Source organism: Brachycentrus maculatus, unplaced genomic scaffold, assembly GCF_059751285.1.
Source record: "Brachycentrus maculatus isolate JH-2025_06_01 unplaced genomic scaffold, ASM5975128v1 h1tg000297l, whole genome shotgun sequence".
NCBI lineage: Eukaryota > Metazoa > Arthropoda > Insecta > Trichoptera > Brachycentridae > Brachycentrus > Brachycentrus maculatus.
Window position 1 is genome coordinate 1,408,486 of NW_028281048.1, and position 288,358 is coordinate 1,696,843.

Here is a 288,358-nt window from a genome sequence, read left to right on the forward strand (position 1 = left end):
TCGCACGAATGTATTGACAAGTTGTTTACGAGTTTCATACCGACATACCGCGTACCTTGAGTATCGACTTAATGAGTGACTGCACGTCTTCCTTCGGCGGCGCGCGACGCGAAACTAAAGCTGAAGAACAGAACTAATGAAACGAAACTTGGTTCCCGGCGGAAGGTAGAGCCTTAACATACAACGTAACCGGGGAAATCAAGGGAGATTTAGACGACGGGCAAATCGAAGACACATAGAGAAAAAATATTCAAGGAAACATATGATTAGACCGTTCTATATTTGAACGCTGAAAGTTTTCACAACATTTTGAATGTGTAAAAAGGGAAATTAATTAAATCTATGACAAGACCGTTCTATTTTTGAACGCTGAAAGTTTTCACAACATTTTTAATGTGTGAAAAGGAATATTAATTAAATCCATGATTAGACCGTTCTATATTTGAACGTTAAAAGTTTTCACAACATTTTGAATGTGTGAAAAGGAATATTAATTAAATCCATGATAAGACCGTTCTATTTTTGAAGGTAGAAAGTTTTCACAACATTTTAAGTGTGTAAATAGGAATATATCATAAATCATATGATTAGACGGTTCTTTATTTGAATGCTGAAAGTTTTCACAACATTTTGAGTGTGTAAATAGGATTATAAATCACAAGATTAGACCGTTCTACATATGTTTAAACGTTGAGAGTTTTCACAACATTTTGAGTGTGTAAAAAGGATTATAAATCACAAGATAAGACCGTTCTATGTTTAAACGCTGAAAGTTTTCACAACATTTTGAGTGTGTAAAAGGGATTATAAATCACAAGATTAGACCGTTCTATGTTTAAACGCTGAAAGTTTTCACAACATTTTGAGTGCGTAAAAAGGAATATTAATCACATGATTAGACCTTTCTATATTTGAACGCTGAAAATTTTCACGACTTTTTGAGTGTGTATAAATACTTGTTTATAAATCTGGGGTTTCTACGCTTACTTTTTGGACATCTCAATATAGACGAAGAAGATTGTGGGAGTCTGGGTATTTACAGGGTTGATGACCTGCCATACGCTGGTTCGGTGATCGCTTTACACATGTCCAAGATTCACCATTCTACCTATGAATGACAACCACAGTACTCAATTTTTTAAACTACTACATACATCATTAATCTCATGACATTTTACTTGTGAATTCACTAGAGCCTTTTACATAATAATTGGTAGCTATGTATTAAAAGTTGCATGAATGTGGAAGAGGCGAAGAATGTTTGAAAGGACAGAGTAGTGTGGCGTTCTATCATCTCTGCCTACACCTGCGAAGAAGCGTCGTGATGGTTACTTAGTTGGCTGAAGTCTTATTCAATTCAGATTTCTAAAGATTTGAATTTTAAATATCACCGGAACTAAAAATAAAAGCGGGTCAAAGGGTTAGTATGGAAAATAGGATTTACATAAAGGAAGTAGAATTGTAAAGAGATCACATCTCGGAAACACGTAATATTGAAATACGTTATAGTCGAAATGCAATCTCTCAGACGAATGTGCGGCTAAACGATGTATGATAGATGTTCGAATGTTGAAATAATGAAAGAATGCAAGACTGCGGTATAAGCATGTCAAAACCAAATGGCAATACAAACATTTTTTAACAACTTGATTGTTAGAACCTCTGTTGAAATTATATTAAAGTAACATTTTCTGAGTATACCATATTTACTAAAATATACTCAATATATTAATTAAAGCTTCAAGAATTGGAAATTTCAAGAAATTTGCAGAATTGTTTAATTAAACATTTCGCGGCGCCCTTATGACGACACCGCGGCTAAAACTTTGAGAATCACTGGATTAGATCACAAGTTCCCAAACTTTTATGCCCTAGCGCCTTTATGCCAAAAAAAATCACAAAGCAAAAGAAATTTGTTAGGACATCCCTTCATATAAAGGAAGGAGTAATAAAAATGAAGTTCCAACATCCGGATGTCTCTTTTAAGGACATGTCCCAACCATATCCACCTTCTCCTCATCAGGACTTCTTGGTTCTTCTCCTTACATCCTCATTCCTGACGAAGTCATACCACTTTATACCCAGCATTCGCCTCAGGCACCCATTTTTAAAACTAGCCAGTTTCTTGCTTTGAGCTTTAGTGAGGTGCCACGACTCACTCGCATTGACCCTTCATTGTCTCTTCTTTCAACCCCGAGGATTCCGGCGCCATTCAGAATTCACCCACTATACTCAGCGGAACTTGGGGATGCCGGACTGACCTGGGAGGAAGCCAAGGAGATGGCGCGTGACAGAGTGACTTGGAGACGTCTCCTGTTGGCCATTTGATCCACCTAGGGAGTGAACGAATGATAGAGGGGACAATCAAGGTAATAAACGCCAGAGGGCGCCCATGCCACAAATACATAAGCGACTTAAACGAAGACATGGGCTGCTCGACGTATGAGGAGCTGAAGAGGTTTTCAGAAAATAGACCAGAATGGCGAAGAAGATATCATTGGTTGCTGCAGACCAATCCACAAGATTGAGACCAGAGAAGACGAAGTGAGTGAACATGGAAAAAAAGGACATGTCTCTACAGCGAGGAAGAATGAAGAGGGATTCGCTGGATTAAGTTCATGGGAGCCGAAACCAGTTTGGCGCGCGCTTAGTGGCGGAGAGCGATAACATACCTAATTCAAATGTAAATTTATTTTATAACGCGCTGTGAAAAATGTACGTAGCGGGTGATCTATGACGCAGTGGGCGCTATGCACGCAATAAAACTTGATACAATTAGTCCCGTTATCTGTTAAGACACATATTAATGGGGATATTAATTTCGGACCTCGTAAAGAGAATTTTATAATACATAATACTAATAAGTGAAGAAAGAATAGTTGAACATTTATGAGTCAAATGCGGTTGGTAATAGAATAGGTTGGTAAATGGTTGCAGGAGAAGACCGAGGAAAACTTGGCATGGTACAGTTTTTCAAATATTTAAACGTGGGCAGGTCAAGTCGGAATAATCGGCAGGTATGTATGAGTAAATGCATGAATGTGGAAGAGACGAAGGTTTTTTCAATAGTACAGCTTTCTATTTTCTTTGCCAAGCCTTGCGGGGAAGCGGCGTGATAGTTAGGAACTTTGTGATTTTAGACATCTAATTTTGAGAATAATAGAAATAATAAAATAATATGAAGGAAATTTGGCCGGAATGGTATCATTGTCATTATTACTGAAGGTAAGTTCATGGGAAAACGTATTTTCGTGATAACTTGATACTTGGTCAAGCAGGAAAACTCACAAATGTCATTTTGTTTTAAGGCGGTAAAAATAAATATATTCTGAAATATTTATCATAATTTTCGATGATTAGCAAGTTTGCCTAAAATATCACGTAAAATAAATATTCAAGCAAACAAATGTTGATCTGTGACAATCAAAACAACATTGACCAATTTTAGGCACCAGACGTAGTTGGGTCGCTTGACTGCGAAACTGGCGACGCGAGTTCGATTGACACCAATCTCAAAATAAATTTTAAAAATAATTATTTTCAATTGATCTGGGTGTTTGTGGTATATTATTTTTATAATAACTTTCCCTATCCTTTTTTATCCTACCTACAGACAAGCCTCTAAAAGTAGAGGCTTTACGGTTATTAAAAAAAATGTAAGTATACTTAAGTCATATTTTATCTTCCTTATAACATGTATGTAGAAGATACTTTGTGTCTCATTTTAATTATGAATATTATTTAGAAACCTGCTTTTATAATGCGCTGATTTATTTTTTATAAAGGCTTACTCATTTTAATAGAAATGCATACAGATGCTGTATAATATTCAACATTTCATCAGAGATTGATATTTCAAATATTATTATTTAAATTAATTCATTTTAATGTTTAAATTATTCAAGTTTTCGAATTTTGCTCAAAAAAGTTATGAGTACCAATTTAATTTCAAAACTTTACTGTTTTTTTACATGTAATTTTACTTCCATTTGTACAAAGTATTCCACATTTAAGCCACAATTTATATCGTACGTACCTTTGAAATTATGTAATACAGGAGGCACTGAGATATAAAGACATCGTGGTGTTTTTTACACTACTTCAAATGACGTAGCACCAGTATGTCAAAATCTAGGAATTTAAATACGTTTTAAGATAAACTATCATTATATAAGCTGCCTGTAAATAGGATCGTCTTTATGAATAACACCAGTCTTTATTTTTTTTTTAATATTTTTAAATCACGGATCACTAAATAATTCCTTACAACCTTTTGGAGTGTGTCCAAATACTTGTTCACAAAATCTGGATTATCTCCAATTACAGGAGTTATAACTCCTGTAATTGGAGATAATCCAGATTTTGTGAACAAGTATTTGGACACACTCAAAATGTTGTAAATAAATTATCTGGTCAAATTATAAGCTTAAATAATAAAAATGAAAATGGTATTTTCTGGCGTTTCTCATGTGTGTGATTATAATCCAGGATTCGGACCTCACATACTAATATAAGAGTTTCTGCTTAGTAAAAAGCTTCTTTACATCTCACCAATAGATGTCTCTAGTGAAGTTCTAGTGATTCAAGAACAAGGTTTCTAAATTGGTTCATATATATAGAACTTCCAAGAATTTGAGTAGTGTGGTTGTCAATAATGGGTAGAATTGGTGAATGTTACACGTGTGAAAGTGATCACTTAAACCAGCCTATGACGGTCGTCAGCCCCGTAAATGCCCAGACTTCCATATTCTTCTTCATCTTTGATGAGATGTTAAAAAATAATATGAAAATAATTCCTTTGTGTTCCTTTCAATGTACCAGTATTCATAAAGCTCACGATTTAATAATATAAATACTCCGATTGATTTTAATATCTCTGACACACTTTGGTGGGTTTTGTGGAGAGAATTAATTTTTGACAAAGTATCGACTTCAGATAAACGTTTTATCTTAATTCATCCGGTTTGATTTTAACGGTATCCGACTGGAATTCAGAAATATATTAATTTTCTACTAATGTGTGTATTCCGATAATACTACGCGTTGTGCCCATTATCGGTTCTATTAATAATGGAGACTTTTAACGATTATCACCCGTTTTATGGTTATTCAAACGATGAAGAAACTTGATCAAATTGATTTTAGCAACCTAATAAAACAACATCAATAAAAATAAACATCTCATTTTTACTATGCAAACGTAAAAAATAAATAATAAAGGAACGCTACTTATCTAATTTTACGTATTTTATAAGGTTTTAAAATAATCGTTTCAAGGCCTTACTAACAATAATATAATTCATTAGACGCCCGGTTACGCTGGGAGCCGGCCGTCACATGGTTTTAAAAAATCTATTTTTAAAACCATACCCTTACCTTTTTACTCCCTTCCTCACACACACACACACACACACACACACACACACACACACACACACACACACACACACACACACACACACACACACACACACACACACACACAACACACACACACACACACCACACACACACACACACACACACACACACACACCACACACACACACACACACACACACACACACACACACACACACACACACACACACACACACACACACACACACACACACACACACACACACACACACACACACACACACACACACACACACACACACACACACACACACACACACACACACACACACACACACACACACACACACCACACACACACACACACACACACACACACACACACACACAACACACACACACACACACACACACACACACACACACACACACACACACACACACACACACACACACACACACACACACACACACACACACACACACACACACACACCACACACACACACACACACACACACACACACACACACACACACACACACACACACACACACACACACACACACCACACACACACACACACACACACACACACACACACACACACACACACACACACACACACACACACACACACACACACACACACCACACACACACACACACACACACACACACACACACACACACACACACACACACACACACACACACACACCACACACACACACACACACACACACACACACACACACACACACACACACACACACACACACACACACACACACACACACCACACACACACCACACACACACACACACACACACACACACACACACACACACACCACACACACACACACACACACACACACACACACACACACACACACACACACACACACACACACACACACACACACACACACACACACACACACACACACCACACACACACACACACACACACACACACACACACACACCACACACACACACACACACACACACACACACACACACACACACACACACACACACACACACACACACACACACACACACACCACACACACACACACACACACACACACACACACACACACACACACACACACACACACACACACACACAACACACACACACACACACACACACACCACACACACACACACACACACACACCACACACACACACACACACACACACACACACACACACACACACACACACACACACACACACCACACACACACACACACACACACACACACACACACACACACACACACACAACACACACACACACACACACACACACACACACACACACACACACACACACACACACACACACACACACACCACACACACACACACACACACACACACACACACACACACACACACACACACACACACACACCACACACACACACACACACACACACACACACACACACACACACACACCACACACCCACACACACCACACACACACACACACACACACCACACACACACACACACACACACACACACACACACACACACACACACACACACACACACACACACACACACACACACACACACACACACACACACACCACACACACACACACACACACACACACACACACACACACACACACACACACACACACACACACACACACACACACACACACACACACACACACACACACACACACACACACACACACACACACACACACACACACACACACACACACACACACACACACACACACACACACACACACACACACACACACACACACACACACACACACACACACACACACACACACACACACACACACACACACACACACACACACACACACACACACACACACACACACACACACACACACACACACACACACACACACACACACACACACACACACACACACACACACACACACACACACACACACACACACACACACACACACACACACACACACACACACACACACACACACACACACACACACACACACACACACACACACACACACACACACACACACACACACACACACACACACACACACACACACACACACACACACACACACACACACACACACAACACACACACACACACACCACACACACACACACACACACACACACACACACACACACACACACACACACACACACACACACACACACACACACACACACACACACACACACACACACACACACACACACACACACACACACACACACACACACACACACACACACACACACACACACACACACACACACACACACACACACACACACACACACACACACACACACACACACACACACACACACACACACACACACACACACACACACACACACACACACACACACACACACACACACACACACACACACACACACACACACACACACACACACACACACACACACACACACACTCCCACTCTTTTTTTTCTTCTTTTTTTATCTCTTAATGTTTTAATAGTTACTATAACATAAATATGGGAATTGTTTAATTGGCTTTATTTTTTAATAATGTAACTATTTTTGCTAACCTAATGTAATGTTCACTAATGTTAATGTAACTATTTTTTGTATATTTTTTTTAAATGTAAAGCTGTACAATTCCCAAACAAATAAAAATAAATAAAATAAAATAAATAAATAAAGCGTTATATAAATTGAGTTTTTTACGACTGTGATCTTTAAAGGGTTTAAAGGGTGGTAATCTATTGTTGTATTGAAATAATCTAGTTTTATACTACTAATCATCCCTCGCCTTAGAAAAAATACAACCTTACAAATATGAAGAAAAAAAATTAACAAAAAATGTAATTAGTTAAAATATTCACGACATTTTTTGTGAATCCAAATCCTTGTTCATAAATCAGGGTTTCTCCAAGTAGGATTTATTTTAACATCATAACCAGCCTTTGACATGTCATAAGCTCTGTTAATCTTCAGACTTCCATATTCTTCTTCATCTGTTTTAAGATGTCAACAAAATGTTGAAAATTATTTACAACATTATGAGTGTGTCCAAATACTTGTTCACAAATACGGATTATCTCCAATTATAGTAAAAGTATCTCCAATTAGAGTTATTCTTCATGTATTATTATTTTTTGTTTAAAGTGATCTCTAAAACCAGTCTATGACAGTCGTAAGCCCCGTAAATACCCAGACTTCCATATTCTTTTTCATCTATTTTATGATATTAAAAATGTTTTAAAATATTGTTTACCAAAGCAAAATTCGGCTATGATTAATGCTTTGTCAGTGTGTTTTTCATTAATTACCGTGGATTCACAGGTGTTGGTATGCCTGTTAGCTTCCTAATGCTACAATGTCCGCACAGCAAACACCTCTCCAATTAAAAGCAGAGAAGATGTTATTAAACTTCCCACCATTGTGTTGCTCTTGCAAATGATAACATACAACTGTTACTTAATAAAGATTAAGCTGTACCTTCCTCAAGAAACAAGAAAGGTGACATGATAAAAACGAAGAACTTTGGTGCCGAAACATAGATGGCTGTTGTGAACTCGCACGTACTGCGTTACGAGTTTGATCAATATGTCTAGAAGATTCAAAAAAAAATATTACTTAGGTTGTCAATCATAAATATGGTAATCTGTGCATTCACAGGGCTTACGACCGTCATGGGCTGGTTTAAGTGATCACTTTACACACGTATAACATTTACCAATTCTACCCATGATTGACAACCACACTACTCAAATTCTTGGAACTTTTACATATATTGTTCAAATTCGAACGTAGTGCATAATTCAATTCACTAGAATTTCACTAGAGACAGACAGCTATGAAATTCTAGTGAATTTATAATATAAAAAATTACTCCTAATTGGAGATAATCCAGATTTGTGGACAAGTTTTTGGACACACTCAAAATGTTGTAAGTGAAATTTGAGTAGAAAAATGGATAGAAACCTCAAAGTGACAGCGGAACTTATTAATAAAAATATGTTTCCATTATTTCATGTATTAATTGTTAATTCAAACACAGATTTCTCTAGTCTACTAAGCTGTATTTTATTGTTAATAAACACATACAAAAAAAATATTGTGACAATTATTTCGCCTAGGTGTGGCCATTTATTTACGCCATTTGTGGCCATTTATTTACGCCATTTTCAAACGAATGTTGGAAATTCGTTTCATTAATTTTTGTATTTTTTAATAATAAAATACAACTCAGTAGACTCAAAAATCTGTGTTTGATTTATCAATTAATACATAAATTAAAATCCTATTTAAAAGAAATCGAAAAAAAAACAAAAGACTGTTCGTAGCAAACGTCAAAAGACGGTATCCTTGGACGTGAGCTGTATTTTATTGCACGGCAATAAATATTATTTCTCGTAATTAGCCACATTCATGGGGCAATATTGCAAGATTGATGGAAGCGGTCGGCGCAAGTTATTGGCATGTTAATTACTGGTGCATCCTTGCATCTTCGATTCCGTAATTGCATTTATCTCGGGCTGCACTCTATTTATTGCTAACAGGTGAAAAACAGAACCTTTATTGGATTCAGCAGGTGTTTAGAATATCATCAGCGCTAATAAGGATATTCACAAGGATAAAACATACCAAAAACGTAAAAATATGAATCACAAAATTACCATTTGTGTTACTAGTGTTGTCGCGCAGTTTCACTTGTGATTAGGGTTGTAGTATTGCTTATAAAAATCAGCAAAAATACAATTTTTATTGTATTGCTTAAAAATAAAAATACTATCATAAACCGAAGACTCGAAAACTAAAAAATAATAACAACAACAACAAAAAATATATGTCTATTTAAGGGAGTTTCCTCTATAAAGCCTAAAAAAATTGTCCGAAATTCAGAATGAAAAAAAGGTTATTTTGATCCACGTAAACGAGTGGAGGCTTAATTTTAAAAAAGAGAGAAAACGCTCTTTTGAATTTACATGATTTTTCTTGATGTTATTAATTTTAAGTTCTCGAGTTTTCAATACATATTTTATTTTTGAGTAGTAAATGGATTATCGCACAATAATCAAAACAATAACTTGCTTCAAACCCGTGTTTACATGAAATGTAAAATTATAAATAAACACTTGTTTTTTACTACTTTAGTATGTAGGGTTAACAGAAATGTTTTGAAAAACCAAAATTACAGCTGTTATAAACAAACAGTTAATCCCAAGTCTATCTGAAAACTAGCAGATTTTTTTTTGTAAAAGAAAAATTTCGTAGTGTATTGAGTCTGCCAATGAGATCGCGTGCAGGGATGAATTTGTTGCGGTTCTCGAGTCTACACGAGATGCACTCTACAATCTCAACATATTGTATAATATTTAATACTGTGTTTAACTCACACAAACCTTTTTCAAAAACTAATAAAGAATATAGGCGCTTGGATATATTATATACGTACGTACAATATTTACGTGTTTCTAAATCTGAGTTCACAAATCTGGGAGTTATTTTTATTAATTAATATCTCAATATAGTCGTCAGCTCAAACAAGGTGCTACCGAGAAGTCACATATGAAAAAAACCCATCTATCATAGAATACGGTATCATACGGTAAACCCCCCTATAACGTTTGTATAGTAACTGCGTTATCGGGGAACGTTATAAGGGGGTTTATGTTTTAAATTGAATTTTTACATTTTAACCAGCGGAAAAGATTGAAATAAGTCATTATTAAATTTAAATATGATTTAAAAATATTAACCCCTAATAACGTTCGCTCCGATAAAGCGGTGTTTATACTGAAGGTCATTGGTAACATAAACCAAGCTAGGACACAAAAAACCGAACCCTCTTCTAGTGGAACGGAAGGTCTGCTGATGGCAGTCAGGAGTCCGCCTTCTTCTGAGGAGTTTTACGTGGTTTCCATCCAGCAATGAGCAAATGCTGAGAAATTCCTGATTAGCCCACACTAGATTATCCGCCCTGTTCCCAACACAGATTCAAATAAAAAACATATTTATTTAGTTAGATGGAACAAAATTCCACTAAATGATCTATGAACCTTGTACATAATAAGGAAGGTTAATAATAAATGCAATTCCCATATAATAAAATAAAATAAAAACGCGGTCTTATCTTAACGTTATAGGGGGATTTACTGTATACAAGATCCAAAATTTTAAGTAGCGTATTTGGAAAATTAAAAAAAATGGTTACTAGGTATACTAAAACGTAGATATTCTTCAATAACTACGAAAAGACGTAAGTATTTAAACGATGTGTTCTATACTACTGAGAATGTTCCGAGAATCAAGCAGGAGTCAAAATGGAGGATGAAAAGTTACGTTTTCCGATACCGGTCCTCAGTATAATGAGTGCAGATTGCAGGGGGGCGTGGGGCTATTAAAAGCCTTATACTTAAAGATTATCTCATCGGCAGAAAGCTTCAATATCGTCCGGGAGAGGTTACACGCTCGTGTCAAAGGGCCCGCAATATCGGCATTCGGAATACCCGCACCGGACGGATCATTACCGAATCAATTACAAGCATAAACAGAAACAACTGTTTACTGAGTTTACCAGAAATTTCTAACTAACACGGGAACAACTGTTTACTGAATTTACCAGAAATTTCTAACTAGCACGGGAACAATTGTTTACTGAATTTACCAGAAATTTCTAACTAACACGGGAACAACTTTTTACTGAATTTACCAGAAATTTCTAACTAACACGGGAACAACTGTTTACTGAATTTACCAGAAATTTCTAACTAACACGGGAACAAGTATAATTTATATTGGAAGCAAATACTTTGTGATTTTTCATTTTTTAATTAAAATATAACTTTGTTTTAAAATCACTATAATTTTTTTATTATAACTTAATTATAACTTCTACCTGTCTACCGCTACTTTTTCAAGACTGATAAATACTAAAACACTATCTAAACGGTTAGCTTCAAAACCGGTAGACATTATAATTAAGTTATATACAATATAATAACATATTTATAGTGATTTAAAGAAAATATATTTTAATTATAAAACAGGAACAACTGTTTACTACATTAACCAGAAATTTCTAACTAACATAAGAACAAGTGTTTACTACATTTACCAGAAATTTCTTACTAACACAGGAACAACTGTTTTAGTTAGCGCTATTTTTTTTAAATTTTATTTTACAGTCACTAATATATTATTAGATTAAAACCAATATTTTTAGCTTTTCCACTTTATTTTTATTTGACCAGCGACCGGGTTTCGTCGTTACCGACATCATCAGACTGGTGATGTCGGTAACGACGAAACCCGGTCGCTGGTCAAATAAAAATAAAGTGGAAAAGCTAAAAATATTGGTTTTAATCTAATAATATATTAAAATGCAATTCCATCACGAAGTGTCAGTGGATAATATCAATCTATTTTACAGTCACCCTTATCATTTTAGAAATTATGACCGAAATTCTAGAATTACGTTCAGAAAGAATGGCGGATACTTGGGTCGGTAGTTGGATTCCTGCTCGTTTTAAGCTATTTAACCAGAAATTTCAGTTTTATACATAAAATACTTGTACAAGACCAAGATATTTGCTTTAATAATTGAGATTATTAAGGCGGATTATTAGATAGCCCGCAACTTAATTTTCTTTAAACCCAGGTAACATTTAACGTAACTAAATTTTTTGCTTAAAATACCGTTTTCGTATTGAAACAATAAGCTTTTCTTGGAAATAAATATAAAGGTTAGAAACGAAAAGAGTTATTGAAAGGTAAGTAAGGAGTTTCATACGGGATTAAGGATTTCATTTTTAATGTATCACAATTTTTCAAAGCTCCTTATTTTCATTTTCATTTTTAATTTTTAATGTATCACAATATTTCAAAGCTCCTCATTTCCAATATTGCACGAACACGCTATATAAATAACAGCTTACGACATTCAAAGCAAACATTTACCCAAAATTATCGAAGAACAATATTTTTTTAATGGTTTCCTTATTACAGAATCCCATCAACTGATTTTACAACCGAATCATATTATGGGATTATTAAAATCACGATGCGAAACGTACTTACTTAAAATTATGGTAAAAGGAATGTCAATATTTTGGAAGCGATTCGGAAATGCGTTTATTTCATTTCGATCCGTGTAATAAATAAATTTTGGATCATTATTAGATCGCTTAATGATAACCATAACGAAGTCAATTTTCAGTCATGAAACATTGCGAAAAAACAAAATACATTCTTTCTACTGGATACTAACTACAATAAAAGGATTAAATGAAATATAAAATACGATAATTTTGTATAAAACATTGCATTATATATCTGATGGTTAAATCCATTACATTATATTTTATAGTATGTTGTTGTAAAGTGCTTTTTTTTACATACGTAGATGTAACCGGCCATACGTTGCTGTGTCATAGTCTGGTTAAGTGGAAAAGAAATCCAATAAAAAGCACACATTTCATTTCGAATTCAATGAATGCGTATAGAGTAACGAAAATATAAAAAAATCTATGGAACAATAATAAAATCGAAAACATTTAAAATGCTAATCAGCTGTCAAGAAGTACGCTATACACTATGGGCTCTGTTAAGGCCTTAATCGTAATCACATAATTCAGTCAGCATTCGGCAACGCTATTAGGTGCACGTCATTTTACGCCCGATTTTAAATATTGAAATTATATATGTTTGTTTTTTATATATTGAAATTATATTTTTATATTTGTTTAAATCCCACCTCAAAAAATCTTTTTCTTACAAAGCTATACATTTTTTTTTGAAGAAAAAGATATTATTTTCAATACAAAAACGATGTTTCAATAAACGAATTCAAATACGTCAAAGGTTACCTGGGTTTAAAGCAAGTAAAATTGCTATGCAACGTATGTAGAGCCTTAAGTATTTCGTGAATTATTGTTTTCGTTCAGCTACTAGTCCAGGGTAATATTGAAGAAATATTAGAGTGAAAAATCACTTATATACACTATTTCAACCCCGCCCCCCTGAGAAATAAGAAAATGTATTTATATATATATATATATACATATATATATATATATATATATATATATATATATATATATATATATATATATATATATATATATATATATATATGTAATAAAATAACTAGGTACCTACCTATACATTTTATTAAGTACTTACAAATAGTACCTACATAAAACAGTTCTACCACCAGATGTCGCATGCGTCGCTCAGAATAAAACAAAAGACTTCCGATAATATTGTTAACTGTCAGAATCAGATAGATATAAAAATTATTGTAATGATTAATTAAGAATAAACTTTTATTGTCGTTTCTTTAATTACAAAGCAACACATTGTTTATTTTATTATTATACACCCACTTTACATATTATTTACACCCAATTTATAAAGAAAAATATTACCACGTTATATATATATATATATATATATATATATATATATATATATATATATATATATATATATATATATATATATATATATATATATATATATATATATATATATATATATATATATATATATATATATATATATTATATATATATTTATATATCTATATATATATATATATATATATATATATATATATATATATATATATACATATATATATATATATATATATATATATATATATATATATATATATATATATATATATATATATATATATATATATATATATATATATATATAAATGAGCTTGGCTATGCGTGTATAAGCATAAATTAAACGCTGGCTATCATTAAACAGGTATGTATGTGCGCAGACGTACACATTTAATACCTTAATTCGGCACTGCGTCTGGGTGGAATCCAAATCCCGGTAACGTGCATCTAATTACGTTAATTTCGGTGAAATTCTAGACATTACCGCCGGACGTGAAGATTGAGACGGCCTGTACGTACCCACTGCCCACCTAGTACCTACGTACCCACGTCTGCCCGGACGTCCCCACTCCGCTCGTCACAGGTAAATACCACGCTGGCTGTAATTGCTGCGAAACCGGTCATTAAGATTTACATTGAATATAATCCGACCAACATGTCGATTCGAAGCAGTGAATGATAATAGCTTAAATCTGTAGAAATTGAGTGTTTGGTGAAACCCAGATTCGTAAACAAGGATTTCGGACACACCTAAAAATCCTATAAGTATTAAAACAATTTATTATTTACAACGTTTTGAGTGTCTCCAAATACTTCTTCACAAATCTGGGTCTTCTCCATTAAGGCATTTTTTCTTTTTTTTTACAAATATAAAAATAATCATGATGTTGGATATTGCATACATCCAAATAAAAGTGTCTCTGCTTTTAATAGCTTTCTCAACTTAACATAGATATATGGGTATTGCGAACTCATATATACTGTGTCATGAGATTAATGATATATCTAAGGGCGAAGACTGACCGGAGCATTTCGTCGTAACATGTTACGATCCGAGCATTCAGGCAGTAAGTACACCGAGCCGAGCTGCTCGCCGCTCGTTCCGAATGCTCCATCCGAAGTCGGATGCAATTTTAGGTTAGTACAGGGTTGCCAATCTGTGAGAAATTCCCCAAACTGCGGAGATCTTTTTTTTCTTCACCTTGAGTAAGCTGTAATTTACAACATTTTGAGTGTGTCCAAATACTTGTTCACAAAATCTGGATTATCTCCAAAATTACAGGAGTTATTTTCATATTATCTTTTGACATCTCATCAAAGATGAAGAAGAATATGGACTTCAATATTCTTCTTCATCTTCGATGAGATGTCAAAAAATAATAAGCTGTAATTAATTAAAATCACAGAACCAAGAATCACGTCTTCGTCGACCGATATTTTAACTAAGAATGCAAAGTTGCAAAGATTAATACAGATTTTGGGTTATTGATTCTATACAGATTTCTAGACTGTTATGAAGAAAAAAATGGTGTGACATATGGCAACACTGAGCACAAGGCCACAAACGAGCACTGATCGCGTAGTGCCGTAACGTTATAACGTAACATGCTCGCCGCGAGCGATGTTACGACGTTACGTTACGACGAAATGCTCTGGTCAGTCTTCACCCTAAGAGTTCCAAAAATTTCAGTAGTGTGGCTGTCAATCACGGGTGGAATGGTGAATGTTGCAAATGTGTAAAGTGATCACTTTACCAGCCTGTGACAGACAGACTTCCATATTCTTCTTCATATATGTTAAGAAGTAATTTTTTTAATTTGTTTTTTTTTTTTTCTATCAATCATTGGCTTGTTGTACTTATTTTTAAATGTTTATAGTATACGTTTTTGGAAAGTGTGAATTTGTCTTATCGTCGTACATTTTACGATAGTCCGTACCGTATTAAGGTACATTGAAACAATCAACACGGGGTCTCGGGCCAAACAAAATTTAACATCGTTTTTAAAGAATCATAAACGATAAGAAAAAAATTAATAAAAATGAGGTTTTAGGACGATTTAGATCGCTGTCATACGAAAACAATTAACCGTAGTAACGGAAAACAACACTCCGTTCTCGGACAAGCATAAGAGCATTATTTCACATGAGTATCCATGTATGAATGTGTGTATTACGACCGAAGTTGTATGGGACATGGGAATTATTATTCGTTAGTTCCTCCCACACGGATTCCTCTGCATCTGTACGTGTTCGGGCGCCTTACTTTACGAGTTTAACTCCCGACCCCCAGTTGAACCAGCTAAACACCATCGCAGCATCCGCAGGTTAAATGTAACCGGAGAATCAACAGCCCCGATGAGTTAGTTAAGAATATAAATTGCAACGAGAGAAAAAATCATTCATTCATGCTATCACGTTACGTATCGGTAAAAAACAATTTCTCAATTATTTCCAACAGTATTTACTATTTAATTAATTTTAATGCTTTTTAAAAGATTGCCTCGGGACAAAATGATATTTTTACGCTTGATTAAAGACAGTTCGATACTAACATGCCAAAAAGACATGCATCGGACAGTGATATTAGGTAAGATAAAATAATATTTGAAAGTAAATAATGCATTTTGATAGGTTTCTTGAATGTTTTTCGCAGATACTTTGTGGCACATTTTATAAACTATGTAAAATTAAACAACTTTGTTTTAACCACTTTTTTATTTTTAGTACACTTTAACCTACCGGTTTCGACAAGAACCTTGTCATCATCAGGTTTGTTAAATTCTAAAACATTAAAAACATTAATATACTCATAATTAGCAACATCCCCTTACCAAAAACTCCGTAAAAATTAGGAATTAAAAATTACATTTTGGAGTTTTTGGTAAGGGAATGTAATTAATTATGAGTATTTTAATGTTTTTAATGTTTTAGATTTTGATAAATCCTGATGATGACAAGGTTCTTGTCGAAACCGGTAGGTTAAAGTGTACTAATAATAAAAAAGTGGTTAAAAACAAAGTTGCTTAATTTTGTAAAGTTCATATTGATAGGACTTATGATGACTTCTTTTGACCACTATCCGTGTTCAGTTGATCTCTCTCCGTGGCCTCAATCCTGTGGATTGGTTTCCATCAACAAATGACAACTTCGCCATTCCGGTCTATAATGCGAAACCCTCTTCAGCTCCTCATACGTTGAACAGCCAAATCCTCGAACAAGTCGCAAAGTGAGGGTCCTCTGGCGTTTGTTCCCTCTATTACCACGTGCAGGAAACCCTCCTGTTTCAATACGTGGCCGATTCATTTGGCGCATTCCTTTGAGATAGTCGCGAGTAGGTGCCTTCTTTCTTCGATTATTCGTAGTACCTCGTCGTTCAAGATGTGGTCTCTCCAGGATACCCCTAGCATTCTTCTATAGGACCACATCTTGAACGCATTCAGCCTATCCTTATCTTATTCTCAATATTATTAATATTTAAAGCATTTACTTTGTGTTTAGTCATTTTTACTTATTTTTTTAACAAAAATGTTAATAATATTAGTATATAACCACTCACCGAGATTTTTGTGTCTACCGGTAGACATTGAAATCTCAGTGAGTGGTTATAAACTAATATTATTAACATTTTTGTAAAAAAAAATAAGTATCCTTATCTCGTTCAGATATGCACCATGTCTCGCAGCAATATAGTTACACACAACATACTTACATTCAAATATTGGTTTGACAAGAAGTTTGCATAGTTGATCATCAGTCATATAAAGCCAATGTAGATTCGTACATTCTACATTTTTGGGTCTAGGAATTGAATGTATTTGACAAGATACAGATGACGTAAATAGGGGAGCTCACGGTAAAAACATAACTTATATGGGTGTTCTGCACTTAGGAGTTATATTGTACCAATAAATATTCAGATTTCCATATTCTTCTTCATCTATGGTAATATGTCAAAAATGTAAGTGCCCATATTTTCATATCTCAATCATTCTCTTTTGATGCACGGTTCGATTTTATAAGTGCAGAATACATCGACAAAGTCTGTCTCATCTCTTCGTACGACTACCGACCACCCAAACGTTAATTGTCCGTGGGTTAATATTTAATTTATTCCTTCTCAGGTTAAGTCGCTAGAGAAATATTACAGTCGACGGTTAAATGAGGAATCGCCGTCGACAGTCGAGGATAAATTACTTTTACAGTGTAAAACAAATTGTATAAACGTACGGGAAAAAATGTAAACGCCATTGATAATAATTAAAACCCAATATACAATGTTTTAACGAATGACTCGTTAGACATTCAAATAAAATGACTTATTGCTGTTCAATTGTTGAATGTTTTTATTTTTATAAAATACTAAAAGGGGATAAGGAATTAATTTTATTTAACTATTAGGAATTTACCGCTTTTGGTCAAAAGAACTTTGATTATTATGCAATTAAGTTGTACAACCTGCTTCTATTATCCATAAAGTCACTAAGATGGAAACTAAATATAAAAGAGCTATTCATATATGAATAATAAATGTGGGTAGATCTGAAACAGGAGTGAAAAATAATAAATTAACACTCTCCTTATCATTCATCGTTCACTTTGTGAAATGTCACTAACAAAATGTCCACTTTTTGGTTATACACAAAGTGAACGATGAATGATAAGGAGAGTGTTATATTCCCACACCACAAAGTTGATAAAGCTTTTAAAGTATGAAAAAAATACGAAGAATACATTTGGCTGTAAATGAAGAAGTGGAAACTCAGAAAATTAAAGTAAAATATTTTTTAAATTGATCTTTTACTTACAACATTTTGAGTGTGTCCAAATACTTGTTCAAAATACTTTGTAAATAAATTATCTGGTCAAATTATAAGCTTAGTAATAAAAATGAAAATGGTATTTTCTGGCGTTTCTCATGTGTGTGATTATAATCCAGGATTCGGACCTCACATACTAATATGAGAGTTTCTGCTTTATAAAAAGCTTCTTTACATCTTACCAATAGATGTCTCTAGTGAAGTTCTGGTGATTCAAGAACAAGGTTTCTAAATTGGTTCATATATATAGAACTTCCAAGAATTTGAGTAGTGTGGTTGTCAATAATGGGTAGAATTGGTGAATGTTACACGTGTGTAAAGTGATCACTTAAACCAGCCTATGACAGTCGTAAGCCCCGTAAATGCCCAGACTTCCATATTCTTCTTCATCTTTGATGAGATGTCAAAAAATTAAAAAAAAATAAAAAAATTATATGATCTTTTACTTAATAAATACCACTATTTCTGAAAATCTCTACGTCCGCCTCCGTAGTGTAATGGTCAGCACACTCGGCTACCGTTCTGGAGGTCCCGAGTTCGATTCCCAAGGGGGGCAAAATAAATAACAGTGATTTTTTCACTGTAATATTTATTCAAAATTACCATGGACTGGTACCTGAAGCGGAGGGCTGATCACCTATCCTTCGTGTATAAACGATCAAGATTACACTACGTTTATATGACACAGTGCCCTATGCACCATTGGGGTGCGGATAAGGGTTTTATATTTTATATTTCTGAAAATCTATTGTGACAAATATTTCGATGCATTCCGCATCATTTTCAAACACCGCACGCTGTTAAAATATGGATAAATATTACCACAATATATAATATAATAAATAGAAATAACAGTCATTTTTCTTGTAATCGTCACGATTTAGTCTTTCACAAACAAGCTTCATACTTCGACACTGAAAGAGATATGAAGAATATATACAATCTGTACGAAATCATATTGAATCCCAAATGATGTGATAAGTTTCCGATATAGTTGAGTAGTTTATCTACTTATTGAAATCATAGATAAACGGTTTAGGGTATGAGGTAACGCTCGTAGATCTAACAGCACGTTTTCTCACCTCTATCAGAAAGCGGGCGATAGAAACCGTTAAAAATATTTCCGTTTACCATGCAAAATATTTCTCACCGATCAGAAATTACCTTTTATCGATCACCTGCAGTTGGAGCGTCGTTATCCCTGCCGCAGTTATTGAGATTATCATCGTTATTATGTTATAGGTACGGTCGGGAGACGGTGGTGAGTGTGGAAGAGAAATAATAGTGTTCAGAGAAAGGGGAAATGGATGGAGAGCCAGCAACGGCTGGTTAAAAACTATCGGATGTTGCGAAAATAGACGCACAAATAAATTTCATGCTACGTACATAAAATGATTAAGGAAACACTTATTTTTTGACATCTCATCAAAGATGAAGAAGAATATGGAAGTCTGGGCATTTAGGGGGCTGACGACCGTCAAAGGCTGGTTTAAGTGATCACTTTACACACGTGTAACATTCACCAATTTTACCCATTATTGACAACCACACTACTCAAATTCTTGGAAGTTCTTTATATATATGAACCAATTTAGAAACCTTATTCTTGAATCACTAGAACTTCACTAGAGACATCTATTGGTGAGATGTAAAGAAGCTTTTTACTAAGCAGAAACTCTTATATTAGTATGTGAGGTCCGAATCCTGGATTATAATCACATACATGAGAAACGCCAGAAAATATCATTTTCATTTTTATTATTTTAGCTTATAATTTGACCAGTTAATTTATTTAAAACATTTTGAGTGTGTCCAAATACTTGTTCACAAATCTGGATTATCTCCAATTCAATATTGATCAAATAAGAATAATAAAAAAAAAATTGTCAAGAATCTTTCGTTTTATCTATAAATTTTAAATCCCAACAAAAATGATAAAGTTATCAAGATAGAATTATAGCAATCGGGGCGTTTACAGGAATTTACTACCTATCATTGGCTTATACTGTGTAATATTTACCATTCCACACATGACAAATATTCTACACAGAATAAATATATGTTTGGGTGTGTGTGTGTGTGTATTTTTATAAATTAAACGTAAACCATGAGATAGATTGCTAGAATCATTAAATAAATTAAAATATATATTTTAGTCGCATACTTATATATTGCTTAAAAATTCCTTAGTACCTACTACCGTTCCTGTTAATACTATTTTGTATATTTGCATTATATTTATAACGTTTCAAAACATTGTATTTATGTCTGTATATGCTGATTTTTAATTAATGGAGATCTGATATGATTTTCGAGAAACAATAAGTTGATTTATGTATTGATTTTATAACACAGATTTTTTTAATCTAACAAGCTGTAATTTATTAACAAAAACACATTATAAACTAATGTTCGTTTAATAATGCCATAACTAGGCTAAACAATTGTCACAGTATTTTTTTGTGTTTTTGTTAATAAAATACAACTTAGTAGACTCAAAAAATCTGTGTTTGATTTAATATTAATACATAAATTAAAATGAAGTTCTACAAATTAACGCCAAATCAATAAATAAATACAATAAGTTGATAATTAATAAAAACAAAAAAATTGCATAAATTTATAGATAAAGTTGTAGACCAATAGTCGTTGTGTGGAGTCGAAATTAAAGTGTCCAATCGATATTCATTGGACAATAATCTACATATTCTATTATATATAAAAATCCCTGAAGCATTATATTTTTTTTACTGGTGTGCCAATTTTCTTGAACCACCCGTTTTATATCGTTCGTGGGAACTATGGTAAACGAGATATAATACAGTCTTCATTGTCAAGAAAATTCACCATCAAATTATTATTAATTTATGCATACACAAAACCATAATGTCTACTTATATTTTCTTATTTTGTTTTTATTATATGTTTTTTTTTATATTTTATATTTTCTCATTTGTTTATTTTAAATATGCTTCTTACCTTATGTTTTTCTCATTTATTTCTTTTAAATATGCTTAACTAACTAACTAACTAACTAACCATCACGCCGCTTCCCCGCAGGGGTAGGCAGAGAGAATAGAGCGCCACACCACTCTATCCTTGCAAACATTCTTCGCCTCTTCCACGTTCATGCATCTCCTCATGCATACCCGCCGATTGTTACGACTCCTAACCTGACCACTTTCAAGTATTTGGCATACCTGATCGTGACATGTTTTTCTCTGTCTTCCTCTGCTTCTTTTCCCAATAACATTCGCCTCATAAATTTGTTTTACCGTTCTATCCTCACTCATTCGTTCTACACGTCCAAACCATCTCAACACACCTTTCTTAATTTTATCGATAATGCTTATCTCAGCTTTGCATTCCTTCCTTATTTCACTATTCGCACATCTATCATACATCGTTTTGTCGCACATTCTTCTGAGAGATCGCATTTCGACTGCATTCAGTCTACTTTCATCCTTCTTTTGCCAACTCCATGTTTCACTTCCATACATTAGAGTTGGAACCAAGACTCCGTTGTGCACTGCCAGTTTAGCTTCTTTGTGCTTCTTATGCCTTAAGTATTTATTATACTTACCTGTTTATTGTTTTTATATTTTGCCATGTATTAGTTTTGGTTATTTTAAAAAAAAATGTTACTTTATTTTTTGTGTTCCAGTCTTGTTAACCTTAGTCCCATGTCCCAAAATGAGAAATAGTATATAATATTATTATATAATATTACTCATCGGGAATATTATATGTATATATGACTTATGTATGTAATATTTTTTGAAAAATAATAATTACAATACTCAACAATCTGTCTTTTGTAACAAATAGTGATTTTAAATTGGTTACACAGTATTTCGAGTGCGTCCAAATCTTCGTTCACAAATCTTAGCTTGTCCAGTTAGGAGTGATTCATATTGATATCTCAACGTAGATTAAAAATAATAAAAAATCTGGGTATTTACGGGGCTTACAACCTGTCATAGACAAATTCAGATTTGTGAATAAAAATTTGGACACGGTCAAAATAAAGTGAATACGCGTTGTGCGGCTCAGCCTGGTTAAATGTAAGAGAAATAAATTTACGTAGGTGTCTAAATATTTGAAAATGTCATATTACGGTAGGTATTTTAATGTTTTTTTTAAGATAAATTTAATAGATTGCTTGGCCTCAGAAAAAAAGGGGATAACATTATCCTAAGTATAAGTACTGTAAGTCTAGAAAATATTAGAAGAGGCCTACACCGATTAGTCGAGAGACAGCTAATAAAGAAGAGACGAGATTAAATTAATTTATTATTTTTGTTGCACTTAGCAGCGATCTAAGAAAGTGAAATTTAAAAAAAAATACTACAAAAAAACGAGATATAGGAAGAGCGTAGATTACAATTCGCTACTATACTAGAAAGTAACTGTACAGAAGAAATGTATGTATTACCATATGTAACATAATATTAGGTAATGAACATAAAAATAAATAAATACACGCACTAATCATGTATTGTTACTGGTAACGTGTGATTTACGACTCAACTCAAAATGTGAGTTATGCTGACATATAGATTTTTTGTTGTTTGGAGATCGAGGTGATATTCTGAGTTATTTGTAGTTCAGTACGTACAAGTACTGTACCACAATATTTCAACGTTGTAACTTTCCTATACATATATTTTGCCATAAAAAATACCGGTTGAAATACCTACTATAAAGCTAATTTTTCTTCCTTCTTATGTCTTTACGATGTCTTGCGAGGAAGATCAATGGCGATTGCCTGGTTCACAATATGACCAGGTTCTCTGCGCCCTATGTGCCCATACCATCAAAATGCCTTTCCTCTACCTTACTATTGATGTCTGTTACACCCAGGTTTCCCCAAATACGTGAACTCGTTATTTTGTCTCTGAAGGACACTTTGCCTTATGCCATGTACTATACATATTTAACTATACGACATACACTCACACATCCATGTATAACATACATTACACTTCATAAAAATAGTAAAGCTTGAAGGAAGAAGATGTCAGAGTTCAATATTTGTTATTCAAATGAATTTGATTTCTAAGTGAATCTCATATGCGTACAGATTTTTAAAATATGTATAAGTAGAAAATGGTTGGGATTCTGGGTAATCTTTTAATGTGAAGACAAACGGTTTTAAGCAGACCCATATCATAGGAAAAAGTCATTTTTTTGAAAATACAGATATTTCACCAATCCAACAAAACGGTTTAAAATGGTCGCGAAATTAAAGTCGTATAATAAATGACTATATTTATTTCATCATATGTATATAATTTCAAATTACAATAATGTGCCTTCAATGAGTTTCCCGTGCCGAGGGCATATTTTACAATATCGATTTATAAAATTATAATGAAAGAAAATTATTTTTGCAATCGAATAAAATATGGCCGAATGATACTATTATGCGTATCTTGTTCAGATTACCCATTTTCATTTTCTATTTATGGATATCTCTTTTTTATTAAGGTTTTATTTTTAATGAATATTTTAAAAAGCAAAGGGATTTTTTTATAGTTTCACTCCCAAAGTTTGGTAGAGTGAGTTGTTAATAAAAAAGTAATAATTTTTACTTTATTGATATTCCGAATAAGAATTCAATACGTTAGTTTTTTCCTTGGATCCCGTGAGGATATTTGCTATCATTATACCTTTAATAAATTAAAATAATCATATTTCGTTATCGATTTCTGTAAATATAGATAAACGCTTTATTAAAAGCCATGGAGCTAAAAGCTCTCTAGTTAAATACGCACTTGAAAATATTTACGTACACGGACCACCTGTTATTAAAACGTATCTAAATATTCCATATAACCAAATAAAAATCACGTTTGTATATTTTTTGCAAAAAAATCGCAGGCAACCTGATAGTGTATTATCAAAGCGTGCCTTGACTCAGAACAGTAAATATATAATAAAATAATAAAATAAACAGATATATAGCTTTTTCCTAGATGACGTTACCCATGACAGAAGGACCTACAACCTGAGGACGAAGAGAGCTGATCTCAAAGGGTCTAAAAAGTATGATACGATCTACGATAAGTTGGGATGGAACCAGGAAGAAGAAATAGTTTGATCCCTTTTTGTTTAGATTTACTATCACTAAGTAACCATCACGCCTCGCCGCTTATAAAAGGGGTAAGCAGAGATAATAAAACGCTACACCAATCTGTTTTGCAAACAATATTTGACTCTTCTACATTAACGCATCTCCGCATATTTACCCGCCGATTATTCCGACTCCTGATCTGGCCATTTTTAAGTATTTGAAATACTTTATCATGCCAAAATTAATTAATTGACCATTACTTTTAATAAATATAAAAATAAAAGTGTAAATGCCATATTTAGTTGTTGTTTTGCTACATCAAATGCCGTTTCACCAAGAAATGTTAGCATTTAAGTTTTACATCATATGTTTGCGAAAATTATTAAAATGAATAGTTATAATAAATACATCTTCGGTTTTAATTCAGCTTTCAGTAGATTGTTTCCTTAAAATTCCTGTTTTAAAAAAAAACTAAAAGCTGTCTGAGGATATTTATTAACAGAAATGTCATCATTGAGTAGCGCTGTTACCTATGGTAAAATTAAGAACTATCTGCCCACTCATTAGCTTCAAAAGATCCTTATAAAACTTGACCACTCATTCTAGTCTGTTTTTGTTTATTTTTTGACATCTCATCAACGATGAAGAAGAATGTGGAAGTTTGAGCATTTAATGAAGTATAGAACAAAATTGGTCTGAAAATGAACATGGATAAAAAAAAGCCATGATCAATAGTCATATTTCCCAGACCTTTGACCCTATTTACATTGGAGGAACACAAATAGAGGTTGTAAATGACTATACCTTATCTGGGACAAATAATACAACTTGGGCGAAATAACTTCTCAAAAGAAATCGACAACCGTCATGGGCTGGTTTAAGTTATCACTTTACACACGTGTAACATTTACCAATTCTACCCATTATTGACAAACACACTACTCAAATTTGGACACATTTTAAATGTTGCAAATGTTTTTGTTTGGTTGGAAGACATTGCTATAAAGCAGTGACTCCCATAATATATCGCACATACTCACTGAACAAGGAGTAGTACTTAATAAAAATATGCAATGCTAGGTACAAAAACTGTTTAAGTTATATTTATGACATATGCTAAAGAATGAAATCCTATGAAGAATAATAGTGGGTGACAATTAGTGGATAGTGGATAAGTCCTGTGGTGATTTTAATAGCTTTCATAAATCTCCCACACGACACTCCCCTTGCACCCCCGTGACCTCACCCCGCAGTCGCCGTTCGAAGCAGAAGCCTATTGAAAGCGAGACAGTAAAATCCATTTAATAGTTTTGCCCCGGTGCGATGTGAAATATTGAAAGGTTCGCGGAGGAGCCGATGGAGATTTACGGGAAGAATAAATAATACGGGAATAGGCCTCCGAGAGGGTTAATGAAGGAATTTATTATTTTAACGTTCGTCCGTTAAAACGTGGCAAAGGAAGTAACCCCTCAATGTCAACATATATCTCATGTAAAATGATACAAATCCGCACCGTCAGGCCGAATTTTAAAACAATAAAATTACGACTAACATACGACAGGAATCAAACGACATTGCATATACGAGTATATACTATACATCAATAAAAATGAATGCAATATAGATGAACAATAATGGGCATAATGGTGAACGTAACACAAGTGATGTTCTATGTTGAAATGGAAAAATTACTCCTAAGCGGGAAAAATCCAGATTTGTGAACAAGTATTTGGACACACTCAAAATATCGTAAATAAAATATGTAACTAATAAAATTATAAGCTACATACAAAATGTAAAATCATATTTTCAGGCGGGGCTGAATTATGTGAATTTAATTCAAGATTAGGACCTGCATACAAATAAAAAGAGTCTTTTCTTAATAAAAGCTTTCCCTATTCCAATACAGATGACTGTACTCACATGTACATACTATGTCAAGAGTTTGATGAATATATCTAGAAGTTCCGAAAATTGAGTAGTGTGGTTGTCAATCATGAGTACCTAGAATTTGTGAATGTTACACATGCGTAAAGTGATTACTTAACCAAGCCTATGACGGTCGTGAGCTCTATAAATGCCCAGAGTTTCATATTATTCTTCATCTATGTTGAGATGTTTTTTTTTACACAAGTGTATAAAATGATCAAGGAAGCAAAGCGTAGGTTGTACGAGTAAGAGTACAGTACGAGTACATTTTCTTTCGTTTAAAAATGATGGATGCTTGTCTCAAGTCGAGACACCTATATTATATAATTTATTTATTATATGTGTCTAACTGAAAAGTAATTTGATACAAAATTAAAAATATATAACACATTCTTAGACTTACCAGGGGGTTAAAAGAAATTCAACAAAAATAGCTCCTTTGTTTCGATGAAATGGGGAAAAGACTAATGGCTTCGATCATTGAAGATCTCCCCTTCGCGGAATAGCATCATGTAGATCATGCAGAACAAATGACTAGCAATTTTTCCTACGCAATGAAAAATCCTACAATCAGCGGTCGTGCGACCTCTACACTCTCCTTAAATCCGAAAGATAAATCTCAACAGCCGCGCCTAAAAACGGGCAGTAACTATAGAAATCAGAAATTCTCCTTGGACTACGAAATTCGTCGGTCTCCGTATTCGGAAAAATTAAACACTGAGAGTTTGATGAGGAAAATGGATTCCTAATGATAACAAGAAAAAATGGGAAATTCCTTACCATCATCAAAAGAATATTTCGAACATTTGCGAATGAACCTTCTCCAAGTTATCTTGACGCGAGAGATTGACGATACCAGGAGCACATGAGAAAGAAGCAAGTCCTAATAATATGATAATATCTTAAAATAGCTACCATCATCAAAACAATTAAAGTAAATATTTAGGACATGTGTAAATGAACCGTCTCTAAGTTATCGATAGTAATCGATTAGATTAACGATACCAGGAGCGCATAAGGAAGAAGCAAGTACTAATAATATGATAGCATGAAAATATCGTGAAATCGCGACCATTATCAGGAGAAGGAAAGTTATTGGAAATGTGCAAATGAACCTTCTCTAATTTATAGTGACGCGACAGATTGACGATACAGAGTAGGAGAAAGAAGCAAGTCCTAATAATATGATAGCATGACAATATCAGAAAATCGCAACCATCGTCAAAAAATATTTCGAGCAAGTGCAAATGAACGTTCTCTAAGTTATCTTGTCGCGACAGATTGACGATACCAGGAGCGCATAAGGAAGAATCAAGTTCATATAATATGACAGCATGAAAATATCAGGAAATCGTGACAATCAACACAAGAATGAAAGTGAATATTTCGAACATGCAAATTAACTCTCTCCAAATTATCTTTACGCGACAGATTAACGATACCAGGAGCACAGGAAGAAGAAGCAAGTCGTAATGATATGATAGCAGGAAAATATCGTGAAATCGCGATCATCAGGAGAAAGAAAGTGCAAATGAACCTTCTTCAAGTTATGTTGACGCGACAGATTAACGAAACCAAGATTGCAGGAGAAAGAGTACCATGAAAATATTGTGAAATCTCGACCATCATCAAAATAATGAAAGTGAATATTTCGGGCATACAAGTATATGCAAATGAACATTCTCTAAATTATCTTGACGCGACAAATTGACAATACCAAGAGTGCATGAGGAAGAAGTCATGGCTGACGAATGTTAAATTGTACTGGAATAGCCGGAAGACCTGTTTCGCACAGCATAAAGACGGAATTATGCAAATCTAACGGGCGATTTCAAGTGGTAGAGAAGCACCACACTAAGAAGAACGGATTAACCCCATCAATAATTGATCGCTCGATGGAGATGATGTGGACGTTATGGTGCCCTAATATAATTTTTAAAAAGTAACCATGATTTTTTAAAACTTTTTTTTTCTTCTATCAGATACCGGATTATTCAGAATATAGATGATTCATCTTAGTTTTGTCAAAAAAAACAGTTAAAAAAAATATGAATATTTGTTTGATACGTAACGTTTAACGATCAAGATAACACTGTGTTTATATAATGCAGTGCCCTATGCACCATTGGGATGCGGATAAGGGTTTGAATTGAATTGTCTGATACGTAATATAATAAAAGTACAATTAAAGTTATCAACTCTACGTAGTTGAAATGTTAGATTTTATACGAAATCAACCCTCAACTCTTCTTTGTAATACAGAAAAATAACAGGAAATTCGCATTACGAGCAAACTAAAGTGAAAAAGTTGCTCCCTTTTAACGAGCGACATTTCGCATAACGAGCTACAGAGAAAGGGCAAGTCCTTTATTCATTTGTGAGCCGGGACGATACGGCAGTAAAAACAAAAAAAATCGCTTAGCGAGTAATATTTAGGAACAAATTATACTCGTTATGAGAAGTTCCACTTAATTTTTTATGCAGTATTATTTACTGAATTAAAAAAAAATGCAGTTATTGTTATGTAAAAGGTAATAACAATTTGATGAGGTGGAATTCAACCGCCCACATAAAGTTTAAATTGATAAATCGTTTTATACGACATGTCATGTGATAGTTGGTTCACTTAGTACATACATACATCACATATATCTGGGATAACTGGGGATTTAGGACCATTGCTCATTACTCATCCCAAGTGCGTATGTCAAATCTAGCCCGATGATTGAACAGTTGCCAGATAAATTTAGAGAGGGCGTAATATACATTAGCAAAGAAATTTAATCAATTTTGATACTAATAACACGTGTAGCTACCACTTTTACCATCATCACGCCGCCTACTTGCAGGGGTAAGCAGAGAGGATTGAACACCACACTCGCTTGTCCTGACATACACTCCTTACTTCATTTACATCCATACATTTAAAATATTCTTTGTAAATCCATAAAAAAATCACAAATTTTTGGTTTGCTCGAGTTAGGAGTTCTTTATATAAAGAATTTTAATTAATATCTGGTATAAGGTTTAACACTTAAACCATTAACACTAAAATCAGGCAATGACAGGTCGTTAAAGCCCAAGCCCAGATGTTGAGATACCAATAAAAACATACATTTAGTCATACATACCCTCCAGTCACAAGTATGTAGACTTTCAATACGACCAGATTTTAGGTTCTGATTAATTTGGCGGTATCAAGAATTTTTTGCCTGTCCTCGTTTTGTTCTGCTATTTAAATTTTCCATGATTATTTATCATACGTGTATGCATGATTATGAATAGTATAATAACTGAAGTATCTCACATGAAAGTATTATCAAAATATGTATGTATCTTTAAAAAAACGAATCCGGTACAATTTCCAATCATGTGAAAAAAAACATCTATCAAAAATAGTTATGCAATTGACAACTATCAAATTCAATTAAAACTACAATTTATATGTTATACATAATACATGGAGTCCATTGCGTTGTTATGTCATACAATCCACTGTTTCTCTAACTTACGTGAAGGTGTGTCTCTTTAAAAAATCATTTTGATCATATTTAAAAAAAAAACAAGTGGATTAAAATTTTTGAAAATAAGTGGCAGTCAATATGACATTATAATATAAACTAACTGTGCGCACGCGTTGCAGCGGCTCGGTCTAATTAAATGGAAAAGAAAAGAAGAAGATTACTTGTAAACTTTATTAAAAAATCCTCTTCGTTGCATTGTAAAACACCAATTATCGCTTTCAAGGGATAAAACATAAACTTAAATTGAGATGGTTAGTTTGCATCCGCGGTACTGATGTGGATTTCCTGGTTTGGATCCTCCCAGGTGAAGTCGCATGTCACCTCGCAGACCTACCAAGTCATTTTCTTCTTCTGTGCGTGTGATACTTTCAATAAACAAAAAGTAGTTAACATAGTTTAAAAAACAAATTGCTTTGCAAGAGAAGGTCTGTCGGGAAGCCTGGATGCTTCTGCATCAGATCTGGGAATGCGGTGGGACAGCTTTCAATATGTGCGTATCAGGTCCCTTTTACGTCGACTATCACTTGACAGTAATTGTTCTCGTCTTGGGCACCTTTCAACAGCGCCTCGACGATCCTGATCTCAGTACAATTTCGTATATTCCAAGGCATACAGAATGAAAACGAGCGCGTACGACATTTTGGGAACACTGCGACACAGGACACCGGAGAGATGCGGTACGTGTGTGGTGTGTGGCTATGCTACGATGGCAGTGCGATCAATTAGCCGTCATGGTCCGAGGGGGTTAAGGAATCATATTCAAGGGCCGCCATAAATCAGCTGTGTTCATTACTCGCGAGACACGTGGAGTATACCATTATAATAGCGATAAATCGGTATATGATATGCGTTCACTGAAATATTGCCGAGGATTTATTTCAAGAATTCAACGATACATAATTTTACTATTAAGTGAATATTTTAAGCTCGGATTTAATCGGAAATTTACCTACCTTACTATTGATATCAGTTACACCCAGGCTTCCGCGAATGCGTGAACTCTTATTTTATCTCTGGAGTGTTACTTAGAGTGAAATATCAGTGATTTTTACACTCTAATATTTGTGTCGCCTACTTTCAAAATCCGCCAGATCCAACTTTATAAGATTTAAAAATAAATACTCTATCGGAATGCCAATTGTGGGTTTTATTGTTTAAAATATTTAAAAACTTGAAAACCCTGCTAAAGAAATACTTAAAAACAGCGTTGTATTTCGAATTCCGCTATATTCATGAATCTTGCCTTCTGACCCATATCTGCCATCACAGAGCGGGGGTAGGTCAAAAATTAATATGACGTCATTATCGGTTTGTGTCTCGTGTTTTTTTTTAAATACTGAAAAAAAAATTACGAAAATTCTCTATTTCATAATATTTTATATAAAAATAGACAAATCTTTGAAACATAAATGTTACCTGGAGAATTTTGCATTTTTTGTAAAATCGACTTACATGGATCTGGCGGATTTTGAAATTAGGCGACACATTTATTCAATACTAGCGTGTACCCGGCATGCGTTGCAATGCCACTAAAAAAACGCGAGTTTATGGAAGCGCCTTGTCGGGAACCTCTGGGCTTCCGATTGAATAAGTCGGACTTGTGGCGAGAAAATCGAATTTTGTTTCAGAATATTTAGTACCTTACGTAAGTACCTACTTTAAATGCTAACCGTTCTCTATTTGATTCTTAATAGGAAAGAGTGAGTAACTACTTTTTAAAAAAAAACAGTGATAATTTTATTCCAAAATCAAATTCTGTTTTTAAACAATGGACAGTGTATTAAAAGTGACATTTTAAACTCCCACATGCTTACAGCCGTACGGAGTTTTTTTATGGTTAAAATACTTTTCACGTATTGTCATATGATTGTTTATTATTGTCATATAATAGTGAGTGACCTCCGCGAGGATGTAATGAAGACATGTTGAAAGTTTCAAACATTTTCTATGCTTAATATAGCAATTCATCAAGTACAAACAGACGGGAGATTTTATATATGCTCGTATAGAAGATTACCCTGGGCTGGTACCTGAACCACAGGGCTGATCACCTTTCCTTTATGTGTTAACGATAAAGATTTCCTTCATGTGTTAACGATAAAATAATGGGCTGATCACCTTTCCTTCATGTGTTAACGATAAAAATTTTCTTCATGTGTTGACGATAAAGATAACACTGCATTTAAAGGATGCAGTGCCCTATGCACCATTAGGTGCGGATGAGGGTTTGAAGGAGAAGAAGAAAAAGTAGGGTTATATATTTTAAATGAATATAATGAAAATAAGTAATGTAGTAGCCACAGTAGCAATTTATCTTCCAATCTTGGGATTGAAATCCGATCCTTCCATGCAGATAGATAGCCTCGAATTTGTACCGGTCAAGCCAACCCCCTTCGGATCCACCCTTACAACGCGACCCTCGACCTCCCGAGGGGTGGAGGCAGCAACAGGGGTAGATCGGAAGTTTCAAATATAACGGGATAAGGGAAGATGGATTTGTAAAACAGAAATCTGATACTAAACCAAAAATAAAGGGATAGTGAAATTGATGATGGAACATTGATGAATCGATGAGTGTCAAAATGATCGAACGTAGGGCGGTACTTTAAATGTTCATACATTGGTTCAAATATCATATTAAAAATACATACATTTATTCTCGCATAACATTCTTAGTTATCATGCAAGTCCGTAGCTAGATTTCAGAGTCACTTGGACGTTAAGTTATTAAAAAATATATCATGCAAGTTATATTAGGTTACACATATTTTTATTTATTGTTTCGACATTTACTATGTGGTACGACATGATGAAATTGAAAACGAAATATTATTTATTATCCTTATTTATAGAACAGTTAATTATTTATTATGTTTTAGTTAAGATTTAGACCTGAAGATGAAACAATAGCTTCCGAAACTAGTCGTCATAAAATCTATCCCGGTACCCTATGCACCATTAAGTGTAGATATAAGTCTAAATGATAGACTGGCAATTTAAGCATAAGACTATTATACATTGTACCTACGCATCATTTGGAAGAAAAATAAAGAAGAAAACAAACATGCATCGAATCGTCATTCAAACTTTCGACATTATTTATTTATTTAAACCTCATGTACAGAAAACAAATATGTACATTTAAATTGCTAAAAACTATGACATACACAAAGACTTTGTAAAAATGTTTGCCGCAGCATATTCGGTGAGCCCGGCGTAACCGGAGCGCATAAATCCCGAGGAGGTAAGACAATTTCATACAGCATATATCAACAACGCGCGCGTGAACGTGAATAAATTCACACGACTCCGCAATCAATGAATTCAATCAGCCAGTAATAAAATGAACAGACATCGCATAAAGGAGTAACGGAATTACATGATTGGATTCTCCGTATCACGATTCGAATTACACTTTTTGTCGAGACAGAAGATGTGTATTATTTTGTTTTCGCTGTTTTAGTTCCCGCCCACGCACCTGGCGGACGCATGCGCGCTGGGGACCAATTACGAGCATGGCGTCGCGAAGATAGCGCCGCTCGGTAGCTGCTAGGAAAATCTTCAAAGAGCGGGAGACAAAAATTATTCACTCCTCATACCTCTGCTAGGTTCGTGCGCTCCTGGTAGACGTAGCCCCGCTTCCGTGTGCAAAACGTATTCAATTCCCTCTAAATGCCACTCGCTCGCTTCCACACACGCCTCGCCAGTCGGCCGTTCCCAATGAAGATAAATTAATTTAACGATGCATCAGAGCGACGAATGTCAAATGTCACAGAAATATATGTTTTTAATATTATTATTTGTAATAAATCTTCTCGTCAGGTACTGATAAAATTCATTCATTGAAACGTAGATAGATATGGGATGAAATCTTTATCTTATCTGTTACATAAAGAATTGTTTATAAATATGTACATACACAGTTAAAATATGAAGTGTTATGGATGCAGACATAGTACAAATATATCCCTCCAAATTTTTGATTGATGAACGCTTAAATTCGCTTGAGAAAAAGGGATACTTTCTTAAAATACATTATAAATAAACAGTGTTTCAGTTAATATAATAAAACAACGACTTTTCAGTTTTTCCACAATTACATTATTTGACGAGTGATCGGGTTTTTTTTGTTACCAATATCATCTAATGTACTGATCACCCAGAACTGTAGCGCGGGATTGATCACCCAGTCTTCATATAAGTAACGATCAAGATAACGCTGCTTCAATACGATGCAGTGTCCTATGCAACATTGAGTATAGATAAGCGTTAGAAGAATATTAAATAGGATATGAAGTTTGGATTTATATAAAATACATATGTTGATAAATTTTAATCATTTTTTTTGTATTTATTTATAAAATAACAAAAAATCTATCAAATATAATAACACTCTCCTTATCATTCATGGTTCATTTTGTGTAATACCACTTGAAAAAACACTACTTCGTGACTACTGGTATTGGAATAATAATTCCATCACCAGGTCAAATGTAGACTTAAGTAAAATTGTTACGGTCTGATATTTATATTAAACAAAAATTTGAAAGAGAAGAGAAGATAAAAGAAACACAAGGAATCACAAGTAGCTAAAGTGGTATTACACTTTTTTTTAATTACCTAACGTCCAAGCGACTCTGAAATCTAGCTACGACTTATGCAACACCGAATGACCCTACTCAGTCTTTAACTTTTTAAGTTTTATAGCCTATGCCTACTCCATACTACTATGTTTAAAGTTACTATAATTTCATGTAATTCATGAGTGAAAATTCTAGGTAAAAACACTCGCATGTGGTGATAATACACAAAGTAAACGATGGATGATAAGGAGAGTGTTATATTACCATACCACAAAGTTAACAATGCTTTTAATATACAAAATACATAAAATATATAGTTTTAATGCCCATATTTCAAAGGCTAGAACTATCAAGAACACAAATAAAGACATGTTGAAAAATAAATAATTATCCTGATACAACATTTTGAGTGTGTCCAAATACTTGTTCACAAATCTGGATTATCTCTAATTATAGGAGTTATTTTTCATATTATTTTTTGACATTTCACAAAAGATGAAGAAGAATGTTTCAAAATTGGTTCATATATGTATAGAACTTCCAAGAATTTGAGTAGTCAATAATGGGTAGAATTGGTGAATGTTACACGTGTGTAAAGTGATCACTTAAACCAGCCTATGACGGTCGTCAGTCCCGTAAATGCCCAGACTTCCATATTCTTCTTCATCTTTGATGAGATGTAAAAAAATAATATAATTAACCTGATATTTGAGAACCGCTTGCACAACGAAATGAGGTGAATTAGAGGCAATAGTCATGTGATCTGCGACAGAGATAAGGAGAATAGTGACTGCATAGAACACAGAGTGGTACCGAGAAGAAGGTAGAAATGGGTGAGTAGTAGAACGAGCAAGAACAGTTCCCAGCCGGCACGAAATAAACCCGTCACGTTCTGAGCGCCTGTGACAGCCGAGCCACAAACACACGTGAATGCAGATAGCGGCTTATTGAGCACATGCGAGGACCGTTAATATTTATTTATTTACTGGCAGTACACAACGGAGTCCTGGTACCAAGTGTAATGTATGGGAGTGAGGAGTTTTACATGGTTTCCTCTCAGCGATGAGCAAATGCCGAGAAGTTCCTGATTGGCCAACATTAGATTATTTCTCCTGTTCCCAACACAGATTGAAATAAAACAATATTCTCAGTATTTTTAATATTTAAAGCATTTACTTTGTAGTTAGTCATTTTTACTTTTTTTATTTTTTTACAAAAAATGTTAATCATATTAGTATATAACCACTCACCGAGATTTTTATGTCTACCGGTTTCGAGACGTACCCGTCTCTTCATCAGGACAATCACATGTGATTGTCCTGACGAAGAGACGGGTACGTCTCGAAACCGGTAGACATAAAAATCTCGGTGAGTGGTTATATACTAATATGATTAACATTTGTTAAAAAAAAAAGTAGAAATAAAACAATTTTGGTAGCTAGAAGAAAATAAAACCAACTTAATGATACATAAACCTTACACATAATTCTTCAAACCGTTATCCGCACCCCAAAGGTGCAGAGGGCACTCCATCATATAAACACATTGTTATCTTGATCGTTAACACATGAAAGAAAGATGATCAGCCCTCCGCTTCAGATACCAGTCCAGGGTAATTCTGAATGAATATAACAGTGAAAACTCATTAAGATTTTATTTTACCCACCCGGTAAATGAATTCGAGTTCTCTAGCACAGTAACCAAAAGCGCTAACAGCTACACAAAAATGTTTGTAAATTATATTAAGTAGGTACCATTATTTCTTAAAAACTCTTGTGGCATAATTTTCGATTACTGTACGGTATTTTAAAATGATGCAGAATGCATCGAAACATGAACCACAATAGATTATTGGAAATAGTAGTATTTACCAGGTGAAATTCATATTAAAAATCTATACTAATGATTTTTTTCAATGGTTTGTACGAGTAAAAGCGGATCTATATTACATCCCATCATCAGGTCGAAAAGGTGATTATTACGAACAATTCACCTTTACTAGGGCGAAAAAAGTCATGGCAAAAAAAAGAAGGAAGGAGAAGAGCTGAGCTCTGTTGCGGTATAATCTCTTAGTCTCTTTAAGAGCTTAGAATAAGCTGATTTTAATGAGGATTTATCTAAGAACAACGATTTTCAATTCTCATACATTATATTCCTTGGTATAGTAAATCACGTAGGTACTTTTCATGTTCAAAATCGTAGTCAAACAGGAGAAAGTGACCAAGTGCATTTTTTACAAAAACGTGCTCATTAACTATTTGATATCTTACTAGCTTAATATTGCCTTGAAAAAAAATCCGAAGGATTTTAAACCTGGAAGTTTAATATATTGACTTCTTAAAAATGACTAACTGCATTAATGTTTATTTTCTTGCCAAGCAAAAGTGACTTAAATGGCCCTCCTCATTTTACGTTTTATAATTAAAATGAAACTTTGTTTTAAAATCACTATAAATATTTTATTATAACATAATTATAATGTATACCGGTTTTAAAGCTAACCGCTTCTTTATCAATACTGAAATATTAGAAATAAAAAAGGCAATTAATAATAATTTACAATTAATAAATACACAAGTAAATGATTTTTCTAAAAGTCCATTAATAAATACGTTTCCAATCACTCATCATCCCTGATCCCTTTTGACTGTGACTGCCAATCATCACAAAAAGAAAAATAAAGCCACTTGAGATCAACCCAAGCTCCAAGCGCCTAACCGTCAAAATATTTTGAAATTTTGTTAAGTAGATAGTGTTTTAGTATTAATCAGTCTTGATAAAGAAGCGGTTAGCTTTGAAACCGGTAGACATTATATTTAAGTTATACAGATTTTAAAACAAAGTTACATTTTCATTATAAAATGGAAAATCACAAAGTTGGTGCTTCAAATATAAATTATATTTTACGTTTTGTTAGTTGGTTACTTTCTCCTGTACACCTACAATATGTTCAATGATCCTTCGAACCTTCGTCAATGTTCGTCACTCTCACCGGTACCGCGCGTCAAGTGAACTAATTTCAACCAAGTTTAAACGTTATGGATGAGATCTTTATTAGGTACGTCACTTATAAAGTACTCGAAATTCAATTTAACCAATACCCGCGCCGGCACCTAAGAATTGAAACTCACACCACCAAAAAAATATTCCCATATCGGTAGTATCGGGTGGCACAAAATCATTTACTCTTTCAGAAGATGTTTTAATTTTTGCAAATGCGGTCGTACGTCAATCTTATTTGGCATTTGTGAACTAGACAGCTCGGCTGTCCAAACTCAAAACACAGTAAGGGATATTTTTTTTGTAGTACGTTTTTTTGCATTTTTGGACTAAGTAGATTCTACTTAGTCCAAAATTGCAAAAAAAACGTACTGCAAAAAAAATGTCCCTTACTGTGTTTTAAGGTTGGACAACAGAGCTGTATTATACGCATGAAAAATCAGGGTGGCGCAAAATTAATCATCCAATGAATATTTTTTTTACTAAATAAAAAAAAAGATTTCGAAAGATGAAAATCTTTATTTGGACCATTAATATTTTTTTGTAAATATTGAAAGCTGTCCCACCGCATTTCCAGATCTGATACAGAAGCATCTAGGCTTCCTGACAGACCTTCTCTTGCAAAGCATTTTTTTTTAATGTTTGCGAAACTTATTTAAAATGTAAAACTAGATTGTATCCCGATTTTACTGTGAATTTACATTTAGAAGTTTTCAATATCACTGTCACTGTAATTTTTTTGTGTAAAGTGAAAAAGATGATATCCGTCAAGTGGCTGCCGCCAGTATTGATACACATTTGTGTCCGTTTTATCGATCTGTTTGTATACTTCAGCTGTCTAGTTCACAAACGTCAAATATGATTGACGTACGACGACATTTGCAAAAATCACAAAATCTTCCGGTAGGGTGATTAATTTTGTGCCACCCTGTAGATAAATTGGAGCGGTGTATGTATATGGTTGATGTTCAGGTATGATTTTTCGATAAATTATGTTTCGAATCTTAGATAGAAATTGTGTCGGGTTGTGGTCCTTTGGTTAGTGTCGCTGACTCCTGAGTCATAGTTTCTAGGTTCGAACTCACTCTACCACAATTTGTTACCTATTTTTGATAATGAGCCGCTGAGGCTAACATCAATATTATGAAATCGAAGTATTTTTGTAAATAATAAAAACACAAATAGTTTTCTTTTAAAAAAATGAAAAAAATACTAGATTACAACGCGCATTAAGTTATTATTTAGATTTTAATTGATATATAAACGGAGAAAAAAAGATACTATGTGTAAAGATTGATCACTAAACTAGCCAATGACAGGTCGTAATTAGATACCTACTGTAAATATCAATCTATACATTCCCATCGGAATTACAACTTCTTCGTCTGCAAAAAATGATAATAATAAAAATAAAAATAATCAATTCAATCTGTCTATGAAAACAATCTTCGCCTCTTCCACGTTCATACATCTCCTTATACAAACCCGCCGTTTATTATCCGTAATGTAATCGTTGATGTTCTCATCAACAGGTGAAAAATCAAATTGACAAAATTGGTCGTAAACAAATATTTTATTTTGACATTGAAATTCTTACATATACATACATATATTTTTGTCATATTTTCAGCCAGGTTAATATACATATACTTTCCTTCAATACTACAAGAAAAATTCGTAATAAAATGCTTAAATAAAATTAGCAATAGTTAGAAATAAATGTTGCGCGATGACAAAGATATTTGAGGTGAAATGTGAAATTTTTTAATGTACCATAAATTAATTTTTTTCAGTAACTCGGGTGGCCGGGATAAATCTCGCATGATTAACAAAGAAATTGATTATATTTTTCGACCAATACAAGATAAATACTGTTATAATATTAATACTAAAAACCTGTCTCGTGGAACATATCTCATTATCGTATCCTGGGACGTTCTTTATGGACTGGAAGCGAATATACAGACGCTCCAAAAAATCGTGGACCTAAAATAAAAACTTAATCATATTTTTTACATCCAATTTTGATGTTAGTCGCTCATAGAAATTTCGACATGTACCTCCTACCTTTGTTTGTTAGAAATGTGGAGGTCCTCACCAAAAGGTTACATTTCCATTACATATCATTTTAAGTAATCAGGAATTCTAACTTGTAAGATTATTACGTTTTGGTGCGATTTAATTGATCAATGATTTCATTTTGGTTCAACCCAGGATTGGTCACGTTTTGTCGCAACTTTAATTAAGATTTCGATAGAATACAGTAAACAGAACAGATTTGCATTTCAAGGATTTTTTGTGCAATATTGGAAATGTAACTTTTTGTGAGTACCTACCTCCACAAATGTATTACTTAAATTTTTGATTTTCAAAAGTGTTTCCCCGATAAAACAGAGCGTGACAGAGGAAAACCAAGATGGCGAAAATACGTCACTTTGTATGTGTATATTGCATTTTTTAACGTTTTTTAACGATAAGAATGGCATATACGAGTATAAATATGATAAATAACCATATTTATCAAGCAACTAATAGAAATGCAGCGGAACTAGTGTACTAACCACACGCTTCCCGAAGGAGTAGGCAGAGAGGATAGAGATCGCCACGCGACTCTGCCTAATAAAACATTTATCCCCTCCTCCACGTGCATGCATCTCCTCATACATTATTCTACTTCCCGCAAATTATTCCACTTTTCGTCCCGACACGACCTGATACTTGACCATGCCAACTTTTCTTCGATCTTCATCTGCTTTTATTAAAGCCATATATATTTGTTTTTTTTTTTTTTTAAGGTGGCTTTTATAATTATTTGCTAAAGAAATGCAGAACTTTCCACAAACATTTGAAAGAGTGTATTAACGATATCAGATTTATACGAAAGAAAATATGTACAATAAAAAGGTTAATGATAACGAATGCAGTAAGTCTATTAATATTTATGTTGGTACAACTTTTGTTAAAAAAGCCGACGGCACTTTTGGGCCAAGCGTATACGCAAGGATTTCAATATTCATAGGCTGTCGTATTGTCCGATAAAGCGCTCTCGCAACACGTATCTCAGACAAGTCATCGTAAATTAGCCAAAGCGGTTATAAAATAGAATCTAGCAATATATTTTCGCAATTATTTATCTATAAAATGCATGTCTGCCGGGAGAAGAACGCACATTACGGCCTGAGAATGGTTCGGAATAGCGAATTTTACGTGTTTTCAGGAACAAAGTGCCACATAAATTTCTCGCGACGACCGGCCAAATGTAAATCGATTTCTTGTGAGTAAGTGAAAATATAATTTTATGCCGAGACGCCATTTTTTTATGAGAAATTTCACATTCCTGAAGAATATCGCCAAATTATGTGAAGAAAGTGCTAGATTTATTATATTTAATATATCTCCAAATGTTTGTCATAATTTTATCATATGAGATAAAACAACGAATAAATGGCTTTTTCCACTTTTATTTTTTTTTTAAATCTGAATCCGAGTGTGATAATGTCGATAACGACGAATTCGATGTTGAAAAGTGGAAAAAAGTTGAAAAAAAATTATAAACAACAAATTTCGTACGTTTTATTAGGTTTAAGTTTTGTGCTGACATTTACTGCTGGAACTGCATTTTATATAATAAAATACCAACTATGTATATAGTGTAACCGGGTTCCGTCTTTACCGACGTCACCACACTAGTTTGGTGACATTACCGGTCACTGGTCAAATAATATATACGTGGAAATTACTATACAGCTGTTATTTTGTACTTTTCATTTTTCATTTGGCAATTTTGGTAAATTTTCCAAGCAATTTGAATTAACGCCTTGTCTTCTTCAGGGGTAGCAGGTAATTTTTTTAAAACAAAGTTTGTATTTGATTTATTTTAAAGTAAAATAAAGATATGCCACAAAGAATTATGGAAAATGAAAACACAGACAAAGCTATCATGTTCTTGTTTTCTTGACAGCATTAGTCAAGAAGCACCATATCCACCATAAGCATTTGTATTGCGAGAATCGCTGTTACGTATTACCGATAGCGCTGCCATTTTTTTTTTCAAAAAGTTGTTTTCGCCTGTTGGGAGTATTTGAATGCATCGTTATGAATTTTAAATCAATCGGTGAATTACAAAAGGAGATTTAAGATTGTGTGCAAACAAACAAACAATAAAATTTTCAACAACATTTTGAGTGTGTGCAAATACTTGTTCACAAATCTGGATTATCTCCAATCATAGGAGTTATTATCATATTATTTTTTGATAAGAACAAGATATTACTTTATGTATTAATTTTTAAATCAAACACAGATTTTTGAGTCTACTAAGTTGTATTTTATTAACAAAAACACATAAAAATTGATATTGTGTTTTTGTTAATAAAATACAACTTAGTAGACTCAAAAAATCTGTGTTTGATTAAAAAATTAATACATAAATTAAAATGGAGTTCTACAAATTAAACGCCAAATCAATAAATAAGATATTACTTCTTCATCTATGTTGAGATGTCAAAAAATAATATGATAAAAAACATTTTCGTTTAAATTGTAATATACAAGGTAAATTATATTTGCACTTTTATCTTATAAAAATATGTTACTTAAACAATTTTTTTTTAAATTCGCATCAGTAAAGGAATGCGTAAGTGATAGTTTAACTGGTAGCATAAATTTTCTTTTACATCGTGACCATCCAGCACAGTTTCACGAAGCCCGACATCGAAATTATTCAAGTACTATAAGTTCATTAATTACAGTAGGTACCTGAAAACTCGACAAAGTTGCATTACAAAAGAGATCTTCTGATTGTAAACATCTCAGCCCTTTTCAGCACGGAATTGATATCAATTCGCTTATTGAACAATCCTTTGCATTAACAGTACCGACAGAGCCTGGCGGCGACTTGATGATTAATGGCATCTCCCAGCTCCATCGAGATCGCGGAACAAGATATCACCATGTCCAGCATACGAGGGCTACCCCAGGCATTGAATGAAACTCGAAACTTTAAACTGTAGGCTCGCACAAGATAATCATTTCAAAAATACATATCCCTACATCACATTGTTCAAAAGGAGGATGAAAGTAGACTGAATGCAGTCGAAATGCGATCCCTCCGATGAATTGCGGGAAAACAATATATCGTGGGCATACTGGAAAAAACTTTAACTCTAAAATACCTTTTTGAATAATCCCTGTTTTTTCTTTTTTTTTAATGGATTTTTTTTTACAAAAAAAATATTTAAATACTTAATACAAATTAGTTGGTAAAAATACAATACATTTCAAATATATTATTTAAAGCTTCAAATTTTGCTGAATAAGATACCCGCTATTAAAAAAGTTGAATTTACTTTTAAAACTATACATATAAGAAATTTCAAATTACGTAGTGTATTTTGCCAGTTTATAGAACGTTTAAAACGTTATAATATGCATCATAAAGTAAAAATTGCATATTTTCGAGTTAACGTTTTTTGCCAGTACACCCACGATATGTTAGATGCTCGAACCGTGAAATAAGGAAAGAATGCAAGAAATAATTAAATAAGGAAAGAATGCAAAATTATCGATAAGATTAAGAAAGGCGTTTTGAGAGCGTTTGGACATGTGGAACGAATGAGTGAGGAATGAACGGTAAAATAAAATTATGAGGCGAATGTAGTTGGAGAAGGGAGCAGAGGAAGATCGAGGAAAGGTTGGCATTTCGCTTTTATTTGTTTATTTTCTTTTATGTACTCGTACGACATTACGATTCTTATCAAATATTATATAAAAAAAAAAACAAATACGACTTTAATACAAGTCATTCCATATACAATAGATACACACACATAAACATATACACATACACGTATAAATACATCAATTATATGCATGTATATGGACATGCAGATAAGATAGAAAGTAAGAAAATAATAATCGACATGATCAATAATTTTAAATGCTTGAAAACGGCTGGGTCTTTACTATGTTGAGATGTAAAAAAGTAACTAAGTGGAGAAACCTAGATTTGCGAACAAGTGTTTTGACACACTCAAAATGATATGATTGCATCATAAGTTCAGTTCTGACCCTTATCCGCACCCAATGGTGCATAGGGCACTGCATCATATAAACGCAGTGTTATCTTGATCGTTGAAACATGAAGGAAAGGTAATCATCCCTCTACTCCAGGTACCAGTCCAGGGTAGTATTGAATAAATATAAAAGTGAGAAAAATCACTTATATTTATTTGACCCCCCTGGGAATCGAACCTGGGATCTCCAGTACGGCAGACGAGCGTACTGACCATTACACTACGGAGGCGGATTGCTTTATAAACGATGTCGTAATATCAAAAGTTGAATCGAGGCGGGTAATTCGGAAGCTGGATCGCATGACGCGTCACACGGGACCGCTCCATAATTCAGCTCGCGGACACCGCCATTGTTTATGGCTAGTTTATGGTAATATTGTTCTGCGGCCGTGTACCAGCTCCCGTGTTGTTTATGGTCGCGAGGGGGTTCTGAAACCGGGCGCAGCGGGGCGCCTGCGCCTAACGTAGGGGTCGGCAACCTCCTGGACCGAGAGCCAAAAGTGAGTAGCAAAACGGTTAGGAAATTTTTGGTGAGCCAGTTTTTAATAAAAATTTTTTTTTTATTGAATAAGAGGAATTTCAAAGGAACCTACAAGTATTTTTTACTTAACCAATTTGTAATTAGAGTAAAATAGTTTTTATTATTTTCTTCTTTCTTTTTTTGAGTATATATTCGGTTAAAATAGATCATAACAATAAAATAAAAATAATGTTAAAAGAACTCCACCGACAAGACACACAAGGTGGCTTTGTGGGTCTCTGTAAAAAAAAAAAATTATATTTGTATTTTTTAAAATAAATGTATACAGAAAAAATATACTTTTTGGGCAAATTTAAATATCTATCATAAATGTATAAATCGGCGAAAATAATATTTTTATAACGCCTCTTTCTATTGAAATAAACAGTTTTTTAAAGTATCTCCGTTAATCAAGAACTATTTAGAGGTACTTACCTTTTAACATTGAACGATTTTAGTAATTTTATATGAATTTTATAAGACAGAATACAACTAGAGTACAAGTTCTAATTTCTGTTATGCACAGAATATTTTTTTTAAATAAAATTTATGTAAAAATTTTCACTTTGAATTTGACAAAGAAAACCACACGGATTGCTTAAAGAGCCTCACGAGCCACAAGTTGTCGACACCTGGGCTCACAAAATCGGATTAATAAAAATAACGAATAAAATTAATATTAATGACAGGAAAACGTGAATCTGTTCCTAATAAACGAGTTTTTATACCCGCGCACGTGTTTACGGCCAAAAATGTTTTGAAAAAACGTGACATAAACTTACATGAACTATGTTTTTAATTTATATATTAATTTTATAATCAAACACTGATTTTAAGAGTCTACTAAATTGTATTTTATTATTAAAAACACATTTTTTAATGTGACAATCGTTTCGCCATGTTACTACTGTCTTTTAACCACATTTTCAGACTACAGTGGTTTGAAAATGCCATAACAAGGCGAAAAAATTGCCACAATTATATTGTTATGTGTTTTTCAAAATAAAATACAATTTAGTAGACTCTAAAAATCAGTATTTAATTTTAAAATTGAATATATAAATTAAAATGGAGCTCTACAAGTTAAACGCCATATCTGTAAATAAATATGTTTTTATTCATATCTCGGCATAGATGAGGGAGAATATGGAAATATGGGCATTTACAAGGTTACGATCTGTCATAGATTCGTTAAAGAGATCACTGTATACACGCGTTACCTTCACCGTTCTATATAATAAAACAACAAAATTATATTTTTTTCCACATTTATTTTATTCAACCAATTACCGGGTTTCGTCGCTACCGACATCATACTCAATAGCCTACCTACGTAATTATTGTTACTGTTTATCCTTTATATCGAATAATTGTAATAATGAACCCTATCTACCCAATAATTATTATTTACCCTACCTACCTAATAAATGTTATTATTTATCCTACATACCTAATAATTGTTATTATTTACCCTAAATACCTTATGATTGTTATTATTTACCTTACCAACCTAATATTTGTTATAATTTACCCTACCTACGTAACAATTGTTATTTTTTACCCTAAACACCTAAAAGTGCATGCAATAATTAAGTGCATGTTTAACCTCGGCTCGTAAAGCATGTTTGTGCTGAAACCTGTAGTGCATGTTGGTCTTCGGATCGACCAAAAATCGCATGTGTTAAACATTTTGTGTAGTTTTAAGTGTGTAAATGGTGCTATGGTGGTGAAGGGTGGTATTGTTTGCATGCTGTGGTAGTGATTGTCCTGACGAAGAGACGGGTACGTCTCGAAACCGGTAGACATAAAAATTTCGGTGAGTGGTTATATACTAATATTATTAACATTTTTGTAAAAAAAAAGTAATAATTGTTTTTGTTTACCCTAAACACCTTATGATTGTTATTATTTACCCTAAACACCTTACGATTGTTATTATTTACCCTACCTACCTAATAATTGTTATTATTTACCCTAAATACCTAATAATTATTATCATTTACCCTAAATACCTAATAATTATTTTTGACATCTCATCAAAGATGAAGAAGAATATGGAAGTCTGGGCATTTACGGGGCTGACGACCGTCATAGGCTGGTTTAAGTGATCACTTTACACACGTGTAACATATATGTTTAATAGATGTCTCTAGTGAAATTCTAATGATTCAAGAATAAGGTTTCTAAATTGGTTCATATATACAGAACTTCCAAGAATTTGAATAGTGTGGTTGTCAATAATGGGTAGAATTGGCGAATGTTACACGTGTGTAAAGTGATCACTTAAACCAGCCTATGACGGTCGTCAGCCCCGTAAATGCCCAGACTTCCATATTCTTCTTCATCTTTGATGAGATGTCAAAAATAATATGAAAATAACTCCTGTAATTGGAGATAATCCAGATTTTGTGAACAAGTATTTGGACACACTCAAAATGTTGTACCTAATAATTGTAATTTTTTACCGTACCTACCTAATTTTTGTTATTATTTACCCTACCTACCTTGTGATTGCAAGTATCGTTTCGCCCTAATAAATCAGGGAAATGCATGTAATGCACATTCAAAGTCGAGCAATTGCATATTGCATACATAATATTTTACAATTTGACCTTAGGGTTGAATCTTTGGACGTACTTCGTAATGCAGTCCGTGTTTTCCTATGCACGAGACGATGAATTATTATTATTACTAAGTATGACTCTTTCCTACTCAGTATTTACTTTTTTTTTTAAAAGGGTTTCGAAGTTTTGGTCACATTGTTCTAGCGTAAATAGTAAAATCTTTACTGACGATAGATGTAGTTATAAAATTGGATTAAGAAAAATGTATCTGTGAAATCAATTTACTGACATACTTCTTTCAGAGAACCTATTATTTAAAAAAAAGTTATTAATATTCACCGGATTTTAAATATTTAAATAAAAGGCTTTTAATACTTGTTCGTAATTGACTTACAGTTAATGATTTTTTTTCAAATAAAATTTTCGAGTGTAAATAGTATGTGATAAAAGAAATATCTTTGAAAATACTGCGTTGCGTTATCCCTAAAACAGATTAATATGCTAGTTTTTTATTTAAATATATTTCTAGAAAAAAAAAATCACGAAATAAATACCAAATACACTTTTGTAACACTTACCGTTCTGCCCATTATTGAACATCAATACTAACTAACTAACTAACTAACCATAACGCCGCTTCACCGCAGGGCTAGGCAGAGAGAATAGAATGCCACACCACTCTGTCTTTGAAAACATTCTTCGCTTTTTCCACGTTCATGCATCTCCTCATACATACCCGCCGATTGTTTCGACACCTAACCTGACCGCTTTCAAGTATTTGGCATACCTGATCGTGCCAAGTTTTTCTCGGTCTTCCTTTGCTCCTTTTTCCAATTACATTCGCCCCATACAACATCAATACACTTGACAAATTCTCAACTAATGGCACCACCGTCAGCCAAAATTACATTTAGCGTCAGCATTAAATTACAAAATTGCAACTACATACGAAAGAAATCTAACATTCAAATTGCATTAATTTTTTGATGATGCATAAATGCACTGTTGTTGGATTCCTTTCGTATAGTAGTTGTTGTTTTGATAGATGTGGAATTTTTTATAACGGTGTTGCCTTTTACTGAGAATTTGTAATGAAATAATAATTTCAGATACTTTTATTTTGACAAGTTCATTGTTAACACTTTTTAAATGTTATTTGTTTTATCGGACACTGGATTATTCACCCTATAGAGTAATCTGATTATGAATAAATAATAAATAACATTTAAATACATTTATTTATTTAAACTTCATGTACAGAAAAGAAATAAGTACATTGGCGGGCTCATTGCTAAAAAGCAATATCTTGCAACCAAAAACAGACTAATGATATTGGTCAAAACGTTTGATACCTTTTAATAGATAGAATACCGTTTGATACAATATATATAAGGATCTATTTTTTATTCCTACTTACATAGATGAAAATTTATTTTTTTATAGGTCATACGGTTGATATGGCCTTTTTGCCTGCAATTGCTTAAAATGTATATACCAAATATATTTTTACTTGTATGATACTTTCACACGGATCACTATATAATAATACTTGTAAGAAACGTAGAATTCTTGACATTATAAGAACCACATTATCAAATTATGAAATCCATATTATCAAGTAAAAAGGGTAAGATCACCGTCAATCAAAAATCTAACAACGATTATTAAAGGGTTTCACTTTTTACTTGGAATCAGTAATTGCCTTCCAAATTTGTGAAGGTATTTATTACGCCTGAATCTTCGCTGAAAGGAATTCACGATAAGCCATGAAGATAGTTATGGAATACGAAAGGATTCCACGTTCGCGATACATAAAAATACCCATTGTGAAGATGTCTTAATATCTTCTCGTATAACCTTACATTCATATAACACACGTGTGTTGTGGACGAGGGAATAAATATCAAGAAGAGACGCATGAAAATTGTTCGAAAATAAATTTAACGAAATATTTTTTTCTTGTTTTAAATCAACCATTATTTCATTGTTCGATGATCTTCTTTAAGAAGAATCAAAAGCTGTTTGATTTGAAACTGGTCCATAATATAATTAAGTTGTAATAAGATATTTTTTGCAACATTTTGAGTGTGTCCAAATACTTGTTCACAAATCATTATCTCCAATCATAGGATCATTCTTCACATAATTTTTTGACATCTCATCAAAGATGAAGAAGAATATGGAAGTCTGGGCATTTACGGGGCTGACGACCGTCATAGGCTGGTTTAAGTGATCACTTTACACACGTGTAACATTCGCCAGTTCTTAATATTTGAGTAATGTGGTTGTCAATAATGGGTAGAATTGGTGAATGTTACACGTGTGTAAAGTGATCACTTAAACCAGCCTATGACGGTTGTCAGCCCCGTAAATGCCCAGACTTCCATATTCTTCTTCATCTTTGGTGAGATGTTAAAAAATGATGTGAAGATATTTTTTCAATGGGAAATCTCAAAGTAAGTGCAACTTAGCATGCTAAATTGCTGAAGATGTTATTGGAAGATGGTTATTTCTTATTTATGAAGAAAATCAACAATATTCTCCTCAAATATTGACCGATTTTAGTATTTATTTCTGGCGTTAGTTGAGAACATATCAATCTACTCAAATAATATAAATAAAAGGACATTTTGTGAAATCATAATTTTGAGATATTTGAGAAAAAAAACTTCATTTATGAATGTGTCTTGTCAAATTAGCCCGTCCTCGGAGTTTTCACCATCGATGCGCATCATCCTATTTTAAAAAATGTAATACTCTTACCTTTGTGATTGTTATCGGAAGCTTCTCGACTACCAGAGATCAAACTGTACATAATATCCAGAACAGCATCTGGAGCGTCTGGAGATCGCTGAAAATATAAAATATTCATCTACAAAATTTTATCTCACATAAAAAAAAATAACAACTCTACGCGAGAGTAGGCAGTTCAACAAAAATACAACTTAAATTAGAAATCAGTATTTCAACAAGGAAAGTTATTTAATTAAATACTTTTTTGTTAAGATGGGATATGGTTACGGAAAACCACTTGAATCACAGCTCGGGATACAAACTATTTCGTTTTGACATCTCAACATAGACGAAGAAGGCTTACGACCGTCATAGACTGGTTTACGTGATCACTTTACATTTTGAGTGTGTCCAAATACTTGTTCACAAATCTGAATTATCTCCAATTATAGGAGTTATTTCTCATATTATTTTTTAACATATTAATAACATCTATGAAGAATAATATGGAAGTCTGGGTATTTAGGGGGCTTAATTAGTGAATGTTACACGTGTGCAAAGTGATTTAAACCAGCCTATGACGGTCGTAAGCCCCGTAAATGCCCAGAGTTCTATATTCTTCTTCATCTATGTTGAGATGACAAAAAAATTATAACTGTAACTTTCCTGGTGAAAAATTACTATAATATAAAAAGTTGCGCTATAAATCCGTTTTAATGCCTATGTTAACAGCAGTTAGTTCTAAGATAAATCAATAATTTTAAAAAATCGTATCTAATAAACATAATTCTATTAAGCATTCACTCGACACCATTTTTTTAAAACACGCATGGCGTATCATCAATTAAAACGTGTTACGTAATGATCAGAAAAAACGTAAGGAATCATAGTCGTTTCATGGACCACTCTTAAATGTCTGACCACTTAATCAAGATACTTACAAATCGCTCACTCCTTTTAAGAACGTCATAAATCAAAAATCGTCAATTTTCAGTTGTGCATGTTTTCGGAATGCCCAGAAAATGTACTATATCCCAGCAAAAGAGGCATATTTTTAACTTAATATTTACCCGCTACAGGGCAGAAAGTGTTGTTTTTGCATTTTGAAGAAAGGGTATTGTTTAATCATTTTTTTTAAATATACTTGATATTTTTCAAATGGAGAAAAAACCTTCAGGTTTTACTTAAAAAGATGTGTTGCAAAGTAAAAAGTTCAATAAGTGGCTTGATATTTATTTTTAATACATTGTACATATTATATTCTTAAACTTTAAAAACGTTCTCCTGAAAAATCAAGTTTTTTGATTTATGACGTTCTTGAAAGGAATGAGCGATATACATCACCGCTATTATCTACAATTCTAGAATTGTAAGTCACTTTGGAAATTAAGATTTCGAACAACATTTTTTTTTCAACAAAGAATGATCGTTTTCACAAGGCATTGAAGTTTTTTATTATTATTTTTGGCAGTCACCCAGTGAGTGGATGTTTCTGCTAATGTCAAGATTTATTTTGATTAATAAACAAAACAATAATAATAACAATTGATAAATAATTTCAAAGTTTAAATGCGTTTAGTTCTATCATTTTAGAAATTATGACCGCAATTCTAGAATTAGGTTCAGAAGTGTGGTTACTTGGGAAGTCATTTTCTTTACTTAATAAAACAAAAAAATTATCTATTTATTTTATTTGACCAGTGTCTGAGTTTCGTCGTCTTCGACATCATTAGACTGCTGAGAGGCTAAACAAAATTCTTATATACACAACACGGCAGGGTCGGGAATCCTGATTTTATCCAATATATCTGAATCCCTGCTTATTTGGGTATATTATGAAACTTTAATGTTGTTATTTTATTATGTAAAATGCAATTCCCCCAAGAAATATCAATTCAAATTAAATGAATCTTTTAGGTATATTTCTCAATATTTAATGCATTCAATATCATTTTTAAATAGTACTTATTATGTATGAAAGACCGAGGAAAATTTGGCATGATCAAGTATTTCTAATACTTAAAAATAGTCAGGTCAGAAATCAGAACAATCGGCGGAGAATATCGTTTGCAAAGACAGATGGGTGTGGCGTTCTGTTCTCTCTGCCTACCCCTGCGAAGAAGTAACGTGATTGTCAGTTTTTCTTAATGGTGCATAGAGCACTGTATCATATAAGCGTCGTGTTATCTTGATCGTTTATACATGAAGAAAGGTGATCAGCCATCCGTCTCAGGTCTAGTCCAGGGTTATATTGAATAAATATTAGAGTGAAAAAATCACTTATATTTATTTCACCCCCCCTGGGAATTGAACCCGGGACCTCCAGTACGGTAGCCGACCATTACCCTACGGAGGCGGAGGCGGATTGTTAGTTAATAAAGAAAAATGTTTAATAAAGCAAAATATGTCGTTTTGAGAAAAAACAGCTAGTTGCTTATTGGAATCATTGAAAAATCGTGTTTCGTTTGATTTTCTCAAGCATTTTGCTCACGATCATACTTGAGAAACGCAAGGATGCGAGAGTGATCAAGAACGTTTCCCGAACGCGCCCGCCGAGATCGGAATGATTGGCAGCGTTCACGATGGTCCGCGGCTCGAACATCACCGAGTTGACAGCGTTCCGTAGTAAAGTGTAAATGGTTTTGATAGATGCCAGATACACCTATTCAGAGTATGACTTTGGACAGGTCCAGTAATTGTGAAGCCAGCAACAAAAGCCAATGTCATGGTGGATCTCAAACTATCAATTTGTACGACATCATCCTGTCCGTAGCGCTTAAAATAGATACGAATATTCCCAACGGGCCACCTCTCCGTCGACATTTCAACTAGTTTAATAACTATATTTTATTCACGTGAATCTTAGCTGTATTATATCCCTTCGTTGTGGGAAATGGGAAAAAGCAATTTGACATAAACAGACTGCAAGTTTTAATGTTAGTACAAGTTTATCGCGAGGAATACTGTCATGTCATGTTTTGTAGTACTGGAAGTTTGTGTGTATGTATGTATACTAGGTTAATTTATTTATTTAAAATGAATTGAAATTTCACTTAGTAAACTACAGAACATTTGTAGTTCTCTAAACTAGTCATTTTTATTTATAGATTTGGCGTTTAATCAGTAGAACTCCATTTATTTATTTTATGCATTCAATATTAAAATCAAGAGTCTAATAATTGTATTTTATTATTAAAAACACATAACAATAAAAATTGTTTCGCCTTGTTATGGCATTTTCAAACTACTGTGAAGATCAAATGGACTTATATAGCTTCCTTATATAGCTTTATAATTTTAGGTACTTAAGTAATAGTTATAACATGTGCAGTAATAATTATCGGAGAAAACAATAGTTGATGGCGAGGCCAAGTGTTCAATGGGTAATGTACTAAACTTAACCTTTACTGGTCCAATGTCGAATCTCATTCGACATCGATTTTTCGCCCTTACGTCCCGTTGGATAATATTCGACATATTTTTCATCATTAGTATTATTTATTTAAATTCCAAGCTTACATTTTTGTCAATCGTATCTATTACAACAGTATGTGGAGCAGAGGACAAAATATTTTTCCAATTGGAATATAACTGTCTACCTAGATTTTTTTATTAAATTTTAGGGGACCGGAAAGGGTTAAAACTGAGAAATATTCATAGATAGGTTAGTAGGCCGGATAAAGGAATAGGTAAGTGATGTTTAAGTGTAAGTGAGAGGGAATCGAGGCGTGGAGTTTTTATTTCTAGGAATAGGAAAAATATTTAATAAGAAAATAATAAAAGAGTGAATTAAGTAATAACCCTGTTTTACTTAAGATTACTTTTTAAAAAATTGACCACGTTTGTCTACCGTGCGAGAGGTCTCGAGTTCAATCTCAGTGGGTTCGAAATAAAATACAAGCGATTTTTCAATCTATTTGTATTTTTTGTTTTATCCTGGATAGAGCGTAGGGCTTATTATCTTCCCTTTGTGTATTTCACACATCTTTCTTTCTGTAAGGGAACGTTCGGTAATTTTGTTTCTTGAATCGACGAAATATTTTAGCAGGGAGTGCTTGACAAAAAATATTTGAGAATCAAGAGTTAGAAGAATTAGAGTATGTTAATGGCGTTAAAATAGATATTTGTTACGTTTTACTTAGTAAATACCACTATTTCTTAAAATCGACAGTAGATTTTAAGAAATGGTGGTATTTACCAAGTAAAACATTAATTAAAAATGTATAGATTTTACCACAAAGTGACTGCCGAATCAATTAATGAAAAAACATAAATTATTGACTCACACAGATATATTTGTTTCCAGTTATTTTGAATTAATCCAATTTGAACTTGGAGGCATGATGAGTCCTATCAACATCCTATAGCTATAAATTATCACGTACAAATTATATCAGAGATTTTTTTTGCAGATACGCATAAAAAACAGGAAAACCAATTATTTTAACTTCCTTTTCATAAATCAAAAAGACAAAAAAAAATCGGCTAGCAATAAAATGGTTTATTTTCAGTTAATTCGCGTAGGTACATCAAAAAATTTCTCTTCTAGAGAAGGCGTGTTCTCGTGAAAAGTAGCTAAGAGGCGTGTTTAAGTCGGGACACGCCCGTTCAATCTCCTCCCAGGCTATTTCTAAATTTCTGTTGGACATAGAACCATAAAATCACGTAAAGCTTTTCATGCTGAAAGCACTACGTATTTTCACGTATATTGAATTTTCATTAATTTGTTATAGGTGATCAAAGAAAAGGGATGGAAGAAAAACACAGATACGTGTTGGATTTTTTTTCGTAAATACCACTGTTATATATTATATAATACCACTGTTACAATAGTGCTGTTTATCAAGTGAAATTTAAATAAAAATGGATAAATATTACCACAATATGACTCCCTAATCAATCAATAAAAATGTATTTTGTAAAAAACATTAAAGTTAAATGTTTGTTTGTTTTTATTTCACTTCGTAAATACCACTATTACCATTTTTAATTATCTTATAATAGCGGTATTTACCAAGTGAAATTTCAATGTAAAATGGATTTACATTACTACAAAGTGCTGCCGAATCAATTCATGAAAATACATGCTTGGTGTTATAAAAAAAAACATCCATTAAAAAAATATAAATAATATAGACCATCACACCCTCATTTCCTTAAAATCACCGTCACTCTGCGCACAATATACTTAAAATTAATATAAACTCAATCCGTGTAGTTATGATTTAAAAAATCTTATGAGTAGAATTTATAAAAAAGTATTTATCATAAAAAAATCTCAGCCAAATTGAGCACATATAAAGGAGCAAATATTAAAAGAATGACGTCATGAGCCACGTCAACGTACGCTAGCTGTGCATGCCATTGATTGTGTAATTAACCTACGTTTACGGAATTATATCCTGATATTTTGGTATTGAGATTTATGGAAAAGTATAAAAACCCTGCGAGAATATGCCTAAATTTCTACACGTTAATTACGCAATTGTCCGCCTCCGTAGTGTAATGGTCAGCACGCTCGGCTACCGTTCTGGAGGTCCCGGGTTCGATTCCCAAGGGGGGTAAAAATAAATATAAGTGATTTTTTCACTGTAATATTTATTCAATATTACCATGGACTGGTACCTGAAGCGGAGGGCTGATCACCTTTCCTTCATAAGTAAAACGATCATGATAACACTGCGTTTATAAGACACAGTGCCCTATGCACCATTGGGGTGCGGATAAGGGTTTTATTATTATTTTTATTATTAATTACGCAATATTAAACCAAGCAACCCTATTTTTTTTTTCATAATTTTGATTGCAGCACGACTTCAAAGAAATGGACGATACCTTCATATTAAGAAGATGACGGATACAGATCGGAATTTAAACTATTTCATTTTTTTAAATAAAATTCATTATTTAAAATACTCGTACCGAATTATTTATTTATTTACTGAACGGCTAATGCCTTTAACATAATACATATATACAATATCAAATCTAAAAATACACTAATGAATACACTAATAGAGAAACAAAAAGTCTTAAACATAAAATAATAATAAAATAACAAATAGTAAGCACTGGTAAATACACGTCTCCTTCACACACTATCAGCGAGCAGCGAGAGAGAGTGAAACACAACGTTTAAATTTATCCATTATAACATGGAGAAGAAATGCTGAGAAAGTACAGACTTCAATGTGGATAACTATTAAATAAATCTATACTTTCAAAAGCATTAGCTAACATCCGAAGCAGCGGAATCGGAGAGAACATGGCATTATGTAAAAATACTGCGAATATAGATTTTTGTCTAGTACCTCTTCGACGCACGCTAAACATTATTTGATTTAGGAGATCAGGTGTTAAAACACTCAGGTTATACTAATAATTAATATTAAAAGAATCCGATTTTAAATTTTCACCCCTTTCTTGCTGGTACGTTCTGACATCAACAAAATGTTGAGGCGTCAAATAAAATAAAGCATTTAAATTGATACTAGGTTACGTAGAAACAATTTTGTTTAAATATCTAGAAAGGTATGCAAACAACGAATTAATTTTATGTTCAACAAGAAACAAGAAGCATAAACATCACAATTTACGCATTTCCTTTTCGATAGTTACCATATTATTTCCATAAAATACTTTTGAAACATTAAAAAGACTTCATTTCCGCTGAAATTTATCCATTATCGGCTGACAAAACCGCCTGCTTTGCATATCATTTTACTGAACAATACGCGGATTAACATAAAGATGACAAAAACCAAAAACAATGGTAACTGTTTACAATAAATTAAAGAGCAAAGTACCTACCTACCTTCGACTTGATAATGTCGTGGAATTGCGACTGAAAATATTTTTGATCGGTACAAATAAGTTTTCTGTTTGAATCAAAGAAATATGTAAATATATATTTAAAAAATGCTACAAAAAAACTTGGTGTAAATTTAATAAAAATAGTATTTTAAGAACTATAAGACGCACTTTTTTCTTAAAAAATTGCCTAAAAAGTTCAGGTGCGTCTTTTACTTGAAATTAATATTAAAACATCCAGTGTTTGTTTACTATTTCCTATTTTTTTTGTTGGTAAAAGTTGTAATTATTTAAAACGTGTTTATATTAGTATATCTATTAAAAAATAAAACGTAGAGAGGAAGGCGCGAAAAAAAATTTGGGACGAGTCGTAACATGAAGTTTGGAAACCGTTGGTGTAATGCAATGTTTTTGCGAATGTAACGCGAAGTTTAGTATCGTATATCGCTCACTCCTTTCAACAACGTCATATATCAAAAATGTCAATTTTCAGTTGTTCATGTTTTCGGAATGCCCAGAAAATGCACTATATCCCAGCAAAAGCGGCATATTTTTAACTTAATATTTACCCGCTACGGGGCAGAAAGTGTTGTTTTTGCATTTTGAAGAAAATGTATGTTTTCTCATTTTTATTAAATATCCTAAATATATAATAATAAAATAAATAAAAAAATATTCAGGTTTTACCTAAAAAAATCAGTTGCACAGTAAAAGTTCAATGAGTGGCTAGATATTTATTTTAAATACATTTTATTATATTTTTAAACTTTAAAAACGATCTCCTGAAAAATCAAGTATTTTTTGTTTATGACGTTGTTGAAAGGAGTGAGCGATATGTAATACATAACAATTACGCAGTGTATAATACGCAAGTACTGACTATACAAACAAAATAATAAAACAAGTTGTTTAATGCACGTCATAAAAGTAAACAGCTACAAGAGAGTTTTGTGAATAACGTTCTTAGAAGTTATAACAGCCAGCAGCGGATATTAGGTGTCAATATATTAGAACCTTGGACAATTTACATATAAATTGTATGATTTGCATACGTTATTAGACCTTCCCAAGGCTTGTTTATGCATTCGATGCATCGAAATGATGGTAAATCTAAACCCTGTTTTTATAACTCTGCCGGGTACTTTCTACTTTTAAGGGATAAATTGGATTTTAACATTATTTATGTTACATTAATTTATATTATGTTGGTTTAAACCTTTCCCTTCCGGTGCTAAAATAAAAACGCGCGTCCCGGTGTTGGGTAGTCACTACACAATCAAAAGTTAGCGATTTTAGATCGGAAAAATACGGACATTCATAGCTAACTCCCTCAATCAATTTTAATTAAAGTCAAAAATGATAAAAATTTTGATTTATTATATGCTAACAACATTTTTAAAAAAACATCTGGCAACGCTCACGGAACAAGCATAGATCCACTCTTGTCGAAAGCCCAAAAGCGACTGCCGAGTGCCGCTAGCCCGCTAGCCCGCTAGCCGCCAGCCAGAGTACATTACGCTTTGAGCTCCTCACGCTTGCACAGTGCAAGTATGCAAGAGTTAGACGCGAATATACAGTGTCGCGGTTCCCGCACACTCTTCACGCGCTGTTTATACGCGAATTTGTTTCCGATATTCAAAAAAGACCTCCGTTGTACCCGATAAATTCTGATTATTATTAATATCATTTTTTAAATCATTGTGTAAATATATTGTGGAGGAAAACCTAAAATCTTAGCCTTGTGTTTATTATATTGATGGTTCTTAGAAGCAATGTGTACACAACACCGGGAAGGGAGGGTTAAGAGGTAGAACAAGTAATCTGAAAAATATGCGTATTTTTTAATGCTTCCCGAAAACTGAGTGATTTTAATTTAGATTTTTGATTAAATTTCATATTTATTGAACCTGAACGCATTACAATGTGATTTTCAGTATTCTCAATATTTATAGTGCATGTCAGACCTCAACCCGTAGTGCATGTTGTTCTGCAATCCCTTGTGCATGTCGGTCCTCGGGTCGACCAAAAACGCATGTGATCAAAATTTTATGTAGTTATAAGTGTGTGCATAGTGCTATGGTAGTGACGTAATATATAATATTGTAAAAATATATAATTAGCATAATTAATTATGGCGTTAGATATTTTACCAAATGTATAAAGATATCTGATTGGCTGCATTATGACGGTAGCATGCTCTAAGCAAGATACACGGGGGTTTCTGATTGGCCTAAATTACTAAGGATTCTTTATTTTGTACCGAGCTTCAGCTAATAATTTCAGTTTATTTGTATGATTATGACGATGCGCCATTGCACGGGTGAGTTTACACTGAAGACTTTTTAATACTTGAAGTCATTGTGTATCCTTTTACACAGGATTAGCTTATAAACTACGCGAAGACCCTTGATCGTAGAAAATAGAGTAATAATAATCGGATGATGATGCGATATAGGGGCCTTGTAATGGTGATTAGGTTCAACCAACAAGATTGGAGTCGGAATTACGGGAGCCGAGATGAGCTTGGCTCATGAGGAAGTGCACAGCCGCTACAAGTATGTAGGTAGGTACCATGTTATATAATAACAGGCTAATTAGCTGAGAACTCGCCTTACAGCTAAAGGGGTAATAACCACAATGAAAAAAACGTATTTATCGAAAACGAATGATGAAAATTTAAGTTAGTGAAATTTCAACTTTTATTATAGGTTTATGTATTAAATGTTAAATCAAACACTGATTTTTTTTAGTCTACTAAGTTTTATTTAATCGTTTTAAAAAAAATACCAAAATTCAATTATGTGACATTTGTTTCGCCTAGTTAAGGCATTTTCAAACGAATGTCTATAATAATTTAGTATAGGTGTCTCAACTGGGACAAATCTATCATTTTTATACGAAAAAATATGGAAGTCTGACCATTCTAGGGCTGGCATTAAGTGAGCACTTCATACATTACATTTTAAGTTGGCATTTTAATGAATTCTAATTCTAATTCTATTTATTTATTCTGCGGATGATATGTCGATATATATTATAGTTTTTTCAACTGCGATGAAGCATGTATCATTTTTACACGAAAGCGAATGGAAGTTTAAGCATTACAAGATTTACGACCTGGCATTTGGCTGGCTTGAGTGATCACTTTATTCACTTGTGTAACGTTCACCTATTATTAAACATCCATACTGCATTATTTTTTGAACGACGTATATATGTATGCACTGTTGTTGGATCCCTTCCATATGTTTGTTGCTATTTAGATAGATGTAAAATTTTGGCTGACGGAATTGGTAAAGCTTTGCCCAGCTCACTTACATCATCTGTTTCTATAAAATACATTCCACTCTTATATACAAGAATCTTAAGCGCTGGACTGATCGCGCCGCTTCCCCAGAGAGGAAGGCAGATAATAAAACTCCACACCAATGTGTATTTGCAAACTATCTTCGCCTCTACCACATTCATGCATCTCCTCATACATACCCGCCGATTATTCCGACTCCTGACCACTTTCAAGTATTTGAAATACTTGTTCATGCCAAGTTTTCCTCGGTCTTTATTTGATTCTATTACTAACCAAGTTCGCCTGATAAATTTGTTTTACTATTCTTCACTCATTACAGAAATTGCTTATTCCAGTAAGTATTTTCACGAGTACAAAAGTTATTTTATTTATTGTTTCGGCATTAACTTTGTGGTAAGACATGTTACAATGATTAAAGAAAACACTTGTTTTATACCACTTGAGTTTTATTATAGACTACATGTTTCAGAAGTTAAACTTCCATCATTCAGGTCTGTACAATAGCTAAAATATAAAATTGTTCTATAAATAAGGAGAGGGGAAAGTTAGGGGAAGGGGGTTAGTCAAGGGGCGGAGTTTGAAAACAAAGGAAAAATGGAAGGCAAAGGTAAAGAATTTTGAAACAATATATGATTTAATAAATTATTATTAGAATTTAGGTTTTTTTTTATTTCTAAATTTTCTAAATAATTCATAATTTGGCCTTTATGTGTAATCCAAGAAAACCTAAATTCTTATAATAATTTATTAAATAATATATTGTTTCAAAATTCTTCACCTTTGCTTTCCATTTTTCCTTTGTTTTCAAACTCGGCCCCTTGACTAACCCCCTTCCCCTTACTTTCCCCTCTCCTTATTTATAGAACAATTTTATATTTTATATTTTAGTTACTATACAGACCTGAATGATGGAAGTTAAACTTCTGAAACATGTAGTCTTTAATAAAGCTCAAGTGGTATAAAACAAGTGTTTTCTTTAATCATTAGTAGGTACAAAAGTTGTTTATTTACGAATAAAGGGTGATCAATGTTGTAACTAAGACGCAACCCTACCGCAGCAGCAATTGGATAAGATAAATTACTTAAGTAGATCTTATTATGTCAATGCAACCTTAATCATGGCATGAAATTGCAATTGGATTTTCATCGCAGCGCTCGAGTGCACTGCGCATTGCTAACGGGGAAGCGGTATATAACTAAATCTGCTTCCTTTATCATTAATTTGAGAAATACATTGTTCTTCTCCGATACACAATTACACCTTACACCAGGGATGATGAACCTTTTTGAGCCTGAGTGTTTTTTTTTCAATATTATATGTCGCGTGCCACATGCAATGGAAATAAAAATGCATTAAATGTTTGGGTTATTTCAGATTTTGAATATAAACACGGCATTCATACATCGAGAAAATAATTAAGTACTTATTAATGGTAAAATAAAATAAATAAATAAAAAATAGATTTAATCGAAAAATTTTGAACCCTCAAAACTTTATTATTTTTGAGATTTTTGTTGGATGCTAGATCCCAATTTTTTTAAAGCGGATTCATAGCTGGTAACTTTGAATAGACGAAAGTACAAACAGTTCTATTTAAATGTGTTTAGATTTTTTTTTACTATTTCTAAAACTTAAAAAAAAATGTATAATGATATTTAATTTTTTCTCTTCATTCGTGCCATGCAAAATCGTCTCGCGTGTCACCTATGGCACGCGTACCATAGGTTCGGCATCCCTGCCTTACACGATATTGTCGAGTTACCAGACTGAGAAGGCAGTGCATCATAGGTATTATGTAAACCCTGGATTCTTGCTTTACACGGTTTCGAAATAACACGATGCTACATTCTTTGCATGTACTTACTACACATGGGAGATCTTTTTATTCTTCTTCTTACTTCTTCGAAGACATGTCTGTTCCGTTATCCGTTACTTCAGTCAGTTCTCCTCGTCCTCAGGCTTTAGGTCTTTCTGTCTTAGGCAACGTCACCTCTTTCTTGTTACACCATCCATGAATTCTTCGGTCTTCCTCTAGATGTCGTTCGAGAAAGATTCACGGCGATTGCCTGGGTTCACAATATGATCAGGTTCTCTACGTCCTTTGTGCGCACACCATCTCAATAGATCCGAGGATCTATCTTTTTCGTTAATTGTCTCTCGTGACGTGGACTGCCAGCTGTCACACCATCGCTTTGTAGGTCTTCCAGTTGGTCTTCTTCCCCCTGGGTTCTCTTGAAGAGCAATTCGAGCCAGTCTATTTTCTTGCATTCTATTGAATTTTCTTGCACCACTCCAGAATCGTCTACGCTGTCTTCCCCATCTGACTATATCCTCCGTAATACAAATTTTACGAATTTCCGAACTTACGACAGCGCGTATTGGAAACGCCATTTTAGTACAATTTTTACCACGAAACAATCGCTACAAACCAAGACGACGCTCCACAATTGTGATTTTTATTCCAAAATAAGGTTTGATAAAACCGAAGACAATAAAAACGCTGGCAGCCGAATTTCAGAAGTTTGTACTGTGGGAACAATCGAACACGTGAACCCCATATGACCGACGCGCACAGCAATTTGGCATGCATCCATCCACCATGAATCTCACATTTTTCCAATTGGAGAAAGCTATTTTCAGTTGATGGCAGCACCGTCAGCCGAATTTATAAATCAAATAAAAATTACAACTAACATTTGAAAGGAATCCAACAACAGTACATACCGGTAGTGTAATGGCAAACGGGTATATCTGTTAAATTTTTCATTTCCTAAGTTTGTTATCCGCCTCCGTAGTGTAATGGTAAGCACGCTCAGCTACCGTTCTGGAGGTCCCGGGTTCGATTCCCAGGGGGGGTCAAATGAATATAAGTGATTTTTTTCACTATTATATTTATTCAATATTACCCTGGACTGGTACCTGAAGCGGAGGGCTGATCACCTTTCCTTCGTGTGTTAACGATCAAGATAACACTGTGTTTGTATAATGCAGTGCCCTATGCACCATTGGGGTGCGGATAAGGGTTTGAATTGAATTTGAAAGTTTGTTCCACAAAAAGTCTAAAATAGTGTATTCCATAATCTGCCAAAAAGATATAGCTGTAGTTGCAATACTTATTTAGTTTTATTAAGATATGTATATATATGCCATCCGAACAAAATATTTAATTTTACAAGTTTGTTTTTGTTCTCCTGTAAAATTTGGTCTGAGACAGATATACCCCTTTGCCTTTACACTACCGATATATACCATACATCTTTCAAACTTAATGCAATATGGATGTTCAATAATGGGCAGAATGGTGAATGTTGCACATGTGAATAAAGTGATCACTCAAGCTAACCAAATGCCAGGTCGTTAGACTTGTAATGATCAAACTTCCATACAAATAAGATCCTTTATCTAAGTTGATACATATACTTATATATTGACATACCATCCATAGAGTGAATATTCCAGCGTCTGATAGAATTAAAAATATATCGTCTAAAAAATCTACTAAGAATGGTCTGGACATTGTCTATATTAGAAGTAAAGGAACTTTAAAATGATTTTTATTCGGTAGTTTAAAACTAAAAAAAAGTTGTTATAAACCTTTGGTCATTTAAAATGGTTGAACACCACAAATGCAACGCAAGCGATATTGCACAAAGAGCCTTCCAATATTGGTCTGAAGAATAATCCTAGAATATAGAGATAGAGACTGACCGGAGCATTTCGTCGTAACGTAACACGTTACGATGCGAGCATTCAGGCAGTCAGTACACCGAGCCGAGCGCTCCATCCATAGTTTCGGATGCTTGATGATGCTCGCCGCGAGCGATGTTACGACGAAATGCTCCGGTTAGTCTCCACCTTAACATGTGATTTTAACCGACTGTTTCAATTTATTTATTTATTGACTTGGCGTTTAATTTGTAGAACTCCATTTTAATTTATGTATTAATTTTAAATCAAACACAGATTTTTTGAGTCTACTAAGTTGTATTTTATTAACAAAAAACACATAAAAAATTATATTGTGACAATTGTTTCGCCTTGTTAGGGCATTATCAAACGAATGTGAAGATCAAATGGACTACGGTCCTTATGCAGAATAGATGCTACAAGCAATTTTTGTTTGTCAATGGGCGAAATTTGTAAGAACCAAGATATTGAAAGATGTTATTCCTTATATCGCTCACTCCTTTCAACAACGTTATATATCAAAAATCGTCAATTTTCAGTGGTGCATGTTTTCGAAATGCCCAGAAAATGTACTATATCCCAGCAAAAGCAGCATATTTTTAACTTAATATTTTCCCGCTACAGGGCAGAAAGTGTTGTTTTTGCATTTTGAAGAAAAGGTATTGTTGAATTATTTTTTAAATAAACTTAATATTTTTCAAATGGAGAAAAAACCTTCAGGTTTTACCTAAAAAGATCTGTTGCACAGTAAAAAGTTCAATAAGTGGCTAGATATTTATTTTGAATACATTTTATTGTATTCTTAAACTTTAAAAACGTTCTCCTGAAAAATCAAGTTTTTTTATATATATGACGTTGTTGAAAGAAGTGAGCGATATGCAGTGTGATAAGTTAAGGTTTAAAGCTGTAGGTACAGCTAAAGATAATAACTTTATGTTTTTGTTAAAGGATAGGGAAAGAAGAAAATAGTTGTAAGGAGAGTCAAAAAAAGTTAATAATGTTTCAGCTGTTTATTGATTGTTACAGTACTTATTTATTGATAAGTATTTCAGATTAACATAGACTATGCTTAAAATAAATAGGTACTTTAATATGTTTATATACCAAACTCTGTAAAAATACAAAGGATGATTATGTTAATACCTTAAAGTGACATCTGTGAAAAGAGATATCAAGTACACATCGCAGCCATCAATGTTTGCAGTGCATCAATGTCAGATCAACATCTATTCTCTACTCCCGTGCGCCATTCGAACAATTTATGCTCAACATTACTTGATATTATTCACAACATTTTGAGTGTGTCCAAATACTTGTTCACAAAATCTGAATTATCTCCAATTACAGGAGTTATTTTCATATTATTTTTTGACATCTCATCAAAGATGAAGAAGAATATGGAAGTCTGGGCATTTACGGGGCTTACGACCGTCATAGGCTGGTTTAAGTGATCACTTTACACACGTGTAACATTCACCAATTCTACCCATTATTGACAACCACACTACTCAAATTCTTGGAAGTTCTATATATATTAACCAATTTAGAAACCTTGTTCATGAATCACTAAAACTTCACTAGAGACATCTATTGGTGAGATGTTAAGAAGCTTTTTACTAAGCAGAAACTCTTATATTAGTATGTGAGATCCGAATCCCGGATTATAATCCGGGATTCGGATCTCACATACTAATATAACACACTCAAAATGTTGTAAATAAATCATCTGGTCAAATTATAAGCTTAATAATAAAAATGAAAATGGTATTTTCCGGCGTTTCTCATGTGTGTGATTATAATCCGGGATTCGGATCTCACATACTAATATAAGAGTTTCTGCTTAGTAAAAAGCTTCTTAACATCTCACCAATGTCTCTAGTGAAGTTTTAGTGATTCATGAACAAGGTTTCTAAATTGGTTAATATATATAGAACTTCCAAGAATTTGAGTAGTGTGGTTGTCAATAATGGGTAGAATTGGTGAATGTTCCACGTGTGTAAAGTGATCACTTAAACCAGCCTATGACGGTCGTAAGCCCCGTAAATGCCCAGATTTCCATATTCTTCTTCATCTTTGATGAGATGTCAAAAAATAATATGATATTATTCAGTTTATTCTTACATTTTTATCAGTTAAAAGATTATTGAACTCATTTTTACATCACATTAATTAAAGAATTATGTATAGGCAATATGTTTGATAGTATATCTCCACATTTAGATATTTGGACACTTTGGTTTACTTGTCTACTGGTCTGTCGTTCAGCACTTTCATACAAAGCTTGATAAGGGTTATAAGATAAGTTATGCTTTCCTCAAAAATATCTTATCTAATAAATATTGTACAGTTAATACATTATTGTCTGGCGGTTTTTTCATCAATCCCGACCCTAATTAGAATACTAATTATCATCATACACTAATCACTACTACTACTACTACTACTACTACCATCACGCCGTTTTCTGCAGGGGTAGGCAGAGAGGATGGTACGCCACACCCTGACATACACTCCTCGCCTCCTTCACATTCATACATCTAGTCATACATGCCCTCCGATTATGCAGACTTTTGACACCGCCAGATTTTAGGTTCTGATTGATCTGATTGTGCCAAGTCTTTTTCGGTCGTCCTCGTTCTGTTTTCCCTCTCACATTCGCCACATATATTTTCTTATTCATTCTCTCGCAATCCATTCGCTCCACATGTCCATACCACCACTCATACACTTATTACAAGAAACCTAATCATAAGTAACCTCAAACCCAATTCTAATCTGTACAATGTTTTTTGTCATCTTGCGCGCTCTACCAAAAGTAAGCAAATTAAGTGTCTCCCGCTCTCTATTAACAGTATGAAAAAAAGACGCTTTTAAGCATTTCACACAGAGAATGTGTTATAATATAAAAGAATGTGGTTTAAGAATCACAATACTTGGGTTATTATTATGTACGAACAATGTCTTATATTATAAAGAAAATGAAATACAGTAAAATAAATAAGAATGCATATTTTCCAGTGAAAGATAGTTCATTTTAAAAGAAAATAGGAATAACAGAGAATGAGTTGATAAATATAATGTTTAAAAGAAAGATGAAAGCCATATTAATGTTACTTTTGCTAGCAAGCTTACTTCATCTCTACAGAATCATTATGTTATTTACAATATAAATTTTTAATAAAATTTCATTTTATAACACTATGTAGTTATAAACAAAATATGGCAAAGTATTGCACCCACTGCTTAGTCAAGCCAGAATAAATATTATCATTATTCAGAAAGGTAAACGATAAAAAATGTCGATAAGATACAAAAATTGCAAAATAAACCTTTATAAGGTAGTCAATATAAACCTTTATAATTAGCTAATTTCATTAGCTTAATATTAACGAATCGAAGAAACTTTCTGATGTCTTAATTCACAAAGTTGTTTAAAAAATATTTTATTTGAGTATTTAAAAAAATATTCAATTTGTTTACAAATATTATTTCAATCAAACAACAAAAAAAACAATTGATGAACATCAAGAAAAGTGTAGCTAGTTGCTACTAGCAACCAATAAACCCATTGTCTAAATCTACATCATATTAATTTACATAAATTACAATTTAAATAATTGCATTAAGCAGTTGAATATTTAAGGAATCTCTATAATAAAACAATAAAGTCAACACTCCATTAATACTATTGTGCAAATGTAACAATACCAAGATACATACATTTAATTTTAAGACGTATATTACCTTTTATCATGCAAAAAATCTGTGAAATGACTTACAAAATGAGTTCTCGATATACACACTTAGTTTTCACACAGAAATCTAGGATTACGAGCAATTTAATAGTTTTCAAACAAAAAAATAACCTCAAAACACAAACTGGATAGCAGCTGACACAAGGAATGTCAACACAAAAAACACCTTAGCTGTCATCGCGAGATCTCCAAAACGTATCAGTAATGACATCTAGCGGACAATACGAGATACTAAAATGGTAAGTTATTTAGGAAAAATTACAACACGTGGCGTTTTACCCCACACAATTTTTACCATAGGCTATTTTTATAAATAATTACAACTACTGTAATAGAAAAACTTCGGAATACGAATTTAATTCGTCTCATCCAACTGTTCGTAACCTGAAATAATTTTTTTAATGAGAAAATGTAAAATTCATTTCAGGCCTCCAAAATAATTTCTTTTTATATTCAAAAATCCTGTACAGCAAAATTAATTTAATTAATAGTTTCAAATAAAAAATTGTTATTCTATATACCCTGTTAGATTTAACTTAGCAAAAAACAAACAATAACAAAATATTCTCACGAATAATATATTTTTTTTCATTAAAATTTATTGATGTTTACAATTTTACATCTCAACAAAGATGAAAAAAAATATGGAAGACTGGGCATTTACTGAGCCTACGACCTGTCATAGGCTGGTTAAGTGATCCACTTTACATAAGTGTAACATTCACTAATTGTACCCATGATTGACAACCACACTACTTAAATTTTTATAACTCCTATATACATATATTGATCAATATCGTGACCCAGTACATGTAAGTTCACAAGAGCCATTTATGTTGGAATGTGGGAGTTTTTAATCCTTTGTCTGATTTAAAACCTATCAAAATGCTTATATACGATTTTTTTCCAAATTCCTAGGATAGAAATTTATTTATATACTATTATAGATATATGGGTATGTATTTTGTGTTTATAAAATACACGTCTGTACTTTCATTTAATCTGATTGTCAGGAAACCAAATAAAATTATTACTTTTCTCAAAAGCTAATTCTTGAACAGTCAAACACCTACATATGTATTGTGAAATGGTAGAACGCAATCGAAATGCGATCCATCAGACGAATGAGTGCGTGATAGATGTTCGAATGGTGGTATAAGGGAAGAATACAAGGCTAAGATAAGCGTTATCGATTAAAATTAAGAAAGAAGTGTTGATATAGTTAAGGCATGTAGAACGAATGAGTGAAAAAAGAACTGTAAAACAAATATATGAGGCGAAAGCAGTTGGTAATAGAAGCAGAGGAAAACTTGGCATTTTCTAGTATTTTAAATATTTGAAAGTGGTCAGGTCAGGAGTCGGAATAATCGGCGGCTATGTATGAGGATTGTCCGCCTCCGTGGTGTAATGGTTAGCGTGCTAAGCTACCGTGCTGGAGGGTCCGGGTTCAAAGTCCGGGAGGGGGGGGGGTGGAAATAAACGTTAATGAATTTATACTCTAATTTTTATTTAATATTACCCTGGGCTGGTACCTGAAGGAGGGTGATCACCTTTCCTTCATATGTTAACGATCGAGATAACACTGTGTTTATATGATGGAGAGCCCTATGCACCATCGGCTGCGGATAAGGATTTGAAGTTTTTAACATGTATGAGGAGATGAATGAATGTGGAAGAGTCGAAGATTGTTCGCGGTGTGGCCTACTGCGAGGAAGCGGCGTGATGGTTGGGTTAGTTAGTTTGTTTATTTTTATTTATTAATATAAATCTGCATTTCAATATTTCACCACTGTGTACGTAGGTACACAGTGGTAGAATATAGGTCTAACATACTGCACAATGCTGAGTAACAAGCGATAGAAAATGTATAAAATTACCGCGGAAAGTAGGAGACTTCCGCAAAAATATCTGAGGTCAAACATAATAACCTTGACATTAAATGTTTTCTTTGAAGTCTGTTATGAATATATTTATAAAGCTAGGCATACATCTTATAATATGTATATGAAAAAAATGTTGGTTATAGAGCCAGAACGTCTATGACGTTTCATGCAAAATATCTCAGGAATACCTCAGTGACACTTTTGCTACCATATCGATGATGCTTATACTGATTTTTAAACATACACATTTCTTTGATTTTAGAGTAGGTACTTTATCATTTTCTAGAAAAAAAATCTCCTATAAACACTTCGTAATAATTTCTTAAAACAATTCACTAGTTTTAAAAAAAAAATTACAGTACGGTCACCAATAACGAACTAACCAACACGCCGCTTCTCCGCAGGGTAGGCAGAGAGAATATAACATCACACCTATTTGCCTTTGCAAACAATATTCGCCTCTTCCACATTAGTGCATCTCCTCATACATACCCGCCAATTATTCCTGACCTGACCACTTTCAAGACTCTAAAATATTTGAGTATATACATATGTAGGCGAAGAGAAATGCGCATATTACTTTAGCGTCCTAATCTCATGAAATACTTGAAATGCCAAGGAAAAAGGAGCAGTGGGAGACCAAGGAAAACATGGCATGATCAGGTGTGCCAAATATTTGAAAGTAGTCAGGTCAGAAGTCGAAATAATTGGCGGGTATGGCGTGAGGAGATACAAGAATGCGGAAGAGCCGAATAATGTTTGCAAGGACAGAGTAGTGTGGTGTTATATTCCCTTTGCGTACCCCTGTGGGGAAGCGGCGTGACGGGAAGCGACGTGACGTTACTTTTTTTATTATCTCAGTAATTCGAAATTAAATTTCATCCTTTTTTGGTTTCGTTTTAAACGATTTTCACTCTATGGTACAATATGATACGGCGTGGTCTGGCAATGGATAAATATCACAATGTGTGATTATTGCCTAATAAATTAATATGAAAAATCACAAGACTATCGGTATCATTCTTTTTTAATCTGTAGAGAACTAAGGGAGATATGAAGGTTTAAACTTTAGATATTTGAATAAAACGAAAAACGTGCCTTCGTATACGTCATCGAACGTTTTATGACGTCATATGGTTTATTGTCTATGGTATATAGAGCTGTAATAGTAGTAGTGTGGATTGTTTGTTTACCACTACACTACCATTTGTGTTATACAAATATGCGGGGAGGGGGGACCATAGACATCAACAAATAGAGCCGCCAATAATTAAGCAATGACACCAACATTAAAATAACCATCATTTCTGTGACGTCATTCATTGCCAACTTACGAAAATAACGTTTTTTCGCAGGCTAATTTTCCAAAAGAAAATATTAATTATGTCGGCTGTTATAAACACAAAAAGATTCTTACACAATCCTTTATATGTTGAGTATGTTAAATTAGATATTCCTACCGTCTGACAGAGATGCATTTGGTCCGTTTGCCTTACCCCTTAAGCCTATTTTCAATACAATATTCTACCATCAGCTGTATTCACATGATATCTATTATATTCCATATTACGCTCTCATTCATGAAAAAGTAACACGTCAACGAAATTTCTTGTCACTTTTTATAATATCTGGAACCAGTCTGACAATCGGTCAAACGCGGGAAATTCTAAAAAATTGGCGCACTCTATGCCAGCCCGAAGACTTTAAAACATGTGGACTGGACATTTTTTGTACTCTGATTTTTTTTATAAATGAAAACTCTTTACCATGATAAAATCTTAGAATAATGTAAAAAAGAATGCACATTCTTTGAAATAAAACCCACACAATCACAAATTGAGTTTTCTTTTATTAATGTTTACCTTAGACCTACAAAAATGTAAATGCCCAGACCAGTGACCATTTTATTTTTCATCTTTGATGTGATGTCAAAAAATAAAATATATAAAAAAATAATAATAATACTACAAAAATGTGTTCAATTGAATATTTTGTGAACAGGTGTTATCAAGAATTCAAGTACTTACGTATTTTTTTTAATGTAAAACAGCTACTACTTTGGTCATTCACACTAGTCTGTTGTTTATTAGTTGATAGATATTACTTCGCCGCAATGAGCCCGCCAATTAAGGAAGAAGTTTCATATAAAGATTTTTTTAAACTTAACGGATCCCATCGACAGTTATAATTTTAAAAAAATATTTGAGTAGTTCTAACAAAACGCTTTGATGTCGATAAATCTTTCTTATTAGCTAAAGTTTATTGTAAATTTAATTTAAAATTACTAGCCAAAGATTCATTTATTCGTTTTTACGAATATTTCTTAATAAGTAGTCGTAATAAGTCTAAATGAAGTGCTGAAAGTAAATAAATGATTAAGTCAAAACATTAGTTGGCTTTCCTAAACCTGTCCGGGAATATAGCCGTGCATGTACGGCCATATTAAACTTTCCTCAAAGGAGTACGGCCGTACATGTACGGCCGATACAAAGCATGATTTACGACATTATTTATATCAAAACATGATTTATCGATGTTGCGATAACTTTAATATAAATCATGTTTACCAGTGTTTTTTTTATTCAAGAAAATATCTTTCTTATACCATCGACTAAGATATAAAATTATAAAAAGTTTAAAAAAAAATAGTAAAAAAATAATTTAATCCACAGATACAGTTTTGTCCGTAGAAACTCACTCCCGGACAGGTTAAAACCTGATAAATAGCTCCAATTTCATGATAAAACTGGTTGTGGAGCACAGATGGGGGCTGGACATGTGGCAGCACTGGAGCGCAGTGTTGCGATTGCCAGCGAGCTGATCTACCTGCATCATCTCTCTGCATTGTACGACCAACCCCAAGGTAGACGATTTCCGGGCAGACCTCCAAAGAAATAGATTGATAGCTGGGAATCAGCATCGCAGGAGCTCAATCGATCTTAAAAACAAGCCACTAGGCCTACGGCAAAAAGAAGAAGAGGAGAAATAAAGGTTTATTTCAAAGAAATGAGCCTCCAACACAAATTAATAATTTGAACAAACGGTAAATTTCTCACAGTTCCGCCAACGAATGGAACGGACTATTTATAAAAGCTTTCTGATTTAATTCACCAGAAAAATCTGATCGTCTCGAAAGTAAAACAATTAAATGTGTAACAATTTTTTTTTTAAGTATTTATTTAATATTGCTCTGGATTGGTCCCTGAAGCGCAGAAGTACAATATAATATAATAGAAGTATAATTCATATAATTAACGATCAAGATAGCATTGCGTCAATACTATGCAGTGCCCTATGCACCATTGGGTGCGGACAAGGGTTAGAGAGAAAACAATTAGTTCACAAGTACTCATAACGTCGGATTTATAACAAGAAAGCGGCCTTTCCTCTGAAATAAACGTCGATGGGCCAGCCGCGGGCTCCCGATAATTCTGTATGACGGCAAATGCAGAACTTACAGAAATAAACGACGCGTCTGGACGCCCGCTCCCGGGCCAGTCACCGGAAGGCGTCGCCACTGGACGCGTGGACTTATGCCACAGACCGAAATACTCGACGGAAAGCTTCATCGAGCTTTCAAACTGTAAAACAGTATCAAATCAATCATATCCGAGTGAAATATGCATATCAATATATTCAAAAATATGGATTAAACCCCACATAACAATATAAATTCGACAGTAATCAATCTAAAGATATAAAGCAGTTTGAAAACTAAACAAAAAAACTCTTCATAATTCTGTGAACATCAACGATAAAACTCAATCTTTCAAATAAGTGAACAGTTTTTTTTTACGATTTTAATCAGTTATTTTGTGCAGTGACCATTTTTTTATTATAACAGTAAAGTTTGTGTGTTTTGTTAATGTAACTAGCATTTTTACGCTGTTTTTGAAGTAGACAATATTTAAACATTTAAAATCTGTTAGATAAAGACACATTGGAGAGCCAAATTTCATCCATCGCCACTCATGTGAGTAACAATAGAATGACTCATTTTTACTATTCAAAACCTTGCCAAGGTATTAAAATGTACATAGTTATTAGTACACATACAATATTATTATAATCTTATGTAGGTAAATGTAGACAAATGGTACCTATATGTTATCCTTTGAAGTAAGTTTTACAGTGATGTATAACCCTGTTTAAATTATATATGTGGTTGTTTCCATTTTTAATACTTGCTTTTAAAAAAGGGTTGTTTGTCAACCAATTCAAGTCAGTTTGTCAAACAAAATGTGTGATTTACCCCTTAAGATATGTCAATGCATATAAAATAAGAATAATTATTCTTATATTTTGGATGTTATAACCATCGTTTTCTCAAAATGCTATACACATTTATGCATAATATAGAAATATGGTATGTTGACTATCGGAGAAAAAATTGAACCAAAAAGTTTTAAACTGTCATATATGTACCTATACATAAAATATATTGAAATTTTTAAACGATTTTTTATTAATATAAAAGTGAATTAATATGACGGAAGTATCAGTCGTTAAGTAAAATAAATAAAGAATAAGAATTAAAAATTGATGAGCACTTGCTTTTTACGTTTGCGAGAAATTAATAAATATTAAAATCGTCGACTAAATTTTCAGTCAACCCTTACATATTTATGGTTTTTTTTCGAAATTAAAGCTCACCAGAATTGAGTACATTTTTTGAATGTGTATAACATCAACAGTCGTACAATTATACTTTAAATGTATGTTAACACGATATTTCAGAATTTGTAAAGAAAAATATAGCAACAATTTTTGTTATTTAGTTGCGTTAAAGCTTGGAGGGTTTTTACAAGTATATCACATAAAGAGAACGATTTAAAAATTAAAATAAAAAATTTGAATACTTATTATGAATATTACTATACGAGTACTTACTATGTTTTTTTTTTGCTTTTTGACGAATTTATGTTATTGATCACCTTCATCTTATGTAAATAGTTTTTTTATCAAAGTCTGCTTCATGAATTCAAAAGCTTAATTTAACGTCAACATTGCTTAGTGCATTTTTTTTTAATTTTTGTTTCTTTTTTATTGCGGCAAACAAGGTGATGATTTATAATTTACAAACCACTTAAGTAACACTGTAGACATTTTTTAAATCTTGGCAACTCGAAATGGGTCGCGTACCACGGGTTCATAACCTCTGGTGAGCAGATTCGTGCATATGAAATTGATTACGATATGTTATGTCGCTACCCTCAATGAATAACTTCGAATCTAAAAAAAAACGCGAGAGTTTTATGTGACAAATGGTTGTAAAAAAAGAAAAAGAAAAAGTGGATTTTTTATTACGTTCAAGGGAAGGTGTGAAGTTTATTTATTTACAAACGATACAATAATATCCTTTTCATACATACTTTTGAAACTTATCATATTATAGACAACACAGAGAGATGTAATAAAATACAAACAATATTAAAATAGCGAAATGTTTAAATAATGTAAGTTTGTTTATAAGCATTATCGATTGAGTTTACAGAGGTGTGTTAAGATGGATAGGATACGTGGATCGAATGAGCGAGGAAAAAAACGATAAAATAAATATACGAGGCGTTGTGAGGTAAATGATGTATGTATGAGTTCCAAGAATTTGACCAGTGTGGTGGTCAATCATGGGTATAATTATGAATGTTGCATGTGCGTAAAGTGATCACTTAACCAGCCTATGATTGCTCATAAACCCTGTAAATATCCAGACATCCAAATTCTTCTTTATCTTTATTGAGATGTCATAATAATGTGAAAATAACTCCGAAAATGGAGAAAACCCAGATTTGTGAAAAAGCATTTAGACACACTCAAAATGTGTCTTATTCTATGTTTAGATATAAATTAATTATCTGGCAAAGGAAATGCAGCCCTCATGAAATTGTATTGTCAATTTTTTTAAATTAATTGAGTAAAACTTTTAACTAATCAATTCATATATCAACAGAATAGTTTTAAGGGGACACCCGTAAACACACAATTCAGTAAGCGACCGGCTGCGTGAGCAGCCAGGCGCGTAAATCCTTACATTTCAATAACTCTTTTCTTATCAAAATCATATATTTATATAATTTTTATTTTAAGCACTTACTTTGTGATTTTCCATTTTATAATTAAAATAATACTTTCTTTTAAAATCACTATTAAAGTAGTGATTTTAAAACAAAGTTACATTTTAATTATTATCATATCGTAGTCATACAGGAGAAAGTGACCAAGTGCATTTTTTGCAAAAACGTGATCATTGACTATTTGATATCTTACTAGCTTAATATTGCCATGAAAAAAATCCCAAAGGATTTTAAACTTGGAAGTATAGTATATTGATTTGTTGAAAATTACTAACTGCATTGGTGTTTATTTTCTTGCCAAGCAATAATAATAATAATAAAACCCTTATCCGCACCCCAATGGTGCACAGGGCACTGCGTCATATAAACGCAGTGTTATGTTGATCGTTTACACATGAAGGAAAGGTGATCAGCCCTCAGCTTCAGGTACCAGTCCTGGGTAATATTGAATAAATATTACAGTGAAAAAATCACTTAAATTTATTTTACCCCCCTTGGGAATCGAACCCAGGACCTCCAGAACGGTAGCCGAGCGTGCTGACCATTACACTACGGAGGCGGACGTAAAAATTTGCCAAGCAAAAGTGACTTAAATGACCCTTCTGAACATTTTACGTTTTGGTAGTTGGGCACATTCTCCTGTACGACTACGATATATTTATTTTCAAAAAACTTATTTTCTGTATACAAAAACGGTGTTTTAAGCAACAAAACTTAAAAACATACATTAAACGTTACCCGGGTATAATGAAAATTAAGTTGCGGGCTATCGAATATTCCGTTTTAAGCGGTTTAAAACCGAGTTTTAGGTGGTTTTTAACCTGCTAAATGAAAACGTTTTTAAACCGCCTTTACGTCCGTAGAAATGAGCAAAACCATGTTAACGTACTCGTACACTTTGTAGTGTGCCCTTACCCTTGAATTCCCGCTCGAAAAATTCCGAATTTTCGATCACTATAAATTAAAGTGTCTCCCGAGAGTTCGAATTCCGAGTGTCTTGGCGGATTCTCAAGATATTTTTAAAAATCTGCCAGACGGGATAAGAATGCAGAAAAACATTTATTTTATAGAAAACAAAGAGAATTTGTTGAAACAATAAGTTCCCATTGTGTAGAGATACAATAATTATGAAGGTATTGGTAATTTAATGACGATATTGTTACTTTCTCTCAAAAAAACGAGGATGAAAGTAGACTGAGTGCAGTCAAAATGCGAAATCTCTCAGACAAATGTATATACTGTATACTTTATACTGGGAACAGAGTGAATTGTTCTCTAAAATCAGTTTAACGGAGTCCCGGTTCCAATCTTAATGCATGGACGTGAAGCATGGAGTTAGCAAAAGAAGGATGAAAGTAGACTGAAGGCAGTCGAAATGTGATCTCTGAGATAAATGTGCGGCAAAACGATGTATGATAGATGTTCGAATGGTGATATAAGGAAATAATTCAATTCAATTCAATTCAATTCAATTTATTCAATAATTAATATATACATTACAAACAAACATTTAAGGCGTATACATTAAAAAAAACAAATTAAAAATTACACAAGAAGACTCTTGTTAAATGTGTAGAAGAATCTCGCTTCGGAAAACTCCTTCGGACACATGGAACAGATCAATATCCAATGTGATATTGTTCAACATAGCGGTAGCTCTTCCTACAGGCATAACCATCGGCAGGTTGGTCCTGTGTATAGGAATCTGAAACAATCTATGCCGACGCTGTCTTAGGTAACTATCGGGAACATACACACCAATGCTCTGGATAATTTCAGGATTATCGATCATACCGCGCAACAATCGATAAAAATGCGTAATCAAATACGCATTCCTTCTAGTCTCTAAACTATTGTAGCCAAGCATACCCTGGAGAAACTGGGTCGGGTAGAGCCAAGGATAATAGCCGTACTCTCTCATGTAGAGATACCTCAAAAACTTCTTTTGGACTTTCTCTACCATAAGAGAGTACTTAAGCTCGTGTGGCCCCCAGATCATCGAGCCACTCTCGAGTCTACTTCGCACCAAGGAGTTATAAAGAGTTCTCAGCACGCGGGTATTTTCGAAAACCCTGGCAGTACGCAGAACAAATCCTAGCATTTTCAATGCATTACTACTGACTGCCTCTATAATGCAAGGCTGAGTTAAGCATGATACTGGTGAACACGATTTTCGGGTCTGGATTCTGCATATGATATTTTGGTTTCTCCTAAGTTACAAATAAAGAAAAAAACTAATTTTCCGATCAAAGTTTGCTTTTGAAAAAACTAGAGCGATTTTTCGAATTTTCAAGAAAAATGACTTTATTGTATATTTTCTTTTCTTAATTTATTTTTTGATTATGTTTAAAAAAATCTGGCCTTCAAAAACTTTTAATTACAGAATTATAATAAACAATAGCATATAAAATGTAAAATAACAAAAAATCTAATTGAAAAATTAATATTTCTAGTAGTTATTTGGGCTTTCTCGTATTAAACCCCAAATGTAATCTCTCTTAAAGTCTTTCAAAGTCCATCACATCTTAGTGAAAACGTTTTTCTTGCTCCTTTAAAGGACTAATTATTGAAAAATTATATTTTTGAATGAATTATGTTTAGATACTATGTTATTTTAAAATTTGAAATTAATCCTTAGTAGATATTAGCTGAAATACTGAAAAATTTTATTCCCATGTTTTTTTAACTACTTTCACAACTTATTACTTATTTCTTTACAATTATTATTCCTTCTATTACTATCATCATTCGATTTCTCTGCAAGTGTAGGCAGAGAGGTTGGAACGTTATACTCGTCTTTCCTGACATAAATGCCAAATTGTTTACACCGCAGTTATTTATACTGTAATTTAATATTTTTAATAGAGAATCATATCAACCTTCTTTTATAAACTAATTATTTTTTACATTTTTAAATATCTACTCAGGTAGGCAATCATATTGTCTTTAAATCGATCCAGGTGCAATTTTAACATATGAAGTTTGTGGGACATTCTTCAGCCCATAATTTTAAAGCTTTTTTCAGTATTTTTTTCATAATTTTAATCTCTGTTGTTACTAAAAAAACCCATGAACTACTACTTGAAGACTCTTCTAGGCGTGTTTTCTGTGAAAAACAGGCTTCATTAGCTTCGCGAAGCGTAAAATTTGTTACCAAAGCATTTTTTTTAAATAATTACTTTAAAAAAATCTTAGTAAATAAAACAGAATGAATCAACATCCTATTAACACTATCTTGATGCTATTTTCTAAGTTTAAAATACTCAATGGTGGTTATTACAGCTACGACAGACACACTCGATAGTAAACACTCACTATTGTACCATTCACAAATAATATGCAATTTTCTTTCGGGTTTATCAAAGTGCTACCAACTGTTTCTCATAAAATCAATTAAAATCTTTAACACCTTCTTATCGACGTGAATCAGACAAAACCAAAATTTAAAAGCTTAAAATGGTAATTTAAATGTTTTTTGACTTTTAGAATCAGAATCCAAGCATGAGATCAGAAAACCAAAAAAAGTTTTTTTTTGTTGTTGACTAGTGTTATCGATAAAATTAAGAAAGGTATGTTGAGATAGTTTGGTCATGTGAATCAAATGAGTGAAGAAAAAATACTACGTAAAACAAATTAATGAGGAATGTGGTTGTAATAGAAGTGAAGGAAGACCAAGGATAACTTGGCGTTATAAATATTTCAATTACTTGGACGTGGTCAGGTCAGGAGTCGAAATAATCATCAAGTATGTATGGGGAGATGCATAAATGTAAAAGAGGCGAAGGTTTTACAATTTTATGGCTTGATAATCAAAATTCTTTTTACTAATAGAGGTATGCATTAAAAAGTTTTTATAATTTGTTTCTGTGTTTTGGATCTTGTAATTCTATGTATTTTTCCATAAAGTGTGTTAATTATAAATTGTGTGCTTTGCTGGAAGGTGCTTTCTTTTGTTTATGAGTGTAATTCTTAAGTGCATATGTAAGGGTTATTTTAATATGTAGTTGTTTGACTGTCATAACTTATAATTTCTCTTACATTTAGTAATTTGTCTCGGAACTTAATTTTTAGAAAATAAAAATTTTTGGAAAATTAATAAAAAAATTTCGGAAAGTATTAATTTTTGGGCAAAAACAACACTTTTTGAGGCTGCATTATCCGTACCACCCCAACCAATAATCAAATATTGTAGAATATGGTAACATAAAGCTTACTATTTTTATACAAATTGTTTTTTGTATTTATGATATTACGTATGGTTATAAAGATACAAATAAGTTTTATCAGTTGGCGAATCTCATTTAAAGTTTTTATCTATTTGTATACTTAAATATGTAAAATATTGTCTTTTTTTGTCAAAGCAGGGAAATTATATGTTATTTTATTATTTCAATAATCTAGGTTAATATTTTTTTATGCAAAAAATGGTCCCAGAACTCGCTTTATGTCCAGCTTTTTCTTTAAAAAAATATTTAAATATTCATTACAATACAATATTTTATTATTTTGATGAATTATATAAATATAGATTGTTATAATGTAACCGCAAACATTGTTTCGTCTAATTGATTTTGAAAATAAAAATAAAAAATCCTTGAAAAAAGGTGTTGGAACGCCGTCCCACCGCGTTACATGGAAAAAAAGCCCTGACAAAAATTATTATGGAGTTTTATGTTGAAATTTACATTTCCCATGTTTTAGTGTTTATTTGGAATATAATAAAATTACTTTTAATTTTATTATAAAAGGTTAAGTTATTAACTGCTAAAAATGCTAGAAAGTCCTTAAAAGAATTGCTCATATCATAATATGCATAGTGATAGTCAACAGGTTTTGAACCAGAATTCAAGCGTATAATTTGTAGGGCTATAATATGATAACTCTTATAGTTTCAATTTATCTTTCAACATTAGTAATTTTTGGATCATTTCCAACTGCTTTTATCTTGTTCTAAGCTATTATCAATGTAGAACAACGAGTTGTAGAATGAACTGTTTGTGTCGAGAACAAATCAAAGAGTAAACAATTATGGTCGCTGTTTATCTACACACTGTATACATTAAAATATAAATGTTCGTTCGTTAAAATATTTTTAATCCCCCTAAGTTATTTTCTGCTTTCTTTAAAATTTTGACCAATTGTTGTGTTCGAATAATTGTTTGTTTTTATAAGACAAGTATTTTTTCCTCTGAAAGGTAAAAATATATTTTCTAACAGTTTTTACCGTAATGGCAGCGCCATCTGTTCGATGTAACAGCAACACGCGCAATATTAAACATTGCTCATACCAAACAGCGTGCTTCTTGATAGCTTTCATCCTTTCAGACAGTGGCGTGCACAGAGTTTTTAATCAGGGTAGGAAGTAGGGTTTTGTAAGGATATATTGAAAGCTGTCCCACCGCATGCCCAGATCTGATACAGAAGCATCTAGGCTTCCTGACAGATCTGCTCTTGCTGAGTAATTTTTTTTGTTGAACTAAGTTGCGAAATTTATTGAAAATGTGAAACAACATAAAATTGTATCCCGATTTTACTGTGAATTTACATTTAAAAGCTTTCAATATACCTGTCACTGCCAATCTAAATAAGGTTTTGTTTTGGTTTTTTAAGGATAAGGCATAGTAGGCACTGGTCGTGTTTCTATAAGTAACGTGAGTAATCCAGGGTAGGCACTGCTTTTCTGCCATTATAGAATGCACGCCTCTGGTTTCAGAAATATAAAACATATGCCTTAATATAAGCCTTCAACATGTGCCTCTGTTTAATATCTCTCAAAGGCTCTCATTGACAAACAATTATGAGGCCATGACAGCTTTAATTAATTTCGTCAAAATATTTAAACCATTACCATTACTGTAACTGTTATCAGACAAATTATATCGTGATAGCAATGCAACCATTTATTAATGTTATTTTTTGACATCTCAACATGGATGAAGAAGAATATAAAAGTCTGGGCATTCACGGGCAAACGACCGTCATAGGCTGGTTTAAGTTAATATGCCAAAAAATAATATGAAAAATAACTCCTTTAATTGGAGATAATCCAGATTTGTGAACAAGTATTTGGACTTTGGACACACTCAAAATTTTGTAAACAATTTTTTTGTCAACAAAAACAGAATTTAACAGATTAATTTTGCAAACCTTTGAAAAATGAGAATTGGGCAAACAGTCCAATTAGGAAAAAATGTTTACGCTTCGAATTTGGCCAAATACCCATGGTTGGTCGGCGAACGAAACAATCGTCACAACTTGGCAAAAGGTTAAGTCGATAAAAAAATACAATGAACCAATGCCAAAAACGTTTTCTTTTAATTATTATTATTATTACTCGCGTGTAAGTCCCTCATTGATATTGTACGTATGTAGCTTGGTCTCCAAGAGTGGACGTCGTTCGGAATTCAGATGGGTCACTTCTATTTTTTGCGGTAACATACGTAACCTTCTTATATTATCTACTTCATTGGAAGTTCGAATCCGACGTCACACGTTGATACATACCTAGTATTTTATATCCACAGAACAGCTGTCTGAATTTAAAATTCAGTAATGCCCGGTTTACACGAGGCAAGTATGGCTTGCTATTTGAATGGGCTGAAACCAAAGCAAATAACATATGCACATTTTAGACTGTAATATTGCGTATTTTTTGTACAGTATACTGAATGATTTTATAACCATAAACAATGTGTCGCTATCGTTGACTTTTGATTATTGCGTCATCACCAGATTCATAAATTTCGACGATGTATTTCAGTCATTACTAATTTTATTACTGTTTTCAAACAGTTTATTTCACAATAGGAAAAAAAAACAGATTTTAGCCATTATTTTATTTAGATCCACCTCTGTGGTGTAGTAATCAGCGCGCTTAGCTACTGTGCTAGAGGTCCTGGGCTCAATTTCCAGGAGGGCCAAAATAAATACGGATGATTTTCACTTTCATATTTATTTTATATAACCCTGGTACAAGAAAAGCAGGACAATTAACGATCAAGATAACACTACGTCGCTACTATGCAGTGCCCTATGTACCACTGTAAATGGATAAGAGTTAATAAAATGATGTAGGTACTATTAAAAATGACTGGGAAATAATTGTTCCTACTGAGCCAATCAAAAGTATATTTACCACATGCTGTCCATGGTTGTATGAATGGGGAAGTATGGTGTATTTTAAAATTAAATCTTTCAAACGAAGCCAATGGTTTTTTCATTAATATTTTGAGATGTCGTATGTCATATTCGTATACGGATGACGACGGCATAGATGTTATCCTCGAGTCAAACTAGCGTTAAATAATCTGAGTCACTTTATCATAATGAGACTTCTTTGCCATACTAGTTAATATGACGTACATATGAGCTATTGTTTTTTAGTTAAAAATATCTATGTAGTTAATATGGATTGTAAATAAGGCTCATTCAGGTAAATTTGCGGGTTTGAAATTAGTAAAAAAAATCGCGTATTTAGAAAAGAAAAAAGAAAACAAAAGAATTATAAAATTTTGTTTTTATACATATGTTTTTGAAAAATAGTCCACCAAACTTTCGCAATAAAACTGTCGAGGAGGTGTTTATACAACTCACGGAAATATAATAAAGTAATGCGTATCCTTGTCAACTCGCTCTCCAGCACGCACCATGTAAACTTGGACTAAACTACTAGGAATAGGAAACTATGAAAAGATAACCAGGGCACCGATCCCACACGGAAAATAACGTTATACTCGTAACCAATAGTGTAAATAACTGTTACTTTAATTCGGTAATCATTATTTTTCGGTATATTTAACGCTTGGCAATATGGATCGAAAATCATTGCCAAAGTCATTAGAAACAAAAAGACCAAAAGTTATATTAAGGTTAATAACAATACATAGTTAAAAGTTTAACTTCCCTGTGGTATCTTAGCCCTGCTTTTGAATGACATTTTAAAGATAACTCCTTTACTATACAATGTACAATAGATAACTTCAACATTACTTTCTATACTTTGATTTCTAACTACTTTCCCACTTCGAATCTCAATCAGTTTTGTCAGATAGATTATAGATCAGAAGATAACGATTGTTTTTTGGCGAATAAAAATAACATGTACACTATGTACATAAAGCGTTATCTAATCAAATGAAGTATGTAATCCCAGCCCAGGTTTCTTTAAAAATATATATATGTATATATATATATATATATATATATATATATATATATATATATATATATATATATATATATATATATATATATATATATATATATATAATGATTATCACGTTTTTTACACGCTTCATTTTTTTTTTTAAGTTTCAATAATCGAAATACCATATACAGTGAAACCTCTATCTATCGTTCCTCAATAATCGTTTTCACGGATGTGTCGTTTATTTCTTCTATCCCGACTTAATTTCATACTAAACTAAACCGCGTCGATCGTTTTTCTATCGCCATTTACCGCATTTATCGTTTGAATCAAGCTGCATATTGATACATTTTGTCTGTTTTTTTACATAATTTCCAATTTTCTTACATTCAACGGCAACGTATGGGATAGAAACTATCGAAAGCTTGTGTAACCGATAGCAGGAGAGGTCGATATTGATGAAAAGGAGCCGCTGCCTGTACCTGCATGTCCAGAAGCGTGCACACTCTTTGAAAGAAAACTTTCTACAACGCACATTCAATAACCGATGCCGAAAAAAATACTATTTGCAAAGCCGAAAATATACTATTGACTTACGAAAATAAAATAGTTAAAAAACAAAAGTATTTTCAAATTCTATTCAGGTTTGTATTTTTTTTAATAAATGCATTTGCATCTGAAACATGTATTCTTCTTAGAATTTTAGCATACGAATGGTTATGCAGATTGGGAGGACGGTATCTTTACTCGGTCGTATCTATTTGCGTATTGACCTCATAATCCCGCATTCATTGTTTTCCCGCATTCATAGTTTATTTTAATAGGTCCCTTTAAAAACGATAGATAGAGGTTTCACTGTAATGGTTTCCAAGTTAAAAAAGGAAAAGTTATTTTTTTTCTATATGTGTGAAAATGCAAAATTATTCAACTAACAAACGAATAATAGACACGTTTCTAGTATGACGATTAATTTCTTTTCTTAAATGATGTTTATTTAATATAATACATAAAATATACTAACATTGCTAATGCAAAATGGATTACTGAATTTTCAGTACCTACAGGTACAAAAAGGAAAATGAAATCGCGTAGATTTCTACTAGCGATTGTAAATCTCTGAGCGGCCATTTCATTTCTGTATATTTTAAAGTAAAACAAATCAACTTCATACTGAAAAAGAAGCGTCTCATTCCAATAAGTATATAAACGAGGCGTTTTTACATGTTTCCCGCTCAAAAGTTTATGAAGATTAATATCATTTGGAATAAAACCAAATATTTCGGCAACCGATGTAATGGGTACTAATACTCGTAAAACGAATCCTACTGAAACGATTTCGAATATTGATCAAATAATCGATTAAAATCGGTCACGATTGATCAGTTAATTAATAATATGTAATCTTAAAGGCGTCTAAATTTTTTATTTATCGAAAAAGTAAAAGATAATTTTTTTTTATTATTTTCCAAAAATTTAATTTCATACTATTTCTGTGAACCTAAGCGGCTCATTATTATAAATAGGTATCTAATTGTGGTAGAGTGGGTTCGAACCGAGAAACTCTGACTCAAGAGTCCGCGACACTAACCAAGGGACCAATTTAAATTTAAATTTGTCATATTGAGATACCCAGCAGGTTTCGTCCTTACTTGCCCAAAAAGCCTTCCTTATGTTTAAATTCTTGATGATTCTTTTAGTAAAATAAACAAAATCTGCGAAAAGTATTTTCACTTTTCACTGATTTTTTATTCAACACCAACTTCCAAAATGTTGCAGAAAGGATAAAGTAACTTATTGAATTTCATTAATTTATTCGGCAGTCACCTTGAGGTAATATCTATTCATTTTTAATTTAAGTTTTACTTGGTAATTCGAATACTTAAAAGTCGTAAACTGCAACAATTTGAAACAATATAAATTCTCAAAAGTATAAATAATAATAAGCCCGTAATTAATAATATGACAATGACTTATGTCTCTCCCCTATTGTCTATGTTCCCACTGAAAAAAATATATATGGAACAGCTATTACAACGTCCAAGGACTTAATTCAGGACTAAAATTCAGACTTAGCTTCACATACGGTGTTTGAAAATGATGCGCAATGCATCAAAACACATGTCACAAAAGATTTTAAGAAAAAGTGGTATTTACCAAGTAAACCTTACCTTCTTGAAGACTAAGCGCAAGAGAGATCACCTTGCCTTCATGTAAGTAACGATCAAGAAAACACTGCGTCAATACTATGCAGTGCCCTATGCACCATTGGGTGCGAATAAGGGTAGAGAGAGTTATTGAAGACTGGTTCGACGCTTGGCCTACTTTGTGAGCCTTCCGCCACTTCCGAGTATAAAGATGAAGTGTATATTTAGTATAATCAAATCGTTATTGTTAAAAATAGTCCCGGAAATGTCAGTCCGGCCGAGCGCAATCACCTCCTTTGGGTCTTGTGCACCCGCGGAACTGCTGCCAGCTCGTTAACCCTTTCATCATCAGTCATTAACCTTTTTAGATTTTTTTTTAATTACCTAACATCCAAGTGACTCTGAAATCTAGCTACGGCTTATGCAACACCGTTTATCATGTCCCTACTCAGGCTTCAACTTTATAAGATTCATAGCCTATGCCTACTTGTGAGTGGATTTACTCTTTATGTTTAAAGTTACTACAATTTCATGTAATTCATGAGTGAAAATTCTAGGCAAAAACACTCGCTATCTCGCTAGAGGCATGAGTTTATACATTTCATTGATTCTAAGTTAGCAGTGAAGTTACTTAGGTGAATGATTTTAAACCTTTTTAGAATTGAGATTTTTTTCCTTTTTAGGTGTGCTAAAAATGCTGACTTTATTGCAAAAATAATCCATTTCAAATTAAGTAGATATTGTAGAAGCAAAACCAGGTTTTAAAAAAATGTATTACTTTTTTCACTAAAAATTAGGTGACTAACTAAAAAATCTAAACATCACGCCGTTTCCTCGCAGGGGTACCCAGAGAGAATAGAACGCCACACTACTCTGTCTTTGCAAACATTCTTCGCCTATTCCACTTTCATGCATCTTCTCATACATATGTACTCGCCGATTACTTCGACTCCTGATCCGACCGCTTTTAAGTATTTGACCTAGATACGTGATCATTCCAACTTTTCCTCGGTCTTCCTCTACTCCTTTTTCCAACTATATTCGCCTCGTTAATTCGTTTTACCGTTCTTTCCTGACTTATTCATTCCATTTTTTGTTTTGTTTTTGTGTTTAAAAGAGAAATATTTATGTTTTTATTATTTAAACAAATATTTCAATTTCATACTATTTATGTGAGCCTGAGCGGCTCATTATTAGAAATAGGTATCTAATTGCGGTAGAGGGGTTCGAACTGAAAAACTCTTAAGAGTCCGCGACACTAACCACGGGACCACAACCCGACACCATTTCAAAACCATCTTATCTCACTTTTCTTAATTTTAGAAAGCTCATTTCAGCTTAGCATTCTTTCCTTATTTCACCATTCGGACATCTATCATACATCGATTTGCCGCACAAAATTTTATTAAATTTGTGAATATTATTTACGATTGGAAATGCGAACGCCGCGACACAGCCTCCCAAAATACTCTGAATTCATCGTCGGTAAATCGACGGCCGTGCTTTTTGCAAAGTATACCGAGTCGATACATCGATTCTCAACACTCATACAGTCATATATACATACGTATGTATAATGAATATAAGAGTTGAAATCTCAAAAGTACAAGAACTATTGGACAATTTATATAGCGAAAGAATCAAATGAGACATGGTACATTAGACGTGTATTAGGAATTACCATATTTTCCAACCATAAGATGCACCTTTTTTCCAAAAATTCAACGAAACAATGGGTTCCAGCTTTTAAGATTTTCATCTCTTAAGGTTCCATCATTTAGCTCTTTAGAGCTGAATGCGGCGTATGGTCCTATTTTTAAAATTCGTAGATATATTTTAAGGTTTATTTTATGGTCTGATGCATCTTATCGTCCGGAAAGTAAGGCAGTACCTAGGTATCTATCTAAATTTGACTTATGGTAGAAAGCACTCCGATGAGAATGTACCAAACGATATTCCGAGGTCTCTCAATATCATATCAACATAAAAATCTAAATAAAAATGTTATCTATATCAATCGATCGATGGGATAAACATCCGTATTCAGTAGCCAAAACACTTTTGTGAGTTTCATTAAACAAAATGATGTATTATAAAAACAAGAACGTTGTGGTTATGAGATTTTTCATGTTAAATAAATATTTGTTTAGAACTCATATGTATTGATTTGAAACGTTTAAAATATTTACTTGAATATCCCTAATCGTACAATATTTTTTATTTGAATATTTGGTTCTCATTAAGGCATCACGAACGTTCAAATAAGAACGCAATCGGCCGCGCTAGGGGCTAGACGTCTTTCCACAAAAAAAATTTTTAGTACCTACCTATATAATATTGGAGTAAGATTTTTTTACAATATATATTGATTTTTTTTAATCCTTACTTTTTAATACCACATTCTTACTTCAGCCTTCTTCTTATGGCTGTATTGAACAAAGACCTCCCTCTTGGACTTCCACAGTTCTCTGTCGGACGCGTCCCAATGGACCTTTCAAAAAGTCTCAGACAAATCTGTAATGCATCGTATTTACCTATTTTTTGTTTTTTATTTCTGAAGATATCAAACTTTACACATATATTTAAAATTCAACAATATCGTGTACAAGTGATATAGCCATTTGAAAAATAGTTTTTTCTTTTTGATTTTCAGTAAAGAGTCGAGAATGGTGAGATGGCTACAGCAACGCCCACAAGGAAGGCGCTCGTAGGATCGATTAATCGTATAAGAGAATTTGAACTAGAAAAGGTATTTTAGAAAGCTTTCTTTGTCATTATGTGTGTGTGTGTGTGTATATTTATATATACAGGATGATTTTTTTTAGAGGTATACAAATTCAAATTTCCCGCAATAAATTGATGGTGGCACCCGCCGTGTGGCATGTTGCGCCATCTTGTTAAAATTACAGCTCTGTCACATCAATGCCATTCAACTGAGGTACGAAGAAGCCAGTAATAATGGTTTTGTAGCGCTCCATAGACCGTAACATTCTGGCCGGAACCGTCTTTAAAAAAATATGGGCCAATGATTCCACCTGCCCATAAAGCACACCGAACAGTGACTTTTAATGTATGTAAGGGCGTCTCGACAAGAGCTTCTGGGTTTTCTCCACTCCGAATTTGGCAATTCCGCTTATTGACATAGCCATTTAACAAAAAATGTGCCTCATCGGTGAACAAAATTTTGTGTTGAAAAAGATGATCAATCTGAATATTGTTTTCGGCCCATTCACGAACCTACTACGCGCATAATGGCCATTCAGTCTATTCATGGTGGAATGGCAAAACGTACTGACTACAAATCAACTGTCAACTGTCAAATTGACAGTCTGTAGAAACAATGTTGCCAGTTTAAAAACCAAAGTCAACATCAATTGTTAACTGTCAATTTGACAGTTTTTTTTTATTTATTTATTTTTTATTGTTTTTTTTTCTTTCATTAGCATGTTTATAATGCATTTAATTTATTTTCTGGCATTTTTTATTTATTTTGATAATGATAATTCCTTGAGCATCCTTTATCTTCAGGTATGCCTCGCCGAAGAGTTCGACATCCTGCAGATAGTCGGCGAGGGCTGGTTCGGCAAGATCCTGCTCGTGGAGCACCGCGGCACGGACACGGAGATGGTGCTGAAGGCGCTGCCCAAGCCCTACGTCAGCCTGAGGGACTTCTACAGGGAGTTCCACTACGGCCTGCACCTCGGCGCGCACAAGAACATCATCACCACTTACGACGTGGCCTTCGAGACCGCCGGGTTCTACGTGTTCTCTCAGGAATATGCTCCTCTTGGTACGCTAAATTTACTACTCACTGTCTAAGTTACAAACACTGCATATTATAGAAGTACGAATAAAACTTGATTGTAATATTATCAGTGCATATAGCGAAATGGGTCTGGAATGCTTATAATAAATATTGTACAATTTTTTTTCATCTCGCGTCACAACACTTTAGAGTCGATAATAACATAACGATTTCTTTATTATCTATTAATTAACTCTCTATCATTTGTCATTTATAATATATCATCTATCATCAATCATCTAACATCTATCATGTATCATCTATCAACTAACATCTATCATGTAATATCTAACATTTATCATATCCATATAATAAATAATATTTCATCTATTATCTACCACCTATCATCTGTCATCTATCATATATCATCTATTATCTATCGTCTATCATCTATCATCTATCATCTATCATCTAACATCTTAAAGGTGACAACTTTTGACGATTTTCGTCTTCTCCAAGCAGATATATCAAATACTTATATGTGAATGGGGAAGACGAAACAAACTAATGTTTAATGTTTCTAAGTGTTCGGTCACGTCTTTCACTAGGGCCCAAAAAACTTTATTTTATCGCTACAAAATGAACGACCAAAATCTGATGCGAGCATCGAATGTTAGGGATCTGGGCGTTACATTTGTGAGCACCCTGACATTTCACGATCACATAGAGGCAGTCAGTAATAATGCATTGAAAATGCTAGGATTTGTTCTGCGTACTGCCAGGGTTTTCGAAAATACCCGCGTGCCGACAACTCTTTATAACTCCTTGGTGCGAAGTAGACTCGAGAGTGGCTTGATGATTTGGGGGCCACACGAGCTTAAGTACTCTCTTATGGTAGAGAAAGTCCAAAAGAAGTTTTTGAGGTATCTCTACATGAGAGAGTACGGCTATTATCCTTGGCTCCACCCGACCGAGTTTCTCCAGGGTATGCTTGGCTACAATAGTTTAGAGACTAGAAGGAATGTGTATTTGATCACGTATTTTTTTCGATTGTTGCGTGGTATGATCGATAATCCTGAAATTGTCTGGAGCATTGGTCTGTATGTTCCCGATAGTTACCTAAGACAGCGTCGGCATAGATTGTTTCACATTCCTATACATAGGACCAACCTGCCAATGGTTATGCCTGTAGGAAGAGCTTCCGCTATGTTGAACAATATCACATTGGATATTGATCTGTTCCATGTGTCTGGGATTCTTCTACACATTTAACAAGAGTCTTCTTGCTCACTTTTAATTTGTTTTTTTAGTGTATACGCCTTAAATGTTAGTTTGTAATGTCTATATTAATTATTGAATAAATTGAAATTAAAAAAATTGAAATTGAAATTGAAATTGAATTGAAAATCTATCGTATGTCATCTATCATCAAATATCTAACATTTATCATACATAATATATAATATTTCATCTAGCATCTATCATCTGTCATCTATTATCGGTCATCTATCATATATCATCGGTCATCTATCATATATCATCTATCATCTAACATCTAACTTCTATCATTTTTCATATAGGTATCACATATCATTTATCATATGTCATCTTTCATCTATCATATATAATCTATCATCAACATCTATCATATATCATTTTTTATCAATCATCTAACTCTCTATCACGTATAAAAAAAAGTTTTACTTCAGAATGGTTTTCTGATGCACTGAGATTTTGTTTACTATTGCAGGAGACCTCACCTCGAATGTGTCTGACACCGGAATAGGGGAGCTCCACACGAAGCGAGTCGCCAAACAGCTGGGAGCTGCCCTAGATCACGTGCATGCCAGGGATCTGGTGCACCGAGATGTCAAACTGGACAATATACTCGTCTTCAAGTCGGACTTCTCCAGGATCAAGTTGTGCGACTTTGGCGAGACGAGAAAGTCGCAGACCGAAATCAGAAGGAGAAATGAGTGGTTGCCGTATTCGCCTCCAGAAATATTGCAAACCGCAGTGGAAGATACATACAAGTTTGTCTTTCTTTCATACTTAAAACCAAAAATATTCATTTTTATGCTATTCTTTTTTGTTTTTTTTTTTATTTCTTTTATCCAGTTATATTTTTTTAATATAAGTTATCCCCCTCCGTAGTGTAATGGTCAGAACGCTCTGCTACCATTCTGAAGGTCCCGGGTTCGATTCCCAAGGGGGGGTGAAATAAATATTGTACTGGTACCTGAAGCGGAGGGCTGATCACTTTTCCTTCATGTGTTAATGATCAAGATAACACTGCGTTTATATTACGCAGTGCCCTATGCACCATAGGGTGCGGATAAGGGTTTGAATGAATGAACAATTTCTATGCATTTCTACTTATATATATATATATATATATATATATATATATATATATATATATATATATATATATATATACAATTATATAGAATTTTATAATTTTAGTTGCGCTGAGCCTCTTCAAAAAAGAGACTGAGCTTTTGTGCTTGGAGAGGGACTTTTTTGTTCAAGACAAACTTAAACAAAGGAACTTTGTTAATATAAAACAAAAACCTTTAGACATATTTTAACTTATATATTTATACTATAGATCAAAGATGGGTAATAGAATAATAAAAAATTACCAAATAAAAGAAGTATAACTTTTTTTTTAAGTTACACCTCAATTCGGTTTTTACATTTGGTCACATAAAGCTAATCACACCAATCAGTGTGCGAATTTGGTTGTATATGAAGTATTTCTATCTCCTTATATATTTGACAATTTGACATCAAACACATGAGCTGGCTCTTAAGATATTTAAAAAAATGCGATTACCAATCCCAATCAGGCAACCGAAAAAATAAAAGTTATTCATTTGTCAAATTTCCAAATTTCACACCCAAAAACTTGCAATTTGATAACTACAAAAAAAATTGTACATCGCTCCATGTTTTCATATTTTTTTGAAAAAAAAAACTTTGTTTTCAGGGCAGTGACTTCTCACGACGTGTGGCAATTTGGCATAGTTATATTTGTATGTTTAACTGGATGTCTGCCATGGCAAAAGGCAGCTTTTGATGACCCTAGATATGTAAGGTGAGATAATTTTATCATTTTGGACCTTTTCACCTCCAAACATTATGTTATTTCACATACAAAATATATGGCATCATATTATAGACATTTTATTATGAAGCTGAATTTTTCCTTCTGGCTTTGGTATTTTATTCTCTTACTGGTAATGTTTCAGATATTTAAGTTGGTATAACACATCAAACCCACTTAGAAAACAGCCCAAGCTCTTTAAGCTGGTATCATCACGAGCGCAGAAGATGTTTAAGAGATTTTTGGAACCTCGTCCTGATAAGAGACCACCAGGACTCGGAGACCTGCACAAGTTCATGGAGGATCGATGGATGGCTAAGGGAATCAATGAGAAAAATGGAACAGGTAATGATAGTCACCATGCCCCTAATTTTATTATTATCTTTTGAGGAATAGTTTAGTAATATTATTTTCTCATTTGCAGCTGGCACTGAAGTTGATGAGCTCTGTCCGTCTATGTACAGTTTTCACAGTGATATAGATGAAAAAAATAAATTACTACACGTTCTACTCCAACACGGCATTGAAACAACAGTAGACAGAGTAGCCAAGAAGGCAAGAATTAAAGACTGGATTCAGAACAGCGTTATAGCTGAAGAGGATGAAAATGATGTAAGTACTGATTCAATGGACCGAATTTCGTACTACGAGTATCAACAAGAATAATTTATAACAATAGTTCCTGATGTCTATTGCTATAAATTACACGTGTAGTGTGCATGGTCGATGTACATTAAAAATGTATTTGTTTTTTATAGAATGACGACAGTTACTGCAATAGCAGATACCATTCTGATGAAGAAGATGGTGAAACAAGAGAAACTCTTCATCCAATAGAGAAAAATCACCAACGTTGGTCATCGATGAGATATGCTGATGAGAAACACATTAATCCTCGAACCGGGGAAGTTTCAGAAAAACAAACGAAGAAAGAGTCCATGAATGTATCTTATGACATGCAAAATATACAACCTATCACATCTGCAGATGTTGTAGTAAAATATGGCACAACCAAGGATGAGAGTCGGACACATGGGTCTGTAAAAGATAGCGCATATGGGTCTTTAGATAAAGGCTCTGTTCCCAACAATCACCTACAGAATAAATACTCAAATAACCGATCTAAACAACCGCAGTATCCCAGCCAACAGTTACAACAGCATCTGAAAAATCAAAACATCTCGATGAATACAAACTCACCTCATTATAAAAACCTACCCCCGCTGAACAACAATCAAAGTATGCGTAACGGTAATCTGTCCTCATCCAAAAGCAGTCCATATAGCTCTTCTGAAATAAGAAATTCTCAAGTTACGCTCCAGTCAAACAGCGCTTCGACTTCCACATCGACTTTAGCGCGCTCCTCTCCGCAGTCTCAAGCAGGCTCAGTACAAAGACCCGTAAGAAGTCCAAATAATAAATCTTTTGTCCCTATGAAAGATAGTCCGTACGATATGAATAATGGTTACCAAACAAAACCTAATGACGCAGCCGATGATGCTGAAGATCCTCCAATGAACGTCATACAAGGCCAAATGAGAATTAATCCCTGCGGGACTGCGCCTACAAATAATGTTAAAAGTAGAGTCATGAACCCAAAAACGGTTGGTCTAAATAATTCAATTAATGGTCCACAGTTGAAAAGCAGAGAAAGCCTTTTAACTGATAGTGAAACTCACGAATCACTTAACAAAATAAGACAAATGTTGATTGAGAGTAAAACAGGGCTTTCTGAATAAAACCAATTTTATAGAAAAATTGTGAAACAAATGAAAAGGCATAGACTGAAAATAACACACAAATTGCCTTCTCATTTTTCCAATATTGCTCAAAAATTATTCAATGCAAGTTGTACCTATTTAAATAATATAAAAAAATACTTCCATCTTTAAAAATATCTCATGTGTGTTTAATTAGGGACTTAAAATAATAGTAATATTTATTGTTTTGGTAGAGATTTCTTTGAAACTGAATAACTTATAAAGTTCTAATTTTTTGCAATCTTTTTGATAATTTTTGAAGTCATTATCAGTCAGCCTTTTCTAAAAAATAAAAATTCTCATTATTGATATAGTGTTATATTTATTGATGTAAAGTTTAATAATTCGTAAAATACTATTTGTATATTATGTACCTACTAAATATTAAATGTTTTTAAAAGACACATGTACTTGGGATATCCTAAATATTTAAAAAAATGTTTATGTTACTTTCATACAATAATAAAAATAATTGACAAGCTTTTGGCATTATTATTTATATTAATATATACATAAAGTTCAGAATAGACCACAGTAAACTAAAATAATTTTAAATCTTATTATGGCTTGTGAGGCTGATTTAATAAATAAATAAACATGTACGTATATACAATGAATTTAATTATTAAAGAAATAAATTCATTTCACTTATATAAAAGGGTACAAAACCATTTAAATCAAGTATATTTCAATAGAGGAATACTTTTATTATTACTTATTAATTTCAATAATATTGAATTGGCACATCACTATTTTAATTCTTTTCGTGCACCACGGACGTATTCCTAATTTATATTTATGTGTATACAAATTACTTTTTCTATTTTATCGGCAAGGGTAGACAATACATAATCAAGTAGATACTTTTTTTATTTATTCTAAAACATGTTCCTACTTATTTACTTTAAGCACGTTCAAGATTGCCATACATAAGATTACATTTTCTATGCTGGCAACACTACCGCACGAAGACATTTTATTTTTCAACGCGCTAACGTTTTTTTAAACTGTATGTCAAAACGCATTTACAAATCATTTTATTCGCAAATATAACCTGACAAATGATTTGTTTCCAATTTTCTCTACTTTCGGTGTGTACTTTATAATACAAAGTCGTCTCTTTTCGCTTATTTAACGAATTACTCGATATAACCCCTTCACTCACCTGTCTTGTCATTTTGCCGAATGTTAGGACGTTTTTCCTTGTTTTCTTTTTATGTTTAATGTCTCAGTTTTGTTTTATAGGCGAATTAAAATGAAATCCCAAGATGCTGGAAGCGTTGTAGCAGGTTCTGTCAAATTACCGCCTTCGGTTACGACGTTTTTGCAGCACAATAAGGACGAAATTGAAGGTACGATATGTATATTATTTTGTTTGATCATGTCACTTTTACTTGATTCTCTGCACAATATATTATTGATTGATCACTCTCTTATGATTTTCAGATGACAGTTTTACTACAGGAGGAATTTTACAAAATTCTCGCCTCGCTTGGCTATGTAACGGAGCTAAATTGATTGTAATAAACATACTGACAGGTCATAAAATTGCGGCATGGACATTCGGAGCAATTTTACGGTAAGTTTCTCCGATTGTAGCTGAATCTCAGTGTAGTTGTTATTTTTTATTTACAAAACGCATGGTTTTTATATTATTTTTAAATAAAGTGGCTTGTGTTTGAAAATAAGAATTAAGTACCAGTGGGGTGGGAATATTAATTATTTATTTACTTATTCTCATTCTCATTTTTTTGTTTTTAGTCTATGGTTATTGGTCAATGATTAAGTTATTTACAACGTGATATTTTTGTTCTATTTTTAAATCTACAGAATCTTCTAATTAAAAAAGGAACTAATGCAAATTAAATAGAATACCAAAATGTACATATATACAGTGGGTGGCCAAATTATTAGGGACACTTCGAATTTCCTGTAATTTTCATGATCAAATGAATTTAATGAGCAAATAATTAGGTTTTTTTATTTTATTTTTTATTGATTGGGGTGCTTTATTAAGAATTTAGAAACAATGTAATCATACATTTAATAAAAGTAATTTATTTTTATCATAAAAAGCGATTATTAAAAAATTTCAGAAAAAACCTTAATATTTAGTAATAACACCCTATGCTGCGATTACAACTTCCAAACGTCGGGGCATGCTTTCTATGCAGATTTTTGTATTGTGCCGAAGATTAGGGTTACCATGCCATACTCTGATAAGAGTTTCTTTCAGTAACCGCTTGGTGGTGATGACTTTTTTAGCAAATTCCCGTTTCGTTAGCCTCCAAATGTTTTCAATGGGGTTCATATCCAGCAAATTGCCCGGGCAAGGCAAAACACATACTCAACAGACGTTTTTTTCAGCCAAGAATGCGGTAACACTCCTGGTTTTATGACGCGGTACTTGTTCATGCATAAACACATCTCTTTATCACCAGGGAACCATTCCTTAGCTTCGGCTGGAGCCGACTTTTCAGTACTCGCTGGTACTGGTCTTGCCTCATGGTCCCTCCATGATATGGAGGCGTCCCATACCCTTAAATGAGATCATGGACCACAACATTATGCTAACAGGGTGTTTTTAGCCTTCTTCACCAGGCAGTCCGGGTGGAATTTTTCTCCTGGGCCCCGTCGGACGAATTAAGTTTTTCCCACCAAAATTTTAAATGTTGACTCGTCTTAGAAGCAGACCTATAAAGTATTACCATGATTGCAAAAATGTGTATTTTTATTTTCTTCTTATTTTATTATACAAATATAAGTCATAAATTTTCGATTCCAGTCCAAAACAGTCATATTCCGGAGTGTTCTGGCTCATAAGAGTCGTTTTTTCTTCATGGCCTCAGTCAGGCGTAGTTTTTTGGTTGGACGTCGACCAATTAGATTTACTTCAACTAACCGTCTCCAAACTGTCATTTTGGAGGCGTTGATTCCTACATCGTTTATCAACGTAGTGGACAATCAACACACGTTTTACGATTTTGGAAATAGATGTCCCTGATTTTACAGTGACCACGCGGAGTGGTGATCGTTTTTCTGCCACTTTTTCAGACGCGGGCTGCTTCTAGAGGTGGATTTTTATAAATTTTTCTTTTTATCCGGTTGACTCCGGACTTTGAAATACTTGTGAGTGCTGCTATCTCTCTTTAGAAATATGTGGAATGAAGTAGTTAGGTTGGTACTTCCCTACATTTTCTTGGAGATATGTCTAAAGACTTGCCCATACTTAAATTTAGAATATTAACCGTTTGATTGCCGATCGTCGATTTTCGTCGATTCGTGTTTTAACGAAGATTGCCGATCGTCGATTTCCGTCGATTGCGTCAGTCGTGCTCTGATTCGCGCGTACGTAGGGTGTGGTGCTGCGGCGTTGGTAAATATTATTCTAATATTATCTTAATAGTTGTAAGATCGTAGTAAACCGTTTAAATTTCAGATTCATTTATTATTTTTTTATTTTAGTTAATTTAAAAAACATAATGTCGAGCGCGTCCTCTGAAATGTCTGATAGCGGGAGCGACGATTTCCACTCCTCTAATTCAAGTTCGAGTAAGAGTAGCTCTGGTGAGAGTGATGTCATATCCGTGTTTCCCAACCGCAGGATGCGAATTTCCAGTAATTCTTCTGATCGTGACCAAGAAATGGAGAGTAACACCAGAAATTACTCATTTACAAATGTACCTCCCGGAACCAATTTTTCTACCGAAAATTCTCATTTTTTCGAAACGCCTGGACTTCGGGATCCTCCTCCGCGTGATTCCAAACCTATATCATATTTTGATTTATTTTTTAATGTCATTCTGTTAACAACGATAAAAAATGAAACCAACAAATATGCCCAACAATTTCTTGAAAACTCTTCTGACACTTTACGAAACAAATCACGTGCAAAGGCTTGGAAACCGGTGTCTGTATTGGAATTGAAGGCTTTCATAGCGGTCATACTTGAAATGGGTATTACACGACGACCGTCAATTGTTTCCTACTGGAGTACAGATTCGAGGGGCATACCATGGTTCAAACAAATGTTCTCAAGAAACCGATTTCAGATAATTTTGAAATTTTTTCATCTAATTGATAATTCCACCTTGGCTCCATCGAATCATCCAGACTACGACCCCTGTGCAAAATTCAATATGATAGTTGTCCATGCCAATGAAGTTTTCCGACGCCATTATATCCCTAATCGCCAGCTCTCTATTGATGAGTCATTGGTAGGGACTCATTGCCACTCAAAAATCAAACAATATCTCCCCAACAAAAAACACCACAGATGGGGAATAAAGTTTTGGATGTTATGCGACTCCATAACCCATTATTGCTTGGCATTTTTTTGTTACCGAGGAGCAAAATTAGAGCAAGACAAGGATGATACAAAAAAATTTGGCCTTGGCCATGTTGTAGTAATGAATCTGTTAAAAATTGGTAACTACCTGGACAAAGGTTATCATATTTTTGTTGACAATTTTTTTACAAGCATTCAACTGGCTAAGACTTTATTGGAAAGAATTACGTATATTACAGGAACCATCCGTCGAAACAGGAAATATATATCACGTGAGGCACAAGTGTCTCAAGTTGGAAAACCTAATTATTATAAAAGTGACGACATTCTTCTCTGTTCATATCGAGATAAAAAAACCAAAAAACACCCGGTCATCCTAATTTCTACAAATAGTAATACGAGTGGCGTCACAGTGAAAAAATATAGGGGTTCATACGAAACGCAAACAGAAAAACCACAGATGATTCATGAGTACAATAAATACATGGGCGGAATAGATGAGTCTGATAAAATGTTGTATGTATATTTAGATGAAAGAAGAACATTGAAATATTGGAAAAAGGTAACATTTAACATTTTTGGAAGAATGGTTTTAAACGCATATATAATATATTCAATCAATAATGAAGGCAAAAAAATTTCAAGACACGAGTTCACATCAAAAATAATTGAATCGATTGAAAGGGAATGGTTACCTACAAAAAAAAAGCTGAAATTTCTTCAACAATTTCATTCCATAAATCCAAACTGCAGAAGCTTCCAGGAAAGAATTTACGTCGCTGTGTGGTCTGTAGTAATAAAGATGGTGCTGGGCTGCGTAGATCAACGACTATTTGTGCTTATTGTAAGAAGGGTGTCCACACGGCGTGTGCAGGAAAGCACAGTTGTTGATTTTCTTTTGTTTTTCATTTTTGTCTTTCTTTTTTTCTAAATAAAATACTGTATTCATTTATACAAGCGTTTTATTTCAAATATTTCGACATTCTTTAATAAAACACCGAAAAAATCATCAAAATTCATGAAAATTCAAAGAATTTATGGGGTTTTAAAAAAATATATAGTTTCATAAAAAATGATGTTTTTTTGGTGGCATTTTACAAGAAACTGTATGCATTTTTTGGCACTCAAACGGTTAAGGTTCAATTCAAACTAAATAGAATTTTAATTAAAAATTAATTGAAATTTACTTATTAAATTAGCAAAACTAATAAATTATTAAACAATACTTAATTTTTTATAGTCTTGGACTCAAAAAACATACAGAAAAATGGTGTAAAAAAATATTAACTGAGCTCACACCAACACCATTTTTCACTAATTAACACTAAAATGAGAAAAAAACTTACTTGTTTGATATTTTGCAGCATTGCTACGTCTAAAAAACAATAATTATGATACAAGCAACAAAAATAAATAATATTTTTTAATTAGAACAAATTTATTTGATCATAAAAATTCATTTAAACTTGAAAATTACAAAAAAGGACAAGTGTCCCTAATAATTTGGCCACCCACTGTATATATATATATATATATATATATATATATATATATATATATATATATATATATATATATATATATATATATATATATATATATATATATATATATATATATATATATATATATATATATATATATATATATATATATATATATATATATATATATATATATATGACAAGCATACTTCTCGTTCTACCATACTTCTGTCTCATTATAGAAATACATACATTTTCACGCTAGCAACACTTAGCAACCAATTTCAAATATTTTTTTTATTTTTTATATCTGCCATATTGCTCTAGTAGGTACCTACTTGAGTCAAAATAAATATTAGTTATTTAATAGTCTAAAGGTGGAGACTGACCGAAGCATTTCGTCGTAACGTAACACGTTACGATGCGAGCATTCAGGCAGTCAGTACACCGAGCTGAGCGTTACATACATTGTTTCGGATGCTCGCCGTGAGCGATGTTACGAGGAAATGCTCCGGTCAGTCTCCACCTTAATATTTATTTAATATGACCCTGGACTGGTACCTGAAGCGGAAGACTGATCACCTTTCCTTCTTGTATTTAAAAGATCAATCATGATGACACTGCTTGTATACAATGCAGTGCTCTATGCATCATTGGGTGAGAATAAAGGTTAGAAGAAGACAAAAATGAAGTGCATGGATTTTGGAAATACTTGAATGCAAGAATAGCACTGAAATTAAATGTAGCAAAGAACAGCGGAAGCTAATCCGCTGCTTCACAATGGAGTCCTGGTACTAACCCTAATGTATGGATGTGAAGCATGGAGTTGGCAAAATAAGGATGAGAGTAGACTAAATTCAGTCAAAATGCAATCTCTCGATATAGGTGATAGATGTTTGAATGGTGAAACAAGGAAAGAATACATGGCTGATAAAGGGTGATTTTTTAAGAGCTATCACTTTTAAAAAAAAAACACTTTAAATTCAGAAAAATGCATGAAATCTTTATTTGTTTAATAATTTAATGTTTAAAAATTATTTCATTCAAATGTTGACCGCAGCTGTGCCTCAAATGGTCCAATTTTGGCATACACTTTCCAACATTTCGGTCGGTACCTCTGGGAGTTTAATCGACCCACTGAAGCGGCTATTCGGGCTATTGTGACTAAATTTTGCACCAAATTTACATTGTTGGATATACCGATATACAGAGCTACCAATGCATCTAGAAAAAGTTACTGTTTGGTGCGGATTATGGGCTATTTTAAATGAGAGTTTTGAATTTGAAACAGCGAAGATCAAGTTCTAACGGCGAAAGATTGCGCATTCCAGGGAGCCGCAGTGGCGCGTGACGTGCGTGCAGGAGCTGTGGCCGCCGCTGCTGGAGCACACAAGCCAGCTGCTGGTGGGGCTGGAGGCGGGCGCGGGCGGCGCGCTGTGCGTGCTGCAGGCGCAGGGCTCGCGTGTGCTGCGCGCCGTGCGGCTGCCGGCCCGCGTGGCGCGGCTGGCCTGCGCGAACGCGCCCGGCGGCCCGCTCGCCTGCTTCCGCGGCGCCGTGCTCGTGGCCACGCACGGCGGCGCCACGCTGGCCCTGGACCTCAACAGGCAGAGCTGCCTGCAAGGTGAATATCATCAAGAAAAACAAAGGGTTAAAAAATACAATGTTTTTACATCTCAACATACATGAATAAGAATTTGGAAGTCTGGGTATTATTTACTGACTATAATTAGCCTATATAGCTTTTTTTCACATTTTGAGTGTTTCCTACTAATTTGGAGCTATTTTTACATTATTTTTTGACATCTTAACATCGATGAAGAAAAATATCGAAATCTGGGTATTTACAGGACTTATGACCGTCATAGGCTGTTTTCAAGAATTTGAATGGTGCGGTTGTCAATCATGACGAGAATTGGTAAATGTGACACGTGTGTAAAGTGATCACTCAAACTAGCCTATGACGGTCATAAGCTGTGTAATTTGCACAGACTTCCGTATTGTTCCTCATCTATGTTGAGACGTCAAAAAAATACTGTGGTCAGGTTAAACTCAAATGTGGTATTCAAGTGTTATATTTTTATATTTAAATCATGTTATTCTACAAATTAAATTCAATAAATAAGTCATTTTTCTATAGAAAAAATGAACTAATTTTACTCAATTTTCTATCACTTTGTACTTATTATCTGATCTGTAGTTAATAGTTATAAAAAATAGCGACATCTCAAGTGTGTAAAATACTATGTGAAATATTTTTGTCGCTTTTCATGAGTCAAAGGGTGTTATTGTATATTTTAGATCAGAAATAAACAGTAACATCCTTTGACAACATATTCACAGCGTAAATATTTCCTGTACTATATTTTATAATGCATAATTTATCTTAATTTTCCAGCTATTCACTACGCAAACAGCGGTCGGGAAGAACTCATACGTGACGAGCTAAATATGGCCAATGTGGTAGTCCTGTCAATAGATGACATAGATTTAATAGAAGAACAAAGAGCAATCGCCTGCGAGAAAGACGATCACATCGCCATACAAGTGAACGAGGGTTGCTTCCACAACCTGCAGTACATAATGCACAATCCCGATAACACGGTCAGGTTACGGGCGACCAGGGAAAGAGTCTTTGTAACGGACCTTCTGTATGTTCCGCAGCTAGGAAGCGTGTTTATCGCGTTCAATTTCGGCGCGTTCCAAATGTGGAATCTCTTGACTTTGAAGCTAGAGTACACTTCGACACCCAACTCGGATGGCTTGCCGATCAGCCATCTTGGATTTTTAGTGAGTATTTTGTAAATTCGTTAATTATTTTTGCATTTTCTCCTTAATTATAGAGTAAACACATAATAAGTTTTGATGAATTTCCGCAATGTGTCTTAATTAGTATAATTTGCGTATATTTTTATTTGGAAACGCTGGATTATTGTGATACGAGTACTACAAATCAACTGTCATATGCTTTTTTATGAAATTTAAAGTTTTTTTAAACTCAATTAAAAATAAAAAAATTTATATGTATAGATTGCGTTTGCTGGTTTTACTGCATTACCTCATTTTAAAGTAAGGTGCCACTGAAAACTATCAATCAATATCTTATATATGGTCAATATTCTCCACCGAAAAGATAATTATATATAGTCACGATTTATTTGTTTATTCTATTTTTAGGAGCCATGTGACGACCCGCGGGCCTTCTGCTATCTGTGGGTGGTATATTCATCCTTGGATCGCCACGAAGAAGGGTTTCCTCTTGCCGCTATGTACGCCCTGACTTATGAAGGGAAAACTGCTTTAAATGCGGGAGAATATCTTTATCAAGTGAGTCAAATTTATATTTATCATTTCGCCTATCCGAACCAAAGAAATAACATAAATCAATTACTGAATTATGTGTGTGATCTACGTGTTTCCCATATACTTTAGGAAAATTGAAGCTTAAGAGAAATTAAACATTCATTTAAAAGAAAACCAGCAATGTTCTTTAACCTTCCCCTCCCGGTGATATGTATTTACTACAACTCAAGTTTAAAAATGAGAATATCAGTATAAAATATTATAGATACGGGCTCAGAATTTTTTGCAATCCATGTAATACTACATATTACGTTTTACATAAAAGTATAATAATATAAAGTTATTCATTTGCAGCGACAGAAATAAATAAATTGTAAAATAAATCAGGGATAGAATCACCAATACACAGACGTTTTTCAGAGTATGCGTGCTTGCCGCACTTTAGGTAGGCGCACGCGGCTTCAGACTATCTCATTTTAGTTGCGTATAAGACGTCGTCCGGGATGGTTGTCTAGCTGTGGCGGATACATACAATGTATTTTTTTTTCTCTTTCTTTTTTAGGTATTTATCAGAGCTAACATTACAAAATTGATACATTTCAATTTCAACTATAGTCAATAAAAGCAACATTTAGGAATATTCATATTTTTCCTGTTTTCAAATCACTTTTTCATATGGTGTACAAAATACATATCACCGGAACGCGCTGAAGTTTTTAGCATCGTAAGAGAAGGGTTAAAAAGAAGGTTTTCTGTATCAGGGAAATTACATTACATTAGGTCAGATTTACATTAACTACTACTAAGTCAACTGACTTCAAACACAAGGCAAGTCGGTGCTGACTTGTTACTGCTATCGTATAAATTGATTGAATGTCAGTACAACGCAGTTGCGTCAGTGCTGACTTCAATATTCCCGTTGTTTATTTTAAAGTCAGTCCGCCATTTTATTTTATTCAAACATGTCTTCTCTTTTCATAGAATTTTATCACGTGCAATCTGCGATTCAATATCGAGCTGTCAAGTTTAGAAACGTCAAATACAGCCCTTAAGCAAATGGTCGGAGGGAGGAGTTTGGCTTGCCATCCTATCACCATGTCCGCGGAGAAACCAGAAGATTGTGATGAATGTAAGTAGATTATATCATTTCAATTATATATTTTTTTTATGGTTTATTAAATATATTTATTAATAATGTCTTTCATTTTAGGTTTATTAAATTTATGTCAGATTGTCTGGGAGTGTTGGACAGTGAGTGCAATAGCGCCAGTTCAATCTATGATGATAATATTTGACATTGATCAATGGTATAAAGAGCAAATGCCAGGTGAGGCCACCTTTCTCTCAATAAGTTTTTCAATATTTACATTATTTAATACATACATACATTCATGTATGGATTTGAAGCATCAAGTTGGCAAAAGAAGGATAAAAGTAGACTGAATGCAGTCGAAATGCATTCTCTCAGACGAATGTTCAGCATTGCAAGATAGATGTTCAAATGGCGAAATAAGGAAAGAATGCAAGGCTGAAATAAGTATTATTGATAAAATTAAGAAGGTGTTTTGAGATGGTTTCGACGGCCCCTACGTAAAGTACTCTATCTGCAAATCTGTTACTTTACAGGAGAGAGCTTAGAAGATTTTTTCAACGTATTCATTTTTATTTATTAACGGTTGAATCTGAAATTCTAAACTAGTATTATTCATTAAAAAAAAACCATACAATAATGTATTAAATCGTTTTATGTTTTGTCAAAATTAAGTAGTTAGCATTTTAGGAGGTCAGTTCATTTCGAAAATTCCATGTAGATAGAGTCTTATACACCTGAAAACTAGGCGTAATTGATTTTATATATTTTTTTGTTTGTTTATATTTATAGATAATGGCCAGTTGATAACATACACCAAATATCTCAAAATTGACAAACATGTGGTTAGAGCACTTTACGTAGGACACGTCGGTTTGGGCATGTGAGTCGAATGAGTGAAGAAAGAATAATAAAACAAATTTATGAGTAGAATGTGGATGGTAATTCAATCAGAGGTAGACCGAGGAAAACTTTGCATGACCAAGTATGTCAAATACTTGAAAGGTCTGTTTTGTCCGCCTCCGTATTGTAATGGTTAGCACGCTTGGCTACCGTACTAGAGGTCCCGGGTTCGATTCCCAGGAGGGGGGTTCAAATAAATATAAATGATTACCTTGGCCTGGTCCCTGAAGCGCAGGAGTAATTACCTTGCCTTCATGTATGTAAGTAACGATCAAGATAACACTTCGTCAATATGATGCAGTGCTCTATGCACCATTGGGTGCGGATGAGGGTATGAATAAGAGAAGAAGAATTTATATAATATTATTATGTGGAGTAATGACATTAATTTGATGCACTGGAGCCAATTTTAATGTCTCTTTTTGTATATTTTGCAGATTGTACAGTTTTAGAAACCAATAGTTATTTATCAGTAGTCAATTTGGGGGACACCCTGTCCCACACGGCCAGTTCTTACCTGTGTGATGTGAGAATAAATGTGGAATCGTTGAATCCATATTTTTCCGTGCCAAGATTGGAGGAACACTTTCATCCCAACTCCCTCGGATACGGTGAGCTCATTTTACTCTCATACATAACTCAAAATCCCCATGAAGACAGAGTAAATTAATTTTTATGTTTTCCAATCTCTTATCATCTCAATCAATTCATATAGATCGGCGGAATGAATGGTTTAGTTAAAACTACTCAAAACTACAATATGTTGATAGTTTATTTTATTTTTGTGTGTCCAAATACTTCACAAATCTGGGTTTTCTACATTTAGTGTTTTTTTATGTCAAAAAGATGTGTGAGAAAAAAGTATATTTTATATGAATCCGCCTCCGTAGTGTGTATAGTGAATCCGCCTCCACGCTCGGCTACCGTACTGGAGGTCCCGGGTTTGATTCCCAGGGAGGGTCAAATAAATATAAGTGATTTTTTCACTCTAATATTTATTCAATATTACCCTGGACAAGGTATCTGAAGCGGAGGGCTGATCACCTTTCCTTAATGTTAATGATCAAGATAATACTGCGTTTATATGATGCAGTGCCCTATGCACCATTGGGGTTCAGATAAGGGTTTGAATGAAAATTATATGAATATTTCACCATAGATGAAAAAGAATATGGAAGTCTGGATATTTACAGAGCTTACAACCTATCATAGCCTAGTGATCACTATACGCGTGTAACATTCATCGATTCTACCCATGATTGACAACCTTACTACTCGAATTTCGGAAGATATATTTATGCTTCAATTGTCACCTTCTTTCACATGCTACTTCTCGGCACCATCTGCGGTTGAATTCAGTGAATTTTTTTAATTAGCAGACTTTATGAGCCGGATTTGTCAAAAAAACACGTGGACACACTCAAAATATAGTGAATAAATAACTGGTAAATAACAAAATATAAGTATAATTAAAATTAAGTAACAAAAGTAAAAAATAGTATGTAAAAAATAAACATTTCATTAAGGTCTCTGCTAATCAAAACTGCTTTTACCATCCGATTTTGTTGTAAATAAATCTCTTCCATTGGGAAGAGATTTATTTACATTTAGATTTATTTACGGATTCACGTCATCTGAATGACTGTTAATAATTTATATATTTTTTCAGAATGCTATTGCCTGACAAACACAGACATAACGCGTTTATCCACGGTCGGGGTGCAGAGGCAGATCCTGGCGGCCATCAGCGAGAGCGGCCCTTCTGTCCTGCTGCAGCCCGCCAAGTTGTACCAGCAGTGCTTGTCGTGCGGACTACTTCCCCTCTATGTGGAGCCCAGATCCTCACTTTCCACACCCATTGTGAGATTCTATTTCTTAACCTTTTTCCTTTAACCGTCACCCATTGGGCATTAATAAGGTTACTCGCCTAATCAAGATGAACACTCGCACTTGCACTGTTATTATCTTCTTCTTCTTCTTCATCTTGTTCAAATAAAAGAGTCAAATAAATCAATTGGGGTGAAATAAATATACATATGTAATTTTATCAATCGTATATTATATATTATTCAATATTACCCTAAACTGGTACCTAAAGCGGAGGGCTAATCACCTTTCCTTCAGTGCCCTATGCACCATCGGGTGTGGATGGGGGTTTGATGAAGTTTTTTTTATAAATATTATTGCTTTTGAATTTTTTTTTTAAACTATATAAACTCTGAATAAAAATAAAATAACCTATTTTTAGTTTATTAAAAAGAGCATTAAGCGGTTAAAAGAATCATTGATTTACCAATGACTATGGATATATGTTAGCGCAATCATGGGGTGTGCCCACATGAACCTATACCGATCATACGATAACAAAAAGATCTACACCCTCTCGGACAGCCAGGCGGCGCTTAAGGCCCTAGGCTCCGTTGAGATAAGATCTAAACTAACCTATGAATGCATAGAGGCTCTAAACCGTCTGGGCGAGAGAATTGCGGTAAGGCTGGTTTGGGTACCCGGGCATTGTGGTGTCATGGGCAACAAAGCTGCCGATAAACTTGCGAGAACTGTTGCTGAGAGGCCACCAATGGGCCCTGAGCCCATATGCGGACTGACACTCAGCACTATCAAGTTTAGTCTAAAAAACTGGGCTATGGGCAAGAGCCAAGAGATCTGGTCCAACAGCTCAGGGATGAAACACACAAAGGAACTGATCATGGGTTACTCGCGGAAATTCACCACAGAAGCTCTAAAGCTTAGCAAAAAACAAATAAGGATCCTAACCAGGACCTTGACAGGACACTGCAGACTGAGGAAACACATGACCAAAATTGGACTACATGACTACCCAGTATGCAGATTTTGTATGGAAGATGACGAAACGCCAATCCACATTCTCTATAATTGTGACGCACTCGCTCGCTAACGAAGTCACATCCTTGGAGGACCACTACTGGACTCCGAGAAGGTGAAGCTCCTACCACCAAGACAGGTCGTAAGTTACATGACACATGTAGGTCTTGAGAGTGAGCTGTGATACAGAGGGAGGTCACAATAGATCTAATATGGTCGCAGTGACATAAGGGATGCAAGATCCCATGACCTCTAAAAAAAATATAATATGTTTGTTTGCACGTTTTACAGGCAACACAGCGCCACACGATCCTGTCGGTGGCGCTGGAGGCGCGCCTGCTGCCGTTCCTGTCGGCGTGCGCACGCGCGTGGGCCACGGGCGGGCACAGCGCGGCGGGCGCACCGCTGGCGCTGCTCACGAGCTGGGCGTGGGCGCGCGCGTTGCGCCTCAAGGCGGGCGCCGAGGGCCTGGCGCAGCTGCTGTTCTGCGGGCAGGAGCTGGACGCGGGCGCGCGCCGCTGCCTCGGGTCCTGCACGCGCCAGCTGGCCGCGCTGGCCGGCCTGCTCGCGCGTGTCCTGCAGTCCTGCCAGGCCCTGATGGAGGAGCACGGTTAGAAAATTAAAATTAGTGTTAAATTTATATTTTTTTCTCGCACCCTTTGAATTGACCAGCTCTTGATGCCAGCCATTTTGCGTAATGGCAACAGTAAATGTCACACATTTATTGATTATGCGTTTAATTTGCAGAACTCCATAATTTACATTTTAAATATTAAAATCAAACACTTATTTTTAGGTTTATCTATCTCTAAGTTGTATATTTTCTTTAAAGAAATAAAAAGAAAATAAAAATCTGTGTCAGTCAAACTAGTGAAACGATTGTTTCTGTAGTTTGACGGTCAAAAATTTGTATGTTTTAAAAAAAAATCTTCATAAAATATACAACTTAGTAGACCCTAAAAATCAGTGTTTGATTTTAATATTTATCATATAATTGTCACAGGTTATAAAAACTGTAATATCTCTCATAAAACAATTGATTATTTCACGAAAACAATGCGTAACACTTCTAGACTGAGTACAATTGGAGAAATAGCTCCTGATATAATTCTAAATTAATCCACTCTGGAGTGAAAAACCTGAGACTAGATGAACTTATCGTATTCATATATGAGCAGCCATCTGATACTGGCGACAGAAACACGTTCTAATATGTGAGCGGACCACAAAGTGTTAAAATTCATTTGAATACATTGGATAATTCCATATTTTTTGGCTTTGAAATGAGCTCGACGCAGAAGGTAAAAATACCCTTCCCGTCCTTAAGCATCAATCGACCAAACGGGTCGAAATACCTTTCCCATCCAAAGTGTGTTAAACTATTTGAAAAAAAAAATCCTCAATTTTACACTGTTTTAAAATTCCATTGAAAGTTTTAGTAAAAGCGTTTTACTGTACTTATGTGATTATTGTTTTTTCAGCACTCAAGGAATTAAAGTTGCAACAGAATACTATACACATAGTCGCTCTGTATTACCAAGTCGTGCAGTGGTTCCTGAATGTTGGTCTCCTACCAGAGTTCGACATGGATCACATACATGAAGAAAATGACGAGCGATTACCTTACCCCATCCAATCTTTGATTCGGTATTATCAAAATAGGTAAATGCACTACAGATTTTACCAAAATGTTATACTTAAAAATATAAAAAAACATTAGTTTGTTTAACTTTTTTACTATGGTTATTTGCAGACGATACAAGCTTCATTGTCTGAATGGAGAAAACCCGACAGTAGAAAATCTTCAGGACAAATTTTGTCCGCTTTTATTCATTGATCAATTCATCAAAATTGAATGCTTGGAAGAAAAACTGAAAGCGTAAGTTGAGCGGTTTTAAAAATATATAGTTTTTTTTTTTAAATACTTTTCTTTCAGTAAAATAGTTATAGTGAATACACGGGGTGTTTCAAAAGAAAATTTGTATTTAACGAATCCATTAAAAAAAAGCCATCCACGGAAAAAAAAATTATAATATACAGTAGAATCGCGATATAAGTAATCGCGATATATCGAAAAATGACGTATATCAAAAAAAAAAAACAAATTTATTCCCTAAAACTAATTTTTCATACAAAAATGCATTTATATAACGAAATCCCGTTATTATGTATAACAAAATCACTTTTGTCCCGTACGAAAAAGTGCCAATACATTTAAGTAAATTTATAACAAATAAAAAATGTTATGATAAAAATATTTCAAAGCCGCGCCGCCGTGGCGCCGCGCCGAAATAAAAAATGTTAAGATAAAATTATTCAAGCCGCGCCGCCGGCCGCACCATATGCGGATGGTTTTATGGCGATTTTTAAAAGTAATTCAATACAATATCCCATCAGCTTGAGTAATTAGTAATTAGAGTCAATGAGTCAGTGAAATGATTTACTTTAGCAATAATAATTCTTTAGTTGTGTCGCCTACTTTCAAAATCCGCTAGATCCCGTTTTATAAGATTTTAAAATAAATACTCTATCGGAATGCCAGTTGTGGTTTTTATTGTTCAAAATTTTTAAATACTTGAAAACCCCGCTAAAAAATACTTAAAAACAGCGTTGTATTTCAAATTCCGATATATTCATGAAACTTGCCTTCTGACCCATATCGGTTAATCAGAGAGCGGAGATAGGTCAAAAGTTAAGATGACGTCATTATCGATTTGTGTCTCGTGTTTTTTTTTGAGTACTGAAAAACTTTCCAAAAAAATGGGAAAATTCTCTATTTTAAAATATTTTATATAAAGATAGACAAATCTTTGAAATATAAATGTTATCCGGAGAATTTGGATTTTTTTTGTAAAATCGACTTATATGGATCTGGCGGATTTTGAAAGTAGGCGAAGTAGTTATAATCTCTCTTCTTATTTCAATGAAATTATTTCTGTAGGCCATAAAAATTCTCAAGTATATTCTCTCCCATAATCAGTCCACCTGCTTATCTCAATGGTAGACAATAATAATTCTCAAATTACAATCCATCTTTTTATCTCAATGAAATGATTCTGTTGACAATAATAATCCTCAAATTGCATCCATCTTTTATCTACATCGTAAGGGCATTTGTCCACTACACGGAATAATTTTACCGTCCGTCCGACACGTCAGTTTGCGTTTTAAAACGACGATTTTACGATCGAATTTACGCGCAACGTGTTCACGCACCGATCAAGAGCTCCGATCCGAAGAAAGATGGACAAAAGCACAAGCCAATCCAAGCCAAAGGTCATTTTAAAACGCTAACTGACGTGCCGGACAGTAAAATTACACGGAATTTCGGGTAGTGGACAAGCGCCCTAAGTGGGGCGTAGTGTCGGGTAAGACAATCTGCACACTATTGGACTAGCGGAGTAACGTGTTACGACGTACGACATGCACGCATACTTACAAAGCACGCCACACGCGCAAACACAGAAACGTTTGTGTATTTTTACGATTTTATGTTAGGATTTGATTCCCGATTTTTTTACAAATTATTTATTTCCGTCGCTGCAAATGAATGACATTATGAATAACATTTACCAGACCCAAAATTACAAAATTGTTTTATTTAAACTTTAAATATGGCCAATAAAAGCAACTAGGAATATTAAATATGACGGACAATTTGGACAAATACGAATTTGTCCGTTTTATACGGATTTTTAAGGAATAAAGAGATCAAACAGAATTTGAAGGATTATAACGGAATCTTAACGGATTTTAGGAAATTTTTAGCGACGGCGAAAAAAAATTCATCGCGTAAATTTTGGAAAAAAAAAATTTTTCGCCGTCTCGTAATTTCGCAATTTCGTAATTTCGCAATCTCAATATCGAAAACTACTCTTTGACGTCTGACAACACTGGCCGTCAGTAGCGCGCAAGCCGTTCTCGTTCTCGGCTTTGGCGGCTACTTGTGATATTATTATTATTATATTCGATGTTATTATTCTCATTTTCAGATACATATTTACCAGACCCAACATTACAAAATTGTTATATTTCAACTTTAAATATGGCCGGTAAAAGCAACTATGAATATTTACGTTTTTCCTGTTTTAAAATCACATTCTCATATTGTGTACAAAATACATACGATTATCATCGATTCCCGCGGCACTTTTATCACCGTAAGGTTAATAAGAAAACTAGTGAAAATATGTAGATATTCAGTTCCCTATGGCCCCCTTCCTCCTTTGTTTGCAGAACTTGCGATCTTTTTGAAAAGCCGCGCATCATTTTTTGCAACGGCGCGCAACATATACATACTAAGTATGATTTAAAAAAATTCGTTATATGTGGGAATTCGTTATTACGAATTAATATTTTTTGGTCCCTTGGATTTCGTTATATCGCGATTCTACTGTATTTATTAAAGAACGTCATTTATTTATTAAAAATTGTACTGTCCAAATGTAAACCCTTGCGTTGGCGGCAGTCATTTAGTCGAACACCAACATTTCTAATGACGGCTCGGCAGGTAAACTTCTTCTCTTTTGAAACACCTATAATCATTTACATTATTCTAACTGGTAATCTTTTACGAAGCGTATTAAAATGACAATGTCATTTTTTTCTTGTTCCTATTTTAATTACACTGCCATCTGGTGACGCCACATTGGTTTCCCACAAACACTATCAGACAAATGCCGGTGACACCACGTTAGTATTGTGTGCAAAACTATCAAGATGCTGGTGACACTAACCAAAATACCCAATAGACAGACGAGATTAAGATCTAATCATGAGATTAGTGAAACTTGCAGCTTTATGATCTCCCGATAACCTGGAAAAACTGGCAGTGACCACCGAAATGGTCTGAACGAGCCCTACGGGTGCCAAGCAAAAGACTCCCAATTATGCGTGTGGACAGCATAATGTTAATTAGTTTCGAATAGTTGATATTTATTTTAACTTATTATTTTTAGATTTTGGATGGAAGATGGAAGTAAAACTAAGGGTTTATATCCTCCGCCATCGCTGCATTCACTATTAAAAATATATCTCATACCTGAAATCAAAGAGGAGTATAAACACTATCTTGTACTCTACGTACTAGTGGACTATGCCACAACCTTCGATGACAATAGGTAAGACAATAGACCAGTGCATACAACTGTACAGAGTATCACAGTATACCGATATACATAATAGACTTTAATACTTGATACTGTCTTTTGGTTTTAGATATAAGAAAATAATAAGGCGTCTGATGCAGTTTCCCACTATGTTTGGATTCAGCAACACGGGACTGAAGATCACCGAAGCGTTTTGGCATCTAGATCACAGGGATTTTGATGTAAGCAACCTATACAGCAAAAACTTGCTAATTCTAATTTTAGGAAACCAAAATTTATAAATAGCAAAGCAAAAAACAGTATCTCTCATTTTGTTTTTTTTTTTATTAATTTATTTAATTAGAGTATTTTTTTAAAAATTATTCTTAAATACTAGATAAATACAATCAAGTCCCCATAAGCTGCTGTGTAAGAAATTTAACATGATTTTTTGCATAAATTATCAATATTTAAATCTTTTAATGAAAAAACAATACACAATGAAAAGAAAAAAATCAACAAAAGATATATACATTACATATCGCTCACTCCTTTCAAGAACGTCATATATTAAAAAACTTGAATTTTCAGGAGATAATGAAATGTATTAAAAATAAATATCAAGCCACTTATTGAATTTTTTACTGTACAACACATCTTTTTAGGTAAAACCTGAATGTTTTTTCTCCATTTGAAAAATATTTAGTATATTTAAAAAAATATTAATTAAAAAAATACCTTTTCTTCAAAATGCAAAAACAACACTTTCTTCCCTGTAGCGGGAAAATATTATGTTAAAAATATGCCGCTTTTGCTGGGATATAGTACATTTTCTGGGCATTCTGAAAACATGCACAACTGAAAATTGTCAATTTTTGATATATGACGTTGTTGAAAGGAGTGAGCGATATGTACATCAATCAGTAATTGTTAAAGTAAAAATAGTATTTTAAAAATAATAATTTATTGAAAAAACAATAAATGCCATGAATGAAATACATGTTTAGATAATTTAAAATTGATAAATTTATCTTTTTTTTAAATGCTCTTATGATTTTATTTTTTATTTCAGTCAAAATAATTTTTCAGATTTCAAAATATCAAATTTGTCCAATCGATAGCATGTTCTATATGATAAAATTGTTCTAAAGAACCAGAATGTCGTAATAATATTAAAATTAAAGTTCTGATTGATGAGTTTTTAATTTATGTGATAAGACACAAATAACATTCTCTGATTGTACCTATCATCTTCAATTCTCTTCCTAATGATTTGTTTTGCCAATTCCAGTTTGCGCTGGTCCAACTCCAGAGCCTATTAGCGGGGGGTTGCTTGAAGCAGTGGCAGCACGATGTGGTGCTGTCGTCCCTCCTAGCGCAGAAAAAGACCCAGTCTGCGCTGCAGTACTTGCATGTACGTAACCCCCACGCCACCGTCACCACCGAAGGAATGCCAAATGAAGAGAACATCATAATCGACGACTGGCAAGCTTGTTGCAACCTCTACCTGTCCAGAGGTCTGGTGTTGGAGGGATTCAATCTGATAAAGGAATCGTTCAACGCCACGGACTCTGCCGATGTTAGGACACAGAGATTGCTCGTCTTTCTAGAAGGTAATTTCAGAAACTTTTTCTTTAAAACTGTTAAAAGTTGCCTTCCTTCTTCCCTTCTAACCCTTTTCCGCACCCATATGGTGCATAGGTCACTGCATCGTATAGAAGCAGTGTTATCTTAATCATTAAATACACGAAGGAAAGGTGATCAGCCTTCCGCTTCAGGTACCAGTTCAGGGTCATATTAAATAAATATTAGACTGAAAAATCACTAATATTTATTTTGACCCTCTTGGGAATCGAACCCGGGACCTCCAGCATGGTAGCCTAGCGCACTAACCACTACACTATGGAGGTGAAAAAACATTGCCAAATTAATAAAATTTCATATAAAATATATTTTGCTCTAATTATTGTTCTGTAATAATGCGACAATATAATAATACAACAACTATTTGACCAGTGACTGGGTTTCGTCATTACTGACATCATCAGACTGGTGGGAGGCTAGACATAATTTAAGTAATGTGTTATAATAATTACATATAAAATATGGTAAGGGTTTTAAGCAGCTATATTTAAATCCATTTCTGTAAAAAAAAATATATAAAATCCTGCTTAAATTCATTACATTTAAATTTATTTTGTTAGAAAAATTATACAAAATCATGGTTTTCAACCCCTGCCCCAAAATAAAGAATTTTGTCTAGCCTCCCACCAGTCTGATGATGTCAGTAACAACGAAACCCGCTGGTCAAATAAAATAAATTAAAAATAAAACTATGTAGTTGTTGTTTTATTATATGATATGCAGTTCCACCAAGAAATGTCAGTACAAAACTTAAATCTATTAGTGTAACCATTCATTTATTACTACTGTTTAACTTAATTTATTCCAGGTTGTAGAAAAGCAGGTCTTCTCTCCAAAACATTGCTTCTCCCACTTTCCCACAGTGAAGAAGACACCTTGACTAATTTTTTAAAAGCCCTCGGTGACCCGGAATCCAATAACCTTTTGGTTATGTACTATCTACAAAGATCAAGGTAAGCTGTTATATTTTTCAATCTTTTTCAGTTATCTGGTTGCCATTTGTCATATTTTCATCAGTAAAAACCTGGAAAACTAATGATTGCCGTTGAAAAAAAATGGAATTTTTTAGTACATGTATTAGTCAGTACAACGTAATTTACTTCTTAACCAGTTTACTTTTGAAATAACCATTTTTATAATGAATAACACCAAAAATGTCAAGTCTTCTGATAACTGTTATTTTTTTTATAATGAATGGACTTATATTTTATATTTTATTTCATTGACCTGTTAACTGGGCGGGACGCATAAATACATCAAACGTAAACAATATCGGGTACGGGTAGGACATATGAATACGTCCTTGAAATATATGTTATTATATTATATACATATGGACGTATATTTTTCGAACAACAAAGTTATTAGTCATCCATACATGTCTCGACATGAATTTAAGGCACGGAGTGAATCAGTATTCGCACCCGTTACAAGTTGGGTAATTGGACAGCAGACCGCCCGGTTAACACGTTGTCGGCTCCCGCCGACACGGCATTTGCCGTTTTTTCGCGGACTGTCGGTCCTGTTTTGTTTACTGTTTGGTATTTTATTATTTGATATATTTATTAGCATTGTATGTATAGGGAATGATACCTCGGAGAGGAAGACTATTTTTTAGAGTTTACAATGCTTCTAAAATTGTGAAATACGGAATACTTAATTAAAAATTATGATTATAATTTATTTTCGATGATCAAATGTCATATATGATTTCTTTGAAAATTTCAATTGAAAATATTATTTGGTTTAGAAATTGTGTCAATTTTAAGAAAGCGATATATTTTTGCGCTAATCGCGAAAAACGTCCGCTAAAGGCTAGAGTCTATTGTTCGAAGCGCCCGACTACAATGTGTTAACAGGTTAATTGGTAGTATCTATCCATTTTCAATTTAAATTTCACTTGGTAAAAAATATTGTTTCTTGAAATCTATTCTGACACATTTTTCAATGCATTGCGCGTCATTTTTACATGGTATGTGAAGCTAAGTCTAAATTTTAGAGAGTCTTTGAGGTGTTGAAGGTTGAAGACGGGGTAGGAACGGTTTCTTATTTTTATTTTTTTATCAGTGGGAAGTTGGGCAATAGGGACTTCTCATATTGTTGAATATGGATTTATTTTTATGAATTTCTATTTTTTTTAATGTTGCAGCCTCTGACTTTTTGTATTAATAATTTTTAGGATTTCTAGTTGCAGATAAAAGTCGGACATGCTTTTTAGAAAATAATATTTTGGTTTTCAGGTATATTGAAGCTCAACAGGTTAATGAAGATTTGAAGAATTTAACTAGCAAAGGACAGCTGCCGTACGACGTGACGGTTGATTTCTCAATGAGGAATGATCACGTTCCCAAAACCAACACCCGAAATGAGCTTGTGGATCTGTATTGCAAAACTTTACCCAAAATCACCCGTTGTTTGGCTCAACTGGCTACCACCAACATTCCAGGAAGAAAAAGTTTGTAAAAAAGATTTCCTTATACATATTCTGATTCTAAAATCTTCTGTAGCTGACGTATATTTTTTTTTATTTTGAACCAATATTTTCTTATTAATTTTTTTTATGTTTTGTATAAAAAAACATTTGAGAAAACAGGTTTTCTAAATATTTTTCAAACTATATAATAATTTGGATTATAGATCATATGTACTTTTAATTGCAACTAATAAATGAAATATTTTGCATTTATTTTTTTCCCTGGGCACAAAACTCCAACACCTTAGCGTAAGCTACATTTAAATCCTTTGAAAAAAATTGCATTTTGTGACTAAATATGTAGCAGCAGTCAATAAGAAAATATTAAATTTTGCTAGGCTTGATACATACAGTTCCATAAAATATCACAATAAGCAGAATGTGTGCTAGTGAAATAAGGCTTACATTACGTTTAAAAATTAATAATATGGAAAATAAATAATTTATTTTTGTATGTATGTTACAGTGCTAATGCCAACTCCTATGACAGTGAATCTCCAAGCTAGTATTCCCAAACCGGCAGCATATAAATCTTCAATCATTCAGGTTTGAAATTTTTACTTTCAGTATATACTTTTAAACTTTTAGACTATGAGACTTGTTTCAATATACCTTAATTTGAAAAGCAATCAGGTTAGGAGTCGAAATAATTGGCGGGTATGTATGAGGAGGTGCATGAACGTGAAAGAGGCAAACAATGTTTGCAAAGACAGAGTGATATGGCATTCTATTTTCTCTGCCTACCCCTGCGGAGAAGCGGCGTGATGGTTAGTTAGTTAAATTAGTTAATGTGAACTATCGTAAAATGTACGATGATAATAAAAACTCAAATTTTACCATAAATGTTTACTAAATATATTTAAAAAATAAAGGCAACATTTTTTTGAGGACTATATAAAATACAAATGTAAAATATTAGGACATATTCTAGTTGTCACTACATTCTTTACATGTGTTGCTTCGGTGCTCCCCACAAATCGGATGTCCATCTTAAATTTTACAAATGTCGCGTAATCTAGGGTTAAAATATTTGAAATCCTTTGATTTATTTATTTTCCTTGTTCCTTTACTTTACCCCTTTTTTAATTCTTTCAGGCAAGTATAAACAAGGCAAACGAGACATGGATGGATAAGCCTACAGTAGCACGGGGGCTGAAGAGAGCTCTCCAAGTTGAAGACACTCCATTCATTTGCACTCCAAAAATGTCACGACACCATTCGAGGTTTGCCAACCAATAATTCTTATAAATCATATCAAGGCAAAATTGTACAAAGGTATTTTGTTTAACCTTCCCCTTCCGGTGATATGTAAAATATAATAATAAAATATAATAACAAAAAATAATAATAATATAAAATATAATAGATACGGGCTCAAAATTTTTGTATTCCTCCGTAATATAATTATGTATTACATGAAAGTATTATATATGTATAAAGTTATTCATTTGTAGTGACGGAAATAAATAATTTGTTAAAAAACCGGGAATAAAATCACCAATACACAAACGTTTCTGTGTGTGGCGTACTTTGTAAGTATACGTGCATGTCGCATGTCGTAACGTGTTTACCCCGCCAGTCCAGTAGTGCGCAGATTGTCTTAAGTAACGGTCGTGTCACTACGCCAGTTATTACAGTCACTTATGATGTCTTTTTTTCTCGTTTTTAGGTAATTATCAGAGCTAACATTACAAAATTGTTACATTTCAACTTCAACTATAGTCAATAAAAGCAACATTTAGGAATATTCACGTTTATCCCTTTTTTAAACGACATTTTCATATGGTGTACAAAATACGTATCACCGGTGTACGCGGAAGTTTTTAGCGCTGTAAGCAAAGGGTTAACTCAGATTTTTTCTATTTCAAATGTAAATTCTATATTTTTCCATGGGGAGTTTCTTTATTGGAAAATGTCTGCTCTCCATGTAAAGCGTATGATAGTCACAAACACTGGCTGTGGGTTTTTTTGTCAGCTAACAGCCCCTTAGCTACCTCTCAACTCAAGCCGCGTCTCATTGTTCAGATGAGAACTGCTGGTGGATTGTCAGCTGCGGAAAAAATATATATTTTGACCTTAATCCACATCCTTCTCTTTGACCTCTATTGGAATTCAAATCATTCATCGGGCACCGAATTGTATCAATTCATTATTAAGTTAATGGTTAATTATATAAGAGTAGCATAATCAATTCCGTGCTATAAATCTGATAAAAGTGGAATGTATTTAAAGGAATGCAGATGATATAAGTGAAGGAGCTCAGAGTGAAAGACATTGATGCTAAATGGGAAAGGAAACAAAGAAGGAATAGCACTAATGGCTAGGAAATCCTAGACTCACATTCGCATTGGCTTGTTTAACACATTTCTGACGGGTATTTTTTACACCTGCGGACCACTGGCGATGGGATTTGATAATTATGTACATATAGTTAAGACCTGAACAAAGAGATTGATACATAATATTCCTATGAAATCACAATATGTAGTATAATTCCTTCTTTTCTGCCTTTGAAATGAAGCTGGCACAGAAGGTAAAAATACCATTCCCGTCCTAAACCTTTCCGGGAGTACAAAAATTGAAGTTTGACTTTCTCTGGGGAGTGGGTTCTTTTTACATGAAAATTTTTCTTTTCTTTATTAAATCGATGTATTATATAGATAGAAATTATGATAAAAACATTTTTAAAAAAAAAATAACTTTTTGAAATATTTTTCAATTATGACAAAATTACACACAAATATCCACAGATATCATTGCTATACAAGTTACATCATACTAACTGACAGACGAACTTCGACATTCATTAATGTCGATACTCCTTTAAGGAAAATTCGCACTGACGTTCATTTACGTCCATACTCCCGGAAAGGTTAAACATCAATTGACCGAAAGGGTAGAAATACCTTTTCCGTCCGAAGTGTATTAACTTGAACACCTCTTATTTGCACTGGAGTTGCGTATATATATCTTATGAACAACCTTTTTTTTTGGGTTCCTGATGAATATTTTCACGTCCAGGTTGGATCCCGTGGAGAAGATGAACACGACGCCCGAGGCGGGTGCGACGCCGGCCAAGCGCCCGTGCTTGCAGGTGGCGGAGGATGCGCAGGCTACGGCCGGGCCGCCGCTGGATCCGCGCCTGCTGCAGGAGGTGGCCAGCATCTTGCACACGCCGCTGGTGGACCGCCGCGCCTCGCGCCCCGTCTCCCGCTGCTCCGCCGAGAGGGCCTCGCTCCGGGAGGCCACCCCGCAAAGCATCCTCAAGGTGGGGCCGATCTCATATTCGTGTTATCATTACTTATTTGAAGGGTGTGGACCTGTGTGGTCAAACGGATCTGCGATGTGAAGTGATGGGCAAGTAAACAAGGCTGCAGCCATCTCAGGATGCCTGAAAAATTCTATATGGAAAAAACCCTAATATGAAGATCGGCAGCGAAATTAAAATATATAAAACATTCTGTGTGCGACCCATCACACCATATGGAATCAAATGCATAGCGAACACCGCAGTAACAAAATACGTGCTAAGAGTGTCAGTACGTATGGCTTTTTGTGGTGCCATATCATCGATAGGGTGAATAATACAGTGGCTGATATAATAAATAATATTAATATTATTTAGAACATTATTTCGAATACAGAGCAGACACCGCAGTAACAAAAAAACGCTCTAAGAGTGTCAGAAATGAAGACTCTAAGGAGCATATCTGGCAAAAGTCTACGAGATAGAATAAGGAACACCGGAATAAGTGAAATATGCGAGATTGAAAATGTCGTTAGGTGGGTAAGGCAACGAAGGAGACAATGGTATCCGCATGTGAAGAAAATGATATCTTCCAAACTGCAAGGTAGACTTCTTCCGGGCGGACCACCAAATAGATGGATTGACAGCTGGGAATCAACATCGCAGGCTAATCCCTCTTAAAAACAGGCCACAAGGCCTACACCAAGCAGAAGAGCATTGTTTGCCATAGAATACAAAACTATCGTAAAGATTACGACCGCAAAATGACGATTCCGGGAAAAAACAATGTTCGCGTCATTCTCACGCCCCCTGCTTCGCAGTACCTTCCTAATGTACCTTAATTTTTTACATTATTACGTCATTTCTTAAACCCAAAGAATGTTACTATTATTTCTATAAAAATAACTAACTAACCATCACGCCGCTTCCCCGCAGGGGCAGGCAGAGAGAATAGAGCGCCACACCACTCTGTCCTTGCAAACATTCTTCGCCTCTTCCACGTTCATGCATCTCCTCATACATGCCCGCCGATTGTCGATTGCCGACTCCTAACCTGACCACTTTCAAGTATTTGGCATACCTGATCGTGCCATGTTTTTCTCGGTCTTCCTCCGCTTATTTTCCCACTAACATTCGTTTTACATAAATTTGTTTTATCGTTCTTTCCTCACTCATTCGTTCTACATGTCCAAACCATCTCAACACACCTTTCTTAATTTTATCGATAATGCTTATCTCAGCTTTGCATTCCTTCCTTATTTCACTATTCGCACATCTATCATACATCGTTTTGTCGCACATTCTTCTGAGAGATCGCATTTCGACTGCATTCAGTCTACTTTCATCCTTCTTTTGCCAACTCCATGTTTCACTTCCATACATTAGAGTTGGAACCAGGAATCCGTTGTGCACTGCCAGTTTAGCCTCCGCTGATAGGTTTTTATTTGCTATAACTGATGAAAATAACTGTTTTTAAATATCTTGTTTATTCCCGTTTTATATCTGTATCATATTTTTTGTGAATATTTAGTAACAAAGTCACTTATAGGATAGTTCAGTAATCTAGGGTCAATGCATTCGAACTTCCACATAGTCAGCTATTTCCAAAGAATCAATGTTTATCTATTGGCATCTACTTCTCACTAGTTAATATTTAAGTATCTTTTTCTATTTATTTCCTTAACCAAACAATAAAAAAACAAACGAAAAAATGTAAATATTATATTGAAATCTTTAATTCAATTGTGACAGGTGCGAAGAATCCTGGATGCCGGCAACAGCTCCATCGATGAGAGACATTTTGCGGAGACCGATGATGAACTGGAAACTACAAGCCAGCACACACAGTCTGACAATCTTTCTAGGTAAATCTTTCTTAATAGATTTATGTTATCCACTGACACTTCGTGATGGAATTGCATTTTTAATATATTATTAGATTAAAACCAATATTTTTTTAAACTTTGATTTTAAGACCAGTCTGATGATGACGGTAACGACGAAACCCGGTCGCTGGTCAAATAAAAATAAAGTGGAAAAGCTAAAAATATTGGTTTTAATCTAATAATATATTAAATCTTTCTTACTTCAAACCTCTCATACCTTCAAGGGCGTACTTTCCATATAGGCAAAAAAGCAGTGCCCTCCTAACTTACCCGCGTGACATATAAAAATGCAACCAGTACCTACCCTACCTTACTAAGTAGTACCTACCAGCTTACCTTGCTACCTACATCTACTGCCCACCCTAGTAACTAGTACCTAGATTACCTTAGCTCGCTTCCATAGTGTAATGGTCAGCACGCTTGGCTACCGCACTGGAGGTCCTGGGTTTGATTCCAAGGGGGGTCAAATAAATTTAAGTGATTTTTAACTCTAATATTTATTCAATATTACCCTGGACTGGTGCCTGAAGCGGAGGCCTGATCACCTTTCCTTCATGTGTTAATGATCAAGATAACACTGCGTAAATGCGATTCAGTGCCCTGTGCACCATTGGGTGCGGATAAGGGTTAGAAGAAGAAGAAGAAGCTTGCTTACCTTACTACTTACCTCTACTGCCTACCCTTATTAATTCTCTGTGCACGCCACTGCATACCTTATATACCTTCCTAAACAATTCAAATTCTCAAACAATTCAAATTCAAAGTCATAAATTAAACCCTGAAGAGGGCAACAGGTTGTTGCCGAAACTACTTGGTTAATAAAAATGTGAGTGGATCAAAACACAAAGTATTTTTATTTCTCGAAATAATATATCAATATGATCCACAAAGTTAATGCTTTCAATATTCAAAACACAATTCAAATTCTATTCATGATGATTTCATTTAAAAATATTTTCCAGGTCAATTAGATTCAATATTCCTTCTGTAGGCAACACACCTTCACCTTCACCCAGAGAGAGCCCGGAATTGAATGATAATTTTGATGAAATTTCACCAGATATATATGATCAAAGTCGGGTAAGGAATTTGAAATAAATATGATTATTGTAAAAATTTAAACTTTTTGGAGAATAATTTCTTTGAAAGTAGTTACCTGTTTACACTTCATAATTACTTATCATTTAATTAGCTTAGTTAACAGTATTACTATATTAGGGTTTTAAATTAACACTACTAGTTTCAAAAGAACAATCTTCTTCTTCTCCGTCTTATTCCTCATTGCTGAGGGTTGTGACCCTTGCAGAAGCAATGACTCTTCTCCAGTTATCCCTTGACTGCGCTGCACGTAGCGCTCCAACCACTGAGGTGCCTGCTGTTGCCTTAATTTGATCGGTCCATCGTGTGGGGGATCTTCCTCTCCCTCTCTTTCTCTCCAGGCTACCGATCACAACTACTCGTTCCAGGCTATCCTCGTTGCCACGCGCAACGTGTCCAAAGAATCTTCCTCTATCCATGTCTAGTCGCTGATTTAAAACTTTTTACGTTTTAAATCACTTGTTAATGGGGGGACATGACATGACACAAATCTTCGGTTTGTGTCATGTCATGTCCCCCTGACGTCAACTATCACTTGAGAGTTATTGTCCCCGTCTTGGGCAGATCTAAACAGCGCCTCGACGGCCCTGATCCCCATCCAATCTCCTATATTCCGAAATATACGAGATTCGAAAATGGGAGGACTTTTCCTCTGAAACAAGTAGTTTCATTTAAAACCATAATACAGTGATAATTTTATGTTAATTAAATCACAAGTTCATTCAAATAGACATACAATGTCAGTTTGCTATTTAATATATTTTTACTTTAATAATTATTTCTGTATACTATAAGAACTCATTAAGTCAAAATTGAACAGCCCACCGAAATTACAATGGCCCAATTTCACCATTTGGCTTTAGATTTGAAAATGATATTTTTTGATGATTATCTAGACAGATGTCGATTTTATGCATTATATGCCAAGTTCTATACCTAAAATTATTACAACTTAAGTATATACTCTCTTGATAAATTGAGGTTGCTCATAAATCCCATGAGCGCCATACGTTTTACAACAGACTTATGTAAACGGTGTAACGATTGCATTAATTATGTCAAAATTCAAATCAAGAAGCTTTTATTATATTAAAATAAAGGCGTCCTTTACATACTGTTAGTAGAGAGCGGGAGACGCTTAAAAGCGTTCTATCTGCTCACTTTTGGTAGAACGCGAGCGTCAAAACACACTGATCAGAATCGTATTTGTAGTTACTTGTGTTTAGTATACGATCCTAATTAGTATACTCGTACTTAACGAAATTAGTATAGTTGATGAAAAAACCGCCAGACAACGCTTTCTTAATGTTTTATTTTTTAGTTTCCTACTTCAAGTCATCGCCAAGTATTTTCACGTAAAGGAATACACTCCAGCAATGAATTCGATCTGGAGATGTCCTTAACCGCAACAATTTCTACTCCCGTTAAACGTACTCCACCAAGAGGAAGGTGATTTGCTTTTTTTATTATTAACGAATCGTATAATCCTGCAATTAACGCATATTTAATTGAATATTTTTACTTTTAGAAAATTAATTTCCGCCACAAATTCATCCGTCGGAAGTTTGAACAGTTCAGTTAACGAGGACCCTTGCTTTACGCCAGTGAAACGAAGAAGCACATCTCAACACGCCATCTCTGATTACGCATTGGATAAGTTAGAAGATTTTGAGACGGAAAACAAATTGGTAGCTGAATTGGAAAGCAATCGCAGCGTACCTGAAGATGTGACGCTGAACACGGATGACATGGACAACTACACGCGGTGTGCAGAAACCATGTGCGAGAGTGTGATTCATAACAGTTCTGCGGACAGAGATGATGAAGACATGCTAGATGACTCTGTGACCACCGTTAATAAGTCTGTCAAGGGACCGCAGCCGAGAAGGAGTCTGAGAAACACTCCCGACAAGAGTATAGCCAGTACGGTGCAGTCTCCTTCGAGCAGACGAAGTCTGAGGTAAATTTCATCGTTATTAACTTGTCTTCCATTGAAAATTTATTTGACCCGGGCACCTTTGCCTTTGCTTTGCCACACATCTGGATCAATGTTTCCTTGGCGATGCCCGCATACATAGAAATAGCACACATTGACAGACTAGAGAATCTTATAGAAGGAGGTCACTGTACATTATAATAATATCAATCTCAGGAATTACATACTCTGCGTGTAAAGGGATTTTTTAAATGTATAGTTTTATTCATCATTTTCATCTCCGAAATTTACTTATTGAAATATGTACTGTATTTTACAATGTTTGTGACATTGCATGTGGTAAAACTCCAAACACTTCTCAGTACCCACTCAGTACTGGGAAGTACGGAATACTTAGAACAGAGCCAAAATACTCCTTATATGTATTATACTATAGAAACAGTATAATATTAGAACAATAGATCGGATTTCACATAGTGATGTCACACTACACGTTCTTACAATTTTGGTGTAGTGAGAACAGACTTGGATAAGTCCAATTGTGTTGTTTTTTATAAATAATTTTATTTGCTAAGAAGATGAAATGTGGATGTTTGTAATTGTGAGTGATTATTAAATGAGACAGTCATTTAGAGAGAACTGCCTGTATGTGTAATATTCATCACCGATATATTAGAACGATTTATTTCTACTATAATTGCTCATTATGAAAAATATTTCCTTTGCAGAAATAGAACTATTACTCCAGAACCCGTGACGCCATTAAATATAAGACGATCTCCAGCCAAACTTACCGCTAGTCAAAGTAGAGTGAGGAAATCATTAGCGAGGCAAGTTATCGTAGCGAATGCCTTGTCAGTAGGCTTAGACAAAGAATTATCTTCTATCAATAAAGAAGAATCCATCAACATTCCCGTGGTCATGGAAGTGGAAAATGAAGATTCCTCAAAAGGAACTGAACAAAATTCTTCTGTCAGTGGGAGAGATTCAGAACTGTCGGCAGCTGCGCCCTCCAACTCCGAGGAATTAATTATACCGTCGTATGAGCTCGTCAGCGCATCGGAGGTAATCGAAGAGCGCATCATGTCATCTCGAGAACCCTTCTCAACATCTACCAGAACAGTCACCAATGTCAACTATTCTACGGACAGGTCCTATTTCTTCAAAGATATCTCGAGCGCCAGCAATAGTTCGAGAGGTATTTACAACACTAGCATGACTGATAAAATAACAGACTTATGGAACTCCCAAAATGACAGCCTTCTAGCCAGCGACGTGTCGGATGCAGAATCGGACGTTTCATATTTGAACAAAAACCCCGACAATTCCATATACAGGAACGCTACAAGTTTCATATCCGGTATTGTAAAGGAATCTGAAAATAATTCGAGCACTTTCAAAGTGTTCGCAGATTCATCTAGTATCAAAAATGATCCTCAATTGCCTATAGAAAGGGACATTTCAAATGATGGAATTACCGAATTGAAGGAAAACAAACTGGACACTTCTGGTACAGATTTCCATCTAGATAATAATGATTTGGACACACGAGGTGACGAATTGCCAAATGTTGCTCGAGAAGATTCTTCATCAACAGAAGACGCCGTCAAGGTGGGACGATCAGTCGATGCTACATCGGACATGTCCAACAGCGACGGATCAAATTCCGCCAATTTAGTCATCGATACGGAATGTGATAAAAATGATTCTGAAAAAGAGTTGATTCAGATGCCCAGCGAGAGTCAAACTGCGGAAGGATCCCTTCTACACTCTGACCATAGTGATGATGAAGAACACCCAAGTATAGCGGATGATGATTGTAAAGAGTCTCCAGCCAGAGAGGAAGATGATGCCGAAGTTGAAAATGTCGAACATACTCCCGCTAGTGCTTCTGGATCCAATTCTGAAGAAGAAAATGTCGAGGACGGTTCTCAAAAAGAATTTTCGGAAGATGAAAGCCAATCTCAAAGTGCTGGATGTGATGATGCTAATCTGCAAGAAATGGAAAGTAACGACGGACACAAAGCCAGTTCTTCCGACGCAGACTCTGAAGCTAGCGATGATGAGGGTAATTCCGATGAAGACAGCAGCGATGATGCCAGTAGTTCCACAACATCGAAAGATGATATATATGTTGAAGAAAGTTCCGAAGATCCCGCCAATAAAGCATATTTAGTAAGTAATTTTCAAATTATGATCTAAGGCTTCTTGTTTTACCCGGTATATGTACCTGAATATGAACTGATTTTTTTTTTTTTTAGGAAAGTAATTCTGAAGTGATTAGTATAGCATCGAGTGATGATAGCCAAAGTAAAACTGATCGATTAGAAAATATACCTTCTAATGAGAATATTATCGAGCAAAGGTCCGCAACTCCGGATGTTGTAAGGTCACCCGAAGATAATGAAAATATCCCTCCTACTAACGAGGAACCGGAATCTACTAAAATTGCGGAAGAAAATATTGCGATACAAGAAGTCCAATCGGTATCTCATTTCAATTTGGCTGCTTGTCCAGTTGTGGAAGAACAAATGAAATCTAAAAATAATTTAGAGGATGGAGAAGATATACAGTTATGCGATCCGTTAGATATAGATATAGCCCCAGTTGATGATACGCGCAAAACACTCACGCAAGAAGAACTCAACAACATGTCATTGATGACGGAAGATAATTCCTTGAGAGATGAAGCTGCCGTTTCATTGAAATATTCCGACGATGAAAGCGACAACTGTCACGAAAAAGTAACAAAAATAATCAACAACAACACTGAAATTAATGACACTAAAAATAATACAAAAAGCGAAAAAACCAATTCTGAATCGCACCTACCAAGTCCAGTAAAAGAAGCCGTCAAAGAAGGTGAAGCTAAAATCAAGAGAAATGATGATAGTATAGTTTTGGAAGTTGTAACCGAGAGCGTTGAACCGACCGTTCAAGAGAAAACGGTACATATAAAGCCTTCTGAAAGCACGCCAAAAAAAAATGCACAAAGGAGATCATCGGTCAGCTCTTGGAAGAGTTTGGTTATCGACGAAAACTCTCCCTCCGGATCCGTCACCGAAGACTTGGACACGAGCGTGGCCATGTCCACACGAAGCGCTTCCAAAAGAAGATCCGAGAAAAAGAAGACTGGCGACAGTATAGACGACTGCGAGAACGCAAGTATAGTTTCAAACGCGAGTTCCAGGCGGTCTCGAAGGAGCGAGTCAAAACTTGACACTTCATTTTGCTCCGATCTGCCGGAAGACAATGCGGCGGCTCCTCCCTCGCGCAAATCCCGGCGATCTATTCTCACGTTTGCCAAACCCAATCTCTCCATTATTCCTGAGCTATCACACGTGGAGAGCGAGAAGTCCCACCTCGACAAGTCTGACACCTCCAAACGGGACTCTATTACTGAATACTCCGCAAGCAGAAGGTAATATTCTTGCGCAAACATATCCACATAACTGTCAACAGGTCACTTATTATTAACCAACCCTGTTAATCAACAACAAATGTGCGTCAACGATTCAACGCCAACCTTCAATTTAACAAATTCAAATTGCCAACAAAAGTCAATTATTATAACTGTCAACAAAAGCCAGTGATTAACAAGAGCTATGATTGCCTTTCTTATAACTTTCAACAAAAGTTTCTTATTAACAAATGTTATGATAGCCTTGCTTAGCTCATAATGCAAAACAAATGACATGTTGTTAATGCATTATTTATGTATGTACAATATTTAAAAATTCAGGTACACAAACAAAATTGCAGTATAAAGGATTAAATTATTTTTATTTTCCAAATATGACCTTTTAAAAAATAGTATTTTTTCAATGAGCTGTTGTACAATCATTATAGGCATACTTTGAGTATGATAGTTGATTAAGTTTTATTATAGCTCCAAACTTGTATCTAGAGCTGTTCAGTGCAAAACCACCACTTTTGTTTTGTAGACTTACACGGCACCAGCGATCGATGCTTGAGAAATCAATGGAATCCAAATCGGCAAGGAGCAAACAGCGCAGGAGCAGTGTGCAGAGCAGCGAAGGAACTATATACGAAGACTCCGAATCTGAATCGGAAGCCGCCGGTCAAAACGATCAAACTCTTAGGAAAAATCTCACCGAGGAGACTATTGACCCCATACAACTTTTGGACAAAGAAGATTTCAAAGGTATATTATTATTTCATCTCATTAGTAAGTCATAGAGCATTTACTTTTCCCGTACAGTGCTAAAAAACTTCCGCGTTCAAAGGTGATATGTATTTTGTACACCACATGAAAATGTGATTTAAAATGGAAAAAATGTGAATACATAATCCTAAATGTTGCTTTTATTGACCATAGTTGAAGTTGAAATGTAACAATTTTGTAAACGAGAAAATCTGATGACGACCTGCGCGCAACTGCGCTACTAAACACGCTACGACATGTTCGTATACTCAAAGTACGGCACGCACGCACACACTGAGAAACGTTTGTGTATTGGTGATTTTATCCCCGATTTTTCCAAATTATTAATTTCCGTTGCTGCAAATGAATAACTTTGTATGTATTATAATACTAAAAGTAACACATAATTATATTGTGGAGGAATACAATAATTCTGAACCCGTATCTATTATATTTTATATTGATATTCTCATTTTTAAAGTCGACTTGTAGTAAATACATATCACCGGGAGGGAAAGGTTAACAATACACAAAAAAATAAATGTAATGAAAATTGTTATGTGCCATACTCAATTCATTTCTGTTATAATTTTTTCTATTATGGCGCTATTTGGATTTACCTATTTCGAACCCTGTAATAATTTGTTCTTTGTTATTTGAATTTAAATTTTAATTCAAAACAGGATAAATAAAAATATAAATGCTTGTCTCAAAATCTTGAATGTTCTAAAGTTGTTCACCGATTTCTTTGAAATTTTGGCACAAGATTGCATTCAAATATACATGTGTTTTTTTATACCAGCGACAAGTTAAAAGAGCTTTTTTTAACCCCTATGGCAATGCCATCTGTTAAACGTAATACATAATAACTTGATTTTTGTGACCTTTTTTCTTGTTACTACGACACGTGTTGTTTGTACATTTTGACAAAGTATTGAACTGAATTGTGAGATTTCATTTATACTTTTTAGTCATGAAAATGTTTGAAATTGTTATTTATGTGATAGCATTGTTTATATTTGGAGATTAACATATGTTTGTTTGCATAACACTCGACACAGCTTAATGTCCTAACACTGCACGTATTGTTGTCTCCACTAACGCAGGTGAGCCCGATATGGAGGAAATCCATAACTTGGAAACTGCATCTGTATCCAGTATGGCTTCTTCTGTCGCTTTGGACTTTCCACAATCTGTAAAAGGTTTGCTACTTTCCTTAACCCTTTCCAAACTCAATAACGCAATTCACCCATTTTATCTAGTCTATGGTCCTTTCGCACGGTTCTTCTTTTTCACTTACAATAAATAATAATTAAGGCATATTGACACATTTTATACAGATGGTATCTACCCTTGTCGGTTTAAATATATTTTCAAATCTTATAGTAATTTAATAAACAACATACTTTTCCCATCAACTGTTGATTAGTCTTAATCTTTGCCCATCTCCTTAGTGTGGTACATAGTTAGCATTTTTAGCTACCATTCTGTTGACCTCGGGTTTGATTTCCTGGGGGGTCAAAATAAATAATTATTTTTCCCTCTAATATCTATTCAATATTAACCTTGGGATACGATGGACAGGATTGATCACCTTGCCTTCGTGTATGAAACAACTAAGATTACAAAACTACCTCAATATGGTGCCCATGCCCATGATGCTTTGGGTGCAGATAAGGATTAGTTATGCACATCTAGTGTATCAATAAAAATCCAAAGTTACCTTTATAAAATGTGTTGATAATATCAGAGTTTTACCTTCTATTGAAGCTTTTATAATGTTTCCATGTCTAGTAACTTCTATTCCGTGCATTGTGATTGTTAAAAGTATTGTTAATTATTGTATTATTATGGAGTAAACGATAGACACTGGAATAAACGAGAAAATATGGAAAATGGTGGTGATTGTTTTTCTCATAGCTTGGACTCCAGATATCTTTCAGGGCAAAAATGTCTCATGAATCTCATCAATAAAGTTAATCATTTACAGCGAGAGGAAAACGGGCTTCCTCAGAAATTCCACTCAGAGAAATCCGAAGAACGAGAAGATCTTCTACAGATATTGGTACGTTTGTGTTATTGTTATTAAGTTATCTCGTTGATACAAAAATTTCTCTTTTTGCCATTAAATTAATTTGAATAAATTTTATCTGTTAATTTATCAGACTGACACGGGAGCATTATGGTAGATGCTCAGTTACAAACCGCTATGACTTCAATTCCTGCTGATGCAAAAGAAATGTATAGTAATCTTGAAGTATGATTTCAGTTGCGAGCCCCCTGAAGCCCAGCACTCCTATGAGTGTATTGGACGAGTCGATAACGGACAGTGCAGGACGGCCCCGAAGGAAGTCCTTCAACAAGGCTGTGGAAGCTCTCAGCACGCCGAGAAGGAGAAGGAGGCCTTCCACTGATTCCAAGGTTCCGTGATAGCTTTTTTTGTGACCACTTTTTAGCAGTCTTGTCTTAATGGGCCAAGTAATTCCCAAGTAACCATGGACCAGGAAAATAATCACCAACAAAAAATGTGATGACTTTTTTACTAATTTTCATACATCAGCGTTTTGCAGTGTCAGAATATGTACAAGTATGTATTACAATTTGCGAAAATAATGTATGGGAATATGGAACAATACTGTATTCTGACTTTTAATTTTGAAGGTTATATTCCCATGTATTTTTTTTTGCAAATGTGACACGTGTATTCTGACACCACGATTTTGCTTGTAGGTCTAATTTTATTACTTTACTGCTAACATTATAATAAATCCATAGAAATCAATAATTTATATTTGAAGCACTAACTTTGTGATTTTCCATTTTATAATTAAAATGTAACTGTTAAATTTTAAGTGTGTCACTAAAGTGATTTTAAAACAAAGTTACATTTTAATTATACCATAGAAATCAGTTCAATATTTTTCCATATTGTTTGTGCCAGAAAATGATATTTAGATATTACTCTTAATTATGAAGATTGGTGTGAATTTATAAAAAAAAATACATAATTCATGTCTCAATTATAATAATGAAAAATTATTTGTACTCAAATATATATTTATAAATAAATATTTTCTAGAATGAAGATGGCGCTAGCATAAGTGACACCGCTTCAGACAGAGGAACGCCAAACTTGTTAAGAGGTAATCATGTTATTTATTTGCACATTATTTGCTTGTTTTTTTAATTTTTTATTTCACTATCAATTATAATTTGTTTTGTAGAATTTGTATCAAGTGCTTTCTACACATGCCTCCAAATCAATTTTAAATTATAAAAAAAAACTAATTTGAAGGTTTACCTTGTTTTGTTTACTTTGTTTTTTTTGCATATTTTTATAATAATTACTATTTACAGATAGCCACCTGAGTGACGCAAACCAATCAAAACTGCTGGTTATTGAAGAAGACGGTGAGAAACTTGTTTTACTATCATCCTGTCGGATTATTTATTTTCTGACCTTTTTTTTACATTAATTTTAAAGATAAATTCTTTATTGTACATTTAAAATAGCATTTTTCAAATTGAGATTGTTTTTAAATACATTTTTTTTTGTCAAGTTTTCAACTGTGTAAATGACCCCAAATTGAATATTTTAGAGGTGGGTGAAGAGAAAGGTGAACCATCTCCAGCCAAACCTACACGGAGAGGAAAGAAGGCGGCTTCCATTCATGGCTACATGATGTCACCAGAGAACGATGACCACGCCCAGGCAGTCAGGGAAGCTAGGAGGTAACACCCTTTTTTATAATTTTTATTATATCAGCACATGGAATACCCTTAAAAAAATACAAACAGTTATTTTATTTCAATTTTAAGTCGAACATGATTCCTTATTTATTGATTTGGCGTTTAATTTGTAGAACTCCATTTAAATTTATGTATTAATTTTAAATCAAACACAGATTTTTTGAGTCTACTAAGTTGTACTTTAATTAACAAAAACACATAAAAAATATATAGTGACAATTGTTTCGCCTTGTTAGGGCATTATCAAACGAATGTTTCGTGCATTCGTTTGATAATGCCTTAACAAGGCGAAACAATTGTCACAATATAATTTTGATGTGTTTTTGTTAATAAAATACAACTAAGTAGACTCAAAAAATCTGTGTTTGATTCAAAATTAATACGTAAATGATTCCTTATCATTGACTAACATTATTATTTATTTTTTTTTAAATTATTTATTTGGCAGTCACCCAGTGAAAAGATGTTTCTGCCAGTCTCAAGTATTATTTTTATTTACAAACGAAATAATATAAAATAATATTGAACCTAATTCTAGAATTGCGGTCATAATTTGTAAAATGATAAAGCTAAATGCATTTTTTTTTAAAAACTTAAACAATATGCCAAGTTGATGTTAACTTCTGATCACCGTCATTAATTTTTTTCAATATTATTGTTCACAATAATTCCAAAAACAATTACATATTAGCCATGAAAGAAAAGAGGCTGACAACATTCTAAACGCTATTTAAGGAAAAGGTTTTTTTTTTGTATGAACTCCATTTTGCTAAATAACATTGTCTACTGAAAGATACTCAATATTAAATGACTTTTTTAAAACGGCTATCCATATTGTTGATATCAATCTGATGCAACGACCTTTTGCACCATTTGGGCACAGATAAAGGTGAACTAATGAATGTTCTGAATCGTATAACTAAAGCGAGCTTTATATTTTTTTTTGTTATGCCGTACAAATTTACTATAGATGAAAATACAACTTATTTTACAGTTTTGTAAATTGTTCCTCGTCCAAATTTTAAATAAAAAGCGGCAACAGTGCCGCCTCTAAAAATTCTACTTACATATAAGTTATTTATTGTAACTGCAGACAGTTGGTAGAATTCCATATTGAATTGTTGGGTAATATATCCAAAATTAAACAAGGTTTATTGGATTGAATTCTACATTTATTTATGTATATGTTAATACGTGACGCGTTTCGTCTTATTAAGTCACTGTCAAACACTCCATATTACCACATTATCCTAGTGTTTGATGCGCGTTATCACGCGTTTTGTCTTTTTAAGACATTGTCAAACACTTCATATTACCACATTATCCTAGTGTTTAATAATGTCTTAATAAGACGAAACGCGTCACGTATTAATATATACATAAATAAGTGTGGAATTCAATCCAATAAACCTTGTTTAACTTTGGATATATTACCCAACAATTAACATATAGATAAGTTAACAATCCAAGCTTTATTTTTATCAAAAAATTATTAATAAATGTAAATTTTTGCAGATCTCGAATGTCACATCTACTCACGCCGGTGTCGACGCAAGAAGAATTGGGTGCCGACAATATTACACGGCAGAGATTCCGCCGTAGAACAACATTCAATAGGATGATCGAACCCTTAAAATTTACCATTAAGAAAAAATAATCATTTCTCCAGTGTACATAAAGTTATTTGAAATAATACTCCATCGCTTCAGGGAAGTGCCATTATTCAGTGCGTATTGAACTACCTGCCAGAGTAACAACTGTAATATAATAATGTTAAATAATAATTGTTAGACCTAACTCTTAGTAAAAAAGATATTTTTCCATTAACAATGTATAATAAAGATAACGCTTCACACTGTTGACAGTCCAATGAATCTAAGAGTTCAAAATAAACCTGTTTTAAATTATTTCAAGACCCTCGTTATGTTTTTTGCAAACTTGTTTAATTAAAGTCAAATTCTGACAACTTTGTATATTGTTTAAATCGATATTTGACTCGGAAAACCGATATCGTTTTTTGTTAATTGAGTGATAAAAATTCTTGAGAAATGTAATTGTTACCAAATTAAACATTTTTAATTTTATATTATTTTTGTCCTACGTTTTTATCATGTTATGAGTTGCGTATTTAATAAATATAATAAAGATCTTTTTTTATAAAACTTGTTTTACTTTTATCATCCGTGGCGCTGTTTTTGTTTGCGGATCTTGCAAATTACAAAGAAGAACGTCAGTTTGATGACATGATGTAAACGAGGTAAATTGATCACACATAATTTATAGATGAACTGAAATTGAAAAAAGATTTCGAATTGGTTTACTCAAAAAAGTATTTTAATTTTTACTCATTTTTAACATATACATATACTAACAAATGCACAGCGAAATATCGAAAGTAATTTATATTTTGCCTTTAACAAAATAACAAAAGCAGCAAATAAAATTGACTATATAAAAAAAATTATTCAGTTTTTATAGATTATAAACTTTTCATTGTACATAAAGGTTTTTTTTAATTACTCGTTAATTAATTTTGAATTTTGTTAGTTGTGGAAATCAAATTTGCATTATTATTTTTTAAATCTGGTTCTTTGTGAGGTAGCACTGAATTAAAAAAAATACATATGATTAAATGATAATAATAATTATCTTATTTATTTATTTTTATTTGTAAAAATAGGGTATAATACATTTTTGTACACATAATGAAAAAGCCTATGTAGAAATAATGGTATGCAACTCCATATCGCCTCTTCAATATATAGAGGTACATTTATAAATTTCTTATTTAGGCACCTGATAGACCTCAATAATTATTTGCTTAGAGATGGCTGTCGTTTTTTTAATATATGTTTTTTTTTTTTTTTTGAATATTGAAAGCATTAATTTTGTGGATCATATTGATATATTATTTCGAGAAATAAAAATACTTAATGTGAGTGGATCAGAATCCACTCACATTTTTATTAACCAACTAGTTTCGGCAACAACCTGTTGCCCTCTTCAGGGTTACATTTATTACTAGTACAAAGTATTTTTATTTCTCGAAATAATATATGTTTTTTTTTTTAATCATAAACCTTTTAATGATAAAAACTCTATACAATACTGGTAATGAGACATACCTACTGGAAACAACTTAAAAGAGATCAACAATTAAAATACGCTAAAAAGGCACTGAATATTAACATAATCAAGGAAGATTTACACTGGAATGGGGTTTTGGAATTACTCTTTCTAAATACATACACTGAATTCAGAATGGTATTCACAAACTATTGTTTCTTTGGTTACAACTATGAAGTTTGTGAAATCTAAAATTGCATTCACCAGCAAAGGGGAAACAGCTACATCTGTTTACTCAAAACTCTTGTGTGCGCAGAATAAGACTTTTGTATTCACTATGTCCAAATGCGGGAGCTTGAAGCAGTTGACCCCGATTGCTTCAAGCTGCGTGTCACATAACTATCATAAAAAATAACATATAGTCTGATGGTAGGGACTGACCAAAGCCATTTCATCGTAACGTAACACGTTACGATGCGAGCAGTCATATAGTCAGTACAGCAAGCCGAGCGCTCCATCCATAGTTTCAGATACTCGCCGCGAGCGATGTTACGATGTTACGTTACAACGAAATGCTCCAGTCAGTCTCCACCATAAGAGACTTCATGACAGTCTGTATTTTCATTAGAAATAATAACACATAAGGAACTCCAAATAGATATTGGCCAATAGAAAGACTTATCTTTGACAGGTTCTTTAAAATTAAACAAAAGACTACAAGGGAATATAAATAGGTACATGCACAGAGGCTAGTTTTTGCAGGGGGTACTTCACTACTCAGTTTATGTTGAATTTGTCATCCAATCAAACAAATTTATTTTATGAATTGTCAATAGAACCATTTCAAATTTAAGGTGTTTCTATAAATATTACTCAAAACAGAATGGAAAATGTTTATTGTGTAAAAAAGATTCCCTCTTTCTAAAGAGGGAATGATAAATAAATTGTGAATTGTGAATAAATTGTGAACCCCCATTAGAATGGGTAATGATAGAAACTTCACTATATTTCAAACTTAATTATCGTAACTGTATAAAAAATTTACATTAAAAAAATATTTTAGTATGATTATTATTAAAATTTTAATTTATTAACAAATTTAAAGATTATTTAAGTAATATTTATAACCAATGCCAACAAAATATGTATGATTAAAATAATATTATTAAAAATATATTTATTTCTGTCTGTGGATAATCATTATTATTAAATATGTTCTGAATTGTATACTTATGTGCAGAAAATAAAGATAAATTACCTTGAACTAGAATGTCGCGACAAAGTCTATAAAGAGTTGACAATCAATCATTCAAATTAACTCATCTCAAAATACATGTATAAATTGACTTGGTCACTTTTTATAGCTGGTTATCAATATGCAACATTACATATCTATATAAAAAAAAATACAAATCCACCTACATAGTACATAAATATTTATATTTTCCCAAACCCTTACCCTTATTATCATTGACTAGTCAAAAAGTCCTTCAACATTATACAATAAATAATGATCAACCAACGAGTAGAGAGATTCACCTTTTAAAGGTAAGCGCACAATATGAAAATCTTTACTAAGTACTACTTTACATCACTCGATACTTGTTAAATTATTGAATTTGATTGACTTTAAATTTCTCATATGAAAGTCTACAATATTAGCTGAATTCATGAGATTCTTTATATATACATCTGGATCTAGGTTATCTATTGAATCCGTAATCTTTAAAACATTTCCATTAGTGTGTAGTTTATCGGGTGGATCTAACAGATGCCGTTCATTGTTGTCTTTTTTCTCCGACACCTGACATATTTGCAAACCGCGATTATTGGACACAATTGTACCGGGACAATCCTCTATGTTTCTTTTATTTCTATAATGTACTTTGGCGACTTTATTATTTTCATTGACAGTTGTATCCTTGGATTGTACGGTGTGAACTTCCAAAATATCTCTTTTTCCACCTACATAGTCATTTTGAGCAACATTGACTTTAGTATCGGTAATTTTTGTTTCGACAATACTTTTGGCAGTAGTTTTCACAGTTTCTTTTTTGGCTGGTTCTATTTCAGCGTGCTTTTCCAATTTTTTATTATCAGTCGCTTTGGACATCACTATTGCTATCGGAGGCCTGTTGGCGAGGTTTTCACTGTCCTTGTGACTGAGAGTCAAGTTAGTTGCGATAACTTTTTTCATATGCTCTATATCTTCGCCGGCTTTATAAGATTCTGGTACATCTTTCTTGTGAAAATGCGCATCGGGTAATTTGATGTCATTTTTTATCGGAACTTGATTATTAATTATCTTGGGAACTTCTTTATTCTTATTATCATCATGTACAACGGGTTTAGTTTCCACATTTTGAATAGTGTTAGTAGTGGACGGTTTTCTAACGACTTGCTTATTTTGTTGAGCAATTTTGACAGAAGCTAAAGTGGTTAATTCTATCTGACCTCCCAAACTTTCAATGGCCATCTTGGCTATTTTCTGGATATTCTCAACGGCTAGTTTTTTAGTCTCCGCACTGAGGTTCACATCCGCTTTCTGTTTTATTTCAATATTTTTTTGGGTCTCTTTAATTTCTTTGAGAATTTTTTGTTGTTCAATGACCATCTGTCGCTGTTCTTCCGCGTGCCTCTTGATTGTATCCATTAATTCTAGTTTTTTGTGATCTTCCGTTTCACTCTGGACCGCCTCATTCCCTAAACTTGATTTTGAGGGTTGTTCGGCCGGTAAGTTGATAGTTTTGGGAGTATCTCGCAATGGCGGGACTTTATCTAGTTTCGCTTGCGGACTGGTGAACACGTTCAATTCTAACTGAACTTCACTATCACCAGCACCTTCTTTTTCATCTTTGATTGGCGTCACAAATTGAGTAATTTCTTTCACCTTTTCCTGAATAACTGGTTTTATGATCGGATCTTTTTTTTGTTCAACTTTATTTTCATTTTCTATTTTATCTTCCTGCGGTGCGATGGGGTTCGGTGGTAAAACTATAGAATCGGCATTCCCGACTTTCTCAATACTGGCGATTGTTTTTTTAATCTTTTCTGGCAAAATCTTCGCTTCGTCCACTATATTTGAAATCACTTTTTTGTCTGAAAGAAAAATCAGTATGAAAAACAAATATGTATACTGATAAAATTATAATGATTAAGTAATAAAAATAATTTGTAAATTTTTACCATTTTTTTCACCTTCCAGAGCTTCGGGGGAAATAGCTTTCATCATTTTACTCTCGAGGTATTTATTATGAGAAGATTCGGCGAGAATTTTATTTTCTATGCTTAAATTATCAATTTCAACCGCTTGCAAATTAGCGTACGTACCCAAGACCATGATAATTATTCCAAAACATAGAACCAACTGGAATAAAGTCAATACGGAAAATATTTATCATTAAAACATACAAGAAATCTATAAAATCTTACAAAAAGTCAATTTCAATTACCTGAGCTAGTAATCTTTCATTGGTGTTCTTGGTCGACATACAAATGAAGCAAGTGGCTGGGAATATAACGCAGATCATCACTCCGATCGTGGAGCCCACGAGACCTAGTACCAACTCGATGTTAGGCAGCATCAACCCGAGGAGCAGGGATACCACTATAATACTGATCGTCAAACACTTAAACCTGACTTCCGGTATCAGGTTATTGAGTAGCTCGTGGTGAGAGGCCTGCCCCTTGATGAACAACAGAAAACGTGATGAGTGAAATACTAAATAACAATTTAAGCTACTAATATTAGAGGCAAAGGAACATTACCTTCCTGTATAAGAGTGAATATAAACTCGCTCTGCACGGGAAAATTATCAGCGGAAAACTAAAAGCCAGAGACATCACAAAGCCCATTTTGATTGCGTCACTAGCTAGTGAAGGGCTGAAACTTAACAGGATATTACCTGAAAACATATTTACCAAATTACACACGAGAATAAAATTACAAATGGGAGTGCACTAGAAAATCATTAAATCAAATTATATATTCATTTTCACAAATTCATTTCACAATGTATTATTGTGAAATGAATTTGTGAAAATGCAAAATGTATTTATGTATTAAAGAAACAAAGAAAAAAATCACTATAACAACACGAACGCATCGTAACACAGTGAAATAACTGCCCCGCTTTAGGATTCGAATCCAGCTCCTCTGATTTCCAGTCATGTGCTTTATCCAAATAAGTTAAAAGGGGTGTAGTCTCTACAACAATGGATATTCATAAATTTTTGGCCAAGATAAGTGTCTACTTAGCTTAGTGCTTATTGGCATATAAGTGTCCACTTGTATTCCAATAATAAAGGACCTTTTTTGTTGTTGTTTTTTTAATGAATAACCCGCAAAGCCTCTTCTTTTAGAGGCTAATAAAGATAGGGAAGGTAAATGCGAAACACACAGCACAAACACCCAGACCAATTGAAAATAAATCTGTCTTGAATATATTTTACAATCAGTGGGAATCGAACCCGCGACGCCAGTTTCGCAGTCGAGCGTCTACCCAACAACGCCATGGCGCCTGACTGGCAATCAGGGATAACAATCCCAATTTTGGAGAAGAATAATTATTTCTTACGATACGATAAATTTATGTTATCCTTGTCTCGCTTTATTTGTTTTTTTTTTTAAATGAATGAATATGTTTATACCTGATATGGGTTGATTACAAAAAGCGATATAACCAAACAATCCCATAAGAACATACACAGCTGAGCAAATATTTACGGCATTTTTGGTTACAATATTCATTTTATCTAGAGTAGCATTCGGCAGGGTGTCGTAAATCTCAAACAGCTGTCTGAAATCATTGAAAACAATAAATAAATCATTAAAAATAGACCATGATTGACTTATTTTCTAAACGCCATATTAAGATTTTGTGGATACTGAACCTAGGACTTTTTAAATTATAATAATCCCCAAAATGTCAATAGTGCGGTCATAAAGCATTTTAATAAGTAAAATCATTTAAAAAATGTTTAAGCAAAATCATTATTACGGCATGTATCACTCAATTTTGGGAGCTTTGCCAATAAAAAAATAAAAATAATCAAAGGATGAATAAAGGTAACTTTATTTTTGGCACCTCAACATAGATGAAGAAGAATATGGAAGTCTGGGTATTTACAGGGCTTACGACCTGTCATAGGCTGGTGTTAAGTGATCACTTTACACACATGTAACATTCACCGTGATTGACAACCACAGTAATAAAATTTTCGGAAGTCATACATACATACAGATATATAGACATACAAACATAAGTGGAGAAACCCAGATTTGTGTAAAGTATTTGGATACACTCAAAATGTTGTAAAAAGGTAACTATTAATTATAGAACATATGACAAACATAACCGTGAAACATGAATACACATATGGCAAGGCCAAATTATTAGTTACAATAAAACCTGGTAAAGACATGTGATATATGTTTTTATCTAGGTAAGTAAAAACTATAACAAGGTTACATACAAGTAGTAAAAATCAAACACTGTATTAAATAATTTACATATATTTTTCAACTTTTAAATGTTGTTACCGTATTTAGTAGAAATACCAAACTATAACTCTCCTTTCCTTCTCCTTTCCTGCTTAATCTATTTTTTTTTTGTTTTTCGTTATCTCTGAATGTTTTTTAATAGTTTTATAACATAATTGTGGAATTGTTTAATTGGCTTTTTTTTTAACGTAACTATTTTTTGTCAATGTAATGTAATGTTTATTAATGTTAATGTAACTATTGTTTTATATCATTTTTTTATATGTAAGCTGTACAATTCCCGAATAAATAAAATAAAATAAAATAATAAAATAAATTGTTATTTTTAGCTTGTAATCAAGCTGAAAAATTACTCACGTTTGACAAAATAACGCCATTGAAAATATTGGGAGGCATTGTAGAACTCCACTTGTATCCCAATATTCCACTTTATTCAGCCATTCTCCCGAAAACAATGGACCTTCAGCTTCTATAATTACCTTAACAAAAACATATTGTAACATACATTAAAAAATATATGAATATAAAAAGACAAGTTCATCACCTCATTCAAACCTTTCACTTTTACAATATTTTTCTCATTAGCAAAATGGTTCAAAATTGACTAGGATAAAATATATAGACTATATTACATAAGTCCTCCTCTGTGGTGTAATGGTTAGCATGTTTAGCTACCGGAAGGTACCGGGTTCCATTCCCAGAAGGGGGTGAAAATAAATATTAGTGATTTTTACACGCTAATATTTATTTAATATTACCCTGGTCTGGTGTAGCAGGAGTGATCACCTTGCTTTCATGTAACAATCAAGATACCACTGTGTCACTATGATGCAGTGCCCTATGCACCATTGGGTGCGGATAAGGGTAAGAAGAAGAGGCATCGAAGAGATTTTTTACTACCTAATCTCTTGATATACTCAAATATGATACTGCATAACATAGTAATAATTATGTGAAAAACTGTGTTAATGGATACTAAACAATATAAAATAAAGGTTGGTACAGTATAGGTACTTATTTAGATACAAAATTACTTTTTCATCACATTACCTACCCGGACTTAACAAGGATTTGAAATTTTCTAAAACAATGTCACTCAATATTTTTTTACAAAAATTTTAGTAAAATTAGTATGTATGTATGTATGTAACCACTCACCGAGATTTTGATTTCTACCGATTTTGAGACGTACCTGTCTCTTCATCGACACAATCACTACAACAGAATCTAAACACTACTACCCGTCACCACCATAGCACTATTCACACACTTACAACTACACAAAATGTTTATCACATGCAATTTTGGTCAAACCGAGGACCAACATGCACTTTTGTACAATTGTAAGTGAATAGTGCTATGGTAGTGACGGGTAGTATGTAGTATTGTTTGCACGCTGTTGTAGTGATTGTCCTGACGAAGAGACGGGTACGTCTCGAAACCGGTAGACATAAAAATCTAAGTGAGTGGTTATATCGTAGTCATACAGGAGAAAGTGACCAAGTGCATTTATTTACAATAAAGTGATCATTGACTATTTGATATCTTACAAGCTTAATATTGCCCTGAAAAAATCTCAAAGGATTTTCAACTTGGAAGTATAATATATTGACTCATCAAAAATGACTAACTGCATTGATGTTTATTTTCTTGCCAAGCAAAAGTGACTTAAATGGCCCTCCTGAACATTTTACGTTTTGGTAGTTGGGCACATTCTCCTGTACGACTACGGTATACTAACATTACTAACATTTTTGTAAAAAAAATTAAAAATGACTGACCACAAAGTAAATGCTTTAAATATTAATAATATTGCAAATATTTCACTTGACAACCTGATAATCACTCAAGCAATTTATTCATATTTTCAGTAATCCTTAAGGTGGAGACTGACCGGAGCTTTTCGTCGTAACATAGCGAGCATCAGCGAGCATCCGAAACTATGGATGGAGCGCTCCGCTCGGTATACTGACTGCCTGAATGCTCGCATCGTAATGTGCTACGTTACGAGGAAATGCTCCGGTCAGTCTCCACCATTAAAATCACACTTAGGAATACTTCACCATTTTTTGTTTTAAAACATTCAAAGCGTGTGATAAGATTTAGCAAAAGTTATTTTTACTTACTTTTAAAACTAAACAAAAGTAGAATCCAATTGTTGCTGCGCACACATTACTGAGGCTATCTACATTTCGGAGCAAACCAAGGGGGAGCACACACACTACAGAGACTATTACCATCACACCAGTTCTATAATCAAATCAATCACAAAATAAGTAAGATTAAAAACAAAATAAGAATAAAAGCCTATAATACAAATCTTTAAGATAAAATTTATGTCAATAATTTAATTTCCTATAATTTTTATTTATTTTATCATTGAAATATTTTATAATTGTCATATGGTATGTCAATAGAGTATTGTAAAATCATTTATGATGGATTGGTATTGTCTAATCAAAACACAAAATACCTCTCAATAAATAAACATAGGTACTTCTAGGAGATTACACTAAATATTTATAATCACTTAAAAACAAACAAAAATGACTACAGAAGAGTTATGTAAATTATTGTTATTATTTAAATGAAAGTTCAAGGTGATGTTATTGATAAAATTTGTTACTACCTGTTGAAAATCAAATAATGTTTTTTTTTAGTTGAAAAATTATTTTAAATAAAAAAAATTCTATTTTACACGCTTCATCATCTACAAATGATTAAAAAATACAGTTTTATTATTGTTTATTTATTTAATTTTAGTGTCAATAAAAGAAACATTAATAATTAGAACTATCACAATGCACCTACTAAAGTGAGATTTTTTTGAGATAGGGTGCTTGTCCACTACCCGGAATTCCATGTAATTTTACCGTCCGGTATGTCAGTTAGCGTTTAAAAATGACGATTGGCTTGGATTGGCTTGTGCTTTTGTCCATCTTTCTTCGGATCGGAGCTCTTGATCAGTGCGTGAACACGTTGCGCATAAATTCGATCACGCTAAACTGTCCCAGTCGTTTTCATTTTTCAAAACCGGACAACCGGACGGTGAAATCCCGTGTAGTGGACAAACGCCCATAGGGTTTTTTTTTAAGTTTGAACTTATTAACCCTTAGCACTCCCCAATTCCTAATTATTATCTTGTACTAGCATTAATACCTTAATTGATTTACTAAATAGTTTTTAAAAAAATGAGGTCCTACATAAGTTTTATATTGGTAAATAAAAAATTAATTTTTTTTTTTTCGGAAATTGAAAAATATAATGTCTAGCTTAACTCATCGTAGTACGCGTAATAAATACTATGTCGAGCCACACTCCACATAGGAGTGTTAAGGGTAAAGGGTGTTAAGATTGAATTTACTCATATTTGAACTTAAAGCAAAAATATTATAAACGTAACTTTTAATAAACATTTTAATTTATGAAAAACGAACCAAAAAATTTGTCATTTTGAGTCAGGTTATATATTGCCCTGAACTGACACCTGAAGCGCAAGACCTTCTAACTCGCTTTCATGTTATTAACACATTGTTTGCGGGAAACGCTTAAAAGCGTCTCTTACATACTGTTGGCAGAGAGCGGGGGACGCTATAAGTGTTATATTTGCTTACTTTTGGTGTAGCGCGAGGGACGCTAAAAAACATTGTATAGATCGGAATTGGGTTAGCGGTTACTTGTGATAAGTATACTGAGGGTCAGGTGGCAGACTGTCTGAGTTTACGGTCGGAATTGATGAAAAAAAAACCCAACCTCTATTAGCAGATTGGTGTTTATAGAAGATATAACATGGGTGAGGGTTAGAAGAAATAAAATGATAGAAGTACCTTAATGTGTCACTTTGATTTAAATTAAGCATCTTGGCTATGATTTGTGGTCCTAGATCTCCAACAACCACAAAATATGCCACGCAGGTTCCCATCAGGAAACCAATTATCCCGACTTCTACTGCAAGCTTCCCCGCTGAACCAAATACTTGGTATGCTGAAAATTAAATTGAAATATTAGAAATGGTCAAATGGATTTTACATATAAACAGTACATTTCTATGTAAAAATAAATGAGCAACGCATGTTATTTAAGGGGATATTTAAATCTCAAAAATTGCACAATCACTAATGATTATGAACTATGGATGAACATTCAAAAGTGATCATCAAAGTGATCAACAAAACTTGTCCAAAAAAAATTATTATCTCAGCCAAAAGTTGTAAAAAACTACCAAACAAATCTACCCAACATTTACCAAAACCACTCTAATTGTTTAATCTACTTGTGAAAAAAAAACTGCATTATATTTTACTGATGACGCATTGTATAAATTGGTAAAATATCAATGATTTTAAAATTGTTTTGAATAATTTTTAAAACATGAAAATTTACGGGTATTTTCTTTGGCAACATCTTTGGTTAAAAAAATCTCCATAAAACTATCATGTGAATAGATTGTGATTACATTTTTATTTAGATTTTTTTTTGTATTTCTGACATTGAAAAAAATATATAATTTCAATTAAAATTTGAAATTTACTCCTCAGATACAGTTTAGATCAAGAGAACAGATTATATTTTTTAACAAATAAGCAATGTAAGGTGGATTTATCCATTTCGCATCTACAGATGATTGAATTTATTTAACCTTTTTAATAACTCCTTTTTTTATAAATTTTATCCTAAAATAGTCAACAAGATAATCATTGAACATGTCGATTAGGATAATTTGTGAAAAATTCATACAAATGTATGAATTCTAAGTGGGATAGAGAACTGTAGAAACAGAGGTCCAAAGAAATGCAGGGATTCCATTGTGTTATGCATTTACTTACCTAAAGCTTCAAAGTTTTTTCTGCGCGATACAATTGCTGACTTCAATAGAAAATGGCATGCCAGCCTAGACATAAGACCACTGCCTAGCAAAATCATGATTGACAGTATTATTCCACACTAAAATTGCATAAAATCAAGAATTAAAAGTAGTATTCAGAAATGATGTATTTTTAAAATGAATTTGGTCATGTCATGTATGAGTGCACAATCTCAAGTGCTTACTTGTTTAAAGCAAAACGGCATCGCCAAAATCCCAACGCCTATAATGCTGTTTGCTAAGGTTACAGCTTGCCCTGAAACGGGGCCCATAGTTCCCATGGTAAACAAATTACACGTAATTTGGCGATAACATACTTTAGAACAAACTAAGAACTATACTTGGGAAGCATGATACACTATGAAAAATAAGCAATTAATTTTTAAACGCACTAAAAACACAAACGTAAACAATTAAGCGGTAAAATTTTCAAGTAGTCATTAACGTCACCTAGAGGAAAATTTGACATAACAAAAATGTTACCAGATACTTATTTAAAACTTGGAGTGCGTTCCAAAACTTATAACTAACACTTTTATACGAACTAAAAACAAACTGAAAATTATTCATCTTATTACCCTCCCATAAAATGAAAATGAAATGGAATTAAAAAAGAAGTTTTTTTTCACCCATGTTTTGAGTCACTAAATAAATATTTTTTACAACTACATAATATCTTTTTCTTTTTGGTGTAGGCCTTGTGGCCTGTTTTTAAGAGGGATCGGCCTCTTGCGATGTCAATTCCCAGCTATCGATCCATCTCTTTGGTGTCTGCCCGGGAGTCGTCAATCATGGTGTTGGCCGTACAGTGCGATGTGGGGGAGTCTGGATGCTTCTATTCTCCTCACATGCTCATGCCTTTCCCACCTAATGACATCATCGATCTAACATATTTCCCTCATTTTGGCATTCCTTATTCTATCTCGAAGACTCTTGCCTGATATGCTTCTTAGAGTTTTCGTTTCTGACACTAAGCGCGTTTTTTGTGCCAATGGTGTCCACTTTACTTTCGATCCCATGCGTCATGATGGGTCCATTACGTTATATTGAAATGTATAATATATCATGTCATACTCATGATATAATTATTCAGCTGATATAGTTCGCTTGTTTAAAAATTTGTGACAAATTAAGTCATAATGGTAACGAAAATGTTTTGAAAAAGCAATGCCAACAAGCCATACCTAAGGGTCCTTCTGATCCACTCTTTTGAGGGCGGCTATTTTTTCCCCATCCATTGGCGATAGAATCGTAATTAGTTTTTTTTAAACGTAGGTACCTAAATCATTTCTTTATGGCAATGAATACAAATAGTTTCTCCGTGGAAGAATTTCTATAAAATCTAGCGTTGTTTATGGCTCAAATTATCGCGTTGAAATGTCAAATTTTGTCGAAGATATTTAATATCATTTTATTACCAATTTTTATGGCTCCTTAATTTGTTTTCCGAAAGCGTATTTTGGGAGTGTTTTTTTTTATTAGTTTCATTTTATGGATTTTTCCCTTGTTGCAATTGTATGCAGGAGTCCTAAATCATGTTATCAGAAGATAAGAAATTCGATTTGAATAATCTAGAAAGACAGCTCGGTAATGTCGGAGACCACTTGCCACATATTGTTGACGTAGAATGGAGACTTGATTTCGCTGTGAACACGTCAGAGTTGGAAAATGTCAACGCATTGCAGTACACTATCACGCTGAAGACAGAATGTCCGAAGGAAGATATTGTTTTCGTGTGTAATGAGTCCCAGTTGGAAGATCTCGTATACAAGCTAAAAGAAATCATCCGACATTGCGAAGTCCTGAGCTCCTAAGAAAAGTAAATAAGGTATGTTAATAAAATAAAGTATTGTTTTACCGCGCATTTCAAATAAGTACCATTTATAGATATTATATATACTGTCCGCCTCCGTAGTGTAATGGTCAGCAAGCTCGGCTACAGTTCTGGAGGTCCTGGGTTCGATTCCCAGAGGTCATATAAATATAAGTGATTTTTTTCACTCTAATATTTATTCGATATTATCCTGGACTGGTACCTGAAGCGGAGGGCTGATCACCTTTCCTTCATGTGTTTACGATCAAGATAACACTGCGTTCATATGATCCAGTGCCCTATGCACCATTGGGGTGCGGATAAGGGTTTGAAGTCAATAGAGAGCGCTACAGAACCATGATTATTGACTTCTTCGTACCTCAGTAGAATGGCATCGATGTGACATTGGTTTCAATAAGATGGCGCAACATGCCACACGGCGCATAATTTCACATAGTGGACTTGTGAACTGGCCTCCACGATGATCTCACGCCATTAGATTACTTTCTTTGGGGGTATGTGAAGTCACTAGTCTATACTGATAAATCAGAGATGTTGGATCATTTGGAAGTCAACATTCGCCGTGTTGTTGCCAATATACGGCTCCAGTTGCTCGATAAAGTTGTTGAAAATTGGACTTCGCGATTGCGCTTCATTCGAGCTAGCCATAGCGCACATATGCCCGAAATCATATTCAAACAATAATGGCATAAAATTATCCATTAATTAAAGCCAATATTGTAGACATTAACATATATGTTTATTTTAATGTTTTTTTTTTTATTTGAATTTTTATACCTCTAAAAAAAAACACCTTTATATACCGCTCACTCCTTTCAAGAACGTCTTAATCAAAAATCGTCAATTTTGAATTGTGCATGTTTTCGGAATGTCCAGAAAATGTACTATATTCCAGCAAAAGAGACATATTTTAAACTTAATATTTACCCGCTACAGGGCAGAAAATGTTGTTTTTGCATTTTGAAGAAAATATATTGTTTAATTATTTTTTAAAAAATACTAAATATTTTTCAAATGGAGAAAAAACATCCAGGTTTTACCTAAAAAGATCTGTTGCACAGTAAAAAGTTCAATTAGTGGCTTGATATTTATTTTTAATACATTGTGTTATATTTTTAAACTTTAAAAACGTTCTCCTGAAAAATCAAGTTTTTTGATTTATGACGTTCTTGAAAGGAGTGACCGATACATGATGGATAAACAGAATGTTTTTAATTTTCCTTTAGAGAATATAAATAAACAAATTAAAGCAGTTGTCCCGTCGTATTTGCAGGGAATATTTTTATGTCACAAATACAAACAGAAGTATAATCTGCAATCATGCAATACCAAGAGATTAAATACCTTTATCAATTATTGTTGATAAAATGTATTATTTTATCAATCAGGAAGTGTTTTCTTATGTTATTTTGCAATATTTTCTAAAACTCAGCATAAAATAAGTTGAATAGATCCTGGAATATGATATGGGAAATTCCCAAATCTAGGGAATATCCTAGATATGGGAATTTTTTGCAAGAAATCATCTATGGGACTATCTAAATATACATAAGTGCCTAGCCCATCTATACCCGTGTTAAATAAAATTGTTTGAAAAAATCTTGTAAAAAGACAATTGAGTTTATTTTTATTTAGTATTTAAAAAATATCATTGCCAATTTAAATTTTATCGTGTGAAAACCATACAACATCAACTGAATCGCATATAATTTTTGTGAACAATCTTTTTAAGAGAATAATTGTTTCTAAGCAGCTGTTTATGTGTTTAAAGATAAATCTCTTTAAAATTAAAAATATAAATTTTACCTAATCATTGAATGAGTTTAAAGCAATTGGACATATCGCTCACTCCTTTCAAGAACGTCATAAATCAAAAATCGTCGATTTTCAGTTGTGCATGTTTTCAGAATGCCCAGAAAATGTACTATATCCCAGCAAAAGTGGCATATTTTTAACTTAATATTTACCCGCTACAGGGCAGAAAGTGTTGTTTTTGCATTTTGAAGAAAAGGTATTGTTTAATTATTGTTTTTTAAATACTAAATATTTTTAAAATCGAGAAAAAACCTTCAGGTTTTACCTAAAAAGATCTGTTGCACAGTAAAAAGTTCAATTAGTGGCTTGATATTTATTTTTAATACATTGTATTATATTTTTAAACTTTAAAAATGTTCTCCTGAAAAATCAAGTATATTGATTTATGACGTTCTTGAAAGGAGTGAGTGATATATTTAAAATAAAAAACATTTTCCTATGTTACTAAGATTCAGTTTTGTTGATGGATGGAATTGCACGCATGGCTTCTTATGTAATTATATGTAATTGTAAAAATTGTATAGAATTCAATCTCAAAATTGAGAGGTCATTTAACCATCCTACCTCCGGGTTATTTTCAGGCATATTTTTTATAAACAAGCAAAAAAATCACAATGTTTTTTGTCACAAAATATTGTCAGGTATGAAACCTGACAAAAATTTGTCAGTGTATCTGGTACACATTAAATATTTTTGGAACAGATATCTTTTCTCGTGCGTGTAGGTCATACGGGTTAGCGCGGAACGGTGAAGAAAAACCGCATGTATCACGTACGTTCATATGTGTAGGGTGGTTAAATGGCATCATCTCAAAGAAGAAAACACATTTTGTTTAGTAAAACATTTTTAATAAAAATAAATGTCAAATTAGATTACATTTACATCAACCTAAAAATAAATGTATTAGTAGTAATTTTAATTTTACATCTATTAAAAATTATTATTATTAATTACATATAAAACAAAATTCATGTTAACATATAGGCACTAGAGGCAATAAAATACATTAGCTTTCAGAAGACTTCTAGACACCAATATTCGAAACAGACATTTACATTGTATTGAACACAATATCGCATCACTTTATTATAAATTAAAATAACTGTAAACTTGTATAAAGATCTCAATATAGGAGGTAGAAAAATATGATATATATATAGAGATATGTATTTAAAAACTCAAAAAATTGTGTGTACAAAAGCTTTGCTGGATGTTCACTTATACTATATTTTTCTATTTTAAATCATTCAAAATCCCTGTTCATTATTTTAAATAAATAAATTTCCTACAAATAAAGTTTTAAAGTTATGCGGGGTACAAGACACTACTATGACCAGAAAATCGTAAAAATTTATCTTTTTATTTATCGGACAATGAATAAAATATGACTATACTGCACGTTTTTAACATTGAGATTTTAGCTTCAAACGATAACACTATAATATGGCACCACATTTGATGTATAAAATTTGAATATTCGAGATTCAATATTTCTACATTGAATTTAAAGTGCCATTTGCACATACTACATATACAAATAAACATATCAATTATGCATATTTGATTTAATAAACATATCTTTTTAAAATTATATTATAAATTGAAGACCATATTAGTACATTGGAAGCGTTATTTTATAAAATTACTGAATTCAATTAAGGCACTTATTTGTCACTATTGTTAGTCGTAAAAAACTGTAGAATGAATCTAGCGCTTCATTTTTTCTAATATCGGTATTATCATATCGAAGGTCGGTCTCTTGCCAGAATCCTCATTCATGCAAATCTTGATCAGTTTAGAGATGTGGGGAGCTATTCCCGGTCCAATTGTGATTCGCAGCCCCTCTAGCGCTATCTTCATTCCGCACTCCATAGGAGACAAATCCGCAAACGGCACCTGAAACAAGATATTTAAACATAAAAAACCTACTTAGTCAGTATTTTATTTTGGTTTTCTAGATTGCGAAGATGTCATCCGAATTGAGCCGATTACGGGAAGAAAACAGTCTGCTGTTGTCACAGGTGGAAAAGCTGGAGAAAGAGGGAGCCGAATTATCAGCGCGGCTTGCGGAAGTTGTCGGACAAGAGGCCCATATTCGAGGGGAATCGCAGATACAGTTGCAGAGGCAATTGGCCGAGGCTAAGAAGAGGCTCGAAGCTCTCAAAGTACAACAAAATAATATTGGGAAATACCCAGACAATCCATCAACCAGCCAAGTTAAAGAAACTGAATTTACCGACGATATGGTGGAGTGTCTACAGGAGGAATTGTTCAAAGTACGTCTGTGCGAAGCGGAGAATGAGGCGACCATCAGAGAACTCAGAAATCGAATCGGCGAACTCGAACAAGATAAAAAAACGATGCACGAGTCGGTCGTTGACAACTCGGTGGCTCACCTCCAAGAAGAGTTGATAGCCGTCAAACTCAGAGAGGCCGAAGCTAATCTGTCACTCAAGGAACTCAAACAGAGAGTCGGAGAACTGTCGGATATGTGGATGAAACATCTCCAAGAGCATCGACAGGAAAACCGCTCTCACGCCAACGCCGGCGTGTTGAGCACTCCCAAGAAGATAATGCGAGCCTGGGAAAATAGAACTGTGGATACGCAAAAGCTCGAGGAAGACCTGATAACGACGCGGATCCGAGAAACCGAAACCAGAGCGGAATTGAAGGATCTACAGCTAAAAGTTATGGAATTAGAGTCCCAAGTACAAGTATCGACCAATCAGCTGAGAAGACAAGACGACGAAAAGAAATCGTTGAAGGAGGAATTGGAAAGTTGCCAAAGAGAAATAAGAGAATTGCTCAATAAGCAGAAAGAAAAGGAACAAAAGTACAAAGACTTGAGCAGCAAAAATGACTACGACCAAATACTGGCGAATATTAGGTTCGCGGAAGACTCTCAGAAAATTGCCGCCCTGGAGCACGAGATCTCCGTATTGCAGATGAGGAACCAAATATCCATAGCCGAAGGCAAATTGAAATCTAACGAAGAAAACATTCAAAATTGCCAACAGGATACGGACAAAAATGAATAAAGTTTGCAAAAGTATTTTGGACCTTAGGGAAAAAAAATAACTTATACAAATCTATTTTCTTACGGGTTTACCCAAGTATTGGTAAATTTAAGACAAGCTTCGTTCGTAAGATATGACAGCTCGGAATATTGTAGATTGCCATTTATAGGATCTTCCCTTCGATGTTTAGCTTTTGCCCGCATGAACTTGCAGCAAACCTACGTAAAGGTTTTAGCCATTGTCATTAGTTACCTGTATTATTCCCCGTAAGCTTCTATCGAGGGCCTAGTAGTTGTGAAAAGGCGACAGCCTGTTGCTCACTTTGTGTTGGAGGTAGTTCTTTAGTGTCTATTCTAATCATGTTTCTCGTGATCGTTTCAATTTAGTACTTAGATTTATAGTTCATCAGTTCTGATACCTGTCCTCTTGATGTATTCCTCCATAGACTAAAAGCTTATAACATTCCAAAATCTGATGACGTAACCTTTTACAGCGTCATATCATGATTGAATAATTGTGCATCGTAAATTTTAAAATATGATACATTTGTAATGTAAGTATTAATTGTGGCCAATATAGGTAATAAGTTAGTGATAATGCTCGCAGAATCTGTATTCTTATAAAGGAGGTAAAATTGCCATAAAATTGAGTGTACCTATAAATCTAATAAAGTTCTGAAGGAAAATTTTTGTTTTTATTTTATATTCGTCAAAAATATTGGTTACCTACGTAATTAATTTCAGGAAAAAATGTAAGGGGTAAACACAGATATATTTACCTTAAAATAGTTATGAAAATTAGGTCAAGTCAAATTACCAATTAGGCAGCAGCTAAATCTGCATTATTAAATAAAGCTGCGAAAAATAATTAAGTTTGAATTTTTTTGGTTGTTATAACTGATCATAGGTTCAAAATGGCGGATGACATTATAACACTGATTTTTTTTTACCCAAATAAATTGACAGAAAAAATCACAAAACAAAAGGTATAATTCTTAATAAAATATAAGAGATATAGATATATTAAATATATCCAGGGCTTTTTTTCCATGTAACGCGGTGGAACGGCGTTCCCGCACATTTTTGCACGGATATATATTTTTTTTTAATTTAAAAAATCAATTAGAGGAAACAGTGTTTGCGCTTACGTAATTACAATCTAGATTTTTTATATAATTTGTCAAAATGATAAAATATGGTATTGTCAGGAATATTTAAATATTTGACTTTTTTTAGTAAAAAGCTTGACATGAAGTGAGTTCTGGGACCTTTTTCTTTAAAAAAAAAAATACCCTGAAAATATCAAATATAACCCGTTGTGCAAATATCCTTCTATCCTATAAATCATTTTTCACTTGACAAAATTTGATTTGGTTTACGGTATCAAAAGTTTTTTTTTTTAAATGCTTGTACATGTTTCTAAAACACAGCGTTTGGATATAGATTTTAGTAGTACATACCTCTCTTGTAGCCAATTCCCAAAGGAGAATAGCGAAACTCCACATGTCAGCGGCCTCCCAGTTCCTCTTGGAGGCGGGTTTCTGCAACGCTTCCGGCGCCATCCAAGCCGGCTCATAAATGCGAGCCTTCTCTTGGAAGGAGAACTTGGCATCCGCCATGTTGATACGAGCGGTCAAGTCTTCGTCAATCTGTGGACAAATTCAATAATCACCTATTAATAAATCTTTGTCTTTTACAAGTCATTTGACTTTAACCCATTCAATAATGATTGATAAAATATATAGGGTGTCCGGTGGCAGAATTAGGCTTTCAAATTCAAATAAAAAATAAACTGCAAAGGATAAACATCTATTTCAATAAATATCACGAACAAGAGAAGTGGGGATTTTATTTCTTAAAAATTATTTCGTCTAAATGTAGACCATCACATCGAGACACGCTTTTGGAATCTGGCCTCAGTATTCCGTGCTACTTGCTAGAGAAGCGACGTCGGAATGCTATTAACTTTGCACACGATATTTTCTTTTAGGGCAGAGATGTTTGTGGGGTCGGTTTTATCCACTTTACTTTTGAGGTACCCCCACAGAAAAAAAAGTCCAAAGAAGTGAGATCTGGCGAACTGGGTGGCCAGGGGTGTTTATGATGTGCCATAATGTGCTTGCTGCTGAGGTGGTAAGCGGTGAGGCTCTTGTCCCGCTGCAGGGAGTGCAGGAAGGCCATGCCGCGCCACGTCACCCACCACCCACCCTACATGGACATGAGCACCTGTGCTTTGAGTATGCACTCACCATAATGTGCTTGCTGCTGAGGTGGTAGGCGGGGAGGGTCTTGTCCCTCTGCAGGGAGTGCAGAAAGGCCATGCCGCGCGCCACATCGCTGGCCAGACGCACGGCCGCGCTCACGTCCAGCACCACGGCGCGCGTGCCTCCGCTCGAGTGGATGAGCCCGTACAGGGAGCCCCACGCCATGTACTGGCTGATCACCACCAGAGTGGGCGGGGCCACACAACATCCCACCTGGAATCAGCAACAAAACATTATAACATTCATCTGACTCTATTGGCTAATGTAATATCTATGGATTTTACAAATCAATACTCAAATAATAACTTTAACAATAAAGAATTAAACAACTTCATTTTATCATCAAAATTTAACACATTGACTGCCTACTACGAGATAACTCGTAGATTGTGTTCTTTGCTAAGATGCCGACTACGAGTTATATCGTACTTTGTTATTCGTGCAGCTATGATAAAATTCCTAGTGTGTCAGTGCTAATGTGGATAGATGGCTTCTGGGAAAAGAACAAAAATCAATTCTGTCTTACGTGAACAGAAAATACAATTATAAAAAATTTATTCAAAATCAAGAAGTAAAATAATATTTTTATTCTAAATGAAATTGGCTTTTTGGACCGGAATTCTGAAAATCGCTGTGGCAGTCAACATATTAAGGACCTCAGAGCCCTAAAAAGGCTCCTGTATGGATGGCAGAAATGTAACCAGCATTACATTCTTCCATTTTTTAATTTATTGATTCGGCAGTCACTTTATGGTAAAATCTATACATTTTTCATTTAAGTTTTACTTTGTAAATACCACTATTTATAATACTAATATTTACAATAAATACTAAATAGAACTTAAAATTTATATTATTTCTATTATATTCCATATTAAAAAGGATGTTATTATATAAGCTGTGGACAACCGGCTTAGTAAAAGTATGATTTATTTTTTCTTTGAATAATTTTAAGGCACTCACCACGGGTAATATATTTGGATGTGAAAATATACGCAGTTTCGGAAACTCTTCATTGAAATCTCTCTGTATGCGCGGGGTGCATTCCCTCAAGGCCAAAATTTTAGCAACAATGTCGTTCTTCTGCCACCTTCCACGCCACGTTTCACCTAAAAATAAAGATAAACCAAATATTTAAAACAGTTTGAGCGGGCTGGTAACACATTTCAAACTGGTATTTTTTACACCTGCGGAACGCTGGCGACGGGATTTGATAATTATGTACGTATATAGTTAAGACCTTAACAAAGAGATTTAGATGATTAGATAATTCCGCCTTTTCTGCGTTTGGAATGAGTCCGGCGCAGAAGGTAAAAAAATACCCTTCCTGTCTCTAGCATCAATCAACCGAACAGGTAGAAATATTATACCTTTCCCGTCCGAAGTGTGTTAAGAATTATATTAACAAAACCCCACCCCACATTATCAACTCACCTAATATATGCATAAAGTTAATGATATTTTGTTGCATGTTTCTTTATACATACCATATTTTATTAACAGATATCATTATAATCCAATCGTACGGCAGCAAATCCAGCACTAGTAATAATAATAATCGTGCCATGTTTGTAAAATACTACCTCAAGCGCCTTTTGCTGTGATATTTTATAATGTTTTGTTTATTTGATAAATTAATTTTACTCGACAAAACAATAAAATGATAAAAGTTAAGTCGAATTTTTACTTTCCCTAGGATGTAGCATTAGTTTGCCTGCTCAAATTTGTTACATCTGGCAATTTTGGCTCGGGTCCATTAGGATCGCATAGCCATCGAATACACTTTTAATATATTTAAAAAATATAGTTACTAAGATAGTTTTTACAAGGATTGAAAGAAATTATTTGAAAACACAGGATATTACTAGCAAAACTAGGTTTTTTTAAAACAAAGTTTTTTTCACTTAAACTGCGGCCTAAGTTATTTGAATAAATATTATTTTTAATAAAATTATGTGGATTTATCCATGACATGACCGGGAGCTAGAATAGAGCCAGTCATCTAGTAACCATATATAGTTTTGTATTTTTGTGTTTAACCTTTTAAACGCGTTAACTTTGTTCGTGAGAGTCGCCCGTACGCGGCGGTATTTCGCCGTTTTTTAAATGATTACTTTTATCATGTATTTAGTTAAGAAACGATTTATTTTCCTAAGCAAAAACGTTCAATGGGATTCATTGTGCCTTTTTGGTACTCTATAATACACTCGTGTCACATTATTCTTGAAATATATCGTAATATAAACAAATAAGATCGTAACATAAATAAATCAAAGCACGCATCGTGTGTCACTCTTACCCACTGGCGATGCATAGCGTCGAGAGTGAGACAGATGTAGGGTGCGGACTAATTACCGATCGCAAGAAAAATGAGGGATCTGTTATTTTATTTATCCTTGCGATGTTACAAATTACTAGCCAGATATTTCAACAGATGTCATAAGGCCAAGGATTGACGTATTATTTTATCCAAAGTTCCACACCATGAAAAAATCCCTCCAAGTTGAACTGAGGTTCGAAACTTGGACCTAAGTGAAAACACAAACGGTTATGTCAGCCACGTGTGGGGAATGTTTTGTAAAAACACATACGCTTATGCGAGCCGCGTGGATAGAGTTAAGAGAAAGTATACAAAAATGTGATAACAGACCATTTTTGGTTTCAAAATTATCTGATCAAACGTTAATATTTTTTCACATTACCGGAAGGAGTCGTGGCAATGCGGATATGCAGGGCCAATTCGCTGATGTTGATACCCTTGTGTCTCGACAGTGTGGCATCTCGACTCCTCGTCTTGAGTCCCAACCAGGACTGGTCTTTGAAGTGGATTTTCTTCAAGTCCTGGCCGGCTTCCACCGCCAAATCGTGAAGTCTGGAAATTTCCAAAGAAAAACATATACATATAATTGGCATAAGAAACCACCAGCAGCACCTCATTGTTTAACCTTTCCTTCCCGGTGATATGTATTTACTACACTTCGACTCTAATAACGAAAATATTGATATAAAATATAATAGATGCGGACTCAGAATTTTTGTGTTCCTCTGTAAAAGTATTATAATTTATATTAGTTTTTCAGTATATGCGTGCGTGCCGTGCTTTGCTTACGTGCATGCGGCTTGATACTGTTTCCGTCAATTTTCTTTGAGTAGCGTGCAAGTCGTCTTTCGGGGTGGTTATGCCAGCTATGGCGGCTACTTGCGATGTATATTTTTTTCTCGTTTTCGGATACCAGAGCTAACATTACAAAATGAATACATTTCAACTTCAACTATAGTCAATAAAAGTGATATTTAGGAATATTCACATTTTTGTTGTGAATATTCACATTGTTTTTAAATCACATTTTCATATGGTGTACAAAATATATATCACCGTTCGTGGAAGTTTTTAGCACCGCAAGGGAAAGGTTAATAATAAGAAGACATGATTAGGTTACCGTTGAGACAGCTGTCCCCTCGCCTTGTCCAGAGGAGTGTCTCCATCCTTATTAGCGAGAGAGACCAGACCTCCGGCATTCACTAGATCTTCAGCAATGGGTCCATATCCCCAGAAGCAAGCATAATGAAGAGGTGTGTTGCCGTGTTCATTAATAAAGTTCACGTCGGCCCGGTATTGCAACAGCTAAAATTAAGTTAGATATTAATCTATGGCTATTTTAAGTCAATCTATTTTACATATTTAATCTATACAATATACCAGGGGTTCCCAAAGTGTGCCGTAGAAAGTAAAAAAGGGCGCCGTGAGTCGATCCTCTATCATTATCCGAAACCTGACGTATTTTATTTTTTTGTCGTTCTCTGTTGCAAGTCTGAATTCTTACAAATATAATAAAACTTAATTTCATATTGTGGATGTTTGAATTTTTGTGCCTATCTACCCAACTACTATTATTGTAGGTACCTATTTCTTTGGACTATATACTTCGTCCGCCTCCGTAGTGTAATGGTCAGCACGCTCGGCTACCGTTCTGGAGGTCCCGGGTTCGATTCCCAAGGGGGGTAAAATAAATATAAGTGATTTTTTCACTGTAATATTTATTCAATATTACCCTGGACTGGTACCTGAAGCGGAGGGCTGATCACCTTTCCTTCATGTGTAAACCATCAAGATAACACTGCGTTTATATGACGCAGTGCCCTATGCACCATTGGGGTGCGGATAAGGGTTTTATTATTTATTATTATAATATATACAGGATCTTTCATTAAGTGCTTTCTATTTTTAAATTTTAATAAAACAAAGTGTGCGTCTGAGATGTAGCATCAACAATATGGTCGCTTTTAACTGTGAAAGTTTGAAAGTCTTTATTGAAAGACCCTATATATATAGTCACTATATCTATTCCAAACAGCTTACTAATGTAGGGCACCGTGACAAAATACTAAGCTTGTAAGTGCACCGTGGGCTGAAAAAGATTGGGAACCCCTGACCTATACAATATACTATAAAACTTACAAGCTGAACAATATTCTGGTGACCATGAGCCGCGGCGAGATGCAGAGGAATGTCATCTCCCCTGTTGGTGGCGTTGATGCGGGCTCCTCTCTGTATGAGCATCTCCACGAGCTTCATGCGCCCTTCCTTGCAGGACCAATGAAGGGGACTGAACCCGTGGTCATCTCTACAAAAAAAAGATTTATATAATATAAAACCCCACATATTGAAAATATAACAAAGTAACTAACATCACGTCGCTTCTCCGTGGGGTAGCAGAGAGAACAAAATGCCACACCCATCTGTCTTTGCACACAATCTTCGCTTCTTCCACATTCATACATACACGACGATTATTCTGACCCTTGACCTGACCACTTTCAAGTATTTGAAATACTTGATCATGCCAAGTTTTCCTAGGTTTTTCTCTGCTTTAATTACCAACCACATTCGCCTCATAAATTTGTTCAACTATAATTTCTCCACTCATTCAATTCACATGCCCAAACCATCTCAACACACCTTTCTTAATTTTATTGATAATGCTTATCTCAGCCTTGCATTCTTTACTTATATCACTATTCGAACATGTATCATATTATATTTTGCCACACATTTGTCTGAGAAAATGTGAGAAGTAGAATTAACCTTTAGATGCTCATGCGCCGTGTGCAATAAGGATAGCGCCCTGCACAAGCATTTTTGTAAAGTATTTGCGCGATTTGCTACCTGCGCGTAGCTGTTATAAAAATTATTATGTCTCTAAAATTAGTCATCCTATTGAGGTCAAATAAAAAGCATTACCAAAATAAAACATTGTTTAACATTTACCGTAATAAAGCAGCTTTGTTTTATTACGGTCCGCCTAACAAAACACAATGCATCTCCCAAGAGTCAACCTTGTAATGCAGGTATAAACACTAATATTAAGCATCATGACTAAAATATTTATCGGAACCAAAAATAAAATGATGAATCAGCGTCTCCAAAGACATTATTTAGATAAGCTAATTTTCATATTTTGAATACTATTGTCATAAATCAGTGTAATCCAATAGCGAAATGCATCACAATCACCTGTCCTGTATGGCAGTGCTCCGCAACCGGTATGTTGTGGCACACTGGTGTGCCGCGAGCCGGATACAGGTGTGCTGCGGTCATTAATGTATTTGACATTTCATAATTATTCATCATGTATTTAATACATAATGACAAATTAATTTTAATAATTTTGTCTATTTTTCAAAATGTAGTATAGAATGATAATTATAACAAAATAATTTTTCATTGGTCTATATTTTTTAGCTTTTGATGTGCTTCGGAATTCTAGGAAGAATTTTGGTGTGTCGTAGGTGAAAAAAGGTTGCAGAGCACTGCTGTATGGGACCGGCGGGCATTGAACGACGCTAAACCGAGGTCCCGTAAAGGACCACTGGGCGACTAAAGGTTAATACGGCAACTTGGGCAAGTGGACAACTGAATTACAGATGCGCCCACGGTCAAATACTGTGTGACAACCGCCCATATAGACCATAGGGCATTATCTAAAATTAAGTACAATTATTTATCTGCCACTGTGTTTACTATAATCCTAAATTTCTTATCTTGATTTATTATGTTTTACAATTTAGTATCTGCTTATATACTTATCGACACCAAACTACTTAAACTAACAAATATTAATCAAGATATTGATTTTATTTTTCATTTAGAACACAAATGTGCACTTGACATTTCGAACATACTTTTCATCAACAACCCCATACAATGAGCAAGCAGGTGTTCATCATTTATGAAATGTGCGAACACCTACGAGATTATTATTAAGCACGAATTTAGGTTATTTTCATGAATATTATGCCATATTATTGCTCCCACACACTTATCCTTGCTTCTTACGTCATTGGCCTAATATGGAACCAGCTGGGAGTGGGCGTGTCTAATTTCCCGTAAATAGTAGATCGGGAATATCGTTCCAGTTAAATTTATTACCTGGACATTTACTTTGTACGATACAACAGATAAAAAAACGCGTATTTACCCAAGATTCATGTCATGTTCCGTGTCATCGAGCCATACCCTCACTTGCATGGCATTTCCCTCCCTACACCAGTGAAATATATCTTCCATTGTTTTATTCTACTGTTCCACGAGTAATTTAAATTGCGTTTTAAATTGTAGTATTACGAGAACATGATAAGTTGCACAATATAAGGGAAATACAGGTCGAAACCAAAAATGAATAATAAACACAAACAACCCACGATATAAATCTAATCAGAAAATAGACAGTTCCAATGTTGCCATAAAACGTTAATGTAATACGATGTTGTCAAATTACAAATATTTTTAATCACCTATCCAGTTATTCTTTTTTTCCTTTTTTTCTCACCCTTAGTGCTGATAAAGCACTAAGTGGTGCATAGGGCACTTCATCATACCAACGTAGATTTATCTTGATCGTTAGTTATATCAGGGCAAGGTGATCGGTCCTGCGCTTTAGGTACTCATACAGAAAAATATATTGGATTGAAGAATCACTCACAATTATTTCGACCTCCTTAGGAATTGAACCCAGATCCTCCAACACGGTATTTAAATACACCAATCATAATACTACGGTAGCGAAAAATATATTTGATCATGTTTTTACACTTTGGATGACTTACAGTTTTTATTATGTGGTATGCTCATTCAATATAAGCTGCGCATACGTCACAACAAACGAAACCTTCGTATACTGATTAGCGTTGAATTGAGTAGTCGAACCTAAAATCAAATTATTAAAGTCTTCTTCAGGATTTTGTAGAGAAGCCATTACTTACCTGTTTCAGATTTTGAATTCGATCGCCTATCATTGATGTCTTTTAAGTTAACAAACTAAACTAGTAATATTCCTAAACATATATTCTGTGAATACTATTGTTGTATTTATGTAAAAATACGTTTGGTGTAATTTATTTGTAAATCACTTCCTGGCTGCTGAAATGATAAAATGGTCGTATGCGGATAATAATGAATTGGAGAAATTAAAAATTGTTGCATTTGATTGTTTATAAACTTGTGAAGAAAAAAACAAGTTAAAGAATCATCTTTATGAACAATTTGAATAATTTTATTTTTACTTGAAATTTTGAAAATTACATGCATTCAAATTATTTTCCTTGATACGTCTTGAAACTATGTCGATAGATGTCAGAAGTGCATGTTGGGTCCATAAACACACCAGTCTATTTCAATCACATATTTGACATAATTTGTTCTCATTTATATACAATATTTTCATTCTGCTGTTGAAATTTTCGCGCCGTTTCTGTCAGCGCATGTGTGTTTAGTGCAATTTTCTTTTCGGTAAAACGTTTTCCATTCCGTTCTCACGCAAAAGCAGATAGCATCCTAGTGGCCGGGTTGCCTTTCTATTTTATACAAATTAAAAGTATCCTTATTATAAAATGGATTGCCCTATAGATATTGAAGAGGTTAACCCAGATACATGGTTGAAATTCGAACAACATTACAGCGACCTTCTTTCAAACCCGGTCAACCGCAATAAGGTATTTAGAATTTTCAATTGTTATCGCCACCTGTTATTTGGGAAATGTATTTTTGTATTATTATGATTGGGAAATGACCTTGTTTAACCTTCCGCAGGTCCCTCTGCTGAATGCAAATGCCCTACATCATTTACAAGATAACCGGCTGGTACGGTTCAGGGGCATGATACAAGATATGCACAATCCTGAATTCTATTTTGATACGTTCGAGATTATCAATAAACAAACAAAAGCGGCGCGGTTGAGCTCTGGAAAGTACCGAGATACTGCCGATGTTGCTGTAGGTTCCAATTAACTCGCAATCAATAAAATAAACAACTGTCACTTGCTATCAACAGAAACTATCAGTACTTAATTATTGCTAGAAACATTCCAATTTTAAATTGGTATGACTTCGGGATAAAACAAACATATTATTGCACAAATTTTTAAATGTAGAATTTTTTCTTGAAAGACAGATCATTTGCGTGTGCCTTTAAAATTACTCGTCCAGTTATTTATTTCACAGAATGTAAATACTTATAGACTTAGATAATTTAAACTATAGCATTTTTGTTTGTGATATGGTTAAAAAACACATTAAAAAAAATTACAGTGCAGGTACCTTCTGGCTGTACTTTGAAATTATCTTAGATTTTTCCTTTTTTGTCATCTTCAGATGAGCAGGACCTGTCACGCGTCTAGCTGACGGGTGTAAATACTGCATAAAACTAGTTTTTTCTTTATTTAATATTTTTATTTAATGATATAGGAAGATGAAGTTTTAAACTACAATTCTGCAAACTTAAAAAGTGCCGAGCGACAAACTATCGTCACAATATCCCTTCCCGGTTTTAACGAGTGGGCGCAGAAAGCGGAGCACGAGTTCCACTTCATGCCTCACCTCGAGCATCCGCCCAGCACGTCCAAGGAGGGCGGCTCCAAGCCCGGCTCTAATTTGAAGAGATGCCTCGATGAGACTGATGAAGACCACTCTGGCGCCATGGAGACCGGAGAGTCTGGACAGTCTAACAAAGACAGGAATAGAGAGATAAATCAGAATGCCCAAAATGTAACCGTGTCACATGAACACATTTTGAACTTTCCTCTGCCCGATGCTACCGGCAAAGTTTGCCTGACAAAGGTAATAAATCAGAATTAAATTTATAATAACTGAGCCTATTGAAAGTTAGTAAAATTTATTGTCAATGTAGTTACTTGATAGAATTCCATTTTAATTTTTTTTTTGGTAATTAATCCAAAATAAAACAAAATTATTGGATCGAATTCCACTTTCATACAATCCATTTCAATGCTGTGATAAATTCTATCTAAGAATTTTATCATAGCCCTTTTTCAAACTGTTAGTGGTATCATTAGATCTCCAAATAAAGTGCTTATATCTGTTTGGCTTTGTGGATATTCCGTAATTTTTTTAAAAATAATAATCCATATCCATAATGTATAGGAGGTACCATTGTGGGGTCCTGGGTTTTATTTCAAGTGTTAACGAACTATAATATTATATATATATTTCCCTTAAAACATAACTCTCATTTGAAAAATCAGTTGGCGTATTGTTTGCCATTTTATTATTTACTTGAACTCTTATTCACTATGAATATCTCAACAGAAACGAGTAAGGAATATAGAAAACTGGCCATTTACAGACCTTATGACCTGTCATTGCCTGCTTAAAGTGTTTATACACTCTTTTATTTGCCATTTTTCAACATTAACACATTTGTCGGGCGGTTTTTTCATCAACCCCGACCCTAATTATACTCAGACAGTCTGCTGCCCAACCCTCAGTATAGTAATCACAAGTAACTGCATACCCAATTCCGATCTGTGTAACATGTTTCGGCGTCTCTCGCGCTCTGCCAAAAGTAACCAAATATGTATAACGCTTATAAGCGTCTCCCGCTATTTACTCACAGTATTTTAAAAGACTTTTAAGCGTTTCCCGCAGACAAGGCGAGTGTTTTTGCTTCGAATTTTCACTCATGAATTACATGAAATTATAGTAAATTTAAACATAAAGAGTAAATCCACTCACAAGTAGGCATAGGCTATAAAACTTATAAAGTTGAAGCCTGAGTAGGGACATGATAAACGGTGTTGCATAGCTAGATTTCAGTCACTTGGACAAAAAAAAAAAAAAATTCCCGCAGACAATGTGTTAATAAATAATTATCTTTGTCTAGGTATACAATGAGTACGATACCTTGAAACTGAACGACATGGTAGAAGTAGTGGGATTCTTGTCGGTGGACCCTATTTTGGGGAACGAATGGAACGGTAAGAAGAACGAGGCAACAGGGGAAGATATGGATGTGGAAACGCTAACTCACAATCCTCCCCCAAGTCTAGTTCCCCGAATACACGCCGTGCATATTGAGACCTTACATCATTGCAATCCTCTCATCCATAGAGAGTTTGACACAGGTATTTTCTAAGTTAAAAAATGTTTTCTTTTTTAATTTAAGTTTTACTTAGTAAATATTACTTTTTCTTAAAATATATTGTGAAACGTGTTTCAATATATTCCGCATCATTTTCAAACACCGTATGTGAAACTAAGTCTAAATTTTAGACTTATGCCTTTGGGACGTTGAAGGTTGAAGAGCTGTTTCATATTTTTTTTCTTTCTTATTTCTATCACAAAGTGATTGGTGAATCAATTAATGTAAATAATATTCTCTTTTGAAAACATTGCTTGTGTTCAACAGCAAAAGCTCATCAATTCAAGAAATATTTTTAAATTCCAGTTGATTTTTTGTCTTCGTATAAAACATTCAATAATTCAGTCTTCAATTAAAAAATATTCCGCCTGAAAATTGTAATATAAAATTATGAGACAACAGGAAAAAATTATAAAACACATGTTTTTTTTTATGAAAAGTTTTTCACAGAGAATTTTTAAATAAAAAAAATATTTGATAAGATTTTTCGATTTTATTCACTGTTTTTGTTATTTTTTCACCTAAAAATATTTATTTTATTTTAGAGTTTTGATTTCTTCGCAACGGTTATGTTTATAAAATTCTGTCTTCCATATTTCTTCTAGCAATTTACTACCACAGAAATGATATTTTTTCTCCAGATATTCTTTGAAAATTTTTGTGGGTGTATTTATCTTTAAATAATACATATATTGTATTTGCAGAAAAACAATTCTTGGAAGCTAACGAAGCCAGAGAACACTTACGGCTAACATTGACAGAATTATTATTCGGGGATTCCTTGGCAGCGGACTACCTAATTTGCTACCTCATTTCTCGTGTGTATGTTTCATTTACATTTTTGCATGTAAGCATGTAATTTTCCAAATATTCTTTTACTGGTCCTTCATTTACCATTTACACGAGGCCAATTTTTAAGATATTCCACCGAGCCAATATAATATTAACCTCATGTTAATAGGCATTACGAGATAATGAATATCCTTGTCAATTCTCAACCATTTAAGACAATTCAAGCATTCACTGATTTGGTACACTTTTTAATTTTGATCGCTAATAGATTCCCTACAATTTGCATGCTTTATTGGCTTGTCTTTTGGCCTGTAGACATGCGTGTTTGTAATATGGAAGCTACATACAAGTATTATATTTATACAGTATGAATTCTAAAAAGTGTGGAGTATTTTATTAATTCAAAACATGAGACTGTATTATTTTTTTCTCTCTGGATATAAATGATTTAGAAAAGTCCTCTTATTGTCCCTACACATTAAAAAAAAATACTATTGAATCTTTGCCACATATCATTAACTTATGTCATCTTGTATAAATAATTACCAAGCATTATTTATTTATATACGTTTAAAATATGTAAAAAAAAAAACATGACCTGAATTTAGAATAACCTACAAGATTGAAAAATTATTTAGTAGTGAAATTAAGCGCATAACTTTTGTATATGTGTATGAATTTGATACATGTTGTCAAATATTTTTGTATCAAATATAGATGCAAATTATTTCCGGGAAATTTAAAACACCAGTAAAGTACGACAAAGGTTGGAGAGTGCGCAAAGCAATGAAAAAAGAAGTTTTTAACTTGGATAGTAAAATAGTATGTTTTAAAGTTTGATACCTTTTCTAGATATATATGTATTAGATGTTTATTTGTAGGGGATATTTATATTGATTTGATTTGTAATTTGAGTAAATATGCAAAAACGCTGGAAATAATCACTTCTAGGGACTGCTATACATTAATCTTGATAACTTCTCTTACAGGTATATACGAAAGGATGTCCTAACACTGGGAAAGTTTGCTTTAAACCTGTCCAAAATACCTGCCGCTCTTCATCCGCAATACACAACGCATCTTTATTCTATCCTGCAAATGATGCTGACCAAAAGTTATTACCTTCCATTAACTCTTGACAATATGAATACATTAGCATTTTTACCCAAGTAAGTTGAAAACCGATTGCAATATGAAATTGAGATAGATTTATTTTTATTTGATCTGGGTGTCTGTGATGCATTTTTCCATATTTTCCTTCCCCAACTTCTCTGTCATATCAGCAGAAAAATAGAAATTTTGATTTATATGCGAGTTATACTTTTAAAATACATAATAGCAATTTCTTACTTTATTTGATTATTTTAGGAAAGATTATGAGTGCAACCGTCTAACGAGTGGTATTCTGCAACTGAGTAAGAACACTCACCTAGTACTGGATGAAACCAAGATGGAACCGGGTCAACTAGATCCTACTGGGGTATCCAATCTCACAGCTCTTGGTAACATGATATTGACACAGAAGATAAAGTATGACTTCAAATTTTATCAAATGGATTACGACTGCGACATTCCTGTCTTGATTCTGTCCGAAGGAAAATCACTCTTACCGGTGAGTGAATATTGCTATTATTTACTACAATCAATCTCTCAATATTACCTTTTTAGTGACTGCTTGGAATCTAATTCCTTACAGTTTGTAATAAATCATATAACCTGTACACATGACCATATGGGAAAGTGCATCTGTGCATGTTAGTCACTTGTTATGTACATATATAGTGAGTTAATTAAAATCAAAAGAAATCACCTAAATATGGAAAAAGATTATTTGATACATATTAGCACATTGTCGGGCGGTTTTGTCATCAACCGCGACCCTAATAGTATACTAATTATGGTTGCATACTAATCACAAGTAACCGCAAACCCAATTCCAATCAGTACAATGTTTTTTGGCGTGTCCCGCTCTACCAAAAGCAAATAGAACCCTTATAAACATCTTCCACTCTACCAACAGTTTGTGAAAGACGCTATTAAGCGTTTCCCGCAAACAATGTGCCAAGATCTATTATGTAATTCTCTTTTACACTGTGATGCATTCTATGGATATAATCCCTTTTTTCATATTATTTAAGGAATCTCCATTTAAGTCTTTTGTGACATTATTTGTTACCTTGCTTCCTTGTTTGCAAAATAAAATTTCCAAAAAATTGGTCTCCTGTGATAAGTTGTTTCTTTTCTATATATTTCCAGAGCGATTTTCACATTCCTCTTGTGGTAGATGAAAATAATGTAGCAATTGTGAATGAGATATTTGAAGCTGCCAAACACTACTTAAATAAGGATGTATTACATAAAATAAGAGTATACCTAACAACAATGCAAATGGCTAAATTCACCATTGAAGATGAACCTGAGGTAATATTTTGTTTACTAATTATGTACAATATCTTTCCCTTATATAAATAATATTTGTTGGGCAATGACTTTGATAATTTTGCGAAATATCTTTGGATATGTAATCTCTTATATTTGGATCATCAAGGTTGTTATGAATGATCTCCAACTGCTTCTCAGCAATATGTCCGGCGATGCAATAATTTATAATAAAAAAAATAAGTGTATGGTCATACATAATGATTTGGTATGCAATCAAATACGTCTTTTTAAAATTTATCCAATACAAACATACACTTTTTATAATCCAGCACCATCAAATAACTATTTGAAAACTTCCTTTATTTATCGAAGTTGTGCGAAATTCAATGAATGTTGTACCCACCTTGATATGTTTTACTCCAACAAACTTTAAAGCTAAATTGTTCGAAATCTTATAAACCTAAAAGGGTAATTCTATTCCCAGTCCTTTCCTTTTCTTCTTTTCCTATCACTGTCATCTCCTTTTCTCCTTATCCCATCCTTGTCTCATGTATCTTCTTATATATAGACTTTTCTTATGCATAGGTGTGAAGAACTGTAATTGGTACTCATGATTTTTTTTTGTATTCTGATTTATCATATATTGTAACTGTTGTTTTTCCTTCCAATAAAATAAAATAAATACACAGATTGGCTTGTTGACTTGATCCGTTATCTAGGAGGGTAATAAAAAAAGATCTGAGTAATGTCCGCAAATGAAAAGTAGCATGAATAAGAAGAAAAAGCCTCATTTATTTGCAACTCAATGTGATGTGATCCCAGATAATCGGTCACAATAACCGTTTAAAAGTTCTCATTTACCATCTGACTAACCTTTATATTTTAGTTTCTCCTTGCTCATTTGTCTGTTCAATTTCAGTATATTCAAAAGGACTTTGTAGAAATGCGTAACAATCCCGACACCGGAAAGCAAGCCACTGCGGAGAGTTTGCACAACCTCCTAGTGCTTACCAGACTAATAGGGCTATCCAAGGGCCGAAACAAGTTGGATCAGGAATGTTGGACTATTGCTAAGCAGATGGAGCAGGAAAGAGAGCTCAGACTAAAGAAATGAAGATTTATTCCGATATGATTATCTATTCCCTCACAGATTTTCGGAATTTTTTCAAACTAACCTACTCGATAGCTAAAAAAATTAGCTTTTATTATTGAATACATGAGTGAGTAAATGTGCTGTATCACTTGTTAGTAACAATTTAAAAAATAAAATGGATTTTTGTCTGCTGGTCCGTTTACATGTGTTGTGAAAATACTCTGTTTTTTTTTAAAAGCACAACTTAACAACTTGCATCATTACAAAAGTGGCACATCTCAAATTTCTAAAAGTCTTGTATAACATAAAAAAAACATAAATTTTCTTATCTCTTAAAATTTATTGGCATTACCGAAAGTTGGATGCAACCGTGGGATTATTTTTCAGTTTATGCATTTAAAAAATAAAACTCTGAATATATTCTAAGAAAACAATTTTGGATGCCATATTCTGATTTTTCTCATATATGACTTTATTCTAACATAAAACATTCATGCCCCGTGCCTTTAAATGTACTTTGAAGGGTTAAAATATTTACCGAGTAAAGGTTAATTTTCTCTTTAAACAGAAAGGACGAGAAAGATATTTCTACCCATTCGGTCAATTTATGCTTAAGGACGGGAAAATTTATGCTTTGAAACCTTCTGCACTGGCCTTATTTCAAAGTCAGAAAACAAGTAATTATCGGATGTTTATATGTATATAAATATGATATACAATATAATACCAATCTCTTTGTTAAGGTCTTAACCATATGTACTTAATTATCAAATCCCATCACCAGCGGTCCACAGGTGTAAAAAATACCCATCCGAAATGTGTTAAAACTCAAAAGTCAATTACTTTCTTAATAAAATGAACTGTAAAAATCACTGTACAAACTCATCTCACTGTAAAGATTAAGTTAATGTTGTTTTTTTTTACTTCGCTGCTTAGAGTTATAGCCATATTTAAGTTAATATGTATGTATTAATAGACATACATTACACAAACAAATAAATTGTACCATTTCCATAAGTAGCTGCACCTGATTATTTTATTAAAATGACCATACATGGTATCATCTGCAACATTGTGTTCGTAGAGGTGCAAATATTATTATCTTTTGAAATTTCTTTATTTTTCCTAAACTTCATTGTCAATCAGCGGTGCTAGATGATATAATTCCTTCAATGAACCAGTTCTCTGATGGAATTTGACATTGATCTTATGCATGTTTTTTTGTACATTTTTATACTTATGGTAATGTTATAAAATTAAAATATATATAAGGAAAACATTACGTTAAAGTAAATACATTTTTAGGAAGTATTTTTTTTTTCTATATTGATATTTTCAAAATAAAATATAGCTCGTCAATCATTTGAAGTGTTTTATTATGAATATTTCTGTGTACATCATGCAAATAATTTAAGTGGAATGTACTTGGTAGCACTACAATCATATGTATCTACGATTTGCGAATGCTACATTTTTTTACTGAGGTGTTTGGTCACATAATGGAGAGGTGAAAAGAATGCTATCCTGCACTGGTCACAAAATGAAAGATTGAGGGTCGCAAGGGGTTGGAAGAGGGTAGCCTTCCTGGCTTTGGATTTCTTATCGTCACTACAGAGTAATAAATTCTTTACTCTTCCCACAATTATCCCAAAGCTTGACGCAGGGAAATAACTAGACGAACGTTTTCCCATATTTTTGTTGAAATGTACAAGTGACTGAATTCTATCCACGGCTTATGTAATACCGCTTGTCAGTCCCTATGTAAGCTTAAATTTTGTAAGTTTTAAAGCCTAAATGAAAGTTGGTGTACTCTTTAAGATCAAAATTATAATAATTCTGAATTGAAAAATTATAGGCAAGAACAGTAATTGTTCTCCCCCACGTATGTGCACAAATGTATTTATAATTTATGCTGAAGATTACGGCTATTATTTACACACGGATGTTTGTCGACTTGGGTTCATAGACATAAGTACCTACTGTGCCATAATATAATGTGATGTATAAATTTTTGTCTATGGAATAATGTTTTTGACGTGTCAAGTGTCAAGAATGCGTTTCGTTCTGTCATAGCGCAATTTACGTGTTGCTTACTTTTTTAATATGTGATTTTTATGTAATAATATACTAGTAATATGTCTGGAACTTTTAAAGGATTTACAGATAAAGACATCGAGAATTTACGAAGTCCCAAGAAAGGTTATCTTTATTTATTGTACAAGTTATTCTTGCATGTCAAATGTTTGTTTTAAAGTTTATTTTTAGTTGTAACTTTTCAATGTAACTCATATTTTAAATGCTTTTTTATATTATAGAAGTTCTACAAACATCGCTTAAAAAATCAATTATGAAATCAAAGAATGTTCCTCATTCCGTTACACTGAAAAAATTATCCGGAGATCCCAAATTTGAAATTATTGACCACAATGCACGATTAAGCAAGCCGCCGGTCCAGGAAACAGTGGTCGAAAGTATGGTTTCAACTGATGTCCCTAAACCTGACAATGAATTAAAACATTTGTCTGATAAAATTATAGACCAAAGCATTGTTCTCAATTCTTCTCCCAATGATACAGTTTTTGAAGAAGTGATTCTTAGTCCGAATTACGATGTTTGTGAAAGGGAGAAACCTATCAATCTGGAAGCTTTTCAGCAACAACAAAAGCTCTTTGAGGAACAGAATAGAAAAAGGCGGGAAATGTTATCAAAAGCGTTAGAAGACAGGTTTGTCATCAATATTATTAAATAATTTGTATTGGTTGTGACATACTGATTAAAATACACAACTTACCCCATAATATGTGTACGCAAGTTGCTGCCTCCTACCTCATCACCCACTCCTAGTACATTCGACTCACAATTATCTGAGTACACCAGACTCCCATTTTGCTTAGTAAATAGTGTATGAAATACATATAGGGACACTAAAATTTTATTATAATTAATGATATCATTATCCAGGCATTAGAAAAAACACAATCAGTTTAGTGTAGTGTTATGCGCATTTGGCTTTTCGTGGAGGTCCCCGATTCGATTCCCAGAGGAGTCAAAAAGGAGATTTTTACTCTAATATTTATTTAATATCACTCTGGTCTGGTACTGAAGTCTGAACCTTTATCTTCATATAATAAATGATCGAATTAAAAATGCATCAATTTGTCTTATGCACCATTGAGTGTGGATAATGGTTAATAGAAGTATTAGTATGTATTAAAATTTTGCAGTATTTTCAAAGATAAATACACCTTTAAATACCTTATTATATCTAATATAGCAAGTTTTGTGTTTCTCACTATAAAAGTAGTTTAATCATAATTTACTATCTTTTTTTTCTGTCAGATTGTGAATTATTAGTGTGCGTAAATATTTGGTACGGATCCAAGGTTCAATCACGTAAAAAAAAATATGGTTAATGATTTTTTATTATTATTAAAATTTTAAATGAAACATGTTTCAGCAAGGGATTATGTTTCATTCTAACTCACTAACTAACCATCACGCCGCTTCCCGCAGGGGTAGGCAGAGAGAATAGAGCGCCAAACCACTCTGTCCTTTCAAACATTCTTCGCCTCTTCCACGTTCATGCATCTCCTCATACATACCCGCCGATTGTTACGACTCCTAACCTGACCACTTTCAAGTATTTGGCATACCTGATCGTGCCATGTTTTTCTCGGTCTTCCTCTGCTTCTTTTCCCACTAACATTCGCCTCATAAATTTGTTTTACCGTTCTTTCCTCACTCATTCGTTCTACATGTCCAAACCATCTCAACACACCTTTCTTAATTTTATCGATAATGCTTATCTCAGCTTTGCATTCCTTCCTTATTTCACTATTTGCACATCTATCATACATCGTTTTGTTGCACATTCTTCTGAGAGATCGCATTTCGATTGCATTCAGTCTACTTTCATCTTTCGTTTGCCAACTCCATGTTTCACTTCCATACATTAGAGTTGGAACCAGGACTCCGTTGTGCACTGCCAGTTTAGCTTCCGCTGATAGGTTTTTATTTGCTATACCTAACTGATTTCAGTGCACCATTCACTTTGTTCCCAGCATTCACTATGTGTTATTCCATTCTGTTTTTTTAGTAATTAAAAATTCCACCCTGAAATTGTTCATCCCTGAAAGGTTGTGAATTAATAATATTGTTTTTAAATTTAAAAGCGATTGAAAATTGTGTACCCGTATTTGAAAACTTATATTAATATAAGAGCTTCATTTTTTATTTGATTTTTACAGTTTTACTCGAGTAAAGGTTAATTTATATTAATATTAGATATTCATTACATCTCCACTATTGGTATTACACATACAAACTTTTTAACTTAAACTTTTGCTGTTTTAGTCTCTGCTAAACATGTACATATCATACAAAATATTTTTAGCATTTACTTTTTTACATTGGACCGATTTGTTGCTTTTATCTTTTTTCCTAATTCCAGATCCAAACAGACGGCCGAAGAGGTCAGCCGATTGGAGAGTATAAAAAAAGAACTGCAAACTTTAGACCTTCAACTATCTGATGATGTTTCGATACTCAGGAAGAAAATAGATAATGCTTCTCTTGTTTTTTCAGAAGCAGAGTAAGTGATCTTTTCAACTATATTCAATTTAATTTTTTTTATTATTTATTCTGACCGATATATACTTGATTATTCACCCTACGGATGATATATCAAAACTGATAGATGTTTCATATTAAGTTGAGACACCTATAACAAATTCAATTCAGCAATCTACAATTTATTTTATTTTGTATCGCTGTTAGGGGTAAAATACTGTGAGGGTTGTAAAGTTTGTAACTTTTCAGTGTTTTCATTTTAATAAGTAGACTGCACTGATGTTTTACAAGTAGTATTTTTTGATTTTTTCCTATACCTTTTACATATTTGTAGAATTTTTTAAAATTGTCCATCATGAAGTGAATTGAGGCACATAAAACAAACCTATTATTACCCATATATGTATATATTTTTTAATTTCGGACACCTATTGTTATTATGATGATTTCTATCATTTTTACCAAAATTATCTCTATTTAAAAAAAAAAAAAAGCTTTTATCTGCCCGGGATAAGAGTTTTTGAGGACAAAACTGTTTCTGTGGAGTGAGTTTTCTTTTCATTTATTTTTGTTTTTCATATTTTATATCATAGTCAATGCTAATACAAATCTTCTTGAATAGAAAAATTATATTTACATTAGTAAACATGATTTATCGATGTTTCATTTCATGGGTTTTCTTTGACAGCGTCATTACAATGACATCACACAAACTTCGTTATAATAAAAATGTCATGGGTAAAACAAAATAATAATCTTAAGTGTGGTTTTAGTGTTTCAATAAAACTACAGATGATAGTAGAAGTGCCATTTTAGAAATAAATTTAACCAGGCTTTAGTTAAACATTCATTAACACCCATATTCCTTTGGGTAGCTTTGTTTGGACGACCATGTCCGGCCATACTCCGGGACAGATTAAAAGACTTATTCTGTAATGATTTATCCACAAAACAGAAAGCGAGCTAAAATTTTAAGAGACCAATTTATATCCCATTCATTGATTTGTATTATTTTTTTTATTTAAGGAAAAATTATTTCCGTGTGGAAAAAGAGTTTTTGAATGCCAAATTAAGAATGCAAAAAGAGAAAGAGAAAAAGGAGCTACTCACTGAACATTTATGCACACTCATCGCCCACAATGAAGCCAGAAAAGCGAAGAAACTCGAGTCTTTGATGGATCAGCTAGCGTATAATACAGGAGAGGCCACGCCGCCGAAGGTGTGCGACGGAGTGTGCGAGCAGACAGGGAAAATGCTGGAGATGGAAGATGGAAAAGTCATAATTCGAGAAGACTAGGAGTGTTTTTGAAAACAGTATTTATTCTTATGAGCGTGAGACAGTTCAAATTGGTGCTATAAATTTATACAATGTGTCGTACGTATATACAAATAAATATTTTTATACAAATTTTAAAATAATCCTATTTATAACATTAATGTTCAGAATTATTAAAACTAAACAGGAGTATTTTTAACTCTGCTATATTAAGTCCAGTGAGTGCATTAATAACAATCGATGTTTTGCCAAATAGTACATTTTCTAACACTTCTTATAACCTAACTTAATCCCAAATAAAATAATTTATTTATGACAAAAAAAATTATGGAAATCAAGACTTTATGACATTACAATAGAATTTTATTAAAACATATAAGCTGGTTATAAAAGGGAATGTTATATTTAATACTCAGCCTGCGGAATCATTGATATCAAGGTTCATCTTGATATTTAACACTAAATTTGTTCAAAAACACTAAAGCAAAAAAGTTAAACCTATAAACAAATTCTTCTCTACAATACTTGATAAAAATATTCTTTTTTAAAAACCCAGTTTTAATATTTGAGAATTATTGTTAAATATATCTCCCAAATCTTAAGTGTGGTAAAACAACTATAAAATTTTTGAAAAAATGTGTTTGTCGACATTAAGAATTATTTGTTTGTATTTTTTTTTATCAGTGCTACCAATAGAGGGTAGTGAGTGATTAAATTTGTGAATGTTGTTAAATTCGGGTAAGTTTTACCTTGTGGTGTTTCAATTGCAATTTTAGAGCATGGCTGAAGATAAAATTACAAATAATTTATAATGTAAAAAATATGTATTTTCTTGACAACTTTTATTGTTTAATTAAATGTTTTGGGATATCGAAAACCGCCGCAGGCTAGGGGTGAATTTGTTAATAGTTAAAAATGTGATTTTTAGACATTGCTGTATTTTTTTAAATAATAAACTGTCTAATACTTTATTGAGTATTTTGACAGCAATGTTACATTTTTATATCTGGCAGATAAGTAATTAGAGCGCAGTATTGATGTCTTATCAATTTTGTCTTAAGGTGGTGTCCATTTTATTTTATTTTAGGTATTTCAAGTAATAATGACAATAAATACAATAATTAAGTACTCGTAAAACATCGACATAGCCATTATATTTTTGTACAAGTATTATTTTACAATTATATTATTAAACCAGCCTTTTTAAGCCAACATTACAGATACACTTAAGAAATAGTTAAGTATAAAAGATGAGGCTGAAGAAAGTGGAAGTTGGTAGTCGCGCAAGAGATTAGAATGCTTCATTTGCAATATTTCAATAAAAATATTGTTGAGCATGAATAGGAAATATAAGGTCTTAGAAAATGGTTGCTTATGATATACATATTTTTAATTAGGTATGTTTTAAAGGCCTTCGTGTTCCTAAGTTTGTACTGCCAATTAAAAAAAATCGATGAAATTAAATTGTAATACTTGGTTGACTAAATATCAACCTACTTATTATTTATAAGGCAAGATTTATTCAGTTTATATAAAAAAAATTCAATGTTTACATAACATTATGTACAATCCATGATGCCTGCGTTTCCTTGCCACAATATTTGAAATAGTCTATTGTGTAGGTTGATAATATTGCTACTAAGGCAACATTTTGTTCATGTCGCACATTTAAATTAATAAGTTGAAACAGTATAAATATAATCTGGGACTTGTATATTTTTTTAAATATTCTTCCTGTATTCACATTTAACAGTGCACCTGCCATTAAATTAAGTTTATTCAAGCATTTTGTGTGTAAAATATTATCTCCAGTAAAAAGGAATGTCATATTATAATGAACATGTAAAAGAAAAATAAATTTCTCTCATTAAAATAATGTATTTGAAGCAGAGTGCAATTTAATCTGGAATCTTATTTGTAGTAGCCAAATTTGTTCCCTATTATTTTAAGATAGGTGCAATATTTCTTAGAAAATCATAATATTTTTTTGATTGTATCTTTGTCAATTATAGGATTTGAATTTTTAATTGACATGTAGCTGATTTTGTCAACATTTGATCTAGTAAACGCTTTCATTTTATTTTTTAAAGTTAGTTTATTAAATATGCTTAAATTTGACAAAGTCTTCCCGCGATGTACATTTAACTAACCAATTGTATTACATCTATCAATCACTTTATTCTTATTTCCTATTTGTGTATTATACAACACAGTAACTAATTAAAATGTACAATTAGTTTATGCTTAAAATGTAGTATTTATATTGTGTAAGGCATGTTCTAATTAATACAGTCCTCGGTATTAATACTTTATGTTCTTTTGTTCCTTATGAAGGTTTAACACCAAATACATATCTTTGTACTCTGTAATGTAATAAAATTAATACAATACTTATTTTTATATTTAAAAATAAAATGCATTTACAAAATGAAACAAAGTTTTATTAATGTCATCCTGGCTGCCCTGAGAAACACAATGGAAAAATAACTACATGTTATTTCCCCAAATACTATGTAGTTCCGAGTAGGTATATGATGTGTAAAATTATATTATGACAAATATAAAGAAATAAAACTGTAACTGTGCATATACAGCACTTCATTTGATTGGTGCAGAATTAACAAAGTATGACAATATATTATCTAAATAAATATTGTTCCAAAGTAAGTAGTCATACAAAAAAAAGATAAATTACACAGTAAAATACACATATCAGTGTTATTTGAAGTTAATTATATTTAATGAAATACTTTTCCTACATAACAATAAGCACATCAATATTTTTAGACATCAGTTTATAATTCTTTAAAGACATGATAAGGCTGATTTTCATTATTTTTTACGAGCTTTTTACTGTGGAGAACTTTTAAAAATGGCATCCTAAAGAACACATTTAATACTTTAAACTTTAATCATTTTGTTTCTAATAGTTTATTTAATTAAAGACTCCCTTGGATATTATCCACATCATCAAGCTTTGATACACATATGGTCTAATCAAATCAAACCCACGGCAGAATCAAATCAATTGCATCAAGACGCAAGGGATACACTGAAAAAAATAAAGCTTTGCACAAGTATGTATGCGTTATTGTTGATTTACCCTTACATAAGGTTTGTTTTATTTTGATTTTTCAATGTGGCTTTGCCATAATGTGAGAGCCAAATAAGCACTGGTTGCATTTTTATACCTATGCAATGCTGATTTGATTATGCGGCTTGTTTGATTTGATTTCACGAACGTGTGCACCAGTACTAATTAAGTTGCATTTTGAAAAGGATGTTATTTCCTAAAAAACATCCTTTTCCCCGTATGTTATCCTCTTCCATAGGAATACTTCCCTTCGGCTTCCCTGAGGACTTTTTCGATGCTATCATTAGCTTTTTCTAGCGAGTGCCTGTCGTCTTTCTCTCTCTGTAGCAGCTCTAGTCCCTTTTTAGCTGCGCAGTAGTACCGTTGGCTCAGGGAAGCCTCCGAACCCTTCATGTGGGGAATATGGCCTGTGTAGCCAGCGATCGGCGGAAACTCTGGTGAGATTGTATTATTCTCTGGAAATTCCAAACATAAACGAATCAGAAAACATAAACAAAGTCAATTCAAAACAAGGGTTTAGAGCTGCTACAGGGAAACAACAACAAAACGGTATTTAACCAAGTGTGTTATATTAAATACTTCAATACGTCAATATTTTTCAATTTTTACTTAACCTTCAATACTCCTGAAGTGTTTGCCCTTTTTAAAGTCATTAAATAATATAAAAAATGAATTTGCTGTAATGACTTACAAACTGTAATATAAATGTTAAATAAATAACATCATCACCAAGGAATATCAATAAAAAAATAATCTACGTACTTACTAAACCGTAATATCTTTGTAATGATAAATATAAACATTTATTTTTATAAGGAATTCCCTGTTAAGTCTTTGTTTTTAGAGGTTTATCTGTAGTTAGGATAGTAAGGATAGGGAAGTCAGATATGAAAAATATGTCACAAACACCCAGCCTAATTAAAAGTAAACATTTATTGAATTCATTTTGCAATTGGCCGGAATCGAACCCACAACACAAAGTTTTGCAGTCGAGAGTCTACCTAACTATGTAACAGCGCCTGTTTTAAGGTCAGTATTAAATTTTCATACTACCTTTGTACTTATTCTTCTCTTCAAATTGTCTCATGGATCGTTTGACTTCATCACCTTTCCTTATGGGTTCCATTTTGGGCGCGCTTCTAGATCTCGTGTATCTCTTGTCAACTTCCTTCCTCCTCCTGAGTTCTGACTGCTTGGCACTGAACTCCGCCATGCTGTCGTCGGCTGCTCGACCGTAGGACTTGCCGTAGCGGAAGTTGAGACCGGGAATGTAGCCGGTGTAACCGAGAATGTGTCTCTTGCTTCTGTATTCTATGTCATTGTAATGGTTTGGAATTGCGGTGTTCCTCGTGACAGTAACCGGCTTGTGCATGGAGTAATCTTCTATGCGGAAGGTTGGAGGTTTCCGACTGTTATGAAAAATACAAGTTACAAAATAAGTAAACTTCATTTTCTTTAATCTTACGTATTTTTATGATCAAGGTTAGGTTAGGTTGGATAAGATAAGATTAAGATCATAATTAATGATGAAATAATTGTAAAATAGATTAATAATGCATATCGTAGTCGTACAGGAGAAAGTGACCAACTAACAAAACGTAAAATGTTTAGGAGGGCCATTTAAGTCACTTTTGCTTGGCAAGAAAATAAACATCAATGCAGTTAGTCATTTTTAATAAGTCAATATATTATACTTCCAACTTTAAAATCCAAAGGGATTTTTTTCTGCCCAATATTAAGCTAGTAAGATATCAAATAGTTAATGATCATGTTTTTGTAAGAAATGCACTTGGTCTCTTTCTCCTGTATGACTACGATATGTTAGATGTAATCATGTGAGAAGTTGGAAAAATTGTCATCCATGTAGGATGAATAGGATTTTAATCAATTCATCCTTTTGGCTGGTTGAGTAATTGTCTAAATATTTTGTCAGCAGTCAGTCTGTCTATATACTTCAGTTTAGAAAACGAAAGCAGGCCAGATTGTGGGCTTCGGCCCGCATGTTGTGCACCCCTGGCGTACACTTTGTATAGTAGCTGGAGGCTCTTATTTTTCAAATTGATTGTAATTTGTAGTAAATTACTGTTAAATTAATTGGAATTTTTATTTTCAGGTATTTTGAATAATAAAAAAATTAAACCCTGCAATGAGTTCAGAAAAAAATAATGAATTTAGGACTCTATTGCTATTGGATGGGAAAAACAACGCTTCTCAAAAACATTCTTGTTCTTAGTGTGATTTCTGGATGCGCCAAATATTCACAAAATATTTTTAAAACATACAAACAACCTAATTTGTCTCTTTTTATGGCGGAAATCGAACTTAGTAAAAAAATTGGAAAGTAAATCTTGAAAAACCTAATAAGCAAATATCTTTAAAAATTCTGTGTTCAATTTCGATAGTAATCCTGTATTATGCGTACATCTGTATAAACTATAAGGAATATGTATTATATTTTTATTTAGATATCTATGTACCTTTTTTAATCACGCTTTCAACACTACAATGTTAGGGTACCTTCACAGCAAATCTATTTACAATGAAAATTTACAGCAAAAAATGTCATTGTTCCGAAGTCTTGACCTAGATTTGTAAACAGCGACATAACCTGTGGATTCATCGCCATTGCAAAACATACGTTTGTTTTTAAATCATTTTAGGTTGAAATTAGCAAAATTCTTACTTGTACACTCCGCGCGATGTCAGATCTTGCATGATTTCTCTTGTTTTCGTCCCATAGCAGCGTCCGTAGTGGAACTTGAGCGTGGGACAGTGACCCGTGTACCTAAGGAATAAACAGAAAACAGATCGATAATTTCCGAGGACCCGGAACAAAGCGGGAAGAAGGATGCATTGCGAAGTTGTCACAAGCATTTTCCCGCGTTCGTAGCATCGTTCAACTAAAATGTGACAATAACATTGAATTTTTGACACAGTATTGTAATTCTATCGTTTTATCTTTTTATTTAAATAAAAATGTAAATGTTCTTTTGTTTTAATTCTTAAATCTTCCAAAGCTTTTCACCAATTATTTCAAAATTTTGACACGTTACATTCAAATACAGGCGTGTTTTTATCTATCTATATAAATAAAAAATATTACCTAACATTAAAAACAAAAAATATAAATAATACGGGAATAAATAAGATAGTAAAAAAACCTTAAATTATTTTAGAATTAATACATAGTTGACATTCTTTGGGTTTAAGGGGATATTCGCAAACACAGAATTCATTCCACGAGAGAGGTCACATATCTGTTTACGCCCGGTTTTTTTTTTAAATAATGTATTTTTGTTTTTTTTTTTGTTTTTTAGAATATATAGAGAAAAAAATATTTATAATTTATTAAACTTTTTCTTTTCAAAACCATATAATTATTTCGAGGAAAAACTTATTTTTCAATGCAAAAACAGTGTTTTCATAAAAAAACAATTGCGTATAATATAAAATCAGTTTCGACTTAACGAATACTGGGCCTTAAAAGATAACGTAATAATAAAAAATATAAAAAAGTATATACACTAGGCAGGCACTGTGAAGCAGGGGGCGCGGGAACGACGTGAACATTTGTTTTTTTTCCAGGAATCGTCATTTCACCTTCGTAATTTTAACGATAGTTTACTATTCTAGGGTTAAATAATTTACGTCGATAAAACACTACACAATGCTATAAAAATAAAAATAGAGAACAAATTTAAGACTGGGTTTAACTTCCGTGTGAGAATAGGTTCATTTTATAAACTTTGATTAGTTTTGTATGAAAGAGGCGTGAGAAAATGTCGAAGGGTGAAACATGGATTAATTCTATGTTTAGCATACATGCTTACTTCCAACCGTATGTGTTTGCAAAGACAGAGTGGTGTGTCGTTCTATTCTCTATGCCTACCCTGCGGGTAAGCGGCGTGATGATTAGTGAGTTAGTTATATTTTAGCAGTTACCGTAACCAACGTGTTATTATCTATGTATATATCATAAGGTGGGTTAGTATAACTTTGTACACACTAGGCTTATTAAAAACTTTTCGATTTTCCGTACTTTTTAGGTCTAATTTCCGACTTTTTGTTGTTGTTGAACATTGGCGTTTGTTCATATCGCCTCACACTACATTTCAGAAGTAATACGTACATAAAAGTAGCCTTAAAGAAAATCTTGAACTGGTACGAGCTTGAACGAATCGCATCGCCATGTTTAACGTAGTTTACATTTCTTTATAGTAACGTTTACCTAACTCATGTAACGTTTGGATAATTTGCACTATATGGTGAACCAATTATGAGAAGCCTTCAAATGTTATGGTTTCAGTACGAACTTTGTTCCAGATTAGTACGAATCGTCTTAATCGTGCAAATTGCCATGAAAGTTCTCTTTGGGAAATTATCATTCAAAGAAAAGCACGAAGGTTTAAAAATAAATATGAGCTTTGAAGGTGCTAATCAGAAGAAAATCAACATGAACGTCTTAGGTCCACCGTCAATTTTTACATCGACATGTTTTTTTGAGATTGCCATAGCAATACAATTTCAAAAATGTTCTAAGTGACTGAAATCTAGTTAGCTGGGCTCTTAACATATAAACTTTATAAAATTAAACAACTTTGTTTTAACCACTTTTTTATTGGTACACTTTATCCAACCGGTTTCGACAAAATTAGAATTTAGTGTAAAAACCCTGATGATGACAAGGTTCTTGTCGAAACCGGTTGGATAAAGTGTAAAAATAAAAAAGGGGTTAAAACAAAGTTGTTTAATTTTATAAAGTTTATAAAATGTTCCACAAAGTATCTGCGAAAAACATTCAAGAAAATCTCAACATATAAGTTTTGTAGCATATTCCTAACTGCAAGTGGGCTGACTTCTCTTACTATACTATTATACTATTACGCGTAATAGTATAATACCCGTAGTATAGTAAGAAATATAAATTCAAATTATAGAAATTAATGTAGTTCTTGAGTGAAAAATTTTAGGCACAAACAGTGGCTGACTGAGTCAGTCTACATTTTTTAAACAGGTTGTCAAAAAAAAAATGTCACACAGATTTGTGAACAAGTATTTCTTCTTCTGACACATATTCGCACCCAATGGTGCATAGGGCACTGTATCGTATTGACGCAGTGTTATAGTGATCGTTACTTACACAAAGTCAAGGTGATCACTCTTGCGCTTTAGGAACCAGTCTAGGGTTAATATTAAATAAATATTGATATATGAGTCTACTAAGTTGTATTTTATTAACAAAAACCCATAAAAAATAATATTGTGACAACTGTTTCGCCTAGTTATGGCATTTTCAAACGAATTTTTGTTGAATGAAACGATATTGTAACCATATTAAATTTTTTATATGTTTTTGTATAAAATACAGCTTAGTAGACTCAAAAAATCTATGTTTGATTTAGAATATTAATACATAAATAAAAATGGATTTCTAAAAATTAAACGCCTAATCAATAAACTAATACTTATCTTCACCCCCACTGGAAACGAACCCGGGACTTCTAGCACGGTAGCTAAATACGCTAACTATTACACCACGGAGGCCGACGCGTATTTAGACACTCAAAATGTGAATAAAATTACCAAGTTTGGAAGTAGTTTTCTGTTGGATATAGATAACGCGGATTGATTTGATTTGTGTAACTTGTGTGATGAGTTCTAGATTATCGTGTAAAAGGAACAAGTGATTTTTGCAGGCGATAATAGACACCCATTAAAATTTGCACGTAATATTTGCGTGATATACTCCCATTACTGAGAAGTACAACATTATTACAAGCGATTTTATTAAAAGTTTCTGTTGATGTTCAAACGAAGTTTTACCAATCCCACAACTGAGAATTTACATATATGTAACGTATGAATGATTAGGTACAGAGCCAAACCATGCAGTTAATATAACGACATCATATTTAAAAGAGATGTCTAATAAAAGTTAGTACGCGCACATTGTTTTAAAAAGAAAATTGTATATCGCTCACTTTTTTCAACAACGTCAAATATCAAAAATCGTAAGTTTTCAGTTGTTCATGTTTTCAGAATGCCCAGAAAATGTACTATGTATATCTCAGCAAAAGCGGCTTATTAAAACGTTAAATGTTTACTCGGTTTAAAGAATTTTAATTTTAACTATCCCGCCTTAAGGCCCAATATACGTAAAATGCCACCTAATTTTCTCTAAGCCCTGGCAACATTTGACAAAACTATTTTTTTCTTAAAATACCGTTTTTGTCTTGAAAAAAAAAATTTGTATATGGTTTTCGTTTTTGTCTTGAAAAAAAAAATATGTATATGGTTTTGAAAAGAAAAGATTTATTGAAGGGCTTACTCCTTAGAGTATAAAAAAAATCAATTCATTTTCAAAAAAAAATCAATCTTCGAAAAAATCGGGTGCGAACAGATCTCTCCGCGCGGTGGAATGAATTCTGTGTATTATTTTTTGATATCTCATCAAAGATGAAGAAGAATATGGAAGTCAGGGGCTGACGACCGTCATATGCTGGTTTAAGTGATCATTTTACACACGTGTAACATTTACCAACATTCCAGACTTCCATATTCTTCTTCATCTTTGATGAGATGTCAAAAAATAATATGAAAATAACTCCTGTATCAGATTGGCGTTTTCCATTAGCAATATTAAAGCAATAAAGAAGAAAATAGCAGTGCATAATAATGATTTAAAATTAATAAAGCGGCATTGCCATAATAATCCGATACCGCATTCACGGCTGCTTGCAGAAACGTGATAAACAACCCCTAATAGTTCTTTCTAAGGGTTGGAGCTTGAGGGTTGGTGCAATTTTAAAAGTGGTACGCCCTTAGAGACATAATTGTAGTGGTATGTGAGTACACGACATGAATGCAGGGAGGGTGTTTTATTTACAAACAAAGTATGAGAGGATGAAAATAGATACGTGGAAAAGCTTATGGGAAAGCGTGAGATAATGAAATTTGGCGAGTAATTCAAATACAGGTTAAAACCCTATAATTTAGAAGTATAATACATTTTTATTCCCATATAGGTTGGCGCAGTCTGCTTCCATTATTTTTTTTCATTAAAAATAAAGAGAAGACGAAGCAGACATTTCTAAAAACCTTTTTTATTTCACAATGCAGCTATCAAGAAGGACGCTTTCCACCATTAGCAATGATTATTTTGCTGTTGTCGTTACGTTAGACAGGTGGAGCTATTATTGTGGTAAAAAAATTATTTGAAAAGACATGTTTTTACTGTCGAAGTGAATGGTTTCAAAACACAAAATTTCTAAGATTTATGATTTTTAACAAACGCGTACATAAGCATTTTTTTGTTATGTTTAATCATTTGTTAATACAGAATATCGAGAAAAATATTTATGCATTATGTTTTACTTATTATATATTTATTTTTTATCACAAAAGGTTCATTTACATTATAAAAAATATATGTATATACCCGGAGTAACAAATAATACATAATAATAATAAAATAAAATAATATGAGCAAGATGAACTACATAAATAAGTAGGGTGATATTTTTTCGTTCCTGTGTACATAGACTAAAGTACCTATCAATAGAACAAACATTGCATCAATAATTTCCCAGTTGGTCCACTTACGAGTATACATGACATTACGGTTCACAATGTTTATTTATTAAAAAATATGCTTATGCGGAACGTAAAAATAACAATACTATTTTATATTTTTACAGCCCTGAAAATGAGTGTTATATCTTATATCATACCTGTTATAGATGGATATTATTTCTCATAAATATTTCTCAGTGAAAAGAGTTTGAAAAATATCTTTCAGTTCGTAAATCCCCCCGTATCTGGAGTTTTCGCATCATTCCTTATACCCGAGTACAACTTTCTTATCCCAGCCCTCGTGTGATTTTGGTAAAAGCCCCCGAAAGTGAAGTTACATTTGTCTTGAGCATAATTGACCACGACAGGGGTGGAGAACGGATGAACACGAAACAAACTTTTATTTAATGTAGAAAAAGATTTCTTCAATTGGGTTCGTTACAATCTAATAGACTAGGTACTCGTAAGTTTATATTTTACAAGATATTGAGTATGGAAGCTGTTTTTTCTTACAAAAGATTATTTTATATTTAGTACAACAATTGTATTTTAAGATATTAAATAAAGTATCCGTAAGAAAGAAAGAAAGGAGTTAGTTTTTTGGTATAAACATTTCCATAAATTTGGACCAATGTAACATATGTAGGTACATACATACATACTCGCAAATGTTGACGAAATTATAAATTATAATTTTTAATGAAATCATCGCAAAGAAGCACGCTGCCTGTTTAGTATTTGTGTATGTTGCTTAAACACTCAACAGAAGGTGCTGCCATTGCAATAAAATATACTTATAAATCACGTTTTTACCTGTCACAAGTAAAACACCTGTTGCGTATAAATTGCTGACATGCTGGAATACAAAACATGCTAAGGATCTCTAAAGATTTGGGAGATTTAGAATAGATACAAGTATAAAAAAATAGTTTTATTACAATTTATGATAAAAAAGATTAGGTATAAGATAACAGTTGGCCACCTCTGCTAAACTTCTCAGGTAATTTTCTCCGAGTTTCCTGACTAAAGAACAGCCATTATAAAGATTTATTGTACTTTACTGAAGGAATTGCATATTGTAGTACTCAAGTTCCTGAGTGATTATAAAAAGGTACCTGAATATTATTAATTGACAAACATTACAGAGAATTTACGATACAGCTTCGTCACATTGTTTTCTTTTATGGTAAAATTAAAATGAAAAGAAACCAGATGAAATTTTAAAGACACTAATGTATTACATAAAAATATGCGATTGTTCACTGAAAAATAGTAATTTCTACATCTTTATATTCTGGACATACTGTTGTATATATCGGTCACTCCTTTTAGCAACTTCATATATCAAAAAGGTAGTTGTGCATGTTTCCGGAATGTTCAAAAAAATTATTTTATCCGCGCAAAAGCGGCATATTTTTATTTCAATACTTACAGGGCAGAAAGTGTTGTTTTTGCATTTTGAAGAAAAGGTATTGTTTAATTATTTTTTTAAATATACTAAATATTTTTCAAATGCATAAAAAACCTCCAGGTTTTACCTAAAAAGATCTGTTGCAAAGTACATTTTTAAACATTAAAAACGATCTCCTGAAAAATCAAGTTTGTTTACAACTCCTGAATAAACTGCTGACGTTAAAGCCAATATCATGAAAATTCCTGGAAAAGTAAACATTATTTATTAGTCGTTACTGATATTTAAATAATCGGTTACTTAAATGACTGTTCTTTATATTTTTAAACTAATTAATTAACAGTTAACCATCACGCTTTTCCCCCTATCTCTATAGACATAGAGAATAGAACGCCATGCCAATCTGGCTTCTCAGACAATCTTCGCCTCTTCCATTTTCATGCATTTCCTCATACAACACGCCGATTATTCAGGCTCCTGACCTGACCACTTCAAAGCATTTGAAATACTTGAACATGCCAAGTTTTCCTCGATTTTCTTCTGTTCCTATTACCAACCATATTCGCCACATAAATTTGTTTTACTGTTCTTTCTTGATGCTTAAACCATCTCAACATACCTTTTTATATATGTTTTTTTTATCTCTACCTTTCAATACAATGTCCGCCTTCGTATTGTAATGGTCAGCACGCTCGGCTACCGTCCTGAAGGTCTCGGTTTCGATTCCCAGGGGGTGTCAAATAAATTGAAGTGATTTTTTCACTCTTATGTAAATTCAATATTACTTTGGACTGGTTGGTATCTGAAGCAGAGGACTGATCACCTTTCCTTCATGTGTAAAGATCAAGATAACACTGCGTTTATATGATGCAGTGCCCTATGCACCATTGGGGTGCGAATAAGGGTTTGAATGAATGAAAAACCTTACAATAACTATTTTCTTTTTAAATCACATATTTATTTCAAATAACTTCTTTTTCTTTAATACAAAACGGTGTTTTAAGGAAAAATAAATTTAGTTAAATGTTACCTGGGATTAAAGAAAATTAAGTCGCGGACAATCAAATGTCGGAAATCGGATGACAAGTCGAGTATTTTTACGATTATTTTTACCTTTATCGACCAATACATTAAGTATTCTTTAGACAAAATCTTGCAAGTAATGTAAGTAAACAGAACATGTTACCGTCGAAAGTGTTATTGCCCTTCGACACGCCACTTCTGGTGGAATAACCAACTTGGAGCCGATACATCTACCGGTCGCGATAAACTTCTCCAAAGAAAATCTAATCCATCTTTGGCAATGTCTTCCGTAGTTGAGAATTACGGAGATTTTCATTCTCTATTAGTGGCCATTTATTTACCAAACTATGTTGCCAATTTGTCTTATTAAAAAAATCATATATATATATATATATATATATATATATATATATATATATATATATATATATATATATATATATATATATATATATGTATATATAAATATATATATATATATATATATATATATATATATATATATATATATATATATATATATATATATACGTATATATATATATATATATATATATATATATATATATATATATATATATATATATATATATATCGTAAATCTCTCTAACCCTTATCCGCACCCCAATGGTGCATAGGGTACTGCATCATATAAACACGGCGTTATCTTTATCGTTAACACATGAAAGAAAGGTAATCAGCCCTCCGCTTCAGGTACCAGTCCAGAGTAATATTGAATAAATATTAGAGAGAAAAATCACTTATATTTAATTGACCCCGCCTGGGAATCACACCTGGGACCTCCAGAACGGTAGCCGAGCGTGCTGAAAATTACACTACCGAGGCGGACATATGATTTCCAGCAAGCCATCAATGTTTATAAATGAGACGTCTGTTCGTTTGTTCAAAATTTTAAATCTTCTTAAATTTTTCACCAATATCTTTGCAATTTTGCAATATTGCACGAACGAATATATCGAACACGCACGTAGAATGTGAATGTAACCGGAAGTTTGTTGGAAATCTTAAATCTCCTAAAGTTTTATACATTACATATATATCCACATGATGAAACCTATAAATAATGATTTAATATACCCATTGGCTCATATTAAACTGAAACAGCTTATTTTTAGTTCTTACTAAAGTTGTTCTTTACAACACCAGTTATTCTCGGGAAACTCCCACCGAGTAATCTAAAGCGGAAAGTTTCTTCCGGTTTCGTTCCAAACCCATATCCTGGGAAAACATTCACTTCCGTCGCGATGTTACGATGTACAAACACAATATATCATTCGTGTCTACCTGCATATATTGTAACAACAAGGTATAATGTAACACAATATATACCTACATACATACACACAGTATCTAACAGATTAATTGAAACAAAACTTCAAACAAAGCAAGAAGTATTACCCAATTATACTGGAAAAGATACTACCAGAGATATAAAAACGAATGTCCGCTGGTAATGGAATATTTTAGCTGGATTTAACCCCCTGCCACAAATCCAAAAAAATTATGAAATTTTTCACACAAAAACAATAAACTGTGTTGGACCGATCGAAAATTTTGCCAGACATAAACCTAATTGAAAATCTATCGGCAATCTGTAAGAATCGGCTCTCCAAAATTGTTTGAACTACGGTGGAAAAGCTCACTTTGTTCATAATTCAGGTATGGTTTCGAGACGAAAAAATTGCATCCACGCCAGCCAAAACCTTATATAATAGATGCCAAGAAGAGTAAAATCTTTGATTGAACCCAAATGAGATTATATTAAATATTATTTTCTGATATAACTAATAAACAAAAGATTTTACAAAACTTTATACGAAAATACAACAAAAAAAGTTTTGTTTCAATTAATCTGTTCGATACTGTATATCTTCCGTCGTCCACGTTTTGAAATTGAATTCTGCAAATTCGCAAATTAAACTGCAAATTAATAATTGACTATACCATTTCGGTTTTATTAAGTTCAGATAGCAGTGATTCAATAATAACCCATATTAACCCATACAAACTGAAGAACTACACTGATAAAAAGAAAGTAATTCGAGTTAATGGATGAACCGACAAAAAGGTTAAAGTGATATCATGGTTGTCAGCTGTCAAATTATCCAGTAGGTCACTCTGACAGTTTACCGACAAATGAAAGCTTTGTAAGAAATAAAAGCAATAAAAGGAAATAAAAGATATGAAAAAATAGGCGTATATTGTAACAGACTTTTGAAAACATTATTTCAAGACAAAACTAATTTTTAAATTATGTTTTTTTTATCGACAAAGATGAAGAATAATTTTGAAGTTTATTTACAGGATTTACGACACGTCATAGGCTAGTTTAAGTGATCACTTTACATACGTGTAACATTCACCATTCTACATATGATTGACAACCACACTACTCAAATTCCGGAAATTATATTTATGCACCCTCAATATCAGCACTTTGAACCGATTAGAGACATTCGAAATGTGATAACGTCGTAGAATGCTACGCATTCCATAAACCGGTATGGTCAGCAATGTGAATGTGCTCCAAAGAGCAAGAGTAGGAAAAGAGTTTTTGACTGATATTAAAGTCGGAAGGTGTCCTATCTGAGGAGAGATGCCTAGAGGAGAGAAGTACGAGCTATTGCACCTAATCATAAAAGGCTAAATAGAGGGTCGACGAGGTGTGGACAGAAGGCAGATCTCCTGGCTCCAGAATATACGAGGTTGGACAGGGATCAGGAACCTCAAGACGCTGTTTAGAGCTGCCCAAGACGAGGACAATTACTCAACTATAGTGATAGCCTACGTCAGGGACACCCGACATGACACGCACAGAAGAAGAAGATATTTATGCTTCAATTGACACGTTCATTCACATGCTACTGTTTTTGTCTGTCATAGATGTATATAAACGTTTTCACTCACCTATTTGAATAGAATGTTATGTTGAAGCTTTAAAGCAATCAGTGAATTACATTAGGAGATTTATGATTTCGAGAAAACGAAAGTTTACATTTATATATGCGAGCATAGATTAGTTTTGTAAAAGAATTATCAAATTTGTACCCTTTGTTATGAAAACACACCTCAATCGGGAATAGTTAATCTGATTTTCCGAAAAGTAGGATTATTGATCAAACCTGGAATAATTTCCAGAAACAAACAAGACAATATATTATGCTGTGTCCTCATAAACGAGTATACAGACACAGTCGTTTTCATATATCATGTATATACATACGTATTTTACAAATAAGTCAAATGAAATCAATGGCAGGATGGGTAAAATACGAAATGGGTCTATTAAATATTAATAAAGGTACAGGTTTTTCACCTTAAATTTGACGTTTTATAAAACAATTTGGACGCCTTACAAAAACCAAATTAGACGTTCAACGAATCAAATTGGACATTTTAAAAAACAAATTGGATGTTTTATTACATTTTATAAAAAAAAGTTAGAATTTAAAAAAATATATTCAAAGTTGTATTTACCTTGTCTGTAAACTTCAGTACACAGTACGGCTGTCCAAACTTAAAACACAGTAAGGGACATTTTTTTAGTACGTTTTTTTGCATTTTTGGACTAAGTAGATTCTACTTAGTCCAAAAATGCAAAAAAAATTGTTGGTGAATGTTACACGTGTGTAAAGTGATCACTTAAACCAGCCTATGACGGTCGTAAGCCCCGTAAATGCCCAGACTTCCATATTCTTCTTCATCTTTGATGAGATGTCAAAAAATAATATGAAAATAACTCCTGTAATTGGAGATAATCCAGATTTTGTGAACAAGTATTTGGACACACTCAAAATGTTATTTTAGAAATCATAATAATAAGATAAGGTTAGTATTATCGGTTACATTTACTTTTTGACAATACGGTTCGACAACCCAGTTAACTGAAAATCTAGAAGAAAAATTAATCATATCGATAATGTAGTTAAAATGTAACATTGTTTTAAAATCACTATAAATATTGTATTATAACTTAATTATTATGTCTACCGGTTTCGAACCTATCCGTTTTTTTATCAAGACTGATCAATTAACCAGTTATTAAGTTATAATCAAATATTTATAGTGATTTTAAAACAAAGTTACATTTTAATTATGAAATAGAAAATCACAAAGTTAGTGCTTCAAATATACATTATAATTACAATGATTAAAGAAAACACTTCGTTTTTTACCACATGAGTTTTATTATGGACTACATGTTTCAGAAGTTAAACTTCCATCATTCAGGTCTGTATAATAACAGTTATTATACAGACCTAAATGATGGAAGTTTAACTTCTGAAACATGTAGTCTATAATAAAACTCAAGTGGTAAAAAACGAAGTGTTTTCTTTAGTCATTGTAACATGTCTTACCACAAAGTTAATGCCGAAACAATAAATAAAATACATTATAATTATTTCGACACTAAACTTTACATAGATAAACTGTTGATAACGGAGGTATAGAATTCAAAATGAAAACAAATGCAATATTTATTTTTACATAACATTGCACTCATTTATTACGTTGTAAGTAGACATACAAACATAGTTGCATAGGAAGATATTCAAAGATATAAAGCATACAAATGAATTTTCTCGGGATTCATCTGTCATTTCTTTCACTTATTTATATAATACAACTGCAGAAAAATCAACTTCCGCTAATGAACGAAACAAGATGTATGTATGGGAAGTGTTATTCCGAAGAATTTAAGATGCCAACTACAAAAGAAAGACGCAGTGAGTTGTCTGTTATTAAGTACGCGTAATAACCGTTGAAAGTTTATGAATAAAATTACATCATAATTGCCTATTGTGTGAAATAATTACTAAGTATTTGATGGGAGTTTAATATAAAGCGCACGTGCTTGGGAATTTTCTCAATCGCTCGGAATGAAAATCATAAAACGTAAACACCGTTTATCATCACGTGAATACTATTTTATGTAAATGTCCATTTTATTTCATCGATCGGTATTCGTTTACCGTAACTCGATATAAAATCACATCATTACTTCATTCGCAATAAATTTAAAGCGCATGACATTTAGGATCCAAGAAAATAATGAGAGGCACTTAATAAATGTATTTTATGCATATTTAAAAAAAGTTTTATTTATAGGCAAATATTTATTCAGTAATTTCCATATCTTCTATTTTTATATCGAAGGCAGGCAATTAAAATATTTGATTTACAAATATTCTCGTGTTTTTTTTTGGAATTGCATGGAGTTGCATTTTGTTATTCTAAAACCATTTTGGAATATCAGAGATGTACTGTTTTTAAATTGACATTTTATGTACAATACGTAGTTGGTTTAATAACTTTTCACAACATTCTAGCCCCGTGATCAACTCACCTCAGATTTGTACTACAAAATACTAGCAAGCGTATAATATTTACAAATAAACATGTACATTTTATATTATGCGTTTAATCTTGTACCATGACAAGTGCGCTAGAACTAGAGTAACAAGACGTGGGTTAATCAATCAAGTTAATTCCAGTCCTTGATGTTATTATTCTGAACTAAATTATGTACTTGTAGGTTTGTAGGTAAGAGCGCCCATCGCTACGTCTGGAATTGAAATTTATGCGACTTTTTTATAATGATCCCTGATCATGTAATTTGTTTCTCCTCCTTCTCGAGATGTAACAGATTCAGTAAAGCAAAAAATATATTTTGTTTAAAGCCTTCCAAATAGCGTTGTAATTAAACGCTGAGTATAATAATGATTCTAAGGAGATATTTTAGTTGAAATGAGAAGAAAATAAAATAAAATTAATGACATTTTGACATCTTAACAAGGATAAAGAAGAATATGGATGTCTGGGTATTTACAGGGCTTATGACCTGTCATAAGCTGGTTAAATGATCACACGTGCAACATTCACCAATTCTACCCATGATTGACACTACTCATTTTTTTGGAACTACTGGATATATTAGCTTATAATCAAGCTTGCCACATTTACAAGGTATCAGGTTCACGCTGCCCAGGACTACCACTGCTGGCAATTCGTCGGCAGTTCTCTTCTAAACTTCGGGACGCGGACCTGACTTAGGAGGATGGAAGGGAGCTAGCGGTCGAAAGAAAAGCCCGAAGACAGTTTGTTGACTCCACATGCTCCACATAGGAAGCGGACACGGTAAAAAAAGAAGATATATATTGATAAATCTCGTGACACAGTACATGTGAGTTCACAACAGCCATCTATGGTATGTTGGATTGAGGAAACAGTGATTTAGTAGGTATGTTTTTTTGGTTATTTCTTACTGAACGATCTTGATACTGATCATTACACTTGATAAACGGAATTCAGAAAATAGTTCATAAATTTTTTTAATCATTAAGATAGATCAAATAATAATACGGTTTTATAACTCTTAGCTTCGTTCTGACGTCGGTACAGAAAAATTCCATGAATTGATTTGGCAGTCATTTTGCGGTGAAATTTATCCATTTTTAATTTAAGTTTTACTTGGTAAATGCCACTATTTCTTAGAATCTATTGTGACACGTGATTCGATATGCATTCGGTGTTTCATACGGTGTTTGAAAATGATCCGGAACGCATCGAAACACGTCGCTCACTCCTTTCAAGAACGTCATAAATAAAAAATCGTCAATTTTCGGTTGTGCATGTTTTCGGAATGCCCAGAAAATGTACTATATCCCAGCAAAAGAGGCATATTTTAAACATAATATTTACCCGCTACAGGGTAGAAAGTGTTGTTTTTGCATTTTGAAGAAAAGGTATTGTTTAATTATTTTTTTAAAGATACTAATTATTTTTCAAATGGAGAAAAAACCTTCAGGTTTTACCTAAAAAGATCTGTTGCACAGTAAAAAGTTCAATAAGTGGCTTGATATTTATTTTTAATACATTGTATTATATTTTTAAACTTTAAAAACGTTGTCCTGAAAAATCTAGTTTTTTTATTTATGACGTTCTTGAAAGGAGTGAGCGACGCGTCAAATAGATTTAAAAAAATAGTTGTATTTACCAAGTAGAACATAAATTATAATATAATAAAATAATAAATAAAACCCTTATCCGCACCCCAATGGTGCATAGGGCACTGCATCATATAAACGCAGTGTTATCTTGATCGTTTACACATGAAGGAAAGGTGATCAGCCCTCCGCTTCAGGTACCAGTCCAGGGTAATATTAAATAAATATTACAGTGAAAAAATCACTTATATTTATTTTACCCCCCTTGGGAATCGAACCCGGGACCTCCAGAACGGTAGCCGAGCGTGCTGACCATTACACTACGGAGGCGGACATAAATTATAAATATTAAAAAAAAGTTAAAATTGCCGAATAGTAGTATAATGTGAACGTATGATTCTAATTTCTATAATTGTCCATAACGAATATATCAAATACTTCTTCAGGAATTCAGCAAAAAAATGTCTAAATTAATTAAAGACTCGGTTATATGCAAAGACAGTATATTATTTAAATTACATCCGTATTATTTTTCCTGAATACTGTGAGAATGGCAATCATTACTATAATTATTTGTTATTGTTAGCTATTACTACGAGCAATTCCAAGATAATTTTAAATTACCGGCGTCGTCTGGTCTAACACGTCAGTAATAAATAAAAATAAACTATCATTACGTTTTTGTAAAGCCTGATTATTAAAAATTCAATGTCTGAATATAGAAATGTAAACTACGTTAATTTGATTAATTGATTTGGCAGTTACTTTGAGGTAATATTCTGTCCATTTTATATTTTACTTTTACTTGGTAAATAACACTATTAATTAGAATAAAAGCTGTGCTCTTTGAAGGATAAAAAACGTTTTGGCGCTGTTTCTTATTATTCTTTAGTGGAAACATGGACAATAGAGGGAAAACTTTAGTTATTAAAGAAAAAATGGATATAGCGCCATTTTCGTAAAATATTAAGCCAAGAAATTTATTGATGAGTTATAAAATGTTGAGTGTGTCCAAATACTTGTTCACAAATCTGGATTATCTCCAGTTAAAGGAGTTATTTTTCATATTATTTTTTGACATCTCAACGTAATTGAAGAAGAATATAAAAGTCAGGGTATTTACGGGACGTTTAATTGAAAATTATACCTGTGTCATTTTTATTCATTCAAACCCTTATCCGCACCTCAATGGTGCATAGGGCACAGCATCATAGAAACGCAGTGTTATCTTGACCGTTAACACATGAATTCCTTAAAACGGAGGGCTAATCACCTTTCCAGGTGATCAGCCCTTCGCTTTTTTTTCACCAAAAACTAAAACATACATAGTTTTAAGATAGTATCACATAAGACGTAAGTAACAGTAAGACAGTATTCACCAAGTAAAAGTTGAATTCCCAGGTTTGGTGCGAAAATTAATTTTATTGACTTTATACTGTAATATTTATTTAATATTACCCTGGACTAGTCTCTGCAGCGCTGGAGTGATCACCTTGCCTGAATGTAAGCAACGATCAAGAAAACACTGCATCAATAGTATGCAGTGCCCTATGCACCAGTGGGTGCGCATATGGGTTAGAAGAAGAAGAAAAGTTATATAAAACACGTGAATTTACTTTAAAATATTTCATTTCCAATACCTATGTACTTGGATTTTATGTACCTTGCGTACAAAAATCGTTCAATATTTTTATTTTTTAAATAGTAGCTAAGTAGTGTATTGACCAATATAAAATATAATATTTATGTGTAACTGCTTGGACGAAAAGAGATTAAATCTTAAGTATAACATGTAGCGTGTTTTTAAGGGGTGATTGTTTGATTACCATTTTGTTATATTACTGGGCTAAAACGATCTTTAATTCGATAAGAAAATTTTAAAAAATCGATCGGCTACAAGTGCTATGGCTAAAGTGATCTTATCAGCACGAAATCGGCGCAATTCGGCGAGCGTGCCTTTGCTGTTGCGGAACCGGTGTCTTGGAATGCTCTACCAACAGTAGTAAGAAACAGTGAGGGTGAGATGATAAAATAAAAACGCATTTGTTAGCTAAATCATTTCCACTTTTTCCTTTTGCCCAATTTTATCCCTTGAGGTAGTATTTTACGAAAATAACGCTTTATAAAATATTATTTTTTGACATCTCATCAAAGATGAAGAAGAATATGGAAGTCTGGGCATTTACGGGGCTTACGACCGTCATAGGCTTTATAAAATACACTTTTTTTAAAGAAGTGTATGATAAATCAATTAGATATATTATTTATCCATAAATAAATAAATTTATTTACAACATTTTTGAGTGTGTCCAAAATCTGGATTATCTCCAAATACAGTGATTCAAGAATATTGGTCAAAATTGGTTAATATATATAGAACTTCCAAGAATTTGAGTAGTGTGGTTGTCAATAATGGGTAGAATTGGTGAATGTTACAAGTGTGTAAGGTGATCACTTAAACCAGCCTATGACGGTCGTAAGCCCCGTAAATACCCAGACTCTCATATTCTTCTTCATCTTTGATGAGATGTCAAAAAATAATGTGAAAATAAATATATCTAATTTTTTCGTGAGGTCAATACTGGTTAACGATGTTGTAAAAGAAGCAAAACTAATCTCCCCCCCCCCTAAAAGATAGGAATAAGGATGGTAAATAATAAAATAAATAATTTATACAGAATATGCAAATTTATGATTTGGTAGAAGTTTTCGTAGCTCGTATAAAATTTATTATCAATGCTACAGCACGATATTTCTTGTAAAATACGGATGAAAATCCGTTTTATGCGGACGTTCCTCACTGAATGCGTATATCGTATTTGTTTTATAGTTATAATTAGCTTTATCTGGCAACGCGTTACTGTGGCTCAGTCTGGTTAAATGGAGAAAATAAATAAAATAGAAAGCACACATTTCTAACATGTTTAATTTCATAAAGATTGTGGACATACCTACTTTATTTAATCACCTGCCAAAAAAACACGTTGTACGCCATATACGATGTGCAACATTGTGTAGTTCTGTTACGTTCAACAGATGGCGCTGCCATTTCCGTAAAAAAACTGTTTTCAAATAATTACGTTTTTGACTGTCACAGACAAGACATAATTTTTTGTATGTAGGGTGAATATGCATAGGAAACTAATATCGAATATTAAAAACCGGAAAGTACCCTATTTGGGACATGTGCTCAGAGGAGAAAAGTACAAGCTACTGTAACTGATCATTAAGGGTAAAGATCGAGGGTAGAAGAGGTGTTGGAAGAAGGCGACTTTCCTGGCTCCATAATATGCACGAGTGCACAGGAGTACAGAACGTCGAGGAGCTGTTTTGGACTGCCCAAAATAGGGACACTTTCTTACAAGTGACACCGACAAGATACGTGAAGAAGAAAGAAACATATGATCTAACCAGTGTTTTCCAATTAGTGGTACGCGTACCTCCAGGGCTACGCGTACCACATATTGTGAAGTTGCATCAAGAGATACGCTCGCAATCTCTTAATTAAGATAATTCAATCAGTAATATCGCTGGTTTAATGCCAAAGGGCCACAACGAAAAAAAACTCTTAGTTCCAAAAATGGTATATAAATCGTCAACATTTTCATATTCGAAGAAGACATCCATGATTCTAAATGAAGTGGACATTTCTAACGCCAGAATCATGGGTGTCTTTTTCGAATATGAAAATGTTGACGATTTCGATACCATTTTTGGAATAAAGAGTTAAATTTTTATTGCATTGTCCCCTTTGGCATTCAACCAGCGAAATGTTTTTTGATGGTAATAAAAGTTGTAAAAAATCTTATGTACTTTTTATTTATCATTTTCGCAATAATAGGTACAAAAGTTTAAGGTTTTTCATGAAGTGGTACTCCGGTAAAACTAACCGGAAACCACTGGTCTAAGCGATAAAGACGTTACAGTGTTGGAAACCAATATAAGTAAATGGTGAAAAAATTAATAAATAAAAATAAGAAACAGCTCTTACTTTTTCTTCGTTCCTCAACGTCTCAAAGAGACGACTCTAAAATTTAGTCTTAGCTTACCATAATGTGTTTCAAAATGGTGCGGAATGCGTCGAAACACGTGTCACAATAGATTTTAAGATAAAGTGGTATTTACCAAGTAAAACTAAAATTAATATTAAGTAAGTGGTAGGTACATAACAATTTATTGTAAGGTCAAGGACTCGTACAGAAAAATAATATAATTAGATTATTTTCACATTTCTCTAAGTGAGATTTAATATAATCATAAAAGTAAATGTCAATTATTTTGAACCCTGACGTAAGAGAAAAGTATAGTCCTCCAGTTTAAACGCTGTCGTGACCGAAGCCTGCCGAAATATCATCACGCATTTGCGAATATTTTTCATCCATCCATACAATTAATGCATACTCCCAAAACAATATACAATATATATATATATATATATATATATATATATATATATATATATATATATATATATATATATATATATATATATATATATATATATATATATATAGTCCGCCTCCGTAGTGTAATGGTCAGCACGCTCGGCTACCGTTCTGTAGGTCCCGGGTTCGATTCCCAAGGGGGGTAAAATAAATATAAGTGATTTTTTCACTGTTATATTTATTCAATATTACCCTGGACTGGTACCTGAAGCGGAGGGCTGATCACCTTTCCTTCATGCGTAAACGATCAAGATAACACTGCGTTTATATGACGCAGTGCCCTATGCACCATTGGGGTGCGGATAAGGTTTTTATTATTATATTATATATATATATATATATATATATATATATATATATATATATATATATATATATATATATATATATATATATATATATATATATATATACACATATTTATTTATACAATATATATATTTTTTTAAATCGTTTTTCTCTGAAAGTCAAATTCTAAATAAATATGGCACCGTATTTTCTTAGTTTATTTGTTGTGATTAAAAACTCCTAATTTTAAGAAGCATCGTACATTGAATATATTATATTTAATTATCCACCAAAACAATTTTCATAGCGCAGGTAGGTTATGTTTATCGTGAAGAAAGCGAGTTGAAATATTAAAAAATTCTCATGTCTTCTCAGCAAACAGACAATTACAATATAATATTGTATAAATTTGAATATTCTCACTTATAAAAATGGCGTGCCTGTTTGGGAAGGTGTGCGCCATTATTATGTCAATCAAACGCATCGATTGTTTAGTAAAAGCATTACCGTTAAGTGCAGGGTTGACACAAAGAGATGCATATTATACACAAGCGATCTATTTTTTTTGTTGATAATCAACAAATTCATTAGAATATATAAAATTGAGTGAATTGTATGATTTAAAATGTATAAAAAAAACACAATAAAAAACCTTATAAAATATACAATAATAAATACGTACATGAGTCAAATTGTGGTCCTATGATCCTAACTTGATTTCTATTTTCACAATACTTGAAAGTAGTATATAAATTGTGTAAAAATATTAAAAAAATAGTGTGAATATTTATGTATCTTTAGAACACAAATATGTAATACTATAAATTTTTTATTGGAATCTGTATAAATTCAATTATTTAAGAAAAATGGGTAAGACTTTAAGCTCTTACAAAATTATCAAGGTTTTTGTAATAGATTTATTATTTTATTTTCAATATTCCTCCAGAAATGTAGGTTTAAAAAATGCTTCATAGAATTGATATTAAATTTTCTATTTCTATGTAATACCCTGGATAATTCACCCCACGAGTGATACATCGATGTAAAAACGATAAATGCTTTGTCTCAAGTTAAAACACCTACTTATGTATTAAATGATAATTTTCTCCACATTTAAAACATTATAAATATTGAATAAGAATTTTCAAATTACGATATTGTAGAGGTCTAATTTTTCATCCTACTATCTGAAATATAAATTAATCAATACAACATAACATATTTTTTAACGTAACTATTTTTGTTAATGTAATGTAATGTTTATAATTGTTAATGTAACTATTGTTTATTATATATTTTTTTATATGTAAAGCTGTACAATTCCCGAAAATAAAATAAAATAAATTAAAATAAATCAGTAAATAACCATAGAACGTGGATGTATTTTTTTAATTCAAAATTAAGTAAAAATGTTTTACGAGTTTCCAAGAGAAATAGGTAAGAATTATCATTGATAAAAATGTATATTTTGTGGTTAGGCAAACCGTTTGCGTGTCCCTTTGCTCCCAACCCTGTTTCAGGTTAGGTTAGCTAGTTCAATAAACAGAAACCAAGCAAAGAAGTGAAGGTAGGTCACTGCACCCAAATAATAAATTTCCAATGTCCATGCTCCGTGAAATCCAATGATGCGACTCTTCTATCGACAGTTTATTAAGTGGGACATTGCATTGAGTGTCGATTGTCGACAATACAAGAGAGCCATGCTGTAGGCGCCATTTTTCAATATACCTACATACCTTAATTCATTGAGTTTTTAGCTCAACATCCTTGTTTTGCCATTTTAAAAATAAACCTACAAACATTTATTCATCGAGTTTTAAGCTCAACTTCTTTGTTTTACCAGATTTTAAATAAACCTACAAGCCTTAATTTATTAGGTTTTTAGATTAAATCCTTTGTTTTGTTATTTTTCAACTATACCTTTATACCTTTATTCATTGATTTTTCAGCTCAACTACTTTGTTTTGCAAAATATTCAAACGTATCTACATGACTTTATTCATTGAGTTTTTAGCCCAACTTCTATGTTTTGCTAATTTTCAAACATACTTACATACCTACATGGCTTTATTCATAGAGTTTTTAGCTCAATTTCTGTGTTTTGCCTATTTTAAAACACACTTACATACCTACATGGCTTAATTCGTTGAGTTTTTAGCTCAATTTCTGTGTTTTGCCTATTTTAAAACATACTTACATACCTTCATGGCTTAATTCGTTGAGTTTTTAGCTCAACTTCTTTATTCCGCCATTTTTAAAGAAAAAAACTTTTAATATATTATTAAATTAAAACCAATATTTTTAGCTTTTCCACTTTATTTTAATTTGACCAGCGACCGGGTTTCGTCGTTACCGACATCGTCGCTGGTCAAATTAAAATAAAGTGGAAAAGCTAAAAATATTGGTTTTAATCTAATAATATATTAAAAATGCAATTCCATCACGAAGTGTCAGTGGATAATATAAATCTATTAAAAAACTTTTATATCTTAACATTTCACTATACTTCTCAATCAGCCAATGTATTATAAGAATAATATAAGTCATTATTACTCTTAAAACACAGCACTATGAAAATAAATGATGAAGCCATTTCTATAACTAAAGAAAAACCATTGTATTGTGGTACTTTTCTAACGGATATATTTGTGGCTTAAATTACACACACCCATGTTTATTTACGAGCGATAAATACAAAGTTGGGAAAAATACTTTTATTTCGCCGCACCAGAAAAATAGTAAATTATTAAAAAATATTTCAAGGGCATATCTATGGCAACACGTGAATTGATACCAAACGACAAAAATAGGTCAGAACTGAGTTCCACCCTCGTGCCGTGCTATAATGGGGTCAAATTCAGTGAATTATCAATGGGGTGACTGCAATCGATGCGTTATTATATATTTAATTAAGACACGTGACAAATTTCAGCAAGAAAACTCCGTAAATACGGCGTTTGAAAATGATATGGATTGCATCGAAACACGTGTCACAATAGATTTTAAGAAATAGTGGTATTTACTAAGTAAAACTTAAATTAATAATGGATGGATATTACCACAATGTAAATATTAAAATGCAACACAAAACAGTACCAACAAAATTATATAAACTTAGGAATAAAAAAATTCAACAGCCTCCCTTTAGAAATTAAATATATAAAAGACACAAACACTCTAAAAAATTAACTATACAGAATAAACAATAAAAAACTAAACAACATAACTCTCTCGCATCGCATAACAATATATGTTTTACATTAATATTTTTTTTAATGTATAACGTGATACTATCAACAAAAAACAATAAAAAAAGAAGAAAAAAGTCCCTCTCCGAGCACAAGAGCTCAATCCCTTTTTTGGAGAGGCTCAATGCAGCTAAAATTATAAGATTGTATTGTATTAAGTACAAATGTATAGAAATTGATCTATATTAAGTTTTTTAATTGTATAAAGCTCTTTTTACATCCTAGAGCTAGGCTACCAAGATCAATTTAAAAAAAATCTAACATATTTATAAGGTATCATTTTTTTACAAAGTTGAAGTATTTGGACGCACTCGAAATATTGTGAATAAAATAACCGGTCAAAATATAAGTTAGATTACAATATAAAATCATGTTTTCAATGCGTCTCCTAGTATGTAAATGATTCGATAAGAATCTTACATACATTTATGAAGGTTTCTGCTGAATAAAAAACTCTACACAACCATAGATGGTACCGACAGCTTATTTGTGAAAGAAGATGTCAGTTGAAGGATAAATTTAACCTCCGAAATTTGAGTAGTGAAATTGCCAATCAAGGGTAAAATGGTAAATATTAGGTGCACGTGTATAACCAGCCTATGATAGATCGTAAGCTCTGTAAATATCCAAACCTCCATATTCTTCTTCATTTATGTTGAGACATCAATAGAAGTAACCCGTAAGTGTTTAAATATTTGAATATACTCATAATACTGTTGAAAATTGTTAATATTTTAATTTGCACATTAAAAAGAAAAATGACGTGATTTTTATTAAATTAATTATTTTTTAAGTAGGTGATAACAATATCCGATTCCTCATATCGCTCACTCCTTTCAAGAACGTCATAAATAAAAAAACTGGATTTTTCAGGAGAACGTTTTTAAAGTTTAAAAATATAACACAATGTATTAAAAATAAATATCAAGCCACTTATTAAACTTTTTACTGTGCAACAGATCGTTTTAGGTAAAACCTGAAGGTTTTTTCTCTATTTGAAAATATTTAGTTTTTTTTAAAAAAATAATTAAACGATACCTTTTCTTCAAAATGCAAAAACAACATTTTTGCCCTGTAGCGGGTAAATATTAAATTAAAAATATGCCTCTTTTGCTGGGATATAGTATATTTTCTGGGCATTCCGAAAACATGCACAACTGAAAATTGACGATTTTTGATTTATGACGTTCTTGAAAGGAGTGAGCGATATGGTAAATCGGATCATACTATTTTGACCCTCCTAGAAATTGAACCTGGAAACTACAGCATGTAGTTTCCAGGTTCGATATCTATGACCATTACACTACGGAGGCCGATAAAAATATTTGAAAATTAATAGCTTTTAATGCTTGCTCATGTTATTATATCGAGTTTTGGGATTTATGGATACTTAGCGAAGTTAGTGGATTGTTAGCATGTTTGCAAACTGATAATAATATCGTGGGTGTACTGGCAAAAAACGTTAATTTGAAAATATGCCATTTTAACTAAATAATATATTTAAAAAAATTATAAAGTTTTCAACGTTCTATAAACTGGCAAATGCACTAATTAGTTTGAAATGTTACATAATTATATATATATATATATATATATATATATATATATATATATATATATATATATATATATATATATATATATATATATATACATATATATAAATATGATTTTAAAAGTAAATCCGACTTAAAGATTAATAGCGGGTATTTTATTCAGGCTAAAAGCTTTAAATAACAGTGATAATTCAAACAGGGGTTTTTAGAGTTAACATTTTTTGCCAGTATAACCACGATATATACTCAATGCATACCCAACGTCTGCCAAAAGAAAAACTGGTATTTCAAACCATCGTACGAGTAATGGAAATTTAAAAAATGTTCATTTTGTGTGGTGTTTCGTACACGTGAAAATAGATACCCGCTAAAAGCCTTTTACTTAAATAACAATGGAACATTATTTATTGATAATCTCATGCTACGAGGTAAATGATGAACGATCATCATTTTAGCAAAATATTGTATAATATTATGGAACGCGAATGTTCTGATTTTAATGCGCGGCGAAGAAAATATACGAAGGCACCTACCTATTATATATTTGTACATTTACGCGGGAAATTCTTTATAGTCTATTTTGTTTGAATCGTTAATGCGTAGGTACTTTAATACGATTACATAAAAAAAACAGTTAATCGTTTTGTCAAGTACCTATCCATACAAAGGGAATTTAAAACCGCGTTTTTTTTTAAATATTTAAATAGAACAATATAACAATTAGTGTAGAGCCGTTTTCACCAATTTTAACTTTCTTATCGGCCATAGATAATATTATTCAACAGGTACCTACCTCATCGTGTGTATTGCTATTACACAATATGTTCTAAACTCAGAGATTTCAAATTTTTCGATAAAAAACACAAGTATGTAGTAGGATTGCAATGACGTCATTTTTTCCGTTATTCTAGGAAATGCATTGTTAAAGTTTTCCATGCGATTTAAATACTTTTGTGTTTGTGTTCCGCGACCGTGAAGAGACATTTAATGATATTTTAACAAATTGATATGAGAATAAAGCTATAGTTGAAATGTTACACATTTAATATATAATAAACATATGTAAATAGATGTTTGCGTAGCTTAGTTGGATAAAACGCCAAATCGGACATCAAGGAATCCGGGCTCGCATTCTAGCGCAGAACAGTTTTTTTCCTATAATACTCTCTCTTCAATAATAATAAAATGATAAAACCCTTATCCGCACCCCAATGGTGCATAGGGCACTGCGTCATATAAACGCAGTGTTATCTTGATCGTTTACACATGAAGGAAAGGTGATCAGCCCTCCGCTCCAGGTACCAGTCCAGGGTAATATTGAATAAATATGACATGAAAAATCACTTATATTTATTTTACCCCCCTTGGGAATCGAACCCGGGAACGGTAGCCAAGCGTGCTGACCATTACACTACGGAGGCAAACAAATGAGTGAAAAAGAATAGAATTTTTTAAATGTGAATGAGATTGGTATTAGAAGCAGTGGAAGAGTGAGGAAAACTTAGCAGGATCAAGTATTTTAAATACTTGATCAAGCCAGGGGTTGGAGTAATCTATGGCTATGTATGAGGAGATGCATGAATGTGGAAGAGGCGAATATTGTTTGTAATAACTTGGAGAGTATAAGTTACTCTCCAAGCACACGAACACAGTCTCTTTTATGGAGAGGCACAGCGCATCGAAATATAAAAGTTCTCCATATGTATAAATGATTCAAATGTATTATTTTATAAATAAAAATGTAAATACTTATATTAAATTAATAAAAAAAAAAGATTGGTGTTAAGTTTTATTCTCTTTGTCTACCCCTGTGGGGAAGCGGCGTGGTGTTTAATTAATTAGTCGAAAACACGCGTGGGTCGATATTTAGTACCTGACGTGTACTAAATGCATGTTTGTTTGATTTTCTGCTGACACTTGAGAAAATAATGTAAAAATATCACCGGAAAACTTAATAGAAAAAGTTAAGCTGAATGCAGCCTTGAGCAACAGTAATTTATTTGACAGTTGACTAATTTTGATGAATCGGTATTTTGTCATCGTAAGACAATGTGGGATATGTGACTAGTTCATCAAAAAATACTTAAGCAGTGATTTCTTCATACATGAATGTAACATATTCTTACAACATTTTGAGTGTGTCTGGAATATGGATTATCTCTAATTATAGGAGTTATTTTTTATATTATTTTTTGACATCTCATCAAATATGGAGAAGGTCATCTTTGATGAGATGTCAAAAAATAATATAACATATTCTTCATTGCTTTTGTATTATGTACGTACATAGAAAATAAAACAATTAAACGATTCATTAAGCGATCGGCCACGCGAGGGAGAATAGAACGCCACACCAATTAGTATTTGCACTCAATCTTCGCGTCTTACATATTCATGCATCTCCTCATACATACCCGCCGATTATTAAGACTCCTGACCTGGCCGCTTACAAGTAGTATTTAAAATACTAGAACATGGACAAGTTTTTCTCAATCTTCTCCACCTTCTATATCAACCACATTCGCCTCATCAATTTATTTAACTGTTCTTTCTTCACTTATTTGAAGAGATAATATGATAGGAAAAAAATTATTCTGCACCAGAATTCGAGCCCGGCTTCTCTGATATCAGATCTGGCGTTTTATCTAACTAAGCTACGAAGCATCTATCCAATGTATTTCTACATTAAATGTTTAACATTTCAACCTTTATTCTCGGATAAATTTATTTCACCATATCATTATTCCATTAACATGCCCAAACCATCTCAACACACCTTTCATCATTTTATCGTTAATGCATATAACGTGGTAATATTTTTCTTTGTAAATTGGGTGTAAATAATATGTAAAGTGGGTGTATAATAATAAAATTGCTTATTGCTTTGTAATTAAAGTTTATAATTAAAGTTTATTCTTAATTTACCTTTATAATAATTTTTATATCTATCTATCTGATTCTGACAGTTCAGAATATTATATTTTTTCTATCGGATGTCTTTTGTTTTATTCTGTGCGACGCATGCGACATCTGGTGGTAGAACTGTTTTATGTAGGTACTATTTGTAAGTACTTAATAAAATGTATAGGTAAGTACCTAGGTATTTTATTACATGCATATCTCGGCCATGAATTCATCCTTATATCACTATTCGAACATTTATTATAGGTACTCGAACATCTATTATGCAGTAGCACAATCTTCTCTGAGAGACATATGTAATATGGTAATAATATAACGTGTTGCGTTTTAAAATAAATTCACTGACCATATATGGGTAAAATGGGTCACATTGGTCCCGGAGGCTTTGACAATAGGTCATAGAAAGAAGGCTTGGTCCAACATAAGGCCACAGTCGCTCTGTCCAAAACAATATGCTAAAGTAATTATTGTACGACACAGTTCAGTGGTACTAACATTTTTTGCTAGTATATATATATATATATATATATATATATATATATATATATATATATATATATATATATATTATATATACATATAAGTTATATTATTCGTCAGTACAATTATAACAAAACTATAAATGGTGTCAATTACATTGTGCGTGTGAATGAAGGAGAGCTGGGAAAATATTTATAATTTTTCACAACATTTTTGGTGTGTCCAAATACTTGTTCGCAAATCTGAGTTATTTTCTAAATAATTTTTTGACATCTCAAGTGAAGGAGAATATGAAAGTCTGAAAGATCACTTTACATACGTGTAACATTCACCAAATCTACTTATGATTGATAACCACACTACTCTTGGAACTTCTAAATTATCGAAAATGATTATTTCTATCCCAAATATCTTATGATGAATTATATTTTTTCTGACTCATAAAGGCATCAAATGGTACAAAGGGCACCGCGTCTGTCTGACATAATATTATTTTATTTGTCAACGTTATGAGGGCAAGGTGATTGGTCCTGCATTTTTTTTCAGTTTCAGGATATATTTGGTCTCTATTTTTGTTACTGAATATAGTGGTTCCCATCAGCCATGAGTTGTGTGGGGATCCGTTCATCGTCGGCTTTTGGTCGCATATAAAAGCGGCAAAAATTATTCTGTCTCTGTCATGTGGACGCGTGTTTTCGTTATTTTTGTTTGAAATTATCATGGCGACTCAAGGTGAAGTGATTTTTCTGTAATGTCGTCAGGTTAAAAACTGTTACTACATTCAGGTTGCCAGGTGGCGATTCTGAAAGTATTGGTTTTTAAGTAGTGTCTACTCGTATGTACCAGTAGTGTTATTTAACAATAAAACATTTATTACGGTAGTAGTTTGTGAAAATACTTAAATAAATAAGTAATAAATGTATAGAAATCAAGATCGAATTGTAATTGTGAGTTTGATGAGATTTGAGCTGTCAGCTGAGTTATTGGTTTTGTTTTAATCCACATTTAATTGTGCATTTATCGTTACTATAATTATAGTCGGAATAAGTCATGCAAGCATGCAATGTTGGCTACTGTTCACTCTTCAGCGAACATCGTGGAGTACTCCCAGTCTAAAGATAATCCGTAATAAACCTAAAGATCTCTCTTGCATGATGTCATTTTATTGTTCAACAGAGCTATGATTTTCTTAATGAAAACGGCATTTGATAACTGGCATTTTAAGGCAAATAGCATTCTGTTATTCAAATTATTCTTCAACTTTCGATAATAAAAATTTTTCTAAAAATATAGAGCCCTTTTTTAAATTTAAAACTAAAAATGAACTAAACGAGTATTGAAAATATTATTTTGAAATATTAACCAAATAAAAGTACGCCCTGTTTCTAATCACAGTTATATAAAAAAAACACAAATTAAAAATATTCGTATTAAAAAAAAAAAATATTATTCTTTTAAATTTCATCATGTCTTAACACAAAGTGATTACCAAAACAATAAGTATAATAAAAAATATTACGTTTTTTAAATATTTTTGTACATGATATTATATGAAAGGTTCACGAAAATGAAATAATCGTTAGTGTTTGTGTTTGAAGGAAAAAAAAGTTTTTAGTAAATATCCCACATACGGCCATACCGTATATCATTTATATGACTAACAATTCACTAAAATTAGCGGACAATTATGCCGAAAAAAGATACATTTAATAAAGCACAAAATAACTTAACAATAGTCGATTAAGATAGAATCTTCTTTAATATAGAGAGTGATTTCTTCCAAAATAGCGTGTTCAGAACGTATGATAATACCCATGGTTTGTATGCTATGAAGTAAACAAATTTATTACAATATAGTATCTAGGAATTTATGATTTTTGTCGGCATGTCTCTTTGAATATTAAAAAAAAACTTACAAATTTACCTGCAATATGTTTTATCTTCTTAAAGTCGTTTATAAAAACTATTCAATAAATACTAACATATTTTTACATCAGATCCATCTGAAACAATTGATTTTTAAATGTAAATATTTTGTGCCAGTACCAAATATACCTTGTTCGTGGTGATGTTTATTTTTTCGTGTGTCTAACTCTCAGGTTGGGTTCTACGTCTCCTCATTGGTCATAAAATGACAGAAAGACAATGCCAAGTTTAGGCTGGTAGTGCACTAGTGACATTGTAGGTACGTAAATCCAAGTAAAGAATATAATATTATAATTACGTTCCATAATTACAATTCTTTTGTGTGTATTTTGTAGTTTAATCTTACTTCAACTCGCCTCTGCATTTAAATTACTCAATATAATAAGGGTATCATATTTATTTACAGCATTTTGAGCGCGTCCAACTACTTGTTCACAAATACGGATTTCTCAAATTATTTTTACATTTTTGTCATCTCATCTTGAGATGTCAAAAATGTAAACATAATTCCTAAATAGAGAAACTCAAATTTGTGAAAAAGTATTTGGACACACTCAAAATATTGTGAATAAAAAATAACTAGTCAAATTATAAGCTGCATAAAAAAAAATAATCATGTTTTCAGGCGTTTCCGAGTACGTAAAATAATCCGGTTATGATCTTGCATACATCCAAATAAAAGGGTCTCTGCTAAATAAAAGGTTTCCCAATCCAATCATAGATGTCTCTAGTGAACTCAAATGTACAGTGTCATGAGATTAATGATATGTATAATAGTTGAGTATCATATATCTAGGAGTTTGTATCCAAATACTTCGAAAATTTAGTCTGGTACAATAGTGAATGTTGCACGCATGTAAAGTGACCACTTGACCGGCCTATGATAGGTCATAAGCCCTGTAAACACCCAGACTTTCATATTCTTCTTCATCTATATTGAGATTTAATCAAAAAAGGTATTAAATTATTTTATTTATTTAATTTTTTAATAAGTTGTCGTATATAAAGTAAAACCGATTACAACTCGCTTTCGAATATGCTGTGGAAACATATTCAGTCATTTTTCTTCAGTACGCTTAATTTGCATAAAAGTTTTAAAAACACTTTTCTCTAAATAAACCTGTCCTCTTCTTAAATTCATTTAACAACATAATCCGCTACTAATTTTTCCACAGATTGAACAACTAGGCCTTTGCAATATGATCAACGGGTCCCTATTATCGTGTTTTTTTTTGTTAACGAATAAATAGAAACAAACCATCAGAAGGCAATCGATAGATACCATAAATGTTTTGTCTGGGAATGGTAGATGTAGCGGATTATTTATTGTTTAAATATTTATTCAAACTGCCGCGCAAGCATTATATGACATTATTTGATATTTACACAAAAAACTTCACAGATGCATATTGTTCAATAATAAGTACGGGGCTTTTTTTTCATGTAACGCGGTGGAACGGCGTTCCAGCACCTTTTTTCACAGATATATATTTTTTTAATAAAAAAAATCGGTTAGACGAAACAATGTTTGCGCTTACGTAATTACGATCTATATTTATACGATTCGTCTAAATGATAAAATATGGTATTGTAATGAATATTAAAATGATATTTGAAAATACATTTTTTTAGTAAAACGCTTGACATGAAGTGAGTTCCAGGACCTTTTTTGTTTAAAAAAAAAACTGCACAAGTGTATAAAGTGATCACTTATGCCAGCCTAATGCCAGGTCGTAAGCCCTGGAATACTCAGATTTCCATCTTATTTGGCATAAAAACAATATAAGCTTCGTCTCAAGTTTGAGAGGATTGGGAAAGCTTTTATTAAGAATAGGCCCTTTTATTTGGATGTGTGCAAAACCAAATTATTTTACATACTGGGAAATGCCGACAAACATGATATTAAATTTATTATGCAGCCTAAAATTTGACCATATATATACTAAATTAAAATACTTTTGTCTGTTTTTATCTCCGTGTATTTTTCTGCTTCTAAACAAAAGAGATAACAATAAAAAAATGGCTACCACGTGGTTAGGGAAAATCACTTAAAACTCCAACGTCTGCCTTCTGACGGATTATACATTAAATTACAGTTTTAAGCATGACAGCCAGCTACTGGTTGAGATTCTCATTCGGAATAAATATAATACAATTAGTAACATTCTTCAGTGCCTAACGTGGGCACCAACTGTTGTAACTTTCGTTTTTTCTGTTGCTGTCATAAAATAAGTTTATCTTAAATCAAATCATATATTCTTCTGCTTTGACCCTATCCGCATCTACCTAAAGTGCTGTATAACTATCTGTATGTCAATATTATATCTGTATGTGCCTCGACTACTGTATATACATATATATATATATATATATATATATATATATATATATATATATATATATATATATATATATATATATATATATATATATATATATATATATATATATATATATATATATATATATATATATATATATATATATATATATATATATATATATATATATATATATATATATATATATATATATATATATATATATATATATATAAATATAAATAAAACAAATAAATTAAAATAAAGTGTATAATCATAAATCCAACATTTTGAATGTATCCAACATAGGAGTAATTTTTACAGTTTTTGACATTTCAACATAGATGATGATCAAAAAATGTTAGATCAGATTTTTTAATATTAATTACATCTTCTTGTATTATAAGGGCATCTAATGACCATTGCAGTAAGTACTACAAAAATCAAATTAATAAATATACTTTCAAAATGCTATCGAATAATGTCAAAACGGGAAAGCATTATATATATTTTTAATTCCTACGTTTCCATAATGAATAATCAGTTGTCGTGAATTACTGTCCGGAATTTAATAAGAGTGTAATAAAATTACGAATAAAAGCCATTACTGCACACGCAATGAATACCGGATGAAATTCGGGGAATGAGTAAATTAGGGAAAAAAAGAAGGTCAAAAAGACATTTGACATTCTTCCCGTAAATATAACTTAATTTATACGTTGTTAGGTCAGTTATAGTAACACTACTAATAAATTAATGTAATGGATGCATATTGGATATTTTATTTGCGTCAAAAAAAAAATTCGGGAATGTTTTTTTAAACATGTATAAACACGTAACACCGGAAATTCTCACAAAAAATAAACACGCAGGTTAATTTTCAGTCAGAAAAATAAAATTTTATATTATTAACAGTAACCGAATGCAAATAATTTATCAGTATTTTACATAGTAAATTGGACACATAACCAAAGTAACTCGCGAATTTTTCTTTCAGAAATAAATATCTACAAAAGAAATTTTGTAGGATCTTTTTAAAATTAAATAACGTCCAAGTGACTCTGAAATCTAGCTACGACTTCTGCAAAAATGTTAGTAATATTAGTATATTACCACTCACCGATATTTTTTGCTTACCGGTTTCGAGACGTACCGTCTCTCCGTCAGGACAATCACTACAACAATATGCAAATAATACTACACGTCACTACCATAGCACTATTCACACACTTGTAACTACATAACTTAAAACTACACAAACTACTAAAAATGACTAACCACAAAGTAAACGCTTTAAATATTAATAATATTGAAAATATTAATATAATTTCATGAGTGAAAATTCTAGGCAAAAACACTCGCTATTTAGTTAGGTATGCGTTGTAGAAAGTAAACGTAAATAAATTATCGCTTATTAAAATATATTTAAAAATATATATTTCTATCTCATTCGACTATACTTAATGTTGGTAAAAATATAAAATACACTTGGACAAGTATATAATAAAATATGAATAAAATAAACGTAATAAAATAAACTCACCCCGGCATCAGACATCCATTAGTTTGCGACATGTAATTCTGTCGTTCTTGTTTACTGACGTCAACCCACATTTTCCGCGCGCTATTCGAATCGTATCGAAAAATTTCACTCGAAATTACAACAAAATAATACTTTATCTACGGCGAGATCATTTTATTATAATTAAAAACACGGCGCGAGGGCGCTCTCTTTTATGAATTCACTTTTGTCGAATGCAAATATGATTTTCACTCGTGCACACTACGTGAATCGGATTTCAAGCGGTCATTGGCACTTTCTAGAGCACGTCTACTCGCGGCAGCGGTCGCTGACGTTATAAAACAGCGCGATCGGCAGAGGTATAACTTTTTTATTTGCAGTTACTGTATTCGAAGAGTTAAACTCCGCTTTATCAGAAATATGCCTGAACAATACATTTGTATTCGATATTTTATATCGCCGCGCGCTTTCTTCTTGGATTCCGGTTGGATTTTAGTTTCAGTTTGTAATATTTTCAGTTTGCAAATCCCATTTTAAATTTTTGTGTAGTGTATTTGTATACCTGAATTTATGTTGTCTACTTTTGTTAATTTAACTAATGCTTATTTTTGTGGACATTTTAACGTTGACATGTTGTCTAATTTTGTTTGTTCAACTAATGCTTTTTTTTTGCTGATATTTTATCATTAAAGCAGATTTTTCAATACTTTACTCGGAAAGTTCGATTCCCAGGGGGGTCAAATAAATATAAGTGATTTTTTCACTGTAATATTTATTCCATATTACCCTGGACTGGTACCTGAAGCGGAGGGCTGATTACCTTTCCTTCGTGTGTAAACTATCAAGATAACACTGTGTTCATATGAAGCAGTGCCCTATGCACCATTGGGGTGTGGATAAGGGTTTATTATTATTATTATTACTCAGAAAATTTATAAATATATAATTATTTGGTGCAAAGATCCCAGGGCGTTTACTCCATGCGTAAGTTATCGTTTTAACTACGTAACATTAACTTTATAATTCACAACATTTTGGGAGTCTCCAAATCTTTGTTCACAAATCTGGATAAAACATATTACTTCTATTTGGCCAAAAAATAAAAGTTCGTTGCTATTTTTTTCTTTCGGCGACATGTTTCCTGATAATACGGACCGACAACTAGTTTAAAAACACCAAGATTTAAAATCCAGAACTACTCAAAGTTATCTAAACTATGCCGTTTAGCCTGCCTCTGTAGTTTGGTGGTTAGACCATTTTGCTGGAGGTCCGGGATTCAATTCCTAGTAGTCTAATTTTTCATTTTAATGTTTTTTTATACCTTGAACTGGTACCTGAAGCGCAAGACTGTACACTGCCTTAATATAATTAATAATTGAGTAAACATTTTGTCAACTGATGCAATGCGCTATGCACCATCGGGTGCGGTTGAGGGGCAGAATGAACAAAGTAGTTTATGTTATTTTTTCTGTAATACCCAGGACATCGATTACATACAAGAGGCGAAAATTGTTTGGAAAGACAGATTGGTGAGGCGTTCTATTCTCTCTGCCTACTCCTACGTAGAAGCGGTGTGGTGGTTAGTTAGTTTTTTCAAATCTGAATATCGGTAATCGTAATATATCGTAATATCGGTAGTCGTAATATATTTTAATGCGTTAAGCGTATTGCCTAACGTGAATTTGAAAGGCGCTGTCATGACAATACGTTAAAAACACAGTTAATAAATAATATTGTTTCTCACTCATACCTATTATTTACGAAATACTCAGTTTGTCTACACAAATACTGATTTTAACCCTCACGGATCGAGAAGAATCGCACGTACATCAGGTCCGATTCAACAGATGCGCTTTGAAATAGTATATGAATGATCTTTACTAAATAAAGGTTTGAAAAAAAAGTAAATATATTTGTTCTCATTTGCAGAAAGATGAAGAATAGTGTTTAAAGAATTCAGTTGAGCCAGACAATAGTAAGGCGCAAACCCTGTAAATTCTGACTTCCTTATTACCTAGTCAAAAAACTTATTTTTCACTAATGAGATATTTTTGATATTTTATTATGACTAGGGAAAACTAGAATGACAAAGTTCTGTAAGGGCGTATGGGTGTATTTACCATCCGGCATGTCCGTTAGCGTTTTAAAACGATGATTGGCTTGTGGTTTTGTCCATCTTTCTTCGGATCGGTGCATGAACATGCGCGTAAATTCGATCACGCTAAACTGTCGTGGTCACTTTCATTTTTCAAAACTGGACTGGTAGTGCACAAACGCCCTATGAGTCCTTTAACCGCTTTACACTCGCGCACTCACTGGTGAGCGTGAATTGTCTTTCACGTTAGATCCGTGGTCTCACCTGTGAGCGCGTTCACTTGGCGTTATGTCCGCGCTCGATCACATCTGATATCTTCATACAAAAATATGTTGTTTCAAAATTATGAGTACATAATTAAAAAAATAGATTTGTTTGGACCAATTTCTTTAAAAAAAAACGAGTGTAAAGTGGTTAAGATATCCTCAAGAGAAGTAAACTCTTTATCCACAAGGAATAAATACTCCTTGTACAAATGCGGATACACAGCTCCGAGTTTCTTGACCTTTGCTGCTTTTTTCTTACACAATACCTACTATTTTAGCTCCAATTCCTTGGTCATATAGTAATAATGCCTTTCACCCTGAATCTTTCCACTTACCTACGCCATCCGTATCTCATCAAACATATTCCACTCCTAGATTCAAAAATCTGGAGCGCAGGGCTAATCAGCTTTCCTTCATTTGATCAATGATCTAGTTAACACCACATAGCTCCAATGCGGTTCCCCGAGTGCAGATTCGGGAAAAAAGAAGAAAAGGTTAAGACCAGTTGTTTTTTTCTTCTTTTGTGTTCAATTTCGTCTTAAAAGAAATCTAGTTTTTACTAAGGAAAACAGAATGTAAAATAATTTGGATTTTAACACTAACATTCACACCAGGGTGTTTTTCTTGGAATGCTAAAGAAACAGGATCATATTGAGAACCAGGCAATCGCCGTGGATCTTCCTCAAAAGACATCTAGTGGAAGAACAAAGAATTTATGGTTGCTGCAGAAAGAAAATATGATTCCAAGGTATGGCCTAGGTGACGTTACCAATGACAGAAGAACTTCAACCTGAGGATGAGAGCTTACCCAGTTATTTACCATATCTTCTACTTCTAACCCTTATTCACACCCAATGGTTCACTGCATCATATCGAAGCAGCGTAATATTGATCCTATGAAGGCAAGGTGATCAGCCCTACGCTTCAGTAACATCAGTTTAAAAAAAAATCATAATCATTTATTTTGACTCCCGTGGGAATCAAGCCAATACCGAGTAGATAGAGAATGGAACCACCCAGACTCCCCCACATCGCAGTGCACGGCCAAATCCAAGATAAACGGCTCCCGGGCAGAACACCAAAGAGGAGATTAATAGCTGGGAATCAACATCGCAGGAGGTTAATCTATCTTAAAAACAGGCCACAAGGCCTACACCAAGCTGAAAAAGAAGACCGAGTAGATCGGCGTTGATCTAACCCGGGACCTTCGGCATGGCAGCTAAATACACCCTCCACTACACCGAGGTAGATATTTACCTTTTAATACATGAAAATAAGCGCGTTTCCACTCCATTTTTTAAAATGAATCATTTATAACAGAAAAGAGAATGAGGGAGAATTTGAGCTAGTGGATAATGAGTTATAACAAAAAAGTAAATATTAACAAGTAAATCCCAAGAAAACAATCCAAACATCCTCATCAATGATAACCTGAGCCAATTAAATGTTTACAAGTGTGACAAGTTGAAGTGTGTTTTGTACCCAGTGCTTTAAAAATATAGAATTATAACTTGTGAAATAAAACAATTATAATCAAAATAAGTTTTAATCTTAATTAAAATTAGTAAATTTGTGTCTTTTTATTGAACACTTCACTAAAACGTTTACATGTTATTACACCTTAATAGAGTTAAGAAAGCAATTATATAAACAGAAACAATTAACAATAGAATTAAAAATCGTAAGTAATTTAGGAAAAATATTTGATTTGTTAAAAATCAATAAAAGAGCAACAAAATAATAATACCAAGTATTTTTATTTGATACATTGTATCTAAATACAGTGAAACCTTTATCTATCATTCCTTGAATAATCGTTTTCCTGGATATGTCGTTTATTTCTTCTACCCCGAATTCATTTCATACAAAATAGATTGCATTGATTGTTTCTCTATCACCATTTCACCGCATTAATAGTTTGAATTGTGCTGCATATTTAATATATTTTGTCTGTGTTTTATTACATTCTTCTCAAATTTGTTACATTCGACGTGTGAGACAGAAAATATCAAAAGCTTGTGTGACGCAAGGTTGATGGATACAGTAGAAGAGGTTGATATTGATGAAGTGAAGCCGCTGTACCTTCATTTTTAGAAGCATGCACACTCTTTGAAAGAATGACAACTTTCTACTGCACACATTCCATAACTGATAAAAAAAAATTATAGAGCTGAAAATATACTGACTTACGAAAATAAAACAGTATAAAAATAAATGTCAATCACAAATTATTTACAATGTAATAAACTTTAATATTTTTATGGTTCGGTTCAGTTTTGTATATTTTTGACATTTATTTATATTTAAAACATGTATTCTTCTTAGAAATTTAACCTACTAATGGTAATGCAGATTGGGAGGACGGTATCTTTACTTAATTGTATCTCCTTGTGTATTGAACTCTTAACTCCGAACTCATAGTTTATTTCAATACGTCCCTTTAAAAACGATAGGTATAGGTTTCACTGTATATCACTTATCAGAGTTTAAGGTGATATACAAAATTAGAATACAAAGGCGTTAATTAATAATTCAGCAGTAATTTGATAAGACAAATTATGGCATTGGTGTAACAAAAAGAGATTTTAATGTGTGAGAAGAATTTGTGAATAAATTGATAATTTTGTTGAGGCACTCTTTCAATCACCATCTGAAAACAAAAAAGGAATTGAGACAAATCCACAGAAATACATAATTTTATATAACTCATGTGTATAACAGTTTTTAAAATGAAATATTATAAGAGATTGACCAAAATGACAAATATCTCTGATACACGGTTGGCAGTTTTCTAATATTACATCTTAAATTTTTTAGTAATTTTACTGTGAAATGTACTAAGTTGCTTTCATTTTATAAAATGTGTTCTCTACTTGTGTTTTTTATGCATGTATTCATAAATTTCCGTGTTAAGATATGAGTATTGTAATACTTTGGGAATTTTATTTATATTTTTCAGGATGAGTGGCGGCACAAACAAAGTCTTCAGAATATCCTTTGAATATATGGACAACAAGATATAATTCTATTACATGGATGTTTAGGTATTTACAGGGCTTACGACATGTAATAGGCTGGTTTCAGTGATCACTTTATAGACATGTAAAATTCACCATTCTACACATGATTGACAACCACGCTACTCAAATTTCATGTTTGAAGTTTGAAAGTTTGGAAATATGAATGTAAAAAAAATATAGCTCCCATGTGGAAACACTCTTCTGTTCTTGATTTCTGAAGAAAAATTTGGACACACTCAAAATGCTGTAATTCCTTTAATTTTGCACAAAAATTTATGGACTACCGAGACTAGCCATACAAATACCATCAGGCCCATAAAGCGTTAATATTATTAATATACTTATAACATAGAAAAGTAAAAATAAGTACTGAATTTAATTAACCTGTGAAAGTTTTTCAGTAAAACATTCTCCGCCCAGTGTGTATTCCCCTGCGGTACTCTTCAACGCTCTCATCTGTAGCCTTCTCTAGAGCTTGCTTGGTCTCTTGTCTCTGCTCAACTTCCCTTTCTTTTTTCAAAGCCTCTTCCTTTTCCCTTTCGATGGCTTCCAGCTCATTCTCCAACTGTTTGCAAGTGTCATTTTGTTCCACCGTCTCATAATAGTCACCGGACCACTCCCCTTTATCTTTGACTGAACCATTTTGAAGATGGCTCTCTTTCTCGTTAATTTCCAAAGCATTCATGGCAGATTCCTGAAAGCCATGGCCCATGGAATCCTGCATATGAGAGATGTGCCCTGTGTAACCGACAATCGGTGGATATCTGGAAGTTCTTGAATGGCTATCTGAAAACAATAATTGGATACATTATAACACTATTGCAGTGGTTCTTAGCATAGGTTTGATCGAACCCCCGGGGGGTTCGGCAGAGGTCAAAACACACACCCGAATTATTATACGATATTATGAAAAATGATACAACGTACCATATATTCATTTATTCAATAGATCTAGTATATTATTTGAAAGGAATATATCAATCTAGCAATAGTAATAACGCAAGAGCTCAAACAATATACCAACTCTGCATCATACATTTTTTTTTACTGGGATGGGACTTCAAATAAGTCATAACAAATGTACTAAATGTATTGTCATAACGTGACATCATTGCGAAATGTGCATTATTTTGTTTTTTTTTTTATAATGTGAAAATCAAGTTATAATGGTATTGTTCATTTTGTGCACCTATGTTTATATATATAAGCACCTATGTTTTGAATTTGAAAAATCTGTGTTTTTTTTCTTCAATTAAGGGTGCAGCACCTCCAACACTGCACTAATGTACAGAAAGAAATGTGGAGTTGGTAAAAGAAGGGTGAAAGCAAACTGAACGCAGTAAAAATACGATCTTTCAGATCCACGTCCGTCAAAACGATATATGATAGATATACAAATGGTGAATTCAGGAATGAATGCAAGGCTGAGATGCGCATTATCGATAAAATTTAGAAAGTTGTATTGAGATTGTTTGGACATGTGGAACGAATGAGTGAGGAAAAACCAGTAAAACAAATTAATGAGGCAAATGTAGTTAGAAATAGGAGCAGAGGAAGAGGAAAATTTATGGTTACTATTATTTATTACTTGTTAATATTTTTTTTAAATGGATGTTATTTTTTAATTTCACAAGGATGTTTATATTTTTAAAAGTTTGCTAGTTATTGGTTTTCTCGTGTACATGACTTACTGTACTAGAAGTGTCCTTGAAGAAGTATTTTACAAAAATGTAATTAAAGAAATTATCATGTTTATAAATAATACATTCTCGGACTTGCCATTCAACTTGCAAGGATATAGAAATTCGGGATGATAAAAGATGCTAACGAATAAATAGAAAGTTATGGGAATATATTTTGTATATTAAAAGCATTCTTAACTTTACTTTATGGTAATATAACACTATCCTTATCATTTATCATTCACTTTGTGTAATACCACTTTAACCTGTCTGGGTGTGAGTTTCTCCGGACAAAACTGTATCTGAGGAGTGAATTTGTTTTTGTTTTTTTTTTTTTACTTTTAAATTTTTATATTATAGTCGATGCTATAAGCAACATGTTTTCTTGAATAAACAAAGATATTTACCCCAGTAAACATGATTTATATCAAAATTATCGAAATATCGATAAATCATGTTTTTAACATGTTTTGATATAAATCGTGTCATAAATCATATTTTGTATCGGCCGTACATGTACGTCCAAACTCCTTTGAGAAAAGTTTGGTATGGCCGTACATGTACGGCCATACTCCCGGACAGGTTAATAAACACTAATTCTGACTACCGACTACGGAATAATCATTCCATCATCAGGCCATTAAAATAAAATTATTACGGTTAGACATTTGTAAAAATAAAAAAAATAAAAATATTCTCTCTTTCTAATATTATTTTTGTATAAATGTCAAACTGTAATAATTCTATTTTATTGACCTGATGATGGAATGATTATTCCGAAATCGGTAGTCACGAATTAGTGTTCATTAAAGTGGTATTACACAAAGTAAACGATGAATGATAAGGAGACTGTTAGTAATTGGAATGCTCAGTATTTTTTATCTCAAGCTAGAGTCCTTACCTTGAAACGTTTTTTTTCCATATTGTGCCGGTGACTTGTCGACTTGGTCAACATGATGAAATTTAATCTCCGAATTGCTCCGGGAACGGTTCCTCGCATACTCTTCCTGCCTGTCACTGAACTCGGACATGCTATCGTCGGCAGCTCTGTCGTAAGAAGTCCCGTACTTGTACATTATGCCAGGAATAAAGCCAGTGTATCCCATGATGTGCCTGTTTCCCGGAGAACTAAAATCGTAGTCCGACTTGGTCTTCTCTTTTGATAAACCCATTGGTTTTTGCGCTGAATTATCAGCAGCGTTTTGGTCTGTCAAACTGAAAGAAAAGAAAAATATTTGCATAAAAACATTAAAAGTGGTATTTTTTTATTAGTTTTCTATATAATTATAGTAGAACCTACAACATTTTGAGCATGTCCAAATACTTGTTCACAAAATCTGTTTCATCTCCAATTATAGGAGTTATTTTCATATTATTTTTTGACATCTCATCAAAGATGAAGAAGAATATGAATGTCTGGGCATTTACAGGGCTGACAACCGTCATAGGCTGGTTTAAGTGATCACTTAACACATGTGTAACATTCACCAATTCTACACATTATTGACAACCACACTACTCAAATTCTTGGAAGTTCTATATATATGAACCGATTTCGAAATGTTGTTCTTGAATCATTAGAACTTCACTAGAGACATCTATTGGCGAGATAATTTTTTTTTATTGAGCAGAAACTCTTTCATTTCACCAATAGATGTCTCTAGTGAAGTTCTAATGATTGAAGAACAACGTTTCGAAATTGGTTCATATATATAGAAGTTCCAAGATTTTGCATCGTGTGGTTGTCAATAATGGGTAGAATTGGTGAATATTACACGTGTGTAAATTTATCACTACCAGCCTATGACGGTCGTCAGCCCCTTAAATGCCCAGACTTCCATATTCTTCTTCATCTTTGATGAGATTTCAAAAAATAATATACTAGAACCTATCTAATTCGTCACCTTTGGGTCTAAGGTATGATTGGAAGGCAAAAAAAATACAGAAAAATACGGATTTACAGTGAAATAAGCAATAGCTGAACTCAAAAATTATTTTATGTATCGTTCTCAAAATCAACAATATTGCTATAAACCTGACAAAAGGTGTTATTATTGAAAAAGAGCAATATAATAATATCATATAAAAGAAGGATGCTGTTCCTTCCAAATTTGTGCATTTTTTTATAAGAATTTGTGTATTAAAATGTATTCATAAATGTATGCGAGAAGAACAAAGAGACGCAGATCATCGACTTTTATTTTGTTTACAATATTGTCCCCACCACATGCAACTCTTTTCAAATCGTATATTAAGGGTGGAGGGCAAATTTTTGTGTGCCCAGATAAGATTAAAATTCAAACATATATACGTCGCGCTCGCTCTTTGTCTTTTGAATTTCAGTACTGAGTATTATTTGATCGGTTTGGTGACATGTTTCCTTTGTGTTTATACTCAGTACTGTAAAGAAGTGAAACGTCATGCTTCACTCAATTTGTTGGCGTCGCTTTGCTCTTCTCGCCTTGATAATTTTGTGATTTTCGGAAAATAAATGATTGCCTTCATTTGCGCGTTTCCGTCTTCCTAATCATCAGTGTTCCAGTACCGTTAGTAGAAACATATCCTTTAGGGACCGAAAAACTAATGTTTGGATAAGGGAAAAGACCAAGGCAACAGATGTGGCTCAAAGAATCGCGAACAACAGTGGAATTGGGCGAGTCAAGTGGTACGTATGTCTGAGGATAGATGGACGAAAGAGGTGCTTGACTGGAGGCCTAGAACAGGACGCAGTAGCGTGGGTAGGCTCCAGACAAGATGATCCGATGACATTAAAAAAGTGGCCGGCCTGCACTAGAAGAGAGTCGTGTTCAACAGAGAGCTGTGGAAGTCCAAGAGGGAGGCCTTTGTTCAATACTGGACACAAGAAGAAGGCTGAAGTAAGTAATGTAATAATACATACAATAAATACACACACATAAAAATTCAAGGTTGCCTTTAGTAAAAAAGTCAGTTTTTATCAGTTACAGCACGGTTAGATCAACCGAAGTTGTGGACCAGCAAAGGGGGGATGAGAGCCGTTCTACTGAAACATACGTCTGCATTTTATTATAAAGAATGTATTTATTGAATACTTATAAATAAATATTGCGAAATTACAACAATCATACCAGAATGAAAAAATATGTACAAATATATGTGCATCAAATCCAATTTTTCTCACGCACTAAATTACAGTGACTGAAAATAAAATTTTTAATTAACTTTTTTCTTAATCAAATAAAACAATCTGTTAATTAAATATTTAATTTTATTCTTTAAATAGCGCTGACAAAGTATTAGAAAGTGTTAATTACGAGCATATTTAAAATTATAATAAGTTTGGCTCTTGTACGACAAGACAAGGATCGAACTCGCAATTATAAAGTTTATAAACATAATGAAAAATATCCCATAGAAAAAATCATTATCCTTTTTCTTATCTCTTTCAATCAATTCTTCAGGGCCACTGAAAAAAATAATCCAATTACAAAATTATATTTAACCACTCAACAGTCAAAATTTAAAGACAAAAGTCGGTGCAGGAAATCATCACCAAACAACTCGCAAAAGGACTACCCTGACACTGCTCGGGTTAGTTGATAAAAACAAATCGAATATATATTTGGCTCGGGCAAATCAATACCACCAAGTTGGAATACGATTCGCCCGAGCAGCACTCAGACTCATCAATGCAACACAAACTCCTTGCCATTAATATTGTACATACCGTGGGTATACTAGCAAAAAACGTTAACTCAAAATCCCTGTTATTTAAAGCGTGTAGTGGACAAACTAAGCTAAGTGCAGTGGACAAACGCCCTATGGGCGTTTGTCCACTGCACGGAATTTTACCGTCCTGCACTTCAGTTAGCGTTTTAAAACGATGATTGGCTCGGATTGGCTTGTGGCTTTGTCCATCTCTCTTCGGATCGGTACTCTTGATCGATGCGTGAACACTTTGTGCGTAAATTTGATCACGCTAAACTGTCATAGTCGCTTTTATTTTTCAAAACCGGACTGCCGGACGGTAAAATTCTGTGTAGTGCACAAGCTCATTAAAGCTATAGACAATTTAGAAGTTGTTATTTTAAAAAAAATCTCTTGAGGTGGGGACTGACCGGAGCATTTCGTTGTAACATAAGCTCGTAATCTCGCCCGCGGCTAGCGTTTTGGATGGAGCTCTCGGCTCCCTGTACTGACTATACGAATGCTCGTAACGTAACGTGTTACGTTACGACGAAATGGCTCCGGTCAGTCCCTACCATTATATTTATGAGTATGGGACATTTTTCTGTCAAGTTTGAATGAATTGCTCTACATATGTACAGAAACCGGAGGGTTCTTCTCAAGAGACTCATACAAAACATATCCAAGTTTTTCTGCCTCCGTAGTGTAGTGGTTAGCGCGTTAGGCTACCATGCTGGAGGTCCCGGGTTCGATTCTCAAGAGGGTCAAGATAAATATGTGATTTTTCAGGATAATATTTATTTAATATGACCCTGGACTGGTACTTGAAGCGGAAGGCTGATCACCTGTTCGTCGTGTATTGAACGATCAAGATAACGCTTCTATACGATGCAGTGCCCTATGCACTATTAGATGCGGATAAGGGTTAGAGAAGAAGAATATATCCAAGAATTGGGAGTGCATGACTTATCACCTTGTCTTTATGTAAATAGTGACAAAGTTAACACGGCATTTAACCGATGCGGTGCCCTATGCGCCATTTATGTACAGATAAGGGTCACAGTAATAAATAAAGATGATGAATCGGTGCTGCGTATTAATATCTGCATAGCCATAATATAAACACCCCCACATTCATTTGAATTTTCAAGTATGTATTGGAAAAAACAACTATGCATGTATCTATGTATTTTTGTTCTATGGTTCCGGATCTTTGAATACTCAATTGAAACGTTAAATACAACTTATGAAATATGATTTATTTTGTAATTAGTAAAACTACAAAACGGGTGGTGAAATGAGAGTGCATATAGTGCTGAAAAACTGATAATCGTGCAGTAAGTTTATCGACTTATACGGTCACATCTGTGACCCGGTACAAAGAACTGCTTCGTTCGCGAACGACTCACTCACAATAATACTCAGCGGTTTATTTTCGATTTTGAAATGTGAAGTACGTTGCTTATCTGGCTTATATTTCATTAAGAAATTGTGAAGAGCTATGTTAATTGTAAATAATTGATGCATAAAAAACATTGCATTTTACATTTCAATATTTGCCATTATCAGAGTTTGATTTTGATTCAAATAGTCTAATTACTTTTTTTTAAATTTGAATCGTCTTACCTTCCCGAGAAACCGTTTTTCTGGAGAGAATATTCATCGTCCTCTTTATCCGCAAACCACATTATATCAATATGTTTATATGATGACAAACTATTTAAGTTTTGATTTTTATTTAAAAATACACTTTATTTAGGTTGTGTTGTAATAATATTTGCCACAAGTGTGAATATTCCGCAATCAATAAAAAACAGGGTATTTGCTACGTTCGTTTGTTATGTGTAAGTCGAAGAGAACACTTTCCAATAGCGGTTAAAAAACGTATTTTACAATATTAAGTTTTGTTGATAAAGTAAGCACTAAAACCACAAATGACCGTTGTGAGATATTAGTTGATCAATATTTAATTTTGTTTGTCTTGAACGAAAGAATAATAATGAAAAAAGACTGTTTACAACTTCCTAGTTCTACTTGACTCCGCGCAGCGAATTATTAGCACCTACTAATTCCTTCTAGAAGCTTTTGCTTTGCTATTTCACAAGAACATTTTAAAGTCCGTTGACAGGAAAGTAACAAATTATGTTATTTCGTTTATTAAATTTTTATAATTAAAATTATCTAATACTGTACTTCCTGTAAATATCTGAAAAGAAAGTGGAATAGTAATTCATACGCTACGATAATAAATAATAATAAAATAAAAAACACTTTTTTTAAAATTATAATTGAGTCAATAATATTACATACACCGTATTTAATGGACTATAAGACGAATTTTTCCTCAAAAAATTGCCCCCAAAATATAGGTACTTGAAATTAATATAAAAACGATATTCTCGCCGTTAGATTTGAAATTCCCGCCAGTTATAAAAATGGTAATATATTAGATGCCGCGATCCATGTAAAGTTCAAATTACGATTTTCAGGGATTTTAAAAGTCTGGCTTTGCAATCTAATATCAAAAATGGGAAAAATGTGATTTAAAAAAATGTTTTAAAAAGCAAAGTGCGATATATATATATATATATATATATATATATATATATATATATATATATATATATATATATATATATATATATATATATATATATATATATATATATATATATATATATATATATATATATATATATATATATATATATATATATATATATATATATATATATATATATATATATATATATATATATATATATATATATATATATATATATATATATATATATATATATATATATATATATATATATATATATTTATATATATATATTTATATATATATATATATCTCCGTTATCAAATGTGAAAAATTAACAAAAATACTTTAGTTTCACACTATTTTTGTACGCCTAATCAGCTCATTATTAGAAATAGGTGTCAAATTGTTGTGGAGTGGGTTCGAACCAAGAAACTCTGACTCAAGAGTCCACGACACTAACCACGGGATCACAACTCGACACCTAAAAGTATGTATATTTGAACAAATTCAATTCAATACAAAAACTATTTTTAATAATAGAAAAATTAAATGTAGTTCATTAGTAAACGGACTCTATTCTACAAACTATAGACAATATTCATCAGTGTGACTGAAGTAAGTACATTTTTAACGTAGGTAGGTTTATACATGGTAAAACTGTGCATATTAAGAAGGTCGGAAAGTAGGTATTTATCATTGAATATTCAAAAGCAAATTGTTAGTTTTGCTGATGGCCTTGTATGTGGGTTTAAAACTGCCTCGAGAAAAGGAAAGGTAGGTCAGTAAAATATTATAGGACGGAATCTTTTATTTAATTTTTTAAATGAAATTGATGGAGGTATAAAGATTAAAAAAAATACTAATGATATAAAGGGGTAGGTATTATCCCAAAGTAAGCCCCAGTTAAAGCATTTATGTAAGGCTTTCTGGCATTAAAAATGTCATTTAAATCACGTTTATTTTGTCGGTACAAAATCAACCCCCGACAATCGAAACTACTGAACATGTTTTTTGGATGTGACGTTTCATTGCCATATCTTTTTATAGACGAAGGGAAGACCATGTCTAAAAAAATGTCTATGATAATAGAAATCGAATTTGACAACTTCATTCTGGTTTACCATAGACAAAAGATGTCTGCCGTCGGATTGGGATCGAGGGCGAGTTTATTGCAATTGGTTGAAGAGTTTTGAGATCGTGCAATTTTATACAATTTTTATATTATTCTCTTACATTAATGTGTTGTTTGAAGTATTAATATGTCTATTAATTTAAACAAATACCGCGAGTCTTTGCTCGCTGCTTGGAAAGATGTTCTGGATGACAAAACACCGACAAATTGGTGAGGATGTGTTATTGTTTAGAACCGGCTAAGATCTTTGCTTTTATCCCGACCGGCTTTTTGTATCACTGATCATATATCACTGCTATTAAAACGTTTGTAGCATTATTGTTTTATTTATCACGTTTCGCCACTAAATCGCGTTTAAAATGAAATCGCAGTTCATTAGTTTCGGTGACTTCATGCTTTTAATTACAGGAAATCTTTGTGAATCTCCTAATGTGCAACGAAGTGGACCTATCGGACATTGTTAATGGTTTACGCTTCACGGACATTTCTGTGAGTCTCGAGAAAATAATAATCTCTTATAATTTGCCGCTCTTATCATCTGTGGACGTGTGAAAACTGGGATTATTTGAATTCTTTTCCCACGACAGAAATGGAGAAGAAAACGACACCGGTAATTCGGAAATGTAAAAAGAGGTACACCGGTTTGACAATATCAAAAAAATTGGAAATAATATACGCTGTCGATATTAAGGATAGGCTAAAATCGGAAGTCGCCAAGGAGTACGGAATCCCACTTTCGACACTTTCCACAATTTTAAAGAACCGCAACTCTATAGAAAAGGCTGTAGCCGAAGGAAAAGACAAACGCAGAAGGTTACGGATACCCAAGCACGAACCTCTGGAAAAGGAGTTGTACATTTGGTACAAGAAAGCTAAGAATAATAATATTCCTTTGTCTATAGGCGTGTTGAAAGAGAAAGCCAGAGATATCGCTCTTAGACGTCAAATCCATTTCAAATGCTCCAACGGATGGGTGCAAAGGTTTCAGAAAAGAAACAACATCGACTCATTCTACAAGAGACAGGATACCGTCGTAGAGACTTTCAACGTAGATAGCTGTTTCGAAGAAGTAAAACTAATTTTAAGCAAATACACAACGAGAAATATCTTTACTTGCGGCGAGTTTGGACTTTTTTATAATTTGCTCCCGGATAAAGTAGACGAAGTTAAAGAAGAAATGTGTTTTGATGGCAGCAAATCTAAAGAACGGGTAACATTACTAGTCGCTTGCAACGCTGACGGTTCCGAGAAGCTTAAACCCATCATTATAGCCGACAACGAAAAGCAACCGTGTTTGGATGGAATTTCTCATACCCCGTTACATTATAAAGTGAACAAGTATTCGTGGATGACCAAGAATTTATTCCTGGAATGGATAAAAAATTTGGATTGTCAGATGTCGCACAATAACCGGAAGATTCTTTTACTAATGGATCGATCCAACTATCACAGTAGCGCTGAATCGTTAGCATTGGGCAACGTACACATACTATATCTGCCAACCAACGACCTCAGTTACACGATGTTGCCATTAGAACAAGGAATAGTGTTCCAGTTGAAGTCCATTTATCGTCGACGCTTAGTTCAGCACTACCTCGGAAAGATCAAGAAAGGTATTCTAGTTCCCGACATCCCCAAGTGGAATATTCTAGATGCCATGCGTAACATGGCGGTAGCTTGGGGCACTATAAAAAAGGAGAAAATAGTGCAAGCATTCCTGAAATGTGGATTCGGCAACACTCCGGGTGTCCAAATTGAAATCGAAACATCTCCGGAAGATTTCGACGAGTGGATGGAGATGCAATGCTTTATGGACTGTCCCATGATGTTTCGGGACTTTGTGAATGCCGACGACTCTTTGGAAACATCCGGAAACTTTTTAATTGAAGCTCCGGAAATGGAACAAATTCTGGACTTTGTTAATGTGAAAAAAGAGATCGAAGATGAAGAAGCGCCGATAGAGGTGGATACTCCTCGCGAGGTTCCTCTGCCGACCAGAACGGAAGCCTATTTGGCCGTGTCCGTCTTAGAAAACATTGTGCATCATTTTGATGATCCTACCGTTGCGAAGTCGATGGACAATATCCGAAAATTTGTTTATAATCACTATAAAATATATAAGTGATGTGCTAATAGTTTCTATTGTACACATATTTACTTAATTCATTTTTATCTTACTATTCTCGTTGAAAATATCGAATTCTTTAAGGTTTTTATTATTAATTTGTATTATTTTTTTTACTATTTTTCTTCAGGGTAACGAGTTCTATGCAAACTCAAATATGTTTGGCGAGCATGTTGATAATGTAAATTGGTGACAATATGGTTGAACATTTCGAATACAGTTGACAGTTGGATTGCTCTCTACAATCAATCAATACATCAGGAAGTAACTGTCATGTTGGCTAGTAATATTGCCATTTGGGCACATATCGAATACTTTTCAGTTTAAATTTGTGCTTTTGAGTCAAACATATTTGAGCAGGTTTGGGGGGTTTTGTGTAGTAATTATTCTTAATTATGGCTATTAAACATAGGTTTTTTTTGTTTATTTTTATGGTATAGTTATATGCCAGGTTGCGTAATGAGTTACATTTTTAGTTCTTTTATAACTCGTATTTGATTCTGTCGAATTTATCAATTTCTTTAAGAGTAAAATTACATTTATCATTAAAAATGGACCCATTATCCTTGTGACAGTGAGAGTTAGTAATAAAAAAGGTTAATAAGGAGGTCAAAGCTATAAACTCAGCTCACTGTTTGGAAATGGTTATCCAGTACTTTGTTTCCTCATTAAAATGTCCGTTAAATAATAGAACAATTTTGTGTGGAAATTAAAATCATTTTTATATCTTGTACAATTTATAATAATTATATTTCCGTACCTGTAATGACGAACTTTGCAAAACTATTTTCAAAAATGTCTTATTTTGTATGCTAAAAGCATTTTTCACTTGTAGTAAATTTATTATTGACATGTTATAGACTTTGTTTGAATTACTTAAATGCTTAATTTTGTTAACAACTTGTTTTTGAACCCAATTACCACGTCACATCAGGTTGTGATTGGCGAGTTGTCAACAGCAATGAGTGTTTATGTAGTGTATAATGAGTAAAAAAGATTTGTTTTCCAGTGTCTTATTTCTTATTTTTATTTCATGATGCATGCGATCCTTATATTGTAATTTAACAATCATTCTACATTGTTTTAATTACTATTGTTACTTAATTGATTGAATAAATTTATCAAAATTACAGTGTCTTTATTCACCGAGGTGGCATTTAATCTTTCATTATTAATTTAAATTGAAACGCAATTCATGATTTTTGTTGTAACAGAATATTTTGTGATTAACACAAACTACAAAAAAAAAACGTTACAAAAGAATAACAAACTTAACACCATACATTCTCAGAATAAGGATATCCGGAAGAATGACTTGCCATATAAATAAAATACATAAAAATGCCATAAAGGATTGCCATATAAATAAAATTCTCAAATTCGTAATTATTTATATAAGGTAGATTCTGATATAAAAATGAAAATAAAACATGATTTTGAGATTTTAAATCAACAGTTGTACATATAAACTGCAAGGATTAGCATTATTAACGTACATTCTCATGATAGTGTTCCTATGTCGCCCTGAACTGTTATACAGATATTAGATTAGTTGATTTTTTTTCTTGTAAACATCTAAGGCAAAATATACACAAAAAAAAGATTTTCTCAAAATAATTACATGATTGTTATATTTAATAATGGCTATTTCAAATGATTGAAAAATATTTAAATTATTATTAACATGACATTTTGAAACATCGTTTGTTCAGTCGGCAAAACATGGAACTAGCCGATAAATGATTTAATTGTGTTATATCATCATTGACATAATTAAGAAATATTTGAGAAATAATCACAACATCCCAAACATGGGGCCACACGCTATCTGAGCAGGTATTTTGGGCATGGAGAGGTTAGCAGTGTCAAATTCAAACAATAATTTTTAAAATGTAATAATAAATACCTGTTTTGTATGATATATGCAAATATCTCAATTCAGTCTAAGCAGTCTGTCCGATAAAAATGAAGACAGCGAAATTGTTTCATGGCTGAAAATTAAATGCTTGCGATATGAGCACACTAGACCAGGAAAATTTTTGTATTCGTATTCGTATAACGAAGATTTTGAAATCCTGTCAGTATTTGGGTGAAGATTTCCAGTAATTTTTCCTCTATTCAGTTATTTATACAAAGAATAACTAAGTATAACTAAGTATAACTAAGAATAACTAAGAAAAATAAGAAAGATTTGCTGAAACTGTGATACTGGCGCAATTCCACAGGAATAGTATGGGTGGTACAGATCACTTTTTGTCAATAAAGAAGACAGAGCACCAGAACCAAACTAAGATTCTGAATCTGACCCAGAATAATACTTCTTTACTTTTTGTATATTTAATAAAAAACATGTTATGTTATGTAAAAAAATATGTTATGTTACCAGCTAGTTTATTTCCAAAAAAAGTTTCTTTCTTAATGAAAATTAATAAAATAAAATGCTTTGAATTAAAATTTAGTATCTGTCACTAACGTTTCCAATCTCATTCTAACAATCAAAAGTGACTATCTGCATTTTATTCCTAGATAAATGTCTGGAAAAAGTGACCAACTGCTTTAAGTAATTTAAAAAACTTTAGAATGAAAAATTTCTAAAATATTATCTCCTCATTTCAATATTAATAAACATCACACAAAAATAATCACAATCGTGAATACATTATTTCTTTGTTTTTAATTGATGACAAAAGTGTAAAAACGGTTAAATGGCCCTCCTGAACATTTTACGTTTTGTCAGTTGGTCACTTTCTCCTGTACGACTACGATATATGCTTATAGAGCTTTATATTTTTGTCAGTAACATTGTTTTTTTGTCATTTAAGGGTATTGTTTGGATATGAAGGTCAAACCAATGATTTGAAGGTAGTTAGCAAGGGAGATGGGGGGATCGAGGAATTAACGGAGGACCTGAACAGTGGAAAGATCATGTACGCCTTTGTCAAAGTCGATGACTCAAAAACCAGCTTATCGAAATATGTTTTGGTCAATTGGCAAGTATGTACTTTTTGTTTTTTGCTTAATTTTTACAATCCTGTATGCAATTATGTTTTGTGTTATCTTCAAGTGGTTCAACCTTAAAATTATTCTTTTTATCATTCCTTATCTCTAGTCATATCTGTGTATCCAAATACGATATCTCTAGGTATAATTAATAGGTTAACATGAAAATAATTTCATATCATGGAAACTAACCACTCATTTGACTCTCATACATTTAAATTATTACACTCTGTTACAAATAAAGGTCAAGTCATGAATAATTTAGAAAATAAATTCAGATTAAACAATAATTAATTATATACTGTTTCAAAATACGTCACCATTATTTTCAATGTTTCCTTTTACAAAAAATGTTGTTCCTTAAACCCCCTCCCTATATTTATTAACCTATATATATACACCTAAATATATTTTTATTCGTTAGTTTTAATTTGTACCAGAAGATGAAAACAAAACTAGTCGGAAATAAAAATAAAACTCGATGAAGTGGATTATTCAAGTGTTTAATTTTAATAAAATAATCATGTCATTCCACAAAGTTAATGCCGAATCAATAAATAATAAAATAATTTTAAATTTAAATGGAGGTAATGCTCAGATTTTTTTTTGGTAAATTTTAATCAAAGTCTTAAGATCAGTACATAATCATTATTAAGTATTATATTACAAAATATAATATTTATTACTGGGGAAAAATGCCTAAGTTGAGAAATTTTATTTTATATTATAAATATGAATGATGGGTTTAATTGAGTACTTTTGAAAATTGAATCATTAGCAATAGATTTATCTTGGAAATTAAATAACTTATAAAGTTGTTAAAATGATCTGAGCATATCCATATCACATTTTGATTATAAAACAAAAACCTTTTTTTGCTATTATTAACACGACTCTACAATTATTCATCATTTTTACATTACACTATGAAGGTGTATAAATTTGTCTTATTATAAATGATGATAATATCACATTTCTGTTCAATATTGTTTTTTTTTAGTAGACTTAAAATTATAAATTTTCAACAAAGATAACAAACAAACAAATAAAATGATATGTTTCTTCTAACCGTCATCTATATCCAATGGTGCACAGGGCATTATATCATATTGTAGTGGTATTATCTTGATCTTTAACCCTTACTGGTCCAATATCGAATCTTATTCGACATGAATTTTTTTCTCGTGGATCCCATGTCAAATGTCATTCATTTTTTTATTTATTATTACTATTATTAAGTTAAAATGCAACCTTACATTTTTTTCACTTGTATCTATTACAACAGTATGTGGAGCAGAGTACAAAAGAATTTTTGCCCATTGGAATGTGTAACGGTCTACCTGGATTTTTTAAATATTTTTTGGGGACCGGAAAGGTTCAATCTCAAAAAGGCAAGATGTGATTTTAGTCTTGTGCTTCAAGTATAGTTCAAGTTGTGACAGATACACAATGCAAGAATATTGATAGTAACCACAAATAATTTTTTTAAAGGAAAAACCCACTCATTTTTAAAAGCTTGTCTGCAGGTAGGAGAGTAAGGATAGGGTGAATATAAGAAATACATCACAAACACCGAGATCAGTCAAATATAAAACTATCTTGAATTTATTTTGCAATTGGTAGGAATCAAACCCGCGACGCCAGTTTCGCAGTCGAGCAATTGCTCCACAAGTACCCAGCTACATCACAGCGTCTGAATAATGGATCTCATTGATATGTGATGATTTATAGGGTGAAGGGGCGCCGACAGTCCGTAAAGGCACGTGTGCTAACCACTTCCGGGATGTGTCGTCTCTGTTCTCCGGTGCCCACCTCACCATCCACGCGAGGACCGAGGAGGATATGGATGCGGAGCTCATTGCGGATAAAGTCGCCAATGCGGGCTCCGCCTACAGCTTCAAGGCACCGCGCTCCGAGAATACGGGTCCCACCGGTCCTGTCGGAACAACTTATCACAGAGTCATTCCAGGTACTTTTTGCTTAAAACTAAAAATTGTTTCCCTACGGTTATTACAGTAAAATTGCGATATAACTAATTGCGATACAGCGAAAAATGACGTATATAAAAAAAAACGGAATTTATTCCCTAAAACTAATTTTTCATACAAAAATGCATTTATATAACGAAATCCTGTAAATATGTATAACAAAATCACATTTGTCCCATACGAAAAAATGCCAATACATTTATGTAAATTTATAATGAAATAAAAAATGTTAAGATAAAAATATTTGAAGGCCATGCCGCGCCAAAATAAAAAATGTTAAGATAAATATTTCAAAGCCACGCCACCGCATGCAGACAGATTTTTAAAAGTAATTCAATACCATATGCTGTCAGCTTGAGTAATTAGTAATTAGAGTCAATGAGTCAGTGAAATGATTTACTTTAGCAATAATAATTCTTTAGTTGTGTCCCCTACTTTCAAAATCCGCCAGATCCAATTTTATAAGATTTTAAAATATATAGAATAAATCCGAATGCCAATTGTGGGTTTTATTGTTAAAATATTTATATATTTGAAACCCCGCTAAAAAATACTTAAAAACAGCGTTGTATTTCCAATTCCGATATATTCATGAAACTTGCCTTCTGACCCATATTGGCCAATTAGAGAGCGGGGATAGGTCAAAAATTAAGATGACGTCATTATCGGTTTGTGTCTCGTGTTTTTTTTTAATACTGTAAAACTTTCCAAAAAAATTGGAAAATTCTCTATTTTATAATATTTTATCTAAAGATAGACAAATCTTTGAAACATAAATGTTACTCGGAGAATTTGGAATTTTTTGTAAAATCGACTTATATGGATCTGGCGGATTTTGAAAGTGGCGACACAGTTATAATCTATCTCTTAATTCCATGAAATTATTTCCATAGGCCATAAAAATTCTCAACTTACAGTCCCCCTTCTTATCTCAATGGTAGACAATAATAATTCTCAAATTACAATCCATCTTTTTATCTCAATGAAATGATTCTGTTGACAATAATAATAATCCTCAAATTGTATCTGTCTTTTATCTACATCATAAGGGTATTTGTCCACTACATGAATTACACAAAATTTTATTGTCTGGCACATCAGTTAGCATTATCGAATTTATGTGCAACGTGTTCACGCACTGGTTAAGAGCTCTGATCCGAAGAAACATGGACAAAAGTACAAGCCAATCCAAACCAATCATCATTTTAAAACGCCAACTGACGTGCCGGACAGTAAAATTACACGGACTTCTGGGTAGTGGACAAGCGCCATAAGTGGCTGTTATAAATGGCGCGGCGGCGTAGTGTCCCACAAGACAATCTGCACACTACTGGACTGGCGGAGTAACGTGTTACGACGTGCAACATGCACGCATACTTACAAAGCACGCCACACGAGCAAACACAGAAATGTTTGTGTATTGGTTATTTTATTCCTGATTTTTTCACTAATTATTTATTTCCATTGCTGCAAATGAATAACATTTACCAGACCCAACAAAACTAAATTGTTATATTTCAACTTTAAATATGGCCAGTAGAAGCAACTAGGAATATTCACGTTTTTCCGGTTTTAAAATCACATTCTCATATTGTGTACAAAATACATACGAGTATCATCATTTCCCGCGGCACTTTTATCACCGTAAGGCTAATTAGAAAACTAGTGAAAATATGTAGGTATTCAGTTCCCTATGGCCCCCTTCCTCCTTTGTTTGCAGAACTTGCGATTTAATGCAATGGCGCGCAACATATACATACCTAGTATGATTTTCTTAAAATGTAGGAATTCGTTTGAATGAGGCCGGATGGATTATTCTGTACATTGTCATAAGTTACATATATCGCTCACTCCTTTCAAGAACGTCATATATCAAAAAACCTGATTTTTCAGGAGAACGTTTTTAAAGTTTAAAAATATAATACAAAGTATTAAAAATAAATATCAAGCCACTTATTAAACTTTTTACTGTGCAACAGATCTTTTTAGGTAAAACCTGAATGTTTGTTCTCCTTTGAAAAATATTTAGTATATTTCAAAAAATAATTAAACAATACCTTTTCTTCAAAATGCAAACACAACACTTTCTGCCCTGTAGCGGGTGAACATTAGGTTAAAAATATGCTGCTTTTGCTGGGATATAGAACATTTTCTGGGCACTCCGTAAACACGGACAGCTGAAAATTGACAATTTTTGATTTATGACTTTCTTGGAAGGAGTGAGCGATATCTCTTCTCCGTCCTATTCCTCATTTCTGAGGGTTGTGACCCTTGTGGAAGCAATGACTCTTCTCCAGCTATCCCTTAACTGTGCTGCACGTAACGCTCCAACCACCGAGGTGCCTGCTGCTGCCTTAACTTGATCAGTCCATCGTGTGGGGAACTTCCTCTCCCTGCTGCGTTGGGTGTAGATAAGGGTTGGAAGAAATTTACATATTTATTTATTTTGCAATATTGATTGAGTGCGTACATCAGTTATTGCTTTATTTGATTAGCTGTAGCGCACTTAACGCTTATCTTACATATTGTACAATACATAATACTACATAAGACCGTTGCTCAAATTATTTCATAATATTCATACTGTTAACAGTGGTGAAGTTTTTAAATAAATATTATGGTATGCATATAATGTGAAAAAGAATATTCTGTTTACTCTCTTTCAAGATTTGAAAATATTTTTTGAAAAAATATTTTTTTTCTTTCCAGGCAAAGAAATTAACTCAAAAGAAAGAGATCAATTCTGGATAAAAGAAGAAGAAGAAGAAAAGAAAAGAGTGGCTGCAGAAAAGTTGAGAAGAGAACAGGTAAGAATACCGTCACTCATTCAGTTGATTTTTTATTTTTTTTTATTTTTGTGCAATCAGTATATTGGCGGGTTTGGCATATATTGCCATGAAGCAATATCTTCCAACTAACCAAAACATCTTGATATAGGCGGCTGAGACCACTCTCTTACTCTCCATTTTTTTTTATCTAAGTTACAATCTTATTTATTGTAACTGCAGACAGTTGGTAGAATTCCATATTGAATTGTTGGATAATATATCCAAAATAAAACACGGTTTTTGTTGGATTGAATTCTACATTTATTTATGTATATTTTAATACGTGACGCGTTTCGTCTTCCTAGGACATTATCAAAAACGTGTTTGATAATGTCCTAAGAAGACGAAACGCGTCACGTGTTAAAATATACATAAATAAATGTGGAATTCAATCCAACAAAAACCGTGTTTTATTTTGGATATATTACCCAACAATAAGTTACCATCATTTCAATTTAGTACGATCTCTCGAAGTATCTAGTTGTGGTAACCGATATTGGAAATGATGATATACTAAGGCAATGATACGTTTGCCACCAAAGTGTGAGTGGTTCACGTATTTGGTTACCATGCTGGACGTCCCGGTTCCAATTCCCAGGGCTTCAGAATAAATACATATCTTGGATTGGTACCGGAAACGGAGGACTGATCACCTTACCTCGCCCTCCTGTAATTTGCGATCAAGATAACACATCTTTTACATGATGCAGTGCACTATCTAAAAATGAGTGTGGATAAGAGTTGGAAGAAGAAGACGAGACATACAAAGTAATCACTTGTGATGATGTCATGATGTACTAAGATATGATAATTTTTGCTTAAAAATTCAAAGTAGGCACTGATATTATAATATCTGCCTGGCAGTCTGAAGGTAATCTTTATGAATTGAAGCATGTAATTTTGTAATATATCCCAGAGTGTGCGTGCGTGTTGTGCTTTGCACGTGTACACAAAGCACGGCACGCACGCACATATGCACACACTGGGAAACGTTTGTGTATTGGTGATTTTATCTCCATTTTTTCACAAATTATTTATTTCTGTCGCTGCAAATGGATAACTTTATATTATAATACTTTTTTATGTAATATGTAATTATATTGCAGAGGAATACAGAAATTCTGAGCCCGTATCTATTATATTTTATACTGATATCTCATTTTTAAAGTCGAGTTGTAGTAAATACATATCACGGGGAGGAAAAGGTTTTTTTGGTGTTTGTGCTGAGAAAAGCGGTTGATTTTTTGTTCCGACGGTGTTTGATTGTGATGATCGGTATCAGGAGCGCAAGAAGGCCGAGGAGGAGATAAGGGCCCGGGATGCGCGCGAGGCGAGCGAGAGGGAGACGGCTTCGGAGATGAGGAACGAGGCCATCGCGCGGCGGAGGGCGGCGGAGCACAGCCAGGAGCTGGCGCGGCGGCGAGAAGAAGACCACAAGGAGACTCAGAGGTCCGTAAGGTATCTACATGACCCCAGTCTGCTGATTTTGTACGGAGGATAACGAAACACCAATCTATAATCTCTCGCACTCACATCATTGGAGGACCACTACTAGACTCCGAGAAGCTCTTACCATCAAGACAGGTCGTGAGCTACATGACCCATGTAGGTCTTGAGAGTGAGCTGTGATACAGAGGTAGACGATAGACCTAATATGGTCGCAGTGACATAAGGGATGCAAGATCCCTTGACCTGTATCCCTTGATCATATTTATATAAAAAAAAAAGGTATCACATTGTCATAATCCATATAGGAACTCTTTTTCATATTGTATTGTTGTTTCTCTACTACATTCTCGCCTCTCGTGGAGTCTTCCCCATTGATGTTCGGAGCTTTCAAACAGATGTATGGTATATACAAATTATGTTGCTTGTGAGAGGCATCCTTAACCTTTCCGGGAGTACAATAATTGATATCCGACTTTCTCTAAGGAGTGGGTTCTTTTTACATGTTTTTTTTCTTCTTCATTAAATCGATGTATTATGAAGATAAAAATTATGTTGAAATTTAACACAAAAAAAACACCAAAAAATTCGAAATGTTTTTCAATTATGACAAAATTACACACAAATATCCACAGATGTCATTGCTATACAAGTTACATCACACTAACTGACAGACGGACTTCGACGTTAATTAACGTCGATACTCCTTTAAGGAAAATTCGCACTGACGTTCATTTACGTCCATACTCCTGGACAGGTTAATAGGGTATATATATATATATGTTATGACTGGAACTTTCCACGAATGCTTTCCTAGGCTCTGTGTCTGTCTGTTGAGCGAGTTGTGGCTTAGGAGTGTCCTGATATCGACTTCCATCGTGCCAGCACTCGAATCCTGCTAACTAACCACACTAATATCAGTATCATAGCTACTTCTAGAAATACAATGAAGTATGGGTTCAAGAGAAAACTTTTTGTTTAATCAGGGAATGTGGGAAGAACTTTCAATCTGGTGTTTTTTTTTTTTTTTTAAATAATGTTATTAGTAAAAAAAATTGTAACAGAGAGGCAAAAAAGAATTTAATATTTTAACATATTCTATGTTTTTATAGATTCAGATTTGTCAATATTTTTGAAAGATTTTATAATGTTTTTCTCTCTTTTAATTATTGATTTTTTTCTATTTCTTTCGGTATTCACTGTGATGGTTTTTTATTTTGTACATCACAAATAGTGTTAGATTGAATATTTGTTAAGCAATAATTTATTTAATGATTTCAAATATCTTATTTTTTAAGTGCGGCTTTTATATGATTATATCTTATAAATTTCTTGGATTTGTAGACTGTTGAAGGAGCAAGAAGAAAACGTGGCTCGTAGTGGTGTGAATACGAGTGAAGCTTTGAGGAGACAGAGGTCGCGAGAAGCCAAGGAACTTATCGGCCATTCCACGTCACAGGCCAGAGCTGTCTTCCAGCAGAACTCATCAGAAGGCCAGATGAATAATAAGTAAGTAGAACATAGTATTGTCAAATTTTTGTGGACAAATTCTAATGCACAAAGATTCCGATTACAATCTCAAAAGTTCATAAAAAAGTAGAATATTTCAAAATAAAGTTTCTTCCATTTTTGCTTTTACGAAGGAAAACCAAAATATGGAGCAAAGGCAAAATAAAGGAATCTGTTAGTTATTATACAAAGTAGCAAAAAAATATTTGAAAAAACTCCCCCGACAAGTTACATCAGGCGGGTTGGTAGGTCTCTTGCAAAACAATAGATTCCTTGAAAATGATTAAACATTTCTGTAAAAATGTATTAAAGTATTAAAAAAAGAAATTTGTATTTTTCAGATTGTATTTTTATAATATTTTTTCAGAAACTTCATTCCTCAAAAGCCAATCCGCAATTCGGTAGTTGCCCAACGTATCAACAGTCTGACACAAAATTCCGAGTACAGCAGTCAGCAGCCGTCGAAAAAGTTAACCATAACCGAAGACGAGCCGCAAGTGTCGAAAACTAGTCCCATCAAAAATATAGACAAGATCAAGCTGAGTCTGGAGAGCCCGTCGCAAATCCAACAGTCCATACAGATCCTCAGCGACCTCAGTCCCAGCGAAATCAATCCCGTGCAATTCACCGCCATCTCTCCGTCCAACGAACCCGCGGGCAAGTATTCCGGAGATCCTCTCGTTTCGGCGTCGAGCGACAAGGAAGGGTCGAACAGAAGCCCCAATCACACCCTTCCCCAAAATGAAGACTTCATCAAGCAAAACATCCTTGAGAATGACATCTTCGATTCTTCCGTGTCCACTTCTAGCAGCAACGATTTGGACGACGATGACAGCGACAGCAAGTTCAGTACCATCAAGAGATCTCCGCACAGCAAGAATAACATTTCCGACAGCTCCGATGGAAAGGAACACGGCGACTTGAGCAGACAGAATACCGTCATTGAAAATGTCAACTATAAAGGCGAAGGAAATGGGCACACTAATGGGAACAACACTCCCGATGGTGGGTAACAGTTCTATCTTCATCACGATATTCTGATACACAGTAAACCCCCCTGTAATGTTGACATAGGTATCATCTTAGAGAATTTTACAAGGGGTTAATGTTTTAAATTGTATTTTTACATTTTAACTAACCAAAATTAATTTAATGAGTCATATAAAATTGAAATACAATTTAAAAACATTGACTTCCCCATAATGTCCCCTCCGATTACGCGGTACCTATCTCAGCGTTATAGGAAGGTTTCTGCTGTCTTGTAACTTAACACAACTCATTTTATTTCAGATGTATCTCCCGAGGCTTTGGAAGATGATGGAATATATCAAGATTTAGACGATGATCCTGGCCTAACTGCAAGAGCTTTGTACGATTATCAAGCAGGTGAAGATTTTCTCTATTTTATTAGTAGTCTTTGAATACATAATTAGTAGTGATTCCTCAATCCATTAGACGTCTATTATCTCTAAAACTCTTTAAAATTCTGTAAAAAATGAAATACGACTAGAGTATCGTTTGCCCAAAAATGCCAGTGTTATTATCAATAAAAACAATTAAATTTCCAATTTACGATTTTTAAATATACATACTAAGAATCCCGCGTGTGTTGTAAATTTATAATACTTGAATTGTATCGAGAAATGCCATAGAAGCCGGTTATAGTGCTTTAATAACGCGCATTCGGGTATACCGCAGGTCTTATTTATTGTTCTGTTATTCTATTATCAAAAAAGATCCTATGGAAAAAAACTACAAGAGAACTAATTAAAAAAAAAGTTATTGGGTTTTGATTTTTATTTATAATCTATAAAAATGTATAAAATTATACAGAAAATTTAAAAATGTTTTGTTAATCAATCAAACTTTTTGACAATTCGTTTATACAGCGGTGATCATATAATGCAGGTCAGATAAACCCGCGTTATAACTGCCTTCCACTGCAGTTCCATATTTCCCCCTTTTTCCACTCAACTTAATAGTAATTTTACCATATCACTCCATATAATGTTTTTTTTTTTCATTAACACATCACTCACTCCTTTTAAGAATGTCATAAATAAAAAAAACTTGATTTTTCAGAACATTTTTAAAGGTTAAAAATATAATGAAATGTATTAAAAATAAATATTTAGCCACTTATTGAACTTTTTACTGTGCAACATATCTTTTTAGGTAAAAAGTTTTTTTCTCCATTTGAAAAATATTTAGTATATTAATAATGGTAATTAAACAATACCTTTTCTTCAAAATGAAAAAACAACACTTTCTGCCCTGTAGCGGGTAAATATTAAGTTAAAAATATGCCTCTTTTGCTGGGACATAGTACATTTTCTGGGCATCCCGAAAACATGCACAACTGAAAATTGACAATTTTTGATTTATGACATTCTTGAAAGGAGTGAGCGACATATGCAACTTGGCCCATGCGTGCTCTATGCAGCCAATTTAAACCACTGTAAGTAAGATAAATGTCTCTATAAATGTGTTTACATTATTTCCAGCCGATGAATCGGAAATAACCTTCGATCCGGGTGATATCATCACCCATATCGACCAGATTGATGAGGGCTGGTGGCAGGGACTAGGTCCCCAGGGAGTGTTTGGCCTATTCCCCGCTAACTATGTCGAACTGCTGCCCATCAAACCCAGGCATTAAACGTTATATATATTGTTTTATCACGCTACATCTTACAATTTGAATATTCGGATAGTGGAAACATGTCAACATAATTACTTATGAATACCAAAAACAATTTTTTCTTATTTTAAACTTCCAAGGTATTGTTTTTAAGGGGAAATTAGTATTTATTTATTCAAAAGTGTTTAAATCTTTCTTAAAAAAAATATAAGTAAATAAAAAAAAAAAAATCAATGGGTGTATTCGGCTGTCCAAACTTAAAACACAGTAAGGGACATTTTTTTTAGTACGTTTTTTTGCATTTTTGGACTAAGTAGAATCTACTTAATCAAAAAATGCAAAAAAAACCTACTACAAAAAACATGTCCCTTACTGTGTTTTGAGTTTGGACAGCCGTATTTCAAACCATAGTTTTTTTTGCATTATCTGAAATTTAAATAAGCACAGATTAAGGCCGTAAACCTTGTAAATACCCAGAATTCCATAGTTGAACCTTCTTCAATCATGTTGAGATATAAAACAAAAAGTAAATAAAAAAAACTTGGTAATTTGCAAAAATATAATTTTTTTTTGCCATTTTTTTTTGTGCTATGTGAATTAAATTTTTGAGGTGCTTGAATGGATTTAGATAAAGCGCTTAGTATTTCAACATTTTATTGATTTAAAAATACCTCTGTAATTCTGTTAACCTGTCTGGGTATATGCATGGTCATCTAAACAAAACTTTCCTCGAAAGAATATGGGCTTACATGTATGGCCGCGTTTATAACTGAAGCCTGGTGACGTTTATTTCTAAAATGGTACTTGTACTGCCATCTGTGGTTGTATTTTAACACTAAAAGCACACTTAAGATTATTTTTCCCTTTTACCCATGATATTTTACTTAAAACAAAGTTTGTGTGATGTCATTGTAATGACGCTGTCAAAGAAAACCCATGAAAAAAAAACATAGATAATTTTGATGTAAATCATGTAGACTGGTGTAAATATTTTTTTTATTCAATAAAATATGTTGCTTTGACTATGTTATAAAACTGTTATAAGAAAAAAACTCATTCCTTAGATACAGTTTTGTCCGCAGAATCACTCGCGCACTCCCTGACAGGTTAATTGAATTAATTTTTCTTCCGAATAGTCCTTCACGAATGTCTATTTTCCGAGTTATTTTATGTACCAATGGACAAAATTGAACGATTTCACTAGCCTGTTACACTAAGGAGAAATAATTATGTAACAGTCTATGTTAGATTACTTGGTATTTTTATGTATCGCGTAAAGTATAAAAAAGATAATTGTATATGAATAATGCTTGTCACAATTTGTAGCTAGTCTAATTGCCTAGTTTTATCGAGTTCACAACTCTTTATTAATTTTTACTATTAGAATTACCAAATGGTGCAACGTTTCAAACATATATGTTTATGGCAGTAGACGGATTGACCTTTCCCTCCCGGTGATATGTATTTACTACAATTCGACTCTAATAATGAGAATATCGATATAAAATAGAGTAGATATGGGCTCAGAATTTTTGTATTGCTCCATAATATAATTACGTATGACATAAAAGTATTATAATATAGTTATTCATTTGCAGCGATGGAAATAAATAATTTGTGAAAAAATCAAAGATTGAATCTTCTTCTTCTTCTTCTTCTTTCCATGTTCGCTCCCTAGGTGGAGCAAATGGCCAATACGAGATGTCTCCAAGTCACTCTGTCACGCGCCATCTCCTTGGCTTCCTCCCAGGTCAGTCCGGCGTCTCGAAGTTCCGCTGAGTATAGTCGGTGAATGGTCGTCAGCGGCGTTCCGGGGCGTCGGAATCCTCGGGGTTGGAAGAAGAGACATTAGGGGTTGATGTTCTCAGGAGGCATTCTAAGGACATGTCCCAACCATGTCCACCTTCTCCTCTTCAGGACTTCCAGTATGAGGGGCTGTTGAGTTCTTCTTCTCACATTGTCATTTCTGACGAACCACTTTATACCCAGTATTCGCCTCAGGCACCTATTTTGGGATTGAATCACCAACACACAAACGTTTCCCAGTGTATGCGTGCGTGCTGTGCTTTTGTACACGCGGCTTGACGCTGTTCAGTCGTTCTCCGTCGCGGTCGTTCTGGCTACGCCAGCTTTGGTGGCTACTGCGATGTTTTTTTTCTTTTCATTTTCAGATATTTACCAGAGCTAACATTTCAACTTCAACTATGTTTTTATATCACTTTTTCATTTGGTGTACAAAATACATATCACCGTTGCGCGCGGAACTTTTTAGCACCGCAAGGGAAAAGTTAATATGCATGTCCTTGATTTCATCATTTCCTTACTGACTTTTTACGTTTGAAATGATAAATTAATTATTATTATATGAGTATTAATTGAGATTTATTTCTATCTATATATGCTTATTTTCATATCTTTAGTCTATTTTTCGTGATAAATAATTTTTTTCAGGCTGGGTGTATCGTATTTGTCAAATTAAACCATCGCAAATTGATATACTAATCGAAGACTTGGGGCCAAAAATAACATGTGTTTTTTTTCAATTTTATTTCTAGATTACTTGCGTATGATTATATATAGCTGTAGAAATGAAATATTTTAAATAAAATTTGATAGGAAAAATATTCTGCGCTATTAAGATATTTGGTTTTTACCATCAGTGAAGTTTTTATCCCAAAGTCTTCGATAGAATAATAAAAAAAACCACCTTTTAGTGTATTAAAAACGAAGAATGAATAATTTTATAATGTGTTGGACTTTACTTAAGTAAGAAATGATTTTTGTTTAATTTAAAAAAAAATGTGTGTATTATATATTAAAAATTGAATTCCAATGAATGTCGTGTAATGCTTGCATTCATCGACTAGTTAAATATCTAACTTTGTGGAATATTGTGCACATGATACGGGAATGGACACCATAATTTTTTTACCATATTATTTTATGAGCTCTATGTGTATGGACTGAACAAGTGGAGTCTCACCATATAATGTTTTGAACATATCTTAATATCACATATTTGCAATAAAACACATACCCATAAAACCTTTGTAAGAGTTAAATTATTTTTCTTTTTGTATACAATCTTGGTATAATTATATTTATTTTTACTCCAAACCTTGAGATGAAGTCTGCAGGCCTGTTAAGGTACATAGACACAAATCTATTCTGCTGTTTTCAACTTCTTTGATATCAGTAAAAACGGCAGTACGATGAGTTGTGTTTTTATCAATTCTCTTCATTCGAACCCTTGTCCGCACCCCAATGGTGCATAGGGCACTGCATCATATAAATGCAGTGTTATCTTGATCGTTAACACACGAAGGAAAGGTGATCAGCCCTTCGCTTCAGGTACCAGCCCAGGGTAATATTAAATAAATATTAGAGTGAAAAAATCACTTATATTTATTATCAATTCTCTTACTACTACTACTACTACTACTACTACCATCACGCCGTTTCACCGCAGGGGTAGGCAGAGAGGATAGAACGCCATACTCTTCTGTCCTGACATACACTCCTCGCCTCCTTCACATCCATACATCTAGTCATACATGCCCTTCGATTATGCTGACTTTTGATACCCCCAGATTTTAGGTTCTGATTGGTCTGATTGTACCAAGTCTTTTTTGGTCGTCCTCGTTCTGTTTTCCCTCTCACATTCGCCACATATATTTTCTTAGTCATTCTCTCGTTATCCATTCCCTCCACATGTCCATACCACCATTAAACGCAGTATTCCACAAATTTTCATATTTGTAATTTGTCTAGTTTGGCCCAGGCCTTAAAAATATTAAATTGTTGTATTCAAGGTGTGGTGTTGTTCAATATGTATTAAACAATGTATGTATAGTATTATCTAAATGTATTATAAGGGTAGCCTGTATAATGTGGTATGTTTCAGGATGTTCGTTGTCTGAGTTTGCTAATGTTTCGTTGAATTACTGAAGGGTTAAGATATGAATAGATAAAATGTAACACCAATTTCAGCATAATAATCTACAATTATTAATATTACTTAGTTAATGGTAAGATTTGTTTGTAAGGCGTATTCATGTTTACCCATTTCAACTCTTCCATTCAACTGAAGAATTAATGAATTTCCATACTTTTCATTACAATTTTGTCACTCTTATGTTAAGAAGAGAGTCTTGCTTATGACATCATGCTATAAAATATAATAGATACGGGCTCAGAGTTTTTATATTCCTGCGTAATATAATTACATAAAATTATTATAATATAAAAATATACATAATAATTTGTGAATTAATCGGGGATAAAATCACCATTAACAAACGTTTCCCAGTGTGTGCGTGCGCGGCGTGCTTTACGTACACGCTCACATTGTAGCGTGTTTAGAAGTGTGCAGGTCGTCCTCCGCGGTGGTCGTGTCGCTAAGCTAGCTATTGCGGCTACTTGCGATGTTTTTTTTCTTCTGGTTTTCAGATACTTACAAAATTGTTACATTAAAACTAATAAAAGTAACATTTAGGAATATTCATATTTTTCCCGTTTTTAAATCACATTTTCATATGGTGTACAAAATACATATCACCGTTGCACTCGGAAGTTTTTTTTTGCACCGTAAGGGATAGGTTAAATTTGTTAAAAATTTAACCTAAACACATGTTTTACAATCATGAAAATACTCTTTAACCTGTCTGGGAGTGTGGTGGTACATGGTCGTCCAAACAAAACTTTCCTCAGAGGAGTATGGGCGTACGTGAACGGCCGCGCTTATAAATGTTAAAATACATATGTACAAAGTATGTAAATGTCCGAAATAATAAACACATACTCAGGTATGTATGTATGTATATATCTATACAGGTCTTAGGATGGTTACACTAAAACACAAAGTAAGTTTTACGCCCTTATAAGATATTTTAGAACTGTGTTCCTGTATCCCAGGTTTACATTTTTATATTTTGAGAAAATAAACAATTGTTATTTGTTCATCGATGGACTCTCTTCTTGATATTTAATGATAATTTCACGTACATTTTTTTATGTTTATTCCTTATCATATTCATCTAAACATTTTATAATGTAAGGTCACAGTAACAATTTTCAGATAGTATTCATTAAATTAAAAGAAAAATTGACTGCCCTAGAATAATTTCATCCTAATAAAACATAATTTTATACATTTAAACAAGAAGAAACTATTGTTTTAACGCTACAAATTTGCATTAACGTTTTTTTAAAAATTACCCTATTACGCTTTTATTATAATATGTAGTTTGTATTATTATGTATGTAGAAATGTTTTTATTATGTATGTATTCTTTTTAATATCCCGCCTCTAATGCAGTGGTTAGCGGATTTAGCTACTGTCCTGGAAGTTCTGGGTTCGATTCCCAGGAGGTTCAAAATAATTATTATTGATTTTTCACTCTTAATATTTGTGTCGCCTACTTTCAAAATCCACCAGATCCATGTAAGTCGATTTTACAAAAAATGCGAAATTCTCCCGGTAACATTTATGTTTCAAAGATTAAATAATTTAAATTTAGATAAAATATTGTAAAATAGAGAATTGTCCCATTTTTTTGGAATTTTTTTCAGTATTTAAAAAACAACACCAGACAAAAACCGATAATGACGTCATCTTAATTTTTTGCCTATCTCTGCTTTCTGATTGGCCGATATGGGTCAGAGGGCAAGTTTCATGAATATAACGGAATTGGAAATACAACGCCTTTTTTAAAATATTTTTTAGAAGGGTTTTCAAGTATACACATATTTTAAACAATTAAACCCACAATTGGCATTCCGATGAAGCATTTATTTAAAAATCTTATAAAATTGGATCTGGCGGATTTTGAAATTAGGCGACACATTTATTCAAAATCCCTCTGGACTTGTACCTCAAGGGCAGGACTGATAACCTTGCCTTCATGTAACTTTATCAAAACACTAATAAAAAGAACCCTTGAAGAGGCCGGTTAACAGAGCGTCTACTGTACAGTAGAACGCAGCTACTTGAACTTTGATGTGTTACTTGAACCCAGTACAAAAAAGAGATTTAAATCTGTATTTGGTCTTCAATAATGAACGTATTCTGACAATAAGTGTCACCTGTCAGGGAAACAATGAATTATGTCGATACGTTCATTATTGTAGACCAAATACAGATCTAAATAATTTTTTGTACTGGGCTCAAGTAACACATCAAAGTTCAAGTAGCCCCGTTCTACGGTACTTGCTTTTATATAAAATTGTTGATGCATTTTTTTTAAAAAGCATTTATGACTGCTTTTTTAATTAAATATTTTAATTATAAAGGATCAAACATCTTTAATACTATAAAGGACCAACCTTAAAGACGACTTAAATAGTTTGTAATTTTTTTCTACTTTTGTAGCATATAATTTAAATTAATTATTAATATACCCAATGGTAAAAAGCTTAAAGTATTTTATAATAATAGTTCTTATGATGTATTATTTTTATCCCGCATTATTATATATTTATGGTAAATATTTATATAAATTATTTTTAATAATTTGGTGATATCTAAGAGAGTTCATTTGCATTTTTAATTAATGTTTTACTTAGTAAATACCACTATTTCTTAAAATCTACTGTGACACATGTTTCGATGCATGCCGCATCATTTTCAAACACCATGCGGAATGCATCGAAACACGTGTCACAGTAGATTTTAAGAAATAGTGGTATTTACTAAGTAAAACATAAATTAAAAATGGATAGATTTTACCACAAAGTGACTGCCGAATCAATTCATGAAAGTTCATTTGCAGTTTCTGATCCAAAATAAATAAAATACAAATATTATTGTGTTGAAAATTGATTTGAAATTATATTTATATATTTCATATGTTATTAATTTTTTTTGCTAGGTAGCTCTTCACACTGCCAAAATTGAATTCACAATAAAAAATGTAAATAAAAAAAATTTGTAATGCATAATCATCCTTATTGTGGAAAAAAAACTAATAATAACATTAGTAAATAAGACAACAAAATAAATTTGCTTATTTATTTTTTGTATAAAAACTAAGTTATATTTTTCCTCGTGCATTTCATTATAATGTAAATTGTGTCAAACTGGGATAAGTTGCTAGTATATATTTCAAATTATCCTTGTTTGGGGTCGAATTGTATAGAAAATAGTATAAATTTATTTGTGATTAATTATGAAAAAGCGATCAGCAAGCTAGTACCTACAGAGTGTACATTGATCCTTCCCAGGCAAAATATCGTAAGCGCCAGTTGGGCAAATATCGTTTTGTTTTAGATTTACTAAAATTTACTTACTGGTGTTTACAACATTTTGCCTGGCAAGGGTCCATATAATTACATTTATATTATGTATTTGAATGTGTAAATAGTTACTTAATAAATGGTCTTGAAATTTCTTGAGATTTATGTTTATTTGGACTTGATACTTTATTTATCAACAATTAAAAAAAAATACTTGCTTGAAAAACCAAACAAATTTGTACTAATAGTAAAAAAATACACTTTATAACAAAAAAAATCATAATTTCTGTACCAATTGTTAGTTGACTTTTCGCTGGCAACTCTAAACGACCAAACACCGATTAGTCAGTTTTTCTACCGTACGTAATGGAAATAATTCTCATAATTATTTAAATCACTATATCCAATTTATGTACTGGAGGTCCCGGGTTCGATTCCCAGGGGGGTGAAAATAAATATTAGTGATTTTACACTGAAATATTTATTTAATATTACCCCTGACTGGTTCCTGAAGCGCAAGAGTGATCACCTTGCCTTCGTGTAAGTAATGATCAAGATAACACTGCATCAATTTGATGCAGTGCCCTATCCACCATTGGGTGCGGATAAGGGTTATAATATCCAATTTAAATTTAAACTATTCATGTAAAAAGGATATTTGAACGGACTGAAATATTAAAAAAAATATTATTTGTCACAATTTGACATGTAGACACTAATGTTTGTAAACAATATACACACAAGTCCATGGAAATACTTTTATGGATCTCAAACCATATATGAGAAATGCTCGAATGATAATCCAAGCAAATTTTATTTGTAATTTCGCGGGGAGTACCACTTACCACTTAAAAAAATATGGTTCGTAGTAAATACTTATTGAATAAATTGTTCAAATTTGAAATCAATAGTGATTGTCGTTATTGTGAGAATTATTTCCAGTACGTAGGGTAGAAAAAAAGACAAATCAGTGTCAAATACAGCCGTTTACGGTTGGCAGTGAAAAGCCTACTAGTTGGCTTTTAATTTTTAATGTGTTAAGATTGAGTGGAAATTCCAATATCAGTAGCTGTATGACGTAGGACTCTATGAAAAATTTCATGTTTTTCCCGAATATGTGAATTATAACAATAAATTCTGTTCAAGATACTGTTCCTAACTTACTTTATACATTTTAAAAATAGCATTTGCTATTGTGCAGTTATGGCGATAAAGAAAAAACTTGATGTATAGATTTTTGTCTTTGACTATATAAAATATTTCTTCAGTAAAATATATTCAGATAGAACATTAGTCAAATTTCATGGTGTATTGTATTTTTTGTTGATAGATTTTTACCTTTATAAATATTTCCATGCATTGTTTGTCAAATACATAATATTATAGTTTAGATAAATAAATAAATCCGTATTAATCATGCTTTTCATTTATTTCCCCTTTATCCTTACCAATGTGTATGATGAGACATAGAAAGGAGAGTGAATGCTGGGAACAAAGTGAATGGTGCACTGAAATCAGTTATAGCAAGTAAAAACCTATCAGCGGAAGCTAAACTGGCAGTGCACAACGGAGTCCTGGTTCCAACTCTAATGTATGGAAGTGAAACATGGAGTAGGCAAAAGAAGGATGAAAGTAGACTGAATGCAGTCGAAATGCGATCTCTCAGAAGAATGTGCGACAAAACGATGTATGATAGATGTGCGAATAGTGAAATAAGGAAGGAATGCAAAGCTGAGATAAGCATTGTCGATAAAATTAAGAAAGGTGTGTTGAGATGGTTTGGACACGTAGAACGAATGAGTGAGGAAAGAACGGTAAAACAAATTTATGAGGCGAATGTTATTGGGAAAAGAAGCAGAGGAAGACCGAGAAAAACATGGCACGATCAGGTATGCCAAATACTTGAAAGTGGTCAGGTTAGGAGTCGTAACAATCGGCGGGTATGTATGAGGAGATGCATGAACGTGGAAGAGGCGAAGAATGTTTGCAAGAACACAGTGGTGTGGCGCTCTATTCTCTCTGCCTACCCCTGCGGAGAAGCGGCGTGATGGTTAGTTAGTTAGTTAGTTTTTTATGTGTATGTTGAAAAATAAAAAAAAATATATGTACACAAAAGTATACTTTGTATGACGAGGTACTCTATACTCCACTACCATACTATTTCTATCTTTTTTAAACTCCATACCTTTCAACGTTTATTTGATTTGATTTTTATTTCGTTTATTTGAAGGAAAACTTATTTGTTCGATACAAAAAAGGGGGTTTTAATATAAAAATTCAATATCGTCTTAAAACTATTTATTTCACGTAATTATCAACAGTAGCATTTAAAATATATCGTAGTCATACAGGAGAAAGTCACCAAGTGCATTTTTTAAGATTATTGACTATTTGATATCTTACTAGCAATATTGCCCTGAAAAAATCCCAAAGCGATTTTAAACTTGAAAGTATAATATATTGATTTGTTAAAAATGACTAACCGCATTGATGTTTATTTTCTTGCCAAGCAAAGGTGACTTAAATGGCCCTCCTGAACATTTTACGTTTTGTTAGTTGGTCACTTTCTCCTGTACGACTACGATATGTGCAACTTGGGATATACATGGTTGGTTTTTGAATACACAATAGTTGCTCAATCATGGGCTGAATGGTGAACGTTGTCAAAAGTATATATGGATTGTAAAAAAGACACTTAAGTCAATCGATGATGGATAAGCCATTTAATGTACAGACTTCTGTGTATATTCTCTTCTTATTCAAATTCGCTTATTTTTTTATGAGATATGAGCATTTTATAACAATCCGTCGAGGGTTATTTGTGAACAAAGATTTTTTACATTCTCAAAATATTGCTAAAAATATTGACTGGATAATTCCATTTCTTTTCACTGATAATATTTCACTATTACGCAAATTATTTTGATGACAAAAAGCACAACTAGGTTTCATTACCCAGTTACTCATTTTGGTTGTTAGAAAATAATACAGGCTGAACTAAATGAAACAGCCGGACATTTTGTAGCAAGAAAAAAGATGTGACCAAATACATAAGTTTATTCCTTTATTGTCCAAATGAAAATTAACAATGAAAACCATTTTTAAGAGGAAAAATAATTTTCCGTTAGTTTCGTTTGGAGAATTTTTAATTAAGCTTCTGTTACAAGTCTTTGTTTCGTAGCCAAAGGATAATTGTTTGTTGGTTTCAAAGAGTTATTTTCACGTAGGTAATTCTGAAGTCTTATAAGTTTAAGCAATGAACAAGCATGTTATAAAAAATATTTTTTTATTATTAAAAATTAAGATATTTCAGGTAAAATGGTCTTTGCTAAATAAAAGCTTTCTAAGTCCAATCATAGATGTTTGTTGTAAACTCAATCATGGAACGTCATGAGATGAATCATGTAAGTATAACTTCCAAAATTTCCTATGCACCATTGGAGTGCGGATAAAGGTTTGAAGAAGTGAAAAAACCATATAATGAGACGGCAGATTGATTTTAGTAACGTTCTGGACCACATTTTTTTAAAATTGATATATTTCCATGCTTACTTTACAGTGCCAATTAATTTGTGTTGTAAGTAACGAAGTCCACTGTTGGTTTATTTATTGTAATGTCTTTTACGAGGTCTTTTCGAAAATTTCATACATGTTTCGATAATAAATAAAAAAAAACTCGCATAGAAATTAAATTAACCGTACGTATTTCGACTGGCTATTGGAATATAAGATATTTTTAGCGTCGTCGGGACTTCGGGACACCGGTGTCAGTAACTGTGACGTGTCCATATATATCGGCAGGAAATACTATTTTATTAATTGTGAAATTAAATCGCGTTACAAAATTTTGGGAGGGTTGTGAAAAATGCCATTTGAAAAAATGTCGAATATTCTAAAACATATTATGATTACTTGTTGATTACATTAATTGTTGATTGTCGTTGGATAGACGCTCTACTGCAAAACTGACGTCCTGAGTTCGATTCCCGCCAATTGCAAAATAAATTGAAGGAAGTTTTTTATAACTTGCCGGTCTCCCACAGGGCCAGAAGCAGAAAGAATCATTTAATACTTAACAAAAACTATTTATTTATAGGGGGGGATAGAGGTTGTACCTAAAGTGCGAACCGGTTCTTGAAAATTTTTAATCCCATCACTGCTCCTCCCCATTCTAAGTATTTAATTGTTATTATTGTTATTAGTTATAAAAACAGATAACCAAAACATTTTAAAAATGTTTTCTGTATGGATCAACTTTTATGATACTTGATTTTGGTACCTAAATTGGTTTTAGCTTAAAAATTAAAAGACCTACAAAAAATAACAAAGAAAATTTTCTATTATCCGTGCAAAAAAAGTTGAAAAGAAGTTAATAAAAGATACAAATATAAATGTTTTGTTGAAAATATTGTTTTATTTCTCCGAAAGTATTATTCGATGAAAGGAGACATACTTATATGAGATTTATGTGCTGGTTTACGATCCTTGGGTCCTTCGGGAAAAAGTGAAATGAGTACATCGCGAAGAAATAAAATATTATCAAAGAAAATGTAGTTTTTCTTCCAAACAAGTCTGGCGGGACATACTTTTTTTATGATGTTACAATACCCAAAGTAATAGTAAAAGAAAATATGCCGTGAATAAAGAATATATGCAAAGATTTTATGTGGGCAAAAGACTTATGAACATAATACCATATTTTTCTTTGGTTTCATTTCTAGCATTGTTTTCTTTTTTGAGTTTTTGATGGTAAAAACATTGAAATGTTTTGTTCGTTAGAAGCTAAGCGCAATTAAAATTATAAAATTGTACCAAGTAAAAATGTATAGAAATTGAATTAAACTGTATGAAAATATAACTTTTTAAAATAATATTTTATTTTATATTTTATTTATTTATGGAAGTAGATTGGATGCTGGGACCAATGAGACCTATTAATCTCATATATGGATAATGACTTTATTTTAAAATACAACACGTTTTATTATTACTTTAATATACGAGTACTTGTCTCTTAGACGAATGTGTGGTAATACGATGTACGATAGATGTTCAAATGGTGATATAAGGAAAGAATGCAAGGCTGATGTAAGCATTATCGATAAAGTTAAGAAAGGTGTGTTGAAATGCTTTGGGCGTGTGAATTGAACAAGTGAAGAAAGAATAGTAAACCAAATTTATGAGGTAAATATGGTTGGTAATAGAAGCAGAGGAAGACTGAGCGAAACCAAGCATCAAGTAATTCAATTTTGACCGCTTTAAAGTAGTAATTATGTGATGATTATATTAATATCTCAGCATAGATGAATAGGTTTTTTTGAGATGGGAAGTTTACGACTTGTCATTGGCTGGTAGATTAAATTAAATATGTATTTTGAGCCTATCCAACTCATTGCAAGTAAATTATTTGAAAGCGATTAAGAAAAACCTCTTTATCAATATTAATTAAAGTAGTATTTTTGTTTATATTTGGTATGTTTATATAAGATAACCTGTATGTGTTGGTATCTTTTCGCAGTGTCTTATTATACTTTTTAATATATTGAGGTTATTACAAATTTTACGGATGGAAATGTAATTCCACAATTCCTTACAAAAGTCTAAGGAAATTTGACATACTTGTATTCTTGTTAAAAAATTATTACAATACCATTTGTGGATCGCACAATATTGACATATCGCTCACTCCTTTCAAGAACGTCTTATATAAAAAAATGTCAATTTCCAGTTGTGCATGTTTTCAGAATGCCCAGAAAATGTACTATATCCCCAGCAAAAGAAGAATATTTTTAACTTAATATTTACCCGCTACAGGGCAGAAAGTGTTGTTTTTTCATTTTGAAGAAAAGGTATTGTTTAATATTTTTTTAATATACCAAATATTTTTCAAATGGAGAAAAAACCATCAGGTTTTACCTAAAAAGATCTGTTGCACAGTAAAAAGTTCAATAAGTGGCTTGATATTTATTTTTAATACATTGTATTACATTTTCAAACTTTTAAAACGTTTTCCTGAAAAAACAAGTTTTTTGATTTTTGACGTTCTTGAAAGGAGTGAGCGATATGTAGTAGCTGTGCGGAATAGTGATATATTGTTAAATATCTCTTACATTCATTCCTTATAAGCCAAACTTAAGTGCCATGTAACCGGTTCCTATTTATCAAATAAAAATTGATTAAGTTTCACGTTTTTAATTGCGTAGTCTACCAGACGAATGTTTAGTTATTAAGGCTTAAGATTTATGTATCTATCAAAAAACAAATAATAAATTCTCGTTCCAAAAACTTTTCCCAAACTCTTTTCCTTTAAATGATGATATCACTTTTTGATTTATGAGAATGTTTGGTCACAAATTGAAGTCTTAGCTGCAAAACATTATAACTTTTAAAAAAAAACTGAACTTTCATTAAACAGATATTTTATTTTTACGTATGGAATCACTTCAATATTATAACTCGTATTACACTAAATGGTACAACATTTTGAGTATGAACAAGTATTTGGACACACTCAAAATGTTGTACCATTTAGTGTAATACGTACAACATTTTGAGTGTGTCCAAATACTTGTTCACAAAATCTGGATTATCTCCAACTACAGGACTTATTTTTTCATATTATTTTTTGACATCTCATCAAAGATGAAGAAGAATATGGAAGTCTGGGCATTTACGGGGCTGACGACCAAATGCCCAGACTTCCATATTCTTCTTCATCTTTGATGAGGTGTCAAAAAAAAACTAAATTATGACTTTCAATGCATTCTAGTTCAATGCCTTAACATAATATGGTAAAACATTTATCTGAACCTAGATGATTAAAATTCTTTTATTAAAAAGTTACTCAAATCAGAGAATTTATTTTTTTAAATTTTTTATTTGGGTTAACAACAGCAACATATGTACAACAAAACAATTAAGAGATAAACATTAAACACACCAATTATAGTTTACCACAGAAACATAAGGATTAGTACAAAATATTTAGTGTAGATCTAGCAAATGAATGAATGTGTGTGTGTGTGTGTGTGTGTGTGTGTGTGTGTGTGTGTGTGTGTGTGTGTGTGTGTGTGTGTGTGTGTGTGTGTGTGTGTGTGTGTGTGTGTGTGTGTGTGTGTGTGTGTGTGTGTGTGTGTGTGTGTGTGTGTGTGTGTGTGTGTGTGTGTGTGTGTGTGTGTGTGTGTGTGTGTGTGTGTGTGTGTGTGTGTGTGTGTGTGTGTGTGTGTGTGTGTGTGTGTGTGTGTGTGTGTGTGTGTGTGTGTGTGTGTGTGTGTGTGTGCGAACGTGCGTGCGTGCGTGTGTGTGTGTGTGTGTGTGTGTGTGTGTGCGAACGTGCGTGCGTGCGTGTGTGTGTGTGTGTGTGTGTGTGTGTGTGTGTGTGTGTGTGTGTGTGTGTGTGTGTGTGTGTGTGTGTGTGTGTGTGTGTGTGTGTGTGTGTGTGTGTGTGTGTGTGTGTGTGTGTGTGTGTGTGTGTGTGTGTGTGTGTGTGTGTGTGTGTGTGTGTGCGAACGTGCGTGCGTGCGTGTGTGTGTGTGTGTGTGTGTGTGTGTGTGTGTGCGAACGTGCGTGCGTGCGTGTGTGTGTGTGTGTGTGTGTGTGTGTGTGTGTGTGTGTGTGTGTGTGTGTGTGTGTGTGTGTGTGTGTGTGTGTGTGTGTGTGTGTGTGTGTGTGTGTGTGTGTGTGTGTGTGTGTGTGTGTGTGTGTGTGTGTGTGTGTGTGTGTGTGTGTGTGTGTGTGTGTGTGTGTGTGTGTGTGTGTTATGTTGATTCTAGTAGGGACATACATACAATGCAGAGAAGCATAGTTTTTAAAGATCCTGAGAGGACAATATGCTCACCATTCGACTTTTCAACGCAGATTTTCCGCAATTAAAAATGTTAACTTGGCTAAAACATGAATTGTACTCACTAGCCATTCGACACATAGGTGAACTCCAATATTTACACAATTAAACAAGTTACTCAAAGGATGTTTTAAATATTAAAATTAAGTAATTTTTAATTAAACACACATTTAAAATTCAAATTTGAAACAATGTTTCCTCACTACGGTCTAAAGACAGCAATATAAACAGAATTCGAATCCACAACAATTTGGTTGTGTCCAAATTCTTGTCCACAATCCTGGGTTTGTCCACTTTGGAGTTATTGTTACCTTTATATGAAGTGATTTATAAATCAAGTTACGATGTGTTTCCTCTGGAAGAGAGCTTTATTGACAAAAGTGTTCAAAAGTGCAATAATATATGAGATGGTGCCAGCGGCAATTGGTCTTTCCTGCAATGCCACAAATTACTTATTTGTATGAGGACTGCAGTCATTTTTCAAGTCCAATTTCCAGTATACTTGCAGCGAATATTTGGTATAAAATAAACTTTAAAAATATGAAACGAAATATATTTATCTCATTCGTTTTAAATACAACACTTGTCCTGTTCAAATTTTCTTAAATATATATATATCTGTTTACAACATTTTGAGTGTATCCAAATACTTGTTCACAAAATCTAGTTACAAACAGGAGTTAATTTCATATTATTTTTTGACATCTCATCAAAGATTCATGAACAAGGTTTCTAAATTGGTTTATATATACAATATACAGAACTTTGAGAACTTTAACCAAGAATTTGAGTAGTGTGGTTGTCAATAATGGGTATAATTGGTGAATGTTATACGTGTGTAAAGTGATCACTTAAACCAGCCCATGACGGTCGTCAGCCCCGTAAATGCCCAGACTTCCATATTCTTCTTCATCTTTGATGAGATGTCAAAAAATAATACATTTATTTGTTTTCAATTTAAGTTTCACATAGTAAATACTACTACATCTTAAAATCTATTGTGACACGTATCGATGCATTTTGCATCAATTTCAACGATTATTAAACAAAATGATGCGGAATACATCGAAGCATGTGTCACAATAGATTTTTAATAAATAATGGTATTTACCGAGTAAAACTTAAATTGAACGTAAATATATGATGGAATGGCTATACTCTGTGTACAGTGTCTGAACACGACGGATTGTTTAGTTCTTTGGACACGTTGGGCGCGGCAATGAGGATAGCCTGGAACGACTGGTTGTGTTTGGCAGCCTGGAGGGAAAAAGAGGGAGAGGAAGGTTTTCCGCACGATGGACTGATCAAGTTAAGGCAGCAGCAGGCACTTCGGTGGTTGGAGCGCTACGTGCAGCGCAGTCAAGGGATAACTGGAGTAGAGTCATTGTTTCCACAAGGGTTACAACCCTCAGTAATGAGGAAAAAGAGGGAGAAGTGATATTACCACGAAGTGACTGGCAAATCGATTGATTAAACTTTAGTATTTTTTTAAATAATTTATTGTAGGTAATAGAAAAATAACAATTATATTTAATAAAAGTTGTGTAGGTAGTTGATGTTTTATATTAAAATATTGACTTATATATATTTTTTACAAAAATGTTAATAATATTAATATTTAACCACTCACCGAGATTTTTATGTCTACCCTAAAGGGTGGTATTGTTTGCATGCTGTGGTAGTGATTGTCCTGACGAAGAGACGGGTATGTCTCGAAACCGGTAGACATAAAAATCTCTGTGAGTAGTTATATACCAATATTATTAACATTTTCGTAAAAAAATAAGTAAAAATGACTAACCACAAAGTAAATGCTATAAATATTAATAATTTTGAGAATGAAATATTGAATTTCTATCTAGACCTTACGGTACTTACGTAAGAATTAAGACGATAGGGCGGTCTTTTAGGCCGGTAGGTATTTAAGACATTTGATGCCTTGTTTTGACAATAAAGAAAATAAAAATTGATGCTGAAAAATTCCTGAAAAGAAGAATTAGTTTGAACGACCCCACCGACAAAAATATTTTAAGTTCTGAAATTCCTGAAATCCCGAAAAAACTTGTATTTGGTCAAAGGATTTGATGTTGTTTTTTACTCCTTAAAATCAGGTAGTAGTATCGTATACGTGAATTGCTCTTGAATTTAATAGTATCTATAATATTCCACTCAAGGGTTAAATTACTCAATTTTTAATTTCTCTTGTAAAGTTATACCATAAGAGTGGATAGTTTTCAGATTGAGCCGATGAATTATTTACTATATAAAATAGGTCGAGTAATACAATAAATTTTGTGGGTATTATATCTCTATTTCTGAACTTGACAGTACCTACCCTGATTTAACAGCGACTGAAAGCATGGACTAATATATAATCACACTTTGATTCATAAATAATAAATAATTGTTTATGTAGTTTCAAGAGAGTTATAAAGCAACTTTCGCTTTAATAGGACCGTCCAATTCCGGTCCCATTTTGCATGGTTACTGTTTTATTCAAAAGTTTGACTTCCATTATAAACAAAAGTTTAATTTGAACAAGTATGAATAAATAACATCAAACCTTCATGAATTATGTAAAATAATCCTTTAAATTATTGTATTACTCAAATATAATCTGAAATATTGAGACAAAACTGCTGTTATGCGGATTTTTTTAGAGAGTAACATTTTGTTCATGCGTATATATAATATGAAAGGAGCGGGCAGGTTCTAAAGTAGGTGGTGACAAATCTTGTAAATAAATATTGTCGAACCAAATAGTGAACTGTAAAGAAAATTATGTGCCAATGCTGACCTTATTTTCCTGTATGAAATTTTAAATAACTATGTAGATTGCCCAGAGCTCTTATCACTCATCAATTTTAGAGTCCCGGTAGCACAGACCAGAAACAAAAAATTATTTAAAATCCCCAAAATGCACACCAGGTCCTACTAAAATTCATTTTTAAATAAAGCCTGCGATATGTGCAATGTAATACTGACATCAATAATGTTTCTTATAATACGTTTAAGAGAAATATTTCTGATGTCAATTTGAATGGTTGATAAAGAAAATTTCTATTATTTGATAAAAAACATGTTTTGTAAGTTTATTATATAGTTATACCTATAGGTACTTTTATGTACATGACAGTTTATTTTTATTTTTCGATTACTAGAGTGAAAAACCTCTAATTGGAATGTTATCTTTTTTAAATTTTATTTTATTATGTTATTTTTGTTAAATATTCTTTTGGTTTTCCAATAAATAAATACGTCCACTATTTGATTCGACAACATTGATCAAGTAAAATTTGTCACCACTTACTTTAGACCCCGTCCATTTTTTTCAACCTATATAAAACTTACTGATATTGACAAACACCCTTAGTGCATGTCAGACCTCGGCCTTTAGTGCATGTTGTTCTACGATCTTTACATATTCCGTTATAAAAAAACGTCATCGCCTCTGGTGATATGGCAAAAATATATTTGACAGTATTTTTGAGTTGTTAGTTATACTGTCAGAATCACTTACTCTCAAGTGATAGTCGACGTCGGGGGGGGCTAAAGAAAAAGAAACATAAAGAATTAAAGAAGAAATTGTACTGTACTAACTGAAGTACTAAATGGAAGTTACAAATAAGCTATAAATTGTCGTGAAACTGTTTAAGTATTTATTGGATGAATAAATTTCTAGGAAAACAGTAAACACACAGAATAAATTAGGATTGAAAGAATCACCTTTCCGCCGTTGTAACTTTTTATGGTCCCATTATTTAGCGATGGAAAAAGGGGTAGCAGTACCTACGCGGCAAATAGCGGGAAGTCAAACTTGGCGGGTAAATTCGCCGGAAGTGTTTCCACCGGAAATCAATCCGCGAGGCAATGGCAAAGTTTGCGATTCTGGCGCGAAGAATCGAGTACCTTATTTTGCTAAACGAATAAAATCAGATTTTAAGTTTGTCGTAAAAATACTGAAACTAAAGTTTTGAAAAGCAAAAGCCCTTTATTACGAAGACAACTACATCCTCAGTTTAAGAACTTATCATTTTTCTTAATTTTTTTATGTGATAACAATTACATTTTTGATATCTTAACATAGATAAAGAAGAATATGGTAATTTAAGTGTTTATAGGGCTTATTATCTGTTATAGGTTGATTAAGTGATCACTTTACACAAGTGCAACATTCACCCATGATGGACAGCCACACTACAAATTTTTTTGGAACTCATATATTTTATATTGATCGATTTTGTGACACAATACATATGAGTTCACAAGAGCCATATATGTTGGAATGAGGAAAGCGTTTATTAAGCATAGGACTCTTTTTATTTGTATTTTAGGTCTGAATCCCGGATTACATTCACATACTGAGACCCGCATGAAAACATGATTTTCAATTTTTTACGTAGCTTCATCAGTTATTTTATTTACAACATTTTAAGTGTGTCCAAATACTTGTTCGTGAATCTGGATTTATTAAGTTATTTAGTATATAGACGTACATACAAACGGGCATATATATAAATAGATAAAAATGTACACAAACACCAGCCGATATAAAAAGTATAAAATAATTTTAATAAAATTTGACGGTCTTAAATTTTTAATGTGGCAAACCATATTAAAAATTTGACTCTAAAACACCAGTGAAAAAATATAAAACTTCCCACACAAAATTCTTGTAAAACAATACTGTTCATAGTTTAATATTAAACCCCACCGAGTTTAAGTATGTCTAGATTTTTTATTAGTGTATTTTCACAAAATGTATCGTTATTTGGTCACATTTTCCTTAAGTGACCGCGCATCTGTTTCAGCAGTTACGCATCTGGACCGAAGGGGTTAGAAAGGTCACGTGATAGCCATTTAGGGGTTAGTTTTTCCAGCCTTAAAGAAATTTTACTCCAGGGTCGCATCAATAAACAGAATTCTTCTCTTATACTTTCGAGAATTTTCAAAAAATATTTTGCGGCACTCGTTTTTCAAACAAGTCTCTACTGAATAGCCACACTTTACCTTTTAAATGTGTCCAATTTTTTAAATCCTTAATGGTGAATTTGAATCAGTTATGAGCTATTTGTGTCAAAATTTTACTTTTATATAATAACTATATAGATAAAAATATTGAGTAGATGAGAGATAGGAATTTGGCCTCGATGTTTATAGGGCGAACGATACGTTTGATGGCTGATTTCAGTGATCACCTTATACACAGTAATTAGCTTTTCTACCCACAATAAAGTATCATAAATTGAAGTCGAGTCGTTTATTTTTTGTAATAAAAATATTTACAGTTATTTGAAGAATAGAAACAAACAAATGATAATATCCGTAATTATAAAATTGAAAGTCTTTAAATAATATAAAGACTAAAATTTTAAATGAACCATTAAATAATAAATAAAAAATATTAACTATCAATACGATTTAATTTAAACATTAATTGTGTTTTAGAAATAATTATAAATAATAAAACCCTTATCCGCACCCCAATGGTGCATAGGGCACTGCGTCATATAAACGCAGTGTTATCTTAATCGTTTACACATGAAGGAAAGGTGATCAGCCCTCCGCTTCAGGTACCGGTCCAGGGTAATATTGAATAAATATGACAGTATTTAATAGATTTATATTATCCACTGACACTTCGTGATGGAATTGCATTTTTAATTTATTATTAGATTAAAACCAATATTTTTAGCTTTTCCCCTTTTTTATTTGACCAGCGACCGGGTTTCGTCGTTACCGACATCATCAGACTGGTGATTTCACCAGTCTGATGATGTCGGTAACGACGAAACCCGGTCGCTGGTCAAATAAAAAAGTGGAAAAGCTAAAAATATTGGTTTTAATCTAATAATAAATTAAATATGACAGTGAAAAAAAACACTTATATTTGTGTTTTAGAAATCTGAATTAAAAAAAAACTGGCAATTTTAATACTTTTGTCAACATATATATATAAATATATATATATATATATATATATATATATATATATATATATATACAGTATCTACTCAATGAATTAGGGCCACGCAGAATTTCGCGCAATTTCTCAATTCAAACAGGAATAACTCAGAGAAAACCTTGAATAAAACAACATTGAATTTTATTTACACATGAACACTTTATTACGCTTAAATTATGCATATATTTTCATATAAATATAGTTAGTATTTAGTATTTCCATCTTTGGCAGAAATAACTGCCTCAATTCTTTTTGGCATACTTAAAATGCACTGTTTTATCATGTTTTTTATTTCTTCGTCTTCTGATCAAATTTTTTGAATATTTTTTTTTAGACAGTCTACTGTCGGATTTGGAAATGAGTATACCTTATTTTTTAACATGCTCCATACGTTTTCTATAGGATTAAGGTCCGGAGAATTTCCAGGCCAGGGGAGCAAAGGCAGATTTTTGTTAGACAAAATTTTTATTATTGATTTAGCCCGGTGGCAAGGTGCCCCATCCTGCAAGGTGTATGGACCTTCTGTTGGGTCGAGTGTATGGTAGAAGGGCAATGAAATTCGTTCGAGGACCTGATTATAGGAATTTTGGTTCATTGTTCCTTCCACGAAAAACAACGGCCCAGGTAAATTGTTAATAATACATGACCATATCATTGTTGCAGGGGGGTGTTTGATAACTTTTACCGCACAGGCCTCATTGTAACGTTCCATTGGTGTTTTCCTGACAAATCGACGGCTCTCTGTCACGGCTTCTAACCGGCACTCATCACTAAAGATGACCTGAAAAATAATGAAAATTTAAGTTTAATTCAAATATATAAGTTTATTTACTAAAATGATATGTTGAAAATTCAATTTAAATAAATACCTTTTTCCAATCATCTACCGAGTAATTTCGATGTAGCCTGGCCCATTTTAATCGATCCGCTTTCATTCGTGGTGTCAATTTTGGTACTTTTACAGGGCGCCTGCATTTCAGATTTACTTCGTAAAGACGTCGCCTCAGTGTTGATACCGATATATTTATACCCTCTTCTTCCAATTTTATTTTTAATGTTTTTGCTGATGCACTACGGTTTTCTAAAGCACTTTGAAAGATTTTTCGATCAGTCCTCGGTGTTGTTTTTCTAATCCTACGACAGTTCTTTCGCCGATTGCTGGTGGCGGGTGACTGATTTTTTATTGATTTTGAAATTCTGTCCACTGTTTGACGAGAAACGTTTTCTTTTTTTGAAATTTCTCTATTAGATAGTATTCCTAATTTCAGTAGCACTATAACACTAGACTTTTTTTCCTCAGAAATGTCTTTACTTTTTCCCATTTTGTCCTTTTCAAAAAAAACACTTGTGTTTACAAATTTTTTTTATACTTTACGAACTAAAATTAAAAATTAATTTTTTTTCACAAGACACGATAACTATATAACCTCTCTAAACAAAACAACAACCAGAACTCAAGAAACTTCACTAATAAATGAGATAGGACTATTTTTTGAACTTTCAACTATCTGTCTACCTGGGCTAATTAGGGACCTTTCTCAGAAAAAGGGTTTAAAATTTTGTAAAGGCTTAAATAATCCAGGTATATTTTACATATTATTGAAGGTAATATACATGATATTAGATGTCAATAGAAAACTTAAAGTATTTATGTAAAATAAATATAATAATCCAAAGGATTTCAGAGTATTCATAAAAATAATGGGTGGCCCTAATTCATTGAGTAGATACTGTATATATATATATATATATATATATATATATATATATATATATATACACATATATATATATATATATATATATATATATATATATATATATATATATATATATATATATATATATATATATATATGTATATTTATATATATATATATTTTTTATATTGTATATACGTATATAATGTACACAAACATTTTATTTTGTGTTTATATAAATATTGTAAAAACCAATCCACATCTGAGATATCGTTAGTTTTGAAAAATAACAGTTATAAACTCATTTATTGCTTTTTCTAACAACACATTTTACACATTAGGCTATTTTTTCTTCAAAGGGGGAAAATTCAAAAAACTTTTATACCAGTATTTTCTCTCACAGTACCTATAGCTTTTGGTTTGCAGAAAAAAATGAATGAAATTGTTTCAAAACATTGTAATTAAGAGATATTTTTTTGAAGTGTATAAAAACATATGTTTATAGGTAAGTCAAAAATTAATAAACTTTTCAATAAAATAAATAAAATAAAAGTTTAAAAACAATATTTCTATCTTATTTATATTTTGTCTTATTTATATTAAGTCTGGTCATCGGCTGGTTTAAGTGATCACTTTACACACGTATAACATTCACCAATTCTACCCATTATTGACAACCACACTACTCAAATTCTTGGAAGTTCTATATATATGAACCAATTTAGAAACCTTGTTCTTGAATCACTAGAACTTCACTAGAGACATCTATTGGTGGGATGTAAAGAAGCTTTTTATTAAGCAGAAACTCTTATATTAGTATGTGAGGTCCGAATCCTGGATTATAATCACACACATGAGAAACGCCAGAAAATACCATTTTCATTTTTATTTAAGCTTATAATTTGACCAGATAATGTAATTGGAGATAATCCAGATTTTGTGAACAAGTATTTGGACACACTCAAAATGTTGTCTATGACTTTTTAATGTTAATGATATTTTAATTTCAATTATTGATTTAGCAGTCACTTTGAAGTAATACCTATCCATTTTAATATAAACTTTACAAAAGAAATATCACTGTTTTTAGTAGTATCGACCAAGTGATATTTAAATTAAAAACCAAATGATATTTCAATGGTCTTGGATACCTACCTACATATACTAGTTTCACGATGATCGAAGTCCCAGTTCAAACGTCTGATTTCTATACAAAAAACGTTAAATTCCTCGTAAATCAGCATGAAAAAATAGAAAACTTACACATTTTTCGGACAATTTTATGGATCATAAATTTAGACAAAATAATGCGCACGTAACCTTTTAACGACTATAAATGAAAACCTTTTATACCTTAAGGATATATATAGGTTTATGTAGTTTGGCAAAGGATGTCTTTTAGTTTTAATGTGCCATATTTCAGTGCTTTATTTTACAAAAATAGTAGGATCGTACATAAAATAACAGTAAAGAAAACATAAAATGCAGGTAAAAAATTTGCTTGGAGAGTGTTAATTTTACCAATATTAATATTATTTATTATATTGGATACTGGTTTATACTAAATAATAAATTATTAACTCCCTGAAAGTCGAAATTGAGACCGATAGAACGAAAAATGCTTTCACCACTGCACTGTGGAGACTGACGATAAATTCTCTTAAGAATGAGGTCTGTATTAAAAAAAATACCACTTGTCGATGTTAAATATCATCAAAGTAATAAAAATGTAAACGGCATGTCAGTAAAATCGTAAAATGCTCAATTAAACTTAATTATGGTAAATTCTAGAAGTTTAATGGTGGTTTTCAGTGTTCCAGTTATATGTTCTTGTATTCAGGAGTCCATATAATAAAAGAGATTAACCAGATCCTCACCCCTTTGCCTACCTGTTACTAGTTAGTTGAGGTCAGTTGACCGCCCAGAAAAGTCGATATTGATTGACGCGCAAAACGTCTTGCTTTATTAACTATCTCTCCACTATTTAACCGAAAATATAAATATCTTCGATTCCCCGAATTTAATATATGAATATTTAAAGTGCTTGTCTTTGTAATATTGCAATATTCAAATTGTATCACTATTTTGTGTAAATAAGTATATTTCTACAATATATATTTATGTATGAAAAAAACATTAATTTTTATCTGCGTTTACTTATATTTTTTAAAACGTAAATTGTGTTGATAATTTTTTTTTAAATTAAACATTTAAATATACTACTTAATGAGTTTTTTTTTATATATACGACTAGTTTCTAAAGCTTGCAGATGTTTTCATTACATTTTATTTATTTATTAGCCTTTTGTACTTTCCTAATTAATACAAGATTCATAAAATATTGTTCAACTTTCTAAAATGATTAAATACATCCGTTATTTTGAAAGCTTTAACAAAGTTACGAGAAATAATGATAATAGAGCTATCGTAAAAAACATGTTACAACATTAAACTTACAGATTTTTTCGAAACTAGTCGTATATATAAATAAAACTAATTAATTGGTGTATTCAAGTGTTTAATTTAAAACAAATAATCAATATGTCATTCCACCAAGTTAATGCCGAATCAATAAATTTTATAAATTGTGGTTGTGTTGTGCGAGTGTCATTATAAAATTAACTTTTTCCTCAATTTTATATTTGTTTTATGCATTTATCTTATTGGTTTGAACAATGTACCCGCGGTGAGTTTATTTAATTTAATTATTCCATATATCGCTCACTCCTTTCAAGAACGTCATAAATCAAAAAACTTGATTTTTCAGGAGAACGTTTTTAAAGTTTAAAAATATAATACAATGTATAAAAAATAAATATCAAGCCACTTATTGAAATTTTTATTGTGAAACAGATCTTTTTAGGTAAAACCTGAAGGTCTTTTCTCCATTTGAAAAATATTTAGTATATTTAAAAAAATAAGTAAACAATACCTTTTCTTCAAAATGCAAAAACAACACTTTCTGCCCTATAGCGGGTAAATATTAAGTTAAAAATATGCCGCTTTTGCTGGGATATAGTACTTTTTCTAGGCATTCCGAAAACATGCACAACTGAAAATCGTCGATTTTTGATTTATGACGTTGTTGAAAGGAGTGAGCGATATGTGTGTATGTTTCTATTTATATTGTATTTATGTATATGTATATTAAAAAATATTTCGACACTATGTTTTTTTTTACTTAAGAAACGTTAGATTGACAGTTCATTCTTATTTCTATTTTTAACAATATTTAACAATATTATTTTTGTGAGTGTGATGGTTAGCACGTTAGGCCTGGGTTCGATTCCCAGAGGAGGGTTCAATAAAAACATAAGTGATTTTTTTTCCTCTAATATATATTGTATTTAATACTACTCATAACTGGTATCTAAAGTGCATGATAGAACACCTTTCCCATATATGACAAACGATCAAGATAACACTCCGTCAATACTATACAGTGCCTTTTGCACCATTGGACGTGGATAAAGGTAAGAAGAAGTGACTCATTATTGAAAATGGTATCAAATTGTGTTAGACTGGGTTTGAATCCAAAAACTCTGCCTCAGAGATTGACTAAGTATGGAACTACATCCAGAATATTTTATTTATTCACTAGCTTTTTTTACTTTCTTAAATTATATAAGACGATAAAAATATTATAATTTATTTGTATTTGAAGCACTAACTTGTGATTTTCCATTTTAAAATTAAAATGTAACTTTAAAATTACTATAATTTTATAGTGATTTTAAAACAAAGTTACATTTTTATTACAAAAAAATATTGTTTATTTTTCTAAAATGCCTAAATGCATCCGTTGTTTTGGAAGTATTAACAATTTTTTTTCCAAAATCTAGAAATAAAGATAAAAGAGCTATCGTAAAAAAAACAAGTAACAACATTAAATCTTTATGAATTTAATTTTTATCTATGGTATTTGAATATAGCCATCAATATATTTAATTACTTCGTAGTTATATTTTTTTCAAAATTAAACAAGGTGTAAGCAGAATAACTTTTCTAAGGGTATTATGCTTTGTTGGAAAATGTTCGAAGATGGGCCGTACAATTTTCTTGCCAGTGTTGTACTGGATAGCGCAAAATCAATTGCCATATCAAAAAATGTAATAATGTTTGCAAATCGAACATATTAAAATAAGTGAAATAAACAGCTGTAGTATATAATAAAACAAATAAAATGGACACAAATGTGGGTCAACACTGGTGGTAGGAACTTGACGGATATCATCTTTTCATCTTTGACGGATATCATCTTTTTCAACAGAAAAAAATGTAAAGGTCCAAATTAAGATTTCCATTTCGCAATATATATAAATAAATATATATATATATATATATATATATATATATATATATATATATATATATATATATATATATATATATATATATATATATATATATATACAAATATATTATTTAGTAAAAAAGTTATTTAAAATCAAAATTGCATAATTATTTTGTGTCATATTATTTTTTTTTGTATACTGTATGTGTTAATTCACAAATATCAAATATGATTGAAGTACGAAGCCATTTGTAAAAATTATAACATCTTCCAATGGGGTGGTTAATTTTGCGCCACACTGTATATAAAATACTTAAAGGAGAAGCAAATTAAAATTTATAATCCTTATAAGTGAAAATACCTCATTATTGAATAACAGTTCGTAACTTGATGTTGTATTTTCACTCAAAGTTTCAGCAATAGTAGAGGTACCAACTTGAATGGATATTCTCAGAAAAACACTTTAAAGCTCAGATATTATTCGAGGCAAGGTTTTCCAAAGTTAATAATACAATCTCCGTTATTTTTAACAGCCGTAAAAAAAACTATTAACTTGTGTCTGAAACATAAAAGCTTTTCTCGTACTCTGTTAATGGGAAAGGCGTATTTGATTTTCATTTTGAACTATTTGATCTGGCTGTTATTTAGATTTTTTATTGAATAAAATAAAACAACGTCTCAAAGATGGGATCAAAATAAATAATATTAAAAAAATAATAACCTGTCTATCAAATCGGCATGTCAAATTAGCTAATTCCGCCAAAAATGCATTAAGTTCGTGGTGTATTACGTGTTCCTAGCTAAAATATAATAAAAAATTAAAAAGCAAAAAAAAACACATTTAACTATTAATAATCGTAAAATAGAAATTATATCTACTTTTTTTTTAAATTACTAACGTCCAACTGACTCTGAAAGCTAGCTATGGCTAATGCAACACCGCTTATCATGACCCTACTCAGGCTTCAACTTTTATGTTTTATAGCCTATGCCTAATCGTGATTTACTCTTTATGTTTAAATTTACTATAATTTCATGTAATTCATGAGTGAAAATTCTAGGCAAATTCACTCGTTATCTCACTAGAGGCATCAGTTTATGCATTTTATTGATTCTAAGTTAGCAGTGAAGTTACTTAGGTGTATGATTTTAGTTCTTGATTTTACTTAGTATGTGAGTTTATTTATGTACTAGGTACAAAGATATCTTAATTGGAAAATCATAGCGCTACAAAATTTTACAAAGTTTTATATGTTGTTTTAAAGTTGTATATATTGTTATTATATGTGGCGCTATTAATTGAAAAAATGTGAAGTATGGAATATAATATATATATGACCTTCGGAATGAATTTCACATATTATGTGAGAGTCATTCCGAAGTTCTTATATATTTTTAGTACAGAAAGCCTGACATAACTTTTTTGGTACTTCTTTTTGACAATTTAATAATCAACAGTCTTTCTATTAGACACTGGAGTATACACTCTACGGATGGTATATCAATATTTCGTGTGATATACTTCTCAAATTTCTCAACTGATGGAGCCACAGTCAGCCATACTTCTAAATCCATTGCATAAATACAAGACTAAATATATATTTATATATATATATATATATATATATATATATATATATATATATATATATATATATATATATATATATATATATATATTTATATTTATATATATATATATATATATATATATATATATATATATATATATATATATATATATATATATATATATATATATATATAAATATATATATATATATATACTATACTATACTATACCATACAAGATTAAAAAATTACTGCAATATGAATGTTCAAGAATGGCAAACGTTACACATGTGTATAAAAAGATCTTAGTAACCCAAACAAATGACAGATGATTCATTTCAAGTTGAGACACTTATTATACTGAAAATAAAACATCTAAATATATGACGCCTCAAATTATATGTATATAACATGCTCATATGCTCGTATAATGGCATGTTATATACACAATAACTCATTCGGCTGTGTTCATATAAATTTATTCGGCGAAAAAGAGAATCCCTTTTCTTCCCTCTAAGCGTTAAGTTTTTCCGCGCATTAAAACGCTACGGAATTTATATTCCTCGTTTATTTTCACTAAAGGAAAAGGAAAACATTAACGCTGGAATCGCCCAATTTGATGCCGGCTGTTGTGCAGCCAAAGTCCCCTCGGCAGATTCCATCTCTGAGCGGAAGGCCGTTACACGGTTTATGGACGAAAACCGTCAGGAAGAGTTGTTATGAAATATACAACACCAAAGCGCATCCATGTGACGGAGTTACAACTATTATTTTTCACATCTCATCAAAGATGAAGAAGGATATAAAAATTCTGGGCATTTATGGGGCTGACGACCGTCATAGGCTGGTTTAAATGATCACTTTACACCCGTGTAACATTTACCAATTCTACCCATTATTGACGACCACACTACTCAAATTGTTGGATGTTCTAAATATTATATATGAACCAATCTAGAAACATTGTTCTTGAATCACTAGAATCTCACTAGAGACATCTATTGATGAGATGAAAAGAAGCTTTTTATTGAGCAGAAACTCTCATATTAGTATGTCAGGTCTGAAACCTGGATAATAATCACACACATGAGAAACGCCAGAAAATATAATTTCCATTTTTATTATTTTAGCTTATAATTTGATTGGTTTATTTATTTACAATATTTTGAGTGTGTCCAAATACTTGTTCACAAATCTGAATTATTTCCAATTATAGGAGTTATTTTTCATATTATTTTTTGACATCTCATCAAAGATGAAGAAGAATATGGAAGTCTGTTTAGTAGCTACTACTACTTCTACTACTAAATAATATGAAAAACTTTATATTCTTGAAGATCTATAGTAACACAATTCAACATTTTTTGGGTTTTCTGTTCTACTGCTTAAATTCTGATTCTAGATATCAAAATACACTAATACATAATCAAAATACATAACTAACATTTTTACAGGATAAAATAACAATTACGTATTTTTTCCACATGAATTTTATTTGATCGGCAACTGGGTTTCGCCGTAACCGACATCACCAGTCTGATGATGTCGGTTACGACGAAACCCGTTTGCTGGTCAAATAAAATTCATGTGGAAAAAATTACAGAGCTGTTATTTTATTCTATAAAATACAGTTCCGCAAAGAAATGTCACCACAAAACTAAAATTGCACTTTTAGCTTTTAAAGTTTGCTTTTGTCTGATAAGTATGTTTTAAAGATCTTAAATGATTTTTGATAAAAAAAGCATAATCAGTCGGTACCACGAGATCTACGTTCTTATATATCACTACGTTTTTTTTTGTCTGCCAGCGACGCGTTATTTATTTCACTCTAAAATGTGGTATTACCATAAGGAGAGAGCGAGATAGTTAAATAGCTGCGAGATAGTAAAAAGATTTCCATACAAATATGTACTGAGGTCTTTTGGTATCCCGCTTGGGATCACGTGTGATTTTTAAAGGTTAACATTAGATACATTTGATGCAGTGCCCTTTGCGCCATTGGGTGCGGATAAGGGTAAGAAGAAGTATCATGATTCTAAAGCTCACGCAAAGCTGCGTCCTGATAGTGTATATGTTAGAAACACGCACACCCATTTCTCCAGGAAAGATACTGAAATGGCAAATGACGGCTCAGAGATCATAAAAAAGAGCTTTCAGATGCACAATTTCATATAATGATATTAATTTAGTATATTTTTAATGAACGACCGACATAAATGTAAACCAACATACTGTTCCATAAAAAATCAAATCATCTCATTTCCCATAAATTTAATCCCATTTGTCAGATCGACGATTTATTGTTTAGTCAACCCTTTCGACTCGGGTAGTATTTAAATTATTTTTTTTTTTTTTAACTCAATTCTTGTAGGTGTAAAACGTTGTATTATATCGTTGTTTTATAAGGAAATATTGTAAGATTTTGTTTTTCGGGAGCTGCATTTAATATTTATCGTATTTATACAAGGTTTAAAGATCATTAAGTGGATTTTTGTTCTTCTAACTTAAAACAAATATTTATTTTTATTTTATTTCTATGTAGAAGCCTTCATGGATTGTATGTTACTTTCTTGACAAATTGTTTGAGAAGTATAGTTGTATTTTGTCCGCCTCCGTAGTGTAATGGTCAGCACGCTCGGCTACCGTTCTGGAGGTCCCGGGTTCGATTCCCAGGGGGGTCAAATAAATATTAGTGATTTTTTCACTGTAATATTTATTCAATATTACCCTGGACTGGTACCTGAAGCAGAGGGCTGATCACCTTTCCTTCATGTGTAAACGATCAAGATAACACTGCGTTTATATGACGCAGTGCCCTATGCACCATTGGGGTGCGGGTAAGGGTTTTATTATTATTATTTACTATTATAGTTGTCGATCATTGATAAAATGTTACAAGTATACCTACCTAAAATGATCACTTTATTTCTTCCGACCTATCACAGGATAGGTCGAAAGCCCTGTAAATACCCACACTTCCATATTTTCATCTATGTATGTTGACATATCAATATAATTAACTTCTAAGTGGACCCAGATTAGTGAACAAAGATTTGGGCACATTCATAAGATAGTGAAAAATGCTCAAATCTGCAAATCTGCATGTTATGGTAAAACAAACAAAAAATTGCGTGATTTTTCATATTCAAATTATTTTTTAGTAGATGATAACAATATTTGATTCCTCCCGTTAATCATTAGTGAATCAGATTTTAAAAAGAGCTATTAAAAGCGGTATCCAGATTTAATTACGAAACAAATAATTACAAGAAAACTACTGTACTATACTATTAATACTACTAAGATAAACTAATGTCAGTGTGAATTTTATTAATTGATTCAGCAGTCACTTTTTGTGAAATCTATTCATTTTTAATTTAAGTTTTACATAAAGTTTAAAGGGACAGATTTTAAGAAAAAACGGTAAGTACCGCTATTTCTTAAAATCTATTATGACTCGTTTTTGGACACATTCCGCATCATTTTCAAACACCGTATACGTATACATTTTCAAACACCACATACGGTGCTTGAAAATGATGCGGAATGCATCAAAACACGCTTCACAATAGATTTTAAGAAAAAGTGGAACTAACCAAGTAAATTTAAATTAAAATGCCAGTGTAAATACCTAGTTTTTCCAAATTTCTCCTCATATGTGTTGAGGTATAAAAAATAATCAAAAAAATATAAATAGCACTTAACTGAGAAAAATTCAAGATTCGTGAACAAAAATTTGGACGCGAAGTATTGAGTAATATATTTATCTATATCATTTTGCGACCGTTCATATTTTTTCCGCTTCGAATAAAAAAAGTATTACAGCCGTACAGATGTTTTTTATTGACCAATTCTCCATTTTAAAAGGGTTTTTACGCACGACAGTTTCCACACAAATGACGCATTAAATTTGACTGGAAAGCCCTCTGAAAAGATTTTGGAAGTGACAAAAACCGGAAAGAGACCCGGAATTCAACCTAACATAATTTTACCCCCGCATGAAAAAATCTTTAGGATCTCAAAAAAAGGACAAAGTAATACAAGTGTTTTCAATTATTACATACGTTCTCGTAAATTCCAGAATGTTTTCCGATTTCCATTAGAAAAAAAATGTTTTCATTGGATATTTTTACTCTTACTGCAGAAATGTGTGAGGATATCATTTCACAACATCCAATGGAAAAATAACATAGAAAAGAAAAAACATGTTTTCAAAGTATTTTTACATACATTTTGTATCCTTAATATTATTATAAATTTATTTATTTATTTACATGTACATGACAGCAAAACCAATTGCAATACAAGTAAATACATTCATATATATAAATTTTAATATTGACAGGTCCATGATCGTTAGCCCGTGAATACCCTAACTTCCATATTCTTCTACAGCCATGCTGAGATGTAAGCACAATTATTAATTGAACTCGTGTTAATTTAAAAAAATACTTTCTCTTTTAAGACAGTGATTTCAGTATTTAATTAATCTTAAAATGAAATTGAAAATTAACAACTGATTTCTTTTTCAAATAAAAATACGGAACTTACAATATTTTTTAAATAAATAAAAGAAAGAAATATATAAAGTCAATAGGCCTTTTTTAAAAGTTGTTTCAAAGAAGCAAAATGCCTAAGGCTTGTATTTTTAACCCTTTATCCAAGGCTTTTAAGGATTACGACGGGTCCTCCAATTTACATAAAAGACACAAAAAATAATTCTGAAATCGATGGAAGGTTGAAAGTTTGTAAATGCCTTTTTTGTAGTAGGTTACAATGAGTTTCATATAAAGGAGAATAATTCTATACGCTTGTAATAATAAGTTAAAGTTGTATGGAAGTTTGCTTTTTATACACATTTATTCATTCCGTCTAACGTAAGATGTGAAATCTGCAAAAATAAAATGTCATCATTTAGACAATAACAAAAGTTCAAGTATAAATACCATGTTTGGTCAAAAGAACTTCTAAACCCCAGTAATAAAAACTTAAAGTTTTACAGAAGAATTTTTTATACGCTTTTATTCATTTCATCTTAAGCTAGATATGACATCTGCAAAAAGTGAATTGATGCTAACATTAAGAAAATAACAAAAAATCAAATACAAATACCATATTTGGTAAGAGGAACTTCTGTACCGCGGTAATAAAAAAAATAAAGTTCTAGAGAAATTTGATTTGTATACAATTTTATTCATTGCCGTCGTAAAAAAGATCTGCGAAAAGTGAAATGATCCGAAAAATGCTCACATTTAGAAAATAACAAACGTTTTCATTCTAATACTGTATTTGGCAAGAGTAACATGTAGACTCCGGTAATTATAAGTGAAAGTTCTACAAAAGTTTGCATTTAAACACATTTATTCATGGACATATAAAGCAAGATATGGGGATCTGCAAAAAATTATATGATATCAACATTCAGAAAATAACAAATGTTCTCATTCAAATACTGTATTTGGCTAGAGTAACTCGAAGACCCCGTAATAATAAGTGAAAGTTCCACAAAAATGTTTTTTTTTATACACATTTATTCATTGATATCTTATGATATGGCGTCTGCAAAAAGTGAAATGATGTCAACATTTAGAAAATAACAAAAGTTCACATAAAAATACCATGTATAGTCAGAGGAACTTCTATAACTCTGTAACAATAACTAAAAGTAGTAAAGAAGTTTGCTTTTTAACATATTTATTCATTGCCATCTCAAGTAAAATATAGAATCTGCAAAAAGTAAAATGTTGTCAAAATTTGGAAAATAACTTTTTTTGTTCATTTAAACCCTTATCCGCACCCCAATGGTGTATAGGGCACTGCATAATACAAACGCAGTGTTATCTTGATGGTTAACACATGAAGGAAAGGTGATCAGCCCTCCGCTTTGGGTACCAGTCCAGGGCAATATGGAATAAATATTAGAAAACTAAATCACTTTTATTTATTTGACCCCCCTGAGAATCGAACCCGGGACAAAATAACTTTGGTTAAAATAAAGTAATCAATTAAATTTAATAGATTAATCAATAAGATTAAATAATTAGAGAAACTTCTCTACCCCGGTAATAATAAGGGAAAGTTCTTTCCGACTTTGCTTTCATTTTTTTTATTTCCGTTATAAGCAAGAGAGGAGCATCTGCAAAATTTTAAATATTGTAAAAATTTAGAAACCAACATAAGTTTACATTCAAATACCATGTTTGGGCAAAGGAACTTTGAGTAATTCATTTTATTTAGTTTTGTTCAGAAATATTTTTGATTAAATCTGGTTTTTAGAATGTATTATATATACGCTTGTATGAGAAAGAAAAACAAGATAATGTAATACCTTATAGGAACCACGAAAAATGTACTTAAACTAATTTGAATAAACTTAAAGCCAAGCTAAGCTTTTATTTGCTCGCGTGCTCTCAATGAACAATTCTGTATTTCTATCGAATCTAAGGGAAAATTCTGGATACTGTAATATCTTGAATAAATTGTGACAGTCGACGATAAAATGTTTACAGACCCGAACTAGTAAATGCATGTTAAATAAAAATAATAAGGGTCTATAAAATAATGACTCATGATTGTAATATATACGTAATATATTTGTCAAGGTTTATTGTGAATAGTCAAGATAATTATCATCTGAAAAGTTAGTTTTACAGTTTAAAAAAAAATAAAAGTCATCAGCAATTTTAGAATACACATGAAAAAAACCCTAAAACTCACTGAAAAGATAATAAAAAACAATCAAGTATTTATTAGATTTTAAAAGTAATAAATTGATGTTCATTTAAACACTTCATGATGTTCAATCAAAAATGTTTGACAGATTAATTAAATTAAATGTGAGGACAAATATATAAAATTTTAAACGAGTTTATAATTCGGCCCAAAATACCACAAGTAAATCAAGTAAAGTTGAGAAAAATACTGCTTTAAAAATGTAAAAAAATATTTCTTTGTACATTTTTTATCAAATATCTTTTTGATTAATTAAAAAAAATATTTTAAAGGTTTCTCCTTATAGCCTTAATCAAATATTATTTTAACCGTGAACGTTAATTCATGTTGTCATTGTCTCAGAAAACCGGTTTCTTATTTGTTTGTTTTGTGAAAATATTGGTATATCAATAAAGATGAAGAAAAATTTGGAAGTCTGGGTATTTACAGGGATAAAGACTTATCAAAGGCTTATTTAAGTGATCATTTTATATCCTATCTATCCACTACCCATGATTGACAATCTCAACTACTCAAATTTTATAAATTTCAAAAAAGTTATATTTATGCTTAGATTGACTCCTTGCACATGCTATTTCTTGCAACATCTATGGTTGAGTTAAGTAAGTTTTTAATTAGAAGAGACCTTTTTAAAATGTATGTTGAATTCTTTCTGAATTATAATTTATGTTAGAGACGTCCTAAAACATTATTTCAAATTTTGACCATTTATTTATTAACAATATTTGAGTGTGTCCATTTTTTTAAATAGCAAAGAATTTTATGTATTTGTGAAAAAAAAAATTGACACACATTGAAAATATTGGTAGTTAAAATAAGCTTTTCTTGTTCTATTGTGTTAAAATAGAAAAAAATATTTACAACATTTTGAGTGTGTCCAAATACTTGTTCACAAAATCTGGATTATCTCCAATTACAGGAGTTATTTTCATATTATTTTTTGACATCTCATCAAAGATGAAGAAGAATATGGAAGTCTGGGTATTTACGGGGCTTACGACCGTCATAGGCTGGTTTAAGTGATCACTTTACACACGTGTAACATTCACCAATTCTACCCATTATTAACAACCACACTACTCAAATTCTTGGAAGTTCTATATATATGAACCAATTTAGAAACCTTGTTCATGAATCACTAAAACTTCACTAGAGACATCTATTGGTGAGATGTAAAGAAGCTTTTTATTAAGCAGAAACTCTTATATTAGTATGTGAGATCCGAATCCCGGATTATAATCACACACATGAGAAACGCCAGAAAATACCATTTTCATTTTTATTATTAAGCTTACAATTTGACCAGATAATTTATTTACAACATTTTGAGTGTGTCCAAATACTTGTTCACAAAATCTGGATTATCTCCAATTACAGGAGTTATTTTCATATTATTTTTTGACATCTCATCAAAGATGAAGAAGAATATGGAAGTCTGGGTATTTACGGGGCTTACGACCGTCATAGGCTGGTTTAAGTGATCACTTTACACACGTGTAACATTCACCAATTCTACCCATTATTGACAACCACACTACTCAAATTCTTGGAAGTTCTATATATATGAACCAATTTAGAAACCTGGAAAATGAAATTGAAAATGGTATTTTCTGGCGTTTCTCATGTGTGTGATTATAATCCGGGATTCGGATCTCACATACTAATATAAGAGTTTCTGCTTAATAAAAAGCTTCTTTACATCTCACCAATAGATGTCTCTAGTGAAGTTTTAGTGATTCATGAACAAGGTTTCTAAATTGGTTCATATATATAGAACTTCCAAGAATTTGAGTAGTGTGGTTGTCAATAATGGGTAGAATTGGTGAATGTTACACGTGTGTAAAGTGATCACTTAAACCAGCCTATGACGGTCGTAAGCCCCGTAAATACCCAGACTTCCATATTCTTCTTTATCTTTGATGAGATGTCAAAAAATAATATGAAAAAAATATTGGTGAACATCAATTGTCAAACGATTGTCATGTTACATTTAAATGCCTATTAAGTTTTGCAACTCAAAGTTTTTGGAGAAAAGTGTTTTGTTTTTCAATTTAATTTTCTTTATTTTAAACTCTTTGTTTAGGTTATTTATGCTCAACTCAAATTAGTATGCTTGAGACGTAATACCAAGCTAAAAGTTGGCCATATACCAATACAAGTATAAATTGAATTACGAATAGGTAGGAATTTACTCGCTTTCAAAGTCTAATGCGATTTCTACTCAGACACCTGGAAATTTTAGAACTATGATGATGAAACTTTGAGGTTTCTAACAATAGGTAATAATATGGCTTATTGCTACTCTCAATTCGACACATATTATTCTAAAGTCATTTACGTGTACTGTATAATTGTACAATATACTGTATAAACATTGACATTAAAACATACTTCTCCGTTTTACTTCTTATTACTTACTGAGGGTTGTGACCCTTGTCGAAGCAATGACTCTTCTCCAGTTATCGTACGTAGCGTTCCAACCACCGGGTGTCCGCTGCTGTCTTAACTTGATCGGTCCATCGTGTGGGGATCATCCTTTCCTTCTCTTGACCTCCAGGCCACCAACCACAGCCAGTTGGTCCAGGCTATCCTGTGGCAAATCTGATGTCCAAAGAACTGAAGAATCCATCGTGTACAGACACTGGCTAGAGTCAAGCCATCTAAGTGCAACCTTTGACGAAAGGACTCGTTAGTGCGTCTAGCTGTCCATTGAATTCGGAGTATGCGCCTCCAACACCACATTTCAAATGCGTCAATTTTTCTCATTTTTGCTGCTTTTATGGTACATGTTTCAGCAGCATATAGAATAATGGAATGGACCAATCTCCTGAAAAGCTTTATCTCGGTGTTGTTACATACACCCCGGTTTTTCCATATTTTGTCTAGTTTAAAACATAGAGTGGGGGTCAAATCATGCATCTAAAGTTAAATCGTAATCTTTATAAAATAAAATTTGTTTTTAACCACTTTTTTATTGGAACACTTTTCTCCAACTGGTTCTGACAAGAACATAATCATTATCAGGGTTAAAAATGTACTAATTCTAAAACATTGAAGTATTCATAGTTTGAGGAATGGGTAATTAAATTAGGCTTAGAGTGAAACTAAATTACCCATTCCTTAAACCCGCCCACTCACCTAACTATGAATATTGATATAATATAATATAAGAATTAGTACATGTTTAACCCTGATGATGACAAGGTTGTTGTCAAAACCGGTTAGAGAAAATATAAACCAATAAAAGAGTGGTTAAAAAACTAAGTTCTTTTATTTTATTAAGTTTATAAAACATGCCGCAAAATATCTGAAAAAAATATTTAAGAAATTAAATCATAAACCTTTTTCGTGATTTTGGGGCTATATTGAAAAACCGAAAAATCTCGAAATCTATTAGGATAAACCTCCACAAATGATTTTATTACAGCTTTTATAAATCTAGACATGAGTTTATCCTTTATTTTATATAATTCTCGAATGAATGACCTAAACTGACTTCTTTAAAAACTTTTATAGAGTAGAACCCCTTTCACCTTTTTGAAACTTATCTTTATTACTTCAAAAGCATTGTGTTATTATTTTTTTTTATTAAATCAAGATAAAAAAAATGTGTTTTTTTTATTTACTTATTTACATTATTTACATTATTAGAAATAGGTATCAAATTAAGACAAAGTGGGTTCGAGCCGAGAAACTCTGACTCAAGAGTCCGCATCACTTATCACGGGACCACAAACCGACACTATTATAAATATTAGACATAAAAAATGTGTGCTTTACATTATTTTTCTTTTCCATTTAACCAGACTGAGCTACAGCAACGCGTGGCCGAGTGAGTACAGATAGTTATTAAATAAAACCATTACTTCGTGGCTTATGGTGTTTTCCCAGTAATGGGTGGAAGAAATTACCGAATTCATGTTATCCTAAGCGTGAAAATTGGATCAATTAAATAAATTGGTAAGTTCAACTTGGCGATTCTTAGTAAATTAAGATTAAATAATTTCCGTAAACTAATTTAAATAAATTTAATTAAATGACGGCTCGATACTTTAACTTTAATCCAATTAAGTTAGAAATTCAATGAATTTCTCCGACGAACTTTGCTTATTACTTAATTTGATTTCCACATAAAATAAAATAATAATATAAAACCCTTATCCGCACCCCAATGGTGCATAGGGCACTGCGTCACATAAACGCAGTGTTATCTTGATCGTTTACACATGAAGGAAAGGTGGTCAGCCATCCGCTTCAGGTACCAGTCCAGGGTAATATTGAATAAATATGACAGTGAAAAAATCACTTACATTTATTTTACCCCTCTTAAGAATCGAACCCGGGACCTCCAGAACGGTAGCCGAGCGTGCTGACCATTACACTACGGAGGCGGACAAAAAACATAGAATAAAAAAGCCACATAAATACAACGAATCAATGTAAATAATGCTGGTAGTGCACAATGAATTCCTGGTTCCGACCCTAATGGATGGAAGTGAAGTATGGAGTTAGCAAAACAGGAAGAATTTAGACTGAATCCAGTCAGAATGCGATCTCTCAGTGCGTCAAAACCTTGTATGATAGATATTCGAATGGTGATAAAAGGAAAAAAATGTAAGGCGGAGGAAAGCCTAAACTATAAAATTAAGACATTCTTTTAAAATGGTTTGGGCATGTGAAACGAATGAGTGCAGAAAAAAGAGTAAAATATATTTTTAAGGCGAATATAGTTGGAAATTGAAGTTGAGGAAGACTGAAGAAAATTTGAGTGATGTAGTAATTCAAGTAGGTACTTGAAATAAGTAAGGTCAGGAGTCGGAATAATCAGCGGGTATGATGAGATACGAAATGAGATCTCTCAGATGAATATGCTGAGATAATGAAGGCATGTGAATGGAATAAGTGAAAAAAGAACAGTAAAAAATATGAGGCTAATGTGATTTGTAATAGAAGCAGAGTAAATCTGAGGAAAACTTGGCATCATCAAGTATTTCAAGTAGGTAATTGAATCGGAATAAGTATGTCAGTAGATTTAAAAAATCTTGCTTTCAAAAACATATTGGCATAGCATTCTATTCTCTCTGCAGAGGTCTGCAGGGAAGCGATGTGATAATTAGTAAGTTAATTAGTTTACACAGTGCCTTAAATGGTCCATTAAATCATCAGATAGCAGATAACTGACTAAACTTATTTATTTACAAAATAAGTTTTTTGTTTCTCTCGAGATATCCTTAAAATTCTTTCTCTACTTTTCTTTGTAAGATTGATCAGAAACTGTAAGTAGCCTCTTCCAATCTAGTCACCTCATAAGCGCGACTTCTCTATCCCATTTATCTCATCAACGTACAAACTTCACCATTCGATCAATGATCAGATTTCGATCACAGATTTTTCCATCAACATCGAACGCACGTAAATATAAACTTTATAAAAAAGAGAAAGCCTTGACAAAGTTTAGATTGCATTCCAAAGTTTGAAACAAGCTTTGAGAAACAATGGCCCGCAGATCCACATAGCTGGCCGTTAGCAAACGACCGATGGATTCTCATTTCTCTACGTATAATATGTATAGAATCAGCGGTCTTCGCTCTGATTATAGAAGTTGATAGGGCTGCCAAAGAAAGAGAATATATATCGCTCACTCCTTTCAACAACGTCATTTATCAAAAAAAAATACTTTTCAGGAGATCGTTTTTGAAGTTTAAGAATATAATAAAATGTATTAAAAATAAATACTATGCCACTTATTTAACTTTTTACTGTGCAACAGATCTTTTAAGGTAAAACCTGAATGTTTTTTCATAATTTGAAAAATATTTAGTTTATAAAAAAAAAACACTACCTTTTGTTCAAAATGCAAAAACAACATTTTCTGCCCTGTAGCGGATAAATATTAAGTTTAAAATATATCGCTTTTTAGAACATTTTCTAAGCATTCCGAAAACTTGCACAACTGAAAATTGAAGATTTTTGATATATGACGTTGTTGAAAGGAGTGAGCGATATGTATGTAAATATATATATATATATATATATATATATATATATATATATATATATATATACATATATATATATATATATATATATATATATATATATATATATATATATATATATATATATATATATATATATATATATATATATATATATATATATATATATATATATATATATATATATATATATATATATATATATATATATATATATATATATATATATATATATATATATATATATATATATATATATATATATATATATCTATTCTTCCTATCCTACCTGCTTGTCTGCAGGTAGGATAGTAAGAATGGGGAAGTGTTCAAATACTTGGATTATCTCCAATTGTAGGAGTTATTTATCATAAAACCAGCCTAAGACGGTCGTAAGCCCCGTAAATGCCCAGACATCCATATTCTTCTTCATATTTGATGAGATGTCAAAAAAAAAAAAATAGTCAATTTAGTCAAAATTCAATCTCACCCTTCTATTAAAAAAGTTGCTATACCTTGAATGTTTTTAATTTAATTTAATGTTTTTTTTCTATAATCACATACTATTTTTTTTGTTGTTGTTTGTATTTAAATAAATTGTGAGCTAAGGCTATTTGAGTCACATTGTCCTACTTTGTAGTGTAATGGGCAGCACGTTTGACTACCGTACTGGAAGTCCTGGGTTCGATTCTCAGGAGGTGGTACAAATGAATATAAGTGATTTTTCCAGTTTAATAGTATTACCCTGGGCTGGTGCCTGAAGCGGATGACTGGTCACTTTTCCTTTATGTTTAACGATCAAGATAACACTGCGTTTATATGAAACAGTACTATGCACCATTGGGGTGCGGAAAAAGGTTTGAAGGAGAAGCATAACGTTCATATAATTTTTAAATAAATACTTGTTAAGGACTTTAATTTTTTTTTGCAAGTTTTTTTGTAATTGTAAATTTTATGAGAGTATAAGGGTTTTCGTACGCCATATTTCCTTTGAGGTTTTAATTTTAAAAATGAATCTAAGTAAGTCTCTTTTTTGCCTGGTGACAGTAAAATACAATGGCTATTAATTATCACAAGACTTTGTCTCTTAAAGTACACACAAGGGCAAGAAATTTGCGTAAGTCTCACACTAAGGAACCGCATATTTCTGTT

At 32.9% G+C, this 288,358-nt stretch overlaps 9 protein-coding genes, 1 long non-coding RNA gene and 1 pseudogene across 19 annotated transcripts in view; 6 read left to right on the top strand and 5 right to left on the bottom strand.

Annotated features, from left to right (window-relative positions):
• LOC148304947 (protein N-terminal asparagine amidohydrolase-like) overlaps positions 1-68,370 on the bottom strand; it is a 191,251-nt gene extending 122,881 nt beyond the window's left edge. The window contains exons 1-2 of one of the 7 annotated variants that reach the window (XM_088267509.1): positions 68,205-68,370; positions 50,651-50,738 (exon numbers count right to left, since the gene is read on the bottom strand). The gene's annotated coding sequence lies outside the window, so the exon portion shown is untranslated. Of the gene's footprint in view, positions 117-50,650; positions 50,739-68,169 lie in introns of those variants that run through there. The other 6 variants (XM_088267510.1, XR_015838273.1, XM_088267504.1 and 3 more) reach the window with 6 other exon arrangements.
• A 5,189-nt stretch (positions 68,371-73,559) lies between these two features.
• On the top strand, positions 73,560-95,522 carry LOC148304948 (uncharacterized). The gene is made up of 8 exons (XM_088267488.1): positions 73,560-74,036; positions 89,081-89,176; positions 89,956-90,217; positions 91,923-92,205; positions 93,165-93,272; positions 93,427-93,626; positions 93,706-93,893; positions 94,040-95,522. Exons 2-8 carry the CDS (start codon positions 89,102-89,104, stop codon positions 95,018-95,020), a joined length of 2,097 nt encoding a protein of 698 aa, XP_088123614.1. The 5' UTR covers positions 73,560-74,036; positions 89,081-89,101; the 3' UTR covers positions 95,021-95,522.
• A 476-nt stretch (positions 95,523-95,998) lies between these two features.
• Positions 95,999-136,398, top strand: LOC148304949 (uncharacterized). Of its 2 annotated transcripts, XM_088267495.1 has the most exons (35): positions 95,999-96,132; positions 96,287-96,393; positions 96,488-96,620; positions 102,145-102,434; positions 103,209-103,600; positions 103,988-104,137; positions 105,095-105,242; positions 105,324-105,440; positions 106,544-106,717; positions 107,776-107,966; positions 109,242-109,560; positions 110,432-110,612; positions 110,704-110,829; positions 113,909-114,070; positions 114,168-114,279; positions 115,329-115,650; positions 116,490-116,634; positions 117,922-118,136; positions 118,621-118,700; positions 119,250-119,377; positions 121,176-121,422; positions 123,154-123,266; positions 124,250-124,367; positions 125,707-125,834; positions 125,914-126,345; positions 127,050-128,496; positions 128,583-129,742; positions 130,266-130,486; positions 131,593-131,688; positions 132,477-132,551; positions 132,756-132,907; positions 133,566-133,629; positions 133,844-133,897; positions 134,086-134,218; positions 135,752-136,398. In XM_088267495.1, exons 2-35 carry the CDS (start codon positions 96,297-96,299, stop codon positions 135,891-135,893), a joined length of 8,064 nt encoding a protein of 2,687 aa, XP_088123621.1. In that variant the 5' UTR covers positions 95,999-96,132; positions 96,287-96,296; the 3' UTR covers positions 135,894-136,398. The 2 variants fall into 2 exon arrangements, with proteins under 2 accessions (XP_088123621.1, XP_088123622.1); XM_088267496.1 differs by lacking the exon at positions 131,593-131,688 and having other exon boundaries at positions 135,752-136,010.
• Positions 98,291-100,279, top strand: LOC148304950 (uncharacterized). The gene is made up of 2 exons (XR_015838272.1): positions 98,291-98,417; positions 98,507-100,279. It is a non-coding gene; the product is annotated as an uncharacterized LOC148304950 (long non-coding RNA).
• A 525-nt stretch (positions 136,399-136,923) lies between the features above and the next one.
• LOC148304951 (uncharacterized) lies at positions 136,924-148,102 on the bottom strand. 2 transcript variants are annotated; one of them, XM_088267485.1, is made up of 10 exons: positions 147,855-148,102; positions 147,632-147,749; positions 146,633-146,789; positions 144,932-145,055; positions 143,163-143,284; positions 141,953-142,101; positions 141,071-141,207; positions 140,755-140,982; positions 140,489-140,669; positions 136,924-140,401 (listed from the first exon to the last, which is right to left on the bottom strand). In XM_088267485.1, the coding sequence occupies exons 1-10, from the start codon at positions 147,948-147,950 to the stop codon at positions 138,894-138,896; spliced, it is 2,820 nt and encodes a 939-aa protein (XP_088123611.1). In that variant the 5' UTR covers positions 147,951-148,102; the 3' UTR covers positions 136,924-138,893. The 2 variants fall into 2 exon arrangements, with proteins under 2 accessions (XP_088123611.1, XP_088123610.1); XM_088267484.1 differs by having other exon boundaries at positions 140,755-140,988.
• Positions 148,103-149,356: 1,254 nt separating this feature from the next.
• Positions 149,357-155,020, top strand: LOC148304952 (ecotropic viral integration site 5 ortholog pseudogene; annotated as a pseudogene). The gene is made up of 2 exons (XR_015838271.1): positions 149,357-149,497; positions 153,277-155,020. The product of XR_015838271.1 is annotated as an ecotropic viral integration site 5 ortholog pseudogene (transcript).
• On the bottom strand, positions 152,145-163,343 carry LOC148304953 (scaffold protein ILK-like). Its single transcript, XM_088267486.1, has 8 exons — positions 163,078-163,343; positions 161,058-161,223; positions 160,039-160,223; positions 159,301-159,470; positions 157,562-157,707; positions 156,584-156,811; positions 155,795-155,983; positions 152,145-153,214 (listed from the first exon to the last, which is right to left on the bottom strand). The coding sequence occupies exons 1-8, from the start codon at positions 163,164-163,166 to the stop codon at positions 153,026-153,028; spliced, it is 1,362 nt and encodes a 453-aa protein (XP_088123612.1). The 5' UTR covers positions 163,167-163,343; the 3' UTR covers positions 152,145-153,025.
• Positions 163,344-164,282: 939 nt separating this feature from the next.
• On the top strand, positions 164,283-172,665 carry LOC148304954 (mini-chromosome maintenance complex-binding protein-like). The gene is made up of 9 exons (XM_088267483.1): positions 164,283-164,590; positions 164,688-164,870; positions 165,342-165,713; positions 166,777-167,017; positions 167,739-167,856; positions 168,816-168,995; positions 169,195-169,438; positions 170,083-170,247; positions 171,128-172,665. Exons 1-9 carry the CDS (start codon positions 164,489-164,491, stop codon positions 171,320-171,322), a joined length of 1,800 nt encoding a protein of 599 aa, XP_088123609.1. The 5' UTR covers positions 164,283-164,488; the 3' UTR covers positions 171,323-172,665.
• A 649-nt stretch (positions 172,666-173,314) lies between these two features.
• Positions 173,315-177,471, top strand: LOC148304955 (RAB6-interacting golgin-like). Its single transcript, XM_088267515.1, has 4 exons — positions 173,315-173,500; positions 173,617-174,025; positions 175,752-175,892; positions 176,897-177,471. The coding sequence occupies exons 1-4, from the start codon at positions 173,437-173,439 to the stop codon at positions 177,165-177,167; spliced, it is 885 nt and encodes a 294-aa protein (XP_088123641.1). The 5' UTR covers positions 173,315-173,436; the 3' UTR covers positions 177,168-177,471.
• Positions 177,472-179,571: 2,100 nt separating this feature from the next.
• LOC148304956 (ciliary microtubule inner protein 2B-like) lies at positions 179,572-216,260 on the bottom strand. The gene is made up of 4 exons (XM_088267516.1): positions 215,944-216,260; positions 182,924-183,025; positions 181,294-181,649; positions 179,572-180,695 (listed from the first exon to the last, which is right to left on the bottom strand). Exons 1-4 carry the CDS (start codon positions 216,012-216,014, stop codon positions 180,463-180,465), a joined length of 762 nt encoding a protein of 253 aa, XP_088123642.1. The 5' UTR covers positions 216,015-216,260; the 3' UTR covers positions 179,572-180,462.
• A 3,542-nt stretch (positions 216,261-219,802) lies between these two features.
• Positions 219,803-228,718, bottom strand: LOC148304957 (uncharacterized). Its single transcript, XM_088267470.1, has 4 exons — positions 228,278-228,718; positions 223,887-224,200; positions 221,688-222,089; positions 219,803-220,933 (listed from the first exon to the last, which is right to left on the bottom strand). The coding sequence occupies exons 1-3, from the start codon at positions 228,337-228,339 to the stop codon at positions 221,701-221,703; spliced, it is 765 nt and encodes a 254-aa protein (XP_088123596.1). The 5' UTR covers positions 228,340-228,718; the 3' UTR covers positions 219,803-220,933; positions 221,688-221,700.
• Between the last annotated feature and the right edge of the window lie 59,640 nt (positions 228,719-288,358).

Bases quoted from the DNA above. Each gene is read 5' to 3' on its own strand.
- LOC148304956 (XM_088267516.1), bottom strand. From the start codon at position 216,014: ATGTGGGTTGACGTCAGTAAACAAGAACGACAGAATTACATGTCGCAA. The intron at 183,026-215,943 runs GTGAGTTTATTT...TTTATTCCTTAG, and splicing joins AATGGATGTCTGATGCCGGG to GTACACGGGTCACTGTCCCA. The intron at 181,650-182,923 runs GTAAGAATTTTG...TTTTCATAACAG, and splicing joins ACATCGCGCGGAGTGTACAA to TCGGAAACCTCCAACCTTCC.
- LOC148304957 (XM_088267470.1), bottom strand. From the start codon at position 228,339: ATGTGGTTTGCGGATAAAGAGGACGATGAATATTCTCTCCAGAAAAAC. The intron at 224,201-228,277 runs GTAAGACGATTC...CTTTTCTTTCAG, and splicing joins AAAAACGGTTTCTCGGGAAG to TTTGACAGACCAAAACGCTG. The intron at 222,090-223,886 runs GTAAGGACTCTA...TATTGTTTTCAG, and splicing joins TGGAAAAAAAACGTTTCAAG to ATAGCCATTCAAGAACTTCC.
- LOC148304953 (XM_088267486.1), bottom strand. From the start codon at position 163,166: ATGGAAGATATATTTCACTGGTGTAGGGAGGGAAATGCCATGCAAGTG. The intron at 157,708-159,300 runs GTAATGTGAAAA...CTTTATTTTTAG, and splicing joins CATTGCCACGACTCCTTCCG to GTGAAACGTGGCGTGGAAGG. The intron at 156,812-157,561 runs GTGAGTGCCTTA...TGCTGATTCCAG, and splicing joins ATCCAAATATATTACCCGTG to GTGGGATGTTGTGTGGCCCC.
- LOC148304954 (XM_088267483.1), top strand. From the start codon at position 164,489: ATGGATTGCCCTATAGATATTGAAGAGGTTAACCCAGATACATGGTTG. The intron at 165,714-166,776 runs GTAATAAATCAG...ATCTTTGTCTAG, and splicing joins GCAAAGTTTGCCTGACAAAG to GTATACAATGAGTACGATAC. The intron at 168,996-169,194 runs GTAAGTTGAAAA...TGATTATTTTAG, and splicing joins ACATTAGCATTTTTACCCAA to GAAAGATTATGAGTGCAACC.
- LOC148304955 (XM_088267515.1), top strand. From the start codon at position 173,437: ATGTCTGGAACTTTTAAAGGATTTACAGATAAAGACATCGAGAATTTA. The intron at 173,501-173,616 runs GTTATCTTTATT...TTTATATTATAG, and splicing joins TTTACGAAGTCCCAAGAAAG to AAGTTCTACAAACATCGCTT. The intron at 174,026-175,751 runs GTTTGTCATCAA...TCCTAATTCCAG, and splicing joins TCAAAAGCGTTAGAAGACAG to ATCCAAACAGACGGCCGAAG.
- LOC148304948 (XM_088267488.1), top strand. From the start codon at position 89,102: ATGGCTACAGCAACGCCCACAAGGAAGGCGCTCGTAGGATCGATTAAT. The intron at 92,206-93,164 runs GTTTGTCTTTCT...CTTTGTTTTCAG, and splicing joins GCAGTGGAAGATACATACAA to GGCAGTGACTTCTCACGACG. The intron at 93,273-93,426 runs GTGAGATAATTT...GTAATGTTTCAG, and splicing joins GATGACCCTAGATATGTAAG to ATATTTAAGTTGGTATAACA.
- LOC148304951 (XM_088267484.1), bottom strand. From the start codon at position 147,950: ATGGGAACTATGGGCCCCGTTTCAGGGCAAGCTGTAACCTTAGCAAAC. The intron at 147,750-147,854 runs GTAAGCACTTGA...ATGCAATTTTAG, and splicing joins TGCCGTTTTGCTTTAAACAA to TGTGGAATAATACTGTCAAT. The intron at 143,285-144,931 runs GTAAGTAAAAAT...GTTTTTGTTAAG, and splicing joins ACTTTTGTTTAGTTTTAAAA to GTAATTATAGAAGCTGAAGG.
- LOC148304949 (XM_088267495.1), top strand. From the start codon at position 96,297: ATGAAATCCCAAGATGCTGGAAGCGTTGTAGCAGGTTCTGTCAAATTA. The intron at 115,651-116,489 runs GTAATTTCAGAA...AATTTATTCCAG, and splicing joins ATTGCTCGTCTTTCTAGAAG to GTTGTAGAAAAGCAGGTCTT. The intron at 118,701-119,249 runs GTTTGAAATTTT...TAATTCTTTCAG, and splicing joins ATAAATCTTCAATCATTCAG to GCAAGTATAAACAAGGCAAA.